The sequence below is a fragment of the Carettochelys insculpta genome, chromosome 3 (genome assembly GCF_033958435.1).
Source record: "Carettochelys insculpta isolate YL-2023 chromosome 3, ASM3395843v1, whole genome shotgun sequence".
NCBI lineage: Eukaryota > Metazoa > Chordata > Testudines > Carettochelyidae > Carettochelys > Carettochelys insculpta.
In genome coordinates, this window is record NC_134139.1 from 88,493,738 (window position 1) to 88,782,095 (window position 288,358).

The following is a 288,358-nucleotide window of genomic DNA, read 5'->3' on the forward strand; positions in this document are numbered from 1 at the left end:
CCTGTCCCTGTGATTCTGTTCCTGGTCCTAGATTGGTGTTCCAAAACCAAACAGTGAAATCAGGTGGCCTGAGAGATAATACAGATTAAGCAGGGTTCCGAGACAGAACAGAAATCATCTGAATTATGCTGCTACTTTCTCCCACGTATGTACATAAACCCTTGCTGACTTCAGAGCTGTGAAAATGTGCCTGAAAGGAGCATAGCAGGGCTGGTGCCCAAGTAAATAAGTGTATTTAATACTGAAGTCCCTCGGTTTCTTGGGGCGGCTTGGTTTCAGCCTTCGCAGCCATTTTCTTGGGGAGAATAATTAAACAAGCTCTTTTTGGCAGGATAGCTCCCATCCCTCAGATTCATGAAGGATGTTAATGCCAGCTGGGTGAATGCATGGGACGGGCTGCATTGCTGAGCACCCCTCCCTGGAATGTACAGTGGCCGTACGTCAGGTACAGAATGTACCCAGAGTGCAGCTCACTCCTTTTCCCTTCTTCCCAAAGACAACGAGAAGGAAGCAGGTGCTGGGCAGACAAGAGGACGAAAGCGCATAACACACCCGCACATGCTATTCCAACGGCCTGGCAAGCAGCTCTGTGCAACCACACTTTTGGCACCGGTCGTCATTCCCTCAATTAATTTGTATCATCCAGACAATATCTGTCTTCAGAACTGTGACTGGGGAGTTTTTGCTTCCGAGGCTTGTGGAGGGACTGAGAAATGTGAATCTCTTTTCCAAGTGCTGCTGTTTCATTCTCTCTGAGCGGGAACCCACTTCTCCCTGGAACGGCTTTCAAATTAGCTAAGTCTCTAGACGGGGGAGTCAGCACCGGAGCTGGAGGTGAGACTTACAGCTCGAGGAGATACATCTGCACTAGGTCTGCTTGAGATGGTGTATTACAAATAGCAGGGTAGCTGCAGCTGCACAGGTGGCAAGGTGGGCTGGCCACTCTGAGTACATCCAAAGGGGGATTTAAATGGGGATTGTGCTCAGAGCGGCTAACCCATCCCACTGCCCACACACTGCTATTTTTAGCATACTAGATCAATAAAAGCAGAAGTGTAGAGTCCTGCACTTGGGACAGAAGCATCCCAAGCATTGTTATAGGCTGGGGACCGACTGGCTCAGCAGCAGTACTGCGGAAAGGGACCTAGGGGTTATGGTGGATGAAAGTCTGGATATGAGTAAACAGTGTGCCCTTGTAGCCAAGAAGGCTAACAGCATACTAGGGTGCATTAGGAGGAGCATTTCGAGCAGATCTAGAGAAGTGGTTATTCCCCTCTATTCAGCATTGGTGAGACCACATCTGCAATATTATGTCCAGTTTGGGACCCCACCCAGTAGAAAAACGATGTGGATTTGCTGGAGCAGGTTCAGTGGAGGGCAACGAAAATGATTAAGGGGCTGGAGCACAAGATCTATGAGGATAGGCTGAGGGATTTGGGCTTATTCAGTTTACAGAAGAGAAGACTTAGGGGTGATTTAATAGCAGCCTTCAACTTCCTGAAGGGGAGCTCTAAAGAGCATGGAAAGAAATTGTTCTCAGTGGTGACAAATAGCAGAACAAGGAGCAATGGTCTGAAGTTAGAGAAGGAGAGGTGTAGGCTGGATATTAGGAAAAACTACTTCACCAGGAGGGTGGTGAAGCACTGGAATGTGTTACCTAGAGAGTGATGGATTCTCCATCCCTAGAAGTTCTTAAGTCCCAGTTTGACAAGGTCCTGGCTGGGATGACTTAGTGGGGGTTGATCCTGCTTGAAGCAGGGGGCTGGACTAGATGACCTCCTGAGGTCCCTTCCAGCCCTATGATTCTATGAAAAGCTAGCACAGGCTTGTCTACCTGAGCAGGAAATGACACCTCTAGCACTAATACAGGCATGCTTGATATGTCACCTATTGTTTTGATAACAATATGAACCAATACATGGGTATGATGCGAATGTCAGATTAATATACTTAGGGAACCCCAATTCCTCAGAGAGATTCCCTAGGGTGCTGTGCAAGTGTAAGGCTTTACCTGCCTGTATCTCATTGCGGGATTGGAGCAGACACCTGCTCAGGTGCCACTTGTCCCTGTTGTGACTCATCCTCATTCCGTTAGCGCTGACAGACTCTTGCAGGATTTTCCCATGAAAATTCCATCCTGCCACTGCACAGCAAGACCACCCCTACTCTCCACCCAGTGACGTGTCTGAACTCACAGAGCCACAACTTTCACTGGCTTCTACAGATTCAGGAACAATAAGGAATAGACCCAATCTTCTGCCTTCCCTTGTGCTGTGGCCAGCCCCAGCTTAATGGCATTCCTCATGACACCTCTTGTCAGCAAACAGATTTGGGTTTATTTGACTGAACCTAGCATTTGGTTCCTCTCCCCTTCCACAAATAGTTTGAGGCTTTTCAGTGTTTGTAGTTCTTGTTCCAAACCCAAATGTCCAAAAATCATAAATCATATTACTGTATGCAGTCATGAGACTGTAAAAACAGCAAATGCTGGGTTCACTTCATTTTCCTTCTGGTTTATGAGCCTTTAGGGCTCATGTTTTCAAATATTTTCCCTATCTAGGATAGCTTTAAAAACCCTCAAACATCAAAAAGCTAAAATTCTCCCCATCAGAGGACTGCAGGGACTGGGCATTTAGGAAATGACATCAAATATTGCAAGATTTGTGATAAAATCATGTGGTTTAGTAGCTCTAGTTTTGATCTCAGAAGCAGAGGGAATTGTCTGTGGGAGTTTATGAATCTTCTTCTGGCTACCTGAAAGCTCTCATAATTTTTCATCACTGCCACAGAAACCTTGAATAGAGTTCACGTGCAGTGTGTTCCTTAACTTAAGTCATAGCAAAATCTGTGTCCAAGCAAATCTCCTTAATTCACTGGGTGTTGTTTCTTCTATTAAAGTGAAAGATGGAGGAGTTTCCAACATTTCAGTAACAAGTTTACCCACAAAGTGAACACCAATTAATTTGTAGCACCTAAGTTGTTAGAGTGTTTGTGGCGATACAAAAGCACATTAAATTCTAATCTTCCAGTGCTCTGTATGGTCTGGTTAACATCACAGATTCCCAAATGAATTTAATCCTCCTGTAGTGGAAATGCTATTTTTCCAGTTTGGCTCCAATCTCTGACTCTGTAGTGCTACATGCATTCAAACTTTGAACATTTGGACTTTCTTTTTAGCTGTTGCTGCTTTCCGAAGCTTGTCCATATATGGGATGAAATGAAATGTGTCAGTTTTCAAATATTTTGCTCACCCCACTATAAGAACAGGCAGGTTGAAACAACCAACTTGATTGATGAAAGGAACTGTGGCTTTTGATATTTAGTAAAGGAGCATTCTGACCGTATTTCCCCTGTTGCTAGGAACATCAGTAAAACCAAAGGATAGATAGTGAATCCCTTTCCTGCTGCAGACAGAGACTGGTGTATGGTGTTACTTTGAAACAGACATGTTAACGCTTTGCAGCAAGAACAAGCCATTCTCGTATGTCTGCAAAGTGCAGCCATCAACATAATAATATAGTTATTAAATGGCTGTGCCTTGTCAGGATGCCTGACCATTTCACAATCTGCAACACAGCTCCCCTCCCAACAGCACTGTGTGATATGGTAGTGCTATCAGCCCTATTTTGCAGATGAAAACCAAGGCACCAAGAACTGCCAGGGCACCACTTTTTTACCGATAGTGAACTCCCTTACTTTCATGAGTTTGTGCTCATCCACATTCTTTGTACATACTGCAATTTCCTGAATCAGTCAAGTTCCTTTGTTAAGTGGGAGGATTAGAGAATTCACCAAAAAGCTGTCAGCAAGGACAAAAGGTCAGAGCAACAAAAGTAGCATTCTTGCCACACTCGTAGTCTCTCTCTCTCCCCAGCAGATGCTTGTCCAGTAAAAGATGCTGCGTTACCTACCTTGTCTCTACAATATCTTTGGACCCATACAGCTATAACGGCATGGCATACATACATATGTATCACTACAAAATTATACAGCCTCATGCACAATTACTGATTCATCAGTCACAGGCTTATGGATTAAAGTTTTGCATAAAAATACTAGAAGACTAGCAACTTTTGCATGGTTTCAGTGAGAGGTGGCAAATAATTCAGGGTGAGCATTTTATTAGATCAATGCAATCCTTTTTCACTTCTCAGAAATTGCCTTTGAGCAGACTGATTTTTATAAAATTATTATTTGAAGTCACTTGAACATTTTGTGCAAACCTCTACTCTGAGTGGCTTGCAAGTTGTCTGCCACAAGTACTCCTGCAAGTATCTACAGTTTGATACGTGAACCACACCATTAGTTGCTTGGAGTCGTGTGATTGTATTTTTTTGAAAAAATTTCTGACAAACCCTTTTTACACCAACAAAAATATACAGGTTTGGATTGACAAACATTTTATAAATTTGCAGTCAGAAAATAAAACAAAACAATTCTAAGAAAAGTAAAATTCCATGTTTTCGTTTTTTTTAGTTCAACAGACTTTTCTTAGAATTCTAGTTCAATTATATCTTAAAACAAAAAGGTGAAAAATATCTTGAAATTTCAAAAAGGTTCATTTTGTGCAACCCCAATTTTTAATAAAGGAAATTTAGTTCAGATACTGAATGGGGAAAATGATTATTCGGCTTTAATAAAGATGGCCAAGCGAACAACTCTGCATAAAACTTGGTGCAAATTCATTTATGCATCAGTCTCTTTCTTCCATAGGAAGCAATAAAATCAAATTTGATTTAGAATAGGCCACAATATTTACAGAAATAATCAATCAGGTCTAGTTTCTGCCTAATTGAGCTCTAGTTTCAATCTAAAATGCTTGGCGTAAATATCAACCCCTAACAAACAAGAATTAGAAATGGACCATTAAAAATGGACCAGGTTGTCCACTAAAACTATGAATGATTAAAAAAAAACACACTATGAAAATGCCAAAGGATAATGATTGAATCTACTTCTTTTGTCTGTTTCCAAATGGTCTTCAAAAACATCTGTGCTACATCTACACTAGCCCCTTTCTTTTGTAATGGGCATGATAATGAGCGAGTTGGGAAGATGCTAATGAGGCACTGCTAAGAATATGCAGCACCTCATTAGCATAATGGCAACCACTCGCAATTTGAAAGCGCTGCTTTCAAATCACGTACCACCCATGTAGACAGGGGCCTTTCAAAAGGACCTCCTGGACTTCAAAAGCCCTTTCTTCCTAAAACCAAATAGTCCAAGGAGTCCGTTCCAAAAGCCCCCATCTACACGGGCAGAGTCATTCAGACTATTTGTAATGATTCACAATGTTAAAAGTCTGCCAACACTGTTTGCATTATGTAACATCCCCCAAATTCCTATCTAGGGTGATAAGATGTTAAACAAGTTTTCACACCATAAGACTTGAAATGGCTATCTTATAAACCATATAAAATCAGGGCTTTTAATGAACTTGCTGAGGGACCATAAACTGGAACTGTATTACTATTGCCTCAATAATATAGCCATACCTTTCAAAGAGGCTTCCAGAGGAATCCCAAGGAATTCTTCCTTCCGGAGTGGAACTCCCTGCCTGGGACAGATCTTCTCTGACGCTGTGTCTACACTTGCATTTCTCTTTCAAAAGAGGCATGCACATGAGGGAAACTGAAAATGCAAATGAAGTGCAGATTTACATACCTGTCACCTCATTTTCATATTCTTCTTTTGAAAGAAGAAAAGCAGTGTAGGTGCAGCTCTTTTGGAAGAAAACCCCACTTTCGAAAGAACCCTTTTTCCCATAAATAAAGAGAAGAAGGGTTCTTTCGAAGGTGGGGTTTACTTTCGAAAGAGCTGTGTCTGCACTGCTTTTCTTCTTTCAAAAGAAGCCCTTTCCAAAGAAGAATATGCAAATGAGGTGCCAGACAAGTAAATCTGCACCTCATTTGTGTTTCCAACTTCCCTCATTTGCATGCTTCTTTTGAACGAGGAAGGCAAGTGTAGACGCAGACTGAGTGAGAGCTGGAGTGGAGGGACTGTGTTAAGAACTGAGGAGACATGGTGAACCCTTGCCATCCTGATGTGGCACAGGTAGGCACGTAATACAGCATTGACGACTTCCCTGAAAAAGAGACATAGTGGTCTCTCAAGCTGTTCGCACATAAAACACAAGTCCACATTTAAAATTCACGTGTTCGCTTTGCCTTTTCCCCCAGTCAGTAGTAAAGACCTTTCAGATAATTGACGTAGGTTTCTTTCCCTGTCCAGTAGACTGGGTCTTTTCACCGCAACCTTCCCTGTGCTTAGCACAGAGCCTTTCTTCAACATATTTGTTTCCTTTCTTAGTTTTCACTTAAATGAACTTCCTTGACCTTAGATTTTTCTTTAGGCTGCTCATTAGTCTGCATGTAAGTCATACCTCAGATAATTTTTCTTATCCTAAATCTATTTTGCAGTAATTTTTCATTAGGCCACCTCATAACAAAGAATCTGATGAGGAACACAGAGCTCCCTCTCTAGGCCTCTTTCCACTGAATGGAAGTGTGTGGTGCAAGAGAGGAGAATGAAGCTTTTTTGGGTCCCAGGGGCAGGTGTGAAAGTCACTTAAGGGACTTACCAGTCTGCAGCACAGCCAGACCCTGGGCAAGATGGGAGGAGCAGCTCTGGGCCCCCAGAAGAGGTGGGGCTTCAGGTGAAGGGGCAGGTCTGGGGGCTAGACTCCCCCAACCAGCCCTTCGAGGCACTGCCATGCTGTGCCACCCAGGGCTCCAGTAGTGGTTTAAAGGGCCTGGGGCTCTGGCGACTGCTGCGGCACAGCTGGGAGATGTGGGCCCTTTCAAATCGCTGGGCCCCAGGGGTAGCTGCCCCTTTTGCACCCCTTAGTCAGCAGCTCTCCCGGGATGGTACTTAAAGTGCTGACACCACTGCACTGCCACAGCAGCTCATTAACATCAACTGTGCACCAGCTTATAGTGGCAGTACTGGCGGCTAGCTCTTACTAGAATGCTGGACTGGCCTGTACTGGCCCACTTTCACTTCTGCCCTTAGGCCGGAGCAACTGGGGGCCCCTCCCCACTTCTTCTGCCTGCCATTTCTCCCACTCCTCGTGCTCTACCAAGCAGCAGGGTCAGGGTATGGGGCCTTGCCCTGCTTTGCCTGCCCTTCTGCCTCCACTCCCCACTTTTCCACAAATGCAGACCATTTTCTGGTAATGTCGCCATCTCAAATGCTAACACATTCAGATTTCATTACATTAACAGCAATTGCACATGAAACAATAACCTGTTGAATTCTTAAGTGTTAGACATTTCCTTCTAGGCTTGTCGGTGCTGTTTTAATCTCTGCTCTCCCAAATGCTTGTCAAATTAGTTATTTGAAAAACTAAGAAAATATACCTCAGAAATACTTTAAATAAATGAACGGAATCATTGAGTCATATAGACAATGCTTTGAGAGCTTATTGTGTTTTTAGTGAGCCATAATTTCCTCTGCTTTTCTTGGCGCTCTTCCTTTTGACTTCCTAGAATTTTGTCAGGGCCATCCATGCAGTGGGTTAACCTTTAGGCATTGGAAATTCTGCTACTCTTAACACAGCAAAGTTTCATTTAATAATGGAGAACCAACTACTGCTCTTAGTTGCACTCTTCAGACATATCAATGGATCAGAACGAGTGTAGCTAAGAGCTTGGCCCAGAATCTGCATAGCTGATAAAATATATGACCAGGAAAAAAAACAGGTTTTATATTTTATGCAATGTTTTCAGAAGAATATTTAGATTAAACACACCCTGTAACCTTGGCAATTTCTAGGTGTGCTTGAGACCAGAAAACTCTGAATTTGAGTGAAGTCTTGAAATTTGATTTATTGCAGAGCTGCTGCAGCAATACTAAAAATAAGGTTGCAAATAGCTTCAAATATGAACTAAGTGTATGAACCTTATTTTCTAATTTCTTCAAAACCAAACCCTGATGGACTGAGTATTTGTAAAATAGAAGTATTTGAAAGATAAGAGATATCTCACTTCTTAAGTTTCTCTGATTGTTTTAAAAATGACATCCCAGCAAAACTGAGGGAGGGAAGCAAAGTCACCTCTTTTTAACTATGCTGTAAAAGTAACTACACCAAAGCTGTGTACACATTACCACCTGCCTTTGAAGGAAGGATGGTAATGAGGCTGTTCGGAGTTTACTAATGAAGTGCTGCCGTGCATAGGCAGCACTTCATTAAGGAAATTCCTTCCCCCCCTGGCAACGCCGAAGTTTTAAACTTCAAAGTACCGGCACGTGTCTAGTGCCAGGACATCTTCAAAGTCCCCTTACGCCTCAAAATCGAAGGAAGGTGGTAATGTAGACACAGCCCAATGTAGTGTTCCTACATAGCATTATGATTGTTGGAATAATCAAGAGCAGAATTATTATCTACTTTGCCCACAGATTCCTGATGTGGTTTGCTGCTTTGGCTTTTTCTAGATGGTGACAATGTGCTCTTTGGTACTTCAGGCAAGTCTGGATTGTAAACTTTGAAGTTTCTACATTGATTCATATATGAACCTCTGAAAACTCTGCAAAGTTGTAAGTAGAGCTTATAATCTCCCCCAGATACAGATGGCCACAGAGGTGTGGGGTTCTGCACCAGTGAGCCATGAGGACAGTAGAGTCTTAGGAACTTATGAGATTCAGAGAGGAACACACTGTGCTTTAAGAGAAGGAAGCCCCTGAGGTTTGTAAAACACAGAGCATCACCAGAGCCAAACAGCTCTTTAGTCCAGTGGAACAGCAAATCTTCCATAGACTTCCTGCTATCTCTCATGTGCATGAGTGATTAATCACAAACCTATAGGACCTATGAATACTTGGGTACATAGAGGGGGACTGTACTATTCTTAGTCTTAAGAAGAAAGTCCTGTTGTATCAGTAAGTCAAAGGCGCCCCTGCACAGACCAAGAGTAGACATTTAAAAGGATTGCAGTTTGGAATATAGATACCTTGGTTTGTTTAGTACCAAGACAAACACGCCATTGAAGTATTTTACTGTTTGTTATTAAAGACAAAGGAAAGCCAGGTGAAAAATCTGAAATCGACAGTATTTCACCAGGCATTCACTTTGCCCATATCCCTTGTTCCCTTTCCGTTTAGCTGCACAGATTTTTTTTAAAAACCCTTTTACTGGCCAACTTTCAGAGGCTGTTAAAGATGATAATTATTATCCTTTTTTGGGGGTGAGAAGAGTTCATTGAGCTGGGCTGAAGCTGTACAATCGAGTTTTCTTGCAGACAAAACAAGAGAAACATACACAAGAAGGAAGAGAAAAGAGGAGCAAAGATAGAAAATGCAGCTTTTACAGCTGGTGTTGGCTTTTCCTGGCAACCTCACAGGTAAGATGTGCACTATTATTAGGCACTCCAAGACTTGGAAAACTTGTGTCAGCCTCACGCTACTTAGGACATTGTTCTTAGCTGCCCCTTTTCGGTCACAGCCTTTCAGCAGTGTTGCAAAAAGACAGCCTTGACCAGTTAAGCCGCATTCTGATTAAACAGAAGGCAAGTGGAATGGGATAGAAAAGAGAATAAACGAGGTGCGAAAGGACAAGAACGCACAAGAAATGGGAAATCACACTGTCTCACATACCAGGTGACGTTAAGGAGTTGGCCAGTGGAGGCCATGGTGATGATCTCTGTCTGTAGCTTAGTGTGGTTAGGAAATCTTTCAGCTCAAGATGATGAAGCCTGAGTGATATAACAGATCCTAGGAGACAGTGGGAGTGGCAGCCATGATGGTGAAGCTTAGTCCTTGTTCTCCCATCTTTCACTTAGGCAGCTTCTGCTAATTTTTCACCAAAGTCTGTTTGTGAGGTTTCCAAAACAGAGCGATGGGTGGAATAGATCGCCCGCTCGCTATTTTGCCCATCAATTAGTCCTAATTTCCAAAACACAAATTCTGGTCCATTGATTTCTGGTCCCACACTTCTCTTGATTGCCAGGCATGATTTTAACACAGTGCCTGAGTTATATTGGTAGGTTTATTTGCTCAAACTAATTTAGTTTGTCTCCCTCTAGTATCCTTTCCCATCAAAATTTATTGTTCTAGGTTATTGTGACATTTTGTGAGCTTTTCTCCACTTCCCCACAGTTCAGCTTCAGTTAGGGAACATTTTCTAGGCTCCATTATTAAAACAGTTCTCTCTCTCTCTTGCTAAGATCAGACAGACATTGAGCAGCAATGTATGGATTAATTCTCTCATGGACCTATTCATCAATACAAAACGGCTCTTAAAATAGTGGTCCTCTCTAGTTTTCAGAAGCCAAGAGTATCCTGAGCGTCTGCATGTGTCAGTACAGAAAAAGAAAGCTTTCAGCAACGTACTGGGTTTTTTTAATTATACTCCCAGTGCATGTGTCATCTGCAGCGCAGCCAGCTGTGTTCCTGTGAGCCACTGCTCAAACTGATGTCCTCCCATGGAAAGGTGCTTGCTCAGAAGGATGCTTTAGCTAGTTCTTGGAGGTTGTACAAGATTGTATTACTCTCCTCTGCTCTCTGTTTCAGTCATGAGCTTCTGTTAAAGTGACAAAGCAGGCAATTGCTAAGCTTGTGAGTTCTTCAGTGCTGGGCAAGAACCCAGCACTCAAGGCACAGTTTTGGCCAGTTCTTTATGAACAACTTTTGCCTGAGCTGAAGACCGATTCAGTTACCCTCATAAATGAGAACAGAAGTAGGCAGAAAGTCACCTGCTCTTCTAATGGTTCAATCATCCTCTTTTTTTCAGCATGCTACCCATAAACATTGGTTCCCTGGATGTCAACAAGCACAGAAGAGGCAAAAAGTGACCACTTTTTCTTTTTGCACAGTGAACATTATACCTTCCTGACCTTTGTGAAAGCCTCAGTTCAACATCTTGGAAAGATGCCATACTTGCAGCCTGAACAGGAAATATGAGCTTTGAAAATCAGCTAGTCATGGCAAGAGCTCTCCTCAGTCTTCTCAAAAACAGCTTCAGAACGATTTTTCTAGGGCATGTGAAGTTGCAAAACTTCTTCCTTCTCTGTTACTGCAGAGCCCCATGCCAGAGCAAAGAGTCATAGCTGAACTCATTACTCATCAGTGGCTAAAGTGCGAAGTGGTGAAAAGGATGACAGTTTTGTAGTTTGGTTGCTACATTTGTCCAGTCTAACTGAGATCTCGATGTTGTGGAGATTGTTGCAGTATGTTTGGAGGAGACGTTGTTAGTCCCTTTCAAACATCTTTCAAGGTATGAAAGTTTTATCCAATGGTATATATCTTGCGCCTGTTCCCCCAGATGTAATGCGATCTTGGAAAGGGAAAGGTACACCAGACAAAATACAGTTTGCAGCTCGTTTCAACAAAGGAGGATAGCAAAAGAAGTACAGACTCTTAGCAATGTGCATTTTCCTTTCCTTCAGATTTAAGATTAAACACTTTTCAATCTTTCGCTCTGTTTCTGTCTCTCCTCTCCCTCCCCCCATGCTCCACTTATCAGTTAATTTGGGGATCTTTCTGATGTTAACGAATAGAAAGGTTTAGCGATGATTGTGGTAGGAACCTGGAATGCTAGGATGGTTTACTGTAGTGGCTCAACACCAGCAGACAAACAGAGAAGCAAAAATGAAAGGGGTTATTTCTAAATGAATTCCCAAGGATGCATTTAATTAGAGGTTGTTTTTTGACCTTTCACTGTCTTAATTAAAGCCCCTCCCATTTTTCCATAGGAATGTAATTTGAATACAGATCTGTGAATGAAAAATTGATGGCTGAAATGTGGAGTCACCTGAGATGAGCAAAGATCTGCCCAGACAGCTAAGCAACACTGCTCATAACTGAGGGGAGATTTATGGAGCCTGCAGGCTGTGAAATACAAACATTAGCCTGTTGACCTCTCTGGGCTCTCTCATAAAAAAACTTTTATCCGCTTGGTTGGTGCTCAACTTTTCATCTAAACACCAGAGAGACTTAAAAAGGGGAAGCCTGTGGAGGTTGTTGCTAATCAGAACCTGATGCAAAAGCCATGGTTCCCAGAGAGCAGTTATTAATGTTTCACAGTCATGCTGGAAAGGCATAACAAATCCACAGTGGTCTGTTTTAGGACCAGTTCTATTCAATATCTTCATCAACAATTTAGATATTGGCATAGAGAGTACGCTTATTAAGTTTGCAGATGATACCAAGCTGGGAGGGGTTGCAACTGCTTTGAAGGACAGGCTAGTAGCTCAAAATGATCTGGACAAACTGGAGAAATGATCTGAGGTAAATAGGATGAAGTTTAAAAAGGACAAATGCAAAGTAATCCGCTTAGGCAGGAACAATCAGCTTCATACATACAGCATGAGAAGTGACTGTCTAGGAAGGAGTACTGTGGAAAGGGATTTATGGGTCATAGTGGACCACAAACTAAATATGGGTTAAAAATGTGATGCTGTTGCAAAAAAACACAAACTTGATTCTGGAATGCATTGACAGGAGTGTTGTGAGCAAGACATGGGAAGCCATTCTTCTGCTCTATTCGGAGCTCATTAGGCCTCAATAGGAGTATTGAGTCCAGATCTGGGCACCACATTTCAAGAAAGATGTGGAGAAATCGGAGAAGGTCCCTAGAAGAGCAACAAGAATGATTAAAGCTCTAGCAAACATGAGATATGAGAGAAGACTGAAAGAACTGGGCTTGTTTAGTTTAGAAAATAGAAGACTTAAGGGGACATGATAGCAGTTTTTCAAGTACCTCAAAGAGGGTTACAAGGCAGAGGGAGAAAAATTGTTCACCTTGGCCTCTGAGGATAGGACAAGAAGCAATGGGCTTAAACTGCAGCAAGGGAGGTTTTGGTTGGACATTATGAAAAACTTCCTAACTGTCCAGGTGGCTAAACACTAGAATAAATTACCTAAGGAGCTTGCAGAATCTCCATCGCTGGAGATATTTAAGAGCAGGTTAGATAGATATCTACCGGGGATGGTCTAGACGGTGCTTGGTCCTGCTATGAGGGGGAGAAAAGTCCTCACAACTGTGAAACGCTGAAGCCAGGAGGTATTTGTAAAAGTCATTGCTGTTTTATGAGATGGCATTCCTCACATGAATGAAAAACACATGGACTTCTTTATCAGACGTATTTGAGCATGTTGCAGCATTTTTTCTTACAAGGCACTTCTCTGCTGTGGGTCTCTATGAAGAAGAGGCTGATGGTGGAAGTGTTAGGCAGTGTAGGATGGGGATGAAGAAGAATGTTGGTGTTTCTGAATCGGCAGTCCCGGTTTAATGCCTTAAAGGGTTTCAGTGTCTCTTTAAACTTGATAGGTAAGTTATGCTCCAATGTTCAAATAAGAGTATGTGACCTATGAACATTCTATTGCCTAGGTGAATATTGGAACATGGAAGGGAAAAAAGAACAACCCAAAGATCAGAGAATAGGATACAATCGCCAAGACCCCCTGCAAAGTTTCACTAACATTCTATGATAGCTCCCAGGACTTTTATAATAATACTTAATGCTTATATAGGTCTCTGATTTCTCTGATGTGCACCAGAGTCCAAACTGACCCTGGGCCTCCTGAAATATGTGGGGAGCAGAAAAGTGGGCTAATGTCACCTCACCCCCTCTGTGTGCTGAGGAGAACTGTGATACAGCTGAGGCTACAGCTATTTGTTTTTTGCAAGTTTAAATGTTGGGCCAGTTTTCAACCAGACTAGGTCCCTTCAATAAATGTGTTCATGTCTGTAAAGCTCCTTATGACACCTATCTATGTCACTCTCTACATGGAAAGTAGTATTCTTGGTCCCAAGCCCTGACCTTAAGATTATCTTTCCACTGGGAGCCACTTACTTCTCTAGAAGTTATAAATAACCCATGTTCAGCATGCCAGCATGATGCTTTCTCTGAGGAGTGCATACATTAAAGAGGCGTCACTTGTTTCCAGAATTAAAAACATATACCACCTAAGTCACAGTGAGCTCATGTAACCTTAAAGTATTTCTCATGTCTATGATCAACAACACAATGTAGCACTGGGATTTAGTCACAGCTTAAAGCTGTTTTTCACTCCTGCACTGTGATTGTGGCTATGTCTATACCTGTAAGAACCCATCATGTGTTATGTAGGCATAAGCTCTAGGGAAAGAAATCTGTCATGTTAAAGTGGAAAGTTACAAACCAGAGAGGCAAAAAAGGGAATTGATATTTTTATCCCCCCTCTTCAAGGATTTTGGTTGTCTTCACCATTCTGCTCTCACTTAACACTAGTTCTGAGCTGGTTTAACTATTGAGATGAGTGGACTTACTCTGGATTCATGTCAGAGTGAGACAGGACTCACGCCAACTGGACCTAAGCTCAGTGGTTCCCAACCTTTTCAGTAACATGGCGCACTTCAATGAAACAAATTCCACAGCACACCCACCTTTTTTTTCAGCTAAATCGATTGCTCACAAACGTCACATTTAGTGCAGTTATGGTTTGCAACATAGCAGTGCATACAAGCTAAACAAGGATCCAATGCATTAATCTTTCATATTCGCCACAGAGTACACCATCTTAGGCAGTGAGCAGAGACACATTTGCAAAATCTGCTCAATGTCTTGCTGGGGACGTTGAATAAATGAGTAACCACTGAAAGCAGCTCCCCTCATGCCAGACCATTAGCCAGGTTGTGGCATTGTAACCACATCCCAGCTCCTGCTGCCCAGCTCCTGTCCTCCTGCTTGCCACAGCAGAGAGTGGGGAAGAGCTCTCTGCCAACTCATTTGGACTGGGAAGCAGCATTTCAGCTGCCTCCCAGCGTGAGTGGGGGGTCCTGCAGGGTCGGCGTTTCCCCTCAGGGTGGCTCTACAAACAGCCACCACAGGGGTGGAGGTAGGGTTGACAATCCCCTGCACCAGCTGGGATTGAGGCAGCCCTGCTACCTGAGCCCCAGCTCAAGCGGGTTCACCAGTTTTCCTCATCAACTTTCCTCCTCCTGTCCCCAGGGCTCCTGTAAAGAGCCACAGTGAGGGGAATGGATGGAATTTCTTGGCACATTTGGACGGTTCTCATGGCATGCCAATGTGCCACAGCACACAGCTTGAAAACTAACGCCTTAGCTCACTCTGTTACAGCTCAGCGGTAATGACGGTGTGTGACTGATTGCACATTATGACAGGCTACTTACAAAGAACAGCAGTTACCAAAACAAACCTGTGCTGCCCTGCTTTTGGACATGAGCCCAAACTGAATTCAGACCCATTACATGTTTAATTCCCATAAAACATTCCCTCCACCCTACCAGCCCTCCACTCAACCACACACACCCCTCTTAAATCATGTCCTCACTGCAATGAAAAACCTGCAGCCAGGCATCTTAGCCAGCTCAGGTTTGTATGGTGTGGGCTGCAGGGCTGTTGCATTATAGTGTAGACTCAGAGTTGTGTATGTGTGTGTGTGGTGAAAATTCAACAAATTCAAAAACAACCTGAAACTTCATCACTGACCAACTTGGAGAGCAAGAGTGTGAAAACAGCTGCAGTCCGCTGAAGAGCTTTAAGGTTGCAGCGCTGAACCAAAGTATTATTTTACTTCTTGCTATTGAAATTAATTGAATTACAGGGTAACATAGTGAAGCATCAGGTGTCTAATTCACCCTGTGCAAACTCAGAGGCTTAACACCAGTATTAGCATAAATCAGCCCTGTAGGTGCTGTACAAATGAGCTGATGACGTGCAACTCCCGTGTTAGTAACGACTCAGATTGTGATGCAATACAGTTCAGACTCCAGTCTATTAAGACTTCTGTTTGAAACCCAGACGACACGAGAGGTGGTGTTAGCACTGGAGCTCTGTGAGATTTCAAATACTTTAAGTTACAGAAGGCACAACAGCTATAATATGGGATATTTTCCCTCATACTCATGGAAAGTTGTTTTTACCCTAATTGTTTACTCTCCAGTTGACTTAATCTTTGGCTAAAGATCCGATTTAAAATAACCTAATATAGTTAGAGCAAAGCTGTACATTTTGTTTGTTCAGTCACTGCCGTAGAAACGAGAGTGTGTGGTAACTGTATGGCAAACATATGAATCCATTACTTTATGCCCAGCTGCATTCTTTTATTCTTCAAGCAATGTTATTATTTCAGACCTGTGAGTTCCTGTTTGGTGGAAGGCTTGGTTTACAATATGACCAAACACTGTTTAGTGTGGAGACAGAAAGGGAAAAAAAATCTTCATTACGCCAACCCACAGTCTATTTGTGCTGAGTGAGATGAATTACCAATACTTCTAGCATAAGCAGCATGAGAGCACTCACTCAGCTGTCTCCAACTATTTTCAGCCACGTGTATTTTGGTTTAGTCAATTCCAAATTTTGAAAAAAAAAGCTCAATTTGCATTATTTATAGCACATTTTATTGTACAACTGCTATCTTGACATTTGCATTATTAAAAGCATTGCCTTAGCTTATATGAATTGAAAAGATGTAGTGGGGGTATATAATATACTTTACAATGCACATCTGAAACTATTTTTATTCATTAGGTTGTAACAATCGAACTTTTCGGGGGGTGCCAGGGATTCAGAATTGGTTGTAACAAACTCCATCGCGCATATGTGCAACCAGTCAAACAAGCAAGCATGCCCCTGGAGCATATATAAAACCAAAACCAGATATTTGATTGTTCTGTGAGGGATGGATTCGACGGGGGCAGTGGAGAGGGTAGGTTATTGAGCCTGCCAATGGCAGGTTAAACTAACAGAAAAAAGGAATGATTTGGAAACATGTAAACAACATAGTCTCTTCCTTCCCCACACCTTCCTAAGATATATGTATCTTTTCTTTTTCTTTTTCTTTTTTTTTTAAGGCCAAACTAGCATAAACCTATAGGGAATAAAACTCCTAGTGCTAGACCTGCCTAGAAAGACCAAAAGCATGTTCGAGCTCCCTCCAGGCCCCTCCCTGCCTTTGGAACAGTTCAGGGCCTATATACTCCCCTTATTCCATCATGCCTTGCTCAAGTTAGGACTACCTTTGCCAGTTGGCTTAACTTGTTTTTTCTGATCTAGCGACCCTGGCTGAATCCCTAGAAGCCATGGTGATCCTGCCTTCCTGAAGGGAGTTCCAACCCATCTTCCTCACAGAATGTTAGAACACTAGAACTGGAAGGGACCTCAAGAGGTCATTAAGTCCAGTCTCCTGCCTTCGTGGCAGGACCAAGCACCATCTAGATCATCCCTGTTAGGTATTTATCCAACCCGCCCTCAAACACCTCCAGTGATGGAGATTCTACAGCCACCGTAGGCAATTTATTTCAGTACTTAACCACCCTGACAGTTAGACAGTTTTTTTCCTCATGTCCAACCTAAACCTCTCTTGCTGCAGTTTAAGCCCATTGCTCCTGTCCTATCAAGGCAAGTCCTATCTGGCTTTGCTCTTGAGCCTTAAAGGCAGAATCATCCATATTTGTTTTTTCACCATACCCCAAACTAAATTTGAAGTCCACTTCCTCTCCCTGTGTCTCCACCCCTCAGATCTATCATGAGATGTAATACTTGGAACAGGCATGTGGTGCTCTAGAAGGATTCCCACGCTATATTTAGGCTGTCTCCGCACTTAGGCAGGTGTTACACATGTGCAGTGAAAAACTCTGGCAACAGGGAAAAATCTCTGGTAGTGGGGAGCTTGCAGGACCGTTCCCTGCCCACTAGAGTTTTTCCCAGCTGCATTCCCACTGCCAGAGCCTTTGCCTGCTGGGAAAAGTCCTCAGTGGCAGGATAACTACACTGCTAAGAATAGTAGTGTGGAAATGGGAAGCTCTGATGAGCTGTATAGGGAGCATGCCTTACAATTTAGGTATGTAGCGCTTCTCTCTCTCTCCTCTACTCGGCTCTCTAAGATGTACCTTGCTGTCTACACTGCTATTTATACCTGTGCTTCCTGGATTTGCAGTGTGTGTATGCTACACACTAGTGTAAGTGTAGACACACACTTAGAAGGTTGCTACAGCAAATTATAACAGATTTTTATTTTGTGAAGGATTCATGTTCAATCTTTCAACTTCCCTTTTAAGACATAGCTTAATCCCCATAAAACCTTCATGTGTTATAAACTATTTACTGTTAATCCATTTTACAGCTATATAGAGGGGTTAAAAGATGTGCTGATGGCCATGGAAAGAACCAGCCCAATATCAGAGCTTAGACTGCTAGACTGCATTTTCCTCAGGCATCCCTTCTTGGGGGAAATACAAATCTTTGCATTCATGACAGGGCACCAATCAATGAAGAGAAAGAAAGAAGTGTTTAGTTTCAGCTCAGCTTCATCTCTGAAGTAGTAGCAGATGGAAGGAATTCTCAGAACAACCATGAGTTGCATTACTTCTGAGCCAATCCCCTTTGGCTGCATAAGGTGTTTATGGAGGCAAACACCTCCCCGCAGCAGCGGCACAGTGACCTGGGGCAAGGCGGGAGCGGGGGCCTGGCTCTTTGACCCCAGAAGGGGCAGGACCAATGGTGGAAGGAGTCGGGCTAGGGGCAGTCAGCCCTGGGCACTCCCACTTCTTCTGAGTCACCCACAGAGCCATGCACAGCGCTCTGTGGCATTTCAAAGGAGCCTGGAATAAACCAGAAGCTGTATACCTTTGGCACCTTCAGAAACTCCAGCTCAAGTCTCTTCACCCTGAAAGAAAGCACGTGTGTGCAGCAGAATTCCAAGCTATGTTAGGTAACTCCAGTAACCGTGGGAAAACATTGATTCCATATCAAATAATCCAACTTCTTGTTTCTGCCTCAGCCAAGAGTTTGCGAAATACCTGGAAGTGGAGGGTCTTAATGCAGCAAGTCCAACAGAGTGTCAACACACAGCAGAAAGTTATTACTGCTTAATGCCAACATTTCCACTCCCTTGCATGGCTCTTCCAAATCTTCCAAAGCTTTGGGACAAATATCCCCAGATTAACTTTTTTAAATGGATGACAAATTGCATGGCAGTGATATTTATTAAAGCTGAGAAATTGGCCAAATGCTTCCTTGATTGGCGAGGTGAGTGAGATAATAATTCTTATTGGACTAACTTGTGTTGGTGAAAGAGACAAGCTTTTGAGGTCTTCTTTAGGTCTGGTTCAGTGTAAGCTGGAAAGCTTGTCTCTTTCACTAATAGAAGTTGGTCCAATACACAATATTAAAGGCCATTAAAGAATATTACCTCACCCACCTTCTTCTTCTAATAGCCTGGAACCAACACAGCTACAACACTGCTTGCTTGCTGTTCCTTCATTTGAACTCTTGTCTCCAACTGAAACAGATGGGATTAAGCACAAACATAATGTTGTTAAGAACCAGAAATTTGCAAATATGTGTGCTTTGTTGCTGTGAAAACAATTTCCAAAAGCATTTTTAATCAGAAATTTTTCTACCCATAAAGTTCTTTTTTGTTAAAAACCAGATATCCCTTCTTAAGTGCAAATGTATTTAGAAATAAATCAAACTCAGATACAATGTCATGTATCTATAGAAACACATTTATCTCCAAAACAGTGAAATAATCCCCTCCTGGAATCCAAACATCCCTGACCACTTGGGAGCTGTGAAAGTACAGTATGCGGGAAAATCTTCACTTGCCCAGAAACTAGCAATCCCTCGTTGTTACAAGATGGATGTTACTCAATCCATTTATTGAAACCATCACCACGAAAACCAGTGGGCTTTGACTGCTGGTAAGGAATGTGAGTACTGCATCACTGTCTCCCTGGATATATTGCTGGGATAATTAGCAGTCCATAATCAGACGTGATTGACAACTGATAAACAAATGCAGTACGAGAGACTGGAACAAATCATACACCACACTACTTTGGAGTCACTTGATGAATTAACATGAAATGTTTCTGCAAAACAAACCTGATTTTCTGTTGTGCTACCAGCTATGCGTGCTTTGAAAATGCCCCAAGGCCACAAAAGCTGTTGACAAAGATAAATGAAGGCAGAAACACTGACTTTTACATCTTCATACTCTAACCGTGCTGAAATGTAATAAGATTATGTAGCTACTGGTACGCTGCATTCACCCACTGAACCGAATGATATTAACACGACAGTAAATTAGGTCCATTACACAGTATAAAGTTTCTGTAAGGAAGAGCATAATCTCTCTTTAAGCATAGGCTTGCTAACTTTCTATCCACAGAAAATAGAACTCCCTTACCCCGCCCCCTGCCCCAAAGCCCTTCCCTGTCCCCTTTCCCATGCTCACTCCACCTTCACTCCTGCTGTTGCTTGCTTTCTTCCATCCCCTCACTCACTCATTTTCACTGGGGTGCAGCAGCAGGTTGAGGAGCAGGAAGGGGTGGTGGCTTCTGCTGGCAGTGTAAGCTCAGAGGCGGGGCCAGAAATGAGGGTCTTGGGGGGTTCAGAAGGAGGGCTCAGGGTAGGGGGCTGGGGTGGGGCCAGGGAACAAGGAGCATCGCATACAAAGAAAATTTCTGGACCTGTTGGGACAAAGTTGTTCAAGAACTGCAGTCACTTGATCAGGCTGCTGCTGTGAACAGAGAGCGGTGAATGGATCTGACTGGGCTAGGCCTCCAACATCAGCAACCCTAGGAAATGGTGATGGAAATGCAGTGCTACCAAAGTTACTTGTCCCACTGTTGCCATGAGGTCACTTGGTGCTGCACCTGCTATTCAAACACAATATATGTGTGTCATAGCTGCATTTCTGCAGCAGGTGCGCTACGGCTGGAGTAACACAATTACATCTAGTGGCGAAGACAAGTACTTCTCCATTCTGTGAGTGTTTAGATAGCGCATTAGTTTAACATAAATATTTGCACTGAATTTTCCCGGTTGCCGGCTCCGAGCAACATGAGTGCTCAGAAGTTTCGTGCGCTCGCTGCTCTGTGGTAACTCAGCATGACAGTTCGGGGTCTGAAGAACAGAAAATGTTTTTCCTAAATCAACTCTTGGATTGCATTTCTTTTTGAGGCACAGCTTGCAAGACGTGGTGGAGCAGTTCTCCGAATTACCGCTTTATTCCCAGCCTGAGAACAATCCATTACCATTCCACCAGAGAACACTGATCACTGAATAGAAGCTGCTACAAGTTGGCCATAGAGATAATACTGAGTCCAGTGGGAACACACTACCAGAGGCACACTTTTAAAATAGCGCAGTGTCTCCTGTACAAGGCTCTGTTTGCGATGGCCATGATGCATTGGCTATTTTCCACTGCCTGGTGTTATACATGACATCACTCATAAAACACCTTGGCATGCAATGCAGCATCATTTTGCTCTCTCTATCTCTTTCTCTCAGTTTGTCTCTGTTCCTTGGAGTTCCGAAGTTTTACATGTCACCAAGTCTTCATCTGACAAAAGCCATCTCTCACTGTGTCGCAGCCTCTGAACAGCTGCTCACCTTAAAAGGCTGCAGATTAGCGCTGGGTTCCGAGCTGCTTGTCAAGGACTCAGACTTTGAAAACTAACACCCCAGGCCCCCACACAAGCCATTTTCTTAAGTCACCCACTGCATAGTGCAGAGGACTGCAAACCCACAAATAAAACTTGAAAGAGAATGTGGTTTGAATGAAGCTGGAGGTCTCTAGTCAGCATGCAGTTTAGGACTGTCCACTAGCTGGTATTTGATACTGGTTAACACACACTTTTCTGTATTCGTAATAGCATTTCAATACTTTGGCATTTTATTAATGAGACCATTGATATTAAAAATCAAACTTTTTAGCTAAGTACAGGACCAGAAAAAGGCATCAGAACAAGAGAAAAATGGTGTTTTACTTGCAGAGTCAGAGAAGGGTGACATGATTGCAATAATTGGCAAAGTAATGAGCGAAGGCTCCTGCAGTAGTTTAAGCAAAATAAAGGAGGCTGTTGAGGCGAAGGGAGAAGCAGGTTGGACTTTGAGAGTGATGGTCATGTGTCGACCGGGGAACATGCCTACTGATTCTAAATTGCAAAGATTTTAAGAAAGCATTTCGCAGCCTCCATCATGAATCACATTTTAAAGTGCAATGACATGCCAGCCAAAAGGGATAACAACATCAGGTCTTTATATTTTAGTGCATCTCAAGCAGTTAAAGTAATTGCGGACTAAAGCAAGTAGTTTAACGTACATTTTGGTATCAACACAGTCTTTGGTAGCAGTGTGGCTGTCGTGGCACTGGTAAAGGAGGCACACCTAAGCTGTGCCAAGTACAAACCCACCTGACATTGACAGGCACATACTTGCCAGGACTCAGCTGTGCTTCTGCTGTTGCTACTCAGGCTACTCGGGCTGCTGAGCCATTTAGGTTTATGCTAGCTTGATGAGTGTTAGCGCAAATATGTAGAGGAGTCACACCCTTCCTTCACAGTGCAGATATAGGCAATGCTGCCAGCTCTCACCTCAGCTGTTTCTGAGGGGTAGCCGTGTTAGACTGGAGTTTCACAAATAACAAGCAGTCCTCTGGCACCTCAGAGACTAACAAATGTATTAGGTTCGTGGTTAAGAACCACTTCTTCAGATGCACTGACCTTGTTATTAGAAAAGATATTGGGGGCTACAACCCAGGCATTGCTTGGCTTAGCAATGACACACTGGAAGACGTAGGTTTTGATGAGGACGTAGTTTTTCTAACCAGCAGTTCAACTAAAGTGTAAACAAGGTTTGAAAGACAGTCCAGCATCACAAGAGATGGCTCAGACCTAAAAATCAGTTATGAAAAAACAAATCAAATGAGGGCCCCCACAGCTCCCATTTCAAAGACTAGATTAGAAGGCAAAGAAAATACAAGAGGTGAGCTGATACATACACCCTGGCGGTACCATGCAAACCAATGAGGTGCTCCAGAAGGAAACAGTGTTCTGAAGTGGAAAGGAGAGAGCTTCGTTCAGCGTCTTAATATCTGGCAAGCAAAAATCTTTACCCTAAAGATCAAATTAAGAATCTTCAACTCAAGTGTTAGATGAGTGACATACAGCTGAGAAAGCTGGAAATCCACCAGCAGTACAGATTGACATCTAAAATTTCTTAAAAAGCAAATGCCTTAGGGAAATACGAGGTATTAAGCAGCGTTAATTCATAAGTCATCCCATTTCCCTTTCCACCCTGAACAAACCAAAAGGAAAACGAAGGCCAGGCTCAACACTATACAGTAGCTTTCAGGAACACGTTGGAGAAGCGATTGATGCCCACTCACTGTGAATATCAACACTAGCCCTGTGCCATGCCGCAGTGACAGGCCGTGCCCCAGTTGCAAGGAGACGTGAACACCAACGTTAACGTTCCTCTTTGCGTAGTTAACAGCACCCTCTTATCAACATCAGCCCCTCAGCTATTGGTACTGGCTAACGTTGCGCCAGCAGATATCCAAGGAGATGCTGAGACAGTTAAGGAGTACTTCAAGCTGTGTAAGTAAGACAATACTGCTCCACTGTAACCTAGGACAGCCTCCGCACCACTGACCAAACGCGCAACAACCCTTCTGGTCTCATTCCACAGCCCTCCTTGAAGAAGATATGAACGTTCCCAGGTGGGGGTCTGTATCCTGGGCAGCTGCTGACGTACCCAACAAAAGTCGAATCGACAACCCAGCTGTGCAAGGGCTGGGCTTCTCCTCCCCACGGCACGTAGTACAGCTCCAAACCATGTCCACCCCCAACATGGAAGGTACAAATACTTATTCCCCACCCTCTCTCCCCATAGAACCATGCAGACTCTGCTTAATCACAGAGCTCTGGGTGGATGCAGTTCTAGGGCACAGCGCCCAGGGAACCCACCCTGGAAGGGAATCAAAACCCTAGATAGGTTTGTCTCTCTCTGTGCAAAATATTTGCTCAAGGAGGGCTCCTTAGGTACTTCCCATTTATCAACAGACAGGAGATATTCACAGTGGTAGCTCTCCCCAGGTGATAACAATTTATGCTGGGGTTTGGTTATAAGCAAAAGAGCTTTTATTAAGTAAAACAATAGGATTTAAGTGGTTATAGATAAGGACAAGCAAGTTAAAATGCGTTATCAAATCAAAGCGAAAATGCACAGCTAGTTCTATTCCCCTAAAAACCTAGCAGCTTGTCAGTTCTTGTCCCAAACAGTTGTTTTTATATCAGGTGAAATCTTCAGGTCAGAAATGATTGTATTCTGATCTGACCATGAGTAAAGTTCTCTGCGTTCCTTAAGGTGTGTCAGGCAATTTCTAAGCCAGGCTCAAGACAAGATGAAGCAGGCTGAAGACCAAAGATGGAGGAACCCCGAGGGTCCCTTTAAACTTTCCACTGCACAGTTTGTGTAACAGTGGCATCTTATAGACTACCAGATATTTTGGGGATTGACACCCATTAACTGGCTAAGTTCTCACAAGCCATATTCTCACAATAGGTTAGACACACTGATTGATGTCTTCACAAAGACAAACATTTGGAATACAAATATGTAGACACTACTTCAAACTTCATGACAAAAATGATACATGCAACAAAATAGGATTTACAGATACAACAGGTTATAACATTATAGCCGTGTCTACACGTGCACGCTACTTCGAAGTAGCGGCACTAACTTTGAAATAGCTCCCGTCACGGCTACACGCGCAGGGCGCTATTTCGAAGTTAACTTCGACGTTAGGCGGCGAGACGTCGAAGTCGCTAACCCCATGAGGGGATAGGAATAGTGCCCTACTTCGACGTTCAACGTCAAAGTAGGGACCGTGTAGTCGTTGCGCGTCCCGCAACTTCAAAATAGCGGGGTCCGCCATGGCAGCCATCAGCTGAGGGGTTGAGAGATGCTCTCTCTCCAGCCCCTGCGGGGCTCTATGGTCACCGTGGGCAGCAGCCCTTAGCCCAGGGCTTCTGGCTGCTGCTGCGGCCACTGGGGATCCATGCTGCAGGCACAGGGTCTGCAACCAGTTGTCGGCTCTGTGGATCTTGTGTTGTTTAGTGCAACTGTGTCTGGGAGGGGCCCTTTAAGGGAGCGGCTTGCTGTTGAGTCCGCCCTGTGACCCTGTCTGCAGCTGTGCCTGGCACCCTTATTTCGATGTGTGCTACTTTGGCGTGTAGACGTTCCCTCGCAACGCCTATTTCGATGTGGTGGTATGCAACGTCGATGTTGAACGTCGACGTTGCCAGCCCTGGAGGACGTGTAGACGTTATTCATCGAAATAGCCTATTTCGATGTTGCTACATCGAAAGAAGCTATTTCGATGTTGGCTTCACGTATAGACGTAGCCTAAAAATGATAGGTCACAAGCCACCTTTTGTTTAAAGTATTTCTGAGTTATACATTCATCACCCATTGGCCATAAAGCATGTGTGGGGCGGGGGAGTCCGACACATTTACAATAGACCCAATATTTCTAGACCAGGGGTCAGCAACCTTTATGAGGTGGAGTGGCAAAATGTGACCTTTTGATCTCTATGTATGCTCCGAGTGCCAGTGATACTTTTTAAAGTCACTACTAGTCCTACTTACATTAACAAATAAATAAAAGGGCAGAGCTTTACCATGTAGGAGGTGGTTGGTAGCATTAGCTGGTCTTCTGTTAATCCAGAGGCAGCATGGCTCTGAGAAAGCTCCCGGCCATATTGGGGAAGAGGGGTGGGACTGAACTCCTGCCATGAGTACCAATGAAAACCTGTGCCGCGGGTAGCTGACCCCAGTTTTAGAGTTTATTACCAACAGAGCTCATCTTGGGGCTCATAGCTTCTTTCTCATTAACCTGACCCAACAAAGAAGAGATTGGAAATAGCACAGCACTGTAGCTGGTGAAATCTTTTTGTGCTGAGGCCATTGTAAAATGTCCCCGGACAGGATAGTTCACACATTCTGTGTGCGTTAAAACGAACCCCAGACTGCTGTCCTTTAAAAAAATTCCTTCCTAAGCTGCTCACCACAGCTGTTGCTTGCCAGTGCTTTTGTGGAGTATTTGTCCCCTGTCTGGATGGTGTGAGTCTTCCATTGTCAGACATGCAGCTGGAACTGGAACTGACTGTACACAGCCTGACAAAGCCTGCTGGCAACTCCTCTTTCTGTTGTGTGGCCAGCGTGTGAAGTCATGCGACTGTTCACAGCTCAAAGGAATGTGAAACACTGGCCCAAATCTTGTCTATAAATCCAGTTGTCTCCATGCTGCTGCCTCCAACATGGTTAAAGTGGAATAGAGATGTGATGTGTCTATGGAAGAGTAAGTCAGAGGGAAAACAGACAGTCACAGACTCTAGTCCAGTCTAGTTGGCTATACCTCAATATAACATGAGTCATTGCCATGCTCTTCCTTTGGCTGTAAATGCCATTCCCTTACGTGGTACTTGACTCACGTTAGATAACTTAGACCCTAGGGACTTGTTTCCAGAGCAGAAGTTATGTCCAGGGCAGTGGAAAGGAGGTGGCAATGATATACTGCATCAGCAACCTCTGCTGCATAGGGCAGGAGGGATCCAGGCATGAAACTAATTCAGCTGAGTCCCATTTCAGTGTGTCAGGGCAGGAAACTGCCCAGGCTGCAGGTGGGGGAAGGGAGTAGGAGTGTGGGGTGGAACTGCATGGTGGAGATGGTGGTGGCAATTCCGCAAAGGAGCTGCAGGGGGCAGCAGTGGCACTCATGTGAAGTAGGTGGGAGGGTGTTTTGGGGCCGGGAGGGGTTTAAGCCTGGGGGTGGGCAGCAAATCAATATTTATTTAAAAAAAAGGGAGATATGCATCCCATAGAACTGGAAGGTCATAGAATCCAGTCCCCTGACCTCTTGGCAGGACAAAGCACCATCCTCCACCTTTTTTTTTAATCTATTTGCCCCAGATCTCTAAATGGTCCCTTTAAGGGCTGAATGCACAACCCTGGGTTTAGCAGGCCAATTCTCAAGCCACCAAGCTATCCTCCCCCCTTTTTCCTATGGAAGAACCCCGCCCAGCCCCAGCGTTGAATTGCCTTGGGTCACAAAGTCTTACTGAATGGTCAAACTGGGTCGCCATCTCGAAAAGGTTGGGTACCGCTGTTTTAAGGGGAAAGGATTGCAACTGCCCAACCAGTCAGATATTTTATGCTGTTTTTCCAGTACTCATTTTCTGCTTCCATTCTGTGTGAGCAGGTACTTGGGTCATAGCTACCATGTCATGAGCCCTGCAAGAGGCTGTAATCTTCCTTTACTTTAATGTAAAATGCAATCAAAGCAGCAGCTATTCAGCAAGGGTATTTAAGAAAAGAAAGAAAGAAGGAGAAAGAAAAAAGAAATTATGGTTTACTGTGGAGGGCATCCAGTATAAATTTCCTTTTTCCCCACCACCACATTTTTATATGACATTAAAATAATATTTGTCAGCACTTTTGTAAGTGTTTTTCATTCTGCATGGCTTTAAAATGGTCAGTGTTCTGCTTTTCTGTTGTTATTTTTAACATCTTGATCAATTACCAAGCACAATATGTTTCCATAATTCCACATTGAAGTATAAGAAGGGGTTTTAGAATACCGCAGGTTTGAAATTCTAAATCTGTATGCCATATCCTTCTGCTTCCCTTAGCCCTCTGCCGCTCCAGAGTCATACTGGTCCATTTTCTCTTCTTTGTTGTTAGTTCTGCAGCCAGTCTGATCACCACAAAGGTCTTATTACTCCAGTGCATTGAAAAGTCATGTTATGAGAATGACTGGGTGGGACTGATGGAAAGCGAGTGACAACATTAGAGGTGACCAAAAAAAATCAATCTTTGGAAAGAAATGAAAGAAGAATGGGGATTTGCCTGATGTGGCAGCAGAACTTGCGCGATAATGAATTCATGCACTTCAGCTGACGTTTATAGAGCCAATTTTTGCATGCTTCCTCATGCTAAATGCTATTTTATTCCTTTTTAAAAATCTCTTGCATTCCACTGGGACTAACTGAAGAGTAAAGCACAAATTGCATTGGTTATAGGCCAGATACTGATACTGATACATGTAACACATATCTGACTACGTCTAGAACCATGGGTCTCCAGCCTGGCAAAAGCTTAAATTTAAATTGAATGGCACTCTAGCTAATACAGGTTGAATGTCTCTAATCTGGATCCCTCAGGACCTGACCAGTGCTGGACAAGAGAATTTGCTGGATCGTGGGAGTTCCATATTGTCTGGCAGCATTACCAACATTTCCACTGCTTAGTGGGCTCTTAGAAGACATTTAGGGGTAAATTATGGCAAAAAAACAGCACAGAACACTGACAGCCAGGACTGATGGCTGGAAACAAACTTTGTAGGCCCTCAGGAAACTTGGACAGACCCATGATGAGTGGTCATGCAGCTAACTAAAATCACGCTGGATTACGGATATTGCTGGACATGAGAGTTCAGGCTTAGAGCAGTTCAACCTACAGTAATGGCAGGGCTTTCATTACCTGTAAGCAGCTGTGATTAAATGGCACTGTGAACACGAGTGCTGATTAAACAATGCCAACAGCTTTTGAAAGTAAATGTCTTAAAAATACATATTTAAAGAAACTCTGCAAAAGTGCTTTGGCTTTTCAATGAAAAATGAAAACACGAACAATTGCCTATCCCGGCTTTAGAACAATTATTTAATAGTTATCATTGGCAGGGTCAGCAACTCCCCCAGCCCTGTCCTCTAGTATCTCAGCTTTTGGTTTTAAAAAAGGGTTGTTGGTTTTTTTCTTCTTCACAAAAATCACAATTAAGATTTTTTGTTTGTTTGTTTCAAAAAAAAAATCCATTTAAAAAAAAGCTTCACAGAAAAATTTTGGCCTGAACACACCTGGTGCCCTTTGCTGAGTAACTCGCATGGTGTACCCAGGTAAGAAGAGAGGTTCTGAAGGAGGTGTGAATACTGCAAAAGGAGGCTAAAATGACATTGGAAAAAGTCGTTCTTAGCTCAAGGATGCCACTCTCCTGCCTGGGCCAGTGCTGAAGCGGGACTCCCGCTGTTGGCTCTGGAAGATTCCCATGCTGACATGAATTTTTACACCTTAGAACATGGGTTGGCAAACTATGGCTCATGGGTCACACCCAGCCCATCAGACCTTTTACTCCAGCCCTGATGCTCCCACTAGGGATTGGGGCTCAGGAGCTTGCCCGGACCTGACACTCTAGCCCCAGAGCAGGGTCAGGCACTTGCCCCACTCTGCCCAGCACTCCAGCTGGAGGAAGGGGTCATGGACTTGCCCCAGTCCACATATGCTGTGGCGTTGCATGGCTCCTGGAAGCAGGGGCTGCCAAAGAGATCTGCACACTCTCCCCGACCCAAGCCCCAGCTCTGCAGCTCCCATTGGCCAAAGGGAACTACGCGTACGGCACCTGTGGAACGGCAGCGCACAGCGCCACCTGGCTGTGCCTCCACGTAGGAGCCAGACAGAGGGTCATGTTGCCACTTCCAGGATCCGCTGGAGGCAAGCACTGCCTGGCACCTGCATATCTTAGCCAGTACAGGGCCCCACCCACCTTCTCCAGCCTTGATCCCTCCCCACACCTCAAAGCCTGCACGTCAGCCACAGCCCTCACCCTCTCCCACACCCTAAGCCGTGACCCAGCCTGGAGCCCCCTCCGACACTCTGATCTCCTCTTTTCTGGCCCCCACCCCAGCCACGTGCCTTCCAATTCTTTCCGCCCGTGTGCAGAATACATTTCGTTCTGTGCACCGAGACAGCTGCGCATCACCACTAGCAACAATCACCGCCGGCCCCGTGGGTACGGCTAACCAGCTGGGTGGCATTTGACTTTCTCCTCGGTGCCTGCCCAAACGCTTAGCTCACAGGAAGCTCTGCAGCCCAGCCCATTCATCCCCTGCTGGAGCCCTCACCTACCCCCACAGCCCAACCTCCAGCTTTCCATGAGCGTTCATAGCCCTCCACACCATTTCCATACCGAGATGCGGCCCGTCAGCCAAAACGCCTGCCCAGCCTGGCTTTGGAGTGCTTCTTTAAGAGTTCCCATTGGCAGGGCCAGCAACTGCCCCACTGGACTGGTGGTTCCCCTCCTAGAGACACACGTCCAGGGACTGCTTACGTAAGTACGTGGAGGGCAGCTCTCCATTTGTGCTCTGTGTGCTGGTGTTCCAATGTGATCCTTGCGCCTGGGGGGCGTGGGCAGCAGCAGGAGTTGGAATCAAGCCACATGGAGTCAGTCTTAAAGTGAAGAAACAGCACTGGCACCTGCCCATGCCCAGAGTAACTGGGATCACCAAATACCTCCTCTGAGTGCCCTGGTTAGGCAACACTTCCCCCTCACAAGCTCTGCGTTTGTGTATATTAAAGAGGAAAACTTGATCAGGGACAAGGGAGCACAGAACCCACGTGGAGGATATGCTACAACAATATCTAGGCAGGAATGGAGTAACTTTCCAGGAGGCAAATGACCCTTTGTTACATCGCTTCCCTTTTCTCCATCCGCTAATGCGCCGTCTGGCACCAACAGGCTCTGAAGACCTGGCGTCCTGCGGACAACCTGGGCAGGTCTGTCTCCTGCCCCTCAGGCAGTCGTAATCCTGGCCAAGAGATCAGCCTCTTCCTCAGCTCTTCTGCTGTCCTCTGCAGTGTCAGCAAAGAGCCTTCTCTGCACGGCCACCCGCAGAGCAGCCGCTGCCCTTTCTGCAAGAGCAGCTTCTTGAAGTCATCAATGGCGCAGTCCTGTTCTCACAGTGAAGGCCTCTGATTACATGGCATCTTGCTGTGAGATCTTGTCACTACCATGGGATCCCTGTGGGAGGGGAAACTAACAGCAGATGGGACCTCTCAGGAGGACCTTTGCATAAGAGAACCTCTCTCTCTTCGTTCTACCCAGCCAGCTCTGAGTTTGTCAATGGAACTGGTGGCTGCCAGAGTGTCCTTGGAGAAAGTCTGCAGAGAAAGTGTACGCAAATGAAACTCTTTCTATAGCTGCCTTCCGCCTGTTTACCAGTGGAGAGGAGCTGAGAAGTCCTTCTCCTCTACAGGTCCAGGCCACAGTGTTTATGCCAGTATGGAGTCACTTCAGAGGGTGCTGCTGTGATGGGGTGCAGTCATAGAAGATCACTTGGGATTGTTCCCCAGTGTGCTGACACCCCAGTGTGCATGCCACTGACACCCACCTTCTTACTCTCTGAGGCTGCCCAATGACCTGTCCTGCTGAGCCAAATCCTCTGCCCCCTGGCTGCTTTGGCTATAACTCTAGGGTGTCCATGGAAGGGGTAGTACACCCCGCCACATACTATTATTATTGTCACTAATTATGTGTAATCTGGGAGCCCCTAGATGCTCTAGCCTAGTGTACTAATGTTTGTGCAGACCTGTGTGACCCCAGAGGCACTTGTAAGGGTCATGGGCCTGGGTCATCGGCAGGAAGGAATGAACCTGCAACCTGCAGAGAGGGTTAAAAACTGGGGGAGGGTTCTTTGAGTACCGGTGGGGGGCAGTAGCTAGGTAAGGGTCTGGGTCAATGAGGTCAGTCCGTCAGTAGAGGTTGGGTGCTGTGGGGGGGGCAGTCCTGGGGCAGAGGGGGTTGCCTGGGAGAAGGCACTCTGTCTCTGCAGGACCGTTACATGTGCCAGACCAGTTCTGGGGGGGTGGGGGGGGGAGTCTGCATGCTGGAGGGATAGTCCTACAGAAGGCTGGTGCTGGGGAGGGCATCCCTTGATGGGAGGGGCAAAGTGTGGGGAGTGATTGGGGGCGGGGCTGAGTGAACGGGGATCCGGGAGCTTGCCTGTGGGGAACACCCCACAGTGGGCCAGACTCCCAGTCCTTGCAGGGAGGCTCCCTAGCTGCTCTAGCTGGATGCTCGGCCCCTCCAGGCTGCCAGCAGCAGGTCAGAAGTGAGGGTGGCAATGCTTTAAGCCATGCCACACTTACAGTAAATTCATTCATTTTAACAGGTAACTTTTGGGCTTATTTTGCTATTTTAAAATGCTCTTTGAAGACGTGCGTCAGGGTTGAACTGTATTGGTATCACATAGCAAACACTAAACCTAATTTTTTGTAGTTGTACAGGTAGTGTATATTTTGTGTGGGTGTCTCCCACACAATGCACAGAGAGCTGCGTAGATGCCCTTCACTGGTAAAATGGCTGACGACCACTGCAAAATAGGAATACCTATCAAAAGTAACTCACTCTGGCTTCACACCGGAACTGGGCCTTTATTAATTTTGTAGAAACACTCAGAGGGCAGACTATTTCCCCGTGTTAATTATTAGACACCCTTGTGTCGGCAAATCAGGAGAGCTCTACTGTGTATTTAGAAAAGCTCTCTTCCATAGATAAAGGAGTAAAAATAGAGCATAATGGAAGCATTTGCCAAACACATGTAGAACATTATTCCTGATTCCTTGTTTTTCATCATTCCTTCTCAGTGCAGAAATAATAAAAGACTTTTCAGTCTACAGCTGGTAATAAGCCTTATAATGTCTGGATTATGAAACAAAAGAATTACTGTAATGTCCCATGGCCATACTGTATTTTTGTATTTTGGCCTTTGTATGCATGTGTTCCTCAGTTTTTTAACGATACTTCTTCCACAGGAGCGATCTGTTGGAGAGCAGGGATTTCCAGGGTATGGACAGATGCTTCCTTATGGCCCTGTATAGGGATAGGATAAAAACCAAAACTAGAGTAGGATTTTGGAACTGATCCAAAGCTGCTGGCTCACATCTTCTGTGCTTATTCTCACCCTGCTTCTGAGGTCTTAATGGAACAAACTCATAACAAATACACCAACTGAGTCCCACCAGGGAAGGTTTCCACATTCCTAGTTCATTGCTCTCTGCAAGAAGGTTGTGCTGCCATGTGGAACTTTCTGCATCAGAGTCTCAGTGTTATTGTTTTCTAACTTTAGTTTGCACCTGTAGGGAGCTATTCAGTACGCAGAGCAGATGTTGAAGATCTGCCAGCTCTCCTCAAATGCATATAGCAAGATGTGTATCTAGTACTGCCATCCCTAATGCTTCAAAAATCATGACTCAGGCCTCAAAATTCATGCAATTGGCTTAAAATAATCATGCACGTCTAAATGATTATAAATATTTTAACTGGTGAAATATTTTGCTCTCACATTTAAGAACAAAATCATTCGGATTTCTCAATTCAAAATTAATTTTTATTTAGAAATTTGGACAACCCCATGCACACACACAAAAGAAGTTAAAGAAAAACAGTCTACTCTGAAATGCTCAAAACAAAACATTTTGATTGAGAAAAACCAAAATGTTTTTTTCTTCAATTATTTTCAAGATTTTTGGCTCTGTCCCAGGTCAAGAAATGGAACATTTTTAAACTTTCAAAAATAGTTGAGGGTTAGAAAAATTGTTTCTAGCCCAGCTCTAGTAAAACATAAAAAGGCAAAGCTGATCTGCTCAAGTTGAGATGATTTAAAAAATAGAGCCCAGTAATTTTTTTTCTTTGTTGTCAAACATCAAGAAATTTAATGTAATAGATTATTTTTGTCATTAATGTAAATAAAATAAAATAAAATACACTCATCCTTCGTGAAATAAGTACTTTACTAATGCGTACTCACTTAAACGAGGGACACGTTTACTCACCTTTGTTCACTCTATGAGTGAACTCCCCCTGCTAATATGAGCCTTAATCTCCCCCTGGCTCCAACCCGCCACAGCCTGAACCCCCACCCCTCACCCCACAGTCCCAACCCGCGGCAGCCCGATCCCAACCCCCACTGGCCCCATGGCAGCCTGACCCCCACCCTCCGCCAGCCCTGCAGCAGCCTGACCTCAGTGCCAGCCCCACAGCCCCGACCCACAGCAGCCTTAAACTCTCCACTGGCCCTGCAGACTGGCCCCTCAGCAGCCTGACACCCCCCCCCGCCAGCCCAATAGCTCTAATCTGCCACAGCCTAACCCTCCGCCCCCGATGCCGGACCACACACACCCAACCTTCAGCAGCTTGAACCCCACCCCTCCCCCCACACGCCATGGACCCAAACAGCCACCAGGTTTTAACCCTCCCTCCCACTCGTGGCCCCAAACTGCCCCCAGCCTTTAAACTTTTCCAACCTCCAACCTAAGGCTCACTTTCCTTTCAAAAGCAGCACCGCCTGCTGCCACTCCTTCACCCAGCTCTAGGAACCAATCAGAGACTTTTTTGTGTATTTTAATGAGAATTTAGTGTCCCTCTTGCGAGTTTTCGCCTATGAGCAAAAAGTTAGGAACCAATTGTGCTCGTATAGCAAGGGATGAGTGTATCTGCAAAATAATGCTTTGAATTTCATTGATACAGAGGATCTCAAAGAATGTTATAACATTCATTACTTCAGCCTCAAAGCGCTGCCAGAAGTAAATCTTAGTATTTCTTGTTAATAGCTGGGGAAAGTGGAGGTCCTTAGAAGTGATGACTTCCTCAGAGACTTGTGGGATACACTCATAAGAGAAACAGGCATTGCAGTGTTGCGTACTGAGAAGTCTAACTTTCAGGCATTCTATCAGTAGAATTCACAGCCCCAGGTTAGGCAGGCAGGGCCCCTATACAACACGTTGGGTGCATCTACACTAGGAACTAACTATGAAGTTAACTTAGAAGTTACGGACTACTTTGAAGTAACCTGCAGAGAATCTACACGTGTTTTCCCTTACTTGAAAGTTAACTAGGGTTAACTAGCATAAACAAAGTTAAGTAAGGGAGCTCAGCTTCGAAGTCTTTACTCCAGTCCCGGGAATGGAGTAGCGCCCTACTTCGAAGTTTAACTTCAAAGTAGGGTGTGCGTAGATGCTCAGCTTCAAAGTCTGTTTCTTTGAAGTTCTACTTCAAAGGAAACAACTTCAAAGTTATTTTTGTAGTGTAGACACAGCTGTTGTGAGTCAGTCACCAAAAAATGGAATTCACACAAGACAAGCAGGTAACCACCTTAGCTAACTGGTAGTATGTATTGAGGAGAAGGGGAAGGCTTAACCCCTGGCTCTCAAAGGGAAGTAGGCACCTAACTCTTGGCTGGAAGGAAGCACATCTTTTCACTTGGAAGTCTTGGTTTTGAACTCTCTCTCGAAGTTAAGTGCCTGACCCATGCTGGGCTTTCTGCAAGCAAAAAAGTAAAACCCATTGAACGAGGAAGTGGTGGCATTCCCATGTACATCTAAGCATGATAATTCAGAGTATACTGAAATGAGCTGATAGAAATATCCAGGCAATAAAGGGTTAAATACTAGGCCAACATTGTTAAGAGAGGAAGAGGTGAAACCGCTTACATTTTCACACCCACTTTACATCTCACCCAGAGCCTAGCTGGTTGTAACCAGCTGTTCTGATATGCTCCAGCTAGCTTTGAACTGAGGTGCTGACGTCTGCCTATTTGAATATAAATAATACCTCCCAAATTCCATTTTTGTCTGTTCTTCTAGCCTTTAAATACACAAATTGCCTAATCTCCAGATCAAACAGAACATGCCTCTGCTCAAACTTACTTTAACCTTCAATGACATATTACTCCTTTTTAGAGAGACATGCACTTAGCTTTCATATCCTATTTAAGTATTTAAGACAGAGCACTGCTCCCTGTGAAATCAGTGGCAGTATTGTCATGACATAGGTAAACACAGGTGAAAATCCTTCAACCCTAATTATCTAAACTGCTCCCTGCTGGCACCAGGGGGTCTGCCCTGGCACCACATAACCAGTTCTCACAAGCCTTGGAATAGGTGGTATTTTCCTTAGCGCCCCAAATCCTGGGATCATCTTAATACCTGAAGATTCATGCTTTCATTGTAAGAAAAGAACAAAGATACTAGCTGTTGGGGTTGCATAAAATATGAAAATATGATTCCTAAATGCTCCCACCTCTAAGGAACCTCAGTTAGATTCAGTTTTTTCCAAATATCATAGCTTTTTGGTCAATTCAGTTTTGGGGCCTGTCTCATGAGTTTAAATGCTCCTGGAGGTGCAACTGTGTAGACAGCTTGTGGGGTTGGGACCTCAGTTTGTAAATGTCCCTTGGTGGAGCTGGCTGCACCACCTCTTGTATTAGTTCCTTACAATCACAGGGCAATATCATTCTTCTGCCAGCTGCTGGTACGGGGATGAATTTCACATCCAAAAGCATTTATAAAATTCATTTGCAGTGCAAATAAACATTTCTTGGCTTTAACTGGAGGCTCTGGCATCTGCATTGTCAGTCAAACCAACCCTTTCCCAGACTCCCCTAGCGCCCTCTCAAAATGTGCTCCACTGAGGAAAAATTGACCACGCTTCACCACAGGACAATTTTCTTGTCCCCTTTGCATGCTTAAAGGATGCATGAATTGCCCACCAAGCAACATGGAGAGGGCCTTATCTCAAGAAATTCTCATGCTTGTACAGACACTCCTGTGTCTGGTATTGGGCAGAAAATCCATGAGGCATGGGTGGCCATTTTGGTGGTGTTTTCTGACCACAAATAGGACCGGACAGAGCTCATGCTGGAGGAGAAGCTGCAGGGCAGGGCATAACCAGGCATATCAAATTTACATTGGGGTGCTGCTCAGTACACTTGGGATAGCTGTGGAAGTCACCTACACAGACCGGTACTTCTGGCCCATAGTCACAAACAGGGACTTGTGGAATCACATTATCATGGACCTGCAACAACCAGCAGTGAGTCCAGAATGTTTGCATGTAGAAAGCGACGTTTCTGGAGCTTTGTGAGAGATTAGCCCCAACCCTCCAGCCTAAAGTACAGTCGTACTGGGGGACGAATGATTTATCCCTCATGGACTGTGTGGGCTACCTCTGACTCAATGAACTGGGTCTGTGAATGGAACACATTTTGACCTCCCTTCCCAGAGTTCCCTGTTTTGAGGCAGCTCGATGGAGCACTGAGTGGTTACAGAGCAGCAAATGTAGGTGTGTGGCAATGTAAAGCTTTTATTTTTAAGAAACAGGACTAGCACTAGCAAAAATCTGCAGCTTCCCAGAAAAATATGGCATTTTCTTCTCACCAGTTTGAACTCCTTGCTATGGAGAGGAGGCAGGGAAAAGAGAGGAGGGAGCCAATCATTTCGTTTTCTCCTTGTGCAGCATCTAGCACAACGGGGCTGCATTCAGTTACTTCCTCGGGCACTGTTTCAACACAAATAATACATAATATTAATTCAAGGAACCCTCAGTTAACACTTCCCAAGGTATAATTCAAATGAACATTTTGTTTTGAAAGGCATGAAATGAGAGCTGCTCCGGAGGAAAAGAGATACAGATATTGTCCAGTACTTGTTAATATTTCAAATAGAACATTAAATGTTCTTAACCCAGACAGTCATTCGCTAAACTCCAGGCGATCACCATAACAATTCTGGTATATTTCGACACTCCTTATTGCAATGCATTAAATATGCCAGCCGAGTTTATGTACTGGAAGCAAAGGGGAAGCTCTAAGAGCACTTGATTTTGACTTTCTAATCTGGCTCCTTTCCCTTTGGTCAATCTACTCCAAGTATCTCCTCCAATACTTTCAAAAATTCTAATTACTCTGCCAACCACATTGGGCTAACCTCCCAGAACTGCTGGCATGGAAACGGAAAGAGGTGTGAAGATTAAGCAGCGTAAGACATAGAAATATGACAAAGAGCAATGGAATTGCACATATATTAAAAATGCAGTTGAGATTAAGAGCTGGCAGAGATTTGATGGGAATCTTAAATTGTGGTTAGACCCATGGGTTCAAGACCAACATTTTTTTAGCCAGTTACAGTGATCCAGCTCTTTCCCTGGGACAAAATTTTGCCAGGCTAATTATTATTCTGATTTATGCAAGAACACAAAGGCTGCAATTCTGTTAGCAGTGTTGTATCTCATCCAGGATCTCGGCACTCGAGACACAAAGTTGGAAACAGCACAGAACAGAAGTAAAAAAAAAAGTGCTGTCTCTGCCACAGTGGAGGATCACATGGGGGGACAACCCAAATGGAAAGACGGAGTATGAGAGCTTTGAAAACCTTTCCTTTCCAGGCAGAAAAAGCCACATTAGATGAAAAAACTTGCCCACACAATCCCTGCATGATGCCGGTTTGTTGCTTCTTGCTGTAAAAGAGCCCTTTAGCCTGCCTGGGGTAGGAACTATGCCATGGTCTGTTCTGACCCATGAAAACACTTGAAATGGCCCAGCTGGCCCTGTGGTTTGCAGCAATAGGCACACTGCATTACTATGCCGGCTGTCTGAGCGCAGAGCCAGGCTCGTTCCCCAGTGACTCTAGGGTGTGGTGGTGCTGTCACTCAGGAGAAGGAATCCTTCCATGTGCAGTGACCCCCTTATGATTCTCACAGCAGCAGTGGGGCCAAGCCCAGCTCACTGGAAATCATGCATTAGGCCTCAAAAGTCATTAGGACTGAAAAAGCCGATGTTGTATTAATATTTTTTTTTTGCCTCTGTTTTTTTGAGCCTGTTGGTTCACATTTGCAAGCTTTTCTCTGCAACCAGGAGGGCAAGACACTTGCTAGGTTTATTTTATTTTATTTTACTTTTTAAATGAAAGCTAAGCTTTGTATGTAATGGCCTGGCTCCAAGAACAGAGGCTTTAAGAGAAACCCCACTTGTGACAAGCTTAGTAACTGCGCTGATGTGCCCTGGGGGGAACCAGGTGCGTCTAGTTGAGCAAAACCGTCACAGGATCCCTAATGAAAGACTCGACCTATTCTGGAGAATTTCTCTGTGCAGAAAATAAATGGCTCACATGAGTCTTCTAAGACGTGTGCAAACAGAGGCGAAGCATGCGGGGACTCACGTGGGGGGGTCTCAGGTCATTTGCCTTGCAGGGCTTGCTGGGCTCAGCCTGCCTCCAGGAGGGAAGGGAGCTCCGTCCTTCCTACACTGCACCTTCCCCTTCCACTTGCAGCATGTTTCAAGCTCATGGGAGTGGAGAAGGCAGTTGGATTGAGCAACTGTTCTTGTGAGCTCCAGGTGGCGGACGCCAGGTGTCGCCGCTTCGTCCCACTGCCCACCTGTTCCCTGTACATCAATGAGACACGGCTGGGGGCAGAGCGAAGGGGTGGGGGTGAGGGCAGAGGTGGCGTGGGAAAAGGAGGATGGGATGGGGCAGGGAAAATTGGGGAGGAGGTGGGATGGGGAACAGAAGGGGGACATGGGAACAGGCCATAGGGGAAAGGAAGCAGGAGCCTGGGACGTGACATCTCCTGGGCAGCAGCTCGCCAAGAGCAGCAACAGTATTGCAGCAGCCAGTCTCAAAGTTGCTGCTAGGAACTAGCACCAGCTAAAGTTCCCCGTGAAGCCCGAGTGTTTCCCCCCAGCACTGTCAGTCCAGGTACCACTACAGGCAGGGCAGCGAGCCCATGAGCCAAGGGAACTGGAGTCAGTAAGCATGTATGTGCTCGGCCACTCCCCCACAAATACAGCCAGCAAATGACACTGCTGGAATATATGTGTCTCCTGTTCCAATTAGATTGGCTATGAGGCCTTTTGACACAAGGATGAGAGGAATCCAACAGGAGCTTTGTGCTGCACAACTGAGCTAGAGCAGAAGGAATGTTTGTCTGCCCCTGGCTCAAGAAAAAGTTGTAAAAGTGTGCACCATTCAGTACTAGAAATTAATTTATAAGGTTAGAAAGTGAAGCTACCATGAAACCACTAGGTGCACACCTCAGATGCTTCTGGGGTCACATCACTACTGAAGAGAACTATATAAACACTTTAAATCAGGGTTTCACAGACTTTTTATAGTTGGAACCTGGGTTTTTTTTTTCAGTACCCTTTTCTGCTGCCCAAAAATATAAATGCGTATATAAAAAATTAATGAAAAAATGAATAAATTTTCACTGTTTATTATTTATCCTCAATAATAACCGTACATAATAATATAAATCTTAATATAAAATATTTAAGTGCCTAACTTATTGTTATTACCTTAATTATGCAGGAAAATACATGTACCAAATTAAGAGGCTCGTGCTTGATACTTTGTATATTTTCTAAGGACCGGTGTTTTTTTTTCCAAGGGCTGGTACTGGGCCATGGACCACACTTTGGGAAACACTGCTTTAAATGAAACATGGCACTACAGGTTGAACCTCTCTAGTCTAGCACTCTGTCATCTGGCAACATCTGTTTTCTGGCATGAGTTTAGTTAGCCGGACAACCACTTATCATGGGTGTGTTCACGTTTCCAGTGGTCCCATGAAGTTTGTTTATAGCCAGCCCTGGCTCTCAGTGCTCTGTGTTGTTATTTACCTCTAATTTACCCTTAATTGTCTTCTGAGAGCCCAGTAGCCATTGCAATTGTTGATGCAGGAAGAAAATATTGACCTCCCATGGGCCGGCAAATTCTCTCATTTAGCACCAGTCAGGCCCCGACACTGCCAGACTAGAGAGGTTCAACCTGTACTAAAAATATACTCCTATCCTGACATTCAACACTTTCTAAGGGAAAGAACTAGTACTAAAATGATTTCTTCTTTCAAATGATGAGTTGTGAGTTACCCTTTCTCTCAACTCTAAGCCCTAGCACAGCGCATGTAAAGCTCAAAAGTATTTGGTATTCTACCTGGGTAATTTTAACCAGCATAGTTTTATAATGGATTCCTCTTCTGAGACTATATCAGTTACTTTATCGCTCTACTAGACAATAAGATGTTTTGTATTGATATAGTTAATTGTCTTTCCTAGAGATACTGGTCATTTACAGTGATGGGAGATCAGAATCAGGCTCATGAGGTACAAGCTGCAGAGGAAAGTAATCACTCTCAAAAAGTACAGGAGGGCTCAATTCAACAGTTATGCGTCAACTTCTCTAGGTCACTCTGCCAGGGCAAAGCAACTGTAAACCTGTCCTAACTAGCCACAGTCTGGCTCACTGTGCTGGATGCAGATGTCAAGGTTCCATTGGGAAAATCCCCTCCATAGCCAAGTTATAATCTAATGGTGGTGGGTGGGTGGAGGTGCACAGGGGAAACAGAGTAGAAACTGACCCCATGAATGCTGACCATAAGGGCTAGGAGTGCTCTTTTAGGTCTTGCATCCCTTTGCCCTGCTGTCAAAAGATGATTTTATATTCTTGAGATCCTTTTTAAAATACAGGCCACTGTTTGGCACTTCCTATTAGAGCTGCTAAAAGCTGTGTGCTTAATTCCATTGGGAACAAGCACATTTCCCCGACCCCCAAACCATTGAAACATTGAACCAAACACATTACTTTTAATTTCCTGAGGGAACCCTGCCACCAGACTCTTCTGGTCTTCAACTCAGGTTGAATTGGAGGGGTCCAGAATTTAAACAAAAACTAAAATAGTCTGACGTTCTGGAGACGTGGCATTTTTCTATTTCTTTGCTGGAATAACATAGCACTTCCGACGCAAGCAAATAAAGTTCCCTATCCAGCCCTTGAGAACTGTAGCCAGCATAGCTGTTTTCTGGAAGATCTGTAAAAGGTGCATTGGCTAGGGCAGGCTCTGTAAAATAAACAAAGCCTCTTATTGAATGGGTCCTCCCCTCCACCCGACAATTAACTTTTCCATCTCCCACTTCCACCCATGTACCAACCAGCCTCCCACACACCAAAGGCCAGATTCTGACTTTCCTTTCTTGCCCTGGGCCCACAAAAGAGGAAGGGAATAGGACAAAGGCCGTTCCCGATTAGGATTGCCCACCTCCTAATTGCAGAAAGCTGAACACCCCTGTCCTCACCTTCTCTGATGGGGATGTAGCCTCTGAAATGGGAATGGGGATGAGGGGGTGGGGCGCAGAAGGATCTCTGGACTGGGGAAAGGGATTGGGGTGTGGGCTCTGGGAGAGAGTCTGAGGGCCAGCAGGGGGAAAGGAGGATGAGGTGCAGAAGGGGGCTTCAGACTGCAGAGTTTGCATGGCGCTGACCTGACATAGCCCTGGCATTTCCCAGGAATGGAGGAAGTCTGCATGGCTCCCAGGAAGGGGCAGTATGTCCTTCTAGCTCCTAGCTGGAGGGGTGGCCGGGGAGGGGATCTGCACACTGCCCTTGCCTGCAGGAGTAGTCCAAGCAGGGGTTCCACAGCTCCGGACAACTAAACAGTCAATCCAAACCTAGTAATTCTCTTGCAAAGAGCTTGATGGATGAATTCTTCCAGTTACCCATGATCATCTATCTACAAGCACAAAATGGTGTTCAAAAGTACAAGCAGCATCAGGCCCATAAAAAGATGATATGAGAAGTGTGAATGGTCCACAAAGGTTTCTGACGTGCAAAACTCGACCAGGGTCCTGGTGAACCAGCCATGGGCAATTCTGCTTCTTGTACTTCTGAGCCTTCATTAGCTGGTGAGGCTGTTGATTTAAGTTTATCAGTTTGATAGGTTCTGGAGTCTGTGGCTCCAGAACAAAGGCTGCTTGTTGGGTGCTCAGGAATCTGGCATGGAGACAAACGCTGAAATGTTTGCCAGCATTTGTTTATTGCAAGTGAGAGTCAGAATTTTGACATGGACAAGGCAGTTCTGGCTGTTCGTGAGGTAGTCTGTTCACCAATTTTTGGTAGAAAATGGTCCCATTGGCTATTTAGTTCAAGACTTTTTGCCTAGCAAACACAAAGCAAGGCAAGTATTAAAATTGTGGCTGGTGGCTTTTTGTTTTCAGTGGGGTATTTGGTATTTTTGGTTTGGTTTGGTTTGGTTTTTTTGTTTGTTTTGTGTAAACACCTAAGCTATTTCTACATGGCACTCTGCCCAGTGCCACTGCCATCAGAGTTATGCAAAATGAGCTTCTTGGGATTGCAAATGGTGTGCCATTTGCATATTCCCAAAGTTCATTACCGTAGGCCAGCAAGAGTTCAGCATCGGCAGAAGGGGGTGCCGGCACTGCAGAGGCCGTGTGGACGTGCCTCTGCCGGGTAAATCCCCCTCCGTCACCAGTCCCTTATGCCCCAAACGTTCAAGGTGTTCTTCATACTTCAAACAAGATCCCGGCCTTATGCAGTCTTTCACTTAAATTGGAAGTGGATAGCTTGCAAACAAACATTTTAGAGTTTTCATTTCTTATTTTGGCCAAGATATGGTACACTAATTTGTTAAAAATGAACGTTGTGATTAAAAATTGTGGATTCCAGATCTGTCAATAAAAGGGCTTGCAGTTTACATGGTGACCTTTACGTTGCTCTTTCACAGTTAAGATCTTCAGGGTTGCTTGCACATAAGGAAGCTGCTGCTTCATATACTGAAATATTAGCCATAGTCACACAATTAGGAGAAACAATCTCAGGGGAGGACAGTAACACTATGCGAACTTGCAAAGGACAAAAAATTGTCAGATTCCAAAAATGTTTTTGAATGTGAGGCTTCCAGGCTTATCTTCCACAAAATACTAAGCTGGATGATAGGATGTGTAAGGATGATGAGTCACAGGAAGGTTTGCTTCTTTGACACTCAAGAAACTGAAAAACTTCAGCAGCAAAGACCTACCGAGGTACTCTAAACCTTAGCAGACACCTACACTGACATTTTAAATGTTGAATGCTTGAGAATGAGTTCACCCGTTGTTGAAAGTTTATCGTTCAGGATGACTTTAAAACAAAGGCACCCCCTGATCGTCTTAGCTACGTTCACACAAGGGCTTTAGATGTGGGATTTCCTAACACAGAAGCAGCTAATAATGAAAGAAATTTCAGCAAGCTAACATTAATCAAGAGCCTTCTCAGAATGTCATTGGGGCGGGAACGGTTACATGATGTGGCAGCTGTTGAACGTTCACTCACCCAGCTCTTGTTTTTCAGGGAAAGGAGGGTGTCTCACAGGGACTCAGGTTGTGAGATATGTGCGGGGGTGGGGGTTGGGGAAAATCTCAATAGAGTCTGGATAAACTGACGGAGCGTAGGAGAAAGATGTTACATTTTGGTAGCTTATCTGAACTGCACCCAAATCTCCCAGATGTCCGGGATCACCTACATGGGATATTGACCAACCTTTTCAGACTGCTGAGTCATGTGGGTGTGTGAACAATTTCCAGATATTTTCGGCGTTCGAAGAAAGATGAGAATCAATTAGATGCACGTAGTCACCACTGCCAGTGAGCTTATGTTACACAGCAGTTGAAATTACAGCACTCATCATGAATAGATTACCCAATGTTGCTCTAAATCCAGCTCCATTATAGGGTGAGTCTTGCAGTCCCTAGTGATTACTCAAGTAAAACTCACCCTGCCCTGAGAAGTGACAGAGCGATCGCCCTGTTAGTCTGTATTCTACCAGAACAGCAAAGCAGATAAGATAACATCAGGGTACTGAACGTGGGGCATGTTTGTGTACAGCGCCTCTAGGTCAGCAGTTCTCCAGGTCTCGACTTTCCTTGCCAACTTGGCTCCATCTGCTCTATTCCCTCAAAAGGTGTGAAGGAGCACACGCCCATGGACAAAAACATAGCGAAACCCATACAGATGATGAGGAAAGTGGCTATGCGGACCACCCTTTACAAAGAAAAGGGCAAGTGGAGCCAGGACAGAGTCATGTAAGCATCATCATTCCTTCCAGTTACGGCTAATGAAAGGAAAATATTGGTAGATTCATATGTTTTAAGGATAGAAGGGACTGTTGTGATCATCAGAGTTGACCTCCTACATGACACAGGTCACAGAATTTCACTCAGTGACTACGTCTACACTAACCCCAAACTTCGAAATGGCCACGCAAATGGCCATTTCGAAGTTTACTAAGGAAGCGCTGAAATGCATATTCATTTGGATGGACTGCTCATGGGAATAAGGGGACTTCGAAGTAGGCGGGGTCCTTTCGAAAAGGAGCCCCGTCGGTACGAGCCACGCGGCGGCGAGGCGCCTCAATTTCAAAGTGCTGCGGCCCCCTGCATGCTAATGAAGCGCTGAATATGCATTTCAGCACTTCATTAGTAAACTTCGAAATGGCCATTTGCGTGGCCATTTCGAAGTTTGGGGCTAGTGTAGACACAGCCAATATTTCCTTTGTCCAGCCCAATAGTCCGCAGCAAATTAAGGTTGCCACAGGCAGCGTCTGAAGAGGAGCAGAGTATATCTGAAGTCCAGCAGCCAATGGCCCTGCGATAAGAAGTCATGCACGAGTGAGAAAGGATACTCCAGAACTGCGCAGTAAGGGCTCAGTTGTGGGGACAAGGGTCACGTAAGTGCAAAGATAAATAATATTGGTGGGTCTGCTGGGAGCCATGGCTCCCTGGAAGTCCATTGTCATTCTAGGCCCTGTCTGCCCCTCACCCCAGCCCAGTTCATAGCCATCCGTCCCACAAAGCGGGGGACAAGGATGCTAGGACTGTGCTTTCATAGAGCTCTCATGCTAATTTCTTCCCCACTTTCACGCAGCAGGTTAATACATGGGCAGGGCAACATACAAAGGGAATGCACTGAAGCGGGTCTAATGGATTCTTTAATGCTGAAAAGGAGACACCCTCTGGCCAGTTCATTTGAATGTGACATTCAAGCAGTGTTGGAGCCAAACTAAGAACATCCATCCAAGAAATGTTCTTTCCCTGCCCCTCATTGAATTCAGATTACAGACAGGAAAGGCTCAGGGGGAAAAGCTTGTGGGTGTGGTTTAATAACTCTGCCTTTAAGTTAATTATAAATAATCAGAACAAGCTTTCTCAGAGTTCGTTAACAGGGTGGTTAAACATGAGCTGCACCATTACTAGAGATGAAAAGATTACAGCTCTAAAAAGACCAAAAGCCCAAGGAGGAAGAAAGGTGGGAATCAATTAGACACACAGCCACCACTGCCAATGAGATTATGTTACACAGCGGGTGAAATTTCAGCGCTCATCATGAATAGATTACCCAATGTTTCTCTAAATCCAGCTCCATTATAGGGTGAGTCTTGCAGTCCCTAGTGGTTACTCAAGTGAAACTCACACTGCACTGAAAAGTGGCAGAGAGATAGCCCTGTTAGTCTGTATTCTATCAGAACAGCAAAGCAGTCCTTCTTTTTTGTTTTGCACTGAAAAGTTTTGCCTAAAAAAAAAAAGGCAGGGTTTTAATCTGCTAGTTGCAATTTCTCATTTGTCTATTTTATTCATCACTCTCCGAGGTCACATGCACCAGAAAATTTGAATTTTACATTGTGTTGAGACGCAGTATATTTCCCAGAGATGATGTGTAACCTACCCAGCACAGACTCCCTGACAAATCATGAAGATGCACTCATTGAAAACAAACGTTTCTAGGCATGTATCTGCAACCCTGAATGCATATTCTCTGCACTATCATAACACATCTCGTCATGTAGAGACTGTCTAAAAGATTTGGCCAACTAGAAAGTCCTGCCATCTACAGGCTAAAGATATAAAAAGTCAAGGGCATTTTCAGCACAGAGGCATGACCTAGAACTGAGTCAGCAGAGAGGTTGTATTGTCCTCATTTGGGACACATGCACAAGGCATCATTCAGAGTAAAGGCAAAGATTAGATATTTGGGGAGGCAAGTAGGAGCCCTCCTTTACTTCCCTCTCCTCTCCTCCACCCAACTGATTTTAAAATGTTTGCGTTTTCATCTGGGAACCACATCGTACCTAGTTGTGTTGAAAAAAATGGCAGCCTCTCCTTTTTCATAACCGTTGTGGAGTCAGAAATTGAATCCAGTATAGAGAAGGTCCCCTGGACAGCTCAAAAGGTGCTGGATAGCTGAGTGCCAATGAATGGCTTTCTACAAACATCTCTCAGGATGTTCCTATGCATCATTTGCAGTGACTGTGCTTAAAAAAAAATGCCAAGTACTGGTTGAACCTTTCTAATCCAGACCTCTATTGTCCAGCAGCATCCATAATTAGGCATGATTCTAGCTAACTGGACAATCACTTGCCATGGATGTGGCTGAGTTTCTTGTGGTCCCATGAAGTTTGTTTCCAGACACCAGTCCTGGCTCCCAGTGTTCTGTGCTGTTATATATCTGTGATTAACCCATAAATGGCTTCTAAGAGCCCAGTAAGCAATAGAAATGTTGATAATGCTCTTAGACAATATTCACCTCCTATGGTCCAGCAAATTCTCCCACCTGGCACCAGTCAGGTCCTGAGGGTGCGGGACTAGAAAGATTCACATTGAGTAGATGTAAATTGCAAAAGGTGCAAGGCAGTAGAGAATCAGGAGTAGCCAGGGAACTCCCTCCAACGTAAAAGGCCCTTCTTCCGGGGTTGTTTTCTATACCCAGGAATGCTCTCTCCAAATCTCTGACAACATTCAGCTCAACTATCTAACACCTAATCACCACTTGTCTAGAGAGTTAAATCTGCAGACCAATGCCACGGGGAGGGCTTCATTAGAAACATCAAATCAAGCAGGGTTAAAGAGTTAAGAGCTCAGCATGTCCCATCTGCTGCCAGGAGTTTCCTAAATGTTTTTAAATGAATATGTGCTGATCAGCCCATATGGCAGCACTGCAATTAGGAGCTGGCTCTATTTCCTACTGTCTCTAGGCATGTGACCTGTGTTTCCAGGCAGGGTGTGTTTTCTTGAGATGAGAGGGGAGGAGGAGAAACACAGTTCAAAAGAGGCAGAGAAGAGGAAACAATGATTGGCATTAGCTGTAAGATTATTGTCTGCCATCCTACCCAGGCTGCTCCAACAGAGTGTGGTACTCAGCACTTTCTTTGTGAAGTTACTAGAGCTCAGGGAAGCTATGCCAAGGTCCCCCAGATGCAGCCTGAACTAAATAGCAAGTTATAGCAAGTTATTGTATTTAAATGACACCCCCCAGCACACACACATATAGGGGCCAGGGAGGTACATTTCCTGGCTAGGGAGTTATGGAACATTTCAGCCCGGGAAACTGATAGCTGAGAAAGCAGGGAATGTGCAGAGTGATAAGAATTTCCCTGGATTCCTCCTACAAATAAATCACCAGTGGCAACTCACCGGTACTTTGGCTTTGTCTGAGTGATATTTCCACGACGCGCTCTGCCATGCTTCATGGCTGTGCTTGTTCAGCTTTATGCCACCATCCGTGGGCTGCTTGGGGGAAGGGAGTAACACCACTGGAACTGTCCTTCAAGGGAAGGGTTAAGGTGGGAACTTCGAGCTAGAATGGAGGGTTTGGACAGCAGACACGTAGATCTTTCCATTGCTGGGTGATGAGCTGCCTCTGCAATGGAACAATTTAAGGACAACGCTGAGAGGGACAGCAGAGAGAGAAGAGAGGATGGTCCAAGAGGTTAGGATACAGCGGACCTCGGCCCACCTTCCTACTCTACCACAGACCTCTTGTAGGAGGTAGGCAAGTTACTTTGGGTGTGTTCACAAAGTCTTTTAGCTGGAGTGTCAATCTGTCACATGCTGTCTGTGTGGACTCAACTGTCTTACCCTAAAAGTTCCCTATTGTGATCTGTGTGAGCCCTGCTAATCTGCTTCTGTTTCAATGCCTCCTCTCCCCCACAGGGCAACAGATGGGAAACTGAGGCACTGACTTTGGGCTTGTCTACATAAACCCTTGGTTTCTGGCAAACTGGAGTGCAAATCTACCTCACGCTAGCCTGCCATGAAGAGGGGAGGGATAGCGCAGTGTTTAGCGCACTGGCCTTCTAAACCCAGCATAGTTAACTCCACAGCAGACTGTGAAGAGCTACGAGGAGATGTCACTAAAATGGGTGATTGGGAATGCAAATGGCGGATGAAATGCAATGTTGATAAGGGTAAAGTAATGCACACTGGAAAAAATAATCCCAACTACATATACAAAATGACATGGTCTAAATTAGCTGCTACCAATATGCAGTGGCAGTCTAAAAAGATAACAGAAAGTTAGGCAACAATGGGAAAGGATTAAATAATAAAACTGAATATATCAGAATGCCACCTCAAACTCCTGGTATGCCGCACTTTGAATAATGAGGCTATGTCTACATGGCAAGCGCTGTTTCAGAATACGGTGGTATCTCAAAATAGCTGCCAGTGTCTAAGAAATGCACCCTTGTCTTAAAACAGTTTTTGAGATAATGGGCATGCTATTCCATCACTGCTGTACACCTGATTGCAGGAGGAGTACAGGGATGCCTTGAAATAGGGCTTTATTTCAGCTTGTGGCACCATTTAGACAGTGCCATGTGCCAAAATAGCCTATTTTGAAATCTACAGGAAATAAGATATGGTGTAGCACAAATTGTGTAACTTATTTTGAGGTTAGGGCACTGTGTAGACATAGCCTGAATGCAATTCTGGCTGCCCATTTCCAAAAATACATTAGAATTAGAAAAGGTACAGCATGGGGTATGGAACAATGATTAAAGAGACTGGGACTATTGCTCTGAGAAGCAACAACTTAGTGGTGGATCTGACAGAGCTCCATAAAAATATGGATGCTATGGAGGATAGGATTATTTACCCCTTCCCATAATACAAGAACTAGGGGTCACCAATGACATGAATAGTCATCAGGTTTACTACTACCAAAAGGATATGCTTTCTCATGCAGCACACAGTCAACCTGTAGAACTCCATGACAGGGGATGTAGTGGATGCCAAAAATTACAACTGGGTTCAATACAGAATTAGGTAGATCTGAGAAGTATAGGTTTTGCAATGGCTATTAACCAAGATGGTCATGAAGATAACCCCATGCTCTGGGTGTCTCCAACCCTCTGACTGCCAGAAACTCAGCTAGGACAACAGAGGCTGGATCACTTGATAACTGCCTTATTTTGTTCATTCACTTTAAAGCATCTGACACTGGCCACTGTGGGAAGATGGGCTACCAGGCTAGATAGACCATTGACCTGACCCAGTGTGGCTGTTCTTATGGCTGCCCAGATAGTACTGTCTCAGATATCTTCTTTCAGCTCCAACTCAGTAGGAAAGTTTACCTTTTCTTCCTATACCTGGCCACAGTGATCCATAAATACATTTGTTATATGCAGACTGGATTGCTGTAATTCACTGTGTCTGAAGATGATGTACAGGTTCCATCTGGTACAGGATGAGGGCTGCCTACCTATTACATGGTTTGGGAGATTATGAAGCCATAAACCTGTGCTCTGCTGGTTTCAGGTCTGCTCCTGCTGCCTGTTTAAGGCCTTGGTGCTAATCTTCAAAGCAATTCATGGACACGGTACCAGCTCCATTGGCAACTGCATCTACAACTACCAAAGCATTTATATCTACTGGGACATTCCAACTCTCACAGCCTAGGCTGAAGGGCATGAAAATCTGGGACAAAACATTATTAGTTAAGGGGCTCCTGCTTTGGATGAACTTCCAAAGGAAATCAGGCAAGTCTGGAGGCTACCTATATTTAGGACACATTGCAAAACCTTCCTACCATAACAACAATTGGTCTCCACAAAAATAAAAAAAACCTCTGCCCCAAGCAGGGTTTTCAAAACTGGAATGATGGTCAGCCAGAGACTCCAGGAAGTCCATCAGTGTCCTCTCATACTGTATGGCATAGAAAATTTTCCCACACTGCAACTATGGTCACCAGAATAAAATTGTTAGTAATGGTCATCATAACTTTATGAATTGTAGAGCTCATTATTCAGAATGGAATGTTTGAGAGGAAGATTGCAAACTACACTACACTCAAAGGGCTACTTCCATGAAATCTGGACAGCCAAGCAAAAGTTTTGTTGATAAGGTGCCCAGATGAAAGCAACCAGCTAGCGGAACAAACTCTCCAACAACCCAAGAAGCTTCACAGAATCATTATCTTCTGCTCCAAGTATTGAATGGAGCAGAAAACAGAGATACATGTACGTTAACAAATCCCTACCAAAACAAAATCCTATGCTCCACCTGCCATTCACCCCCAGGTAGCAGAGGAGAGAAAGAACAAACCACACGTGATGAATATGATTCACGTTGCTTAAGGGACGAGATAAAGGCACTTATAGAATAGGGATGTGGTGTGGTATAAGACCTCATATAAAATAGAACAGCTCATACAACATGCTATTGCATTTGATGTGGTGAATGCTCTGCTGTGATTCAACTTCTGCTGAGTGCAGCAGAACCGGCAAAGTGGACAGTTATGTCCCTCTAATTCTCTGTCCCAACTTAAAAGAGCAGAGGAGTTTCTCTGTCTTACCACAGATGGTGCTGGTCCTCTCGAAGGGGACCGTTCATCAGCTGGGAATTGGTAGAGTGCAGAGCACTCTGGCCAGTCTTTCTTCCATACTTCCACTACAACTCCCACTGCCCACTAAGCTGGAGGCTGCAGAGAGGCAACGATGGAATTTGCTCTACAACCTCAGACTAAGACTGCGGGTGTCTCTCCAGGCGGATGACTGAAAGGAGCAGATTTAGGCAGATAATCCACCCCTGAGTTTGAATGATATGAAATCCCACTTCACAACTGCTGCAGTCTATGAATGTGCAGTCTATAGAACCCATTGACTGGTAGGAAACCATTCCTCCATAAACAAGGGGCCAGATTCTCAGCTACTGAAATGTCACAGTTCCTTTGAATTCATTAATGCTCTACCTATTTACACCAGCTGGGGATCTGGCCCATGATGTGAATTTACATTGTACTGTACAGACTTAATATGAGAGAAAATATATTTTATTATAGACCATTCCTTCCAAGTAAAGAATCATAACCCTATGTGAAATCCTTGTCAAGTTTGTACTAATGTACACTTCCTGACTTTGTCCAACCTGGCACATTCTACTCTTCCAAGAGTGTGTTTGAGGCATCATGCAGCTTGAGCCTGCATGTCCGACTACCTGACACAGACAAGCAAAAGGGAGGCAATTAAAAAAATGGAACAATATAGCATACGTTTATTCGGGAAAGAAGCTATATTTAAAGATCATATATTTGGCACTGCATCAAAGCACAAAAGTGAAAACAATTCAATGTTCAAACCGAGCACCACTGTGAAAAATTAAAAAAAAAATTGTAATACCCATTTTAGTTACTTTTCTCTCTATACATTTACAAAGACTATGAAAGCAGCTTGTAAGATATTAGTCCTATATGGTATGTAAACTGGAATGAGAGTGATAGATGATCTAGAAGTTGAATTTGTCCCCTAGGTATATTGGTATTTTCCCAGGCTGTCAGAATGCTGGAGTCTTTTTTGATGCAGGTAAAGGCTTATATGATGTACAGTGAAACAGCAGGGCCACAAAGGTTAAATCCCTTGGGGTCAGAGTAAACCTAAAGCTACATTAAAAGAAAGAGTAATATGGCAGGAGAAATTACTTCTGATATGTAATGAAATGCTGTGTTACTGCCTGTTTCCCAAATAAGGTTTATATTCTTGGCTAAAAATCAGGAGCACACCTCCCAGGCACACCAGCTTTTGTTTCTCAGCCTTGGGTGGAAGACACGCTGTGTGGTCTGCCCTTCTGATGTGCTTGAGAGAAAGAATGACAACTTTCACACCACATTCACATAATGGACCAAAGTCAGAGGAGTTTTGTACTGTTCAAGCATCCTAGAGGTGTCTGTTTTGTTTTAGAAAATAAGTTAAAACTTGTCTGCAAGTCCTGCATTATCTCACTTTGCTTCCACACAGTGAGACAATCATCCCACGAGGAATAAATAATACACAACGATGATGAAAATGAATCAAACACAAACTGAACTAAGCCTTTTAAATAGTACTGGACAGAAATTTTAACTTACATGTTGACAATCTGCTGATATGACACCTATGCTGGCTTATGATGCAGTTTTAGCATAGGTAAAGAGATTTACTCCCATTCAATAGCCAGTCCTTTGGTTTGCTATGAAGCCTGTCATAGACTCACTAATAAGAAGAAAAAAGTTCTTTCCATGGTTAATATATTGTGCATAATAAAATGTTTCATGAATCAAAAAATCTATTCATTAACAGCACCTTTTACATAAAAATCCCAGCCATATTTATCTAGTGGAGAAGAAAATTTCAGCTTCTCTATGTAGAATTTTGAACATAGAATACTGTATTATATATCTATATAAAAAAGTGAATTTACATTGTGACCTGGTATTCAGTCCAGCAATGGCCAAACCCACAAGAGAAATTTTAAGTTGAATATACTGCCTTTGGTAATTGTCTAGTAACTTGGCATGACTGTATAGTAAAACTCAGAAGCAGGGATCTCTACCCATGGTAAGTGATGGAGCATTCCATTAACAACAATGAAAAGTGTTTAGCATTCCATTAAGCAAGCACAGCATGCTTAGGTCATTCCTGCAGGATATATGCAACTTCCAAGTTGTCATAGCTAGTGAAGTTTTAGGTTTCACTGAGCATTGGTTGCACCCATTACAACCACATCTCCATGCCTTTTAAGATGCAGAGAAGAAAAGTTGGACACCAAACTCAAATCCTGTCCCAGGTGGAGTGATCAAGCCGCACCACAGATTTCAGCTGGCAAAATGTGTACGGTATTTGGGTTGGTTGAGGTCTCTTGAGCAGCTGGTCTTAGCTGGCTTCTTTCATGCTTTATTCTTTTCCTAAACAACTGGTCACGTTCGTCCAGTACAAGTCATTTGAAAGGCACGGCTGGTGCACTCTCCATATGATCTGCAGGTGGACTGCTAATGGTTACCATTTCCCTGGAATCGGCACACCACACTCATACCAGCCCACGTAGTAGTAAGGTGTTGTGTAACCAATGCGCCCAAATGACACGGGTTCCTGGCGATACTGGCGATAATACCCTGTTGGTGGAAAAAATGGCAGCATTTCAACCCAAAGGCAAACTAACTTGACGAATGATGTCTTAGCAGTCCAGAATCTATATCATATATAATCATAGCATGTATAATAGTTACTTCCAAAAAATTAAGGCTTAGGTGCAACTTGTTAATCTCATGGCACTTCATGAGAAGTGGGGTTGTTAACCCTGATGTCCTAAGCTTGCTTCTACCTTAAATGATTGCAGTCTACCTACATACCTTTCCTCTACAGTTACAACTGAATTTAGTGTTCTAGATATTTAACTATTGTGCAACTTTGCAGTCTCTGTTGTTAAAGAGCTTTTGAATTTAACTTCAAAAGGTGGCTGGATATCAGTAGCAGTGAAGCTAGGTCTCTGTATAAAAGACGCATATCGATTTGAGTCCATGAAGCACTTTGGGGTGAAAAGAGCCAGAGAAATGTTAAGACACTAGCTGGATGAGGTTTATCTTTTATTGGGCTACCTTTTGTGGTGGGGATCAAACTTCTGGACTACACAGAGGTTTTCTTTAGGTCTTCAGAGTTTTGTGTAGCTCAGAAATTTGAACCTCCCACCAATAAAAGCTGATTCAATTCAAGATATTACTTCCTCCATCCTGTATCCCTCATATGCTGATACTCAAGCAGCTACAATAAAACGGCAAATGCAAATGCGAGGCATTATTGTGACTTAAACAGGGGTGCAAAAACCGGGGGGGGTCAAAATTTCAAAATGGGGGTGCAGCACAATCAGCCCCGCTTCCCCCCCACAGGGACCCTTCGCGGCCTCCCTGTAGCTTCTGTGCACAGCTGTGTTGTGCTAGTATTTTGCACTGCCTGCCTCCCTGCCAGCAGAGAACCAGATACATTTCTGGTCCCCCAGTCCACCTGCCCTGCTCCACAGAGGTCCTCTGTTGTCTCCTTGCAGCCTCTCTTGATCAGTTGCTTGCCTCCCTGCTCCCCACAGTCTCTGCCATCATTTCTGATCCCCCCATCGCATTTTGCAGAGGCAGCTGAGTTGGGGTAAGCTTTTACTGGCACAGCCCCTGGTTTCAGTTTCCCCGAGAGTGTCCAGGCTTTTTTTTTTTTTTAAGTGCAATTACAGTATGTTGATCTTTTGTTTAGTTCTTTACTTTAAAAGGCTGCTTGGGAGGGCTGGAAAAAGAGGATGGGGTGGGCTCTTTAAACAGCAGAGAGCTCTTGTTACCGTTGATAACTACCTGGGACTGCTGGAGTTGTGAGGGTTCTTTAAACTGAATGAATTTTTTGTTTTAATATCTGCCTGGGAGGGCTGGGGAAGGTGGCTCTTCAAACATGCTTTCCCTCCATCTGTATACTGAGTGTCCTCTCTCCCACTGCACCACCCCAGTTTATGTTGCTGCCTCACATAGACTGGCACATGCTGAAAGGTTTTTTTTGTTTTTTTTTTTAAATATATGAACACAACAGAAATGTCTGTTGGTTTGGATTTTATTAGACAGGTTGGGGGGCCCCGGCTACTGGCAGGGACGAAAAAGTGGCCCAAAGTAAAAAGTCTGCTCACCCCTGACTTAAAGGGTTCAAGACAGGATTCACAAATGTCACTTTTTATGACAAAATCAGGAGGCAAAATGACACAGAGAAAATATAGAGTTAAACCTCACTTTAAAAAAAACAAAATAAACAGACAGCTCTTTCCTTCATCTGCATAAAGAATGAGACAGCTCAAAGCTATTAAAGACTCTCAACATTCTTTCTGCATATTTTGGACAGTGGAACATCTGAAATGTTGCTTACTGTGCCAGTTGGATAATATGTGTTCTCCATCTCTGCTTCTTAGCGCTAGTAAAGTACAGCTGGATTAACAATTCTTATTTTAACTAGAGAAGTGCAGTATTATTCTATGACATCTACATGAGAGCAGATACTTCAGTTTCTTCATGAGAACCAAACACTTAAAAAACAACAACCACCAGCTTAATAGTAACAGATAGTTGTGCTAGTCTATATGCTATCGAAACAAAAAAGCAGTCCAGTAGCACTTTAAAGACTAACAAAATAATTTATTAGGTGGTGAGCTTTCATGGGACAGACCCTCTTCTTCAGATCATAGCCATACCAGAACAGACTCAATATTCTGTGCCTTATATATTGAGTCTGTTCTGGTGTGGCTATGGTCTGAAGAAGTGGGTCAGTCCCACAAAAGTTCATCACCTAATAAATTATTTTGTTAGTCTTTAAAGTGCTACTGGACTGCTTTTTTGTTTTCACCAGCTTAATATGAAAAACAATAATGACGAGTGAATAATTAACAGGAATCTTTGGAGTCAGATGCTGGGACTCACTTCTGCAGGTTATTTTGGATTTATTTGATGGGGTGTTTGGTTTTAGGTTTTTGTTTTGGGGCTAGGGAGACGGAGTTGGCACTGTAGACATATCCTAAAGGATGTTTCCTGTTTTCTTCCAGTAATATATTTGCACATTCATCCTCTTTGTGCGAACTTTCACCAGCTGTTGTGGTTTGTGAATTATTATACTAAGGTATCACATGCTACAGTCTCACAGTCTGTGGTGGTGGTCTGGCTCCAAATAGAAGGGATATAACTAAAAGCAGGGAGGCAGAAAGACACTTAATTATGTATATACTGAGTGAAATGCAATTCCTCAGAGTGTGTTCAGTTTCACTTCACTTTACCTTTTTTTTTTTTTTTTTTACCTTGAATAGTGGGCAAAGCTTCTACATATGACTGAGGTCCTGTTCTTCCATCCATGTGTGAATCCACAAACTGGCAGTGGTCCTCACCTCTCCCCCAGCTATCTCCAATGCCATAGAATGTATCTGAAAGGTGACACACAAGTTTAGAAGGGGTTTGTACTACTGTTTCAAATGTCCTTATCTCAGCCAATGATGCTTTCCTGTTTCCAGGACAATAAAGGTGGGAGAAAGTCAGATACCACATTGGTGAGTTGCAATATGCCAGTAAAATGGGCAGTGTCTCTAGTGAACCAATGTCTATCAGCTTATAGCCCCTACTGGTACCAGCAAACTGTAAGATGAAGGCTGCAGTGTGAGGCCTTCCTGGGAACCCACAGAAGTGGATATGAGGCCACAAGATCTCATGAATACATGTTTATAAAATGTCTTGAAATAATACAATTTTTTTTTCTAATAAAACCCATTTAAACCATTTGAAAAGCCTAGGAGACAACCCAACTCAACATTTCCTCTCAATACAATAGATTATTATGGCTACTATTATATGGTTGTTCTTGTTGAACATCTACTAGCTGCTGGATTTGCAGAAACAATTGCTGCATTACTACGTATTTAACCTGTTCATGGTAGAAGTCTGCCTTTTATCCATTCTGTGGGGCTCTATAATATGTTCTGCAATTAATCTATTTATGGATTTCCCATTATGACTTCAGAAGTTCTGCATGAGTAATGAGCATAGAACATTTTGGAGTGCTGTGTTCTGATTAGTAAAGAAAAGTTACTCACCGTAGTAACGGTGGTTCTTCGAGATGTGTCCCCGTGGGTGCTCCACATTAGGTGTCGGGCTCGCCCGGCGCCGCAGATCGGATCTTCCAAGCAGTTTCTGCCGGACCGCGCATGCGCCGGTGCGCGCCGCTCCCCCGCGCGCTCCCGGCCATGTGCGCGATCCGGTCCCCGCCAGTTCCTTGACCAACCGCCTCGGATGCTCCTGCAAAACACTAAACAGAGATCCGGAGCGGGGAGGATGGGCGGGTAGTGGAGCACCCACGGGGACACATCTCGAAGAACCACCGTTACTACGGTGAGTAACTTTTCTTTCTTCTTCGAGTGTCCCCGTGGGTGCTCCACATTAGGTGACTACCCAGCAGTAACCCAAGATAGGAGGTGGGTAATCGGATTATGTGCAGCTTGTCCCCGAGAGGACCGCTGCCAAGAGACGGGTATCCTCTTGGAATACCCTGTGAAGGGCGTAATGTTTGGCGAAGGTGTCACAGGATGACCAGGTCGCCACTCTGCAAATGTCTTTTAGCGCAACGCCCTTGAAAAAAGACTGTTGATGCTGCCACCGCCCTAGTGGAATGAGCCCTGGGCGTGGCCAGTAAAGGAGTCTTTTTGAGTTTGTAGCACATTTTTATGCAAGATACGATGTGCTTAGAGATTCTCTGCGAAGAGAGACATTCTCCTTTTGATTTGGGAGCGATAGAGACTAGGAGCCTATCCGTTCTCCGGAAGGACTTGGTCCTGTCCATATAGAAAGCTAGCGCCTGCTCACGTCCAGGAGGTGTAGGCGCACCTCTTTGTTAGAGTTATGAGGCTTTGGATAAACAAGGGTAAACAATAGGTTCGTTAGTATGAAACTCAGAAAGAAACTTTAGGAACAAAGGCTGGATGCAGCCGTATGGTTACCGCCTCCTTGGAAAAACAGCGCAGGGCGGCGTTGCCATAACTGCCTCAAGCTCGCTCACCCTGCGAGCTGACGTGATTGCGAGAAGAAAGGTCGTCTTCATCATAAGGAGGCGGAGGGAAACCGTGGCCAAAGGCTCAAACGGTGGTCCCCTTTTCGCATTAAGCACCAGGTCCGAGTTCCACAGAGGTGGAAGCGGTTTCTGAGGGGGGTATAGGCTTACCAGCCCTTTGAAGAACCTGGTAACCATGGGATGGGCGAACACCGTGTGCCCTTCCTCTTCGTGTCTGAACACCAAAATGGCGGCCAGGTGGACCTGAAACGAGGATAGCGAGAGTCCTCCTCTCTTGAGGTCCAGTAAATACTGTAATATCACAGCCATAGGCACCGAAAGGGGGCTAGCTGTTTGGTAGAACACCATGCCGTAAAGCGAGTCCATTTCTGCTTGAAGGTCTTCCTGGTGGAAGTCCTCCTGCTACTTTCTAGGACTTGCTGCACTTCCTCCGTACATGTGCTCTCTAGGGAGCTGAGCCATGGATTAACCACGTTTGTAGTCGCAGGCTTTGGGGGTGCGGATGCACTATGGACCCCTGGGCTTGCGTGAGCAGATCCCGCGCCACCGGAGGGGACCTCAGTGGCCGGTCCGACATGCGCAGGAATAGGGGGAACCATTGCTGTCGATTCCACGTTGGGACTATCGGGATCATTCAGGTTCCTTCCCTCCTGGCTTTCTGCAACACTTTGTGGATGAGCACTGTGGGAGGGAAAGCGTAAAGCAGGGGGCCCCTCCATGAGATCGCGAAGGCATCCCTCAGGGACCCCCGTCCCAGTCCTGCCCTGGAGCAGAATTGTGGGCACTTCTTGTTGTGCTGAGTAGCAAACAGGGTCTATCTGGGGAAAAACCCCATGCGTGGAAAAATCGGTTGCAGCAGATCGGGACGGATCTGCCACTCGTGCGTGAGTGCGAAACGCCTGCTCAGCTGGTCTGCCTTCACATTGCGAGCGCCTGGTAAGTACGAGGCTTTCAAGGTTACATTGTTGGCGATGCAGCAGTTCCACAACCGGACTGCTTCTACACATAAGGCACGGGACCGAGCTCCTCCTTGCCGATTTATATAAAACATGGTGGAGGTATCGTCTGTACTGATCCCGACTACCTTGCCTTTCAGTTGGTCTCGAAAGTGTCTGCAGGCGTTGAACACTGCTTTGAGCTCCAGTATATTTGTGTGCAGTGACTGCTCCATAGAGGACCACAGCCCTTGCGTCACCTCTTCGCCCATGTGTGCTCCCCACCCTATGAGGGGGGCATCTGTAGTAAGAAAAACCAATACGTGTGGTTGGTGGAAGGGTACCCTTGTTAGCAGGTTCTCTGGGTTTACCCACCATTGCAGGGATTTGCGCACCTCCGTTGTGGGCGACGCCATCCTGTGAACAGTGTGTGCTGCCGGTTTGTATACGCTCGCCAGCCAATGCTGCATGCTGCGCATGTGTAACCTGGCGTTCTGTTGTACGAAACGTTGCTGCTGCCATGTGGCCCAGCGGCTGTAAGCACGTCAGAACCGGCACCATAGGGCTGAAGGTGAAGCCTTGCGCGAGGGAGCCGATGGCCCGAAAGCGAGTCTCTGGTAGATACGCCCTCGCTGTAATAGAATTTATGCGTGCCCCTACGAACTCTATGTCCTGTGTGGGGTCTGTCTTTGATTTTGTCAGATTGATAAGCAGGCCGAGCGAAGAGAACGTGCCTGCTGTGACACATATTATGCGTAGTACCTCCTCCTTTGAGGCCCCTTTGAGTAGGCAGTCATTCAGATACTGGAATATAAATACCCCCTGTCTGTGCAGGTAGGCTGACACCACTGCCAAGGTCTTGGTGAAGACTCTGGGGGCTGAGGAGAGCCCAAACGGTAGGACCTTGTAAGTCGAGGGCTGCGAACCAATCTCCATCGTCTAGTGCCGTAAGGATGGAGGCGTTTGTGATCATCCGAAAACGTTGCTTGCGCAGGTACCGGTGAGGCCTCGAAAATCTAAGATGGACCTCCCCGTGAGGAAGTACCTCGAGTAGAACCCTCTCCCTTGCAGTTGCTCCGGCACTCTTTCCACTGCCCCTACGAGCATGAGATGGTCTACCTCCTGCTTGAGCCTCGCTACATGGGAGGTCTCCTGGAGGTGGGGCCCCGGGTGGAGGTCATGGCGGTGGGAGCAACTGGGAGGGGATGGCGTACCCCGTGGCTATGATCTCCAGCACCCATGTGTCTGTGGTGATCCTTTGCCACTGGTTATAAAATGGTCGGATGATGGCCTTGAGCACTGGTTTCGTGCCCTCTGGAAGCGAGTCCATGAGGGAGGTCAACCTAATGTGGTTGTTGAAATTATGGTTCGCTAGATGCGCTGCGTAATTTGCCATTGGCAACAGTAGCGTGGAGGAGGAGTAGACCTTTCTGCCCAACAGCTCTAGCTTTTTGGCATGTTTGTTTATTCCCCCACGTTGCGACGACTCCGCCACCAAAGAATTTGGTTGTGGGTGGCTGAACAGGAACTCCATGCCCTTCGTGGGCACGAAGTATTTTTTTTTTTTTTTTTTTTTTTTTTTTCGCTCTTTTGTGGACAGGCGGAATAGTCGCAGGAGTCTGCCATATCATAGTGGCAGGCTCCAAGATTGCGTCATCAGCGGTATTGCTATTTTGGAGGAGGCCGGAGGTCTCAGATTTTTGAGGAGCTTATGGTGTTGCTCTTGCACCTTTGCTGTCTGGAAGCCTTGCGTGAAGGCCACCCTCGTAAAACAGCTCTTGGAACTGTTTGAGATCGTCCGGAGGATGGACGCCCCCCGGGGCCGTAGCCTCATCCGGGGAGGAAAGCGAGGAACCGCTGGGGTACGTCTTTCTGGACCCTTCCGGTTCCTGCTGATGATGGTACACCCTCTCACTAGAGGTGTGCGAGGAAAAATCTCGGGGTTCCATAACCAGTCCCCCCTGAGATGCTTAAGTCTCTGTCCCCGGTCACAATTGCCCTTGGGGGTACGAGATCGTTCGTAGGGATCTTTCCCTAGTAGATTGCCGATGGTGTCTATGCCCTGCGTGGTAGGGGCGACCACGGCAGTATAAGCACTGGTCTTGGGAAGGTGACCTAGACCACTCCCTTGGTGCATACCCTTTGCGTCTGGGGGAGGGAGACCGTCGAGACCCTGGAGAGAGCGATGGAGGTGGTCCCAGCCAGGGTGAGGCTGGTTGCAGAAATGGAGAAGGGGGCTCTGGGTAGGCCAAGGAGGGGGGGGACCCCTGCCTTCTAGTTGGAGTCTGCAACATAGCGGAGGGCTGTGAGAAAGCAACTACACAGCCCTGTGCGGAGAGGGGCTGCAATGCCTCCTCTTGTGTGCAGTCTTCCCCCTCCCTTGAGGAGGTAACTCCGCCCCTGACATACAGGGGATCCCGGCCACGTCCGCACCGAGCTCGGCACACTCGAAGTCGGTGCCGCATGTGCGGTGTCCTTCGGTGCCGGCAGGCTGCGTGCCTGCGCGCTCTGCACCGCCGGTTTTCCAGGGGTCGGTGGTACCGGCGCTTGTTTAGCCGCCGCCCTGCCTGCGGTGCGGGGCGGCTGGCTGATTATCGAAGGGTGAGCCGCTTGCACGTGGCTCTCCGTGCCGCCGCCGATCAGCTGTTGCTGCGGCTGGGGGCTGCTCGCTCCTCCCGTCCCGCTCGTTGTTGCTGCTGGCAGGGATCGGGCTGGGGGGCATACAGGGCATTCCGGCGTCCGCACCGAGCTCGGCACGCTCAAGGGCGGTGCCGCACGTGCTGTGTCCTCCAGTGCCGGCAGGCTACGTGCCTGCGCGCTCTGCACCGCCGGTTCCCCAGGGGTCGGTGCCGCTGCCTGCGGTGCCGCTGGTACCAGCGCTTGTTTAGCCGCCGCCCTGCCTGCGGTGCGGGGCGGCTGGCTGATTATCGGAGGCTGAGCTGCTTCCACGTGGCTCTCCGTGCCGCCGCTGATCAGCTGTTGCTGCGGCTGGGGGCTGCTCGCTCCTCCCGTCCCGCTCGCTGTTGCTGCCGGCAGGGATCGGGCTGGGGAGCATACAGGGGATTCCGGCCCCGTCTGCACCGAGCTCGGCACGCTCGAGGGCGATGCCGCATGTGCGGTGTCCTCCGGTGCCGGCAGGCTGCGTGCCTGCGCGCTCTGCACCGCCGGTTCCCCGGGGGTTGGTGCCGCTGCCTGCGGTGCCGCCAGTACCGGCGTTTGCTTAGCCGCCGCCCTGCCTGCGGTGCGGGGCGGCTGGCTGAGTATTGGAGGCTGAGCCGCTTCCACGTGGCTCTCCGTGCCGCCGCCGATCAGCTGTTGCTGCGGCTGGGGGCTGCTTGCTCCTCCCGTCCCGCTCGCTGTTGCTGCCGGCAGGGATCGGGCTGGAGATACTTTCCTCCGTTTCTGCGCTGGTGGGGTGAGGGAGGCAGCTTTCCTTTTAAGGGCCCCGGAGGGTGCCTCCTGCTGCGGCCGCTCCGGCACTTCTGGCTGGAGGGCCTTGTCAAGAAGCAGCATTTTTTTTTTTTTTTTTTTTTTTTTTTAAAAGCCTGAAGAGGACATTGTTGGTGAGTCTTTGTGTTTTTAAGTGGGTACTTAGCACCTTCTTTGTGCCGTTTTCCCCGTCCGATGGTCTGCCTTAGCCGGAGGGCTGATAGCCCTAGCTCCTGGCCTCCGGCGCTTGTTACTGGGACTGGCTGAGCTGTCCCTCTCCTAGCTTGTTCGTTGTTGTTTTTTTTTTTTTTTTACAAAATAACGAACGGCTAGCTTATAGTAGCCTAAGTGCCTGAAAAAACTTTAAGAAAAAACAGATAAAGCCATTGAATACACTACTTGGCCTTAGCCTAGTTGGATTCCGTCTGCAGCCGACGGCGGTTAAGAGGAACTGGCGGGGACCGGATCGCGCACATGGCCGGGAGCGCGCGGGGGAGCGGCGCGCACCGGCGCATGCGCGGTCCGGCAGAAACTGCTTGGAAGATCCGATCTGCGGCGCCGGGCGAGCCCGACACCTAATGTGGAGCACCCACGGGGACACTCGAAGAAGAAGTACAATTCTGCTTTCACTATGCAAATTACTTTATGTTTCTATCCCTAGCTGCCATGTATGTGTCCAGATTGTGCCATCAGCCTAGCCATTTAGTCCACCGATAGGTTCCATAAATGATGGATACAATGAGTGGAGGGCTGACAGCACTGTAAGAATAATCTCCAGACCTACCTTTCAAGTCATCACTGAGGTAAATCTTGTACCTCAAAGAGTTGCAAAGAACCACTCCCACAAATTTCCGATACCAAGTGCGTTTCACATATTGCTTTCCACTACAGTCTGAGTAAGTGGGATCATACTTAAAGGTGAAGGGGATCCAGATGGGCTCACCACCTAGAAAATAAATTAAATAAAAGGAGAAGCCTTTTAGTCTTCTATTTCCTCATTTTATCAAGATGAATGTCCTGTTACAAGAATTACAAAAGGTTGTGCAGTAGATTAATATGCTACCCTTTTACTTTCAAACACATGAGTTCAAAGATAATATTTAAGTCTCACAAATAAATAAATAAATTAAATCTGCTGTCTCAAGTATCTGAAGATAATATTTAAGGCTCATATGAAATAAAACTGTCATCTCAGGCCTTCCAGACATTTGTCATGAATGTATTGTTTAAGTGGTATAAAGAATGTTTATAAGGTTGGACCTCCCTGGTCCAGCATTGTCGCGGACTGACTGGTCCCAAACAAGAGAATTTCCTGGACCAGGCAAGATCCCTTGCCACCAGCCCCCAAGACCATACCCTTCTGCCAGCAGGCTGTTGCACCAGCAGGCATGCTGCCTCATGACACACCCCTGCTTCCCCAGGTGGTGCTGACTGCTTGGGTAGCCCCTGATCTGGCTCCTGCTGTGGGGCTCTGGCTCCGGTCCGCCACTTTCCCCTACTGGGTGGCTGACCCAATTGTTCCTGTCTCTGGCTGGCCCTCCTGCCCTTAAGCTTCCAGACTCCTCGGTCCAGGAGCATCTGTGGTCCAGCAGCTGGACCAGAGAGTGCCGGCTTTCAGAAGTGCAACCTGTCTATGACATATTTATGTGGATGATAGATTCCTAGGCTGGAAGGGACCATTGTGATCATAGTCTGAGCTCCTGTCTAACACAGGCCAGAGAACCCCAAAACAATTTCTAGAGCAGATCTGCTAGCAAAAAAAATCCAATCTTGATTTAATTTTGCCAGTGATGGAGAATTCACCACAACTCTTGGTTAGGAATGTACACCCTATTTTCAGTTTCAGTTTGTCTGGCTTCAGCTTCCAGACACAGAATGAAGTACACCTCAACAGACTAAAGAGCCCATTATTAAATATTTATTCCCCATACAGATCATGTTAGAGATTGACAACGCCTATTCAATCATCACATTCATCTTCTCTGCATGAGCTTACCTGGATGTGATCAGATAAAAGATAAAACTGAACTACAAAATGTACGTTGAATGATAAGAGATTCTATTTAACCACCTTTCCTAAATTCATTCAAGTGAACTTAGAATTGGGGTTAAGGACTGAGCAGCTTTAAACATTGGATGGGCATATAGACAGTACCACGGGCCTGTTCTGCAATACTCAGATGCAGTGGGTATGCTCTCAGTTGCATTCATGGCTGCTGAAGTTAAGGAGGTTGTATGGATGTGACTAGTGGCCTGGTTTGGCCTGGAATATTACACTTATTTCTTATTTACCTTGACTTTGTCCTCAATTCAGCAAGATACTTAAGCACACATCTAATTTTAAACAATGAACAGTCTCACTGCTTTCAATTGGATGACTTCTAAACCTAAAATCAGGCCTATGTTTAAGTGCCTTGCTGAAATGGAGCCTATATGAGTAGGGTGATCATATTCCCCAAGGATAAACATGGGACACCCTGGGGGCGGGGACTGTCCCAGCTAAAATGGGACAGATGGTCACTTGCCATCAGGCAATGGCTACACCCTTCTTCCCACCCAGACCTCTCACCTCCAACCTGCTCCTGAACCCCCCACCCACTCCTGCACTTTACCTCCCACCCAAACACCCAACCCCCAGCCCTCTTCTGCACCCTCCCTCTCTGCGAGACCCCAGACACCCACCTCCAGCCCACTGGGGTTGGGGAGACAAACAAGCCTGCAGAGGTTCTTCAGGGCTGGGTGCTGCGCACTCCAGAGGGGCCCTGGCCCTTGCCCCACGCCGCAAAGGGCTCCAGCACAGGGGAGCTCCGGTCCTGCAGGACGTCCAGGGGGTCCTCAGCCCCACACAGCACAAGGCTCAGGCCCTGGCCCTGTGATGTGGTGAGGGTGGAGGGAGGTGGCTCTGCCCTCGTGCCATGCAGGGCTCCAGCTCCAGCTCTAACCCAGCCCTGTGGCAGGACCCCAGGAGGGGGGCTCCAGCCCCATGGGAGCTCCAGGGGGGCCTCAGCCCTGCATCACACAGGGCTCTGGCTGCAGTAGGGCTCTGGCTCCACCCAGCCCCGCAGTGGAGACTAGGGGTGGAGGGGACTCCGGTGATGGCCCCAGCCCTGCACTGCGACGGCCCCAGGTCTGTGGCTCCAGCCCCCACCTTCCCAGCCCCCCCAGCTCCACCCCAGCCCAACCACGCACCTGAGAAAGGCTGGGGCTGGCAGTGGCATTCAAGTGGTGCAGCAGGCAGTGGCCAGAAAAAAAGCCCTGTGAGTTTCCAGCCAGCACAGGGAAAGGTCACCAGGGAGGGCCAAATTCAGGACAATTGGTCCCATTTAAAAGATAAGTCAGGATGCCTTTTTGGCTCCCTAAATATGGGACTGTCTGGCCTAATATGGGACAGATGGTCACCTTATATATGAGTATAGCTCAGCTCCTAATGCTACCTGATTGCAGTGTCTGGGGGGGTTTAACATCACAAAAACCAAAAAAACAAAACAAAGTTTCCCTACTAAAGAACAGATGTTGTTGATAAAAAACGCAAGGAGAACAGACCTCAGTGTGAAGTAAAATCTGTGGCTGTTGTGTTAAAAAAAGAGGAGATATGAAACCTAGAGGGCACACACGCTCTCTCTCTTGCTCTCTGCCCTTTTTGCATATGGTGTGTGTGTGTGTTCTGGGTGGAAACTTTGCTTTCACCACAGAAATTCAAGTTAAATCAAAACAGATTTGACACCAGCAAAAAATAATAAAAAATTCTTTTGCTCAGTGAACTAGTTTCTTCTTTGCTATGTTGTAGTGGTTATAAGCTACTGCTTCATAATTATATTGCACAGAGATCAATATTACACGCCACTGATTTATCTCAGTGTTTTCTTTATATTAAATAATCAACTCCACCTTCCTTCTGGAATGCCTTTATAGAAATATGTATGCAAGGTAAAACAGATACAAGCTCACAATGTGAAATTGTTAGTTTTCTTTCATGCTATTTTCTCTAGAGTCCTCCTTGGTTTTTTTTTGTTTTGTTTTTTTTTATTGTGTTATTGGCAACTGTTAAGAATGAGAACTTCTGTTTCAAAAAATGTCAATTTATCTTTTTCCAGAGCACAAACACAGGGCTTGATCTTGCAAACCCTTGCACGCAAGTAACTTTTACACACAAATAACCCACTGAACTCAACTTAAATATGCATGAGTTCAGTTGAACTGACCTTAAGGACACTACTTAGGTCTGCAAAGTAACTCAAATGTGTATTTGCAGAATTGATGCCATAATCTTCTCTAATAATGCTGGGAAATGTACATCTTAAGAACAAAATATCATGAATGGAATGCAGTTATTGTTAATATTTTTATTCATCAACTTCCTGGCCACAATCAACAGTGCTGAAGAGAATCCTTACAACAGTCATACTGAAATAGGCCATGTGAATATAATCAGAATGCCTTTGGAAAAATATCTTTATATTTAAACACCAGAACACTTTTGGCAAATTATCACTCAAGACACATTTCTGTCCCAGGTTCTTACTACATATTCTCCTTCCAAACAACACATCCACCTGCTGTATCTCAAAAGAGAAAACAATCCAGTTGTTCCAGAAAGCAAGCTTAACCCATGGAAATTGTACACTGTGTTTTCCGTCACTCTGCTGCCTTATTTCAAAGTCTCTGACCCCCAGGAGTGGGGTGCTCACTGATAAATACAAAAGATGGCTTTCAAAGGACACCGTAGGAAAACTCAGTTATCACAGCTCCATCCCAGATTTGGTTAACAAAGTGACTTCATTACTTGCAAGTTAACACATGAATGAACTCAGGTACTGCTCATGTAGAGGTGGCCCTTTTAACTTACCTTCCGAAGCATGGGCAAGTCTTACTACAAATCCCAATTCAGACCTCCCTCTCAACAGCTACTGGGCCTATGTCCTCCAGATTAAGTCTCAGGGAATGTCTATGTTATGTGGAAAATAAACCTGGTCATGGTCCATCTTCCAGGGTTTGATTTCACATGCCTGGTATGGACATACGAAATCGAACTACATGGGGTTGGCAGTCAACCAGTGTATTCCACAATATCATGAGGAGTAAGGGAGGTCAACAGGAGAGTTTCTCCCATTGACCTCCATTTATGAGGATGGCCAGATAAGTTGATTGTAGATAAGTCAACCCTAGATACACAATTATCATAGCTAGAATTGTGAATCCACAATCAACTTTAAAGTCTACGGTAGACCTGGTCGCAGGGCCAATTGGTTGCCCAGCAAGCCACATCTCAATGTAGTAGTTATGGGATCGAAAGGAATGGTTAAAAAATTCATACTAACCTCATGAAAGTTCAGGATTTAGTCCCCTAATAAAGAGTGTTCGACGTATAAAGCAGGTTCTACACTCAGTTCTAGTCTAACATAATGTGCTTCATTTACAACACTTCTTTTTAGAGTTAACTAGCTTTAAAGGCCTGATAAGATTGGAACACAGATCCTTAAGGTGAATCAGAAGCTGAGAATTAAGACAGTAATTTATATCACAATCCTCTCCCATACTCCAGTGGTAAGTACTGTGTCACAGTGCCTACATTTTACAATGCCCAAATCTGTTTCACAAATATGATAGGCAGTGAGACTTACCAGGTGGTCTGACTATAAGCAGCGGATTATCTGCAAGAAGGAAAAAAAAAACCCAAATATTTTAGTGTTAGCTCTCACAGAGTAATGTCTCCTAAAATTAAAGTACACTAGAGATAATGCAAGAAATAAATATCAGCTGTAAAATTAATTGTCTCTAGTTGCTTCATGAATGCTGAAGGTATGAGCTTCTGTTGCTTTTCAAAACAAATGGCGTGTAAGTTATTTCACATTTGATGGCATGTAGGCTTGCCAACCTTCCGGGATGGCACTAGAGTCTTCAGGAATTAGAGACATCAATCTCTAATATAAAAGTATGTCATGTGATGAAACCTCCAGGAAGAGATCCAACCAAAACTGGCAACTCTAAATTGGCACCTGAACTTGGATTACACCACATTCTGATGGATTTTACGATTGCAACCATTTTTTTTCTTTTTTGGTTAAAATTCCTAAAAACCCCTGCAGTCTGTTAGCTTTCAATCACAGATGACTTCTTTACATCAGCCAATCAGAAAGCAGTTTAACCATGCAATCTTTTAAAGGTATACCACGTTTTTCTTCTCAATTTTGTACTGCATAGAGTCACCACCGGGCATAGGTCATTTTGCTGAAGTCCCTCATTTAGGTGCCTAAGTAGCAGTTTTGGGACCCTTGTGATGCTCCAGTCCCTACCCTCCCAGCCCTGTGGGCAGTTAAGCCCTCTAGGTCTAAGTTTTCATGGTTACAGTTTCCTTGCCACCTACATATCTACCTCCGGGAATATGCACTGCTGCCTCCCTCTAGGCATCTGGATGCCTATCTCCTGCCCAAGACTCAGAGTGAGGCATGAATTGGGAGAATAGGCAACCTAACTGCAGAGCCCAACTTGAGAATACTTTGTGGATTGGGTCCTGTAGGCAAGACTGTACAAAAAGCAAAGAGAGAAGGTGGCCCTCATCATTTTTAGCCCAGTGGTTAGGGCGCTCATTTGGTATGTGGGAGAGTCCAGATTCAGGTCCCTCCTCTGCTGGAAAAGGGATCTGACACCTCTCAGACACTTACTCTAACCTTCGAGCAATAGGGCAGACTCCTGTGGGGTTCGCTAAGTCTCTCATGTGGAAACTGTCCCACTCTGGGTTATGAACAGCATAGATGGCGAGTTATATGGGCCCATAGTACCCCAGCACCAGGAACATTCCTGGCCTAGGGCCAGGCTCCACCAAAGCTTGCCAGCAGCTGCCCCCATGTGCTCCCTGTCCCTTGTGTCTCCCAGCCCCCATGCCATCCCACACACTCCCACTGTGCATCCTCCAGCCCTGACTGCCGCCCTTGGGAGGTTTCTGTGCGCGGCTCCCAGCAGCTGGAGCAGTGCAAGGCACGGGGACACGGCCTCCTCTCCCCCAGGCCGCAGGGGCGCACATGCCGACTGCTGCGGGGAATGAGTGGCAGAAAGCCGCTCTAAGATCGCTGTGCTGCTGCTGCTGGTGGCGGGGCTCCCGGGACATTTTAAACTGCCCAGGGGTGGCAATCAATGCTGGGGGACACACGGATGATGGAGATGTGTATGGGAACAGCAGTGCCTGGAGACACCTGTCCCCGTAGAGGCCACTGTCAGAGAGGGGTGCCCCAGGTAAGTTTGGCATCTCCCATCCTACTCCTCCCAGAGCCTGCATCCTCTCCCATCACCCTCCTTTCTAGCCCAAACTCCCTCCCTCCTCCACCTCCCAAACTCCCTCCCAGAGCCTGCGTCTCTTGCCCCTTCCAGCACCCAACCTCCCATCTCCTTACCCTCACCCGCCCCCTCCTTCCACTCAATCACACACCCACACCACACCCAAATTCCCTCCCAGACCCTGCACCCCCCCTCTGCCCAAACTCCCTCTCTGAGCTTAAGGCAGGTGGTGGGGGGTGGGGAGAATTTGAGTGGCAGAAGGGTGCAGGCTCTGGGCACCACCAAAATTTCTGCAAACCTGCCCCTGGGATGTCATAGAAGCAGAGAGCTGGATCCTGGTTCTGTCACATCCCACGTGAACACTCTCCTGGAGAGAGTACAGAGCTGAGAACCACAAGCAGAAACAGGCACTTCTCTGTAACCCAGACTTAGACACCTATACCTCTGTGAGGGGCAGACTTACCACACAGACACACTCCTTATTGGCTAACACACACACACACACACACACACACACTAACCCATTGGCTAACAGAGGCAGTTCAGCCTTTCGTATGCTGGTTTTTGTGGATCATAGTCCAAAGGGCCTAACTTTCCCATTTGCTGTACATGGACTCCCAACTTGTGTGGTTTTTAAGGGTGCATGAATGTTAAGTGCCACAATGCTGAGCACTGCAATGCTTATGGCCCTTTGAACATCTAGGCCTTAGTACTTAGATGAAACAACAGGCGCAATTCTTCATACACATCATAGTGATTTATATTGTCTCTTGAATTGGCCTTTCTTGCATGCAAGACGGTTGAAGCCAATGTACATGTTTATCTGTTGTTGGGCAAAATGCCGGGGATCTTTCATGTTTTGATGAAAAAGAACAGTGGGTTACTATCCTCCTCAGAGCATCAGCTATAGATGAGAGCTAACACTTGCACCAAGTCGATCCCAAGTCGGCAATTATCTCTTTGAAACATCCTGTTGAATTCTCACCAGCTGAGAACACTGAATCAGTTCAAGAATCATAGCAGCTGTTCTCTCTCTGGCCTTTTCAGTGGCAGAAACTGCAGCAGCATGAACTGGATGGAACTACTTTTTTAATATTTGTTAAAATCTAAAAGCCATCTTGGCACATGGCAAATGAAAGGTCAACATTATAAATAAAAATACAAGCCCCATTCTGCAAAGCGCTAGGCATTTACGAAAAGCTGCAGCGCTCATTACTCTCCCATTGAAGTCAACACTAAAGGTTCTGCTTCACTCTGCTTAATTTCTAGCTGACCATGCAACATACCTTTCAAATAGCTGAATTTGTTTCATAAGACCATTTATTTTATTGTGCAGTTTTAGTTTTTTGTGTTTCTACAAGCAGAACTTCCATAGATTTTAACAAGAGTTCTGAAGCAGAGATTATAGGCTCGGGTTAAATGAGCACACACAGAAGCAATGTGCACCCATGTCGTCATACAGCCAAAATCAGTGACCCTTGAAGCCAATGGACATTTTGCTCAAACATGCTTTGCAGAATTTGGCCTTTTGTTGTTCAATAGCATGACTGGCCTGTAAATCAGTAGAATAAACAAAAGTGGATAAAAATAGCCCATTTAGTGTACTATTTTGTAGAGTATATTATCCTCCAACAGTCTATTGGCACCAAGAAATCGGAGCAGATTTCATCAAAGGAAGAAACGAGAAGTGAGAAGAGAAATGTGCCTCTCTGCTGGAACAACTGTTTCCCAGATCCCTCCCAGAAACTAGTACTTCCAACCCTTCAGCTGTTCATAATTAGAAAGTGAGTTTATTAAGTGCCTGGCCAATCTATCAGAGATGTATTAAACTTCCTACTGCTTCCCTACCCCTAATGGTATCTGTATTTTCTATTTACAATTTAACCTTCCATTCCTCCTATAGGTAACTTCAATTTCCTGTACCCCCCATATTTTCAGTGTAAAAGAGTAGATACATTTTCTTGATTTTCTTGAAAACAAATGGTTTCTCTGAGAATTTTTAAGCAGAAATCTCAACATTGCAATCATCACCGGGACCCTGGCCATGGTCTTATCATACCTGTTATTAAGATATCAGCTTCAAATAAAGAAATAAGCCACACGTACCAGATTCTGTGACAAAAGAGACTGAAGAGCTAATAGGTCCATAACCATAGGGGTTCTTTGCTTGGACTTTAAAATAGTACCTAAAAGGAACAGAGCAAGCATTAAAAATGGTGTTGACTGCTTCATAGCAACTCAGCTGTAAAGAGATGGGGCTATGTATGTAAACTGGTATGATTCCACTGGGTTCATGGCACCAGAGAGATGAATGGAGATATATCAATTTATGCCACTTCAGCATCTGGCCCTTTTTACACACATTTCCGCAATAATGTACCGACATATTCACATTTGTTGAATAAGAATAAATAATCCAGGCTAATGATATAGCCAGTTTGCATCAAACAGCACGTATGAAGGGAGGACTTGCCAACAGAAATGAAATAAAAGATAAAAAAAAGTCACAGAATATGTTACAATAGCAGTTACAACAATGTAAATCAAGACTAACATCAATGACCTCAGTGGCATTCATTCGAGATTTAAATTAGCATAACTGAAGATAAAATTCTGAATTTTTATATTTCTGTAGAGGTAATAGCATTTCTAGACCAACAGTATTTGAATAATATGAGAAAACTTACCTATGCTGAGTTTTTTTGTTTGTTATCAAAGCCCTAATTCAGCAAACTACTTAAGCAAGGGCTGAAGTGAGAATTCCCAGTAACAATCCAGTATTTTACTGGATAGAGACCAGCCTACTTAGCTGCTGAAAATTAAGCATATGCTTAAGCATTTTTCATTTCTGTTTAGTAAGGTGACTGTTAATATAGTAAAGCAGAGTTTCAATTATAGAGAAGCATGAAAAATATGTAATGAAAACAGAAAAACTGAAAGTAGAAAAAACAAATGTATTCTGGTTTTGCTCAGTTTAACTATTAAACAACCCTTACCAAGAGATTGTTCTGAGAAATTATCTTTGTTTAATGCAACAAAGTCAGAGCGCAAACTCCTTTGTTCTGCCACATTTAAGTTGGCTGAAGTAACTTGCTTGTCCCACCAATCAATCAACAATCAATAAAAAAGAACAAAATCATGACTAGTAGTTCATTTCCACCACCTACCATCTCCATACCACAAGTCAAATCACACAATGATATAATATCTATTTTATCAATAACCAGAGACTAAATTCATAAAATTGAACATCTTGAAATTGCAGAATCTATGGTGCTTTTTCTTTTTGGTGGAAAAAGCACCAGCCCTTTTTCCTTTTCAGTTTCACGTTCCTTTGTTTTCTCCCCACTTTCTCTTCCTTTTTTTTCCTTTTACTTGTTCTGCCACTAGAATACGGAGGAGTTAAAAAGACAAAAGGGAGGAGGAGGAAATTGAGAAACTTTTTTAAAATTAATAAGAAATTTTCAAATGTTCCATGAAAATTTTTGGAAAAATGAAAAGGGTTTCAACTGTTTTCATGGAACCACGTATCTTTGTTTGACCAGCTCTCCTTTTGCACTATTGTCCTTTTCCATGGACCTTGGAGAGCAGCGTAGCTCCAATGTAAGGCAGGGCCTCTACACTTCCAGGGGCACTTTGGAGACTAGAGTCATGGCTGAGGCAAAAGTCATCGCTGAAGCATGTGGACCCATCATATATTTGGCAGGATCCAGTGACCACCTATTCAGTGGAAGTGGGGAACCACACAGCCTCTGCTTAGAGGTTGGGGTTTGGTAGGGAAATGCTGACAAGAGCTAATACAGAATGCTAATCACAGGGCTACTACTGGCAGAACAAGATCTGGTGTTTGCAAATGTAGTAAGTTTGTTGCTGAAATTAAACTGAATGTTTGCTCTTCAGAAACAGTATTGCAGAAACCAGGGGGCAATTTAAGTCAGTTACAAGGCAACCAAAAAAAAAAACTACCTTAAATGCATGATTCTCATAAATGCTTGTGGTATGCTTTTTGTTTCCTTGCTGCTTGCTTGAGTTTAGTCTTGCAAAATAAATAAATACATAAATAAGCAAATTAATAAATCAATAAATAAATCAACATCTTTAATGACCACAAGTGTTTGGATCTTGATTTTGCATCTCATCCAAATATGACTATCTCCAGAAGCCCAGTGCCTCCTAAAGCAATCTATGATCAACATAACTAGGTCAGTGCTTGCTCAGAGGGAGGAATGCCACCAAACCGCTGGATTATTTCCCTCAATAATCTCCCATCCAAGCAGTAGGTGAAATGCTTCTTCGCTTGGGAATCCTACAAAAGCACCATGTCACATGCTTTGACTGCTGGCCATGGTTAAATACAAAAAGGAAAAGAACAATTCACAAGGAAAACAAAATTCAACCTCTAATTTACAAATTGGTGAAGCAGAGCCAAGAGAGACCAGCAGGGAAGCACTATGAATATTGGCAGTCTATCTTGATCTTCCCCTCATAACTTGGCTAAATCTTTAATCCTAGTCTCCTGGCTTGTCCCAACCTACTATGATCATCTCTATATTCCAGTTCCCCAGCTCCGCTTCTCATCCTTGACAAACCCATGCTCACCTTCTGTGTCCTTCTCTTCCATCATCTCTTTCCTGAGAGACATGCCCCTTCTCTTCACCACTAAACTTGTTCTTTAGTTTCCCAGGGTTGGGTGGGTCACTTTGGTTTTGGGAACTATATGATACACCCCTTTTAAGAGCCCCTTGTGGAGAAGCAAAAAGGAAGAGATTTCCCCTGACAGAGGCTACAAAGGTCACAGCAATGCTGGAAGTATCCAGTGTGGGGTGGGGAGACACTTTAATAAAGACAGCTGGTCTTGGCTTTTGGGGGTAGGTTGATAACCCCCTCTTTGACAGTCACCAGTTTCTGTGCTTACCATGCTGTGCTTACCAAAGGTTTTCAGGGAATGTAAGCAGAAGGTTCTATGGGATACAACCAAAGATATTTGACTTGATTTAGCTCACAACTCTGCCTCTCTCCCTCTCCCTCTGTCAGCCTCCTGCTGAAGAAGGAGATTCCATTTTCTTTTAGTCTGACCATGGCAGTTTGTTTCAGTTTAGGTGGGTTGACATTAAGGCCGGCCTTTGCAAAGAGCCAGGCAAGAGACTTAATGTTTAAAAAAAGCAAAGAGAATTGTTCTTCTTTGCCAGACCCAAAGCCTGGTTCCCTGGGCTCCCTCCAACTCATCGGCATTGACCATTTCTTAACTGTCTAGCTCACTCTTCTGGCCCAGCTGGCTGCCGAGAAGAATCAACGTATGCCCTACTGCTTTTGAGTAACAGATGTATCTTGTGGCACAGGACAGTGCAGATGGTCATTTTAATAAAAGAGGTCGTGCACCTGAACCAGGTTGACTTCCTTCAGAATTCATTGTCAGAGATGGACCAGAGTTATGGGGAGCTTACATAAAATTAACACATATTTTACTTTTGATTTACAGGGTTTATTGTCCTATTTAGGGACAAAAATGGAAGAGGTGGGGGCAGAGTCCTGCTGCAATCAAGATCTATCCTTGGATTATAACCTACATCTGACATGACAATGTCTTTCAAGGGACCTCAGTGCACTTTGGTTATACCCTTTCTTCATTGGAAGCACAGCCCTTCACTGGGGCTGGTAAGAGGTATGGCATAGGAACCACACCCATTGCTACCCCCAGCAGAGACGTCCACAAGCTCAGGGTAGCTCCCCTTCTTTCCCACTGCCTGCACAATACAAAGGGAGGGGGGTGAAGAAGAGAATGTGCCTCCCATTGCTTTTTAATCTTACAAGTTCTGGTCACATGGTACATTCATAATTCAGTGTGGGTGTTATTCTGAAGAACATATGTTTCCTTGACCTCTCTCTCACAGCACTTCTCTCATTTATGTACAGCAGCCTCCCGCACCCTCCCATTCCCAAGTCCTGTCACATCTCTCTTCTAATAAACACTCTCCAACTGGACTTCTAAGAGAATCCCATCTAATCCCTACTCCAGAAACTTTAAGGAAATAGCAAATTCCTGAGTATCACCCCACAACACCCATGTGATTTCTGGTTATGTATTTTTGAAATCTGTGCACATTCCTATCAGCATAAGGGAATATTACCCTTTCCAAAACAGGCGGGAAGATGAATAGGGCTGAGATGGAAAGAAATTGTGACTTACATAGAAGGCCATTTTTCAGCCTTGCATCAGCCCTCCATGATCATTTGAATGTACCACATACCAATTCTTCTCTCTGCTAGTCATGCTTCTGGTATGAACCATGTCTCTGTCCCTCTAAGCAGTAAGTTTTTCCAAGGTCTAAGTTTAACAAAGGTTGACGTGTTCTCAGTTGCCCTCACACCAGTATGCTGTCTCGCTATTGGAGACTTCAGGGGTTCCCCTATTCCATAGGGCAGAATCTCAGCTGGTATAAATTCTCACCCTCCACTGTGAAGCTCTCAAGGATGGTTTGTACCAGAGGAGGCTCTGCCCCACATCTCTGCAGAATCTGGTCTCCTGATTTGCATGCGGGTCAGAAGCCAACAATTTTTGGCCCACTCTTGTTTCCTGCAAACAGCTCTGCATGTAATGAATGGCTACAGGATGCCCACAAATGCAACTTGCACTGTAGCAACGGCAGCCACATGAAAGGGTGGAATGTAGGAAAACTGTGTTTTTGCTTCATTCCCAATGCAATCCTTTTATTGTGGAAATATATGCCAGTGATTTAAATACAGGCCTCACTTCCTGACTGTGGCCCACAACTGTTCAGCACAACCGAGTGGGTGGAGGTTGGGGCACAAAAGCACCCAGTGAACATGCGTTCACTGCAGGCCCGCTGACTCAAAGGGGTCCAGGGAAGCAGCAGCTCTAGCACCCAGAGCACTGAGCCCCTTAAATTGTCACTGGAGTGCTTCCATGGCACTCTGTGCTGCTCTTAGGGCTACCTGGGGCGGCAGAGGGCACTGTGCCAAGATCAAGTAATCACTGCATGGAGGAGAACTTCGATGTGTGTTTTTTTAATCATGAGCTTCCACCTGGGTTCCCAGGTTAAACGAGAGCATCTTGGAGCCTGTTTAAAGTGACACAGCCTGATAATGCATCCAGGCGCCTTTACAGCAGTAGCAAAGGGCTGTTATGCCACACTCCCTTCTCTCGCGTCACACTTTCTGCATCGACCACAGGGCAGGGGGCTGAGATAGGACCGGGAAGATGGCTGAACACCAGCAAATTATCTCCCGCTTCCCCCGCCGGGGAAAATCCACATTGAGGTGGCTTTAAAGCAGCTTTGTTGTGGCATGCAGTGCAAAGATTCCCTGACGTAGCCTTGGACTTGGTCCAACACTCGCAGTAAAACCTGAAGGTGTGCATTCCAACCTGGTTATCTTTTATACAGATTCAAATGAATAATTAAATATATCACATCTTTTGGGTTTTTTTCTATGCTTTCATATATACTGAATTCAGTTACAACACAGAATACAAAATGCACAGTGCTCACTTTATCTTATTAGTTTTGATTACAAATATTTGCACTGTAACTAGATGACAGCCCCTTGCAGTCTTGGGCAGACAAAACTGTAGGGATACCAGCAACTTCAGTACCACATGAAATTCGTGTCATAGGACATCTTTAGTGTCAAAGAGAAAACATTTAATGCTAAGATGTCCCTTGAGAACTGCATCTCAGAACACAGACAATTTATAATAGATAATAAATAACAATACAACTTGACAAGCCTACCAGGATTTCTATCCAAAATATCCAACAAGTTCATTTTCTCATCAAATTCACATTGTATTATTTAATGTTATGGCTAACTCCTAAGCTATCTGTTATTTAATCACAATGTATGCAAAACACACTTAAGTTGTAGAATTATATAAATATAAGGTTGACAAGTATTTATGGGCCACATCCACACTCCCCCTCCCTTTCGGAAGGGGCATGTAAATGCAGTGGATTGAAAATGCGAAAGAGGGGATTATATGAATATTCAGCACCTTATTTGCATAATGGCAGCCACTTGCTGCACTGAAAGTGCTGCTTTCAAAATGCAAAATAGCCAGGTCAACCGGGTTTTTTCACAAAAAAGGGTGCTTTCAAAAGCAGGGCTTCCTTTTGAAGGAGCCCCATCTACACAGCTAGTTTGCAAGAGGTCAGGCTGAGACCTTTCAAGAGGTCAGGCTGAGGACGGGCAGAAGCTCTTCCCCGCATTTGTATGGGAACAATGGTGGCTATTGTTCTTTGTCAGGGAGTTAGAGGGAAGTGCAGCATTAGCTGCATTCCTTACTCTGGTTGGGGAGCACAGGGAACAGATGAACCTGGACCTGCCCTAGCTGGGGACATTTATGCAAGCCTTGGCTGTACCCACTGGACCTGCAGTGGCCATGGACTTCTCACTTGGCCCCAAGCTGCTGTGGTGAGAGGACTGGGGTAGCCCTCTCTCCCTGAAGCAACTGCCTACTGAACCTCACATCACCAGCCCCATCATTTTATTTTCCAAAATGCAAAAATTAATTGAGGTAAGGATCCAATCAATGCCATAAATCTTCCAGTAAGTTCCTAACTAAGTTTGATAATGCATTTAAAATAATGGGTGGGGATGGAGAATATTCAACAGCTCTTATTAATGGTCTCCTAGGCTGCAGTTTATGGCCTGAGTCATTAATAAAAGCAGTGTAGCACTGCAGCTGTGTTGCTATAGCACGTAGACCCTTCCTATATTGACAGAAGAGTTTTCCCCACTGAATGTATTTATTCCACCTCTCTGAGAGGTGGTAGCTAGGTCAAACAGAAGAACTCTTCAGTGAACTTAGCTGCAGCTAAACTTGGCATATGGACCTGATTGATATCATCATAACACTCAGGACATGACATTTTTTACAGCACTGTTAAATGTATCTAGGTCAACCTAAGTTTTAAGTGTACACACAGTCTAACAGCTACTCCAGAAATCACTACAGCGTGACCAAAGGATAAGTCCCAGAGTGCTTCAGGGTACAAAGTAAATGAGACTGTCTGCTGGAAAACTGTCAGTGTAGGTGCTTCTGAACACTTATTTTCTATCAATTCATTTTCTTCCCCAACCACCATCAAAAGTTCAGATGGTGCTCCACCTTTGTAGTCTGCGCTTTGACTTTATCATTTCAAGGAGATCTTTCCAAAATACGAGTTTAATGTTCCCATTAAAGTGAACTCCCTAACACAACCTTAACTTTGTTGCCACTCCTGTTGCTTCATATCATCTCTCTGTAAGTCACTCCTGAGAGAAAGCAAATGGACCTGGCACTGTGAACAGACAGGAAAGTGAATTAGTTGAACACTCTGCCACAAGCCCCCAGGTGGCTAAACCCAGGGTCTGTGGGCTCAAGCGCCTCAAACGGAGAGATGGTCTTTCAGGTAATGAAATTTTAAATCCCCTAAGCTTTTCAAAAATTTCCATAGGAGTTGGATGTTCAATCCCCCCTGAGCTTCAGTGGGAGTTCGGTACCAAGCATCCTTGGGCATTTCTGAAAACTCCTCCTATACAGCTTTAGAGATTACTGCGACCCCTTGAACTGAAGCCAGGAGTGAGAAAGGGGCAACGTACACCCACCTGTACCCTACCAGATTTCACATGTATGTTCTGAAGCTTGTGTATGTGCCCTTGACTTTGTAATTCACTTCTCCCATTTGCCTGATAGAGCCAATGTGTAGCATGACACATGCAAGGTGCTATTCATTTTTTTCTGCTGAACTAGTTGTTTGAATTACGCATAGAGCTTGCAGAGTCATTTCTGGGCCAAGTCTTTTCATGTCACATATCAGTTAAAATGTATGGCTCCTCAATTCAGGAACAATGTGATGTCTTATGTACTTCTAAGTAGATGCATGAGTTCTAAAAGTTGATACGATAAGTTTTGTTTGGTCTAGATTTGCTGACAAACAGATTTGCACAATTCTGCTATGACCATGAAGATGACTGACAACTAGCAAATATTGTTTTAAATTAACAGATTCAGACCAGAATAAAAAACCTGAGAAAAAAAAATTGAGCAGATTGTTACCTCGTATTTGGTTTCAGGTTCTCGATAGGTAAATGAGTACTCCCTGCAGGCCTGGTTGACCACTTGTTCCTTATAAAGTCATCATAAGATGCACTGTAAACTAAGTAACCTACCAAAGGAAGAAAGAAAAGTAGATCAGCCAATGAGGGTTCCACATTTCAATCTATGATACCCTGAAGCTTAGCTACTTTGAAAAAATTTAAGGATCGAAGAGCGAAGACATCAGGGCTTTCTGGACAGTGCTTAATCTACAACCTAATTTTTATTCCTTCAGTCCCTCTGTGTATACGTATTCTTTAAAAATGCTATTTTAAATTAAATGGAATTCACTTTTCCAAGGAATTTTCCAAGGAATTTCCGAGGAAATTGTTTTTTCTTTTCAGAGCCAGAATATGGAGTAGGCCGCTTTCATCTGTGATGTAACCACAATGAAGTCAGCGGAGATAAACCTGGGAGGAATACGCTGCCATTTTCAAAAGAGCCTCAAGGAGTCAGGAGCTCATCGCCCATTGAATTCAGACACCTTGAACCCCAAACTCCTGGAAAACTCCCAGCCTAATGTCACTCACACTTCCTGACATTGCCATTAGCCAGTGCAATCTATTCCCAACTATCTCAATTGCATGGGGGACACGAACTTTGGGTAAACAGGAGAGCAGGACCTATTCAGCATTGAGTAGCTGGATGGCTTCCCTGTGGCCAAAGGCCTAGCTCGAGGGTCTCTGCTCTGCCTGCTCAGTTGCTCCAGTAACAGGAGAACTGAAGAGGGCTCCTTGCACTGCTGCAAGCTGGAGACACCATCCTCCTCCTCATTGCCTGGCAGGGAAGGGGTGGGTGTCTCTGCTCTGTCTAGGTAACCTTCACATTATCAGAATCTTTTCTGTGACTCTCAGTCCAAAGTACATAGCAAGCCAGGAAGGGGTTCAGCTAATAGGATTTTGGATAAATGTGAGGGTATCATATGTCGATATCATGCTGTACATGTTCAAAAGCAACTTCGCTTAAAGTCAATCTGCACTTCATAGGCAGCAGCCAACCTGCCACTCAAGTTGCAGGGTATCAACACATGCAAATCACCTGAGAAGCACCCAGAATATCCAGGTCTCACAATTACATTTTCAATTCAAAAGTGACACAGGTATGGTTTCTCTTTCCATTGACTCAAGCTTCATTAGTAATCACCGAACACTTTACATTCTGTCCTGCACTGGTATTTCATTATTTTTTCTCTGGTTTTAAGCCCGCACACCTGTGGTTTCTCTTTAAGTTTTTAACAAGCTGTAGTGGCAGGTTGGGGTAGTCAATACTCTTCCAAACTGGCTCAGTCAGTTCCTCGCTGAAGGAGAAATAAAAGGGGAAGCAGAAGGCTATGTGGTATTGTTAATTTTGTAACAAATTTAAAAATACATCTAGTAGCTTTGGGGCCAAGAACAAAGACTTTGAACATCTGGAATCTCTTCCCCTAACTCCTCACCTTAAGAAAATTTCCTTACGTATAAATAAAAATGTGTTTTTTGTTCAATCCCAAATGAAAGAGTTTGGTTAAAAAATATGCAGCAAAAATAGATGGGTAAGCCAGGAAAACTTTGGAAGGGACCATAAGCTTGAGTTTTAGAAGTCTTTTCAATGTGTGCCTAGCAATCTCAGAGTGCCAAACCAAGAAATTATAACAAGCTATATTACAAAAAAGGAATCATATGCCTCATGGCTGTATGAGTGAAAACAGAAGATAGCAGTTCATCTCAGAAAAAGGTGCCAAGATACCACTGCAGCATGGATCCCAGGAAAGGCAAAAAGTTGCACTGGATGTGGTCGGACATAAATTATGTGATGCACTGCTCTGAAATGAGCACAGTGTTTTAAGAGAGCATGTTTTTAAGTAGGTTTCCAGAGAACACTGAAAAATGAAGCTTTCATTCCCCCACCAAACAGGCACAGCACTGGCAGGGCAAGCTTCCCTGCCTTCCCCCAGCACTGCGTATCAGGGCTAGTGCAGTTTTCACAACCATTCATTTCCTGGGCCTGCTGCAGAGGCGCTGCCAGAAAAGGAGTTGGTCAAGATTCAGCAACAATGTAAACACGCCAATACAACAGCACTGTCAGTTTTGGCTTCCAAATCATTTGATCTGCTGTCAGGTTTGGTGTTGTGTCATCTCCAAATACCTTTGTTACTTCTATATGTCACTCATCTCTTTTAGCAAGGTTTGAGATTTCTATTGCAATTTCCATGGGCATGGGTGGGGGGGAACATTCTAACGTGCTGTAAAGACAGAGGGCGAGATCTAGTTTAATGTGTGTGTTTATCTACCAGCAGCAGTGTGCCGCCAGACTGGCATTTGAACATACTCTGACTACAGTAAAGTCCACATAGTTAGGGTTATGTGTTCTACAGGCGTTAACTGGCTCCGTTTCATTTTAAACTGTTTTTATTTATATAAAAAGCTCAAATTTCTCTTTTCACTCAGCTGCTAAGCTCCGCAATGTTGGTTTGAATACAGAAACAGTTTTATTCTGGCCTGAATCATTCATATTGCTATTGTGGCCTGCAGTATCTGCAGACAGTTTGGTATTTTCCTTCCTCCACTCACCCTTTCCTCCCACACCACCTATTTAACTTTTTTCGCGAGAGTGAATGTTGATTTCAGAGGTTCAGGAGAGAGCTGGGTGAGAAAATAAAGAGACTGATTTTGAAATGTGTCTTCCTATATTGCTGATGCAAGTAACTGCAAGGGAAATGTTATAGGTCATAAGCCATTAATTCACTGAGTACAGCTGCCACTCAGAGCGTTAGGGTATGTCTATACTCACCCAGAGTTCAATACACTGCAATTGATCTTTTGGAGCCTGAGTTTGCTGCATGTGTGAAGATGCAGCAAAATCAATCTTTCTGGGCCTGGCTGTTGACTGTGGTACTCCATGCTATTGTGTGGAGTAAGGGATGTCGGTGCAAGTGCAAACAGCCCTGATCTACAGGAGGGCAGAAAGTCGGTTCTGATACGTCGATTCTAGCTACGCTAATGGTCTAGCTAGAATTGCGTATCTGGGATCGACTCTGTTCCCTAGTGTAGACCAGGCCTTAGAAACTAAGTGGTACAAAATAAGCCCAGAAGTACTTGCACTTCAATACCGTAAGTACAAAACCAGAGGCACGGTAAAGCCCTATAGAAGACCAGGACTAATATATGCTTATCAGTGGCATTGGTACAACATTGACAGAGGATATACAAGCTCTTTCTCACTAACTAGAAGGCAATTAATGCCTCCTCCCCAGGGACGGGTATATAATGGAAAGTTAACGTTGAAAAGTTATTAGTAATACTTAGCTCAGTTTAAGGCAAAAACTTTCCCATTTGGCTTCAGCATAGATTCTCTGAACTCAGCCGGGACAACCAAACCCCAAGGGTGACAGCAAGCATTGGGACCTTCTGTTACCATACCTGTTATCAGGTCCCCTTGTCGGGGTTTGGCCCAGTCCACAATGACAAAGGAATGGCAGCCTTCCACTGCCACCACTGTGATATTGTAAGGCACTGTTTGGGGACGCAGCTCTCCCTCATGTAGCTGATAGGGTATGATTTCGTCCAGGCTTTCCACTTGGAAGTGCTCCAGGGCCTCTGTCAAGGAGCATGGGGCTGCTGGATCTTTGTTGAGATAAGTCACATAAGGAGCTGGAAAAGACAGTGATAAGCAGCATATATTTAACAGTTTGTACAGACAGGCAGATTACTACAGCTAAGGACAATTTCCTGTACAGAAATGTACAACATTCATTTTCTTTTTATATTCCTGACTGCCAGCTGAAAGTGGCAGCACTTACAGAAAGGGATCTATTTTATTTTTTAAAATAAAGTAAATTAGACCTTCATTTCCTGACCTTCCAGCTTGTACATCTTGTATATTTTCCTACCATTTCACTGACTCTTTCAAACCTGTAAACTGTCTGGAAACTTCTTGGAGCACTATTATACTGCATATAAATAAAGCACCATGGAAACTGTAAGCATGACAAATACTCAGTGGGACTTACATTACTCCAAGGATTTCAATAGTGGGAATAACCATGTCTAGTGCATTTCCATCTTGTTATAAAGGCTCAAGAGGGCCGTTCTGGATTGACCCAATGATGTCTCTCTAAAATTAAGGCTTATGGCCTATCTTTGGGGGCCAAGGTCGAAGGAAGGGGGGTGGAGTGGATGGGTCAATCCACAGATCAGAGGCACTGTCCTTCCCATGTTGAAACCTTACAAGGTCAAGGGTCGGCAAACAAACTAGCAAGAGGAGCCTCTTTTTTTTTTTTTTTTGAATATGGTAAAAACTTAAAAATTCAAGAGCTGCAATGCATGTGGATAAGAGACGGTCCTTAATAAATAACATCAAACCACACTTTTTATAACCCCTATTTTAAGAACAGCACAGATACAACAGTTTGTAATTCAATACATATTTACTGAGGACATTCACAAACTTTTTACATATTATTTCCTCACATTTCACATGTGTGTGTTTGTATCACTGTCTTCCTGACTTTCACTCCTGAACCTACTTTAATTAGCTAATATTATTTCATGTTTCGTTTCCGTTCTCTTTCTTTAAATGTGTGTTGCCCTTCACAGCAGGAACGCCACATGCTTCCTTTTCCTGTTCAAAAATCAGGACTTAATTAGCAGCATGATCAAAACACAGACAGTATCACATACCACAATGCACTGCACATATCAAAGGGGGCGCTATCCAATGGTTTGAGATCACACATTGTTTGCTCTTTAGCTATGAGTTGTTCATTCTTGGGCTTTTAGACATTCACCATTTATCAAAAATAACCTGGAGGTTTTTTTAATTTTGCAATTGTAGTGTCAGGAGTCACAAAGAAGTCCTTAAAAAGCCACATGTGGCTCCGGAGCCACAGGTTGCAGACCCCTGCCCTAGGTAGTCCCTTTTCTCCAGCAGAAAAGCTAGCCTTCTGATCCCATGGTGTGTACTGACAGCAGAGAGAGAACCCTCCCTGGAGGGGCAGCAGCTCAGCCTCTGGACTTAACTGCTCAGAGCAGGAAGGCGACTCACCATGAGTCCATCACCATTCCCCCAACTCCTGTCTACCTGGAGATGAGGACACACAGAAGTAGTCCTTTCTCTGGCCTATTTTGCCTTTTGGGCTTCTGTAGCAGTGTGCAACAAAACAATCCCACAACTATGTGTACTTCACAACTCTAGGCACAAAAACAGAGGCAAGGTGAAGCCACTCATCATGCAGTGATGTGGCCGGGAGCAACATTGCTATGAGGTCAGACCCAGGCGATGGAGCCACACACAGCTTCTTCTACAAAGAAGTGAGCTTAGCTCCTCCCGCAGCAGCATGTTTTTGCACCCTCAGTTTCATGATTTCTGTCAGTGCAAGTGAACCTTAGAACCACTGGTAAAGTAGCCCGGGCCTCCCCCTTGCATTTAGAGCACCACAATCTCAACTGATCCAAATCAGGATAGCCCCACTGACTTCAATGGGACTACGCCAGTTTACACCCAGTAAGGAGCTGGCCCTAGAAGTGCAGCCAGCCCCATTTTAATTGCCTCCTGGACTGATGGCGCTTCTCTATGCTCTTCCCTCTCTTACTTACCCGCAATGAGCTTCTTGTCCTGAGAACAACCATAAAACTTGGCCTCAGGAATGCAGAATAATGAACATCTGGCAACAGCAAATGGGAGAAATGCCCAGTTTGCCCAAGAAGTCAGGACCTCGGGGATAGAATTTAAAATAATGATGCTTCCAGCCAAAACAAGACCTATGGTCTCCCTGTCTAGTGAATGTGATTTAAGTAAGAGAACTGCAATTCTCTGAGCTCACAGTAAAGCCCTCGCTTTGGAAACTGCACATCTTAGCACTAGCATAAGCAGCTGTTTGTCTCTATATGGTACTGAGACCCACTAAGCAGAGATGCAAAAGGTCATGGAAACAAGTTACCGATATTTAGCACCGGAACTAATGTCACATACTGCTCGCCCACTACAGTTATTTAATGCTGAGAACATGTTGCTAATATTAATATCAACCCCTAATTCCCAGCTTTCCTAATCTATGGAAGCATACAGGTGTCTGTTTAGTAGCTAGTCACTTTTCCACTTATACTTTATGGTGACAAGAACTGCACTTCATTTGGTCAATAAATGGTGATTTTATTGCAGTAAAGTACACTGTCATGGGGCAATTGGACAGGTAAGGGGAATCAGGGCCCAGCCTGGCCATAACAACCCTCTGAAGACCCACCTGGGACTATCTGGTTGCCCCAAGTGGCTGTTTAATGGTTAGTTAGTAGAAGAGTAAATGAATCTTTACTCAGAGAGCAAGAGAGTACTCCTGAGAGAAGAGGGTCTCTGAAGGGAGGGAGAGTCTTACCAAGGAAGGACCAAGTGTAGCTAAGGAAGAGGAACTGGGAAGGCTCCAGAGGAAAGAAGGAACCAGAGACAGTTCTCAAGGTGAAGGGAACAAAGCTACCCTGAAAGAAGGAATTTCAGGCTGCTCTCCAAGGAATGGGAGCAGCAGCAACTTAGAAGGCCTGGCTCCAGAGGACAGGCTTGGTCTGGAGTGCCCTCTGGTTAAATAAGCAAGAAATTAGATAACCTCACCCTGAAACTGAAGATTGTCTGGTCAGGGGGGTGGGGGGGGCACCTGAACAAGGTCTTGTTAACAAATGAAACCCTGTCAAGCAGGTGTTCTGTCATGCACAGAAGGTCTATCTTGGGCTTTATCCATACTGGGGAGAACTAAGGGAGGGTTCCCCTGTGATGTCAAACCTGAACGCTAGGGGGCATGCAGTCAGAGGCAGAATGTCCACAGTCATTTTAACCTTGAAAGAAAGTTTTAGTTCTAATGCTCACTGTGTTATAAAAGGAAATGTTTAGTCAGTTACAATAACACAGTTCCCTGAGAGGATAATATTTTCTTCTTTTCCCCTAGTGTCCCGAAGTATTCATAAAAATGTTTTTAGTTTATCTTATTAGATTTTATATCACACAGGGAGGCCACCTAGAGCTTGTAAATGACTTAATCTTAGCCATCCCAAGCCTTTCTAATATAAACGGACTCAGACACGTAACCCCTGAAAGAATAGTAGCATCCTGTCAGGTTTTGACAGGGAGGAGTTGACACCTCATTTGAAAAGTTTGGGTTTAAGTGAAAAAATCTTTTACTCCCAAAACCGTGGTAAACAAGAGCTCAATCTTCACCTGCTCCAGAGCTCCACACCACTCATGAGTGAGATGGCGTGAATCAAGGGCAGTTCTCAGCCGCCTCATGACCTGACCCTCTGTGTAAGCTACACCACCCTTTAACAGTGCCCTGCGGGCCCCTATATCAAGGGAGAATGACTGGAGTGCAGTGCTCTCTCGCCCTTGAAACATCCCAGCAATGCACCTTTAAGATTTTGATGGGGTCTCAGGCCAGCACCCTCAGTTGACATAAATAACGGGAAATACAGTATAGTACAGTAAATTCCGTCTTAACCAACCATCATTCTACCATCCAGAACTCTCAAGTAACTGGCATTTTAACCATAAGTAACTTTTAGTTATGTTTTCCATAAGTACAGTATAATGCAGGGGTGGCCAACCAGTTAAACATGAAGAACCAAAATTGCAATGGATAGAGTACAAAGAGCCACATATTATGTATTTATATTTATATTTTATATATCTATAATGCTACACCTATATTATATAACTATATCAAATAAATATAGATCATATCTAGATATATAAAAATAAATATATAATGCATGACTCAATGCCCTCCCCCTCCCCCAGAGCCAGGCACCCCCCCACATGCGCTAAATAAATGCTGGCAACTCACCGGAGCCACTGGCAATGCTTCTGAAGATGCCACCACCGCTGCTGTTATGCACTTCTCCCCTGGGGGGGCGCGTGCATGCAGCAGGCGTGGCACTCGTGGCACGCTGCTCTGAAGAGCCGCCTTTTAAGGCTCAAAAAGCCTCATGAGGCTTGAGAGCCACAAGTTGGCCACCCCGATATACTCAAAGTAAATACAAATAAATACAGCAAATACAGTGTACGTTTACAGTGTGCAATCCTGCTGTTGTTGGTAAATAAAGTAATAAAGTAGATGAAGTACTCTGCATTGCTAGCTATAGTTCTCTATTATGCAGAATATTTGAATATCTGGCAACCTCCCAGTCCGACAGCTGCTGGATATAAAAGACTTTACTGTAAATGGAAGCCCTGCTGATTTACACCAGCTGAGGATGTGGCCTGTGAATGCAGATCCAAACTGTTTGGCTCAGCTCCATCTCTGATCGTTTCTTTCTACAATTATCAAATGAAGTGAGAGGTTTATGAACATATAAAATATACTAGCACTCAGTTAGCGAAAGGGTTCCAATTTAAGACTTCGTTCCATTTTCCATCCTGCCATTCTGAATGAAATGTCCCAGCGGGACAAATTATCCTCTGAGATACATCAATGTACAACATCGCTGATATGAACAGAGGCCCACTGGTTTACCAGAAGAGAACTGTGCTCTGGTCTTCCATCTGAGGGCTTGTCTATCAGAAGAGCTGCCCGTGTTTTACTAAATGTCTGAATTCAGACTGATTTAACTTAAGTGGAGAAAATCCCACTGTGGACACTCTCAGAGTATGTCTACACTTACACCTTTATAGCAACACAGCTGCATGGCTGTAGCGCTTCAGTGTAGACAATCACAACAGTGACAGGAGTTCTCGCCCATCAGTATAGTTAACCCTTTTCCAAAGGGATGGTAGCTAGGTCAACAGAAGAATTTTTCCAATGACTAACGTCTACCCCAGGGCTTAGGTTAACTTAACTATGTTGCTCAGGGAGGGTGGATTTTTTACATAGTTGTGTTGACTTAACTTTTAGGGTAGACAGGGCCTTATTGTGGTTAAGTCAGTTGGAAACAGATTAAGATAGACTGAAGTATTTAAACTGAAATAAAAACTGTCTAGACAAGGGTTTGTTCTGGTTTCAGTAAACTGGTTTAACTTGTGCCTGGTTATGTCTACACTAGAGAGTTTTGTAGGCAAAACTGAGGTTTTGTAGACGAAACTCACAGAGTGTCTACACACATAATGTGTTTTATCAGCAGAAACTTGTCAATGAAAAAGCTGTGTAGCTGCTCTGGGTGGCCCTTTTGTCTAGACAGCAGATCAAAAGATAGATCCGCTTTTATGTTTACATGCATTCTGTTGACAGAAGTTTTGTTGGAACAGCTCTTCCAACTGTAACTTTTGTAGACAGATGCTCCTAGTGTAGACATAGCCTCTGAGATCAAGATACAGCTTCAACTGCTGCTCCTTCTGTTTACCTTATAATAATCTCACAAAGTACTGGATAGTATCAAGAAGAGCTGTGACTTGTTAGCCAGACTCGTCCTCAGTCTGCTCACCAGAGGGAATGATGCAGTTAGACCAGAAACTGTTCACCTTATTTAGCAAAACTTAAACAAAATAAATTCTGAGCTCACCAGTAAATCGTCTCCTCCCAGCTAAATCAAATTCTGACACAGGATCGGAGCCAGCGACGCTGATCTCTGGATAGTCTGCGTCAGTCACTGCTTCTGTAGTAGCAGCAGTAGTAGTAGTAATCATGGTGGTGGTTGGAGGCAAAGTGCTTTCAAAAAACTCATAGTCTTTAGAAGACACAAAGAAGAGTTGACAACATTAGCTTGCTTCAAAACAAAAAACTTCAGTATGCAATCCAATCTAACAGAACTTCATATAGACTTTTGACTCCCTGCACTTAGTTTGCATTGTGGGTCTTATTCACAGGAGAACTGTGCTTGCATTCATAAAGGTTTAATCTAGTGTCTAATCTATTCATAGTGGCTCTTATAGAGTGATCTTTGCCATGTTATCAGAATGCCTCCAAATCTTAAATCACACACATTAACCTCTCTCTTGCTCTCTCTCCATCCCCCTCCAGTTAGCAGCCATGGGAATTGGTTATTTTTGTATTTTTATGTGCTATTGTGGGACGTCTAGATCAAGGAAGTGGATTTTTTTTTAATTTTTGCTCTAACAGGCATGAGGTCTGTAGTCATCTTGCTGTAGTTTAGGGGTAAAGAGCAGGGAATAAGGAACACTGGATGACCAGCTGAATTCATTACTGACTTACTTACCCCTCATACAAATTGATCAGGTAAAACTTACCATGATATACTAACACATTTGTATGGTAAGATTCTGAGCTGAGACTCCCTCCTTATGAGCCTCAGAAATTGAGGCCAACTCCTCAGTTGCAGGAGAGGGGAGGAAAGGGTGCTGTAAGCCATCTTTGCACCATACCTTTACAACCCTAAAATGGCTTCCCACTGGTCTGGTACCCAGGTGAGGGTCAGAGCTAACCCCAATGCTTAGATTGGCTGATAATAGCTGCCAGGGGCCACTGCCAGCAAAAGAATCCTGGCCGCGTGCCATTTTTCCCAGACACTCCTCACCCCTCTGGCCAGTTGCAGGGAAGAGGTCACATGAAAAATCACAACTGGTGTTTCTCTCTGCTTGAGAAGCCTCCGTCCACAGGGTAGATCCCTTGGGAATGAAATGAAACTCCCTGGAAGATCTGGGCAAAAGAATTTATCAAGTTCTCATAGTTTAGATTCTCTGTGCTCTGTGGGTGAAAGTCATCCCCATGGAGGGGACCAGAAGAGGGGCTCTTTACTTTAGAAGTCCCACTTAAACTCTTCTTCCATGGAAATGAAGGGGTGGCTAGGTTTCATACTGGTCTTCTGCCCTGGGGGAGTTTTACCCGTCATGTCTTGGTCAACCTATAAGAACAAGTATTCACCAAAGACAACAGTGCTCAGTTCCTAGTAGGCATGTCTCTCAAATGTTTCATTCACCTTTCCCTGAGTCTCTGAAATGTTTTTCTGGTTTGGTTTAAAATCCCTGGGTTGCAATCATCAAGTAAAATTTTACTGGCATGGAACTATAAATACTGTCACAAGGTTAATACAGGTTGAACCTTTCTAGTCCAGTTCCCTCGGGACCTGACTGGTGTCAAATGAGAGAATTTGCCAGGCCACAGGAGGTCAGTGTTGTCTAACATATTACCAATGCTTCCACCGCTTACTGGGCTCTTAGAAGACATGTGGGCTAAATTACAGATAAATAACAGCACAGAACACTGAGTCAGGACTGGTGGCTGTAAAGAAACTTCATGGGAGCACAGGAAACTTGGCCAAACCCATGATAATATCATGCTGGATTATGGATGTTGCTGAACGAGAGAGTTCCAGATTAGATTCATTCATCTTAGTTTGACTTCCTTGTGGATTCTGGAGGTTGCTCTTTCCAGGTGTATTTGACATCATATACAATGTGCACGTTTATATTCTAAATACACAACAAGCATAAAAAGGACAAAAACAGAACATGTGCACAATGCTGATGAGAGCCAGAAAATCTGTAGCAGTACTGCTACTTCCTATTTTCTATTTCAGATTAATTGAGTAACTTGGCTGATTTGTGATTAAGGCTGGATTCGGTAAAAAGAAAGATAAGGGCAGGACTGACGCAGCACCCTTGAGAAGTGTCACTTTGAGTAATGCCTTTTTTTATCATGAGCTGGGTCACAAACAGGCAAATTTTAAAATAATAGCCATTCAAGCTCTGTCTGGGCCACTTTCTTGGCTTGGTTACCCTGACACTGTGCTGCTTACATGCAATTTATGTGGCACAAAGTCAAAGGCCTACTAAGCCAACTTCGTCACTGGAATAAGGGAAAGTAGGATGTGGGTTGGGGCAAAAGAGGAAGGGTGGTATGGAGATCCCCTGTTCCTGATCCCCTACGAGGTACATTAATGTAATCCATTCAAGTACATGAATGGGGTAACACAGAAGCTGGTCTCAACCAGAGCACTTGTAACACCCTACTTCAGAGATCACATTTGCTCAAAAATTCCATATGTCTATATTGCAATCAAAGGTGTGACTGCAGCTCAAATAACAATAACAGTGAAACCACCGCAGCAGAGGCTAAACACTTGAATACATGTGCAGGTTCCCAAGTGGAACCATACAGCCCATGCAACCTAGTCATACTGCCGCAGTGCCACTTCTGTTGTGGTCTGAGCTAGCTAAATAAAAGTAGCTGCAATCACACCTTTGACTGAAGCGTAGACACACTCATGATCACATTTGCTGAAAATTCTTCAGTGATTTGAGAATACTGGCCCTGGGTTTCCTTTATGTGGCTCTGATCATGAGTTACTTCCACTGTAAATACCCAATATGTTGCCAAAGTATTGTAAAGGGGTCTTGACAATGGAGTTGCCTTAGAAGCCTCTATTTTTCCCAGTCACCTTTGGAATGCTTTAAAACCCAGGGGCATGGCTTCACTCATGAGCCTGGTGATAACTTGCCCAAATTTCCATCCAATATAATGCAGACTTATTCTTTACAGTGCAATATTGAAAGAGAAGCGGGTGGTGGAAGCCATACAGCACTTGCAAAGTACTTTCCTAAATCGACCAGTACCTTCTTCATAGATCACATGTGCCTCTGGAGTTGCTGTCACATCCATACCCAGCCCTGAGAATGCATCTATTGAAGGAGAAAAGAAAAGATAACACAATGATCAAGTGATATTTGCCTCCTGCCATTGCTCTCTGAACTAGGGTTACCATATCTGAGCTTTCAAAAAAGAGGACACTTCTGAGAGGGAGTGTGTCTGTAACCATACCTACCAACTTACGTTGTATTGATGTGGTATAGTATATATAGTACATTAATACAAGGTCAGTTGGTAGATACTGATATAGATACCCTCCCTCTCAGAGGTGTCCTCTTTTTGGAAAGTTCGAATAGGATAACGCTATCTGAAAAAATGTTAACATAAAAGTTGAAAGCTATTTAACCCCTATAGTAATGAGACAGCAGCAGCAAGGCTTCCAGATCCCAGGTGCTCTGTGACAGTTGAGAGTAGATGGATGGCTGCCAGCACAAGCTACCCAGCAGACATGCTGTGACTTCTTCCAGAGCTACCGTACAGAGCACCCAGTCATGCATCCCCCAGGAGTTCTGTCCTGCCCCCAAGCATTCTTGAAGCAAAGGATGCCTTGCTTAGCCTCTCTGTAACAGCCAGATCAGGACTGAGCTCCATTTGTGCTTTCCTGGGAAGAACCTATGGCATTTATGCACAAGGATGGGCAAAACAGCTCAGATAAAATAAGAACAACAGTGAACTTCCACTCAAAACATTTGAGGTACAAGACAATTTAGGTGACTGTCCCTGTGTATAACAAACTTCCTATCTCCTGTATAAGTCATATCAGTATCTCCGCAGGTCATGCATTCTCTACCAGATCAGTTGCAATCTTTCGAGTCTGGGGAGTTCCTTGGAGTCAGAAATTGCATTTTGCTGTACCTGTGGCTCATGGAAGTCACACAAGACCTAAACTGGCCATTCACAGGGCACCAGACAGACTAGCTGGGCCCCAAGACAAGTTGTGTGGGGTCGGGGGAGCCCAGCTGCACACTTCGAGAAAGGACAGGCTCTCATGTGGAAGGGGCGGAGCTGGGGCTAGCCACCCCCATCAGCTCTTCAGTGCCACCTGGTGGGTGCTGCACAGGGCTCCAGCAGCAATATAAAGGCCCAGCGCTCCAGCTGCCACTGCTGCTGCTCTACTAGTGGTGGCAGCTGGGAGCCATGGGGCCTTTTGACTTGCTAGGCACCAGGGCAGCAGCCCCTTCCCCTCTCTAACCTCTGTCAGCAGGCCTGGCCGTCCAGAACTACACAGGGAAAATCAGAGCATCCTAATAGAGTCCATTAAAGGTAGGGCTATCCACGTTAGTGCCACAAAATGAAGAGCTGGGCTTTGGGTGGAACACATGGTTGGGAGGGAGGATAGAACATGACTAAGAGCAGGAGGAAGACCTCAGAGGGTTAGATATGCACCTGAATTCTGGGAAGCCTACATCAACCTGCTGAAGTCTTTTTCTCACTGCTGCTCTATAAACTACAGGACTTAATCACAAACTACATGGGTACTTTTAGGCAGGGTCACCACTCATAACAGCCCCAGTGGTTGCCATAAATGACATTTTACATATCATTGTAACATCTCAGGCACAAAATCTCTTCAATCATTCTTTCCTGTAATTCTTGGGGACAATGAAAACAAATTATTTGCCTGTCCAAAGAAAGTCAAAGCCAAAAGGCCTTATTCCAAGGAGCATTATGCAAAGCTGGTTATATATGTTATACTACAAGTATTTATTAAATATATTGTGTGTGTGTGTGCACACAGAGGTGCATACATACTTGTACATGCATGTACACATGAACACACTACCCTACATGTAACCTAGTTGTACACACTAGTATAAATTGTATTCTTCTTTCCACCTATTTGACACATTTCATATTTTAACACTGTAATGTGCAGGTTACTTTCTAAAGTCAGGTAACCTTCTCACTGTAGCACTTAAGATAGGAAATTTGAGTTATATTATGGTATTAACATGTATGTTGAAAAATTTCAATTTGTAGCGTTAAACACTTAAAAATTAAATCTAGCAGATATCACTTATTTTTATTAGAGAACTAACAACAAACATATAAACCTTCATTCTCTGTTTCTTGCTGATACATTCAGACAAGGAAACTAGCTTGTTCAATGCACCACTGATTTCCATGCCAAAATAAATTTTGAAAATACAGGAAATTGGCTAATTCTTGTCAGACATTAAAGCAAAAGTCTGACTTTTTCTCATGGTAAACTTCTGCAGCTGACTAACAGGCCATCATACAAAGCAGTGAATGTCTGCTGGGCATCTGCCAGGTTAGCATGTGATACAGTGCATCTTTTGATGAAGCCAGTGAATCCTCCAAACACAGGTAGCTGGTATTGATCACTAGTTATAATGTACATACGCTTGTTTGAATACCACCAGATAAATTATTGAGCAGCTTTGAGAATTATCAATTAACTCTGGAAGCTCTCAAAGTGTTCATGGGCAGATTTCCCTCCTTACGGCTTTCCAGCTTAATTATCTCTTGTCAAGACAACAGTCTGATCATACAGAGAAATTCTATTTTCTCGTGTGTTTCGTGAAGTTCTCCAGTTCATGGAGCCGTATTTCCTCAGCACAAGTTATGGCATGGAAATTGCATAGTTGTCGCAAAACAAACAAAAAGATCCCCCCCACAGCCTGTTTTCTGTGTTTCACATTTACTTTGTCTGTAGTTCCTCAGTGAGCTTCTTTTATATTGACTTTAGCTCTCCAGGCTCCCCAGTAGTGTTTACTTTGAGCTGCTAACACACGAGCATTACAGTCTTCCTTTTCTTCACCAGAATTTTTCCATATTCAGCAAAACTCAGCCAATATGTAAAATCCTACTACCTTTTTCCACGAGTCTAGAAACATCCAGGGTTGAGTTGTCTGGTTTCACTCACAAATTTATGCTTGGGCCATGAAACGTTTTTCTGACTGGTAAATGTTGCTGAATCTAGTGAAATGTTGACAATAAATTGTGCTGGGACAAGCAACTAGTCTGCCAAATATTTAGCAGACTTTGCACATAATTAGTATAACATGTGGCGGCATTTTCGGCACTTACAGCTCAGTCTGTTGGGAAGCCAAGTATTGATGGTGACAAAATATCAGGTTCTGGAAGAAAAACTGTTTTACCAAAGAGCCAGACAGAGGAGATAAAACAGTGCAAAAACACAACTTGGAAACGGAGCAACAACAAAAATTTAGGGCATCTTGGTAACCCCTATATAGCAACTGGTTATCCTTCTTCAAATGTAACATTGCAGTTCTTCAACAGGCACCATGGAGGTGCTTTTGTCTCAAGGATGTTCACTGAGACAGAGAAGACTGTTTTATTGCATGCTTCAAACATTGGACTAGGCAGCCAAGTTGAGGTTATAGAAATGTTATGGAGAAAGAAGCAAACATTTATTCCCCACAGAAATCTTCATAACTCTGAACAGGGGATTAATATTTCTCAAACTAGGTCATGTGTATGTTGTAGACTCCAGGAAGCATCCTGTCTTTTTACACTTCCAGTCTGATGAATTGGCAGAGAAGCTCTTGACATGCAGGACTTTTTAGAGGGACAGCTGGTTTTTCTGCAATGTGCAGTAAGGCTCTCTATAGAATTGGGTTGATCCATGGATGATATAATGCCTCTTTTGCAAAGAACGAAATGTGGGCCAAAGCTTCTGGCAAACTAGATACTGGGGAAAGGAAAGAAATATTAGTATTTAAAAGGCTCTTTAAAAACTGAAGAGCAAAAATCAGCCAATGCATTTATTACAAATAACACAAATATTTTTAAGTCCAAGATTTTGAAAGCTTTGAGGTTCAAGACCGCCTTGCCCTATGAACAGTCCCACCAAAGTCAATGCGTCTATTTGTGGGATAAGATGCTGCCTAATATAAAGGGAATTGGAATTAGTCCCTTAGTTATTTTCATGGAGATATAATGTGGCTTCAAAATGCAAATCAATAGAATGGTCAAAACCAGCTTCCCTGTTACCTTTATATAGGTCCTCATTGCTCATGTGATAGAGGAAGAATGGTTCACTGGTTAGAGCACTAACCTAGCATTTGGAAGTCTGAAGTCACTACAGGTTGAACCTCTCTTGTCCAGCACATTTGGGATCCAACTGCTGCCAAATGAGGGAATTTGGTGGACCACAGGAGGTCAATATTGTCTAGCATATTACCAACACTTCCACTGCTTACTGGGCTCTTAGGAGATATTTAGGGGCAAACTAGAGCCAAATAACAGCTCAGAACACTGAGAGCCGGGACTGGTGGCTGTAAACAAACTTGATGAGACCACAGGAAACTTGGCCATAACCATGATAAGTGGCTGTCCACCTAACTAAAATAATGATGGATTACAGATGTTGCCACACAAGAGAGTTCTGAATTAGAGAGTTTCAACCTGTACTGCATCACAGATCCCCTGTGTGACCTTGTGCAATTTACTTAGCCTCTCCATGCCTCAGTTTCTCATCTGTAAAATAGGGATAATTTCTTCATTACAAGTAAAAAGTCTATAAGGTGTTTGGCTGCTCTGATACTGGAGATTGTATGAGCATACACAGATATTATACAACATCCAGACTGCCTTAAAAAGAGAAACTTGGATTGCCAGAGGTGGAGAATAAGATAACGAGGGAAAGGTAACAGGAAAGTGATAAAGGATTTCCATATTAAACTCAGAAGTATATGAGGAAAAAAACACACCAAAACATGTGTAATAACTCACTTAATTTTTCTTAAACTGTCTCTCTACCAAAATCACCTACTGCCATAACAAAAGTGAGATAAGCCCAGAAAAAACCTTAAAGAAAGTACATTGGATCATGAGAAGAGAGAAAAAGAAGTGCCAAAAAGAGAATTGGCCTGAATTAGCTGTAATGATACTAAAAATACTGGAGATAATATCTGTCTCTGCCTCAGCTCCTTATAAAAAACAGCTGTGAAAAATAATGATAGTCAAAAATAGTTACTCATACTGTAAAACAAAGCTTTTTGATGACAGCATGAAGATACACTAAGAGCAATGGAAAAGGAATACATAGCCACTGAAAAGCTTTGTTAGAAGTGGCAAACAGAAAAGAAAGATAGGGCAGGAATTCCTGAGGCTACAGGTTAAGTGTAGAGGGTTTCTCAGCATGAATTTGGCCTGGCTGCATTACTCGCCAGTTTTAAAGCCACAAAAGAGTTATGCTGTTCACCCCAAATGAATGCCAAAAGCAAATGCCACATGACAGTCGTGCCCTTCGTATATTAGATGTAGCTTTAGGCCTCATCAATAGTATTCCTCACAGACACAGGGACCTGCACTAATGCACCTGTTTGCAGGCTTGGGCCCTTCAAGAATCTGAGTATTTTATTGGTATTATACAATACACCTATCAACAGTCAAACTACACAGACCTCCGACAAGAGACTTAACTAGTAAAATTTTAGATGCTGCTTAAATGATCCTAAATTGCTCATGCACATATTATAAAGTCATAATTTTAAAAGGTTTGTTGCATGAGATGAAGGATGTCCCAGTGGGCACGGTGCTAGCCTGGTACTTGGGAAATGCACATTCACTTTTCTACTCTGCCACAGACACTCTGGGTGACCTCAGGCAAGTCTCTTAGCTATATCTACACTGCACAGTTCACTAAATGATTGGCACTTGGGGACAGTCCAGTTTCTCATCTGAGCCTGACCTTTTTTACTATCCTCTGGGTTCCTCCCCCGTCTAATGTGCAGAATTGAAATACACTCTGGGAAAGGGGGAAATTGCAAGAATGCCATTGGAGGACTATCAGCAGTTGAGTGATTTTGCTTTCATCCTCCTTGCAAAGTGGGTGCGTTCCAGCCTAAGTTAAAGCAGATCCCTGACTCTGACCTATACTCAGCCAGCCCGGGCTTAAATCATCTCCAAACACAGGTAAGATGCTTCTCTGCATGGATAGTAGATGGGTTAAGCCTAAAACCCAGATAAGAGCCTGGGTTAAATGTGCAATGGAGAGACAGACTAAGTCCCTCTGCTGGAAAGCTGCAAATCTCACTTCTGGTTTCTTGCCTTTATTGATTGTGAGTTATCAAACCTCAGATCTGTCACTGGTCCAAGAGTGAATACTGTCCCCTCTGGGTCTCAGGTGAGTGTAATGAAACAGCCAGTGGTTTTCAGAAGTTGCTCAGGAGTTTGGGATGGGGAGCAGTCAAATGGACTGGTAGGCAGAGAGCAGGTAAGGCAATCAAAGGCACATATGTCTGCAGTTTTTTCACACAGATATCCCTATCACACTCAAGTGTTATTCTTAGAGGCACCTTTAATAGTTAAGACTGGGATTTTCAAAGCAGTCCAAGGGAGCTAGGAGCCTAAATCCAATTGAAATTCAAAGCTGTGCCATACTCAAGCCTGTATAGCTGGGACACTGCAGCTATCATTAATTCCCCATTCTAAATGCAGGGAGCCCTGCAGATCACATAGGTGCTACAAATAATAAATGAAGTCAGTGGTAAGATTTAAGAGCACCCCATAGCAAAGTCCTACACATGTAACTGTCTAACAGAGATTATGTTTAATAGTCCTTTCTCTGGATGTGTCTCTATAAAAACATAGATATGTACATAGTCAAAAACAATTACACAAGATTACATTCTGAATAATGTATACTAAGAACATAAATTATAATTCTACTTGTGTAAGGCAATAAAACCTCTCAAAGAGATTACTCACCCCGTATAGCTTATTGAGGAACGTCCATTCTTCTGCCCATGGCAGTTTTTGTAGAAGATGTTTCCATCCATTTCTCAAGCTCATTGTCAGCTCTTCATGTCTCTTCTTTCCACCTCTTCCATGCTTTCTAAATTGATAGCGTGACTCCCCAGATACCATTTACACTGCCTGATTCTAAATCCAGTTTGAGACTTCTAAGAATGAGGGGCTGTAGAACATGTCAGAGGGCACTTCCTGGCCCAGTTTTTAAATATAATAGTTTGTGATGCTAATTTCAAATGAGGAGTGGATTGAATATTTAGTGCATGCAAGCTCAACAAAACGGACCCCGGTGAATTTGTTCTTGCTTACTTCAGATCTAAGCTTGGCAGTGTCATTAGCTTGTACTGCTGCAACAGAGATACAGTGACAGGCCAGGTCATTGCTTTACATTTACTATGAGAAAAAGAAGTTCTTTGTGACCCTCTACCTTGTTCACACAGAACCAGGGTGATCTTTCCCTGCCTCTTAGGAGTGACATACTATTTTTCTTGCCTGACAATTTTTGTCTGTTCCCTATATGTCTTCCAGTTATATCTTCTACTTTACTGACACAAACAAGTTTTTGCTATGGTTAGACACAGCAAAAGGCAACACAGCAATAACAAATGAGATTGTTCCTATCTGTTTACAGCCCACTGTTATTCAAAAAATGACAAAAGAGAGCAAGGAAAAGCTAGCATCTGAGAACATGTTGCCTGGTGGACAGTGCTCTTGATTGGCACCCAGAAGACCTGGGTTCTGTTTCTGGCTCTGATACTGTCCTGCTAGGTGACCTTGAGCACATCAGGCCAGCTCTTTGTGCCTCAGTTTCTCCATCTGTACACTATTGATAGGGGTCTCTTTTGTAAAGCACTTGGAAGTTCAAGGCTAGGAAAGCAGTATACAAGACCAAGATGACAGCATCACAGATGGGTCTATCATCAGCCAAACTCCACTCCAAGACAGCAAAATTTTGGGTCCAGATCTGCACTTTGCAGCTGAGACCCATGTCTATTATTTACAGATCAACCCATCAGCCTGGACTCCTTAAAGCCACTTGACCTCGACAATGAACTCCATGGAATTACACTGATTTACACCAGCTGGGAGTCTGACCCACAGATTTTATTGTCTGGGCTCCTTAAAGCACTTGCTGCTCAGGGACAGATGAAGGTAACAGAGATATACAAAATTAAATGGAAATGTGGCAATGATAAGCAACCCCAATATGTGTTGCTGTTGGGCAGCTGTTCTTCATTAATAGCTCCATGTTTCTACCATAGCACTGGCACAATGAAGGATTAGACTAGCTGATCACACTACAGAGAAAATGTATGCAAATTATTTATAACCAGCTGAAGAGGGGTCATCTACAGAATAGTTGCAGCTGAAGTGATAGTGCATGTCATCAGGTAAATAGTCTAGGGAATGCTGGTAATGGGTTCATCTGGCCTGAAGTGTTATAGAGTATAGTATACAATAACAATGTATAACAATGACGATCTAAAAAGGCCACCTTTTTGTTCAGTCGTTCTGCATCCAGTATGGCTTTCAAGTCCCTCAGCCTGCTTTAGTGAGAAAAGCAAGTTTTTATTCCTACTGATAGGACAATGCAGAGGCAATACAGCCATGGAAATGCAAGATGGTTTACATGCTGCTCCATGCACATCCACATTGTCAATTAAGTTCTACGGACTCATTGCTACTTCTACTGACATCAATGGCATTTTTTTTTTGTCATTTACTTGAACAGAAGAGGAAGCAGACTTCAACCACAGCACATTAATTAACAGCTGCTCAGGATGAGGTAGGAAGCAGAAAGAGCCCAAGCTGGCTTTTGTATCTCAGATTGAGGCCTCATCCAATTCACATGTGCCCAACTTGTTAGCACTTCAGGAGTTCTACTGAAAATCAAGGTATTCACCTGATTAAAGAGAGTCATGAGCATAGGTAAGTCGCTGAATTGGGGCGTAAGTTTGTACGGTTGGACATTAGAACAATCCACTTTTGAACTGAGTACTGTACATGTGATATGGAAGAGATTGGCAGAGAATACAATTGCAGCCTTGCAATCTCTTTTCTGGTGAGGACTGTACTTTAAAGCACTATTCTTTCAGCCTTTAAAGAAGCAGCTGTTTACTCAGAAGCCAAAGACCTAAGTTGCTGGCCACCAGAGGGACACTTTAGTTTCAGTGCTGCCTGGCTGTCTTCAAAGTGGGAAGCTACACTGATCTAAATGAAGGCTGTGAGCCAAAGCCCAATGAAGTCAACGGGTTTGGGTCCCAGTAGAGAGCTGATAATAAGTGTTTGTTCTTATGAGGGTCTCAGTAATGGCTTGTGATGTGACCAGTCTGGGAGATTCTTTTAAAAGTAAGTATGGTTTCAGATCACAATGAAATACTGAAATATTGCCACCTGACAAAGGCCAGAGGAAACATCTGGAGTTTTCTCTTCCACAATCACCTGTCACAGGCAAGCTCAGAAGAGCTCTTTTTAAAATCAAGTTTTCATTTTACACTTTTGTAACCATGCCATACAGCCACACGTAGTGTAACTCACGAACATGGGGTTCCTGGTCTGCCAACTGGCAGAGCACAAAAGTTACACAGGATTTTACAGGGATCTCTGGGTCAGATTTACCCATCATAGTTCACTGAAGGATGATGTATGATGACTCTACCAAAAGCCAACACCCCACTGATCATCACAGTCATTGCAAAATGGGTGTATGGGCAATATTTAAGGAGTAATATATCTAAAGGAAAAAATGTGTTCTTAAGGCCTTGGGATTAAGGCAGGTCAGCAGGCGGCAACATCTCAGAAATGTTCCTTTCAGGCAGGAATACAGCAGATACCTATCCTCCTGTTTGGTCATATGCACAGGAGACAGCAGATTTCTATCCTCCCGTTTCGTCATATGCATAGTGCGCATTGCATGCCTCACAATGCAGGCCTATTTGCATACTTAGCCAGGGACAAAATAAAAGATGGTAAAAATCTACAAAACAGGAAGTCTACAGGGTGAAGCAAACAGCAGGGGCAGGAGATATTATGTTAATAAATCACAAAGAACAGATCTGGCATATCTTGAGATGCAAAGAAACACAGAATCTTTAGGCAAGCTAACAGGATGTGATTTCATGAAAGGAGATCAAAGGCTGGCTGTAAAACTCTGCAAGGATTTTGGGTGAGCAATACTCTACTAGACCAGAGAATATCTTGTTAATTAAGGTTAGGTTGTAAAATACATATAAAATAAAATCATGGCATGCAACCATTTGTTTCTAGCAATTCTGCTTGCAACCGCTTAAGTCTCTGTGCCGTGTCAAATAAATATACATTTGATTTCCCTATAACCATATCTCAGTGCTGTGTGTTAAGATGCTGGAACTGGTAATCTGGGGTTACTGTTTCTCTGGAAGCAGCAAATCCGCAAAAACTATGAGTATCCAATGGATCAGAGGCTAGACAATCCAGGAAGATGCTTGCAGGTTTAAGAGTTGGTGTGTGCTTGTGGCTGAGCTATAGAGAGACAATGGGGCCTGTAAGGCCTATCGGGAAGCATTTGTGTTGCCCAGGGCCAGAGGAGTTGGGGAGCTCACCCACAGCAGCACACACAAGACTTTGTCACACTAGGGGCAGGAGGTAGTGAAGTACCTCACCACCCTGGGTACCCCAGAAAACATCACACCAATTTGTGCTTATATTACTGTTACCTTCTGTGTTGCATTTGGGCAGGCCATCAAGCCCTATTACCAATTTGCCCTCCTCATCATATTGAGCATCAGTGCCAGGGGGACATGTAGGTAGTGGTTTCTCTGTTGGAGGCTCAGTAGTTGTTGGTTCAGGAGTGGTGGTGGTGGTGGTGGTGGTGGTGGTTGTGGTCATGGTGGTAGTTGTGGGAGTCGTAGTTGTAGTTGTTGAAGGTGTTGTTGTCTTTTTAATCATCTCAAGACCAATCAGTGGTTTCCCTCCAAGGCTTACTATTGGTTTATCTTGTGCACTTAATAAAGGTTTACTAAATCGCCCATGTCCAAACAAGGGTAGCCCATCAGGACTCACTATTGGAGCTCCACCACTATCTACAAGAAAAGAACAGAACAAAAATGTCTAATTGAGGACTCTCTGTGTTTTTAAATCATGGTATTTCACATCAGCAGATTTAGTCCCACATGCAGGGAAACAGAAATATGATTCAGGAGGATCACCTACAAACTACTATGTCATCCATTTTTACCAGCTGCTCAATTAGCATTTCTTTTGCAGTCGAGTGACTCCAATCCAGGCTCTGAAGAGTTGGATGCCCTAGAGTGTGTCAGAACTAGTGAAGAGAGGCCTAGCAAAACTTGACTTAAAATAGATAACCTTTGCTAAGTTGGAATGCTGATGATACTGACTATCCCACATCTGTCTCTGAGGAGTCTGCTGCTGCCTGCTGTCAAAGACAGGAACTGGAGTAGATGGACCTTGGGTTTGATCCAATATTCTGAAACATCTACACTCTTTTGTTTTAGTCTCAGCTCTGTTCCAAAGGGATGCTATCTTGATCAATGCAATTTTAAGAATCCACATGTTATTACTACTAGAAAGCTGGAATTTTACTTCCTTCAGTAAATCTCAGCAACAGAAAGTCTAAGAGCCCCTTTAGTAAAGGTCCTACCATAATGTAGATCTAACATTTAACAGACTTGGTAAACTGTGACTTTAAATTATCCACATTAGGGGAAACATCAGCAGTCACTTCACATTTCCATCTCAGAGCTAGTTTTGTGGCTAGATCATAAACTGGTGCATATCGTGGGTCAAATTTTATTTGGCAACAGAACTAAATCCTCTGCCCGTGTGCATAGCAATCCATTAGGGAGCCAGTAAGGAAGGGTTGTCAAGTAGTGAGTCATGGCTCTCTGATTTGCTATCTTGGGCCCAGGAGCAGAGATGCAGCTTCCACTCACTTTGTACCCAATTCTGCCTCCCTGGAATGTCACAGAACACCATTCTGCGGCACGTTCACAGGTGCGGGTGCAGAGATAAAAGGGGGTGTGACTACAGGAAAAGCAGCCTTGGTTTGCTACATAGCTGTGAATGGCAACTCGCAAAGCAATTGTTCCTATACAAAACCACTCCTGCAGGAAACAGGAGCAGCGGCATGTGAGGCTGCTCTCCAGCTGAACAGAGGAGCAAGTTAACACAGTTTGGGCTTGTCTACACTAGCTCCCTACTTCAAAGGGAGCCTGGTAAGTAGGGTGCTGGGAATTTATTAATGAAGTGCTGCAGTGCATATGCAGCACTTCATTAAGCAAATTCCCCTCCACGGCAACTCTGAAGTTTTAAACTTCAAAGTGCCAGCTCGTGTCTGGCTGCGGCGCACCCGCCGGTACTTCAAAGTGCCAGCTCGTGTCTGGCTGCGGCACACCCGCCGGTACTTCAAAGTGCCAGCTCGTGTCTGGCTGCGGCACACCCGCCGGTACTTCAAAGTGCCAGCTCGTGTCTGGCTGCGGCGCACCCGCCGGTACTTCAAAGTGCCAGCTCGTGTCTGGCTGCGGCACACCCGCCGGTACTTCAAAGTGCCAGCTCGTGTCTGGCTGTGGCGCACCCGCCGGTACTTCAAAGTGCCTGAGCAACTTCAGAGTCCATTTACTCCTCAAAATTTTGAGGACTAAGGGGACTTTGAAGTTGCCGTGGGGGTGTCGGGGGGAGAATTTGCTTAATGAAATGCTGTATATGCTCCACATCACTTCATTAATAAACTCCCAGCAACCGAGCTACCATCCTTCCTTCGAAGTAGGGAGGTAGTGTAGACACAGCCCTTGTGCAGCATATTCTATACCCAGACCTATATATGGAGAGAAGATGATAAAATTGTAAGACCTTGGGGCAAAGACTTCATGTTTGCACAGCCTCTGGTAAAACAAGACCCTAAGATTGGTCAAACGTTTGGAGAATTACTATAATATAAATAGTATTTATATTATAATATACTAGATTGTACCTTTGCTCAGGGCCCTGCATAAGGAAGAGGTCATGTACAGTCAAGCTACCCCTCAAGGATTAAACCCACAACCCTCTGTTTACAAGGCCAATGCTCTAAGCACTAAGCTTTCCCTGCCCCATCTACCTGGCTTGCAGTGTGCAGGAAGTAACTTCATCCAGCCCTTTTCTGGCCTCAGGTTACTTCCTCGCAGACTTGCTCAGCTCTGATCAGGTTGACAGGCCAACTCTTCCTGCCCACCTACTTGGGCAAGGAAGACACTACTGACTGGATGCTCTCCACAGTGCTCCAGCTGCAAGGCAGGGAGCAGCATCACAGCTGCGCAGGACGTTCCACTTCATGTGAATTTAGGCATTCCCCTTATTCCACTGTGCCACCATATTAAGCTGGGCTGTAATCCAGCCCTAAATAAAATCAATACGCCCCTTCTGCCATATTTGCCAGAATTTTGGACTATGGGTTTGGAAACTATTTCTTCTTTAGGAAGAAAGTCTGTCCTTACCGACAATGGTGCGTCCATCTCCTCCTAGCTTCACTCGGAGGGGGTTGCCTTGGGAATCCTGGAGGTATCGTCCTTCAACGTTTAACACCAGCCCTCGGTCAAGATCTATGATCTAAAAAACATTGACAGAAATACTGAAACTGACCTAACCTGAAAGAATGGGACATTGTCTATGCAATATTAGTGACGCCAGGGGAAGAGAAAAAGTTTGGCGTCAAATTTTCAGAAGTGCCTGAATCACTGAGAGAGTGATTTTCAAAGAAACAAGTGGCAGTTACGTCTATAACAACTAACTGTGTCTTTGAAAATCACCTCATGAAAAGCCAAAATCCACAGGACTCCAAAATTAATCAGATTTTTGAAAATGATATTGAAAATAGAATTGAAAGTGACAGGGGGCTGAGGTTTTTGAAGGTGTTTAAGGCTTAACTCAGCACTGCATGCCTTAATAATTTAGCACCTAAATCTCATTCAAAAGGGACTTTATGGCCTTTGAAGCCAAAATCTCATCGACAATGGAATGTAAGCTTCTACACGCCTACAGCACTTTTGCCAATAGATCTTAGGCTTCTAAATTAATTAGGCATTGAAACACTGTGCACAGCAATAGCTAAAGACATTTAAAAGCTTGGGCCACAGGCACTTTTGAAATTTTTACTAACTCTAAGTTTAATTGCTTCCAAAAATTATTTAATCTGTTTCGAAAAAGAAATCAAAAGGTTCTCAAGAGACAAGCCTAGACACTTAACTCCCATTGAAATCAATGGAAAGCAGACACCAAAGTACCTCTGAAAAACCTACAAGAGGTCTCTCTGTACCTATATGTGCGTAAACACCTTTAAAAAATCTGGTACCAAGGGCTCGTCTGCATAGCAAAGCTCTTCCACAAGAAGATAGGGTCTGAGTTTAAAGTACTGCAGCAGCTATTCTGGCATAACTGCCTGTCTGAATACTCTTATTCAGCAATGAGTGTATCCATATAAGAGCGATAATAGAACAGCTACTATGGAACAGTTCTTTGAGAATAGCTGTGCTGGTCAATGTCCTCATGTAAAGAACACCCAAGTGATTTAGGATCACAAATGTCAATGGCACAACTGAAAAGCACTTAGTTGAAGTCAGTGGGGTTTATACTGCTAAATTACTTAAGCACTTTTGAAAACACTTTAAATCCTAAATCAGCAATTTAAGTCAATCACACAACAATAAACATGTTATTTTCACTGAGCCATTGATTCCAAGGCCAGAGGGGACTGCCAGTCTGATTTCATTTTATGTTCTTTTTGGTGAACGGCACCTTTCCTTTTTTTTTTCCTTTTATTTTTAAGTCAAAGCATCTTGAATTTGCAAAGAAGTTCACCCTACCCACTTTGTTCCTTGAGGCCCATTGATTATTTTCTGACCATGTGGTTTTCCATTATTACCGGGTAGTATCTTCCCATTTACATTTGTTTTTGTTGTCAGATTGGGCCTACCATTGCTACCTAAAATAGAGAGTACAATATAATTAGTATTCTTTAATGAGTGAGTGCACAGAATCAAGCCATGCTTTGCAACAGGAACAAATACAATGGTCATTGGAAACTATGCTTCATTATTTGCACATAAAGATTTATGTCTAGTACTTAAAGTGGTGTTTAAAATAAGCTAAATATAAAGAGTTTGAGTCCCCATAATACACTGGTTACTGTATATTGCTCAGTTGATGCAAAGACAATGTAAACCTGGCCTAACTGTCTGCTTAAAATGGGTTTATGGCTACTCTGTACTACTAAAATGGTGCCAAGAAGACATAGCATACCAACAAGCAAGGCCTAGCCCTATTCAAACCAGGAAATTCAGAATTAAAGCCGAAACTCAAACCACTACAATGATTACACACATTGGTAAGACCCCATCAGGTTAGTACCCCCATGCCTTTTCCATAATTTACAGCACATCAAAAAATGACATAGCCCCCAAACTGGAACATATATATCAAGAGTGAACCTACAGAAACCAAACCAGTTTACCTGAGAAGCCCAGAACAAAGGGATTACCAGCCATGGAACTATCTGGTGAAGGATAGGGGATCTCATCTTGCATCATACTGTAAGAGAGGTCTAGCTTGCCTCTGGAAGGGCACCAACTCAAAACCCCTGAGAATTCCTTGGCAGCCACACTAGTCATTTCTACTCTATGGCCTGCTACGTAAAGCATTTCTGCCAAAAGCAAATGCTGTATTGGCAAAAGTGTGCCTGAAATAAATGGCAACCCCAGGCATGTGAACAGGAGCAGAATGTGGCCTGTAGTGGAAGACCTGCTAAAGAAAGGATTGAATAAATAGCACTAGGTCAGCTCTGTGGGGTTCATATTAGAAATGCATTGTCATTCTGGAGTTTTTGTCCTTCGTTTGGTTCAGACTAGAAAATGAAAGGTTTGTTTTAGAGATTCGTAGCAGATCCAGTCTTGCTCCCAAGAAAGTTAAGGGGAAGTTTGTTATTGGCTCAAGATCAAATTGTTAGTTTCTATATAAAATGTGGAAAGAACAAAACACACCACACAAAGCATCTGGGGCTGATCCTCCTCTCAATTATATCATGGTGCTTTGGAACCTAGGCATAGCAAAATGAGGATCACCCCCAGGGGGAAGATTATTGGGTGCTGAGCACTCACCAGCTGCCAAGCTTTTCCCCCTTCTACCTCCCTTCCCCCTCTCACCCACTGGTGGCCCTGATCACCAACTCCTCCCTGGCCTGCTCAGCGCTTGCAGAGTGCCACAAACAGCAGATTCACAGTGTTCTGGATGCTCCAGGAAGGAGGGGGAGACCCTACACCTCATTGATTTCACTCAATACCCCAGAGCCATAGGCATGGGGTCAGAATGTAGAATTAAATTTTTGGACTATGATCACTCACCATATCATCCTCTGTGTTGTGCTCAATGCATTGGGGACCCAGTTCTGATGGGGCTTTCTGGATACTACAAAAATATGACTAATTCTGTACATTGAATTATATACTTGTACCCTGATAAAACAATTTAGCTTTCAACTAACAGTGGATGGCGGGAGGGGAACATTCAATACATAAAATTAATAAAGTTATTTTAAAACATATTACCTTTTCTATGTGGGGGTCTGACAAATTGTCGCTGGGAAACGTTTTGTAGCCTGGAGCTTTGTAGTCGTTGACGGGGAACAGGAGAGGATGAAGATGAAGAAAGAGTTGGAGAAGCAGTGTGTGTGTGATACAGTTGAGAAGGCACAGGTATAGATGCGGAGGAGCGTGGCCAGGCCAGTCTTGGCTTATAAGGTGAATGTGGTTTGTTAGAGGACTGAGAAACTCTGGAGACTACAGAAGATGACAGCCTGCCTTGTGAGATAGGGAGAGATTGTTTTAAAGTGGGAGGCTCTTCCTCCTCCTCTTTTCCTTCTGCAGAGTTTACTTTGTGTATTAGAGGAGAGCCCATGGGTTTTGTTTTATCTCTTGCACCATTGCCATTCATAGTTGACCTGCCTCTAGAATTGGCGGAAGATGTCCCGCTTGCAGCTGGAGGTAATGTGGGTTTCTCCACCACTTTCCCCACATCATAATCATCATTCTCATCCTTTGAAACTGACTGGCGAGGTTTAGATAAAGAGGAGAAAGGAACTTTTGGAGGAGGCTCCATTTTTGATGGTGGTGATTGGAATGGGCCATATTTTTTCTCATTTTTGGATGCTATTCTAGTAGGAACTCTGGAACCCGTTTGTCTCAAAGAAGTGGAGGATGACTTTGAAGATAAAGACGTAACTCTGCTATTATGATTGTCCTTTTCTGTGTCAGTGACAGAACTAGAGCCTGACTGGGTGGATTTTGATTGATCGGAAGACAAAGATGGTTTATACAAATCTGACACAGGTTCAGTTGATGTGGCTACCCTGGATCCAATATGTCTGCCTGCTGGCAAGGATGAACTGGATCCTCTGGAAGAAGTTGGCGAGTTATGTCTACTTCTGTGTTTTTCATCAACTGTACTAATTTGAGAAATTGATGGCTGGAGCTTTGAAAGAGATGAGCTAGAACTTCCATGAGACAAAGAAGGAGATATTCTCTTAGAAGAAGAGAGATCTTTAGTGAATGCAGAATGGGCATTTACTCTGTCATTTGCTTTCTCCTCCTTAGCCACGTCCTCATACTCCTGTAGTTTTTTATTACTTCTGGGGGAGACCCGAGAAGGAAGACTGCCTCTAGAATTTACTAGGGAGAATTGAGATTGAGACTGACCAGCGTGTGCCTTTTGAGAAGAGCTAGGTTCAGAATGGAGAGTTTTGGAGGATGAAAAACGAGAGCTCCCAGTTGATGTTCTTTTAGACAAAGGTATACTTTGTTTTGACTTAACGAAGGTTTCCTTCTCCTCCTTACCTTCCTGATCATCAGGCTGCTGCTTAGAAGCAGAAGGCTGTACAAGAGAATGCTTTTCCACAGTAGTCACTGATGAAGACCCAGGACTATTTCTTCTAGAAGAGTCTGCTGAAGATGACTTTCTAGAAGATGAAGGTGATCGGTCATGGACAATTGTTGAGGGTAATGGTTTCTCATCTTGACCTTCCAGTTCTCTAGTATCTCTATCAATATTGGAACTAGACCTACTGGCACTAGTTGAAGTTTGGCGTGCATTAGCTGGAGAATGAACCTGTGAGGAGACAGCAGAATAAGGGGATTTAGAGGGTTGTAGCTTAGATTCTTGATTACTATTTATCTTACTTAGAAATTTATTGCCTGTAAAAGATGATTTGTGCTTGAGCAAATTAAAATGTTCAGATGTAGCCTGTCCAAAAGAAGATCTAGAATTAAATCTAGAAGAAGAAGAGTTTTGTCCTTTTTCTTCCCCTTCTGTTTCTGTGTTTTCACTGTAACTACCTTCATCTCTTCCATCAAACTTATGTTTAGCAGAAGATGGGATGTAAGAATTAGTCAAAGAATGGCTAGCAGAAGCAGAAATAGCAGACTGTGATGATGCAGCTGCGGTGGCTAATTTTGGATCCTTTGACATGTGAGGACTAGAACCTGCATGAAGTTTTGTTTGCAGTGATGCAACTGAATCTCCATTATGAGAAGAAGAACTGGAATGTGACCTATCATTTCTACTCTCTGCCTCTTTGTTATCATAATTGTCATAACTATCACGGGTGTCAGAGCGAACAAATTTAGAAGCAGAATGGTGTGAATGTCTTTGAGAGCTCGTAGCTGTTGATGATGTAGGTGATTTAATTGGCACAGAAGAAATGTGTGGCTTAGACTGATGTCCCTGGACCATCTTACGAGACACGGCAGACTGCTGATTCAATGGGAAAGCTACGTGAGTGTGATCTGAAGTTTTTGGAGATACTTGACTGGACCTAGTTTTTTTTAATGGCACAGAATCTAGACTTACTTTCTTCTCCACCACACTATCTGCAATATCATGAGGTACATTTTCAGAAGGCAGATTATCTAAAGGGCTGTTACGGGAAGCAGGAATGTTAGAGTTGTCTTGTCTCTGATGCTTTGTTTCACTATCAGTGTACTTTGGAATGGGGGAAGATGAAGGGGATGAAGAAGGTTGGGTTAAGGAAGATGACGATGAGACATCTTTGTCTGCACTTGTTTGTCTCGCCCTTACTGGACTGCGTGGTCTCACTGGCATTCTACCTGAAGAAGGGACAGAGGGAAAAGTTCTAGTAGGAGAGTGGGGCCCAACATTTCTTCCCTGATCTTGGGTTTTAGGCAGTTGTGTTGGAGTTTCATTGGAGGAATCATGACCATGTGTAATTTCAGTAGATTGGAGATCAGGTTCTCGCTCTGATGTCTTTTTAGAGAATAGCTGTGATTTATTCAGCACTCCGCGACCAGCCAAGAGTTTATTCTTAAATTCAGAAAGAGGAGTGTTTGTATTTCGACCACTAGCAGAACTAGAGGAATGAACAGAAGTGTGCTTAGAAGAAGCTGATGGTTGGATTTTCTGAGAAGAAACAGGAAAAGTTTGAGATGGGGATGGAGGCACAGCAGCACCAGGTTTTTTAGATTCCATCTTATCCTGAGTATTTGTTTGTTGATGAACATTTGAATCATCTTTATTGTCTGCAAAAGAGGAAAAATACTTTAAAAATCTCAATGATATGTGTAAAAACAGCATAAAAACTGGCGAAGGAAAATGAATCAGCTGGCAAAATCCAGATCATGCTTTAGCACACTGGTCAGTAATTAATTTAGTGTTAATCAACTACTGGGAACAAATATCACTATATTATCAATGGTGGAAAACATAAAATAATAAAACAATCAGTTAAGATTAGGCAGTGCTAGACAAATAATTGGAACATGATCTTCAGCATAGCCTTATTGATTTTTTAGGACCATAGATTCTAAAGACCAGAAGGGACCATTAGGAGCTATTGTCATCATTAGGAGTGCAGGTCATCATTCTTAGAGCAGATTTTTTGGAAAAACCTTCAACCTTGGTTTAAAAATTGTCAGTGATGACAAAGAAATCCACCATGACTTCTTCTAGTGGTTAACTGCTCTCACCATTTAAAACATAAGCCTTTTTTCTAGTCTGAATTTGTCTAGCTTTAGCTTTCACTGTGGCTATGCTGATATATACAAGCTGAGAATCCAACCCTAAATGCTACATTAAAAATAGATGATAAATCATGTTTTTGTCTACATAACAACATACTAATATCAAGAAAGCAAGTATTTTGGAGTTTTGCCTGAGTAAGGAATTCAGAACTTGGCACCTTAACATTTAAAATTTAATTTTTGAACATTGCAAATATTGTCAGGAAGAGCAGAAGCAAACAAAATGCAGCATATATTTCAACAAACATTGTAAAGCAAAAGGAATATATATATTCATGCATCAGGTCACTAAACTGACAGAAATATAGGTTTATTTAAAATACTTGTTTCCCTTTATACTGTATGTGGCATGAATATGATAATTGATTGGATCAGTTGTGTCATGACAGATCTAAATTTCAAAAATTAAAAGAAAGTGGCTATTGAAGTACCTTTGAAATGAAATAGTGTTTTGAAACTGGAATTGTACAACTTAATGGAATAAAAAACCAATGACTGCAATAAAAAGTGACACAAACAAGTCAATGGCAAGTCTGTAAAGACTGAACCGTAGGCACGTGATACTTACCTGCTGGCATAACAACACTGAAGGCTTTAGACTGAGGACCTTGACCCCTCCTGTTTGCTGCACGAATTTTGAAAATATAGCGTTCCCCAGGCTGCAGACCATCAATTATGGCAGAAGTAGTATCTCCACGATAGGTGAGGGACTTTGCTCCGAATGGTTTGAGAGCCGGGGCGTATGAAAGAATGTATTCTGAAATGATTTGGCAGACGGTTGGAAGGAGGAAACTGAAAACAGTCCTGTTTCCAGCGGACAGACTGTATGGGTAGGATGAATTAGAACGTGCATTACTAAAATTAATACATTAGCAATGCACGTCGAGTCAATAGCTGGAGTATAAAGACATCATATACAGTAAGCTTAATAAGCATTCTTTCAACATAATGGACAAAAACACATACCTATAGTAAATTAGCCAATGAAACACATACAACACAGGAGATAAATCCTTCCACGGAACATTTAAGCAACAACCTTCATTGTTGCTGGTTATACCAACCAATAATTGTGACAGGAGCTATGCATCCCAAATGGAAGGCAAGCGAAAAAAATAATAGTCACAAAGTCAAACACTAGGCTGTTTAGCCATTGTTATCACATTTTTTGTTTACAAACAATGAAGATTCAAAAAATTCTAAATTCATCATTTATTACAATAAAATATAACATGCTGAGTTGAATAATAGCCAGAAAATTTGCTGAACACAATGAAACACTAATGTTATAACCAGTTTTTAATTTCCTTGTACCTGTTGGCAATAAAATCCAATCCAATCAATAACTGCTCTGTATTACTAATCCAGAGTTATTTATGTTAATAAAATTATGGTGGTACTGATTGGAAAAACACTGATAGTTAGAAAGTTCAAAGCTTTTCATTCTGATAGAAATATTTTAAAAGATTGATACAAAACAATGTATACATCCAACTAACCTTTAAAGCATGCAACATTAAAAGCAGCTAAAATATTTTGATTGGTACTGCTTATTCTTTTATCCTTTATTAGCTATAGTGTCCTCACAAAGTTATAATCACTTTACTTTTTAAGACCCCAATCTTGCAGGCGTATCCCCACATTGAGTACAATCAGCCTTTGTAGGGTTCCGCCAGATGCAAAGGTCCAACCACTAGACCCTTGGCAATACTGAGATTTTAGGCTCTCTACTACAGGTTGCACCTCCCGGGTCTGGCGCCTTCAGCACATGACCTGTCCCAAATGAAGGAATTTGTCAAACCAAGAGGGGTCCCCTGTCTCCAGCCCTCCTCCGTGCCATTAGCTCTGTTTCTAACACCCCCACCCCCCCAGCCCCATTACCGCCGGGCCTGTCCAGGCTGTCACCAGGTTCAGCCCCTGGACCCTGCTGTGCTGATGGTAGCTTCAGCGGTCATCCCCAGTCTTGGCAAGCTGCCAGTTGCAGACTCCACCCCTGGTCTTGTGGACACTGGCCTGAGACCTGTGGATGTTGGCTCTGGCCCCAGTCCTGCAGAGGCCAGTCCCAGCCCTTGGCCAAGCTACCAGACTGCCACCAGCCCTGGCCCCCAGCTGCTGGACTGGCATTTCATTTGTGATATCAGAATTGTTTTGATAGCAAAGGCTTTGTGACCTTCCAGACAAAGCACATTGGCTTCGCTGCAAAGCTGGGAAGGAGAAACTCCTCTTGTCTATGCAGCAATTGTTAATAAGAGAAGACAATTACTGGTATGGTCAGCTACTATTTGCCCAGAAGTTTCCTTTGTTTGAGCTCACCACAGAGTGGAAGTCCCTCCTGAAGAGCCCGAGCTCTGAACATCTGTACATTACGTACAGAAACAGTGTCAATTTAACTTTATAGTGTGATTTCTGCAGGTCACTTTGTCTTTAATTTCTCTCTCATTCTGTGAATGAGCAGTAATGACTTACCCTTTACTTTTCCTTCACTCTCTGCAAGAGGTTCCCAAGATGCAGTGACAGAGGTTGCTTTGTCTTTTATTGGCCAAACATCTAAATTTTCAGGTGCAGTGGCAGGAGCTGTGAAATATTCAGTAATACGCAAGAAAGGAAATTAAGGCAAGAAGAAATGATTATAAACAAAGACCCTTTTCTTCCCCTCGTGTCTGCATCCTGACACGTTCTGTGCAAGTATCTCAAAGAAAAAAATATGAAAAGCACTGATGAAGTATAGGTCCATCTGCAACTGCAGCAAATCCAATTTTCAAAAGGTACGTCATAATAAAGATATTATTGATACACACCAGCTTCTGGGGTTCGTTGGTAAACAGAAGTACTCCATTTGCCTTCCCTTTCTCCTTCTGAAATTTGCACTGCAAATTCATACACGGTGTCTGGTATCAGCTTATCCACTAAAACCCGTCTGTTAGGCACTTTTTTATAATCCCACCTTGCTGACTCCCCTTTCTCTCGATAACGGACAGTGTATCGCCTGGGAATGGAAATGGGAAAGCCAAAAATTCATGCCCCGTTAACAGAAGTCAACAGAATCAAATGCAGTTCAGGCCTTTTTCTATTAACGTGCTTGGCAAAAAAGCCAAAAACAGAAACAAAACAAAAACTACAGTGATAGCAGAAGAGTGAGTAACTAGGAGCTATACAATTTATTTTGAGTCCTGTATCTACATGAGGAGGATGCCGCCAGGGTAGGTATACCAGTATATTATACCAGAAAAGTGTTCCTGAAGTAGACATCTCTTACCCCAGTGAAACTACGGTTATCACTACAGCTTGTTCCGCCACCCAGAACAAAACATGCAACATGAGTAAAAGTGCAGGTTTGCTGCTATAACTGCCGCTTGAACTGCTGTAGATTTGTGACTGTACAGCTATGCTCACCAGGGATCCCAGCTCTTGACCAACATGTTTGACCAATATAGCTGTGTTGGTAGAACTCTACAGTATAGATGCAGCATGACGATCTCTGTATAGTAACAGAGAGGAAGCCGTGCTAGTTTATATTCTATCAAAACAAAAAAGTATGCAAGCGAGCACTATAGTAACTCAGAAAATTCCCATCCCTGTTCAAACCATGTGTTAATGTGTTGAATTTGAATATAAAAGAGAGTTCCGCAGTCTCTCTTGAAGAGACAACACTCTTGAAAGAGAGACTGCCAAACTCTCTTTTATATTCAAATTAGACACGTTAATATGTGGTTTGAACCGGGATGGTAATTTTCTGAGTCACTATAGCGGCTCGTTTGCATACTTGGCTTAATCTAATTCTTGACTCCCTCTCCCCCTCTACTCTCTGACTTGCTCACCTTGATCATTTTTTTTTCTGATTTGTCCACCTTGATTAGTGTTTTTGGTTCTCTGTGCCTTAAATATTGAGTCTGTTCTGGTCTGGCTATGCTCTGAAGAAGTGGGTCTGCCCCACGAAAGCTCACCTAATAAATTATTTTGTTAGTCTTTAAAGTGCTACTTGACTGCTTTTTTGATATGATCTCTGTAGTATGTCAGTTTCCCCACTGCTAAGGTGAATGAGATGGGAGTTGGTTGCTCCCTGAGAGGAATTCAATCTAGAGGAGATGAGGTAGGCTTGAGCATTGTTGCCCTCCAACAAGGGATGTGACAGAGAGAGGAGGTCCTTACTTTGGAGACCGGGGTTATTTGGAGCTCTGCCATTGGAGACAAGCCAAAACAGCATCTCTCAGCACTTCACTCTCCTGAGCCACAATCTTTTGGCTGTAGGTTCCCCAGTGCAGCAAGAGTTCCAGGCAACATCCACCCCCACAACCCCCACCCAAGTGGCATTTTACATCAGTAAGGACCAGGCCCTGAATATATCCCATTGTCTCTTCTCCACATATACTTAGATTGCAGGTTTTGAAGCAGGAGCCCTCTTTTCATGAGACAGGGTATCGGTGTGGATAGACTCTTGACCAAAAAGGCAATTCCTATGGTCCTGTTTTGCCTCCAGTCAAGCTATGCCTTTAACTTACACTTTATTTTAAATGGCAAACAGAACTGTAAACAATGACATTTTAATATATGTATTGAAAACAGCATCTCTAAAAGTAAATTACCTAGTTGCTTCAACCTTCTTCTGTTTTTCATATACAGGATCTGTCCACGCAACAAGCACAGATTGGGAGGACATAACACGAACACTTATATCTTTTGCCCCCTCCAGCTCATCCTCCTCTGAAATGACAAGGTAACGTATTGAGTCAGTAATGAGAACTCTGGAGATTTCAATGCAATAGTAATTGTACCACAACGATATATGACTAGCACAGAAGACGATACAGGATATGCTGATAAGAGGTAGACCATCTACAGCAATGTATTCTCCTTGCTATGTGTTTTTATACAAGAATATGATTCAGTTCTGTTGTCCAGAATTCCATAAGCATTTAGTCAACTCTAACCAGGTATTTATAGCAGACAAATTATTAAAATACTCTCATTCCTTGCTTCAGCAAACCCACCTCTAGGGCTCTGCAGGGGAGAGAAATTCCATGTCATGAAAGACTTTGAATTGTGGATTAAATTGTTTTATTCCTACAAAAATGAAACATTTCACTTCAATTTCAACTTTATTTTTAAATACAGAATATACAATTTGATTAAAAAGTTACTTCAACATGAGAAATCAAATTATTTCATTCAAAAATGTTAAAATGGGACATATTCAAACTGTAATATGATGTGGAGAAAACAATGCTTAGCCATGTTGATTTCTAACCTCAGATTCAGTACACAAATGTGAACTATTCCTCATGTCCATGGTAGAGGGGAAGCAAAAATCTGATGCAGATACTCAGCCCCTCTGAAAATCAGAGATGTTTACATTCAGGCACCCAAACCTGAAAATGTAGGACTGTCCCCCTTGCTATCATGGCCAACAGGAGCTTTGCCATTGAATTCAATACTTTTTGCACAAATCTATTGAGTCCATTAGGCAGAAATCTATTCTACTGTTATTTACTATTTGTATTACAGCAGCAACCAAAGACATCATCGGGGTCAACACTTCAGTTTTCTAGGAACTCTACAAAAATCTGGTAAGAGACAGTTCTTGTCCCAGTCTATAGTCACAAGCAGCATATATTTCCCTTTTTATATGCATGGCTCCACAACTTGCCCACAACTTGCAAACAACATACCTGAGATCTTTCTCTTGGTTAAAGCTGCCCTATAGACGGGCTGACTCTGTGCCTGGGAATTCCTTGACTGCAGTGAAACCATGTAAACTGATTCAGATGCTGCATGTGGAAAAAAGCACAGAGAATTTTCCATATTTTTTCCACGGCAATGTTTCAATACTGTCAAGCAGAAGTCCTGTCACATTTTTATCAAGAAGGAAAAATCAGTTTCTTTGAGAAGTAATTTGGAAATTGTTGAAATTTACCTCTAGAGTTTTTCACCTGCATAAGTGCCATAGGCATGGGTGCATTTTAGAGACAAGTACATAATCTATAATATTAAACAGTGATGCATAAAGCCCATAATCTGAAACTTTTGGGTTTTTTTTTACTTTCTCCTGAAAATTTTGCAATTATTTTAAAAGCATTATTTGCTCTCTCTCAGTGGCAGCAACTTACAGAATAAAGACAGTGAAACACAAAATGTTGCAGTTTAAAACACTGCATGATATTTTTCATCACGATGACTCCTTGATCCAGTGGCCACTGAGTTCATGGAAAGAATCCCAATGATTTCAGTTCATATTACCCCTCAATAATATACGGCATTTACCCTTAATTGCATTGATGGGTGATGAGGCTAGACAGCACAGAGAGATTTTCTGCACAGATACCTCATCCCAGCAGCAGCACGACAAGGTTCTACAGCTAGCTTGCTGGGCTGTGGGAGAGACTACCACACCTGGCAGGGCACTGCAGGCAACTTGCACGGAACTTGGAGGGAGGAGAACAGGTTGCAGGAGGGAAGAGTTTGGAGCAAGCATCAGGAAGTCAGTCTGTGTGCACATGGCTAGAATGCTAGCTGGCGTTGTAACTGCCCCGCAAACAGCTCTCTTCATAAAGAGCCTGTTTAGTTTACTGTTAACAACTCAAACCTCTCTGATGCAGAAAGCAGTCAACTTTGGTGCATAATATACTGCCCGCCCCTCTGAACTATTCAGCCTATGCCAGTAGGCTGGCCATGCCCGCCGTTGGGAGGAGAAGGAGAAGGGAGGGGAAGAACAAAGGGTGTAACTGTCCTGGTGCATTGCGATTCAAAAGGGACTGGGGCTCTGGCCACTACCACTCTAAGTTGCTGCTGGAGCACTGTGTTGTAGACAACTCTCAGGGCTGGCTGAGGAGTGGGGGCCCTGTCCCTTCTGAGCACATGGATCCAGCCCACCTTCACCTTGCTTAGGGGCCCAGCGAATTTATCATCACCACTGAGACCAACTCAGGAAACTTGCACAGAGCCAGTCCTGCTTCACTCCCTTGTTGGTGCATAGGGTAAAAGGAATCTTGTCCTCTATGATAAATAGTGTGTCCTGATTCAGCAAGATACTTGAGCTTGTGCCTGGCCTTAAGTCTCACTTGGTGTGGTTACTCACAAGCTTAAAGTTAGACACCGTCTTAAGAACATTGCTGAACCTGGAGCTAAAACACCAAGGCCATGTCTACACTAGCCAAAAACTTCGAAATGGCCATGCAAATGGCCATTTCGAAGTTTACTAATGAAGCACTGAAATACATATTCAGCACCTCATTAGCATGCAGGTGGCTGCGGCACTTCGAAATTGACGCGGCTTGCCACCGTGTGGCTCGCCAGACAGGGCTCCTTTTCGAAAGGACCCTGGCTACTTTGAAGTCCCCTTATTCCTATCCGCTCGTAGTTTTTGGCTAGTGTAACAATAGCCCTTATGTTTAAGTGGTTCTATGCCAGGATGTGGATAACTTGCCCCCATTTTGAAGGTCTCTAAGTGTGTCTTAACCAATTTATTTTCATATAAATATAGTAGCTCAGAGATGAAGTTATCTTGATCCTTCTGATCCTTGTGCAAAGTGCAGCAGGAAGCGCAAAGTAGTTTGTGCTGGTGCTGACACAAGTGAAAGCCAAATGTGGACACAGAAACATTGAGCATTTGACTCTTGCAACAAGTGGAAATATGTCTCATTCCAATGAGTACCTGCCCTGTTCCTCTGATAAGAACAGTGGTGTGAGCAGAGAATGACAAGGCATGGATTTAAGTGTGACACTTAGAATGTAAAGGAGAGACTTAATGAGGCATTCTTTCTTTGGCCTTAATTCTATTAGGCAGGACTAACTTGGTGGCCACATGCAGGCAGTGCTCTCTTTAATGCAGGACCGGTTTCTGCTGAACTTTCTAACCTGGCCAGCATCTTTTACCTTATGCTCACATGTGCACACTCTACACTGCGTGGAGTCAAGCCCAAACAGTGTGCATACACGTGCATGGCATTGTCATTTAAACTACAGGCTGTACCTCTCTCGGTGCCGGACGAGAGAATTTGTCAGACAATGGAAAGTCAATATTGTCTTCCACTTTACCAACACTTTCACTGCTTACGGGGCTCTTAGAAAACATTTGGGGTAAATTACAGCTAAAGAACAGCACAGAACACTGAGAGCCACGACTGGTGGCTGTAAACAAACTTTATGGGACCATGGGAAACTTGGCCACACCCATGATAAGGGGTTGTCTATCTAACTAAAATCATGACAGATTACAGATGTTGCCGGACGAGAGGGTGCTGGACTAGAGAGGTTCAACCTGTATTAACATATGGCCCATGATCCCCAAGCACTGTTAAAAATATAAATGTTTCCAGCCTGCATTTGTCTTGCTTCATCTTACAGCCATTGGATCCTGTTATACCCTTTGCCTGCTCATTATCACTTGTATACAGTAAACCCTCAATTTTACGGACCCCAATTTAGCAGACTTTGGGAACGACAAATGTCCGCCGGACCCTCATTGTTTCTGGAGCCCCCATTAGTCCATTAAATTGAGGGTTTACTGTACTTTCAGACTGTTATCAAGTTAGGGTTATCAAGTTAGGACCTTCTTTCTGTTAAATTAGGTTGGTCTCCTTGACTCTGTCGTTAGAAGGTACATCTGAACCATATTGTATGTGAAACTAAAGGAACAGATAGCAAGCTGATATGCTAATGCTCACCTAGTTTCTTAGCTTCATGTCTTTGCTCATGTTTTTGCAGAGGAACATAACTCATCTTTCGGTTGCTTTCCCCGTAACCTAAGAGGTATCCTTGAGGTCTACGTGGACTCCTAAGGCTTGAAGAGTGAGGCAGCTTCCACCGGACAGGTAACTTGTCTGGAGATCGGACACGTGCTCTCAAAGGTTTGTTTGGCACTTCCTTCTCTTCAAAAAACAAACAAGGAAACACACAAAACCACCATAGTTACTATTATGTATTTCCTGTATATGGCCACAGTTGTTTGCATGTTTAGCTATAAAATATCAAAATCTGTTTATAGCTCTTTTTTAAATTTTGCAATATATCCAACCCCAATAAAAACACACTTTCAATATATTTTTCTCAGGCACTTGAGACAAAATAGTGTAAGACATCCAAAGTGAAAACATATCATATTGCAAGGAATCCTGCCAGAAATCTGGGATGTCTTACAAATCTCTCCTTTCATCTTTTCCTTTCTCCTCCCTCCCCGACAGCTTTAGGCACATAAGTATGTTATCTTCTGGCAAGTGTTGAAGGTCACTATAAAAATCAGTACAGAAATATTATGCTATTTACAACTTTCCTATAAAAAATACTGTGTACACAGAAAGCAGTTTCAGTTCTACAGTAGTTGTAGTTCTGGTCAACTACAGCTTCTTGACCATGCTTTCTTGCATGTGCCTGAACTTTTGACTTCTAAAGTTCAAAATTACAAACTTACTTTATATGTCTGTGTCTACACAGTGAAGTTATTTTGGAGTAACAGCCGCTATTCTGAAATAACTTTGTGAACATCTACACAACGCAACCGCTATTTCAAAATAATTTTGAAATAGCAGATAGTTTATTTCAAATTTGGTAAATAGTGCCTATTCCTAACATAGATATTTCAGATTAGGGGCTGTGTAGACAGGAATAGGGGCTATTTCAAAATAAGCTATGGTGCATCCAAGGGCTCTATTTTGAAACAGAATCATAGAACACTAGGGCTACGTCTACACGTGCACGCTACATCGAAATAGCTTATTTCGATGTAGCGACATAGAAATAAGCTATTTCGATGAATAGCGTCTACATGTCCTCCAGGGCTGGTGCCGTCGATGTTCAACGTCGACGTTGGGCAGCACCACATTGAAATAGGCGCTGCGAGGGAACGTCTACACGCCAAAGTAGCGCACATCGAAATAAGGGTGTCAGGAACAGCTGCAGACAGGGTCACAGGGCGGACTCAACAGCAAGCCGCTCCCTTAAAGAGCTCCTCCCAGACACACTTGCACTAAACAGCACAAGATCCACAGAGCCAACAACTAGTTGCAGACCCTGTGCATGCAGCATGGATCCCCAGCTGCAGCAGCAGCAGCCAGAAGCCCTGGGCTAAGGGCTGCTGCACACGGTGACCATAGAGCCCCGCAGGGGCTGGAGAGAGAGCGTCTCTCAACCCCTCAGCTGATGGCCGCCATGGAGGACCCCGCTATTTCGATGTTGCAGGACGTGGATCGTCTACACGTGCCCTACTTCGACGTTGAACGTCGAAGTAGGGCGCTATTCCCATCCCCTCATGGGGTTAGCGACTTCGACGTCTCGCCGCCTAACGTCGAAGTTAACTTCAAAATAGCGCCCAACACGTGTACCCATGATGGGCGTTATTTCGAAGTTGGCGCCGCTACTTTGAAGTAGCGTGCACGTGTAGATGCGGCTTAGAACAGGAAGGGACATTGAGAGGTCATCGAGTCCAGCCCCTTACCCTCACGGCAGACTCAAACACCGTCTAGACCATCCCTGGTAGATGTTTATCTAACCTGCTCTTAAATATTTCCAATGGAGATTCCACACCCTCCCTAGGCAATTTATTCCAGTGCTTCGCCACTCTGACACTTAGGCAGTTTTTCCTAATGTTCAACCTAAACCTCCCTCACTGCAGTTTAAGTCTATTGCTCTTTGTCCTATCCTCAGGGGCCAAGGAGAACAATTTTCCTCCCTCCTCCTTGTAACCCTCTTTTAAGTACCTGAAAACTTGATATAGCCTCTATGGCATGTGGACACTCTATTTTGAAATAGCTGAGCACTATTTCAATATGCGTTTTGTATGTAGATGCGCTATTTCAACATAAGCTACTCTGTAAAATCTCTTCTGGAATAGCTGATTTCGAAATAATGCTGCTTTGGAGACATAGTCTGTGATTGCTCATACAGGAAATACCACAATGGATACTTTATAAAAGTCATTTGCCTTTTATTTTGTATTTCTAATAAGTTAGAAACTGCCCTCTTAAGAAATCATATTTATAGCACTATTGCTTGAGCAACTAAGTCTCTCATTCCAATAGCATTACCTTGTGTTTTGTGCCAGTTCACATTTTAAATATACATGGTGTCATGGTAGATGACTAACAGGTAGATGACTCGCCCCACTGTTTCTCTCACTGTGCTACCCAGGAAGCAGTGTTGCTTACCCAAACCAGGGAGATAAGCTGAAGCCATGTCCTCTCCCATTCCCCTTTACTTTAATCCATGCAAGCACCATTCAGAGAACAGCCCATTGGTACAATTCTTCTCTCACTTACTTCAGTGCATCTCTGCTGAGCTCAGGGTTGATGCAAAAGCAAAGAGAATTTGTCCCTCCAGAACCAGATATATGCAGCTGGAGGGACTGAGCATATCTACTTTTTGGTACCAATCCAAGAAAATACCCTGCACTTGAGCACATACTTAACACTAACCACATACTTAAGTCACATTGGAACGAATCTGACTTTAGTGCCACTTAAACACATTCTTACATCCTCTCCTGAATCAGGGCCCCTGAGGGGAGCTACTCCTCCATAGCCAAGGGTCAATTACTATTGGTAATGCAGGATAAGGTACTGCCAGTAGTGCTGAAAAGATAGGGAACTGTGACAATCTTTATCAAGTAACCGTCCATTCTAAGAAATCACTCTCAAGGTATCACAATTATTTCCTAACAGTAAATTACCACTTGCAAGGAATTACTTCTCTTGGTTGACCAGACATTGCCTAGACCTAGTCACAGGGCCCTTCTCACAGACCATCTGAAAAGGTTTGGATTTCAGTGCTCTGGAAGCACATGCTGCATGATGCACATGGTTTGGGGACAAAGGGCATTGTGCACCTTGCAGAGTTTTGTTTATTGCTTTTAGATTCTATGTGGAAACATGTTTTGATTTGATCTATTATGTAATTCACTGACCACTCAATCTAGGTACTTACAGCCTTTTTAGTCTGTCTGCAGTAAGTATTTGTAGTTCAATTATTTGTTTTTAAGTACTTTTACTTGTGTGGCCAGATTCTCCTCTACATTCTGGCTTCTTTGCACCAGACTTTCAACACAAAGCAGCTATACATGTAGATTAACCAACAAATTAAACCAGGTTTACAGCTATTTTGAGTAAAACAAGACTAACAAAATGATTTATTAGGTGGTGAGCTTTCGTGGGACAGACCCATTTCTTCGACTTCTTCAGATCTATCCCACGAAAGCTCATCACTTAATAAATCATTTTGTTAGTCTTTATAGTGCTACATGTCAGCTGTTTTGTTTTGGTAGAATAGAGACTAACATGGCTACTTCTCTGTAGCTATTCTGAGTAGCAGACACAATGCAAATCAGTTGGAGAGTTGCAGCGGATCTGGTCCCAAGAGTTCTATAAAAGTCATAACAAATTTTGTATTAAATAAGTATTTTATTTATAGGATTCTCTTCCATTTTTCACATAACATTTTAAACCAACTTCATTAAAAGTATAGCTGCTCACACAACTACTCTTTCTTGGTCTTTCGAGCCATCCTTTAATATAGATTTCACCATATAACCCATTTTCAGAGGTCAATTATTTACAGACCACATACACTATCCAGTGCTAATTTACAGTCCTGTCATACAGACCTATACATCTAGCAAATTCAAGTCCTGAATCTCCTCTTCCCCTTGATTTTGTAATAAATATAGGTTATGGCTGGGGCTTTTCTTCAACAAATCCACAAAGAGCTCACACTGGCTAAATAATGTAATGGAACCTTTGAGAAGCTTGTTGGTTGAGTGTGGCAGGAAGGGAATCTACAGTGGACCATTTTTTTCTTCACCAGTTAGTGTCAGAACTTTCCAACTGCAATTATATAAAGAGTTCCAGGGGACAAAGAGGACAAATGTAAACAAGCCAGCCAAAAAGCCATATGGAAAGTATTCTATTTAAAACAAATGTAGCTTTAGGCAAAAAAGATGTGTATCTGCTCTAGTGTTAAATGAAGGATGTTCACTGAGATTTGAAACATAGGACTTTGCCGGTCTCTGCAGGTTTGTCATTCTTGCTCCAGGGGCACTGCCTATCTGCCCTAGTTTATTAATACCCTGCCTCCTGTTGTTGCAGTTCAGCCCCAATTGCCTGAAGGTGTCAAGAACCCCCAATGCTTTTGAAAAGTCAGCAGTTCAGATAATCATGGATGCCAGCTCAGCAGGGTTTTGAATCTGCATCCACAGCTAGGAACCCTGAGCACCAATTCTCCTCAGCCTGCTTTTATTTGGACAGCAGTCTGGATTTCCCTAAGCTAGCTCCAGAGGGCCAGAATGCCTCAGGACTAAGTGGCACATGTCCTGGTCAAGAGAAGTTAAACTCCCTAAGACAGGACTAAAGCTGGAATCCTTCTGGGGACTCCCAACTCCCTGGGACTAAAACCATTGCCCAGCTCTCTGTTACAGCGAGATCTTGAATTCACCTTGGCTATTCAGTTGTATTTGGGGACAGAACAGAAGAGGAATTCAATATTTTAAAAATCACCCAGCCTCCAAAGCAAACAACCCCTCCCACCACAGCTGTGGATTCAGTTACAGATTTCATAGTGTACACATTCCAAGAACTTTCTGACCCCATGATCCATTGCATGCCCCAGATGCCAGAGAACCTCTGCAGCTACCAAGATATGGAAGCCAGCCTAGCACATCAGTGAGTGCCAGAGCTGAAAACGGACCACACGTTAAATTTTGTGGAACACTAGTGCAGGCAGCAAAGCATCTTGAAAGCTCAGCAGAATCTGGGCTAGGAAAAGAGGAGGTAGGCCAGGGAAGGGGAAAATGTTCCGTCTGGAAGACAGAGGGTGACAGGTTGATACAGGGTGTAGTAAGATGAGGGCCTGAAATATAAGCCCATGTATCACAGGCCTGTTATGAGGCCTAAGCTACAACAGTCAAGATGTTGCTAATGCTAAGCTCTGAGCAAGAGGCAGGCCCCTGCTCTCAGCACTTGGCCCAATCTAGGCTGATATTACAGAAACACTCACATCTAACTGGGACTAGACACAGGCTGGAAGTACATTCCAGGGACCATGGTAACAGAACACCTGGTAAAAAAACCTCTTGCTACCAACACATGACCCACAAATAACAAACATACTGACCCAAATTTAGGACAGTGTCTAAATTGACAGCATGAGGGATAAACACATTCAAGTTAGTACCAGAATACCCCAACACCAGAATACTCCCTATAGCTAACAGGAACAATAATGATCCACGTGGAGGACAGAGTTAGGATGAGAGCATAATGGAACCAATGTTGTGATCAAACCACCATGTACAAGGGAATGGGTGGATACAGGTACATCAGAGAGTGGCACCTAATATTTCAGGAGTGACATGTAACTGGTATGTACCCTTGTAAAAAATGTAATCCAAGGGAATTATCCTTGTCCGAGCTAGGAGGCTGAATCGGATCCCATGTCACCAAGTTGATTAACAAGCATACATGCGTTAGCCTAACTGTAAGCATGTAATCCAGGGAAGTTACAACCGTGCTTCATCTGACAATAAACCTGGCCCGGACCCTTTGTACCTTACCTGATTTTGTGGTCTTTGGCAGCTCTCTTAGAACGCACTACATTGGCCACATGCAGTACTAATGGGATATACACAGGGAGCATATGCATGCAGCCGAACGATTATCATTATTCACAGAACAGGACACCTGTCAGGACACCACACCAGTGACTTCTGACTGCCCTGCAAGGGAAGTGGAAGCTTGCCAGAAAGCGTTTGCACTGAAGGTGGGATGAAAATGGGAGAGCAGGTGAAGAATCTGGCTCAGAAGAAGAGAGAAGGAAGTAGTGATGTTGGGGAGAAACAAAGGAAAGCACAGGAGCAGGGCAGGAAACAATGGATGGCAAAAGATAAAGCAAAGCGGGAATAATAATGGATAATTATTATAACAATAATGGATAGTTTGAGGCTCATCCATCATGAGTTGTGGCTTGAAAAAAATCGACCCTGCTCCAGACAGCAGATTGATCAGAGAGGCTAATAAAAGACAGCTGAGTGTTGGCTGAAATACACATGAGGAGCTAGATTCAGTAAAAGTGATGCAAAGAAATACAAGCACCACTTCCCTTCTCCCTAAGGAAGAGGTGGAGCTTTAAGTCACAGCTTGAACTCGCACTGGGAGCTGAATCCAGACACCCCACCAAATTGGCTGGCCTGAAATCAACAGTGACATGGCCCACTTGGGGGATACTGCTGACCTCTGTAGGCCTGGTCAGGGGAGGGGGGTTGCTAATGCTTCCTGGTTCCTTCCCCTCCCAAATGACTTCCCCTACAACCCTGGAACTGCCGAAGGCAAAACTTTCCAGAGCAATGGGAAAACTGCAGAGCCCGCAGTTTTACTTCTCCTGAGACGTGCCCGTGTTCCCTGCTTTCCCCCAGGAAGCTAAACTTACCTTTCAGAGGCACATGGAGAGTCAGCTGCATGGCTCTCACTGGGGTTTGTATCAGGCCTTCAATGAAGCAATGGAAAGGCTCGTAGTGATGTCACTCTGTTTTGGATGGGGTCCTACTTCAGAAGGAGTCACAACAACGAACCCCCTCTCCTGCTGAATAGTTTTTTTGTCCCCCAAAATTTTGGGGCTAGTGCCTAATTAGGTGAGCTGCTTGATAGAGGTGGGAATTGAATCTCTCCCTCCCCCCCTTTTTCCCTTCCTATTTGCCTTTTAAATACTGCTGCCATTTTCTGGACAAGCCATTAGGCACCACGGATGTGGCAAAGCTGAAGCAGCTGCCCTGATTCAGACATCTGATACCTTCGAAGAAGCTGCCTATTAAAATGTGCATATATTCATTCAAGTTATGTGAGTAGCAACACTATGGACTCTCCCCACCCCACCCCCCCTGCCAACACACACACACACACTCTCTTATAGAAGGAAACCTCACATTCACCTGTATGAGAAACTGCAGGGATCTTGGTCCCAAGAATTCTGGCCTGATTTAGGCCCTGGTCTTGTTCTGTCACAGTCAAAAAGCCCATTGGTTTCTCTAGAGTTTTTGTCCAGGATAAAGCTGTATTTAATGATAGGTTAACCATAGTTCCCTAGGCTAAATACGGTACTCCCTGGGGAGAGAGGGGGATGACACCCTCCTGGCTCCTGAAATAGGGGGACTGTCCCCACCAAAAAGGGGGAGTTGGTCACCCTACTCAGGCAGTAGCTGCCCTTTGGGGACTGCCACCCTTTTGGGGGAACAGGGTGCTCCCCGCCTGAAGGGGGCAGCTGCAGCGCCCAGCTGCCCCATGTCTTGGGGCACCAGAAACGGGGCCTGAAGCCCCACTGGGGACCCCCTCCCCATGCTGGTACTCCTCCCAGCTCCCCCAAGCCATGGGGAGCCAGGAGCCAGGAGCCAGGTGCAGCCACGCTGATCCAAGACCCAGCTCCCCTGAGTCGTGGGGAGCCAGGAGCCAAGTGAAGCTGTGCCGGTCTGGCTCCTGGCTCTCGCAAGGTGTGGGGAGCTGGGCAGCAGCCATACCAGTCTGGTTCCTTGCCTCCCCAAGCCACAGGCAGCATGGAAACAAGCAGCAGGTGCTCCTCCGCACAAATATGGAGCAATTAACCCTTTTGTTAAAGTAAATTGGGACTCCTTCCTGGAGCCCGAAATACGGGGCTGTCCCAGCCAGAATGGGATGTTTGGCCACCCTATTTAATATTTCCTCCAGAGCAGAAAGTCTAAGGTGGCCTATGTCTTCCAATGGCCACACAAGGAGTCACGTTGTATTTGCCAAATCACACAAATTCTCCAGAGAAGGGCATCGGTTTTCTAGTAAAGTAAAAAGCTCAGTCCCAGAAAAAAGGACTGACCCTAGCTCCAGGGGGAGAGCCCTGCAAGTCAAAACATATTATTAATTTATAAAGCCCTCATAGGTACCACAAAAATATCAGATGTCAATTTAGCACCACCATAGGAGACAATTACTCTTCCGTATTTGCTTTTCCTTTCCTTAGTCCGCAAGGACGTTTCTGCTTTCTCCTTCCATATGGTATTACTTGGGAACCGGAAAACTGGATATTCTGCTGCAAAGATTTCAGGTAGCTAGCAAGCTTTTTGTAACACATATTCCTATAATTGAATACAAGCCACAGAAAACAGAGAGCTCTCAGAATACCTGTCTTTCTGCACATGTTTTAAATCAGTGTGGCTAAGTACACTACTATGTGCACAAAGGCAATGTAAGAATAACAGCAGAGAGCAATTGTTGTCATTTAGTCATAATGAGCACATAACAACATACTGATTGAAAGCACTTGTCAAAAAGGACTGCAAATGTCAGCTGACAAATGAAATAATACCAAGGTAATTTATGCTTGCAAAATAAAATAAATTGCACTCAATAGTATACAGATAATGGTTGGTTTGTTCACTAAAATGGAAAGTTTCAGCTATTAAATAATATTGATTATGTGCCTATCATATGTGACTATGGCACTTGTTCAAAAGTCGAACTGACTAATATGAAAGATCAAATAAAATGGGCAATAATACCAAACTGCTTGAGTTACCCATCACCCTCCAACAGTAAATCCCCTACGAGTTAACAAGCCCTCTCTGCAGCCAGTTGCTCTCTGGTTTAATAGCTATAAAGGATAGCTTGGCCTGCAACTCCAAAGCTGCCAAGTTAATGCATTGACAGCCTGCAAGAGGGACCAAAATCCAGAGTTCTGGAGAATCCTGCCAAAACTGTTCTGCACCCTGCCCAACACAGGTCAGCACAAGAGACAAGGGAAGAAGGGCATTCCAGCCAACTGCAACTTTCGTGATAGAGCACAGGACAAGTGGGAATCTCTGAAATACTTATGAAATTTCTACTAGATCAGCTACTAACGCAAAAAGTACTAGCTGGATTCCAAACACTCTTAGATATCAACTTTACCCCTGTCATAGTGGAGTCATAGCTCAGCAGCTCTTGTACAAAGCAAAAACTGTCTTTGTGTGATGTCACCACTTGAAAAAAAAAAACTTGGGTCAGCCTGGTTATCAGGTGGCAATGTTCTGCCTTGCTATGCAGCAGACCTGATTTACCTACCGGTCCTGTCTCATTGGCTATGCTGCAAAGGCTCTGAGGACTCAGTGCCAGGATAGGGAATTGTGGTTTTGCGTGGCCATAGCTCCTCCCTCAAAATTTGTAAAGAATAGCATTAATTACTTCCTTCTGCTGGAAAGGAAATCCGGGCTCTAGAACAAGACTTAAAGTGGATTAGTTCCTCAAAGCAGCTATGTCTACACTGGAGAGTTTTGTCAACAAAGTCCTGATTTCATCGACCAAACTCACGGAGCGTCCACACTGAAAATGCATTCTGTTGACAGTAACTCAACAGAACAGGGCACTTTTGTCAACAGATTTCTGCCTCTCCTTCATGAGGCAGAACACCTCTGTCAAGAGAATCTGTCAACAAAAAAGCCGTGTGGATGCTCCGGGGGCCCTCTGTCACAGACAGGACTTCTGGGTCACCAGGCAGCCCTGCCTGCTGTGCTTCCAGCTGGCCATTCTGTCAAGAGAGTGGAGCCCCTGAGGCCCCACTCCTGTGTTTAGACAGCAGTTCTCACTATCCCAGTCTCTTCTTTGAAGTGAGTTCCTAATTCAGTGTTCGTAACAAATACAGTCTGGTAACAGCATTAGCATGTTTCTTGCAGTGTTCAATATTTTTCACTTGTCTCGTACCATTCTGAAGAGGCAGTTCATTTCATAAATCTGTTTTAAGTACTGGTATAATTCAGATGTGCCATTTTAAAATTGCATTCCAGGTGAAATGTACAGAGTAGGAAGCAGCGTATATATGAAAAAGGAGAAAGTAGACCAGCCAAGTCAAGCACATAAAACTTTTCGTTCATTTGTACAGCTCAAAGTTTGCCATCAATCTGCTAGTCAAGAGAAAAGCGAGGTGGAGGTTTCATTCCAAGAAATGAAAAGAAAACAGCGCCTTCACAGCCACCAGCGTGAGGAAATGGATCAGATTAAACCACAGCTCTCCTGGTGTGCACTGCTCTATCCTCCTCTTCCTTTGTAATGAGTCCAGTGCCACATCAGCATACAGGAAATAAAATACCAAGAAACGCTGTTTTCGGACCAAAGCTTAATCCTCTACAGCACCTTGGTGAAATACTTATGGAACAGATTTTTTTTTAAAAAATAAGGCAGCGTAGGGCCTGGACCATCCAAGTCCCATTGAGTCAATGGAAGCATTTCCATTGACTTCAGTGAGAGAGCTGGATCAAGGCCATAGTTACAGGAACAGAGCTATTTCCTGAAAAAGGTGCGCCAGTTCAAACAATGGTGGTGAGGCCCTCTGGGATTTAGCCTCACCCCTGCTTATTTTATCCCCTTCATTCTGCTGATGCGTATACCAAGAAAAGTGAGAGCAAGAGAGTGAAAGAGAAAATGCCCACACCCAGATTTAGTAGCTAACGGCTACAGGTGCCCTACTCAGTGAACTATACTTTGAATAAGGCTTCACTGGACCTGATTCTTCTCTTACCCTCACAAGTTTTGTGCCATTGACCAATGAAAAGGAGACAAGTGCCAGGCCAAAGATGTGCTATTTACACCCACAAACCAGGGCATGATTAGGTACTAATTTACTCCTCAAATAATCAGGTGGACTGCTCATGGTGTAAGGTACTCCTGAACATAAGTAAATGTATCAGACTGGTCATATGAAAGAAGGCTTTATTTCAGGCTCCCATTCAGCTTGACTTCAAAGACAAAGATCTGGAGCTAGACCAAAAGATAGGTAGCTTCTCTTTGCTCTTCCAAGAGCAGTGTTCTACGGTTTGTTTACATGGACTCTGGGCCAGATTTTGCACCAAAAGCCAGTGTTAAGTTTTCTGATAGAAACAAAGAGATTCTGTAGTCCCTCTCCTGAGACCTTATCAATCAGTTAAGAAGGCAATGTCCCTATAAATCCTTTGTCTATTGTGTGCAAGTATATCAAAGGAAGTAGTTTGTCTGCACTTCTGTAGCAAATAGGGAATATAATTCTTTAGTTGTCTGCATAACACAATGGAAAGTGTGCCATAATTCACCGAGCCAAGGCCAAGAATTTTCGGCAGTGTACCAGTAGCCAGCTGAAATGTCTGTTTTATGTGAAACCATTCATTATAAATCTTTAGAGGGGGTTATCTGGCATCCAGCATACAGTTTTTTAAATTGACAGGATTTGTGGACGTTTCCACAAATGGTGCAAAGCTCTCTTTGAAGAGCACGAGCGCTGAGTACAGCAGCACGGGGACATTTTCAAACTCCAGGAAGAGGTATAATCAGTGCATGCATTATTACTTAGGAACAACAGCATGAACTGCTGATAAATCAATACCCTTCCTCCCCCTCCTGATACAAAGCCTATTGTCAATGGAAAGACTCCCATTGATTTCAGTAGGCTTTGGCTTGAGCTGTATATACAGAAAAAGCTTGGTTATCCAACATCTTGAGGTTTGGGGTCGGGGGGGCTGGTTAACAGAGACTTATACTGCACCAATGGAAAACCAATGTGCAAAGAATTAATACAGTAAAATGAATAAAATAGTCTACAGGAACTCATCAATCCAGCAGGAGTACTGTACGGCAGAATGGTGGCTTTCTTGAAACATTTAGGTGTACACATGTAAAGTTTTCTATACAGGTTATCGTATGACACAACACATCGCTGGGGCAGTGCACGGCATACGCTCAAATCACTACAAACACACTTAACACTAAAACTGTACTGAATATGAGTTTATCCTTCTTTGCTGATTCAGCAGGATCTCGCAGCACCTCAGGCTCATCATTTTCAACATCAATTATCATTATAGATGTAGGAGATTGGACTGAATCTGTCACGACACACTCTGAACGCTGCTTTTTTTGAATAAATCCCTGATAGCACCTGGCTTATTTGTCTTCTCCCTCTTGAATAAAAGCAGAATGCAGAATGTGCAACTGCGTCATGTGCTGAGTGCTATATTAGTCCCAATTACTAGATTGAAGATTTGTATTGTAGTAGTAGTAGTAGTACGCATCCTTCAGTCTGCATAGACTATGGATCGCGCCCTTTATAGTTTCAATTGAGGACTTCATTTACAGCGTCTACTGTGACTATGAAGACCCACACGAGAGTGACAGTCCTTGCTGCATCTCTTGCAGATGCGGTGGGTGTCTGGCAAGTCCTTAGTGTGCTTTCTGTGTGCTCGCTTCTCCTCTGCTAGCTGTCTGATCCTCATCTCGCCCTTCTGAAGGCCCTTGTGTAACCCCTGCCTCCATCTGCTGCGGTCGTCTGCTAGTTCTTCCCAGTTGTCCAGCTCGATGTCTACCTCTCTGAGGTCTCTCTTGCAGACATCTTTGTAGCGCAACTGGGGGTGTCCGGGAGGTCTTTGTATCGGGAGATATCAGATATGCTGATTAACTGAGATTTCTGGTTAATTAAGTGACAAATATGAGAGCTGTTTACTGTCTCTAGACTGGTATCCCAGTTTGTAGTTTTTGCCTTGTTCCATTAATGTTATTCTTTCTCCCTTTGGGTTTCTCCCAGGGCCAACCTACTCTTACACACTCCAGTGAGAGTGCTGGAACAACTTGCAGAGCAGAGGCTCCGAAATCCATTGAACCAAATCATAAACCCTGTACAAAATAGAAACCACTTCAAACCAGGGGGTGTGCTGGCACCCCTGGAACCTCTGGTTCCAACACCTATGCTCTCACAACAGTATGAAAAGAGTTGTCTCAGGGCATGGCAACAGACCTCATCATGTAATGAGTGCAAGGGGCCAACTCCACATGGATCATCTTGCTTGCTTGGGGGGTCTAAATGTTACACTCTACAAAACCTGGGAGGGAATGCAAATATTTTCTTTAGTCTTAGTTGTAAGGTGTCCATCCAGGGGTCAGAGCACTGAGCAATGATTATAAAATACACTTATGCTTAGGACAATGAATCATTTTGGGCTTATTTGGATCAAAGGGGCTTGCTAAACCTGATGAACCTCTTAAAGGTCAAGAATAGGGGACTAGCAGCCTGCTGACCACTGCCTTCAATGGCTTTTCGGGTGGATTGCAGAGGTCCCACCTAGAGCCTTCTAAGGCTTATAAAAGGGGCCTGAACCTCCTACAGCTGTGGTGTCCAATATGCTAGCCACTAACCAGCTATGGCTACATGGTCAGTTGAGTGTGGCTAGCTATCTTAAACAATGAATTATTTTCAAAATAATGTGGCTAGTTCACAACAGCGGTAGTCACAATAGAACGGGTTGGACACCACAGTCCCAGGGTCATGGCGGACCACACAGGCCTTCCAAGATTTGAGGGGCTAGGAACCCTGATGAGTCACCTACTAGTGCTTACAGGTGATGGTATTTATCTTCCCTTATCCCCCCTATCCCCATGGTGAGTCCCTCAGGTGTCACCACCTGATACAGGATAGAGGCAGTTGGGGGCTGAAGAGTCCTGTAAGGGTGGGGGCGAGGCACGCAAGGTGAGTGACACCTCACTCTGGAGGATTCCTGCATAGAGTCTGAGAAGCAGCAGGAGAAACAACCTTCGCTTCCCTAGAAGTGCATGTAAAGGTGTTATAAAGCTACAGTAGAAACAAATATACTCCCATCTCAGAGTGGCTCCCACGCACATTTCTAAAATGCCATTTCTTCCCACTGTGGCTCTCTGCACTGAGAGAAAGCTACATTCAAATTCAAAGCAGGCCTATGTCCTGCTCCATCTTCCAAACTTATACATATAACAGGCGATGCTCTCTGATTTCAGAACCAATCCATTTAGTAAATTACTAAAATAGTATATTTGTCTTAAGGTGTCTTTCATTATTAAATCCCGTTTCAAATATGTAAGAAACATAACTAAGTCATACATCGAGACCAGTAGAAATGGATTATGGTTCCTTTCCTCTTTTTCCAACATGTTTTAAATTACAAACATGAATACTTTTGTTACATTAGTATTTACTAACAGAAACAATCCCAAGTAGTCTCACAGGCCAGATGTTCACAAAACGAGTTAGACAGTTGGTCGATAAAACAAGTAAGCAATTTCCCCATCCCTTTCTTAAGTGACTTTGCTACTTAACCAATCAGTCTACTAAATACACATTTCCTTAAGCTGAACTGTAAAAACAGCATTGCATTTTTTCTTTTGAATGCAATCTGAGAACATGACAGAGTCACCACTGCTCTTCTGAGGTAGAATTAAAGCTATGTTGGCTACCTGAGTACAACTTTAACATTACATTTCTTCCATTCCTATAGTTTGTTTTGAAAACAAACATTCTTGAAAAATAGTACACGCTCAAAAATTATCTATAACCTTACTTCACCTGACTTGTACTTTCATATACTTATTTTGTACTTTCATGTAAGACATAAAAATTAAGATGAATTATAAAACATGTATCTCTTTATATGAAGGAGAGAGAGCAGAACTAAACAAGAACATTTTTTTTTTTAAAATTGCTTTTACTCTTGCAACCAATAAAGCTCCTATTGGAGACCAAGGAGTGGGTGGGCATGACTAAAAGGTCTTAAAAAGACATGGCCCCAAATGATTTTGGGGGAAAGCTAAAAAGAAAACTGGGACAGGAGTGGAGGTCAAAAGTTCAAAACAAGGAAGCCAGAGGGGGACACCGAGCAGAGAACACTGGACAATGCCCACTGCTCCTCGAAGGTGTTGAGGGAGCCAGCGGATGCCGCCCAGAGGAACTTTGCCTGTATTTGTGAGTGGAGGGTGGAACTGAAATAGGCCCCACAGTTTCAGGTCTCCCTCTCAACCAGCCTCCTCTTCCTGGGGCTGTATATGGCCACCTTGGCCATGGTCAGGAGGAGGCTGATGAGGATGTCCCACGAGTTAGTGGAGCCATGGATGGAGTGTGCAAGCATGAGACGGTGTGGGGAGAAGTGCAGCCAGAACTTCAGCAAGAGGTTCTGGAGGAGCTGGAAAAGGGGCTGCAACCTGGTGCACTCAAGATAGACTTGCACCAGGGACTCCCTCGCTCCACAAAAGGGACAGGTGTCCAGGAGAGGGGTGAACTGCACCAGGTACACACCCGTGCTCACCACCCCATGAAGGACCCTCCAACCGTTGTCCCCAGCGGGCCACAGGACTAGGATGGAATACAGGCTGGCCCACCGGGGCTCTCCACCCTCCGATGGTGGTAGACGGTCTCACCACTTGTGGTCGGCGGGGACGCAAGGGTGGGGAAATGGAGCATGTGAAGCACAAGCATGTACAGATAATGTCTTGACGTGGCTCAGAAGGGGACCGGCTGCCAGGTGTGCAGCCGGCTGGGATGGTGAAGGGGAGAGGGTTGGGGGGGCTCGTGGGGCTGGGGGCCCACACAGAGATCCGGAGGGCCAGGAGTTAGAGTGGGGTAGGTTGCACTGTCTCACAGGACCCGGCTAAGGTAAACACAAGCAGCGGGTGGTAAAGCGGCCTTCACCTTCTCGAGCATGCACCGTGGAGTACATAGGGTGGAAAGCCGCAAGCGCCGGGGCCTCCATCCAGTCTCCTCAGTCGGCAACCAGTAGAGCTACTTGAGGAGTAATATATGACTTAATGTAGGTCAGGCAGACTCAGGCCCTACGCAACCAGACAGTGATTTGGATGTTTTGATTTAATATGCCTGGAAATATATTAGTGCCTCCACGGGATGTACTGGTACCTGATAGCACTAACGTATTCTCCATCACAACCATCGGCCTGGCTCTGACTGCATTTTTACACAAATCCAGTGAGTGTGTTTATCCAAACGACCTCAAACTTTATAGAACACAGGCTGAGTTTACTGGAATGTGTAAACAATTACGTTGATGGGAGGGAGAACGTTTAGCTTACAGGGAGAGGCCAATAAGTCATGGCTGCTGAATTCTCATTCTGGACCTGTCACGGATTTGTCACTGTCCTAAGCATTTGTCCTCGGTGGGATCTGGGGCAAATCACTGATGAATTCTGCTGCATTTTAAGTCTTGGGGATCAGTAGAAGAGTGAAAAGAACTTGGTCCTTTGCCTTACTGTAGCTGTTACATAAAGTCCCAGGTTTTGTGAGAGTATGTGCCTTCAATCAGACTATGGGGTCGGGGTATGAAGGGCAGTTTGGCTCAGGCCTGCTGTTTGAGAGGGCCCCCAAACTGCACGGCGCTGCAAAGTGGTACAGGAGTCACAGCGTCACTCTGGTTTGTCCTGGCTGCCCCTCTCTCTCAATCTACAGAGGACCAGATGAACCACACCTGAGTGGCATTGAGATCCTATGTGCTAGGTTACAGAGCCAATCAAATTTGGCCAATCTGCCCCTCTGTCTGCTTCTCAGGAGGGATGGATAAGTCAGACCTGAATGGCACTGTGTTTCAGTGTAACCAGTCGGAATGTTGAGAGATATGCTATTATTACCAATCTGTAGGGATGAAGAAATTGTGAGGCTTTACTGAATTTAGTACCACTTGGGCAGTAGTTTAAGGGCCTAGAGAAACTTGCTAGATACTGTGGTGTTTGGAAAACTGTGCTAAAATTATAAACTATCACTTTAAAGTCTCCAGGGTCCTCCCAGTTCTCAAACTGAATCTGACACGCAACAGAATTCCTGCAATGTGCTGCCCAGTTGTGTTCTTTTGTACTTACTTCTCCTCCACTATGCCCTCTCTTTCCCAAAAAACCCTCAGTAAGGCCAAACTTGGTTTATTAAGAAACATTTCAAAGCCCACAAGAATAATCTGCAAACACTTCACAGGAATCTTTCTGTAATACACCCACTACGAACTCAAAATCAGTGTTAATTTTGCACGGAACTTGTAAGAACTCAGACGATTCAGAGGACAATAGGAACCAGATCACTGTTGCCACTCTTCTATTATACTGTCTCCAAAAGTGACCAGAACTGTTTGCTTAAGACACAGGCAAAAGAATCCTTGAAATGAACACTAACAGAAAATTCAGTGGAGAGATTCCCTGCTAATTCCAACCAGTTAGCTTATATCCTGAATTCTAAAGATTTACTTCCTTATATCAGCTGTTTATCAGTTGATACTGTTATTGACATAAATGTCTTATGCTTTTTGAAGTGCTGCTAAATTTTTAGATTCAATGTGTCTATTGGCAATGAATACCACAAATTAATGTGTTGTGCAAAAATCTACTTCTTTGCATCAATTCTAAATGTACCGCATTTCAGTTTCACTAGCTGTCCCCTTGTTGTAGTATTAGAAAAGAGGATCTAAGGATTTTCATTTCTTCACTTTAGATTTCAGGTTTTGATCAGCTTCTTTTGTCTATCATTCCCCCTTTCTAAAGTGTAATGTCAGAGTACTTGTTTTGATATGATACCCATCTCAGACTGAAAGCAATTATACTGTCATCACTGCTACTGAGTGGATCAACCTTAGTTAGTGGTACGTTGTGAACCAACTCTTCTGGTGTGTTACTTAGGAGTAAGTTGAACTCCAAGAAGCAATCAAATAAGGTGTAAAAAATTGCTCTTCCCAAACTGCTCCCAATGTCACATAGGGTCGACTGCTCACACCTAAGGGCTACGTCTCCACTAGAGGGTTTTGTTGACAAAACTCATGAAGCGTCTACATACAAAATGCATTTTGTCGACAGAAACGGTGGACAAAAAAGCTGTGTAGATGCTCAGGGGGTCCTTTTGTCAACAGAGCAGATCAAAAGATAGATCCACTTTTATGTGGAGACATGATCTGTCAACAGTTTTGTTGGAATAGCTCTTACGAGAGTAACTTCTGTAGACGCTTACCTAATATTACTGCTTTATAAGTCCTAGTTACCTTTTTCATCTCCTTGGTACCATGTATCTTTTCCTTGATCTGCTGACAAATTGCAAAAGTCTGCTACTATCTTTGTACCCAAATGTTTTAAGCATAAAAAACCAGCAGTGCAAGGTGTTTAGCAGGATGCACATACTTTAAGGCTGACAGGGACCACCAGGTGTGAAGGGTCCTTCTCCAGATCCCACCAACTCAGCACTTACCATCAGATGCAGGCCAGCCTTAGACTATGTGGCTTTACCTTAATAGTCTCTCCACTGGAGCTGGCTGGTCCAGAGATCTAAAAGGCAACCTGACAGACTCACTGGGCCCCGAGGAAGGTAGGGGGGTCGGACTTCGGGAAGAAGGGACAGGGCCACAGCAGCTGGCCCTCAGCACTGCCTGAACCGTGTATGTAGAGCACACTGTCCAAGACTCTTCAGAGCACCACCCGGGGCTCTGGCAGTGATTTAAAGGGCCTGGAGCTCTCACCACGTGGCCAAGAGCCCCGGGCCCCTTTGAATCTCTGAGCCGTAGGGCAGTTACCTCCTTTGCCCACCACTGCCGGCGGGCCTCCTTGGTGATCACCTGGGGCTACATCTATGGCCCCGATACTTGTGACCACAACAGAGCACCTCAAGTATGAAGTACCTCCTGAGATGCTAGCTGCCTGGGTGCAATCCTTCTCTCAGCAACCCAGGGGTGTGCAATGACTGGGCAATCACATATACAGGGATGTGGTGAGGAGCAGTTTGAGGACACAACAAGACAAAGCATTTAAAAAAAAAAGAAAGAAAAGAACCACTGACCATTTTTCTTAGCATCAACAAAACAACATGGCTGGCTGACATGTCCCCTGCACCAGATGCTGGGATCAAAATCAATGAGTATATTCGTATGGAATCAAATACAAAGCAGAGATGGAAGACATCTGTTTTATACATTAGGTTACAGAGTCTACTGCTCTAGTAAGTCTTCGTTAGGACATTTTTTTCCCTTTTACAGCTATTGTGGACAGTTTTTAATTTATCTCATCAATAGCTACAAGAAGGTCAGCTTTACTCACGTCAGCACAGCCATCTGGAACACTATCCTAGAGTGTAAGAGAGCAACAACTCCACCACCACCAGGGCAATAACAAATATGTGCATTGAGACAATTCTATTCTGTAGCACAGAGGAATAGTGACTGATGCTCACAGTTCTGTACAGCACAGCAGCTGCAAAGGTCATGGATCAATTGAATAAATGTGTTGTGCATGGGGTTAGTTTCACAATGGGGATATAAATGGAATGACTGTCAAGGAATTCCCATGTGACAGAAGCCAAAAGCAGTTGGCAGGTTGCTCTTGGTTGGATATATAAACCAAGTGATGAAAAATACCTGACATGGTTCCATTAAACAGTCCTGAACCCATAGAGGCAAAGCCGTCAGCCTTAATTAATTCACCTCCTAAAATACGGAAATGCACCTTTACAGCTGGAAAAAAGAAACTTGGCTTTCCCATAGAATTATAGAACACTAGAACTGAAAGAGACCACAAGAGGTCATCAAGTCCAGTCCCCCGCCCTCATGTCAGGACCAAGAACCATCTATATCATCCCTGGTAGATATTTATCTAACCTGTTCTTAAATATCTCCTTCTTTCATTGTCACACTTGTGTACACTTTGTTATCTTCAGAAAAGCAGCCCATGAAGAGTCCTAGACTTACAGAATATGCAGCATTAATAGTTTTTGCTGTATTTGCACAGAATTGCTCATGTATGTATTTTTAATTAATGAATGATCACCACTTGAGGGACAAGGTGTCTTCTGCATTCAGGTTATCTTGAAAGCATTCACAATGACTATCACAAGATACATTTTTAATCTTTTGATTTGGGGCTTGATTGAAAGCCCATTCCATTTCCTTCAATAGGGTATGGAGCCCGAGTCCATCATCTAACTATACAATACAATCCCCTGTATAGTGCATACAGTTTGCTCAGAAACCCACTTGCAATCAGGTGTGAGATAAGCCGGTAGAAAAGTATAATCACTAGCCTTGCCCCTTAAAGTTCAATTAGAATGCAGAAAGCCACCTTTTCATTCCAGCTAAACTACTGGTTGGGCTCCCAGCTCTCTAAACACGATGGCTCACACTCCGTTGTGATTCTCCGTGATGCTTTTTTGCTGGTTATATTACCCCAGCTCTAAAACATATGGTTTACATCAAGCCCTGTTTCAAGTTTGATTTACCACTCATTTAACTTAGAATGAAACATCAAGTCAGATACAATCCATAGTCTATGGACTGTTTTTCCAAGCAACAGAAAGATGGGCACAGATCATAACGAATTAGCAAAGTCCTTTAGAACACTAGCTTTTCCACACAGAAATATATTTTAGCGAGAGACAGTGGAGTAAAATGCTGTGTGGATGACTTGCATACTTTTATTATTCTCCACTCCCCAAGTTAAACATTAAACAATAATTAGAAAAATATGAACATTATGCAAGACCAAATTTTGAAAATAATTTAAAAACTCCAACTACTTAAAAGAATGCTGTTGCAAATATACGTATTTTTAAATATGTATCAAAGCCCTCACCTAAACCTTCCCTTGCCAAGATGGACCTCCTACAATTATCTCTCAAGGGGTATGTCTACACAGCAATGTTATTCTGAAATAAGCTATTCCAGAGGAGATATACCAGAATAGCTTATTTCAAAATAACACTGCTACACACAAAGGCTACATTTACTCTAGCCAAAACTTCGAAATGGCCATGAAATGGCCATTTTGAAGTTTACTAATGAAGCGCTAAAATACATATTCAGCGCCTCATCAGCATGCCGGCAGCCATGGCACTTCAAAATTGACGCGGCTCGCCACCGCGCTGCTCGTCCAGACGGGGCTCCTTTTCGAAAGGACCCCGGCAACTTTGAAATCCCCTTATTCCTATCCTAACCTAACAAATAAGGGGATTTCGAAGTTGCTGGGGTCCTTTCAAAAAGGAGCGCCATCTGGGTGAGCCGCATCAATTTCAAAGTTCTGAGGCTGCCGGCATTCTAATGAGGTGCTGAATATGTATTTCAGCGCTTCATTAGTAAACTTAAAAATGGCCATTTCCATGGTCATTTCGAAGTTTTGGGCTAGTGTAGACACAGCCAAAATGCATTTAAAATGGTAAGAAAGGTTCTTTTGTAGATGGGGTTTCTTTCAAAAGAGCCACGTCTACACTGCTTTTCTTCTTTCAAAAGAAGCTCTTTTGAAAGAAGAACATGCAAATGAGGCACCAGATATGTAAACTGCACCTCATTTGCATTTTTGATTTCCCTTATTTGCCTGCTTCTTTTGAAAGACGAATGCAATTGTAGACATAGGCCTCATACAATGTGGTTTACCTATTTCGAAATATGCCAATCACTCTTTCGAAATTATTTCAAAGGAGCAGTTGTGTTGTGTAGGTGCTAGTAAAGTTATTTCAAAATAACAGCTGTTACTTCAAAATAACTCTGCTGTGTAGACATACCCTAATTAATCTTCTTTTACTTCTGGCTGTTTTGCTGCACGACTGCCATAGTGGTAGGATTCAAGCATTTCTGTTCCAGAAAGTTCTCACTGTCTGTTCTCAGCTCTTCTGGTTCCCAGGGCTCTCTTTATCTAAGTTCTTTTCCTCTTAGTGTGATCCCTTTTGAGATCTGCTTAAGCTTCTCTCCACGTCTTTTATCTTGACCTCTACCCTAATAATCTCTTCCTTCCATATCTCTCTTCCAAAGACAAACAAAAAAAATCTCTGCTCTTCTATAGATTGTCGCCTTCATCCCACGGGCCTTTTATAAAATTAATTCCTTAAATTGTGATTTTTTTTCAAAAGCACGTATGAATTAGGCACCCCAATCCCATTCACAGGGATTTAAGTTCAAAAGGAGTTCCATAATATCCCCAAGAGGGAAGTAGGTTCCCATTTTTCAATACACAAACTCAAGCCTAGAAAGATTAACAGTGGCTTGCCCAAAGCTGCACAATACTTTCTCAAGTGAAACAGTGGCAGAGTCGGAACTAGACCAGGAGACTTTACTTCCAGACTTCTTTAACCACTAAAGAGTATTCTTTCCTCCTGCAGGCCTTGTGTTCTCCTGGGTTCTCCTTCCCCACCTAGTTGCAGTCAGAACTTGACTAGTTCAACTACAAGTTTGGTGCTTGTTCCTAAAGCAGGCCTCTTCAGGGCTGTTTAAGAAGACATTTTTCCCTGGGATAAAAAGATTATTTTGGGTACACTGTTCTGGGGGTTTTCAATGACTTGGCTCAAACTTAGAAATTTGATGGTACAGTACAAGCTGTTATCCAGCATTCAACTGACCAGAAATCTTAATTAACTGGAACTTCTGATTTCTCCCAATACAAATATTCAACCTAATAACCAGGACTAGTAGTATACAGCCCAGCATGTCATGCACTTGAATATTCTGAACTTTGCTCTTACACAAAAGAGGTGGAAGACAAGGAAGCCAGCTGATACCAGGGATTTCTTCAAAAAAAGCAGCTTCCAGGGTGCATCTTAGGGTTATTACAACTTCAGTCCAATCTCTCACACCTTCTACATCTACAGTAATAACTGATGTTGATAATGATGTCCCTGAGGCACTGCAAGATCCTGAAGGGCCTTCTGACTCAGCAAAGAAAGATAATTTTCAGTACTATTTTAGCGTTAAGAATATATTTAAATGATCTGGGTGTACGCCATGCCCTTCCCTAGTGATATGTAGTATTACAAGATAATCTACCATATAGAAAACTTTACCTATATACACCTTAGTGCTTCAAGAAACCACCTGCTCTGCAGTGCTGTAATACGGGATTGGTGAGTACCTGTATATTATTTCATACTTTATTCATTTTACTGTATTCTAATTCTTTAAAAATTGGCATTCCATCGGTAAAGTAGAACTGTCAGTTAACCAGAATATTCCATTAACCATCACCCCTCCCCTCCCCCATTCCCACAACATGCCAGAGAACAGAGCATTTACTATACTATGGACTTTTCTGAAGATATAAGGATTCCTCATTCACAAAACACAAAGGGCCAAAACATGCCTTTATCTATACCCTGGGAACTTAATGAAGAATTCAGAGTGAACAGTGCAGATGCTTCAGCAGAATTAGGTCCAAAGGTTTTAAACTGAGAACAAATGTATGTCGAATCTGCAACATTTGGGCAAATTTAAATTGTAAACAGACCCGTTCTCCCAGTCGTTCTGTTCTGATTAAACCTTCTTGGAGATTTAAACATGGGAAAAGGGTTCTCTGACCCAAGGCATTTACAACCCAATTCAAAACACATCAATGAGAAAGGGAATCCATGCACTGTGCTTTTTATCAGAGCAGTCAGGGTGAGTCTACACTTGCATTCCTCTTTCGAAAGAGGTATGCAAATGCGGTAAGTCGAAAATGCAAATGAGGTATGAGTTTGCATATCTGGCACCTAATTTGCATATTCTAATTTCAAAAGAGCTTCTTTTGAAAGAAGAAAGCCAGTGTAGCTGCTGCTCTTTTGAAAGTAAACCCCATCTTCAAAAGAATCCTTCTTCCCACTAAATAAAGGGAAGAAGGATTCTTTCGAAAGTGGAGTTTACTTTTGAAAGAGCAGCATCTACACTGGCTTTCTTCTTTCAAAAGAAGCTCTTTCAAAATTAGAATAGGCAAATGAGATGTAAAATATGCAAATTTATAACTCGTTTGCATTTTTATTTGTGTATCTCTTTCAAAAGCAGAATGCAAGTGTAGGCGTACCCTCAAGGTGTGTTACAAACAGATGAGCAAACTGGTGAATTCATTAGCTACCAACAAAAACACTATATATCAAGAAAGACAGTGAATCTACACGTTTTCTTACCACAGGTTATAATGATGGACATTAATGATTTGATCCGATCAATGAATCAGATGAGGTCACTAAGTCAGACTGGACAATGACTATTACCACCCTTGTCCACACCCTCAAAAGTGAGAGAATGTTTATCCTCATTCACTGAGAGGTTGTAATTCTAAGTATCACCATATTCACATCCAATAATCTTTGTGCAAAATACACCTTGCCAGGTATCATTTAAAAACTAACACTGACCATTAATAGTCTTGTGTAATGTATGTACAAAATGTGTATTTTGAGTTATGAACATAGGGTGAAATGACTAAAATCCAGTCTGGTGAGAGGGTAAACCAGTTTCTCAAAGACAGAGGACAAGCAGATGCCTTTAGCCAAGTGTCAAAGTTGATGGCCAATCACCCGTCAAGTAGGCCTTTCTTTGGAAAAAAAAAAAAAAAAAACACTTGGGCAGCAACAGATGGATCTGCATTTTAGCAAACAGCGCTAGGTGTCAATAGAAAAGTGGGTAAAGATGTATGTTTCTGACTGCTTAAAATGAAGTTCTGTCTGAAACCATTCCATTCTAAGATGAAATCCTTCCACCTTTAAGTCCTCAACCCACAAGAACTGTAGAGCAATTGATGAGGGACATCATTTTCAAAAGCAAGCTCTACTGCCTCTCAGAAATGTTTGTGTTGATCTGTGGCTCTTGTACACAAACTTAACAGTACCCTAAGCTCTTTGGCAGTCCTTGTCTTTGTGATGAATCATATAAACAACAGGAAAAAAGATGAATGTGTTTGAATAACCCTATTATTATTCCTACATGTTTAAATAAGCATTCATGGCATTTTTCCAGTGCAATAGGAGAGCTTAGCTGAACATAATTCCTAGCCCCTAAGGCCATTACTTATAAGAACACAAGCAGAACAATACAGAAAACAAGATTGTTAGAGATGCAAGGCTACTGAAAGTTATCCCTGGATCCTACACATTCTCTTGACTGTGGAAGAAATGGTGGCAACAGTTCTATGCAGCACAACAAATGGCAATTTTGTCCAACATAATATAATGAAACCTCTTTCACCACTCATGTAATGAGAAGCTAAAGCCCAAAAACACTGCAGTAGAAAACGTGCCACATAATGCTTTTTATGGCCTGTCGAAATATAACAAAGCACATGCTGACAGCTGGCATATTTGTGCTAAAGTTGACTGCTTTTTGTTTTGATAGTGTATAGACTAGCACGGCTTCCTCTCTGTTACTTTTTACCAACCCAGTTTTTGTGGGAAAGATGGCTAGGTACTGAAGCTGAACACACACATGATAAGATCCATCCTGACAGAAAATACACTTTCAGGGACAGGAACATAACACCTTCTGCAATAGCTGCAGCTTTGTGTTGAAAACACATGACCTCACTCTTAAAATATGAAATAAAAAAAAAACATGTACAGTTTGATCTAATTTTTAGTGAGCATAAGAATGAATACAAGAATGGCTATACTGGGTCTAACCACAGGTCAATCTAGGCCAGTATCCTGTCTTCTGACAGCGGCCAATACCAGGTGCACCAGAAAGCATGAACAGAACAGGCAGTCACCCAGTGATCCATCTCCTGTGTGTTGTCCTTTGTGATCCTGTCACTTAGGGAGAAGTTCCTGTAGAATTTCTCTCCCATACATGTACCCATCTTTTCTAAAAAATCTGGTACTGAAAATTAAGGCCCCTACTTTTTGCCCCCCACAACTTATCTCCACCCACAATACCAAAAATTTCCCTATCGTTAACTCGCTGAGTTACCTCTATGCTTGTCAGTCACAGGGGTGGAGTTTAACTAACTTTATCTTCTCCCCACCACAAAAAAGGCTGAGAGTTTAACCCCCTTAATCTCTGGATTCCCCTCCCTCAGCATAGATCTTGACGGATCCTCCACTGGCAATTAATTCAAAATACAGCAAAGGTGCTTCCAGGTTATCAGCTGACTACCACCCTGCCTTCCTGCCATTTCTTGACCACGTGGCATGTACAAAAGTCATGCTGCCAGTAGCTTCTCTCACTGTAGATGTCCAACTGGGACTCTCTGGAGTGTACATCAGGGCAGAATTTAAACCATACCATAAAGGGACAGTAGCTTGTCACCAAGTCTTATGATCTGGCTATATCAATTTATTGTTTTATTTGTTTTATTTACACTGTAAGCTTTTTGGGGAAGGGACTGATTTTTTTTGTTACCAGTGTCCAGCCTCTATCGCAGGGGCTCTCAAACTGGGCTGTGACCCCTCAGGGGGTTGCACGGTTATTACACTATCAGCTTCCACCCAAAACCCTGCTTTGCCTCCAGCATTTATAATGCCATTAAATATAAAAAATGTGGTTTACATTTATAAGCAGGGGGGGAGCGGGGTCACACTCAAAGATTTGCTGTGTGAAAGGAGACAGCAATGTATAAGTCTGAGAACCACTGCTCTAGCGCAGCAAGTTGCTCATCAATGACTAGAGCTGCTAGGCATTATGGTAATACAAATAAATAATAACGATAATAATAATTAATAGTGAGCTTACTAAGATTGCAGTGTTCTGTATAAGGCTACTAAACAGAAGCACCGTCTTAATGATGAGCTTGTAGATTGCAGTATAGGGGCCTAATTATGTACTCCATGTCACTCATTTCACACTGTTATAACTTCATTAACATCCCTACAGCATTAAGAATGTAAAACTGTAAGGGTGCGTCTACACTTGCATTCCTCTTTCAAAAGAGGTATGCAAATGAGTGCAATCAAAATGCAAATAAGATGCATATTTGCATATTTGGCACCTTGTTTGCATATTCTTATTTCAAAATAGCTTCTTTCCAAAGACAAAAACCAGTGTAGATGCTGCTCTTTCGAATGTAAACCCCATCTTCGAAAGAATCCTTCTTCAGATTAAATAAAGGGAAGAAGGATTCTTTCAAAGATGGGGTTTACTTTCGAAAGAGCAGAGTTTACACTGGTCTTCGTCATTCAAAAGAAGCTATTTCGAAATAATAATATGTAAATGAGGTGCCGAATATGCAAATACACATCTCATTTGCATTTATGGTTTCCTGCATTTGCATACCCCTTTCAAAAGAGAAATGCAAGTGTAGACACAGCCTAAGTGAATAGAGAGTGAGGCCCTGTGTGTTCAAAGTACTCAGAAAATTTTATATTTGATGGTGGGACACGCTATGCATGTTTCTGGAAGTTTATGGTACTCCACACAGCTCTCTTCTTGTATTAAGTTTCTAACCTTGTCAATTAGTGGTTAGGTTACATCCTAAAGCAATGGCAGATCCTGAAAAATTTCAAATGAAGGTTCAGACGCATTTGGAAATCTTAGTCAGTCTGCAGAGCTCTAGAGGTCCAGAGACCACAGGTTGAAAAATCACTGACCTGGAGTATAAAGAATGAGAAGTCCTGTGGCACCATGTAGACTGACAGATTTATATTTATACGTGCCTCTGGAATGTCCACTCCATGCACCTTACGAAGTGGGTCTTTGCCCATGAAAGCTGATGCTCCAATAAATCTGTTAGTCTATAAGATGCCACAAGACTTCTTGTTGGTTTTGAGGATACAAACTAACATGGCTACCCTTCTGACACTTGTCCTAAAGTATGATGATTTATATGTCTATTTTCCTCCCTTGTCGTACACCTGTGGATGTTTTTAACAGCCATATAAACAGGGCTTTTATTCTGGCAGTACATGCCGGTACTACGTACTGGCACCTCCTCGCCAAGGTTCTTGTGGCTGGAGCTGCTGGCGGGGCTCAGTGCCCCAGCTGGCTCCCAGCCATGGGACTGCTGGAGCTCCCCCACAGCCCTGCAACAGCATGGGGTCTGGGAGGCTGTTGTGGACCTGGAAGCCAGAGCTTCCCTGCCCCACAGCAGGAGGGGCCAGGAGCTTGAGCCCTCACCACCCCTCTAGTGGCCCCAGCTGCAGAACTGGGGAGGTGGGGAGGCAAGAAGCCATACCAGCTCCACATTTGTTACAAAAATAGCACTGCATATAAATGACTAGGCCTTTCTCCAACCTTACCAAACTCTTGGCCTCTTGATTTCCTGTAGCATATTTCCACCGGTTAAAACAAGAGCTCAGTCCTTTGGGTGGTGGTTTTGGGCACAGGATCAGGAGAGTAACTTAGACACTCCTGCAGTCCCAGTGTCAGGGCTCTGATGAAGAACTCAGCTATACGACTTTGGCAAGCACCAAATTCCTCTGAATGGTTTACATCAGTTTGGTCTTGCTAACTAATGAGCTACCTGATTAAAAAAACTACGTGATAAGCAAATACAGAGAAAGCATTCTAGTAACACTTTAGCAGAAATAAAGATTGAAAAATTGTGAGAATCTTTTGCAGTTAAACATAGGCCTGGATTCAAACTCCCTCACTATTAGAGATGTTCTGGTCTGGGGACTTGTCAGCCAAACACATAGCTAAGAATACTCCCAAAACTAATATGCCTGAACTTTCAAATGTTTGGATCCAGGGTTTTGGCATCTAAAAATATGTAAAAGTGGCTATTTTACCCTGTAATGTAGCAAAGACTTTTTTGTAATCCAACAAAGATTCACATGTTTATGTCTTTCCATTTCATCTGGTAGTTCAAGTGCACGTTTAACTTTCCATAGAAACTGCCAAAAACTTCTCAGACCCATAAAGCCAGAAAGCATGAATTCAAACTTCATCATGAACTCAAGAAAGAAAATCAACTATCCTTTCTTTCCTTTCATACTGGGGACCTCTCACAGATGAGGAAATATTACAATGTCCCCAAAGTCCAGGTTTGCTAAGAACGAAATTATTAGCTATGTTAGTTCAGTATTATTTTCCTTCCTTTTATCAGCAGCTGTCAAAGACGAACCTTATTCACTGGAATATCAAAAAGTACATCTTAAAATAACAAAGACAAAATCCATTTTCTCTTTCTATAACATGCAAATGGAAAGCATTACATATTAATGTCCTTTATAGCTGTAATGCTATTACTGGACATAATTCAAATCCTGTGGTAAAACCACCCTTCTTTTAAATTGCTTTCTTGTATGCTGTCTGTCGTAATGTGTCTCTATATATTAATTCTATGGGAAGGAGAGCCACTTAATGAAAGTATTAAGGTTCCAAAGAATTAATACAGGTTGAAACTCTCTAGTCCGGCAACATCTGTGATCTGGCATGATTTTAGTTAGCTGGACAACGACTTATCAAGTTTCCTGTGGGCCCATTAAGTTTGTTTACAGCCACCAGTCCAGGCTGTAAGGGTGCGTCTACACTTGCACTCCTCTTTCAAAAGAGGTATGCAAATGAGGTAAATAAAAATGCAAATGAGGCATGCAATTGCATATTTGGCACCTCATTTGCATATTCTAATTTGGAAAGAGCTTCTTTCGAAAGAAGAATGCCAGTGTAGACGCTGGTCTTTTGAAAGTAAACCCCATCTTCAAAAGAATCCTTCTTCCCATTAAATAAAGGGAAGAAGGATTCTTTCGAAGATGGCTTTACTTTCGAAAGAGCAGCGTCTACACTGGCTTTCTTCTTTCAAAAGAAGCTCTTTCAAAATTAGAATATGCAAACAAGGTGCCAATATGCAATTGTATACCTCATTTGCATTTTTATTTACCTCATTTGCATACCTCTTTCGAAAGAGGAATGCAAGTGTAGACACGCCCTTAGGCCGTTCCTACACAGGCCACTTCCTTCAGAAGTGGCATGCTAATACAGGGAGCGAAAGATGCTAATGAGGTGCGGATGCAAATTCCCCACGCCTCTTTAGCATAACATCACGTGATTTAGAGTCCAGAAGACCGTTCTTCCGGACTCCAAAATGTCGTGTAGAAGTGCGACTGCTGGGGGGGGGCGGGGCTTCCAGAAGGAAGTCCTTCTTTCGGAGGCCCCTTCTTCCTGAAAATTTTTGGTCTAATTTTTGGAAAAGAATGGTCTTCTGGACTCCAAATCACATGACATTATGCTAATGAAGTGCTGGGAATTTGCATCCGTGCCTCATTAGCATCTTTCACTCCCTGTATTAGCATGCCACTTAGAAATGGCCTTCGTGTTCCGTGCTGTTATTTAGCTGTAATTTACCCTTAAATGTCTTCCAAGAGCCCAGTAAGCAGTGGAAGTGTTGGTAATGCTGCTAGACAATATTGAGCTCCTGTGGTCTGGCAAACTCTCTCATTCAGCACCAGTCAGGTCCCATGGGTGCCGCACTAGAGAAGTTCAAGCTGTAATAGACCTTTTAAAGACATATAAAAGTAACCTGAGGAAACATTCAGACCACTCATCACTGGTCCCAGTAATTCCACTCACATCCCGATGCAGGTCAGTAAAGTACAATATTCAGCAATAATTTTCTCACCCATAAGAAAGAAAAAATTTGCCATTAGGTTCCAAGCCATTTCTTCTTTAAACACCAAGTGGACATACTGCATGTGCATCCATGCGTGCCTCTGCAGCTATCTGAATCATGACCTTGCTAAGCTCATCTCAGCTAGAAGTTACACTTTATATAGACTTGGGCAGCTACTCCATCTAAAAATGCCACTTCATTTAGCCATGGGTCAGGGTGAATACTAGATTTCCACATCAACATATCTAGGGGCTATCCAGCCTTCCTGGAATCTGATCAGCTAAGAGTCAGAGATTTGTACTATGATATGAAAGATCATAGGCAACTTAAAAAAGAAAAAAAGCCTGTTTCCTGTGCATTTTTGCTTATTATTTTTACAAGTCACATCTAAATTATTGCAACTTTAAAGAGCTATACCAGTATTAAGGTGAAGTCAATATCTGGGCTAACACACTAGGGAACTGATTCAGAGACCAGTATTTAATAGCCATCATCTGGGCTGATATACTGGGCAAATTGATCCAGGGTTCTCTAGCATTGAAAGCATTGATTAATATTCTGTAAGCTAATAATCCAGGCTCTGTAATAGACTCTTATCTAATGTAGACTGGGCCTTGGGGCAGGACAAACATATAACACACACTGGCTACGTCTACACGTGCAGCCAACATCGAAATAGTCTATTTCGATGAATAACGTCTACACGTCCTCCAGGGCCGGCAACGTCGATGTTCAACTTCGACGTTGCTCAGCCCAACATCGAAATAGGCGCAGCGAGGGAACGTCTACACGTCAAAGTAGCACACATCGAAATAGGGATGCCAGGCACAGCTGCAGACAGGGTCACAGGGCGGACTCAACAGCAAGCCGCTCCCTTAAAGGGCCCCTCCCAGACACAGTTGCACTAAACAACACAAGATACACAGAGCTGACAACTGGTTGCAGACCCTGTGCCTGCAGCATAGATCCCCAGCTGCCGCAGAAGCAGCCAGAAGCCCTGGGCTAAGGGCTGCTGCCCACGGTGACCATAGAGCCCCGCAGGGGCTGGAGAGAGAGCATCTCTCAACCCCCCAGCTGATGGCCGCCATGGAGGACCCAGCAATTTCGACGTTGCGGGACGCGGATCGTCTACACGGTCCCTACTTCGACGTTGAACGTCGAAGTAGGGCGCTATTCCTATCTCCTCATGAGGTTAGCGACTTCGACGTCTCGCTGCCTAATGTCGAAGTTAACTTCGAAATAGCGCCCGACGCGTGTAGACGCGACGGGCGCTATTTTGAAGTTGGTGCCGCTACTTCGAAGTAGCGTGCACGTGTAGACGCAGCTACTGACAAGTAAGAGGTATGGTGGGGAGGAAGAAGTGGAATTTTTAAAAAAACAGTATAAATGAAGCCATTTTGATGATCAGAAGAGGAAATCACAGGAAGAAATGAAGACGCAAGCTTAGCTGACTTTTTGAGAATGTCTCCTGCACTGCAGTGAGGGTGCTGTCCACTTTGAATTATGTGGTAGGACAGGTGTGTGCTAAGGCTAGGAGTACCTATGCTGTAGCCCAAGTTTGTTTTTATGACCCCTGTGAACAAAACATGATTCCATGTGTGTGTTGAGGAACTGTGGTATACATCAGCAGGCAGACACTAATTTATAAAAAGGATCTTTCAGGCAACCATAGTGGAAGGAAATGACACTTGCACCCCTTTTAAGGACCCTTTACTCTGTCAAAGTGGAAACCTAATATGAATCTGGCTCATTATCTTTCAATCCAAGACTGGAGTTGGGAAGATTTGTAGGTCCGAAACCCAGGCCCATGGGCCACTGCCACATCCATAACCTCCCTCAATGGCTCTGCCAGTAACTGACCAAACATTCTGACCAAGGCCAGATCAGTCATAGGCACAAGGAGAAACCAAGATAAAATGTCAGGAATTGCAAAAAGAAAAAGACAATCTCAAAACAAGAAAAGGAAAGCACAGCAAAGCTCTCCTTCTGGGGGACTAATAGCTCAAGGGACTAGTAATGAGATATACAGACCTAGTTTACTGGAGATTTTTAAGAGCAGGTTGGAGATTTGTAAGCCAGGTTAGACAAACCCCAGTCAGATATGACCTAGACCAGTGTTTCCCAACCTGGGGTCCACAGACCTGTGTTCTATTAGAGTATTGCAGAGGGTCCAGGAAAAAAAGATAAATAAAAATGATCATAGAAAATAGAATTGGCTTTAATCGGGGTCTGTGAATGGCAGGGAGAGGTGATGGGAGTCTGCAGTAGTGAAAAGGTTGGGAACAATTGATCTAGATGATACTTATTGCTGTCATGAGGGCAGGGGACTGAACTAGATGGCCTCTCATGGTCTCTTCCAGTCCTATGCTTCTATGATTGTTTGTATAATGATAGTTCCTATAGTCACAAGCTAAGACTGGGGACAAAATTGTGCTAGCCATTGTATAAACATAGTAAGAGACTGCTCCTAACCCAAAGAGCTTACAGGTTAAACAGCTCTTTAGGTCACTGGTTCAAATCTAGCTCAGGTTAGTAAGAGAGCCTATATTACAAGAGGACTCAGTGTTTTTGCTAATGGTAATCACATAGGAGAGACTGGGCCCTTCAGCTATGGCTGATAATCTAGGAGTGCAGCCCCAAAAGCCAGGCAGATGAGCGATCTGTGCACTAGCATCTCCTGCAGCACAGCTGGGTTCCAGATGTATTCACTCCCAGCCTTCCTTTGGTCGAAGCCAGTAAAGTCAAGGAGCCCCTCCACATCAGTTTCCCAGGCGATTGCAGTCACATCACATGGAGAGGACAGTCCCCCTTTGCTGTCCACATGGACACAAACCAGAAGGTGGCAGTTACAAGTTACAAGCTCTCACCTGGTTGACATAGAGGGAGGTGTATGGATCAATGGAATCACTGCACTCCATTAGTCAGCTACCACCCACCACAAAGCTGGGCAGCCTCCAGCCTGTAGCAGCTGACCTGCCATAGTCTGTCTGCCTCTTGGGTTGTATGGGTCTGGACCAAAAGATGAAAGGCAGATAGAAACCATGCACCTGGCAAAAATAAGAAACCAAGAACTTTCCTGCTGGGAAGCTGTCATATCAGGACCATGAGTCCAGGCCTGACAGACAATGATGAACTACCATACAAAACCAGCATACAGAAGTCAGCTGCTTGTGAGTGGCACAAACTCACTGTTGCCATTGCAGCACTTCAGGAAACAAGACTTGCAGATGCTGGTTCTGCCCAAGAGGCCAATTACCGCTTCTTTTGGTAAGATAAAAGCAACAAAGAAAATTGTCTGCACCGTTCAGTTTTTCTATGAGAAACAAGTGAGTAAAGCTCATAGGAACACCCTTTAGAAAATCATCTCACTTAAACTTCAGATGACCATTGGCTCTGTAAAATCATCAGTGTCTATGTCCCAACACTCAAATCTAGCCCTGAGGACGTGAATACATTTTATAACTTGTTGCATCAATTCATCAAAAGAATACCACCAACTGAGCAACTTCTCCTCCTCAGTGACTTCAGTGCAAGAGTCGGTGCAGAAAACAACTCGTGGCCAGATTTCCAAGGCATTTGCCAAAGGAATGTAAACAGTCAATGTCTTCTTGAATTCTGTGCCTAAAACCAAAACATGCATTACCAAGACACATTCTACAGGAAAAGATCACCACAGAATGTACGGCAACATCCACGATCAGACCACCGGTACCAATTAGACCATTAGTGCAGAATATATGATACAGTGCATATATGCACTTTGCACAGTGCTGATTGTGACATTGACCACTTCTTGATTATTAGCAAGATGAAGACTACAGCCAAGAAACTATACAGAGCAAAACCTTGAAGCTAGCCCAAAACCACTGCCATGAACACTGAAAACAATAGGAAATGCCAGGGGTTTGTGGAGGCTTTTGAACTTTGGCATGCATGGGAAGTCATTACCAAAGAAGGCAGAGGAATTTTGGGAAGACTTAAGAACAACAATCTGTAAAAAAGCTTTAGCTAATTTGGAGAAAGCATCAAAAAGGACTGGTCTGAGGAAATGAAGTGGAATTATTACCTCCATTAACATTAAGTACAGAGTTTATCTAGAACACAACAAGAAGCCAACAGAGCACACCAAAATGAGTCTCTGACATGCAAAAACTGAGGCATAGCAAGTAGATGCTGTAAAAGTCATGACTGGATCAAGCTCTGTGAAGAGATACAGACAGCCTCAGACACAGGAAACCTCTGACTCATGTATTGCAACCTGAAGAAAGCTGTAGACCCCACTGTCAGCAAGGCTGCCCCTCTCAAATCACACAGTGGAGAAATCTTTACAGATAAAAATAAGCAGTTGTTTCATTGGGTTGAACACTATTCAAGGCTATACGCACAAGAAAGAAATATCACCAGAAAATCACTGGATCAAATACCAATTCCATGCCAGAGCTAGCCCACTGCAGAAGAGCTAAGCAAGGCCACTGATGTGCTCATCAAGTGGCAAAGCTTCTGGAAAAGATGACATCCCAGTAAAAACAAAGAGAAGTCCCTTGGCACCTTATAGACTAACAGATATTTTGGAGCATAAGCTTTCATGGGCAAAGACCCGCTTCATCAGCTAGAATGTAGTGGAGATTCCAGAGGTGCAAAAATCATGCACATCTCATACTGAACTGTTTGGTCACATCATACATTGCAAACCATCTACATCATAGGATGCAATTCTCACCATCTCTCCTAGACAAAAGGATGACAATGCTGGCATGTGTAGTTCTCTGGCTTGCCAGGAATATGTTTAAATAACCAAAAAATGCTTTTTCACTGAAGTTCTTAAAATATTTGATCAGAAATCCATTTCTGTCCATATTGGTGTTTGTATCAGACTCCCATCAATTATGGGTTCCCAGGTCTCCTCATGAAATACACTTCAAAACACAGTAAAACAATGCACAGCTTAGAGGAATCATAGAACTAGAGAGTGGGGAGGGACCTCAAGACACCTCCTAATCCATCCCCTCACCAAGGGCAGAATTAAGTATGCCTAGACTATTCCTGTCATTTTACTTTTGTTACATGCACTCCTTTTATATGTTTAGGTAGCCATTGTGGTGCTGGAGTAACACTGCTCCTGGGAGGCCTTTGGGACTCTATAGGCTTGACTACATTTGCCCCCAACTTCGAAGGGAGCATGTTAATCAGGGCCATGGGAGATTACCAATGAAGTGCTGCGGTGAATACACAGCACTTCATTAGGCTAATTCTCCCCCATGGCAACTTTGAAGCTTCAAACTTCAAATTTTGAGGAGGGAAGGGACTTTGAAGCAGCGCGGGCACTTCAAAGTGCCCACAGCTACACGCATGCCAGCACTTCTAAGTTCGAAGCTTCGAAGCTGCCACAGGGGAGAATTAGCCTAATGAAATGCTGTGTATTCACCGTAGCGCATCGTTAGTAATTTCCCGTTGCCCTGATTAACATGCCCCCTTCGAAGTTGGGGGCAAGTATAGACCCAGCCTATGAGCACCACTTGCTGGGCCAGACTGCTACTTTGATGTTTGGGCAGCTGGCAGAGCAGCTGGTTGCACAAGAGGCCTAGAGTCATAGGACGATGTACTATTTGAGACATCTAGTGGCAGTGGAGGTGAATTACTATTGTTTCAAATTCAACTAATCAAATTAAGGCTGTGTCTACACTACAAGATAAATTCAAATTTAATTCAGTTAGCTCGATTTTACCACATGACTGTCTTCACTGTAAAGACCATTAGCTCAATTTTGGGTGCACTAATCTCAAGATTACAAAACTGAAGTTACCTGACGGGTGTAGCGTCAAGCTCAAATTTAGAAGTTTGATTAAAGGCAAGTGTGGAAACGCCATGTCTTAAAATCAAATTTATTAGTCCTCAGAGGCGTCCCACATGTAACCCATAATGCCTCACAGTGCTCCGCTCTGGCCACTGCTCTCCAGTAACAGGAAGAGCCTGATTTTCCAAGCGGGAGCAGCAAGCCTTTAGCTGTGGGCTAATGTTAATTTATGACAGCCTGAGAAATGGCTTCTTTCTTTCTTTGCTGTTAGCATGCACCTACCCATTCAAACAGCCCCTGCAGGGAGTTCACAACTCTCTGTACACTTGCTGTTTTTTTCTGCGCTGCCTGGCGCCAGCCCCTGCCCTGCCGTACCATGTGTCAACAAACCTGTGCTGGGAGTCGTGCTTGCATAACATGCCCGAGAAACTTCTTCTCGGAGGTTTACATTTGTGTGAGAACCCCCTTCCCTCCCTGCCAGGCCTCACACAGTCTGGGTCTTTCCCGTGCTCAGACACATCACGTGGGTAGTCCCCAACCCAACTCAATAAAAGGTTGTGCCTACCGTTCAGTGCTGGCAATGCTGCCAGTCGCAGGGGAAAGAGAGCGCTTTGCTGCTATTGTGGGGAAGTCTCCCCCGTGGTTGAGATACTGGGGGTTTGCTGCTGCCATGGGGGAGTCTCCCCTGGAGGCTGAGGCATGGGATGCTTTGCTGCTGCCATGGGGAAGGAACAACTCAGCTGGTCATCCAGCAGCACATATACCCAGGCCCATACCTGGGATTCCTGCTGCTGCCGGGGAAAAGTCTCCCTTGGTGGCTAAGGGGCTTGCTGCCGACGGGGGAGAATATCTCAACTGGTCATCCAGCAACATCCTCCATCCCCTTGGCCCATACCTGGGATTGCTGCAGCAATGACTCGACCCTGTGGGGAGCATAGTGTGAAGTGAGGCTGGTCAAAATCAAACTTATAAATTCCAAAATTAGAAAATCTATATAAATAAATTCGAATTTATCTTGCAGTGTAGATGCAGCCACAATGTAAAACAAAAACCTATTGCCCCAATCCTGCAATGACCTACATACTCTATGCACTCAGAGTGATCCCTTTGACTTTATGCTTAAGTCTTTGCAGAATCAGGGCCTCTATGAATTCAGCAGTAAAGTTGCATAATTAAAAAAAATCACAGAATGTCTGGACACGCAAAAATTATATGCAACAGCATATCCTACATACTTTATGCTGAACCTTTAACAACCTAGGCAATAATACATTAAGCAACATATTTAACCAGAAAAAACAGAATATAAAAATCCTCCACATGTGTAATCCAAACTATAAATATTGCTGTTTGAACCAGACAGTTTACATTTCCTAGCTTTCTGTCATTTTAGCAGGCAGTCTTCAAATCACGTTAATTTAGTGTTTTAAATTTAGTTTCCTAAAAGTGATGATTTTATATGCATGGCGCCCAGCATAATGGGGCTCTAAATTGGCTGATGCCCCTTTGCACTACTACAATGTAACAAAATATAATTATCAATTACACCAATAATAAAATTAACAAGTTAAATACCTAGTAAATGCAAATGACTTGTGCTTTGTGAGGATACTCTTAAATAGTCCAAATTAGGCTTTGAAATTCACACTTGTCTGGAGTGAATAGGAAGTGGAAGGGGTGAGTTACTTATCTATGGACACCCTTCAGACCTAGTTATGTAACTATCTCACCACAGTGCATCTAGAACTATGCACTACATTAAATTATCCTTCCAACCTCTCAGCATGGTAGGGAAACTTCACTATCCCAATATTACAGCTACAGAAATCAAGGAACAGCAGTTTGAAGGCTTGAGCTGTTCAAGTTGTACATATGCTTAAACTTGCTCCCAGGAGTAGTCAGTCCCCACTGATTTCAGTGTTTGCCAAACCATGACCGTAGCAATCTATCCTAAGTGTAGTCAATGGAAGAGTCAAGATCTGTGCTCATATTTCCTGAGTTGCAGCTAAGTACATAAACTCCAAGACTCTTCTTTTCTCCAATGCAAATGAACTGACACCTTTGTATCAAACTGGAACAAATGTGTATTATGATTTCACAAAGAGAAAAGGCCTTATTATGTTCTGATACACGTCTTACAGAATGTTACTGAGCATCTCAGAGATGATCTTTCAACCACATAACTTTGTTTTGGAAAGTTTTAGGTATGAGAAAACAGTGGGATATGACAAACATAGCTCAGTGAATTTAGGCATATTTGAAAAAGCAGAAATTAAAAGTCTTAGATAACGTACAACCCACTTGAAAAACACAAGGGGATTTACACGTTTAACTGCCGCTTCTGGTGCCTACGTCTACAACTTAGATCCTCAAACCCCTCTCAGATCCCACTGCTGTCTGTGGTGGGAACCCAACCCTGGCCCCAGCCCCCTACACTCTTCACAATACAGTTCAGGGGAGCAGAGCGGAGTGGGCTGCGGCTGGGTGGGATGCTCCACTGCCCATCACCGCAGTGAAGTGGAGCAACCCAGCTGGGAGAGGGGCAGCAGAGTGAAGCAGGCTGCTGGGTTGCTCCACTTGCTGCAGCTCCTGCCTCTACGGAGCATCCAGAGGAAGCCCAGCCCCTGCTGCCACACCATACTAGGTCCCCTAGTAATCCTCCAGCTTGCTTCTCTCAGGCAAGGGGGCTTCAGGGCAGGGATGCAATGGGGGTGTGAGACAGCAGAGCCAGGGCAGGAAGGGGCTGGGCAGGATGGAGCAGGGCAGACCTTGGGGAAAGGGATAGAGAAGGGGGTGTGAAGAGGTGGGATGGGGGTGGGGGGTGCCCTGGGCCACCTCTGCCCTGATCCTAACTGTCATGGTGGTTCAGCACTGGGACAAATTGCCTAGGGAGGTTGTGGAATCTCCATCATCTGTTAGGGACGGTCTAGATAACACTGAGTCCTGCCATGAGTGCAGGGGACTGAACTAGATGATCTCAAGGTCTCTTCCAGTCTTATGGTTCCATGAGAGGATTCACAAACTAGCATTCCCTCACCTTTCCCCATCCAGCAAGCATTTCCAGCGGCTGCCTAGCAGGACAGGCTCTGCACATAACCCAGCTCCTGCAGGAGGAAGTGTCCCTCAATAACCCCTTGGTTAAGACACTCCCCTGGTGTAAGGGAGATAATGGAGACCCATATTCCAATCGCAGCTCCAATATTCTGGTCTATGACCCTATAGCAAGGCACTCATATGGGAGGTAGAAGATCTACTCCGTATCAGGCAGACTTACTCGAGTTAAACCCTTGCACTCCATGTGGAGCACAGATCATCTACAAGTTTCCTCCACTTCACTCTGTCTCGGGACAAAACTTCTAGATGACTCCAGGAGTTGTTGTCCTTCAATTTCAGTAGACGTTCACCATGTGGCCTGATGTCCTCCTCTTTTGCATTTTTCTTGTGGGCTCCACATGAGAGCTTGATGGACTGTGCTGGATGATGGTTTTCTGAGACTGTGGCCTGGCCACCCCCACTTTCTCCTCTTGATTTGAATGTCAAGTAGTTCTCATCCTACTCTGTTCCAAAGCTCCTCATTTGTGGTGGAGTGTTGCCATTTGATGCAAAGGATGTACTGCAGGCATCCGTTTATGAATGGGGATTTAACTGTATCCTTAGAGACTGGGCCAGTTCCTGGGCTACAGGGCATGGGGCCAAGAGGCATGTTCAGAACTATTTTTCTCGAGAAAAGGATGACTGGCTTAGGCATTTTACTCCAGGAGGGGCTTTGCTGTTGTGAATCCTGAGTTGAAGAATGTGCCTAACTCCCTGTGAGTGCTGAAGCACAGGCCACACCACTCTGCTCAGTATTTCTGACTGACTACCTTATGGGAGCTCCCTGCACCAGCACACTGGCTTCTGCACAACCCTTTCACAGGTGACTAACTTTCCCCACACACGGCATAGGGAGGCTGGGCACCTAATTCAGAGCTGTAGATTCCTGCAAGCAGAAGGATGTCTCAGCTTAGGTGTTGCAATTGTGGGTCTAGCCCAGTGGTTCTCAACCCACAGGCTACTTGCAGCCCAATCAGCACACAGCTGCAGCTCACATGACAACCTCAGGGCCATTCAGTAGCATAGGTATGGTTTGGATGCCGCCCATGCAACACATAGACTGCTGCACAGGTGGCCCACAATTGAGAATAGGTTGAGAACCACTGATCTATCCCAATGTCTACACTATGACTCTAAATGACTGGGCAGCTTCCCTTTCAAGCCCAAGAAAACACGGTGGAGGAAGTTCAGGGCAAATTATCAGGATGTTCAAACACCATATACAAAGTCGAATTAGACAATTTGAGAGTAGCTTACAATATGGTTTATGGTTCATGGTTACAATATGCATGCTATTGAAAAGTCTAATATACCAAGTTTTAAATCAACATACAGTGATTGCATTTTCCTTGTGGGAATCTTTGAGCATTCCTCGCATTCATTTTGTCACTGAAAAATGAGTTCTGAAAAGACTACTATGGTTGACCTCATCAAAAGCAGGGCCTCGTCCAAAATCCACAAAAGCCAAATGGAAAGAGTTCCATGGACTTGGGGTCAGACCACAGTAAGTAGCTCAATAAATTCATTATAGGCTTTTCCAGGGTGCTAGTCCTCATCCTTACTGCCTCACAGATGGCACTGCATTAATCCTCTCAGCATTCCAGTGGAGAGAGAAATGTTACTCTTTCCATTTTATAAATGGGGGAGCAGAAAGCTTAGAAGGTTTGGCCAGGGTCACTCCAGAAGCGTGTATCAGAGCCAGGGATTGAAGTAGATCTGAATCTTAATCCAGTGCCTTAACTACAAATTGGCCCTTGCTACTAGTCAAATAGGTACATACAGAATAAAAACAAAGCTCATTTACAGCTATGTGAAAGTCTCAATCCAGTGGAGCCAGACCCAGCATAATTTATGTCACAGGCCTTAGCACTTGCTTTATTTCAGCATTAACTTTAGTGAGAAGTCAAACAGATGATAAAGACAAAACAGATCAAAAACTCTGTGGGAAGAGTCACAGCAAAGACAGTTTGGTAGTGATCATAAAAGACACAATGGCCTCTGTGATGGAGTTCAGGGGTCCCCATGCACTGCACCCCGTCCGCAGGCAGGAGTGACTCTCAGGCTGTGTCTACACGTGCCCCAAACTTCGAAATGGCCATGCAAATGGCCATTTCGAAGTTTACTAATGAAGCGCTGAAATGTATATTCAGCGCTTCATTAGCATGCGGGCGGCAGCGGCGCTTCGAAATTGACGAGCCTTGCCGCCGCGCGGTGCGTCCAGACGGGGCTCCTTTTCGAAAGGACGCCACCTTCTTCGAAGTCCCCTTATTCCCATGAGCTCATGGGAATAAGGGGACTTCGAAGTAGGCGGGGCCCTTTCGAAAAGGAGCCCCGTCTGGACGCGCCGTGTGGCGGCAAGGCTCGTCAATTTCGAAGCGCCGCTGCCGCCCGCATGCTAATGAAGCGCTGAATATGCATTTCAGCACTTCATTAGTAAACTTCGAAATGGCCATTTGCATGGCCATTTCGAAGTTTGGGGCACGTGTAGACCTAGCCTCACTCAGCAGGTAGAACAGGAAGTTTATTAGGCGACAGAGGCCCAGTTTCTTACAGAAGCATCAGTGCAGCAGTCAGAGGCAGTCATTCCAACCCATCCTGGGGAGAAGAGCCCGAGGGGTGCCCCTCTCAGGTGTAGCTTCCCCCATCACCAGGCTGGCTGCCTTCCAGCTCCCTCTGCCCTCCAGCTTCTAACTGCCGCCCCCGAATCAAACCCAGCTCAGCTCCTCCCTCCTCGTTCAGGGCAGAGGTGTTACTTGCCAGCCTAGGTTATAGCCCCAGGGTCATCCTTAACCACTGGGAGCTGCTCTGCTTGTCTCACACATATCCAGCCTGAGTCTCACACATGCACTCCCCCGACTCCATCACAGCCTCAATGTTAGAAAGAGCAGAGTGTCTTCTATTAGTCTGAGAGCTTTCTGCTTTGGATTCCCACAGCTTCTCAGTGCCTAGTCTTGCGTGCTATCTGCAAAGAATTCACCAGTAAAAAAAAACACAGATATGCAACTGAATTTGGCATGGCTTCTGGATATGATGCAAGAGATCCCAGAATGATGATACGCAATGAGACCACTGGTCCACCTGGCTCAGTGTTCTGTCTTCTAACAGTAACGTATGCCAGATCCTTCAGAGATAATGGACAGAATAGGGCAATTCTGAGTTATCATCGTCCAACCCCAGCTTCTGCCAGTTGAAAGTGTAGGACATCTGGGGAACAGGGCTGTGTTCCTGACCGTCTTGCCCAATACAGTAAACTCTTTCATAGCTGGCAGTCTGGGGAGCAGGAGATTGTTGGATATTCAATTATTCTGGATAATAGAGAGGTATACCTAGCAATGCATAACACGAAAGAAAAAGAAGATTAAATATTAAGAAATAAATAAAAATGTATGCAGAGTACTTTATTTGCTAACAACAGTAGTACGGTATACTGTGAACTTACAGACTGTGTCTACAATAAATACAGCAAATACAGTATGGCTGTGTCTACACTTGCATTCCCCTTCCGCAAGAGGTATGTAAATGAGAGAAATCAAAAATGCAAATGAGGTGCCAGATTTACATATCTGGCACCTCATTTGCATATTCTTCTTTAGAAAGAAGAAGAGCAGTGTAGATACAGCTCTTTCAAAAGTAAACCCCATCTTCGAAAGAACCCTCCTTCCTATTTTTGGAGGGGGAAGAAGCGTTCTTTTGAAGATGAGGTTTACTGTACACTGGCCGTGACCTGCCTAATTAGAAACAGATCTCATTGGCAGACACAGGTACAAAAGGGGAACAATGTAATGACAGCTTCCTGGCAATGGGGACAGGCTGAAGTGCAGGAAGTAAGTGTATCCTGATGCTTCAAGAACCGCATGATGGTTTCACCATCATCTACACTGCTTTTCTTCTATGGAAAGAAGCTCTTTTGAAAGAAGAATATGCAAATGGGGTGCCAGATATGTTCCAGATGACAGAATGATGGACATGAAAGGGTTTAGTGTACACATCAAAGGGCCTATCCTCCATAAACACATATAATTCCTTTTTGAATATCGTTAATAGTTCTAGCCTTCAGATCCTCCCTTGGCAGCAAGTTCCACAGGCTGACTTTGTGTTGTGTGAGGCAGTACTTCTTTTTGTATGTTTTAAACCTGCTACCTATTATTTCATTGATTCTTTTGTTAAGCGAGGGGATAACACAGTTCCTGACTGCACAGACTTTTGTCACATCCTTCCTTAGTCATCTGTTTTCTAAATTGAACAGTCCCAATCTTTTCAATCTTCCCTTGTACGGAAGCTATTCCACACCAATAACCATTTTTGTCACCCTTCAATGTAACTTTTCAAATTCTAATACAAGTTGAACCTCTCTAATCTGGAACTCTCTTGTCCAGCAAACTCCATAATCTGGCATGATTTTAGTTAGCCAGATGACCATTTATCATGGGTGTGGCTAAGTTTCTCATGGTTCCATAAAGTTTTTTACAGCCATCAGTCCTGGCTCTCAGTGGTCTCTGCTGTTATTTAGCTATAACTTACGCCTAAATGTCTTCTAAGCGCTCAGTAAGCAGTGGGAGTGTTGCTAGTGTGCTAGGAAATATTGACCTCCCATCATCTGGGGTAATTCTCTCATCCAACACCAGTCAGGGACCCAGGGTGCCGGACAAGAGAGGTTCGACCTGTACGTATTTTTGAAGTGGGCTGATTAGAACCACATGCAACATTCATGGTGTGGACATGCCCACGCCATGGATTTCTGTAGTGATAGGATATGTTCTGATCCCTTTGCTAATAGTTCCTAACATTGTCAACTTTGTGAGTGCTGCTGAAAGCTGAGCAAACCTTTTCAGGAAACTATTCACAATGACTCTCTTACGCTAGTTTACACCCTGTCATTCTGTGGCTACGTCTACACGTGAAGCCTACATCGAAGTAGCCTATTTCGATGTGGCGACATTGAAATAGGCTATTTCGATGAATAACGTCTACACGTCCTCCAGGGCTGGCAACGTCGATGTTCAACATCGACGTTGCGCAGCACCACATCGAAATAGGCGCTGCGAGGGAACGTCTACACGCCACAGTAGCACACATCGAAATAAGGGTGCCAGGCACAGCTGCAGACAGGGTCACAGGGCGGACTCAACAGCCAGCCGCTCCCTTAAAGGGCCCCTCCCAGACACACTTGCACTAAACAGCACAAGATCCACAGAGCCGACAACGAGTTGCAGACCCTGTGCATGCAGCATGAATCCCCCGCTGCAGCAGCAGCAGCCAGAAGCCCTGGGCTAAAGGCTGCTGCCCACGGTGACCATAGAGCCCCGCACGGGCTGGAGAGACAGCGTCTCTCAACCCCATAGCTGATGGCTGCCATGGAGGACCCCACAATTTCGACGTTGCGGGACGCGGATTGTCTACACGGTCCCTACTTCGACGTTGAACATCGAAGTAGGGCGCTATTCCGATCCCCTCATGAGGTTAGCGACTTCGACGTCTCGCCGCCTAACGTCGAAGTTAACTTCAAAATAGCGCCCGACGCGTGTAGCCGCGACGGGTGCTATTTCGAAGTTAGTGCCACTACTTCGAAGTAGCGTGCACGTGTAGACACAGCCTGTATGTATAGTTCCAATGTGCATTACTTTGCACTTATCAACATTGAATTTCATCTGCCATTTGCTTACCCAGTCACCCAGTTTTGGGAGATCCCTTTGTAACTCTTCAGTCTGCTTTAGACTTATCTTCAGTACTTTCGTATCTTCTGCAAATGTTGACTCCTTACGGTTCACCCCCTTTTCCAGATCATTTATGAGTATGTTGAACACTGCAAGTCCCAGAACAGACCTTTGGAGGACGCTGTTATTTAGCTCTCTCCATAGTGAAAGCCGGCCATTAATTCATACACTATGTTTCCTCTCTTTTAACCAATTACTGATCTATGACAGTGTTTCCCTTTTAGCCCTGAACTGCTCACTTTGCTTAAAAGCCTTTGGCGAAGGCTTTCTGAAAGTCCCAGTACACTAGATCCATAAGATCACCCTTATCCACAAGCTTGTTCACACTCTGAAAGAATTCCACTAGGTTGGAAACGCATAGTTTGCCTTTACAAAATGAAAAATGTATTTCGTTTTAGCAAAGAATTTCTTTAGCAAAGAATTTAGCAAAGCTGCATTGACTCCTGCCCAGCATGCCATGTTTCATGGTTTCTGATAATCCTGCCCTTTGCTATAATTTCAATCAGTTTGCTTGGAATTAAAGTTAGGCATACCAAGCAGTAATTGCCAGGATCAGCTTGGATACATCTATACAGCTAAATTATCTCAAAATAACAGAAGATATTTTGAAATAACTTTGTCAGCGTCTAAATGACACACATGCTATTTTCAAATAAATTCGAAATAGTGGATGCGTTATTTCGATTCCAGTAAACCTAGTTTCCTGAGGAATAACACCTTTTTCAGAATAGACCTTGATGGGCTCCAATGGCACTACAGACCTGGAAATGCTATTTCAAAATGCATTGTGCGTGTGGTTGCGTTATTTCAAAATAAGATATTTTGAAATGGCTATTTCAAGCTACCTTATTTCAAAATCGGGCTGTTGTGTAGACATAGCCTTGAGGAGCTTTGTTTTAAAATATAGGTGCTATGTTAGCTAACATCCAGTCACTGATTTAATCAATAGTTTATATTTAGAAGTTTTGCGATTTCATACTTGCATTCTGTTAGAAATCCTGGGTAAATACCATTTGGTTCTGGTGACTTATTACTGTTTAATGTACCAATTTGTTCCACAATCTTTTCCACCAACACCTCTCTCTGAGAAAATTTCTCAGAAATATGACCTAAAAATAGGGGATGGATATGGGGATCTCCTCAACATGTTCTGCAGTGGAGACTGAGGCAAAGAATTTATTTAGCTTCTATGAAATGGGCTTGTCCTCCCTGAGTGCTCCTTTCTCAGCTCACTTGTCCGGTGGCTCCACTGACTGTTTGGCAGGCTTCCTGTTTCTGACGTGTTTATAAAAAATTGCTATTCATTTTTATTCCTTTAACTAGTTGCTCTTCAAAGACTTTCTTGGCATGACTAATTACTTGACCTGCCAGAATTAATGTTTCTTTCGGTTTCCCTCATTAGGAATTGACTCCAAGTTCTTACAGGATACCTTTTTGCCTCTGACTTCACACTTTCATGTTGTTGTTTAGCCTTGGAAATTTGTTTCTTGTTTTTGAACTGGTGCATATCACAGAATCACGGTATCATAGGTCTGGAAGGGACCTCAGGAGGTCATCTAGTCCAGCCCCCTGCTTTAAGTAGGATCAACCCCCACTAGGTAATCCCAGCCAGGACCTTGTCCAGCCAGGACTTAAAAACCTTGACGGATGGAGAATCCACCATCTCTCTAGGAAACGCATTCCAATGCTTCACCACCCTTCGAAGATGGGTTTACGTTCGAATGAGCAGCGGCTACACTGGCTTTCTTCTTTCAAAAGAAGCTCTTTTGAAATAAGAGTATGCAAATGAGGTGCCAAATATGCAAATTTATAACCCATGTGCATTTTTATTTACCTCATTTGCATGGCTCTTTCAAAAGAGGAATGCAAGCGTAGATACACCCATCTTGTCAATAGGGGGATAACTGAAATCCCCCCATTAGAGTTGTATTTTCTACCTTTGCCACCTTTCTAATCTCCCTGAGCATTTCACAATCACTGTCACCATCTAGTCAGGTAGGATATTTCTGTCACTGAACTCCAATTATTTAAAGGTGGAATTTCTATCCACTGAGATTCTATGGTCTTGTTTGATTTGGCTTTTCCCCCAGCCCTCAGTTTAAAACTATGATCTTTTTAATTTTGCATACCAGCAATCTGGTTCTGTTTTGGCTTAGTGGAGCCCACCCTTCCTGCACAGGTGACCCCTTGCCCAAAAGACTCCCCAGTTCCTAATAAAGCTAAAACCTTTCTCCCCACCCCATTGTCTCAGCTGTGCTTTGAGACCCCACAATGCTACCTGTCTTTCTGGTGCTCTGCATGGAACTGGAAGCATTTCAGAGAATTTTGCCATGGTGATCTTGAACTTCAATTGCTTACCTAGAAGCCAAAATTTGGCCTCCAGGACCTCTCTGCTACATTTCTCTATATCATTGATACCTACCTGTATCGTGATCACCAGCTCCACCCCAGCATTGCACATATATCAAACTAGATGTCTTGTGAGATCCACAATCTTCGAACCTGGCTGGCTGTTCACCATATGGTTTCTCTAACTCATCATAAACCCAGCTGTCTATATTTTTAAAAATTAAGTCTCCCGTTACTATTGCTTTCTTTTCCTAATAATTGGGGTTTTCCCCCCAAGAAGGGTATCTTCTGGGTGAGACAATATCACCACATCATATAGAAAGAAGGTCCAGTGTTGTTTCCTGCAGCAATTTCTCAGAGGGGGCCAGATTCTGATACCATTTCTGATGTGAATGGGGCTGCTTGTGGAGCAAGAGACTATCTAGCATGAGTGTCCAAACCTGGCTGGTTTATACTGCTCAGCTGGGGGTCATTTCAGAAAAGAGCTAAGGCAGGAATCCTCTCCGCATATCACTGATCTGTTGAAAGGTGAGATTGAGATGGTATTTTGTCCCAATGTAACTAGGACTATCTTGGAACAATAGGGGTGGGAAGGGTAACTTTGGTGTTCATGAGTGGTATCATATCAAGAGCGCTGGTGAATGGGGTTCTCCCTTTAAACACAAAGGCCATTTCTACACCTGCCACTTTCTCCAAAAGTGGCATGCTAATAAACAGCCCAAAATATGCTAAAGAGGCAGGGATGCAAATTCCCCGTGCCTCATTAGCATAAGGTCACATGATTTGGAGTCCAGAAGATGTTCTTCTGGACTTCAAAACAACGTGTAGAAGCACGACCCCCAGGAGGGCCTCTGGAAGGATGACTTCCTTCTGGAAGACGCCCCCCCAGGGGCTGCGCTTCTACATTTTGTTTTGGAGTCCAGAAGAAGGTCTTCTGGACTCCAAATCATGTGACCTTATGCTAATGAGGCATGGGGAATTTGCATCCGTGCCTCATTAGCATATTGCAGGCCATTTATTAGCATGCTGCTTTTGGAGAAAGTGGCATGTGCAGAAATGGCCAAAATGGATACGAGACAGGTATGAGTCTACACGCCCTTCCTCACTGCCTCACTGATGCCCCTGAACCTTTTCCCAGGGGTAAGGGTAGGAACCACATCTAGATGTTTAAGATATTATTTTTGTTTGTATTACAACTCAGGCCTTGGTCAACATGATAAACAAGTAGAGAGTCCAGACAGGGGCCATAGGCAATGATAAATCAGGCTCTCTGTGCTGCAAGTATAGAGCTTCCTGTAACAAGGACATGATTATTTCCCTTTCCCTTCCAGCCCCCAGATATCTCCTGTGATGGAGTGGGGGATACCTGTGTGTGTGTGTGGCTCACAGAGGGTGTGGGGCTCCTGCTGAGGGTAACCCTGACAACCAGGTAACACCTTTGTACTGGAGACAAAGGAGGAGGTGGAGCCTGAGGGGTTTGAATTGGAACTGGGAGTTGGAAAGCAGTTAGTCTGGGCTGAGGGAGAGAGAGACAAAGGAGGGGGCAAGGCCCCGGCTCTGGGGGCCCCCCGGGGCCTCCTCTCCTCAACATGGATGGGATTGGCTATCTCTGCCTGCTGTACTGATTCCTCTGTATGATGCTGTGTCCTGTCGGCTAATAAACCCGCTGTTTTCCCGCTGAGTAAGAGACTCTCCTGCCTGCGGACAGGGTGCAGAGCTTGGGGGACCCCAGAACCCCATCACACTCTTGTATGTCAATAAAATATGCTTCATGATCACTGTATTTCTACAGTGGTTTCATGCTGCAAGTCCTGGCAGCAGGGCATAAGCTTCTCTTTTTTATTTGTACCTTTCCCAACCTGAAGAATTCTGTATAAGCTCCAGTGTTTGTCTCGTTTGCCAACAGAAGTTGTACTGATTAAAAAAAATATTCCCTCACCCACCTTATCTTACTCTCAGTCTTATTTATATGTTCACTATAAACTCCTATGCTGGTTTAGTTTTGTGGGTTTGATTAACAGAATTATTTAAGTTTAAAAAATATGGACCTGAGTGTAGCGCTTATGACCACGAGTAATCTCATTGAAGTCAACAGGTCTCCCTCTCAGGAACATTACATTCAATTAGTGTGTGTAGGGTTAGTGTCTTATCCTTGCAACAGCTGAAAGATACGTTTAGAACCAATGGCCATTCCAGGAAAACAGTCTATTTAATTCCAGAAGAACACAAGACCCAGAAAGGGCTGTTGGACTTTGAACATGGATTTTTGTGGTCTGACCAGACGACATGAAGACTGAATAATGGAGAAACAGCTGTACTGGAACAATAAAATAGGAACAAGCTCCACAACCTTCAAAGGGTAATATACCTTGTTTTATGAAGAGCTGGACTGAAGTATAGAGTTTCAAGATGAAAAGGAATGATTTAAAATATAGACTTCTCCAGACTATACTGTAATATACTCTTGGTTTTATATGGAAGTTCCACTGGGCTTTTTCTCCACTAATCAGTGTTGGGAGAAGGTAAGACTGGTTTCCTTATAATACAGTTATAGTACATTATTTAATTCTTGTTTCTGTTCTAATTAAATAATATATTTTAAAGAAGAACAATTTATATAATATTTTGTGGGCCATATATTTTAATTTTGGGGGTTTTCACAACAGTTCATCATTTCTACAAGACACTTATCTAACTCCTGAAGGATATCTTAGATCTGGGACCTTTGCATTAAAATATATACTAAGATTTTCAAATGCAGGCCTCTAAATCTATGTTGATGTACGTAAACAGCAGTGATCTAAGTTCCATGTAATTCACCATGGCTATGTCTACACGACAGCCTAACCTTGAAATAAGCTATTTTGGCATGTGGCTCTGTCTAAACAGTGCCATGTGTCAAAACAAAGCATTATTTCAAGGGATCCTTGTACTCCTCCTGCAATGAGGTATACAGGGATGTGAAAATAGCATGCCCGTTATTTTGAAGAATATTTTGAAATGACAGGCACATTGCATAGACGCGGCGCAGCTATTTCACGATACCACAGTATCCTGAAATAGCTCCCACAATGCAGACATAGCCCTTGAGTCATTTGGTTATCCCTCTGAAAAATCAGGCCCCACACCTAACTGTGAATTTTGGAGCCTAATTTAGGCCAATAAATATGAGAATATTGGCCACAATTTTTATTTGTGAAGAGTTTATCTGCTTCTGCTACTTAATCTTCACTTGAAGTCACAATCCTCTATACCTGACATCATTATTATTCCCATATGAATTAAGTTATGATGTCCCACCCAGAGTATACTGCCTTCCAGTGGATAATGAACAGCAGTAGTGAGTGTTCTCCAAGAAAATCAGGAACTTTGAGTTCATGTGGACTTTCTAGCAGTAAAGGTCCCAGTTCAGCAAGGTATGAGCATACAACTAACTTTAAGAAACTGAATAGGCTTATTGGCTTCAATGGGAGCAGTCATATGCTTAAGTAACTTGCTGAATGACGATCAAAGAAATGAAAAATGGAAAAAATATATAACTTTGTGTCAGTGAAATTATTTTGATCTACAAGGTTTCTCATCCTCTGTGATTATATTATATTATATTATATTATATTATAATTGCAACTCTCTATAGTTCATGTTTCTTTCTGAAAGCCCCAGCTTTTGAAGTCAGGTGATTGCAAGAAAATCCCAGGTTTTGATAACTTTTTAAAAATAAATTGTTAAACTATGTAGTTGCAGAGAAATGAAAACATGAATCCTACAGCTCAAAAATCAGATGGTAAATCAAAAGATCCCAAAATTAGTTATTATAAATATCTCATTATTTCTAAGCAAATCATGTAATTCTGAGGACTTGAGTCACGATTTTTGGACACTTCGGGTGAGGGGGTTGTCAGTACTGGACAGAGAATGGGGTTTAAGCCACTGTCATTGGATATTTAACAACTGTGGACTAAATACATGCTTATTATTACAGGTTTCTAAATTTATCGAGTGTAAGAAAATTACATTGGAATCTTCATAAAGTAGAAGTTTAAGATCTATGTCTCATCTCCCTGGAAAGCTACCATCTCTTACCTGTGCAAGTGTAATCAAAATGCTCTTCAGTAACTGCAGAGATGCTAAGATATAGCCAAAATTTTGAATAAAAACACAGAGGCAAGGAACAAGACTGGGGCTCAATAAGCAACATAAATAAACGAATCTATCTTCAAAACGTTGTCATCATATTCAGTATTTTAATTCTTCGCACCTCCCGGGTTAATACTTCCATCCAAAAATGACTGCTTTTAGCACACAGAAGCTAGAAAAAAATATAACCTCCCTTGTGAATAAAGAAAGCAATCACAGTCCAAAATCAATACAATTTAATTCAAATTACACTGAGAAGCATCAAATCATCTGTCTTGCTCCTCATACATGCTATTGCTTTCTAGGGTTTATAAAAAGGCAGGAAGGGAAGGACGCTTCATGTCTGAGGAAAGGACAGGAGCTACAATAACTAACTTTTTTTTGGATTTCTGTGTTATGAGACTGTCAGCGCTGCACTGGACATGGCATATCTCCAGATCTGAAGAAGTGGATCTGCCCCACAAAAGCTCATCACCTAATAAATGATTATGTTGGTCTTTAAAGTGCTACAGGACTGCTGGTTTGTTTTGTTAGGCTACAGACTAACACAGCTACCTCTCTGTTACTGTATAACGTGAACGTTGACAAGATGTGACAGGCTGCTGTATTGTTCTTAATGCCCTCCAAAAGCTGCCTGAATAAAAGACCAGCACTTCATTCTCTTGTACTCTGCTGATCAGAAGAGTGCAGGGCTGAGCTTCCAAATGGGAAGTCAAATCAAACATTTAAGTTGGTCAGAAGGGAAAACTTAAGAGCAAACACATCTCCTGTGCCACTGAGCTCTAGGAAGTAGATTGAAGTCACAGATGAAACAAATATTAAATGATGTCACAGCCTGTACACTGGCCATGACCCCTCTAATTAGAAACAGATCCCATTGGCAGACACAGGTGCAAAAAGGGAACAATGTAATGACAGCTTCCTGGCAATGGGGACAGGCTGAAGTGCAGGAAGTAAGTGTATCCTGATGCTTCAAGAAAAGCATGATGGTTTGACCAGCAGCATTCATGAGAACCACAGCACTTTCATTCCGTACAACGCTGGTGAAAGAGGAGCACAACCATATGAAAATAAGTCTTATTCACCAATCAGAGACCCAGTGTAACAGTCCTTATTCAGACAAATAGTCCTGTCTGAGCAGAGCCTGCAGGAGCAGGCTGCAGGTGCCTGAGTTGTGCTTACCCCAGAATTAGAGCATGGTTATTCTCTTGGGTCAGACTTCCAGCTCTGTTCCGGAGATGCCAAAGAATCCCTGGCCTAATGAGGGTTTCCCTCAAAGCAGGTTGATTCTGCTTTGGGCAGGGAGCTGGACTCGATGACCTCCTGAGGTCCCTTCCCACCCTAGGATTCTATGATTCCCTTGAATAGGGAGAATCTCTGGATGGCATGGAGCTGGGCCGGGGCTGAAGAACTGGAGCACAGAGCAAGCATTCCTCACCCCGATGAGCTGAGGCTTGGAACAGTCCACTGGGTGCAGTTCAGTAAGGTAGTGCTGTAAGGTAGATTGGAAGCTAAATCCACCTCTCAGTTTTCCCTGGACTGGCACAAAACCACCTTTGCCACGCCAGTTTCCCAGTCCCACCCTAATCACAGCTCAGCCAGACCAGACTGACTTCCACCAAGCTTACACCTCTTCACACTGATGAAAAGTGAGAGAAATATTAGGCCCTATGCTCAAGAATGGGATGTGTCAAAAATCACCTCCCTTTGGACAGGCAAGTGTACTCTTCAAATCACTGCCAAGTGTATGATAAGAAAATTAGTATCCAATAATTACAGTCATAAAAACTACCAAGCACAGACATTATGTGCAAAAGGAGGAAAGGAGATCTACCATGTTAATTTTGACCATCAATGTCCTTTCAACTGGAACGTTTAATTGTCTTGGCTATCTTTGCCACCAGCTGTATGCAGCTCTCTCACCGGTATCTCCAGAAACTAACGTTGGGTTCTGCGGCTGGAGAAAGTAAATGTTTTCCAAGGAACAGATGATTTGTTTAATCAGTCTGGGGACAGCTTCTATCGGACATGGAGATAATACATTTTTCAACTCAGTTGATTGAATTTCCCCAAATGTGTGTGTCCTGGTTTGGCCCTCTGGGAGGCAGCCATCATTTCAACTGTGCATTCTGTGTTAACGTGGTGGAGATAAGCCACATCTGAGGTGCCAAAAAAACTCTCCAGCTCACACATTCCACATATCTGGAGCGATTTACTGCCTGTAAGACGCCTGGGAAGAGGTGGGGAGCGCTGGGAATGGGACAGAGCTCACGCCTGCTCAGCGCACAAACCTGACTCCAGAGGCACAGAAAGAGGACAGAGGCAGGGAGCAAACCCCTGAGAGCTACAGGTGTCTCAGTCAGGGGCACAGTGCCGGGGCAGTGGAACCCAAGGGCCATTCACAGACTCCCAACACGCAGCTGGAAGCTGCGGCTGAGCAGCGGGAGAGTGACGCGCCTGAGAAAGGTTCCGACCCTCTGACTGAGCCGCGGGTCCCACGCTGGATGCGGGCAGCTGGGAAAGTTAACCGGCGATGCTCCGTGCTCCCTTTCCCAGGATGGATTTGCATGTAAAACCCCAGGCCAGTGTCATTCACACACCGAGCCCGGCCAAACCCGCTCCCCAGAACAGTGGGGATTTCTGCCTTCTCTGCTCACCCCCTGCCATTTACTCGACACCTCTCCGGGGCGCACCAGACACGCTCCACAATAACCCCTGCGAAAGACGCGGAGCTGCGAACCTTTCCTCCCGGCACACACTGCCACGACCCGCAGCCCGCACACCCCGCGCCCAGAAGCTGCCGGGCTTCCCCCTGGCGTGGGGAGGAGGAGGCGGGCGAGCTGGACCAGTTTCCCGCCTCCCCAGGAGCATCACTGACCTGGGGGTCCCCTCCCGCCCCCGCCCCGTGCGCACACCCCGATGTAGCGGGGCTCAGTCTTCTTCTGGGCTGCGAGGCTGGGGCAGCCTCCCTCCGATCGTGGGCAGTGGCGGGGGCCCCGCCTGGGGGTGCTCCCCCGGTGCCCCCCCCCGTGCTCCGCGCAGCCCCGCGCCCCCGTCGCCCTGCCGCGGGGGAGAAGCGCCCGGCAGTGCCCCCCTCCGCCCCAGCGCCTGGAGCCGGGGAGGGAGCCCCTACCTGGTGCCGCCGGGCAGCCGGAGTGCAGCAGCGCGGCCAGGAGCAAGAGCGCTGCCCAGGGCAGGCGCAGCGGCGCCCGGGCGGCAGCCGCAGCCATGGGGCCGCTTTGAGTCTGTCCCTCCGGCGCCCCGGCTGGGCTGGGCTGGGCTGGGCTGGAGCCGAGGAGGCGCGAGGACAGTCCCGTGCGGAGCGCGCCGGCCGCGCCGCTGCTCCCCGCCAGCCCGATGGCCCTGCGCAGCCCCGCCGCCCCTGCCTCTCAGCCTGGCCACTGCCTTCCCAGTGCCTGCCCTCTGTCTCCGCCTCCTGGCTCGCCGCGGCGTTGCAGCGGGAGGGGGCAGGGAAGGCGCCTGCGACCTGCTTTGGGGGTTTTCTCCCACCACCGGCACTCACTGGTGTCTCTGCAAAGCGAGGGCCACCAGATGAAAAGAGGACACCCCGGAGAGGGAGGGGATCGGCATCAGTAGCTACCAGCTCACCTATTAATGTACTATAGACACTCTGAGACATGAATACAACCTGAGTTGGTAGGTACTTATGGGTTACGCCTACACCAGAGGCTTTTCCCCACAAAACTGGGCTTTTGTGGGGAAAAAACCCAGGGTCCACATGCAAAATATGCTTTGTCAACAAAACCTGGCACATCCGCTGGCAGCATTATACCTCTCCCTGCTCAGGTGTTACGCCTCTCTAGACAGTGTTCTCTGGACATAACAGCTGTACAGACACTCCGCAGCCCTTCTGTCACAGAATCACAGAAATCCTAGGCCTGGAAGGGACCTCAAGAGGTCATCTAGTCCAGCCCCCTGCTTCAAGCAGGATCAGCCCCATCTAAGTCATCCCAGCCAGGACCTTGTCCAGCCTGGACTTAAAAACCTCAAGGGATGGAGAATCCACCACCTCTCTAGGCAACGCATTCCAATGCTTCACCACCCGCCTGGTGAAGCAGTTTTTCCTAATAGCCAACCTACACCTTTCCCTCTTCAACTTCTGACCATTACTCCCTGTTCTGCCATCTGACACCACTGAGAACAGTTTGTCACCCTCCTTTTTAGAGCTCCCCTTCAGGAAGTTGAAGGCTGCTATTAAATCACTCCTTTGTCTTCTCTTCTGTAAACTAAACAAGCCCAAATCCCTCAGCCTATCCTCATAGGTCTTGTGCTCCAGACCCTCAATCAGTTTTGTTGCCCTCCACTGAACCTGCTCCAGCAAATCCACATCCTAGTGAGGAAAATAGAAAGGAACATAAACATTCCCAAATTAAGTGTCATAATGTAGTAAGAAAAGCCAAAAAAGATTTTGAGGAACAGCTAGCCAAAAATTCAAAAAACGATAGTAAAATGTTTTTTAAATACATTAGAAGCAGGAAGCCCGCTAAAAAAGCAGTGGGGCCCTTGGACGATAAAGATATAAAAGGAGCGATCAAGGAAGACAGTGCCATTGCGGAGCGATTAAATGATTTCTTTGCTTCAGTCTTCATGGCTGAGGATGTTACAGAGGTTCCTAAATCTGAGCCAGCCTTTTTAGGTGACAAATCTGAGGAACTCACTCAGATTGAAGTGACATTAGAGGAGGTTTTGGAATTAATTGATAAGCTGAATAGTAACAAGTCTCCAGGACCAGACGGCATTCACCCAAGGGTTCTGAAAGAACTCAAATGTGAAATTGCAGAGTTATTAACAGTGGTTTGTAACCTATCCTTTAAATCCACTTTGGTACCAAATGACTGGAAGACGGCCAATATAACACCAATATTTAAAAAAGGCTCTAGAGGAGATCCTGGCAATTATAGACCGATAAGTTTAACATCAGTACCAGGCAAATTAGTAGAAACACTAGTAAAGAGTAAAATTGCAAGGCACATAGAAGAGCACGAATTGTTGGGCAAAAGTCAGCATGGTTTCTGCAGAGGGAAGTCGTGTCTAACTAATCTATTAGAATTCTTTGAAGGGGTTAATAAACATGCGGACAAGGGGCACCCAGTGGACATAATATACCTAGATTTCCAGAAAGCCTTTGACACGGTCCCACACCAAAGGCTTTTATGTAAATTAGGTGGTCATGGGATAGGAGGAAAGGTCCTTTCATGGATCGGGAACTGGTTAAAAGACAGAAAACAAAGGGTGGGAATAAATGGTAAATTTTCAAAATGGAGGAGGGTAACTAGTGGTGTTCCCCAGGGGTCAGTCCTGGGACCGATCCTGTTCAACTTGTTCATCAATGATCTAGAAAATGAGGTAAGCAGTGAGGTGGCAAAGTTTGCAGATGACACCAAGTTGTTCAGGACAGTCAAAACCAAAAGGGATTGTGAAGAACTACAAAAAGATCTCAGCAAACTGAGTGATTGGGCAGCAAAATGGCAAATGAAATTTAATGTGGGTAAGTGTAAGGTAATGCATGTTGGAAAAAATAACCCAAATTACACGTACTACATGATGGGGTCAAATTTAGCTACGACAGATCAGGAAAGGGATCTTGGAGTTATAGTGGATAGTTCTCTGAAGACATCCACGCAGTGTGCAGCGGCAGTTAGTAAGGCAAATAGGATGTTAGGAATTATTAAAAAAGGGATCGATAATAAGACAAAAGATATCATACTTCCCCTATATAAAACTATGGTACGCCCACATCTTGAGTACTGCGTGCAGATGTGGTCTCCTCACCTCAAAAAAGATATATTGGCATTAGAAAAGGTTCAGAAAAGGGCGACTAAGATGATTAGGGGCTTGGAAAGGGTCCCATATGGGGAGAGGCTAGAGAGACTGGGACTTTTCAGTTTGGAAAAGAGGCGATTGAGGGGCGATATGATAGAGGTATATAAAATCATGAATGGTGTGGAGAAAGTGAATATAGAAAAATTATTTACCTTTTCCCATAATACAAGAACTAGGGGACACCAAATGAAATTGATGGGTAGTAGGTTCAAAACTAATAAAAGGAAATTTTTCTTCACACAGCGCACAGTCAACCTGTGGAACTCCTTGCCCGAGGAGGCTGTGAAGGCCAGGACTCTATTAGGGTTTAAAAAAGAGCTTGATAAATTTTTGCAGGTTAGGTCCATAAATGGCTATTAGCCAGGGATAAAGTATGGTGCCCTAGCCTTCATAACAAGGGCAGGAGATGGATGGCAGGAGATAAATCACTTGATCATTGTCTTCTGTTCTCCTTCTCTGGGGCACCTGGCATTGGTCACCGTCGGCAGATGGGATGCTGGGCTGGATGGACCTTTGGTCTGACCCAGTATGGCCATTCTTATGTTCTTATGTTCTTATCCTTTTTATACTGGGGTGCCCAAAACTGGATACAACATTCTAGATGTGGCCTCAGCAATGCCAAATATAGGGGAATAACTACTTCTCTAGATCTGCTCGAAATGCTCCTCCTAATGTACCCTAGTATGCCGTTAGCCTTCTTGGCTACAAGGGCACACTGTTTACTCATATCCAGCCTCTCATCCACCATAACCCCTAGGTCCCTTTCCATCATACTGCTGCTGAGCCAGTCAGTCCCTAGCCTGTAATACCCTTCTCCTTGTTGAACCACATCAGATTTTTTTTGGCCCAGTCCTCCAATTTATCCAGGTTACTCTGGATTCTCTCTCTACTCTCCAACCTATCTACCTCTCCTCCTAGTTTTGTGTCATCTGTAAACTTGCTGAGGGTGCAATCCAGTCCCTCATCCAGGTCATTAATAAAGATGTTGAACAACATCGGCCCCAGAACCGAGCCTTGTGGCACTCCGCTTGAAACCAGTCACCATACAGATAATGAGCCATTGACCATTACCCGTTGGGCCCGACCCTCAAGCCAGCTTTCTGTCCATCTTATAGTCCAAAGATCCAATCCATATTTCCTTAATTTATGGACAAGAATGTTGTGGGAGACCCTATCAAAAGCCTTGCTGAAGTCAAGGTGTATCTCATCCACTGACTTCCCCATGTCCATAGAGCTTGTTACCTCATCTTAGAAGCTAATCAGATTGGTCAGGCAGGATTTGCCCCTGGTGAATCCATGTTGGCTACTTTTGATCACCTTCCCCTCTTCCAAGTGCTCCAAAATGGATTCCTTGAGGATTTCCTCCATTATTTTCCCAGGGATTGAGGTAAGGCTGACCGGTATATAGCTCCCTGGATTGTTCTTCTTTCCTTTTTTAAAGACGGGCACTACGTTTGCCTCTTTCCAGTCATCCAGGATCTCTCCTCATCGCCAAGAGTCTTCAAGGATAACGGCCAAAGGTTCAGCAATGATGTCTGCCAATTCCCTTAGTACCCTCGGGTGCATTAAATCCAGACCCATGGACTTGTGAACATCTAGTTTTTCTAGATAGCTCAGAACTTGTTCCTTCCTTACAGATGGCTGCCCTCCACCTTCCCATATTTCATTGTCTAGGACCGTCATGTGGAAGTTGACTTTGTCCATGAAGACTCAGGCAAAAAAAGCATTGAGTGCTTCAGCATTTCCTGTATTATCTGTCACTAAGTTGCCTTCCTCATCCAGTAACGGCCCCACACCTTCTCTCGACAGAGAGGGCTTCCGGTTCACCAGGCAGCCTGTTCGCAGAGTTTCCAGTCCGCTGTCTGGTCAAGAGAAGGCGGGGCTGTCTCTCTGCCCTCTGTCAACAAAGCAGATTGCTCTTTCAATCTGCTTTTATGTGTAGACACAATCTGTCATCAGAAGTTTTGCTGGGAAATCCCTTCCGACAGTAACTTCTCTCGACAAAGGCTTCTCGTGTAGACATAGCCATACAGATATACTCCCTCTCAGGGATGTCCTCTCTTTTGAAAGGTCAAAAATGGTAACCGTAGCAAAGCTGGAAGGCAGGGACTTGTCTGTGTGTTAAGAACCATTGGGAAAGGGATAGACAAGACAGTTCTGGTCACCTCCTCTCATAAAAGATATGTTAGAGGTGGGAAAGGCCACAAAATTCCTCAAAACATTGTCTGGCCTCTGCCCTTTGACTGCCATGTTCAGTCACTTCCATATCAAGAAATTTATTTCCCCTCCTCCCTGTTGAAGCATAAGCATTCATGGGCAAAGACCTGCTTCACCAGATGCATCCAGGATCTGCTCAGCAAAGTAAAGGACAACTAGCAGATAAGAGTTTACAGTCTCAGAGCTGCTCTCATCAAGATAACTGTTCAGTTCTAGTTACTTCATGGGGAAGGTGATCTGTAAGACTCATTAAGAAATATTGATTTGGGGATAATGTTTAAAGTGTCCTAAGTTTGGTAGAGTATATATATATATGTATGTGTGTGTGTGTCTGATGAAGCAGGTCTTCGCCCACAAAAGCTTATGCTCCAAAATATCTGTTAGTCTCTAAGGTGCCACAGAACTTCTCGTTGCTTTTGAAGATACAGACGAACACGGCTACCTCTCTGATATCCAACTCATGAGGTTTCAGAACCCTGGCTCCAGTCCAAGTTGGAACAGACACACTGCTATTGTTACCCTTGTAGCAGAAGACCCGTGAGCCTAATTCAGTTGGCTCCTTCTCCTAATTCATACCTTATTGACAGGGTGAGAGGAGAGCTTTGCCGCATTCCCTCTCCTAGGCTCTGGGCCCAGGCTCTGTATCTGTAAAATGTGAGCATTCCAAAGGACAAACACTGCAACTCACAGTCCTGGTTGTTGGCATCCCTATATACCAGACAGACTGAATACAGACAGAGTTGATAAAAATGCAAAGATATTAGTTTACTTAGTCCAATATTCCTGTATTGCCTAGCCTTGGCAAATATTTTTGAAAAGAAAAAGAGAATTCTATCGAGAATGTGAAACAGAATTCATATATAATGAATCAACCTGGAAATCATTTCTGAATAAGTATTGACTTATTTGTATGGTAATGTGGCATTTGCTTTTTGAGTTGTTTTGTTTTGTTTTGTTTTAATTTTACCTTCCCCATGGCAGTGGGGGTGAAAGGCTTCATTGGCAAGGTATTTTCCATAATTAGATATCAGTGCATTTGAAATTAGTGTAATATCCAGGATTAGATGAAGCCTAACCTAAAATATGCATTTGGAGTTTGCTAATACTCTTTTCTTTGTTTATGTAAATAATACTCCACACATGAGGACAGATAAATAATAAGCACATATTGCAAAATCCTAGATCAGAAAAATGTAACATTTTAAAACTCATGTCTCCTTGATTTCTAAAAGCATGCTATGGAAGGTCCTCAGGTGATACAGAACAGCGTAGCTTCACTGAAGTCAACTAATTGCTTCTCTTTTTGATGTCAGTGGAACAGCTATCCCTTGCAGCCCCCAGGGGTCTGTACTGGGACAGACCAGTGCTGTTTAACATAGTTATACGTGATCTGGAATATAGGATAACCACTGAGAAGAAAAGTTTACAAACAAAACAACATTATTCAAAATAATAACATCCAAAGCTGATTGAGAAGAGTTAGAAAGAAATCTCATGAAACCAAGTGAGCGGGCAACACAACGGTAGATGTAATTTAATCTTGATAACTGCAAAGTAAATGCATATATGAAGACATAAGCCCAACTATATATAAAATATGTTGGGGTATACACTTGCTTTTATCAATCAAGAATTTCATCTTAGAGTCATTGGCCGTGTCTACACGTGCCCCAAACTTCAAAATGGCCACACAAATGGCCATTTCGAAGTTTACTAATGAAGCCCTGAAATGCATATTCAGCGCTTCATTAGCATGCGGGTGGCCACAGCGCTTCGAAATTGACACACCTCGCCGCCGCGCGTCTCGTCCAGACGGGGCTCCTTGTCGAAAGGACCGCACCTACTTCGAAGTCCCCTTATTCCCATCAGCTCATGGGAATAAGAGGACTTCGAAGTAGGTGGTGTCCTTTCGAAAAGGAGCCCCATCTGGACAAGACGCGCGGCAGCAAGGCGCATCAATTTCGAAGCGCCGCGGCCGCCCGCATGCTAATGAAGCGCTGAATATGCATTTCAGCGCTTCATTAGTAAACTTCGAAATGGCCATTTGCGTGGCCATTTCGAAGTTTGGGGCACGTGTAGACATAGCCATTGCGGATAGTTCTCTGAAAATATCTGCTCAACATGCAAAACAAAAAAGCTGTCATGTAGCACTTTAAAGACTAACAAAATAATTTATTTGTTGATGAGCTTTCATGGGACAGACCCACTTCTTCAAATCATAGCCTTAGCAGAACGACTCAATATATAAAGCACAGAGGTCCAAAAATTGCTATCAAGGTTGACAAATCAGAAAAATTGTTATCAAGGCTGGCAAATCAATATGCAGTAGCAATCAAAAAAATGAACACTATTAGGAATCATTAGGAAAGGAATAGATAAGAAGTCAGTTCTGGTCACCTCATCTCAAAAATGATATGGAGATGCAGAAGATACAGAGAAAGGCAACAAAAATAATTATGGGTATGGAACAGCTTCCTTATAACCTCCTGAGGTCCCTTCCAGCCTAGGGATTCTATGACAATTAGAGATGATAAGGAATGGAACTGTTCAGTTTGGAAACATATCGAAGGGCAGATATGATAGAGGTTTATAAAATCTTGAATATTGTGGCGAAAGTGAATAAGGAAGTATTATTTATTTCTTCACATGGCACAAGAACCAAGGGTCACCCAATGAAATTAATAGGGAATAGGTTTAAAACAAACAAAGGGAATTATTTCTTCACACAGCGCAGTCAACCTGTGGAAGTTATTGCCAGGGGACGCTGTGAAGGCCAAAGAGTATGACTGGGTTCAAAAATGAATGAGAGTCAGATGAAAGGAGATCCCTTAGCCCCAAGGGACAGCAGATTCTGTGCCAGGGTAGGTTGTAGAGCAATAACCATTGTGAAGATTTAGATTTGAACTGAAAAACAATTTTGTTTTGTCCTTTTTGTTCTATGTTCAAGAAAAAGAAGGAATGAGAAAGCACGGTATGAAAGTCAGATGTGTTTACGGCTCAAATAATTAGGTTTCCAGGTCAACTGCAGAATAAAGAAAAGAAATGTCATCTACAGAGTCCATAAAGTTGACGATTATTGTCATTATTTGTGTTATGCACCATCTGTGTGCTCAGCACTGTTCAGAATATGCCAGAAAATGTAGTCCCTGAGCCAATGCATACAAGATGTGTAGACCCTAGATCAAATGGCTCAGATTAAGCCTGAAAGATATAGCTGTTGAGCACATGTTGACTGTGATGTTAATATCTGTGAGGGGAGGCACAGAGGGCAATTGAAGTTTTACTTGATTAGGAACGGAAAGATTTGATCTTCCAACATTCTTTCAAGAGGAAGAGCTGCCCATACCTCCTGTGCCAGTTTATTTTCCTTCCCTGCCTATGATAGCTCTGAGATTCCTCAGAAGGGTCAATTTTTTCTCAGTTTTTACATGTGGAACTTTCTTCTCATTTGGTTTTAAATATTCTCCTGTGAAAACTGCAATTCAGTCACCAAAGAGTTGTGTTTAAGAGCCTTCTGGAAAGTGACCAGCCTTTAAACATATAGGAAAGCAGTGTTACCAACTCTCATAGTCTTGTCATATCTCATGATAATTAGAGTTTTCCTTAAGCTCCAGCTCCTGGAGTCACTTGAAATGTGATTATTTCAGACTTCATTCTTCAAGAAAAATGAAGGCACTAGCCCTTATGGCTGTGGACGAAGCTTCAAAATGTGACCCCTCTGCACTCTCAAGGCTCAAAAGCAGAAAGCAAATAACAAGAGTACTAATCTTTTATTCATACATAAATCTCTTTTTATTAAAGCTATTGCATGACATTTGGTGATTGTCATTCATGATTTTTGGACATTGAGGTTGGCAATCCTGGGATAGTGATTTGAAAGTGTCAGTTTCGCTCCTGTTAAAAGTTGGTTTCTAGCCTATTATTCGTAGTGTGGTAAAAACCCCTAGAGCCCCAGACAGGTGCTTAAACTCACAGGGCCTTGACCAAGCAGGATATTTCCAAAACTTAAATGATCTATGTCACAAGTGTACCTATGGTGCCATCTGGAACTGGGATACCTCTGACCCACCAGCCTATGCTCTCTCTCACACTGTGCTGCTGTGACAAACTACAGACACACTCCCATTCTTACACTTTTCACCTGCATTTACACAGGTAGGGATGCTCCCAGCTGCTGTTGTATGCAGGCTCACTGAAAAGCCATTGCACAAACCAACAACAGCAGGGCTAAAGCCAAAGTGACTCCCAGCTTCCCAGGAACACACCCTTTTGGAGCACAAACCCAAAATTACACACTTGCACTGCATATCTTGCACTGCACAGGGAATCATGGAGCTCCCCACCAATGCTGTATAAAGATGAATATGCAACAGCCTTTGCCCCTTGAGCTATGATTTCCCACACACTTCACTCTACACCCATTGTTTAAATAATGCAAAACCAAGTTTATTAACTGCAAAAGATAAATAATTATAAATGATAGCAAACAGATCAAAGCAGATTACCTAACAAACAACCAAAAACACAGATTAGGCCTAGTCTTTAAAGTGTTACTTGACTGCTTTTTGTTCAGATTAGGCCTACAGTACTAGAAAGACACACAAGCTAGAAATCCCATTAACCTAGGTCCAGCACTTCCCCCAGTTCAGTCTTTGTCCTGATGTGTTTCCAAGAGTCTTCTTTGGTAGGGAATGAAAATAGTACAGGTGATGTCACTCACTGTCTTACATAATTTTAGAATGTGTCAGGAACCCTTTGTTTCAAAACTGGGTTCCCAGACTGGCTCGTGAAAAAAATACATACATCCTAAACATCATTCCCTGTAAACTGTGCATTTGTGAGGCCACTCAGGACATCCTATCATCTCAGGTACATGCAAATGTTGCCCGGCTGATTAGCAGAGCACCCACAGGTAGCATTTTGTTTCTGCTGGTGGTGCACATTTACACAAGCCTTGGTGCACATAAAATTATTCCACACATGCATGGGGAAAAATCTACAAACAGATGGACAAGATTAGAGGGAACATTGATCCAAAGATGGAGTCCCAAATCTCGTGGCCTGATTTTTGTTGTGCAGTACCACAGTCAAAAATGATGGGATGATCCATTTATGGCCCAGAACAAAGAAGACAGAGATCAAGTTGCTCTCAATATCCTTCTCTCCCACAAACTTCCCTCTCACTACCTTATCTACCACCACGGACAAAATCCAGCCTTTCCTCACTATACCAAAATCCCAATTCTTGACCAAAAATAATTTCCTTCTCTTTTGTGGCCTTTGTTATCTTGCTACCCTCATGTCTAATCAGAGAGCTACTGCTGAAATCATCGATTTGACAAATTACTCTGACTACATCAATTTACTCCCCAAGTCCCTCAGCTGGCTCCATTTTCATTCATACAACAAATACAGTTTTCGTAGCTCCACTCTGTACAGCACATCTCATGAATGATCTCTCATGTTAACCCAACCCCCACCTTCTTGCTGCCACCTTTCCTAGCCTTTACTTGCCCATGCTGCCTTTTTGCACAGAGAAAAATACCTTATAATAGCCACTACCTTCTACCTCTGCCAAGAAGTCTATAAAACCCAGCCTTCCGATCATGGCTAGACAGGTAATAAGCTGTGAGTATTCACAAGACATGCCCAGCACTGCAAGTAACTAGCAAGATTGTGCCAATTCATCAACGATCTCCTTTGCTTGTATGTGGCATCCACACCGCTTACCTTTCACCTGCCTCTGACTTCAGGGCTGTGTCTACACTACCTCCGTACTTGGAAGGGAAGATGGCAAGTAGGGTGTTGGGAGTTCATTAATAAAGTGCTGCATATGCACCGCAGCACTTCATTAATAAACTCCCAACACCCACTTACCATCCTCCCTTCCAAATAGGGAGGTAGTATAGAAAAGCCCTAGATTGTAAGGCCTTTGGAGGAGAGATCCTCTCTTTTCAATGTTTGTATAGTATCCACCGCAAAGGAGTCCTGATCCAGACTGGGACCTTTGGGTGTTAGCGTGACACACTACTGCTACACCAGAAAGAGTGCTTGCGAGACCCATTCTGAGCTGGGGAAGAAGTGCTCAGCCAGAAGGGAATTTGGTGCAGTGACAGGAGGTAAAAGATACAACAGAAAGTTTTGACATTCTTCAGATAACTGGCACCTAGGTTATAAAACTAAAGAATAATGGACCCTTTCCTAGGAAAGCTCAGAGATCATTTGGATGCAAACTCTCTTCAGATTTACAATTTTCCCCATCAGAAATCTGGCATTATGAACAGCTAAAAATGGCATAATTCATTCTCTGCCGCCTGGAAGGAACTTTGCAGTGCAGACCTGCTCTGATGACTTCCTGAGCAAGTGGACTAAACTGGGAGATGTTAAACTGGGAGATGCCTCATTTTTGCAGCGATCTTTTGCTAACTGGCTGCCAACACAAATATAAGTTTACTGAATAGTAACAGAGAGATAGCCGTGCTAGTCTATATACTATCAAAACAAAAAAGCAGTCTAGTACCACTTACCAGCACTTACTTATTTTGTTAGTCTTTAAAGTGCTACTAGACTGCTTTTTTGTTTCGATAAGTTTACTGATTGTGCCAAAGTTAATCCTTTTCTGTTGATGGGGCGTCTTTTCTGAGCAGCTATGATATCAACTACAGGACTATTTTTAATTAACGAACCACATGCTAATTCAAATAGAGATGATTGTAACATGAAAGCATACGTTTATAGTAAAATAGGAAGAATACAAATAATACCTAAGATTTTCTTTTTCACCAGAGAAAACTGGGTCATTCATTCCCATATAAATGGTCAGATTCTGTGCCACGCTGAATCCAGTTTGTGCCCCTGAGTACAGCTACTCTAAGTCAGCAGGTGAGGATATCTCTGGAGTCAGGGAACCATGGAATGTCCCAACACTTGTATAGCTGGATCTATGCTGCCCTCTTCTGATTCAGACAACAGACAGTGTACCAACTGGGTTAGAGGGCATATGGCTGGAATTAACTGCATTCCACAGCACCCTGCTGAAATGAGGGACTTAGGGAGTCATTAGAACTGAGCACACTCTGGGTTAGTCCACACTTGCTGGGGTTTTTATTCAGAAAAAAAATTAAAAAAAAAAACATGGAGTGTTCACACTGCCATGCATGAAGTCAAGATAAGAGGACTTTTCCCTCAAAACAGTAACACCAGCTCTGTGAATGATTTCTGTTAATCCTCCCTGCCCTTCAAGGCCAAAAATGAAAGCATGTGAACAATCACAGCTTTTATCAGCTTTATTGGCCTCCAGGGCTGGTTCCCATCATGCCCAGGTAGGTAGTCACTCTAGCCAGCACTGCGAGCTCTACTGCTTTTTTCTCAGATGAGTCAAAACCACCACAAGCCCTGTGTTTTTGAAAGCCATTTCTTTAGGCAGTGAGTCACTGCTGTGAGCTCTGCTGCTTTTTTTTTTCCACAGGTGAGCCAAACAAAGTCCAGGGCAGACATCCTCAGAGAAATCATGAAGACTTGTGTCTGCAGATTGAATATGCTGTGGGAGCATGATAAGGCAGACAGAAATCAGAAGATAGAACAGTGGGACGGCAGAAGGGCACCACAAATGTGGGTCGGCTACTGAGGGAATAGTCCAGGCAATAGAGGAGCAGACAGATTTAATGTGCTCCATAGCCCCAACCAATGAGTTGCGCTGGCGAAGGCTCCCCCATGTGCAAAGCCAGCCTAACTCTGCTGCCATGATGCCTCCAGGGCACACCTATGCACCTCCTGCCCTGGCATCTTTCCTCCCCACCCCCTCTTCCCTTCCTGGCCCACTCCACCTCCACCGCAGCACAGACGAGGAGCGGTAGAGAAGAAGAAAACTGTCCTGCTCCCCTCCAACAGCTACCGACACCTGCCCCTTCTGTGATAAGACTTTCGGCTCCAGAACTGGGCTAATTAGCCATCAACAGACTCACAAATAGGAGGGTGAAATGAAGATGTCCTACTCATTATCAATTGACTGCCAAAGAAGAAGGAACTTCCAAAACAACATTTTGGAAGCTCTCTGAGTGCACGGAGTTAAAGGAGTATGGATTCGGGCTGGGAAGATGCAAGGAATGTGTGGGAAGAGTTTGGAGAGGGCAAGGCAAGCATTTCTATATCAGTTGCATCCGGAGCTGGGGCAAGCACGCAGGCGCTATGCATCTAGGGACTTCACCATCTCCATTTGCGCCTCCATAGTATCCCCACCTATAGCTTACAGAACATCTTATCTCTAATACATGTGTTTTTCCTAACAAGTTATTAGAACAAAACAGATAGACAATAACACATTTATGTTGGATAGGATAGATGATGCATCTACAAGGGTAATGAAGGCGCCTCCAAACTGGCACATTCTGGAGTGCTTATCTGGAGGGTTGAAACAAAAGACGTTAACAGCACAAAGCAATAACATATTTGTTTTGAGTACCAGTCTGGGATGGAGGAGGAGAAAACACCATAATTAGATTCTCGTATGCAGGGCCTCTCTTTGGAATGTGGTTGCTGAGGCAACTATCCCTCCCTTCAGACTCCAAGGTCCTGCCCGAGCTGCGACAACCTTCCCTGGGTCTGGTGAGCGAAGGGAGGGGCAGTGATGTATCTCTCCACTCACGCTAACTGGGTTTCTGAACTATAGGATTATAGGCCTACTTCAGACTTTAGGATTTGAATAGGGGGGTTTTAGCAGAATACCATAACCTGCCTCAGAAATTTCCATCCTACACCCTGCTTACAGCTTTCTGAACAGAACTTGTGTTCTGAAAGAGGGGTGTGTCACGCACCTTTCCTGGCTAACCCACAATGATGTTGGTAAAATTCACCAGTGATCCAGCAGTGCTTACAATGCCATAGAAAAAGTAGCCCTTTCTGTCAATGCAGACAGTAGCAAGATGGTCTGATGCCAAAATAGGGATACATGCATGCCATCTATTGTCCCATTGCAGTTTGAAAACCCTATTGCTGGGGAGGGGAGAGAAGGAAGAAAAAGAAGAAGAAGAGAAAAAAAAAACAACTCATACAGCCTGCATACTTCCCAGAGTCACAGTCCTTTGTATCAGGATGCAATTAATGGCCCTGCACATTTGCATCAGAGTAAACTTTATGGAGGATTTCCAAACTGATCCCTTTGGAATCAATAGCAATCTGAAATGTGGCCTGTAGGGAACAGGTGTGGCCACTCTTTGACTCAGAAGGGAAAAAGTCCCTCACTGCACCTTGGTGGATGGAATTTAGCCCCACTCCCTTGCTTGATGGAAGGCAAGGGGTGGGGCTACCAGTATAAAACTCCCAGCCCAGTACTCAGAAGGGGTCCAGCCACAAGAGAAGGTAGATGGAAGCTGTGAGCTCTCTGGCAGCTGCTAAAGGCTGAGGACTAGCCTGAGCCACTGGGACCTCTGCTAGATGACCCTGAGGAGAAACTACCTGTCATGGCTGAGCCACTGGAGCCTTTGGGACCCAGAGGAGCCCAGCTGGTGCTTGACCAGGAGACCAAGGATGGTCCTGGACCACCAGGACCCTTGCTGGAGGAGGAACTAGTCACTGCAGTGCCTTGCTAGACCTAGAGAGGTTTGACCACCATTACTCCAGGTATGAGGAGAGGGGAGACATGGAAGTGGCCCAAGGGGAAACAGGGGTCAGTGTGTGTTGGTCTGGGTTCCTGCTGACCCTGGGGGCAGACCACAGCTGCTAGCAGGGCCTTGGGCTGGGGTGCAGTGAAATGAGTGTCTGCTCCATGTGTAACCTATGGGTGGCAGTCTCCCTCCTCCTCTCTGCTGCAGGTGTTGGCCTGGGTTGTCTGGTGCTCTCAGCTTGTGAGGGCCTGGTCTTTTTGGATATTGTTAACTGTTTGCTGCCCTTCCCTGTGCCATGGTCTCCCAGTATTGACTGGTACTGTTTGCTTGTAGCCCTGCCTTGTACCTGGACTTCTTGGGCATGTTGACTGTAGCTTCTGCTGCCCTGCACCTGGGCCTATTTGTGTCTTGACTGACTGCCTGGCCTGTACCAGGACCTGGGTTTTGTGATTTTCATATTGACTACTCCTTGTTGTTCTGCACCAAGGCTTGAGCCCTTGGACTCTGTGGGATTGGACTCTCTGTGGTGCCTGCCCAGGAACCAGGCATGGGGCCCACTGAGGCCTGAACATAGGCCTGTGCCCCAGGCCTGAATCGGAGAGCAGGTGTGGCTGCTCCCTGAGCAAGTCACCTACAGGCCTCAGACATTTGAAAGTTCTGAAGCCAAGGCTCCTCATTCTGTAACCTTCAGAGTCAGGTGATTCTGCTGCTCTGCCTGAGAAACACCCACAGAATTGGTGTTGGCCTTCACAATGGTTGCAGAGTGGCACAACAACCTTGGAGGGCTTCCTTTATATCCCACAGCAAACAACTTCCAAGGAATCGTGATGCTTTTCCATAACTCTAATGTGTAAATAATGCAAGATCAGGTGCATTGTAGTCTGTGCTGTGGTGTAGAGCTAAGCAGGACCTATGCTTCTCAGAGGTGACAGATACACAGCTTCACAAGGCTTTTGAAGAGATGTGAAAACTATGGCATGCAGATAAAGTTGTGATTGGGGGGCGGGGACTGCATCATGGGATGTTGAAACCAAGTTTCCAATAGCACTCCTACACACACCTTGCAGGATTTGTTTGCTCCCAGGAGGCATTGTAAACCCTTCCCAAACACCTTGCCTCAAATCTCAATTTGCAGAAAGCAGCATGCCCTGGGTAGGTAGCACACTGCATTCAAAGTGCATTGAAGTGACTTCAATTGTGCAGCAGCTGTCTGTCAACATAACTTAAGCTGACTTAATTTTGTCATGTGGACTTGATCTGTGGCCATAATTGTTCAGTCCAAGTCCATGGAAGTCAATAAATGTTCTTATACTTCTGCTTGCTCTGTCAGGCTCAATTTGTTCAAATGTAAACATTTCCATTTGAATGGAGCTGCTATTGGCGCCTCAGGGGCATGTGTACACTGCCCCAAGGTGCTGTGCTATAATGCCCCCATGGAGATGTTGCAGCCGTACATTAAAAGGCTCTCGTTTGCATTAATGTAATCCTATTTGAAGCAAAGTATAGACAAGCTGACCAGACATACTGAGTTTCTATGTGCAGACTCCAAGGTTCAAGCATGCTTGTTTTGTGATCATTCTCTCTAAGAAGTATCCCTCTTTGAAGGGCAATAGTCACATATGCAACCTTAAGCAGTACCTGTACATGTGAAGTAATGGTCTCTGGGGAAGAAGCTCCACTCCTGCCACATAAGGAGATGGTGCAATTTTACATTGCTCATCATTTTTGCAAATAGGAACTCATGTTAGTCTATGACTCTTGATAAAGTAAGGCAAGATTTCATAGTGATGGAAGCCCAAATTCAGTAGAGCTATGCAAGAGGTGTACATTAGTCACACCAGGTATGACACTGTTCTCACAGCACACTTTACACTGGTGCAATGCCACTTACTCCCTTTCAGTCAAATCTGGTGACTTACACAGTAAAAATTCTCCATTACCAGTCCCCTGAATGAGTCTAGCTTAAAATATTCAGTGCAAGGGTCTTGGATTGCTAAGACTGCTATTGTATGATGTCATCTCATGTCCCTGAAGTATCTTTCAATATTGCTATACTTGTGGTACACTGAATGCAGTAAACATGGCACCTTAATGAAGCTTATTTGGGCATAACCTTTGTGGGTAAAACCTACTTCTCCAAGTACATTGGAGAGGAAATACATAGGCAGTGAGACTTTAAGATGTGTATCAAATGTACTGCCATTGAGGCCAATTCAGTCTAGGTAGATAGCTGTGAAAACAAGAAAATTGCCTTTGAGAGGACCATGATAAATCTAATTCATCCTAATTGTTAAATTTTCAGAAATTGCATCTCTGCTCTTGTAGTCTGGTTTTGAAGTTTTTTTGTAGGAGGATGGCTAATTTCAAATCTAAGTGTCCTGGGAGGCTAGGTATCATCCCTCTTTAGATGTCTGAATAGCATCTATTTATCCTTTGATGCAGACTCCATTTTGGCCAGTATATGTAGCATAGGGGCATTGCTGGAACATGATGGCATATACCACTTAGTGAATGTACAGGTGTGTGAGCCTCTTATGTGGTTAGGTCTTGTGGCGATGTTGCTCACATAGATATGTGGCCAGAGTTGGCAAGGAAGTGTGTTGCAGGGATTGGTTCCTGGGTTGGTTTTTCTGTGCTTGTGGGGCTGCTGGTGAGTATTTGCTTCAGGTCAGGGAGCCTTCTGTCTCCACTCTGTACAAGAGACCAGGGACCCCAACCCACCTTCTTTCCAGATTACCCAGATGCACAGGAGCCTCTACTTCTCTCCACAGCAGGGTTGCTGGAACAATTTTTGTAATGGAGGTGCTGAGAGCCATTGAACCACACTAAACCCTGTAAGTACTAGAAACTACATCCGGCCAGGGAGTGCTGCAGCTGCCCCTTCATCCCTAGTTCCAGCATCTATGCCCCACACACCACATCAGGTCTCAAGGGAGAGCCCTATTGTCCCTTCCCATCCTCCTCTTTACTCCTTCCTGTGGGCAAGCAGAGCGCTTGTCTCAATTCCCAGTGCAGAGGAGCTGCTGTAGGTACAGGATGTTGTGTGGGTCAGGCCCTCAGCAGGCCCCTACCAATCTTTCAGAACACAAATTATAGGGGCTTAGCATTAATATACATGGCTTATTCCTTTTAGTAAAGTTAAGGGTGGGGGTGAGCATTTTTGAATTAAGAAAATGGGTCTCCAACCTGAAGGAACGATCTATTTTATGGAGAGGATTCCTGTAAGGAACAGAATCTGTCATGCACAAGGTATGCCTGAAAAGAAATCAAACACTAATCAGAGGCTGAATGCTGATCATCCACTACTAGTAGATGCAGTCAGCCACCCCAGTGAGGGATATTGGGTGGGGGGGGAGGGCAGAGAGCTGCAAAAGGGTACATTAATGTTATGAATGCCTTCACCTGTGATATGACAGGAACACTATTAAATTTGGTTACAGAGACCTTTGTCCTTTCCTGTTGAACTGTAGCATAAATAGCTACATTGATCCTAATGACCCTCTACTGTGTGGGGTGGGAGGGGGAAGAAAGCCCAATGTATTCCACATAAAAGTGGAGCTGGGGGGGAATCTTTGAACCTCTCAACTTCCTCATGAGGCAGGAGACCTCAAACAAGAGCATCATTCATTCCCAGAGCAGGTCCATCTCTTCACTAAACAAGGCAGAGGTCCTGAAGAGAGAATGTAACTTAAAATATTGCATCATAATGCATACGCACAAGTTGAATGAATGACAGTTGCAAGGACACTGCAACATTAAAGTTAGGCAATGAGACATGCAAAGTCAAGGACTTCAGTGTTCCTCTAATGTAGTTTTGGTATCAAATTTCCTGTTACATGAAGTTTGTTGCTAGATAAACTTAAAATCTGAAGTAAAGATGAAGTCAGTGACAATTGTAAAGTGCCTTTAAGTTATTGCTCTGTATTTAGCCTGGTTTTGTTGTCTCTTTAAGACCTTATATTTATACTAGCTAGTGACTATAGAGGCAAACTCCTTCTTGGAAGGCCTCCATCTGAATTCATGGTTCATGTGCAACACAATGTGTATATAAAATCCATTTGAAGTTGGGATCTTCAGTAAATTATGCTTTTGGGTATTTGATTATAAACCAACTGTCCTAGTCTATAAATTGCTTTGCTTATAGCTGTCAGGGAACAAGTAGTCTTTCCTCTTGACTTGCTAAATGCACTAAAGCAAGGGTAGCACAGCAGAGAGGCAGGGCTAGACCATGTGGTGATCCTATAATAAAATACTGGTTTTATTCACACATAGTATGCTGCAATGTTTCCCTGTGGTTAAAGGAAAACTAAATTGGTAGGAAAGAGCAAAATACAGAAAACACAGCAGGGGAAAAATCTGTAGCTTGGAGTTTGAGTTCAGTGGTGACTTAGCCTTCCATCAGAAGGAGGTCAGCCAGTGGCAAATTCACACATGGTGTCCTCCCTGGAAGCCACTCAGATGGTTTCTGCCCTCATTTCAGGAGCAATAACAGGTCTGGTCCTGCTCACACTGAAGTAAATAGGAATTTTGCCATTTACTGAAAAGAGATGGTATTAGGCCTGCTTTATTAAGCTGCTTAACAATTGTCAAGGCTGATTCCTCACTCTGACATGGAGTGCAGAAGGTGGGAGCCCACAACAGACCTTAAACACCTAGGCTGTGGCCACAATAGCCCCTAATTTTGGAGGGGCTATGGTAATGTAGCACTTCAGGATATGCTAATGAGGTGCATCTATGAATGTGCAATGCCTCATTAGCATAATGACTGCCACAGGCACTTTGAAACTGTCAGTTTTGAAACACAGCCACCTGTTAGCCAGGGGCCTTCTGAAACTACCCCTAATTTTTCAAAAGCCCCTTGCTCCCAAAACCAGATGGGAATAAGGGGCTTTTGAAATCAGGGGTCCATTTTGAAAGGCCCCCTGAATACATGGGTGGCATACATTTAGAAACCAGCAACTTGAAAGCATGTGGAACTTCCATATGCTAATGATGCACTGGATATCCTATACAGTGCATCATTAGCATATTCTGAAGTGCCACACCACCATAGCCCCTCCAGAAGGAGGAGCTAGTGTGGCCACAGTCCTGGTCTAGTCTATAGGTTTCTGCTTAAAGGCTTCCCAAGGTCAGATTCCTGACCCTAGGAGGTAGCTGCCACCAAGTAAGAACTCCAGAGTGTGGAAACCCAAAAGACACAATGTCACCCTGTGGGGGTACCTCCAAGCTTTTAACCCTCTTAGGGGAGAGCTTGAACAAAGAGGAAGAAATAAAGCTACAGTCTGATAGCTGACCTTTCAGCATTAGGCATGGATATACAGACCCTTCTCTAGGACACAAGAATTGAATATATCCCTTAAAGTGATAAAGCATACTTGGTTGCCAGGTGTTACAGAGCATCTTAGTGGATAAAAGCACAGAATTGTCTCCTTATGATTCAGTTTGGAAGCTATAGTATACAGGGGTAGTGTATCAGCCATCTTGGGAAGTCCCACACCAAACCCAACAAACCTGATCATGTCTGACTAAACACTTCCTTTCTACTTACAAATCTGTATGCCCAGATCATGTAGCCTGAACATTTGCGGATCCCTTTAAGTTCTCCTTATGCTTAGAACACCTCTCTCCTCCAACCAGACAAGAGACTGCCTCAGTAGGTAACTGCTTCCATGCAAAAGATCCTTTGCTCTTCCCATTGGCTCACATGGCTGCTTGCCAACAGACCCCACTCTCTGGGTTTAACCCTTTACAGGCATGCAGTCATTCATGACACCACTATAGCTAGGATAAATCCATCTCTGAGATCACAACGAAGAACCACCATGAAAGAAAAGCATGAAATGTGGTGGCAGAATTGAAAGAAGTATCTCAAAAAAAAAAAAAAAGTAAGAAATTCTACAGGAACTTGGTACTTCTAAAAAATGACTGGCACTAGCTGGGGCCACATATAGCACTAATGGGATCAGAACTCACTACAGTTAGACCTCTAACTGGCTGTCCAGGGAACAAGCTCTGCCTAGCTCCCCTGCACAGTCTTTGGGTGGTATCTTTGCCCATTATATGTCCTGCAATCTCTACCCTCACATTCTTGGGCCCATATCTCTCCCGATCACTGCATCTTTACAAGGCATGTGCCCCAGCCCTGCTCTTCTCCCTTCTCCCTGCTTTCAGGGAAACCAGCAGCCCTGTCCTTATACCTGCCTCTGCAGCCCAAAATCTAGCCCCTCACCTTGGGGCAAACTGCAGTCTGGACTGGCTGGGCTCCTCAGCAACAAGTGCAGTGGCAGAGCCAAAGAAATCCAGGCCTGCCCACTGTCCCCAGTCCTAACCCAGGGATAATCTAGGCGGCAGCCACACTTGGCATTTCCTGCAGCTGCCTCTATTTCTGTGGGCCCCTCCAGCATAGAGCCAGCACTTTCCCCAACCTTTTGTATCCAAGGCTGCAGTCTTTGGGCTGGTGGTCTTGGTCCCTGCCCAGCACTGCTGTCCCAGGTGCTGTCACTAAGCCACTCTGCCTGTTCTTGCCCTTCTCTATGCCTGGGCTGCTCCCTCAAGCCCTTTCTTGACTGGTTCTTAAGAAGTTCTTTCCCCACCGGCTGGGCCCTGTGCAGCCTCTGTCTGCTTTCACCCATCCCCTTCTGGAATGGGCCACTGCACCACTAAGTTGATGTAGTTGGTAGTGTCCAAACACTTCAGCCCTCATTGACAGCACATGCTGAGAAGACCACAGTGATGCTGCTCTAGATGGTGAACAGTGAGAATGTTTTGCTTCTCAGTACAGCCTGTGGGGGAGAGAAGTACATTTGCCAATTCTCTTAAGATGCAGATGTAAATTATCTGAGCTAGTTAACTGTAATAGAAAGGTGACAGGGAAACATGCTATTCCTGGTAAACAATCCCATTGGCCACTCTTCCATCCCTAGGCTTGACAACTCTCCTGACTAGGTGGACCCAGTGCCACTTGCAGCCAGTCTGGTAGAATTGGCAACCCTACCCATCCCTGGTCTCGTGCTTGTGGCAAGATGGATCACTCTACTACTGCTCCCCATTTCATTTACACCCCCACAAAAATCTAATCAGACTGGAAAAAAATCTTAGTACTAAGTTCTCCTCAGGTTCATGTGAAGTCAGGGTGCCCATCCCAGGGCTGGTGCTAGATGAATTAATAAGAGTAAGAAGGAGCTTGTGACAGACTTTTCACTGAGAAGAGTGAGCCAGAGCTCTGCCACCAGCTGCAGCAGAAAAGGGAACTGGAGCTGGACGAATAAGCCCAAACCTGAGGGGGAAATGAGAGCTGCAGGAGTCGGAGGGCTAGAAACCTGGCAGGAAGGGCATGAGGGGAGTAGAACATTGTGCTCCCTTGCTAGTTGCAGGTGTGAACTGACTATGCTGACCCATCACCACCATATAGAGGATGGTGGGAAGGGATGTGAACAATAAATGGTGTGGATGCTTAAGGTCTCTGACTGGCTTGTAAGCTCAAAAGGGGCCCAAAGCTTACAGGACTGCATGTGAACCTGTTACAGAGCTGCCATTGCAGAGCTCAGGATAGAATAAGTTCAAAGGGAACAGTGTTTTACCTCTAAGATAAGGCTGGCAACTTTCTAACTGCACAAAACCAAACATCCTTGCCCTGTCTTTCCCCTTCCTCTCACTTTCATCAGGCTGGAGTGTGGGTTCTGGGGTGGTTAGTCAGAGGGGGCTCAGGGGCATAGCTGAGTAGCTCAGTGTATGGGCGGGAGCTTCAGGCTGAGGCAGGAGGTTGGACTGTAGAAGGGGATACAGGCTCTGGGCTGACCAAGAAACCAGGGGTTTAGGGTGTGGGAGAGGACTCTGGGCTGCGTCGGAGTTGGGCTCCCAGAGGTAGTTTAGGTGTGGCAGGATGCTCAGAATGGGAAGTGGGGTGCAGGCTCAGGAAGAATGGGGGTGACCAATTGGGGCAGGGACTTGGGCTGTTGGAAGTGACCCACAGTGTGGGCTCCAGGCAGCACTTACCTTGGGTGTGGGTGGCTTCTGAGAACCTCCGACATGTCCTTTGGCTCACAGGCAGAGTTGCAGTTAAGTGGCTCTGTGCATTAGGTGCTGCTGCTGCTTACCACAGGCACTGCCCTTGCTGCTCCTCTCAGCTGTGGTTCCCAGCCAATGGGAGCTGCAGAGCTGGCACCTGTGACCAGGCTGTGCACAGAGCCTCCTGGTTGGACTTCACCTGGGTGCCAAGGGATATGCCATCACTTCTGGGGAGCCACATGCAGCTGGGTAGAGACCCAGCCAGCCCCACCAACCAAACTTAATGGGTCACTCAGACATACTGACCAGCGTTTCCAGGGTTGTCTTTCAACTTGGCATCCCAGTTGAACTGGACACCTAGTAACCCTGCTGTAACACAAGGCTTGGAGGTGGGTTGTTTTTTCCATCCCTATCTGTTGGTAGAACCAAAACGGGCATTATGCTCAGTCTGAGGCATCGGTCAGCATGACCTACTGCTAGTTAACAAGAACTGGACATCTAGATTCTCATCCACAGTGAGATGGGTGGGAGTAGGCCAGAATTTGGCCCTTGCAGACTCCAGAAAAGATTATTCTCATGCCTGCATGTGATCTAAAGCCAAATACAATAGACTCCTGACTTATGTGGAGGTTGCATTCTTGCACGACCCCACATAAGTAATATTTTGCTTAAATTGGGGACCCAAGAAACTGACCAGTGCAGCAGCACTAGTCAGTTTCCCTGCTGCTGTCAGTGGTGGGAAGCCAAGAGCCTGGCTCTGAGCTGCCTGCTGCTCACAGGAGAGGGAAAACTGACCAGCACTGCTAGACTGCACAGTTTCCTGGCTCGCCTGAGTGACAGGCAGCCCAGAGCCAGGCACTAGCTACCCCCACTCAGTCACATTAACCCAAGATACACATACCCACCTCAGGGTTCTAGGTGAGCAGAAAGGCTTGTGGGCACCAAGGGCTAGATTCTGAGGCCTCAAAGTGAAGAAGTGAAATCTGAGTTTTCAAACTGTACAAACCAGAAATCAATTTAATACAAATAGGAATTGGGTGACCACCTGCCTTAGGTGGCTTTGAAAGTCTCAGCCTGCAGGCACTGAGCACCTCAGTCAGGCTTTGATGCACAATGTCATGTACTACCCAGAGTTTTGCTACTCTCCCTCAAGTGAGCCCTTGTGAGCAGCAGCAGCAGGGATCCTCGCAGGCCTGCTGATCCATGTAAATATCAAGCAAATTGTATAACATCTGTTTCCTTTAAACTTTAATCACAGCCAGTCTGAATACTGGAGATAAAAACAAGTAGAGCTTTAAGTCAGCTACTTGCCAGAGCATTCACTCTGGCTTTCCAAAGTCATCCCAGGACAGCTGCAGCAGTACAGCAAGATAAATTGCTTACAGGTTTGTCAGTAAATAAGCTATTTCAAAATTCTTCAGTTACAAGGAACACTTTTCTAACCAGCACCCAATAACCCCATACAACTCTAAACTAAAGGAGTGAATCTCACTCTTATTCTGACACATTCCCATCACTCCTACAGTGGAAAAAGGAGCCCAGAAGTGAGTAGTTAAGATTCTGTATGTGCTGAGGCCCTGGGACATTACCAGAGCTGCATAAGAGAGCCTTAATGGCCATGAGAATCTGGCAGCAAGTGGCAGCTGTACCCACCTTTAACAAATAGTCAACTTGCCATAAGTGAGGGCCCCTCACTTAATCTGTGTCTACACTGAGATAAAATGGAATTTCTTAAATTCCAGAGTTACATAATTGATTGAAGTTCAAATTTGACCATCCTTGCCTCCCCACATGCTCCTCAAAGGTGACTTATTGCTGCCACACTCAATTGGCAAACATCAACTGCTGCAGTGGTGCCTTCTGCAAACCTATTCCACCCCTTCCTTCATGCCCATAACATTCTGGGTATGGTCACTGGCCTCTGACATCTTCCCATGTTGCATTTTCCTCATCTGTTAAGCACAGGTCCACTCCTTCTCCCCCCAGCCCCACCCATCAGAAGGAAGGAAAAGTAGGGCACCCATACAGATGGCAAAAGTAACAAATGTCTGTCTGCAGCCGAATTCGCAACTGGCCATCCACTGAGTGTCTGGTGCCCCTGTGATGTCATCCACTCCCTGAAATAACAAGGACAGACTATTCTCAAACTTAGAAGAAAGGATAGAAACACTTAGGTAAAAAGAGCTGTCTTTCCTCTTTGCTACACAGGCACTGCCAGCATGGGGGATGGCAGTAAAATCTTCCACTGAACTTATAATGGACATGGGATCTCAACTGCCCCTCCACCCTAGTTTTTGGGGAGTGTCAAAGCATGAAGATATATAAAATCTTTCCTAATAGAACTGTCAAAGCAGCAGGTGTCTGCAATGAACAGTAAGGCCCTGAAAATATTTGGGGGGGGGGGCAGTGCTGTGGTCTGCAGAGTTGATTGAAATGCTGAAGTGAAGTGGTCCCCTGCTGCACATCTTAGCCATCAGGGAAACTTCCCTCCCCTCTGCCCCCACATCCCCAATAGCAAACACCACTGATTCCTTGCTAAGGAGGTGGGAGGGTTTCAGTGGAGGGGCCAGTTGAATTACTCCCCTCCCCAAAAATCTTAGCTGCTGGGAGAGACTCTGCAACCCCCAGTGGCAGCTAGCCACCAGGAAGAAGTCTCATGACAGGGCAGCAGCTGGCACCAGGCAGCACAGGAAAAAATACAAAGTGTACAGACAGAACCACAAACTCAGTGCAGGGCTATATGTAATGGCTAGATGCTCTCACAGTGCTAATAGCAAGAGACATGTCTCAGGTCCTCATACATACAAGGGCTTGCAGCCACAGGCTTCCTGGTCCTGATTTGACATGGTCATCCTGTTACCTAATTCCTGTCCACCTGAGTGGAGAGCAGAGTGCTGAAGAGCATTGTGGTTTACATACAGGACACCTCTGTGGGCTAAAATTTGATTATTTTTTTAAGACCATGTGCTTCCACACTAGCTGCTAAGAACTTAAGAATTCAAGCTTGATGCTACACCCAGCAGGTACTAGCAATATTGTAATAGATACTCAACCTCCCTAATCAAGCAAATGTTGTTGTTTACAGTGAATGCCTTAAAGTCACACTTATTGTGACATACAGGAGCAGACATTAAACTTGTAGACACCATTAGTCCTTTTTTCTAAGGCTATGTCTAAACAATGCCTTTGGGCATTTTTAAACCCCTTTTGTCTGTAATGGGTGTCATACCAACAAAGTGACCTAAATTAAACCCACAGACCCACCAGTGTGGGACAACAGTTGGTAGGCTGCAGGCACTCACTGAGGTAACTTTTTCTTTCCTCAACAGGAGAATGCTCTCCTCATAGAGCAACTACCCCAGGGGAACACAGGAACAAGTCTACATGCCCCCCCTGAACCCCAACCAGGCTTATTCTACCTACTACCAAGATCCATAAACATGGGAATCCTAGACACCCCATCTCAGGCATTGGTGCTCTCGCCACAGGATTGTCTGGATATGTGGCCTCTCCACTCAGACACTATGCTACCAGCACCCCAGTTATCTTCAGGATCCCACCAACTTCCTTAGGAAACTAAAGTCACTGGTTTTCCTGAAAACACCATCCTGGACACAGTGATGTACAGGCCCTTTACACAAATATCCCACATGAAGACGGACTCCATGCTGTTGGGAATGCTATCACTGAGACTGTGCCACAAATAGTGGCAGAGCTTTGACTTTGTCCTCGCCTCAAATCTGAAATAGTTGTAGGACAATTTACACCTTCAAATCAGTGACACTGCTATGGCCCTACTGCCAACATTTTTATGGCTGACCTGGAACAATTCCTCCTCAGTTCTCATCCCCTAGCACCTCTCCTCCTTGTGCTACATTGACCTCTTCATCTGGACCCATAGAAAAGAAGCTCTTTAGAGGTCCACTGACTTCAACAGTTCCCACCCCACCATCACCTAGTCTGGACCAGTCCACACAAGAGATCCACTTCCAGGACACTACTGTACAAATAAGTGGTTGCACAAATACCACCCTATGCTGAGAACCCACAGACTGCTATGCTTACCTACATGCCTCCAGCTTCCATCCAGGGCACACTACACAATCTATTTATATACAGCCAGGCACGAAGGTGAAACTGCATTTGCTCTAATTTCTGAGACAAACATCTACAAGACCTTACCAAGCTTTCCTGAAACTAGAATCCCCCTAAGGCAGTAAAACAGACTCAGAGCCAGACATGTACCCAGAAGCCACCTGCTACAAGACAGGCCCAACAAAACAAGAGAACAGCATTGGCCATCACAAAGCCCCTCCAGCACATCATCAGTGATCTGCAACCCATCCAGGACAATTCTTCACACACTGACCTTGGGAGGCAGGCCTTTCCTTGCCTACAGGCAGCCTGTCAACCTTAAATTCTCACCAGCCACTATAGACCACAATACAGTAACTCTAAACCTGGAATCAATCCCTGCAACAAACCTCACCAACTGTGCTGGTATATCTACACCAGCAATATTATCAGAGGACCTACCATCAACCACACCATCAGGGGCTCTTTCACCTGCGCATCTAATATATGCCATGTGCTAGCAATGCCTCACTGCAATTTACATTGGCCAAACTGGACAGTCTTTGCATAAGAATAAATGGACATAAATCAGACATCAGGAACAGTAACCTACATCTAGGGAGATTGAAGTGTTCTACAGGTTTTGTATGACTGCTACTTCTAAATCTATTACTGAACAACAAAAATGGAAAGCTTTCTTTCACCTGCAAATTTCTCTCCATCAACCAAGGACTGAAGAGAGACTAGGAGTAGTTGGCTCACCAAGAGCAGAGAAACTGCTTTTGTATTCACACGCCACATTAGCAACCACCAGTGGACCACATTTTCTGCCCCCCCCCCCCCCCACACACACACACACTGAACTGACTTGACTTCTCCTCTCGATGGTCACAACTCCACATTGACAATAGTGGGCCACATCCACCCTGACTAAATAGATGTTATCAGCTCTGGCCTTTCCCTTTACTGAGACCCCCACTTCTAAATCCTCCTCTGAACCCCCCACATGCATCTGAAGTGGGTCTCTTGCCCAAGAAAGCTTATGCTCCAAAATGTTTAATCTAAAGTGCCACTTTGGTGGCTTTTTAAAACCCCAGAGGTTGGTGGCAGTAGCACACCTGAATATTGCAGCACAGCTGTACCTAAGGTCTCTAGGATAGACATGGCCTGCATCTGCATCTTTAGGAACCATCCAGTGACAAGTGGAAAAAGTACTGCACACTTTTCCATGGAGTGTGTACTTCCTTCCTCCCCTACTTCCTGCAGTGCTCAGACTGGATTTCAGCTGAAAAGCACAGTGATACAACATATTAATCACTAGAGGGCAATAAAGGCTAAAAATGCAGAGGGAGACAACCAGAAAGAGGGAAGGGTAGGCACTGCATGGTAGATCTACAGAGGACCTGGTCACTTCATTCATCTTACTACAGCACCTACCTTTCACGTGCTGTCCCACAGAGGAATCCACAGCCCCAACTTAGACCCCAGGCTCCCTGAATAATGGCTGGGGAGAGGTAGGGAGCTGAGAATGGGATCCACAAGTTTGCATGCTGATCAGGGTGCAACTTAAGCTTGAGTAGGAGGCACTGCTCCTTTGTGTAAATTAGGTAGGGACAAAGGGAGGTGTCTGTCACCATTTGGGATTCAAAGCTGAGGAACCTTGCTGGGTGTCTAGGCATTTTCTTCCCCACTACCATCTCCCCATGCTGGTGAAACCCCAACCACTGGACTAGAAAGTCATTCTCACTTTCCCTCTAGTCCAATGCCCCTTTTTCTTCACAGTGGAACAACTTCAAAGCAAGCCAGAGGTCCATATCCAACTGCCCTACAACTCAGTAGTTGGGGTGCACTTCTGGGGAAAGCCAAGTTCAAATCTCTTCACATCAACCTGATGAGAATATTGAAGCTTCTTCTTGCCTCCTGATGTGACAGCCCTGTCTGTCACTGGACTAAAGGTTACAAGGGGGCTGCCCTGAGCACTCCCCAAACCAGGACTTCAGGGTCTGAGCAGACCAGGGTCATATTGTCTAGCTCTACATTCTTTTAGCCTCTAAACAACCAGGGATTACACTGATGCTAGGCACTGAGGCTGTCTACACTACAAAAAACTTGAAAGTTGCTTGCTTCAAAGCAGAGCATCTACACATGGCACTGCTCCATTCCTGGGAATGGAGTAAGGACTCTGAAAGTAAGGGAAAATGTGTGTAGACTCTCTGCTGGCTACTTCGATGTAATGCCTAACTTTGAGGTTAGTTGCTACCGTAGAGGTACCCTAAGACCAGCAACCCTGTCTCATGTGCCTCCTGACAGGAATGCAGAGTGGGAGCACACAGGTTGAAAACAATCTTTCATCTGTGGACCTCCTAAAATATTTCAAAGGAGGTGCAGGCCTCCTTGGAAATCTTTGACTGCTTCAGAACCCCAAGGAGTCCAAGGACCAGAGGTTAAAAACCACTCCCCAAGGAGGAGAACCTACTATTTTAGTCAGTTATTTTCTCAGCTCAAGTCAAAGGTCTGGGTGGCACACCTAAAAGTTCCAATGCTGTTGAACAACATGGTGCCTCCAGGGTAGGGGGTCTTGCAATACTTTAGCCTCTCAGTGTGGCTAGGCCCTCTTGGTGGGTGGGGGGGGGGGGCCCACTGAGAATTTTTTCTAAAATACACAATTAACATTAGGGAAAAATAGACCTTCTGGTACTCACCTATAGGGACATATCCCTCTCCATACCTCCTGCAGACCTTAAAGACCCTTGTGGAAGGTGAGTCAGGAACTCAGCAGCTGCACACAGAGTTCCAGGCTCACTGCACTCCAGCCATGGGGGAGCTGCCCAGACAATCTAATGCTGCAGCACTTGCTGAGAAGAGCCATCTTCTGTGTCATGCACAGCAGCTCATCAGGGCTATGTCTACACGTGAAGCCAACATCGAAATAGCTTATTTCGATGTAGCAAGATCGAAATAGGCTATTTCGATGAATAACGTCTACACGTCCTCCAGGGCTGGCAACGTCGATGTTCAGCTTCGACGTTGCGCGGCACCACATCGAAATAGGCGCTGCGAGGGAACGTCTACACGCCAAAGTAGCACACATCGAAATAAGGGTGCCAGGCACGGCTGCAGACAGGGTCACAGGGCGGACTCAACAGCCAGCTGCTCCCTTAAAGGGCCCCTCCCAGACACAGTTGCACTAAACAACACAAGATACACAGAGCTGACAACTGGTTGCAGACCCTGTGCCTGCAGCATGGATCCCCAGCTGCCGCAGCAGCAGCCAGAAGCCCTGGGCTAAGGGCTGCTGCCCACGGTGACCATAGAGCCCCGCAGGGGCTGGAGAGAGCATCTCTCAACCCCCCAGCTGATGGCCGCCATGGAGGACCTGGCAATTTCGACGTTGCGGGACGCGGATTGTCTACACGGTCCCTACTTCGACGTTGAACATCGAAGTAGGGCGCTATTCCGATCCCTTCATGAGGTTAGCGACTTCGACGTCTTGCCGCCTAACGTCGAAGTTAACTTCGAAATAGCGCCCGACGTGTGTAGCCGCGACGGGCGCCATTTTGAAGTTAGTGCCGCTACTTCGAAGTAGCGTGCACGTGTAGACACAGCTCATGTGTCCCTAGAGGTTCTGCCCTGAGGCCCCAAGGAGGTAGTGCAGCACTGCCTGCCTGCAGCACCACCACAAATATCCTGGTAGCACATCACTGCCCTAGTAACAGCTGTTTAGGCACCACAGCTGGGCACTGCAGGGAGGGGCTGTTGCTTCCTATGAGGGGAGACTGGGGACAAGGGAGAAGACTTTTTTATTTTAACTTATCCACATTTTCTTTGTAAGGGCCTGAGACCAACACAATTATACCACCACTGCATATTTTAAACACTTTTCTCTCCCCATCCTCCCATGGAAACATGTAAGAAATATTCAGGAAGCCCTGTTGCCTTTAAGACATTTATCTGAAACTCATGGTTCAGTAATAATCTAATACCAAAAACCTCTGGCAAGTAACTTCAAAATGGACAAAAATCTGTTAACATTTAGCTCCCTCTTCAGATAGTGTATTGCATTGGTGTCCAACCAGTGCTGAAGCAGTGGCTACTGCTATAGTGAACTAGCCACATTATTCTGAAAATATACTTAGTGTTTAAGCCACCTAGCCTCATTCAACCAGCCACATGGGGCTAGCATGTTGGACACTGCAGGAATTTAAACTTGGTTCCTGCTGCCTTTTTCTCAAGGGATACAGGCTCATCACCAAAGGTATTTGGGTATCTTCATTCCAAGGGGACACAAGCTTGGAAATACCTTTTAAGGATCTGGACCATATTCTAGTGGTGTCCCCACACTGAGCAGCACTGTGCTCCAAACATTTCAGATTACTGAAATGGTCCTGTCTTATTAATCACTCTGGCTTTGCCCTCATATGGGGTCTACAACACTGCAGCTCTGGAGCCTCATTCAGCTCTCTAAGGACTTGTGTGTGGCTCCCAACACTATAATTGCAGAGCTTTAAAAACTATTTTTCAAAAATAGTGAACATCTGAAACCCCAACAATGAGCAACTCTTATCTAAATAGCAAATGAGATGATCTCAAAACATTGGATAATGCTCCCTTCTGTGCAGTGTTTTGTGGGGCATGATACCATATACTGGCAATATGATCAAAACCCAGAAAGTCCTGACCTTTGAAAAAGGAAAAGGAAGCTTGTGGCCTTCATGATGTGAAGGGCAACACATGTGTTAAGAAAAAAACAAAATTAAATGTGAAGTAAAATTGGCATCAGTTGGAATAGCTTAGAGAAGAGAGGACCTGATCCTTCATTTACATAGTTTGACTGGGCTCCTTTTGTCTCATTTTGCAATGAGAAATTCACCACCAACAAAAAATACAACGGAGGCATTTTCTCAAATGCTAATTTTGCCAAATAGTATCCAGCTGGAGATGCCACAAAGCTGCTAAGCAAAGGAAGAACACAGTCACTAAATGGGTGAGATCATGGCATAGAACTGTGCAATTTTGTGGCAACTCAAGGTTGTGAAACAAGAAAAGGCATTCACAGATGGCAAATATTTGAGTGCTTTATCAAAGTAGTTATACAGTGATTTAAAAAACAAAATTGTTCAGAAGCTAGCATCCTCCAGAGGTTCGGGAGTAAAAGTAAGATTGTGGTACAAACATGCACATGTAAAAGTGTGAGGAAACAGAAAATGTAAAAAGCTTGTGAACATCCTGCAGTAAACACGGAGGCTGTGTCTACACTAGCAAGTTCTTTCAAAAGATCCCATGGAGCATCTATACAGTGTTCTTCTGAAAGTAAATTGAAAATGTAGCACTCCTTTTGAAAGCACTGGTTCAGCGAGAACACCTTTAGAAAGCCTCTTTCAAAAGAAAAGGTGAGTAGATGCCCCACGGGCCCTTTTTTTCAAAACAGCAGTCTTCATGGCACACTCTTATAATCCCTGGCCTGCTCTCTCAAAAGAGCAGGGGCCATGTGGACTCTGGCAAAAGAACAGATCATGCTTTTGATCTGCTTTGTCTCCTGTGTGGATGGTCTTCCAGAAGATCTCCTCTGAAAGCAATTCTTTCAGAAGATCTCTGAAGTGTAGACATAGCTATGTGGCATTACAAATCATTGCATGTGTGCTGGTCTTAAAATGGGGGTTACAAAAAGTATGCTTTGACGTTAAGGACAGTCTGTATTCATATGCATTGCAGCTCTTGAGTTCTTTACAGAATTCAAAAAATGTTCTCACTATTGTCATTGACCCCCGCCCTAGTAAATAAAGTAGAACACTACCATCAAAAGAGCTCCTTAGAAATAGGTACAAAATTAATCTTACTCTGATAAAATCTGACCTTGGAGCATATTAATTTCCTTTGACACAAGTCTGTCCTCTTACAAACACATGGCTGTCCCCCCCAAAGGAGGATTATATATAAACAGCTGTTATTGTGGAATTATTCTAGATATGAGCCAAAAAGCCAGACATGTTTCCTCAAGACTCTGAGAGCTGTTTCCAACAGCAGACTCTAAACCATGTGGCTTTAGTCTCTGGTGTGCACAAGTAACTTGGCTCTAAGAATAGGCCCTGATGTAAGGAAAAATAATACAGTATGAAACATTCTTTTTCCAAAATGTACAAACAGTTCAAGACCAAAATTCAGACCCAATTAATAACTTGAAGGGACAGATGTTTAACTGGTGTCAATGGACATGTCTTCTAATTGTGTAAATTTATGTAGCTGTTTGACAAAGTCTAGCCTATAGATCTTTTCCCCAGTTTTAGTCAGTAACTGGTTTTGTTAATCTTTAATGTATGAAGTAAAAAAACAGTTCAAGAATGAAAAGGAATAGAATTTCAGGGCTTGTACTAAAATTCTGCTCCACCCCAAAAATGAAAACACATCCTTGATGCACTAGGCTACTTTCAGTAACAAACTACTTGAGAAATTTTCTGTTGGTAAAATAGTAACAGAGGAAGCTGTGCTAGTCTAGACACTATCAAAACAAAGTCAAGTAGCACTTTAAAGACTAGCAAAATAGCTTAGTAGGTGAGCTTTTGTGGGACAGACCCACTTCTTCAGACCATAGCCAGACCAGAACAGACTCAATATTGAGTCTGTTCTGGTCTGGCTATGGTCTGAAGAAGTGGGTCTGTCCCACAAAAGCTCACCTACTAAGCTATTTTGCTAGTCTTTAAAGTGCTACTTGACTTTTGTTTATCAGTAAAAGTGTCCTAAACCTAATCATATGCTGTACATACCCAATGCACAGGAGCAAAAAGGTGCCTAGGAGTTAAGGTACTCAACTGAATTCAGGCATTTTGCATCCCAGTTTTCTTCCTGTCGGTTTTCTTGTGTGATTTAGACCAGCTACTTAACTGTTCTGTGCCATAGTTCATAGCTATGATGTGTTTCTCTGCATTTAGGTTGTAAACAGTTTGGGCAGGGACTCTCTCGCTATGGCTACATCTACACTAGAGTTTCATAGACTAAACTTGCAGAGCATCTACACAAAATGCATTTTTGTCAACAAACTGTCAAAGCTGTGTAGCTGCTCGGGGGAGACTCTTTCTTCAATAGAGCCGATCAAAAGTCCAATCCACTTTTATGCATAGACATGATCTGTAGACAAGTTTTGTTGGAACAACTCTTACAACAGTAATTTCTGTAGATGGAGGCTTCTGGTGCAGACATAGCCTATGGGTTTATCCACTGACAGATGGTCATGATCTTGACTGGGGGCAGGGGGGTCTTTAGGGTCTATGGCAAAAATAATTAAATGTATAACTTTCTACATAGATGCTAATATTAAATCTGCCACATGAGTTAGGACTGCATTTTGCAGTGCAAAAATCTGTGCAATGAATTCCCTCTACAATTGTTTCATAACATCTAATGACAGCCTTTTTTCCTTAGTTTTTTTTATGTACATGTTGCAAGTACTACACTTTAACAGAGGGAAGATGTAGTGGGGCAGTGGGCCACCCACAGACCTGGAAGGGGAGGAGCCTTTCCAGGAGCCATTTTGTGACTCAGCCTGACCCCTCCCAGTCATCTGACTGGCAGTCAGGAGGTGGGCCTAAGACTATAAAGCCCAGCCTGAGGGCTCAGTAAGGGACTGGCCTACAGGGGAGCCTGAGGTCTGGACCAGGATGCTGAGGACCAGCAAGGAGTCAGACTGGTATGGACCTCCAGACCCCAGTGGACTCGGGGAAACCCAGAGACCACCTGGGTACATGCAGAGGGGGCAACTGGATGTGGCCTGGGGAATAGTGAGGATTGTTAAAGATCTGTAGGTCAATGTGTTTTGGTCTGGATTTCCTGCTGACCTGTGCAGCACACACCGCTGCTGGGACACAGTGGAGTGGGTGGGCCCATGTCCTGCCCCCACTAACCACTTGCCAGGTGGTAGTCTTCCACCCCTGCTGCCAGCATGGGAGGAGTATCTGTGCTGCCCCACCCTGAACTAGGGCTGGGGACTTCTGAACTGTCTGTGTGACCTTGTCCTGAGCTAGGATCTGGGCTCTTTTTCTGTAAGACTTGAGCTAACCCCTCCCAGTGCCTGCCTGCAATAAGGTTGGGGTTTTAAAACTGTTGCCTCTCACCCACCTGAGGCAAGGTGGACTAAGGACTAGTGACTTGAGGGTTGTCAGGGTACCTGGGGCAGTGCAGTGGAGCAGCTCCCCTGAACCCAGAGTGGGAGAAACCCCTCTGGGAGCCCCAAACCTGCTACAGTGGAATTCCCTCTTCTACATAAGACTGGTTCCACTCCAAACAAGCTCTGTGAGCAGTTTATGTCCATTATGTAATTTTGTTCATTCTGAAAGGGGGTCCCCTCATCCACTCTGGTGTGTGTGTGTGGGGGGGGGGGGGGGGGGGAAAAAAAAAAACACAACCTGGTGTGGGGTTTTTTCTTTCAAACTGCTTGCATTCAGATGCTGTAGTTGCCTGATAAGCAGCAAGGAAAGCTCACACAGTGAGACAGCAATTGAAGTAAGGTATAAAATTTGGACAATTGCCGCCCCCCCCCCCCACCCAAAGAGGGTCAAACTGATGTGGGGAAAAATTCAAGGGGAAAAGCTTATTAGCTAGGGCTCAGATTTGGAGCCTAACTGGTAGAATATTTAGGACAAACTTCTAAAGTATCTGCTGGGATCCAGTAGTACACACACACAAACCCCACACAAGACTATACATTCTGATACAATATACATAGATGTATCCCAGGGGTCAGCAACCATTCCAAGGCAGTGCTGAAATTTGACCTTTGGACCTCTATGTATGGTCTGAGTGCCAGTGATGATACTTAAAGTTGTTACTAGTCCTACTTACAACTAATAAATGGTGAAGCGCTGCACCTTCTTTTAGGTGGTGGCTGTCAGCATTCACTGGTCTTAATCCACAGGCAGCGTGGCTTTGAGCAAGCTCTCAGCTGCATGGGGGAAGAGGGGTGGGGCTGAGCTCCTGCCTCACTTGACAACAAAAATTGGCTCATGTACCATTCTTGGAACCTGTGCTGGGGGCTTGCTGACCCCTGGCCCAAGCCACTGGTGTCTGATCTGGAAATGACTGAGCCTCCTTGCTGCTCTGATAGCTGTAATCAGGAGCCATATTTCTCTAGAAGGTCAGGGTAGGGCAGGGGCACTCTTTTCTGGGATCTCAAAAGATTGAGGAGGAGAGGTGGAAGAATCAAAGCAGGGCAGTTGCACACAACCCAGGACTGTTAAGAGGTCTAGATGCAATTAAAACAAGATAAGTCAGTGTAGGAATACAGCTATTTCCATATGAGAATCAGAATAAACTAAGGCACCTTCAAATGCCTCCACACTCCAGTGGTACTGGTAACTTCTGGTTAAACAAAAACCCTCCCCCAGCATAGCTGCTACAAGTATCAAGCAGCCTTCAGTGGTTCCATTTTTTAAATAGCTGGACACCAACTAGACAATGTCAATGTGGTAACTTCTAACTCCTCACTGAAGAAGTGAGTGAGAAATGGCTGCTTGGGGAAGTTTATGTACAAGGTCCAAACAGGGATGACCATGGGTGAGGCTGGAGCAGCATAGGAATACCAGCTCCAGTTGGAGTATGGTGCCCTTTTGTGGGGTTGTCACTATCAGGTTTTTTGGAGAAAAGGGACTGGGGATGTGAGTTAAAAAGGAAGAAACTGTGTAAATGCATTTTGTATTAATCCTCAGTTTCCAGGAGCCTTCTGAGGTGTAACACATCTCCACCAGCTACCATAACAGTTCTTGGGCATCCTCCAGTGGAGTTCTTGGGAATGCTGGTAGCATGATATAGTACATTCCATCCTATTGGGATGGTACCTGATATGAGAAGGGGTTTTTCCAGCATTATTATTCTCATATCCTCCATTATTCTGTTCCACCTGAGACTAACTATAAGGGACATTCATATACATGAAAGCTTAGCAGTTTCTTTGTTTTTTCCATTCTGATTTTCAAATGTCTCTAATGTTAGGGTTGGAATTGTAAAACACTGTCGGGTTACTACACTCTTATGGCACTAGCCAGATTAGAATGGCCTTTTTCCAACTCAAGTAATTGCTGCATGAAAGTAGAAATACAGCTTACTGACCAGATCTCTTAAGTTGAGTAAAAATATTCTATAGATGGAGCTACACTACAAAGTCTGTCTACTGAAGTCACTAACAGTTTTGCGGACAGAACTCCTGTCTACAGAACACGCCCACACCTAGTAGGGGCTCCCCTTGTCAATGCCCTCTGTCAACAGAGCGGCCAGACTGCCCAGCCTTCTGACAGAACAGCCAACTGGATGCTCTAAAGCAAGGCTGTCAGGTGAACCAGACACCCTTTGACAGAGGGTCCCCCCCAGAGAATCTATGCTATTTTTCTGGCAACAGAATCTGCCTAGAGGTGCTATGCCTGAAAACTCTGCTGGGGGGGAAGGTTGTGGTCTGTCAGCAGGTTCTAGACTACGCATTTGTAGTATGAATACTCTAGCTTTGTCAACAGAAGGCCTCTTCTGTAGACAAAACTTTGTAGTGTAGATGCAGCTTGGATATTTAAAACATATCCTGCAATTTGGTTTTTTAAAACCACATGAGAGAGAGGCACAACATTGAAATAAAAACAGCATTTCTTGAACCCTAGAGCTCTCACCACAAAATCAGCTAACTCTGCTGGAAAGAAATAGGAGATATTCACATACTACAATGGAAGAATCAGGCAGCTAACTTTTTTCTTTAGCGTGTACTCACTAGCTTTAGCATCAGGATAGGAAAGGGTCTTCTAAATCTTATTCTCATTCCTTTACAAAACACTACCAGATTTACCTAGCATTGCTCAGATCTCTAACTCAAGTTTTTTCTTAAATAAAAGAAAGGAAATAGTGCTGTATTTTTTGAAATACAATTTTAATGAAGTTAATTTTTACTTCTTTTAAAAATGGATTTTTAAAATTTGTCCTGTTTACTAAACAGCTTTAACTGGGATTTCCATTGTATAATTTTTCTTCCTCCCTAAACCTCTTATAATTCACTGTATTTTAACAAAAGGGCTATAGTCAATTTGGTTTCCAATACCATTTTCTTCTACTTTTCAAACTGTAACCATTGACTTCTGTGCCAAAACTAAACACTACTCCAAATTTCTCCATTTTCTTTTCTGTAAAGTTTCTGTTTGGGATTGAGAAGCAATCCTCTTCTAGAAAGATCCTATTTTTCTGGCTCACTTTAAGTCTCAACATTTGCTCAGTGTCTGTTTTGAGGACTGTATGTGACTTCGTGATTCTTTCTGTTTTGGTTTTATGAGAGCAATTCCATTCCCCACACATCCCATTTTTCTTCCACAACCAAACCCTTGAGTTGTATTAAAATAAGAGGACGCTGTATGCCAAATTTGGTGATCTAGATGTTACAGTTCAGGAGCAGTGCTTGGGCAAACAAATGCTTTAAGATGGCTCTTGTAATGCCACTTGTACCATTGTTGCTGACACCTCCCATTATCAGACCCTGTTTGCAGTTCTGTGTAACTCTGGCAAATTAACTATTTAAGCTGACATTTTTCATGCTGGATGTCTTGGTGAAATTGAGGGTTTTTAAACTGTCAGTAACAATGGTACAGCTATTTTCAAAAATTAAGGAAAGACATTGTTTTGCCCACGCTAAATAAAATGTTGTAGCCATTTTACTGAGAAGCTCTAGTGTAGGGGTCATCAAGAGTGGCATGCAAGCTGACTTTTTCACTGGCACATGAGGCAGGAGCTCAGCCCTGCCCCTCCCAGCTGCATGGGGGAGCTCAAAGCCATGCTGCCTGTAAATTAACAAAAGACCAGCTAATGCTACCAACCACCACCTAAACGGTAAAGCTCTGCATCTTAATTTATTATGGAAGAGGCTTAAGGACATGCTGAAGGCAGGCACACATGGAAAAGTACAGCATCAGTGTCAACACTTGGGAGGACCTTACCCAAGACTGTCCCCAGTGGAGAGCAGTAATCCATGAGGTGGTGGCACAACTTGAGGTCCTGCCACAGAGCAGACAAGGAGACGTGGAGAAGAAGAGTATCAAAAACTACCCCATGCCCATCCAACATCTGTCCCTTCTGTGATAAGACCTGTGGCTCCAGAATTGGGCTGATCAGCCATCAACAGACTCACAAATAAGAGGGTAATATGAAGACATTGTTAGCCAATGGTCAGGTGAGATGCCACTTACGCTCTTTGTATAATACGAGATTTAAACTGCTAGAGCAGAGTCCCACTGGTGACCAGGCTTAGAGCAGCTGAAAGCAGCTGGGTTCTTTGTTTTGTTTGGTTTGCATGGTGACAGCAGTCAGGTTACCACTTAATTACTTTATTTAGCTAACAAGTTAATCTTACTGTTACAATGTTGCTTTATTTGTTTACCTAATGAGTTAAGCTCTTGTGGCTACTCTTGTTACAAGGTTTATACTTTGATTACAAATAGCTAGCATACACTCTAATCCATAGATCTATACTTGTTAAATGCATGCAAAAGAAAATACCTAGCAGGTCTTATTCTCACCCCTGCATTACCAGCATGGCTTGGCCAGTTTCTCTCAATCCCCTGGTAAGAAGTCCTTTTTCTCCAGGAGTCAGGCATCCCTGGGGAGACCACACCCTCCTGTCCAGCAGGAAGGATGATTGAAGCTCAAATGGGGGTCTGCCAGACCCCTTTTTTATACCAATTGGGTCATGTATTTGTCCTTGTTTCAATTAAACTGTCTGATGCTGGTGCTAACAGGGAGTTCAAGGGCTTAGTTCACACCTGTGAGGTAGACAATTGAGGGCATTTGTTTCTTAATGGGCTGGAGATTTTCCTCTGTCTGGGACCAAGCAGTGCAGGCAAATCAACTGATGGTAATCAGCCAAGGGCAGTCCAAGGCCTGGCTGTTAATTAGCCCATTGTTCTTATCAGCTTTGCTCCGGAGCTTCAAAGACTGTGGCTAAGATAAGCATATCTGTGCTCTCAGGCATTCCAGGGCTGGGCTATTTCTTTTAACCCTTTGTGCTCTGAAGCACCTAGAGAAGGCAAGATGGAGTAGAGCAAAAGCGGGGGGGGGGGTCTCTCTGGCTACAGACATCCTACTCACTATTGAGTGACTGCGAAGAGAAGAGGGAGAATTTATTAATGAAGTTGTGGTAAGTAGGACTATTGGTGACCTTTAAATGTTACCAGTACTCAGACCATACAGAGAGGTTAAAAGGTCAGACTTCGGCACTCACCTGGCAAAGGTTGCTGACCCCTGCTCTAGTGTGTCCATGTGTTGGTCAAGGGAGGCAAGCACTCTTGTGTCAAGGATGTACCTTTACAGTCCTTGGAAAAAGAACCCAAATTTGGCCAAATTATGAAGTGCTGGAAAAAAAAAAATTGTAGTCTTCTGTAGAGATTCTGAGTTCAACAGTCAAAATCTCTATCATCGGCACTGAGCTCCAGCTCAGACTGTAATTCAATGTTCAGCCACTGCAGCACCAGCTACAGCAACTGAGGGCAGACTGTCTTGTCCCTGCGCTCCATGTGCCTGAAGCTCTTGCTCAGGCAGAATGGGGAGGATAAGGAAAGCAGCCTGATGGAAAAGTATAGTCAAGAACAGATAAACCAAGGAGCAGGGCAAAGTGAGTAGACTGAAACAAGGAATTTAGGACACAGATTGGAACTGGGATGGAAAGACTGTGCTCTGGGGATGAATCAGTGTTGCATAGTACAGGAAGTTGTCTGTAGGACCCCTCTCTGTTGCCAAAGCTGACGAGAACATAATGAATAGGGTAACCAGATGCCCTGATACTAGGGCTTTGTCTTATACATGGCATTCAACACTTTTTACAATAAATTGTGGAGCCTGTATCAGACACTGTACGCTAGTTTAATACAATATTGACAGCTTTTGAGGGGTGTGTGTCCCTCTGCAGCACTCTACTCCTGTGGGGGGCGGGGGGTGAATATCAGCATTTCATTAGACTTAAATCAGTCCAAGGAGACCTGCATATCTCCAGAACTTGAGCTTAGCTTTTGTACTATAAGCAAAGAGTCAGATCAAGTGTGTGGCTTTGGGCAGCTACTGTAGGCTGATATTTAACAAAATCAGGACAATTTATTCACATGAATACTGTGATTAAAAATTGAGGGCATAAACAGAATGTATTGTATACAGCGCTGAAGCTCATTATTTCATGCATTCCATACATGCCTATTAACCAAGAGAAATATTTATGGAGATTCCTTCAGTCTCTCCCAAACGATATGTGAACCAGATCCTCAACTACACAGTGCTCTGTTTAGCACACTGAGACAAGCAGGGGAGGCAAAAGTAGGTGTGAATTCTTTTCACTCCCTGACACTTGGGACAATCAGGACTTGGTTCAGCCATCAGTATAACTTAAAACATCCTTGGGAGCTATAAATCCCTCCAGACTGCATTAGCTGTCTGAGCAACTATGCCTGCAAGGATATTCAGAGTACATAAGCTCAGTTCATGCTCCTGGTACTCTTCCCTCCATCATGCTCTTTACAGCAACTGTAGTAAGCAGGAGGCAGAGGGCCAGATATATGCCAGCTGTGAACTTTCCCATGATGGAACAGATGTTACCCAGCTACAACAATCTGAAGTGTAGAAATGCCAAGCAGGAAAAATTGCTTATGAGCATTAAAAAAAAAAAAAAAAAATAGCCGTGATCTTAAAAGCAAGGAAAACTTAAGCTGAATAGTGGGGGTGAGAGGGAAGTATTAAATGATGATGCAGTAGCCCACCTGCTGGTAATAGTGCTAGATGCATTTGTTGGCCCCTCTAAACATAAATAAGATAATGCAATTGAAAATGCACTGTAAAGAATCATGTACTGGCATTCAGATGGGCACAAGCACCTGTCTTAATATTACTGCACACATACATCTTTAATGCTCTGGGAGAAACAACTTAACATCAGTGAGTCCTCAATAAATTTTTGTTCTGGGAGATATGTCTATGAACTAGACTGCCATTCTTTCTTAGCTCAAGCAATAACTTATTCTGCAAATACCACAATGGTATCATTGGGATGAACTACCTGGGAGGGTAAGAAAAATATGCAATCTAACTTTTGGTACCAAAAATCTGTTCCTCAGTGGGTGCAAGATGTGACAGATGGAGTACAAAAGAAAATAGGTTGGCTTATAGCAGGCAGTTTAATAATGAACATATGGGGTTGTGGATTAAATTCTGATTCATAGGGCTACAGTCCAGTTTTTTGGTTTTTATGTATTTGTAAATGACAGACAGCTAAGATCGCAAGTGTCTAACTTCCCAATATCGCATGAATTTCAAATAGTCATTCAAGTAAATTAATGGGTGACTAATTAGCAATTTCATGTTAGTCTTTGAACTCCAATATGTGGGAGGCTTCATGTTAAAATTGGATTTTTTTCTAGTAATCTATGTTTAGAGTTTGGACTTCCGCTCTACACCTTTCATTCCCCATAGCCGTGTTCCATACCTCTCCAAAATTCGAGTCAAATCCAAGCCAAGTTGTGAGATGGCAGACCAAGGACTATGCCAAGGTTCCCATGCCTCCAATGAAACTGCCAAACACATAGCTGGAATTAGTCTAGCTTACCTCTGTTAGTATTCAAGTAGGTATTAAATTCTAAGAATTTATTTAATGCATCTACACTTGCATACCTCTTTTGAAAGAGGTATGCAAATGCAGGAAATCAAATGCGGTGCATATTTGGCACCTCATTTGCATATTTTCAAAGCACTGCTTTCAAAAGACCACCAGTATAGAGGCTGCTCTTTCGAAAGTAAACCCCATCTTCGAAAGAATCCTTCCCTTTATTTAATGGGAAGAACTCTTTTTTTGAAGATGGGTTTACTTTCAAAAGAGCAGCCTCTATACTGGTGGTATTTTGAAAATATGCAAATGAGGTGCCAAATATGCCCCTCATTTGCATTTGACTTCCTGCATTTGCATACCTCTCAAAAGAGAGATGCAAGTGTAGACACACCCTTAGTGTCGAGACTCTTCAATGATTTGAGTTGCTGCATGCAATAATTTCAGTTATTCTAGGGTAATATCCCATATTCTAAGGTAGGATTTGCGAAGGTATTGACAGACTGCATAAATCACCAGGCAGGGGAGAGACCTTAATTTAGTGTGAGATGTTGATCAGCAACAGAAAGCATTGTGTCCTGATCTCCAGAAAGTCAATCAACACCACAGATTATTCTGGGATGTTAAGTCTTCTGCCCTCTTTGTGTTGCCCTCTTCTCCAGAGACTCCTCTTTTTGAGCGAGTTTGCAGCTCAGAGCAGAGGAGGATGATGGATGTTAGAAGAACTGTCTTTATGCTGCTGGACTCTAGGGGGCAGGGAGTAAGGATTACTAAGCAAAACGAAAGCTCCCTAGTACATTGCCTGGGTTAGCTGTAAAGGACACTTAGTTTGCTATTACAGAAGCATCTATGGCTTGAAAATTTCAGGTTTGAACTCATTTGTGTGTATAGGTTTACCTCCTTGAACCCTGTAACTAATTTATAACCTATGGAACTCCTCACCAGAGGAGGCTGTGAAAGTGAGACCTATAACAGGGTTTAAAAAAGAGCTAGAGAAATTCAGGTAGGTCAGGTCCATTAATGGCTATTAGCCAGGATGGGTAAGGAATGGTGTCTAGCCTCTCTTTGTAAGATGCTGGAGATGGATGGCAGAAGAGAGTTCAATACCTGTTTGGTTCACTCCATCTGCGGCACCTGGCACTGGCCACTGTCAGCAGACAGGATACTAGGCTGGATGGACCTTTGGTCTGACCCAGTATGGCGGCTGTTATATTCTAACTTCCTTTTTCCCATTTATTTATATAGGTTATGGGATCATCATCCTCTTCTGTTCTCATTAGTCACAGAATCCAAAAGACTAACTTGTCAAAACAGAAGAACCTTTTTCATCAAACCTCCCATCTACAGTCTGTACACTTTAGAAATTTCCAAAAGGAAAAAAGCAAGGAATTGAGACAAAATGTAACAACTATAGGGCTGGAGCTAATGCTCACAGAAATCAGTGGAAGCCTTGCAATTTGCATCAGTAGCAGTGGGACTGATCCCATAATGATCTTTCACAATGGTAAACATCCACCTCCTAAGGCACTCTTACCTGTGACAGGGATTGCTGTATAACTAATTTGGACAGAACTCCCCAAGGAATTTCTTGCCATTTTTATAAGACTGTTAAGTATGTCTATTGATGCTGTCTGGATTAAATAAATCAATTACTGGGCTTCTGGGAAAACACTGGAGCAGCTCCTCACCTGGTGAAAATGACAGCTGACACCAACTGAGGATCTGTCCCACAGAGCATTTTTTAAACTCGCTGAACTAAACCTTAGAATGGACTGTCTGGCTTTAAGTAGGTAAGTACCTGCAAATTGAAGGTTGCCCCAGTGTTCTCCACACCTCTGTCAAAATGTTTAAGACCCTCCTCCCCAGTCTGAGTGCAGCACAAACTTGCTTACACAGTAACAGCCATGCTAGTGTAGATACTATCAAAACAAAAAACAGCAGTCCAGTAGCACTTTAAAGACTAACAAAATTTAGGTGATTTTCACCTAATTATTTTGTTAGTCTTTAAAGTGCTATTGGACTGCTTTTTTGTTTTGCTTACACAGCTTTCCTGTCTCTCTCACAAATACTCAGTGTGCTCACATGATCCAGAGTCCAAGTTTTCCTGGTGTACAGAGTGAACCAGGGTGGCTTGGATTGGTTTTGCATCCTCAGGGACTACTTATTTTTGTAGCCAGTTCACAGACCAGCTCCTCCCCTCTTGTGTGTGCATGTTTGCAGCTTGGTACAGTATCTCCTCCTCAGCACTGAATGCAATGATTTACTCATATGTCCCTTCAGTTGCAGCCTTGCTGTGCAGGGGTAGACTTAGTTCCCTCTAAAATTGGATAAATAGACAATGTCTGGCCCATGGTCTCAAAACTGAGAAGGGGAAGCTACAATATCAACATGGCCACAAAGAATTTGGTGAGTACAAGATTAATCAGCACAAACATCATGTAGAATAGTAACAGAGAGGAAGCTGTGCTAGTCTATACACTATCAAAACAAAGCAGTCAAGCAGCACTTTAAAGACTAGCAAAATAGTTTACTAGTTGAGCTTTCGTGGGACAGACCCACTTCTTCAGACCATAGCCAGACCAGAACAGACTCAAAACTTCATGTACTATGTATTACAGGGACATAACATTAGATCATAAAAAGAAGGGAGAAACTAAGAAGCATCTTTCCTAGCCGAAAAAAGTTCATGGAGATCAATTTTAAAAGCAATTACAGCTGGGGTGTCTTGTGAAAGAGTAGTTTTGAACATGACCTAGCTTTTTACTATTAACGAAAAAAATCTGTTATGACTCAGACTTGCTTTCTTATGCTCCTAATTTTGTGCCATGTGGTTCAGGGTTGTGTACAGATACAGTAGGTTTATGCTCTGAGCACTGTAGTTACAAAACCTTCTTTCATGTATATATTTTAAAAAAGCCTAGAAGTCAGGTGTCTATACACTTGCATTGTTGGTATGTGCTCTCACATCAGTGTTTCCCAGGAGATAGGAAGCTTTCAGGTGTAGAATGCAGAAATTGTAACTTGTTCTGCAATTATAGGTTGACAGTTCAAGTAGGCAAACAGCTTGTGGGGTAATGGCACCCTGAAAAAAATGCAATGAAACATTCTTACCCATGAAAGCTCATTACCTAATAAATAAATGTTCATCTTTAAGGTGCTATGGCCTAACCCAGCTACCTGGCTGAAACTAGTTAATCTAGAGTGAAGGGGTTGATTTGGTTTTTTATTTTTAAAAAAAAAAAACAAAAAAAAAAACATAGTGACTTACTGTTAGCACTAGGCAACATCACTTGGGAGCCTGATCTAGAATCAGGAGCAGACCAGTTTATTCCCAACAGGTGTCTCAGCTGCAGCTTAAGCTGTTCTCTCAGCAAATAAACACCTGTCATGTAGCACTTTAAAGACTCAAAATTTATTAGGTGACATTTTGTTAGTCTTTAAAGTGCTATATAACTGCTCTTCTGTTTTTGATAGACTACAGGCTAACATCGCTATCTCTCTGTCATGTCTCAGCAAACAAGTGATAGTGGTGTGGCTTTTTTAATGGCCCAGAGGGACCACTAGCTCATCTAGTCTGACCTTGAATAGAGTTGAGGCAGCTTCTGAGAAAACAAAGGAAATTGCTAGGGGCTAAAATCTGTGCACTAAAACATAGCTTGAATCAAAAATTGGTTTGACTTTTATAAGGAAATGCTTTCTCTTTTTTTTTTTTTTTTAAAAAAGCCCTCAACCTCAGCAATAAATTAGTGGCAGTGATATGCATGCCTACAGCTGTAGCCTTTCCAGAGATTCAGATAATATATCAGAAACAAGCATCCAGGATTTCAGAGGACAACAAAAAAACTAGGAAGGGAGTTACATGCCAGCTGATTAGGCCTTTCGTTGTTGCTGCTGCTCTTGAGGAGAGTTCATTTCTGCCTGCACAGTATTTTTCCTTCAATCTAGAAAGCTTTGTGTTCAAAAGTTGTCATGGAAAATGTGTGGGGGTTTTTAACCAAAAAGCCTCAAATCAAATGTTATCAATTGTGCTTTTTCCATGTCCAGTGGCAAAATGAGAACTGGAAGAGAGACAAAGGGTAGGGGTCAGAGCTGGGCAGTGGGGGGGTGCTGAAGTGGAGGTGAGAATACCAAAAGTCAAAACAATGAGTTCTGTTTTTGAAAATGGAATTAGTGTTTTCAAAACTCAAATTACGAGGGAAGTTTTTGATTTTTTACGAGCTTAGTCAGGAATCGGATTACAATAGCAGTGTTCACAGTGCAAATGACAGCAGTCATGTGACCCTGCAAGGTAAAGGAGGCCTTTGTCTTTCAAAATGGCAGGATTCTCCAAAACTCTTACCCATGGTCCTTAATTAAGCAAGACTTCAAAGGCCATGTTTGAGTGAAGAGGTCTGATCAGTCCCACAATTGGCATGCAGAACTCAATTTACCTTTAAGGGTTACCAGTTGCTCTTGGTTTTTATATAATTGTGTACTGCAGTGGTCCATAGTGATATCAGGGCTTCACTATGTAGGGTTTGGAGGCACTATAAGAGGCATGGGCAGGAGACCAGGATGCCCAAGAGCAGCCCCCAGCTTATGTCCCTCCCCTCCCCCAGGCATGCCACCAGCAAGGCAGAGGGTCCAGAGCTCCCCACAGCTGGCTAGGTTCCCTGGGCAGCTCCTGCTTCTGCCTGACTAGAGGGAAGAGGAAGCAAGAGACAGGGCCTTGTGGGCTTGAACCTCCTCATGACATCAGTCCACCACACTGGGAAGATGCTGGTACTGTGCTGAGTTTCAGGCCTGGAGCAGAATCCCAGGGAATTTGGGCCAAATGCAGTCCATAGTCTGTCAGCCTGGGACCAGGACTTGAAATGTACCTTTTGTGACTGTCCTACCCAATTAAGGATGGGTTGATTGCCCTAAACAGAGAATTGCAAAGGAGATTTGTGGCAGGATCTCCTCTCTGCTGAACTTTGACTCAGCTGGTCTTGTTTCGTATTCATCAGTGCAATTCTGTGTGGCTTGCACAGTGTTTTTTGTAAAACTTCTTTTAAAGTTAGCCACCGTGCCTTAAAACACAACTCGTATTGTCCAAGTCAATGATCAGCTGAATCTCTTGAGAAACAACCAGTGTCACAGCAAGGAGTGTGTTTTCCCATGTGTTTGTACAGCAGTGAATACACTATGGACATTTAAGTGTCTGAGTGCTTAACATTCATTAAGTTTTTCCCCTAACTAGCTAGGACACTAGGTGAAATGACCAAAAATCATGTTTACTTTATGAATGGCACTAATGCTGACAGCTGCAGAAGGGGGGGGGAGCAAAAACACTTCCAAAGCTTTAACATGTATTCTCTAGTCCTGCAGTAGCACTCCAAGCTCATCCTCACAACCTTCATGAGTTATAGCATTAGGCTGTGACCTTTACTACAGCCTCATGCAAGGGGTAGTGTGCAAGTGCAGCAAGAAATAACTGGGGAGAGGCGAGCAGTTAAGATCTTGCCTCCAAGGCTACTGTCTCTAGAATCCTGGGCTGAGAATTCCTTCATTACTCTCAATCTCTTCCATCTGCTTTCCCATGTTTGTTTCTGTTTCTGTCAAGCCTCCCTTGGAGACCATTAGGTAGTTAACTAGCAAAAACAAATTGCTTTCATTTAAAATCCCTACAAAATGTTGACTTCTAAAACCTGCTTAATTTCTTTTGGTATTCTTCTCCCCTCTATTACTGCCTCCTTACCCCCATCGCTGTTAGTGTAGCTTTTGTCAAAGTGACAGCTATTATGGCAGTGCTGGTGGCTCTCCCCAGCATTTTTGGAAGTTGGTTGGGGGATCTTAATTACAGCCAAGATTTTTCAGAAATGACTAGTGATTTTTTTTTTTTTGAGGACCCGTTTGAAATGCCTGAAAAGAGGCTTGAATTTCAGACTGACAGTCAGCCCCATAACAATGACTCAAGTTGGCCACCCAACAACAGATCCCTCAAATAACTAGTTACATTGGGGAGTCTTACCCTAAAATTTTCAAAGAAGATTCTCACTAGCAAATGGTTTGAAAGAGTTAGCAGGGTTGTATTTATGGTTACAGAGCTGCACTTGATCTAGCTAATAATGAATGGCCACGCATCCATCTTTCTGTCTACTAGATCAGAAATATTGGAAGCCAAAGCTGTGAGCTCATGAATGAGTTGCTAGTTGCTTGACTTGCTTGCCACCTCTGAGGACACTTGGTAACATGTGTTTTAGTCACTCAGGCTTGGCCTACACTAGGAAAAATCAACAGATTAATAATTGTAGCTACAGCAATTGCATAGCTAAAATTGACTTACCAGGCCATCCTCACAGAGGAAGGTTGACAAGAGTTTCTCTCATTGACCTCTTACTCTTCCCAATACTGAGTACAGGGGTTGACTGACAAACCCTGTTAGGTTGATTTTGTGTATCCCCACCAGGTGTGCAAAATTGAACTATGGAAGATCAACCCTGAACAGGTCAATCTTCTAGGTAACAGACATGGCCTAAGTGCATTATATACCTTTCCAGTCTGTCATGATGGGAATCTTTGCAGTCTCTCCTGGATATTGCCTATTCATCTTCCAGTGAAATAGCTTTCTGCATGCCGCTTGCCTTATGGAAGTCAGCAGGTGGCTGCTAGAATTAAGACATCATGCAGCATATGTTTAAATAGTTTGCTGCCAGGGAACGGACCTAGAAACTGGCTCATTCAAATGTGGCCAGCTGTAATTTGGTATTGCATGTTGCTAGATCACCATAGAGTTTTATAAGCTAGACTAAAATTGTGGCACTTAATTCTCTGTAAACACTTGGAATACATTTTTCTGTAATAGTGACATGTTAAAAGCAGAGGACACTATTAGGAATGGGGAGAAAGGAAATCACTCTTAGAATTAAGAAATCAGTTAACTTACAGTTTATGCAGAATGAAATTGTCCTCAGTTACACCACTAACTCTGAAATTGTTTGTTTGCTTGCTAGTTTAATTTGGCCTTCTCATGTAAGCACTATCAATGGCATGATCATATGCTATTTGTTCCACCAGAGGAATGGTAGGACTTGGGGAATCCTGAGATCCCTTCCAGGCTCTGGATTGCAGTGCATTCTGTTGTCTAGACCTTTCTGCCATGTTCCTCCCAAACCCAATGCCATCTCTTCACCCCTGTCACTGTCCCTGTCATCTCTTCTCCCTGCCCACTTCTCATTCCAGTATCCTTGCCCAACCAGTCTGTCTCCCACTCCAGTTTCCCAATCATGCTGACTCTTACTCCCAGTCTCCCTCTCTGCCATTGGCTTCTTATTCCAGTCTTTATCCAGCCATATCAAGTTCTCACACACACAGGCTCCTTATGCAAACCAGCCTGCTCTTACACAGCATCCTCTGGTCTCCTTCCATAAGATAAACCTACCCGTGTCTCTCCTGTCTCTACTCAGGCAATGCAGTTACATTCTCCTGACTGCCCAGTCACCAGCAGGGGGAGTACTGAGCACAGGAAAGACTTGCTGCTCTCTGCTTCTGTATCAGTCATAGAATTCTAGGGCTGGAAGGGACCTCAGGAGGTCATCTGGTCTGGCCCCCTGCCTAAAGCAGAATACACATACACATTTCATACAGGTGGAATGGACTTCAGGAGGTCATCAAGTCCAGCCCCCTCCAATGTTAAAAGATGGTACTTGGTCCTGTCATTAGCCCCCTCAGGGATTGAACTCCCAACCCTGGGTTTTGCAGGCTAATGCTCAAACTACTGAAGGATCAACCCCAACTAAATCATCCCAGCCAGAGCTTTGTCAGCCCAGGACTTAAACCTGTAGGGATGGAGATTCCACCACCTCTCTTGGTAACTCATTCCAGTGCTTTGCCACCCTCTTGGTGAAATTTTTTTCTACTATCCAGCTTCCTCCTCTCCCTCTAACTTCAGACCATTGCTCCTTGTTTTGCCTTCTGTCACCATTGAGAAGTCTCTCCCCATCCTCTTTAGCAGCCTTCAACTTTTCTGAAAGGGGGCTCTATCAAATCCCCCTCAGTCTTCTCTTCTGCAAACTAAAGCCCAAATCTCTCAGCTTCTCAGGTCATGTGCTCCACCCCTTTAATCATGGCCGTTGCCCTGCTAAACCTACTCCAATGTGTCCACATCCTGTAGATTCAGAGGCCAGAAGAAATCATAATTATCTGACCTTCTCACCACAGGCCATAGAATGTCCCCAGAATATTCCCTAAAGCATATAAATTAGAAAATATCCCATCTTGATACAGAAACTCAGTCATGGACAACACACCATGTAAAGTGTTCCAGTGCTTATTCACACTCACCACTTCAACATTTACACATTTCAAAGTCTGAATTTTAGTTTCAGCTTCCAGCCATTGAATCACTTTAAGCCTTTGCATCAAAGCCTGAAGCTGTTAGATTCTTAAGGAAGCAATTGTGTATTATATTCCTAATCTTCTCCAAAAATGGCTGGACCCTCTTTTTTGCTGAAACTTTCCAAAGCTATTCAGCCTGAGGCAAATTTCAGCCCTAATAGTTTGGCAAAGTTACAAGGATGTGAAAACATCTTAAACAGACGTGCAAGGCAACCTTACATACAGGCAGAACTAACAGATCATTTTATAATGTTACATGTTTTAATATAATTGGAAGAATATTTAATATCAATTACTAAACCCAAGCCACAATCAGTGCTGACTATTAAACAGGTTGATTGGATGTTATGCGTATCAGCCCAATACTGAGCTAAATTTGTCTGCCACAAAATAGCAATTTGTTCAACACTCCATGTAAATATCAAGCCAGGAACAACTCTGTGACTGCCTGTTCCCAGACTTCACTAGCCAACAGCCAGTTAACTGCCAGCATGTAATAAAACAATCTCCAGGTTGTAAATATTCTGCAACTATTAGCATTTAACAAATTAACTGTTGCTAGAATATACAAACCCATTTTGTCCATTTTCCTGGGTAAGGCAATGGAGAAACAACTGCCCTCTATCTTTGCAGGGGGAAGGAGAATTAAACCAAAACTCAAAAGCCTAACAGTCTCATTTTTTGTCTAGGTCCAAATTTTTGTAGCTTAAATCCAACTTTAGTATATGACTTTTTTAATTAAAAACAAACATTTTACAAGTAGTTGGAGTGTAGAACAAGATACATTGGGAAGAGGGGATACAATTGAGTAAAATGACCGATACTGGTGAAGGACTACAAAGGGCTGTGTTGAACAGGATCTAGGACCTACAATCAGTGCTCTGGTAGCCTGTTTCTGCTTCTCCTATGCTGAGCAAAATGAGCACACAAGGGAGAACTTAACTCAACACTATGACATTGATATTTGTGTCTGATTCAAACTTAATACTGGCCTACAGCCTGAATGTCCATTCAGCATTAGCCATGTTTGGAAGCCTTAATTTGTAGGCAGCTCTCTAACTATTGGTTTAATCACTATCAATTCTACTTTAGATATAGTCAGAGCTCCAAACAGCACTAACACCAGTGCAGTTCAGTTGGTACTAAGAACAATTTTTGCAAACTAGATTAACACAGATTTATTCAGTCTAAATTAAAGATCAGGCTAAACCCACACCTCTCAAGGCTCAATGAAGTAGTAATCTGCTTTGATCCTAAAGGGTTTTCTATGTCTTGGATGTAATTCGACATACATCCTAGTGTCAATTTTTAAGGGATCTGCATGTTTCCCTTTGTTCCCTCAAGGGCACCCACTTAAGAGATCTGGCTCTCAGTTGTCACTTCTTGGGTGAAGACCTACATCTCTCTTGCCTTTCTGACCCGGGGGGGGGGGTGGTTTTTTAGTTGCATCACTCTGGTCTATGCTGTGGGATCCCCATCAAAGCGGACTGCCTAAAGACTGCTGCCTCTGCTTTGCAGTCTCCAAGGATTAAGACCAGCATATTGCTAGCAGTTAAGTTACTCCACAGCTCTGAGCAAGCACACTTTATCTTAAGGTGAAAAAAATTGCAGAGAGCATTTAGAAAAACAGATTTAAATATGCACTAAACATACCAGAAGACCCCATCACTCTTGTGGGGACCCTAGCCAGCCCCAATCTTTCCAGCCTTTCCCACAGGATTGGGGCCCCATTGAACAGAGAGGCCTGTCAGTTTGCTGGACCAGAAGGAAGGTCCTGTGCCAGTATGAATGCAGAGTTTTATGTCAATCCTCTCCTGGGGCTGGTATTCTCTGGTATACGCAGTTTGGCCCACCACATAAAACCTTTCCCAGAGGATAGTACCACTCTGAAGGGGTTTACAGCCCAAGTCATTCACCTAATAATCACTCCCAACTGTGCTTCACTCCTGTTTGAAGCTGTCAGCTCTCCTTCCCCTCACCCCCAGAGCCATGTGCAATCCCAGGCCCATTCATACAATATGATCCCCCCCCCCCCCCAAGATACTACATGATGTTGCAATACCAGTCACACCAGTACCTTCCCCTTCCTATATTTAATCCTCTACTGCTTCATTACATTAGCTCCCTGACCATTTTCAGAGTAAGGTGAGCAGTAGAGTGACCAACCTTCCCATCTTGGGTGGGATGGTCCCATATTTGAGCGCCAAAGAGGCATCCTGACTCACCCTTTTTTTTTAAAGGGATGAACTGTCCCATATTTGGGCCCATGGGCGTAGGGAGCACCCATGGCTGCTCCACACAGGGAGCACCAGCTCCTCATGGCTTCACCAAGCTCTTAGGAGCCCCCACCTCATCTCCCTGTCTGTATTTGGGACAGGGAGATATGGTCACCCTAGTGAGAGGGGAAAGACAGAGGTATGTGGCTAGTGCCCCGCCCCACCCCACCCCCAGACCAGTCACCTCTGGCTACACAGGCCAGCCAACAGGAGTGGGAGTATGAGCCAACACTCCTCTTGTACTCCGCCCACCTGTGTGGAGGAAATGGCAGCCTGCCCATGCTCACCCTGGCTCCAGAAGCAGGGTCTGATGCATGTAGCTTGCATAGGAGCACAGAGTTTTATAGAGGTCCTCATGTTCCAACATAAGGACACAGCTGGGCTCATAGCTGTGTCCTTAAAGACAGACCTAACCGCTGCCATGAAGAGCCAAATCTGTACTGCTTCAACTCTCTGGGGGATTTCACCTCTCTGGGGTTTAGTTCCTGCCCTGAGTACAACTGAAATACTTGTCTCAATCTCTAGTACTGTTTTCTTGGTAAATCAAATGACACCAATAAGTGTAATTCCAGTCATCTACAACACACTGTCCTTAGCCACCATTCATCTGAATGGGTGTGAACAGGAGGGAAACTGTGCCATGTCTTCCTAGAGAGGGAGGGAAAGTCCTGTGCTTCCATCAAGCAGATCTTAAGGGTTCCCACTTTGAATCTCCATCTTGCATGCCAGCAAACTTTGCAATAAAAGAGATCTACAACTTCACATCAGCTGTAGCTTGTCAAACACTGTACCAGGATTTAAAGACAAGCATGATCATTTAAGGGAAAACAGAACTGGCAGTTTTCTAAGTTAATTGCAGCTCATTCTCCAGTGGAGTAAGCAGATTCCTGCGTAGGTCAGGAAGGAATTCTCCCCTAATACCACATGGCAGGAATGGTCAGCCTGATAAACTGCTGAGCTGATCTGGGGCAACTGAGCCAGTTAGCTGTAGATCATAATCACATTTTTTTTCACTTTGTTTTCCCATTTCAAAGTTTGTTTGTTTGTTTGTTTTTTTTAAAAAAAAAAACCAAAAAATCTATAGGCAGCAAGTATCAACCTTCCCTGGCACAGCTGCCACAGACCCACTGTAACCCTGCCTCTTCCTCAAACCCCTCACCATCTCCTGCCTGCTAAGCAGTAAGTTCTCTACTCCCCTGCCCCTCAGAGGTCCCCACTTGCTCACCACATCCCTCCTCCCCATGTGGGCAGCATAGTAAAGAGGGATGCAGTGAGCCAGTGGTGGGCAGGAGTGTCAAGTGAGGTAGCTCAGCCAGAAATGGGCTGGACCAGTGGCTCAGGGGGCAGGGCCAGGCCAGCAGCCCAACATGGCACTAGAGGGTGGGCCCAGGGCTCCTCTAGTACCAAGGGGCCTGCAAAATTCCTTCTATTTTGGGGCTGTGGCAGAAGGAACATGTCTGCTGCCCATATCTATAAGAGGCCTTGTCTCCACTGGGCTGTTAGCCTCCAGCATCACTGCACCCATGCAAACCCCCTAGAATAGACAGAATTTGCTCCAGAGTAAACTGTAGCAATACAAGTCAAGCTTCATACAAAAATATTGTCTGCACTATGGGCTTTCACTTACTACAGTTAAGTCATTGGCTCAAATTCCAGTGTCCACAAGGCCCAGGGAGGTCATCTTGTAATGTCAGCTGCTAATGTTTCTAGAAACAAGCATTCATCTGCCCACTCTGCCATGAATGTTATGTGGATGATATCGGATGTCATGCGCTGTACTGTAATGAGAGGTGGCTGACTTTTTTTAGAAAAATTATGGTGGTAATGAGTCAGTTTTTTTTTTAAAAAAAAAAAAAAAACTGCTCAGATAACAGGAAGAGTCATTTATAATTTTGCATATTTGTACTTATTTCTTGTATTCAGGTTAGGTATTTGACACATTTCTGCAATGGAAAGTACTAGGATAAGGAAAATACAGGAACTATTAAAATTGGAAACAAGATCCTTATCTGGTCTTGATGGAAGTACATCAGTTTATAGCAGCTGAGTCTGGCCTTGTAATGTTCCATGCACTCAAAAGGTATTTGCTTTCTAATGATAGAACATGCTGCAAATCCACTGTAAAGTGCAGGAATGCCCATCTTTCTAGCAGATACTAGTACACTTAAGATCAGAAACTGACAAATTACTACACAGAACACTGTTGTATGAAACACATTCAACCAGATTGACCAGCATGCTCTGCCCTGCTAGTCACCAAAGCAGCCATACACCCTCTTTAGTCTCTGGGTTTACAAGCACCTGGATTCATGTGGGCAATTCTACCACAGATTGCAAGGGCTCAGTTCTCCATTGCCTTACACCTGGTGCAGTCACTGATCCCGTGCAGCATGAATGCTGAATGCTTCCAGATGAGGGGTAGCATTGGATACCCATTCTTCCTGATTGCAAGTAACTACACAGGGGAGAAAACAGAAGAGAATTAGGCCATTTATATTTGAATTTATTAGACTGCCAGTGAGAGCCTTCGTAACTAGTCGTCGTGCGCTCTAGACATCCAAGTCACCTGTTACTGCTTGCTGGTATGAGAGTCTGGTGCCTGAGCACCAGTTCCCCCTTGGCCTTCTTCACAAACTGGACAATATTTATGTGCATGCCTCTTCAGGGGTGGTTTGCACAGAACATGCACACTGTGGGGTTTTCACACCTCTGAAAGATGCTAAGTTGACCTAATTGCCTGTGGTAGGGTCCTTCTTTCCAGACCCAAAGTAGAGCTCTGTACATCATGAAAACTTGTCCGTCCCAGACGTCGTTTGAATAATAGATACTCTCTCATCTACCTTGTCTCCATCAGATCAGCTGTAGCACCCAAGATCCACCACTAAGGGGCACCCAGAAGCCATCCTTTCAGACTACCTACTCTGACAGATTCCCATTTTACTGATAAATGTGGTATGGCTTTGTTTTTGTTAAGGTCTGTAGCTTTCCTGATAACTTTGGGCCAGGTCCAGTGCTGGGGGCGGGGAGGGGTGGTCAGTTAAGTTGTACAACAGAGCTGAATTTGAGGGGTGTGCATCTGGTGCTACACACATCAGAAGACCCCTGGCTGTACCCTGTTGGGACTAGAAAATGCCCAGGCACCATTGCTCCCTCTAACTTTTTTCCATCCATGGGCAAAAATAGAATTTGATATGTACCAAGAACCATGTGGCTGTGCACCTCCAATTGAAACGCATGCTGCCAGATTTGGGTGGCTATGGGTGCTCGGCTAATCTGGGAGACATCTGACTGTCTTCTGGGCGGTTGCCCAAGCACTCAGCTTACAGGGAACAATGCAAGACAGTAGCCACAATATGAAAATTAAAAACCATTTTAACCCAAATTTATGCTGCAGGTTGTTAGCACCAGCATCTGTTAGAAAGTTTTTCAAGGAGACGACCAACAGTGTAAGGGGAGGGAGCCCTATACAGAGCTATTTGACTGGCAGAAGCTATCGCTGCTTCTTTATAATGCATGCTCTTGTGTGTGAACAGATTTGAAGATTGAATTAGGGGCACAAATAGAAACAATCAAATCCTATTGCCTGTTTTCCTACAGCACATGTGGTACTTGATTGGCACTCATTTGGGGTCAAATCCCTCTCCAGTTCTGGCTTTGTCAGATAACACTAATCAGGGTGATGAAAATGACAAAAAGCTATTCGTTTGATTTCAGTGGCTCAAGAACCTTACTCACTGTCAAGGTTCAGTGCCTTCATTTGCACTTAGCCAGTCTTAGAGCAAATCCTGGGTGTCATTAGCCAGGTATGTGTCTTCTCTTACAACATATCTAATGCAGATAGAATAACCTAGTACTAAGGATCCAGGTCAATATTAAATGAGTTGAGTATAGAGACTGAGGCCCCATTTAAACAAAGGAATAGAGGCATTCTGGACTACTCAAACTAATGCTGACAGCTGTTGCAAGTCAGGTCCCTGCTCCATACCTCAGTTTCCCACCTATTTTAAAAGGGACAGGGTAGTTCTGTGTCTCAAATGCATTGGTGAGGATTAGTTTTACAACTGTAGACTGGTTAATGGCTTTCCTCTTCAGGAAACTCTGGTCTTGTTACAAGTGGCAAAGTCATTGGGAGAACAGTTGTCCTGATAGCACTTCACCCACCAACCCTGCAATAGACTGAAATCAAGGGAAAACTCCCACTGGCCTCCCTGAACTTGAAACAGTTCCTTTGATTTTTTTTTTTTTTTTTTTTTATCAATTAAATAAGCTCATGATAAAGAGAGGGCCTGTGTGGTCTGAACTGCAGTTAGCACATGGGAACACACTGACTTTGATTCTGTATCTCTGGTCTCTAAGCAGGCCAAAGTGAACCATATGTTTTGTCTGTATAGTAGTCAGTCCAGGTTCCAGGTGTGCTCATGAGATGTGAAAATACCACCAAAATAAAGCAGGAGGGATTACTTCCTCCTAGGAGTTTAGATAATATATGCTAAGGTACTTTACCATCCCACACTCAGGACTTTGCACATAGTGTTCTCTCCAAATGCTGAGTTAATTGTTCCTTACCTATACCTCTCTCCAGAACAGGTGCATGTCTGTCTTCACTTTTGTGATGTGAACATCACAAGCTGTCAGGTTTTATCAGGGGGTTTATTTTAACCCCTTCTTGCACTGCCAATATTCCTGAGTGAAGTCTAAACAGCCCTGCTTTGCTCCTCTACAGGGTGTCATTTCAGAACACATTGTGCACTCAATCTGAAGGGTACATGTGCTGCTTAAATTCTTAAGTGTCTGAGTCATCTGCTTGTTTTGCTGTGGTGCAGAAACTTACTAAGTCTTCTCTTCACCTCCTGTTAGAACAGTGGTGTGAGCAAAGGGGGCAGGGGAAAAAAGACCAGATGGCTGGATCTCAGAATCTGAACTTTTTGTCCATAAGTTTTATACCCATTCTGGTGTATGATCTCTCCTGGATTTGCAGACAGTTCCTCTCCCTTTTTTTTTTTTTTTTCCCCAGCCAAAGCCTTATTTATGTTAGTTCTACTTATGCCCATCTTAAGAGGACATGGTGACTTTTACGGGTCTGTAAATAGTTTGGCATCTGTTCCTTGGATGGATTTACAGATTACCTCCTGCCCCCAACACCACTGTACACCCTCTTAAAGCACCAGGCACAGTTGGAGCCTATCATGAGTATAAGAGAGGGGAGGGTAAGGCCTTTCCAAGCTGCCAGTTGAGGCCCTACTCCATCCCCAGCCTCTCCCCTCTTCAGCTCAGCTCCCCCTGGGGCTCTCTGGGCTTCATCCCACTAAGGCTGGGGCTGTGCCATCAGCCTTGCTGGGGATGGGAGCCACCCACACTCCAAGGCTCAGGGGCCACCCGCCGCATGCAATCTGCTCTCCCCAGGCTTCATGGAGGTCTGGGGTTGCACAGCCCCAGCCGCCTTTGGCTGTGAGGGCACTGGGAAGGGGTGGCCTGCCTCTACAGTGGGGGAGGGCTTGGCCCCCTGGGTGGCAGAGATGCTGCCTCAGGCAGCAAGACTGGGGCTGGGGGCTTGAATTCCCCCAGCCCTAGGTCCACCCATCATCCACTGAGCCACTGCACGCTGCCAAGTGCAAGGACTGTTTCTCTAATGCACCACAGAAACCAAGCCACTGAAGGTGATGCAAAAGGTTGAAGGAGATTGGAGGCAGAGGAGAACGGGGCCTGGGCAAAGTACAATCCTTTCAGAGCTCCCACACCTCCACCTGTACCTTCAAGGTACATTCTGGTTCTTGCCACAGTGCATCCTAATCATGGCATGACCACAGAGCCATGTGGGTGTCTGTCAACAGCTGGTTGAAAATTTTTTTCTTTACCACAACCTTTTTCAAAAACAGGAGGTGGGTCCTCAGTATTTGGAGTTCTTGCTGAAACTGGGCACTTCAATGTGTGTTTTTTCTTCCTGCCACTCAGTGAAATAGCATTAATTATGGCTAAGGGTTTTTGTAGGGGAACAAAACAAGATGGCTGGTCCCTAAGGGTATGTCTAGTTTACAGTTAAACACCCTCAGCTGACTTGCATTTGCAGTGCTCATACTATGGGATGTTAAAACTGCATTATTGGAATTAAGGTTTGGGCAGGAGCCTGAGTGCCTTCCATCCTGTGGCACTGAGTCTGGCTCCCTGGCCCATTGGGTCTTGCTACAGTTCATTTGATATGCATGTCCACACACAGTTGGGGTCCCCTCTCTCCATAACACCCCACCCTCTTCCTTGCCCTGGTGCCACTATATCACCTGTCCTGAGCTGGGCTATAGAAGGCCAAATAAAATAATCTAGCAGAGCCAGAGTTCATCCCTGGTCTATAGATGCTATCTAACTGGGTGAATTGAATTGGAACTGGAAGGGCTCATACATTCACTGCCAATCCCCTGAGCCATCCAATATCCTTATATTCCACCATTGAATCCAACCAGTGATTCCCATTTCACTCACTCCCATCCCCCATGCATGCACCAGAAACAGTGTGACTGGGCCAAGGAAAGTTGTTAACTGTACACAGCTACTGAGGAACACTTTTTTCTAAAAAGATTGGAGGGATTGCGGGGGGGAGGGATTTCTTCTGAAAATTCAGCAATGTGGAGACTCTTTCTTCACAGGACACACATTCATGGGTCAAATCATAGTAGAGTAACATGCAAGACCCAAACTAATGCATGTCCAGCCCCACAATGGGCGACTTAGCTCAGTAAGCAAGTCTGCTATGATGTCTGGCTTTTTGCTGACTAGCACAACATGCACCCAATCAGTACTACAACAGATAACCTAAGATCCAGTATCTTACTGGTATCAACCAACAAAAGCAACTAACCATAAAACCACTGGACTTTTTATGATACAGCAATGAAATGAAAGAATACAGAAATTTCAAATACTGCAAGTAGAGCAAAACCTTTTGAAGAGTGTGCTTCTTCCCTGAGACACATGAAATAGCCTGTTCCATGGGACTTCTCCTGCACTGCTGAGGTCCAGTTTCCATGTTGCATATTAGGCTGCAACACTAATTGTTAAATTACCTAGAGATAGAATCCTCTAATGCTAGCCATAATCCAAATGCTTAAAGTATTGTCCTTGCCCAGGACCTTGTTCTACACTGAGAATATATAGTGTGCCAGAAACTTCATTAGTTTGATCAGAGCTGTGGCTCTGGAATAACAAGTAAAACAAAACAGCTGGTGCACAAGAAGGGTGGTCCAGGAAATATGATGGCACCAAGCTACGGCTCAAGAGATTCAACCCCTGCTCAGCTGCAGGCTGTGTAACCTTAGGCAAGTCACTTGAATGACCTCATGCCTCAGACCTTTATCCATAATCTGTAGATAGTGCTTACCTCCCTGAGAGGTATGAGAATTACTGAGAGGTGCTCACTTACTAGGATGGTAAAGACCATACAATAATCACTGAGGGGGACAATTCAGAAAAATGTGTGTTCTAAGCTGATTCATACTAGCCTCTCCATTTAAGAGCATCAGAACAATGGCCATATCGAGCAACATCATGGTTAGTCTAACCTGGTATTCTGTCTTCCAGCATTGGCTGGAATGACCAAAATCCCTATATTTCAGAGGGAAGGAGTAGAACAGGGCAATTGAGCGATTCCACTTCCTATTGTCTAATCTCACCTTCTAGAAATAACCAGATAGGGACACCCAGACTGTGGGGTTGTCCATTAATTGACTTGTCCATGAACTTTATCTAATTCTTTTCTGATCCCAGTTATAATTTTAGCCTTCACAACATTCCCTGGCAAGTTTCTCAGGTTGACTGTATTTTTGTGAAGTACTCTTGTCTTTTAAAATCTGCCTATCAATTTCATTGGCTGATGCCTGGCTCTTGTTATGTGAAGAGGTAAATAACACTTTCCACACCATTCATGATTTTATAGACATCTGTCTTGTCTCCACCACCCCAATAATCTCTCTTCCTAATTCTCTTAAGCTGCGTCTACACGTGCACGCTACTTCGAAGTAGCGGCACTAACTTCGAAATAGCGCCCGTCACGTCTACACGCGTCGGGCGCTATTTCGAAGTTGAAATCGACGTTAGGCGGCGAGACGTCGAAGTCGCTAACCCCATGAGCGGATGGGAATAGCGCCCTACTTCGACGTTCAACATCGAAGTAGGGACGTGTAGACGATCCACGTCCCGCAACATCGAAATAGCGGGGTCCTCCATGGCGGCCATCAGCTGGGGGGTTGAGAGATACTCTCTCTCCAGCCCTTGCGGGGCTCTGTGGTCACCGTGGGCAGCAGCCCTTAGCCCAGGGCTTCTGGCTGCTGCTGCTGCAGCTGGGGGTCCGTGCTGCATATACAGGGTCTGCAACTAGTTGTTGGCTCTGTGTATCTTGCACTGTTTAATGAAAGTGTGTCTGGGAGGGGCCCTTTAAGGGAGCGACTTGCTGTTGAGTCCGCCCCGTGACCCTGTCTGCAGCTGTGCCTGGCTCCCTTATTTCGATGTGTGCTACTTTGGCGTGTAGACGTTCCCTCGCAGCGCCTATTTCGATGTTGGGCTGAGCAACGTCGAAGTTGAACATCGACGTTGCCAGCCCTGGAGGACGTGTAGACGTTATTCATCGAAATAGCCTATTTCGATGTCGCAACATCGAAATAAGCTATTTCGAAGTTGGGTGCACGTGTAGACGTAGCCTTAATGTGCTAAGGTGAACACTCCCAGTCTCAATTTCTCTTAATATGGAGATGTTAGACCCCTAATCAGTTGTGTTGCCCTTTTGCAAATTCTAATTCCATCTTTTCAGATGGAAGGGGTCCAGAATGGCACACAGTATACAAGGAGTGAGGATAACATGGACTTAGAAGATATCATAATGCCACTATATATCTAATAGCATCCCTTTCTTGGTGGTTTCTGAGCTTATTTGATTGTTGCGGCACATCAAGCAGATGTCTTCAGAGAACTATCCACAGTAGCTGTATGACCTTTCTTGTGTGGCTGCAGCTACTTTAGATCCCATAATGTTGTATGTATGAAGTTGGAATTGTTTTTTACTCTGCACTTATCAATCCTAAATTTCACCTTCTTGCCTGGTCACCCAGATGTTTGAGATCCCTTTGCAATGCTTCAGTCATCTTTTGGACTTGACTTTCTTGAGTACTTGTGCATCAACTGCAAACTTTGTTACCTCACTGTCTACCCTTTTTTTCCCATTAGTGAATGTTGAACAGCACTGCTTCCAGTATAAAACCCTGGAGGAACACCACTATTTACCTTTGTCCAATATGAAAAGTAACCATTCATTCCTACCTTTTAACCAGTTGCTGATCTACAAGAGGACCTTCCTTTCTTCCTGTGACAGCTTACTTTGCTTAAAAGTATTTTGAGGAGGGACTTTGTCAAAGGCTTTCTGAAAATCCACCTACATTAGGGTCACTAGACCACCCTTGTCTACATGTTAGTTGATTGGGGGAGAATGATTTCTTTTTACAAAAGCCTTATTCTCTCACCAAACATGTTTATATATGTCTAAATTTTGTTCTTGACTATAATTAGGCCTTTGAGAACTACATGTGCACTCTTTCCCAGCCACAGAGAGTACATCTACACTGCAAAGGAAAAACCTACAATGCTGCAATGCAGAGCCTCTGTCAACTGAGGCTAGATCTATACTAAGGAACAAAGTCAATCTCGGGTATATAATTCTAGCTACACCATTAGCATAGCTAGAATCAATGCATCAATCTACTTTCTGCCCTACTGTAGATGGGGGCTCTTTGGGCTCACACCAACATCCCTTACTCCAGGCAATAACGTGGAATACCAAGGTCAATGGCCAGTCCCAGAGTGACTCTTTTGCCATGCCTTCCCATGTGGCAAAATGGAACTCCAAAAAATCAGTCATGGCAGGTTGACTGCCTGGTAAATGTAGACATACACTGACTCAGGCTTAGGCTCTGGGACTAAAGATAATGCGGAACATGGGCTATATGTGGTTCATCAGGGTTAGCCCCTGGCAGGCCACCAGATGGTTCATTCACCTGTGAATCTACAGGTATGGCCACTTGCAGCTTTCCAGGGCTATGGTTCACCATTCCCAGCCAATGGGAGTTGTGGGGAGTAGTGACAAGGCCCATGGCATTTCCTGCAGCTGCCACAGGTCAGGAATGACGAACCCCAGTTAAGGAGAACTGAGTGGCCAGACCTGTGGGGGAGCAAGTAAATAAAGCCTCTGGTACGCTCCCAGGGAATAACCCTGGTGAACCACATCCAAACTACAGGCTGCTTATTTGCCCACTACTGGTGTTGATGTACCTGCTCAGGCTGGAGCCCAGCCCCTCCCTCCTTCTTGGATTTCAGAGCCTAGACTCCAGCCTGAATCCAAATCTGAGCTATCTTCAGTCTCTCAATCCAAGCTCAAACATAAGCCCAAAACAGCTGGCTTGAGCTCAGACTCAGTACTGTGGGTTTTCTTCTCAATGTAGACATACCTTTAGTTTTAAGCTCAAATATTTAGTAGTGCTTGGATTGTTCTTAAGAAATGCTGAACTGTGACTGGAGGCTGAGGTCCTCCTGATTCATGTCTTAATTTAGCTAGGTTTTAAATCTAGTTCTCCATATTGCTGACCTGAGTTCCAGGAGATAATTATATTTGTGCAAAGTGTTCAACTGTGGCCAAAGTACCTCCTGATGGAAGGTTGTAGTTGCACTGGGTGTGAGGGCTTCTTGCTAGCAGTGGAACTGGAGTGGGCAAGCACTGAACCTCATTTGATTTATCTCACAACATGATCACAGGAGATAACCTTGCTGGTTTATCGGTAATTACAGCTGGTCAAAAACTCCAAAATGACAGATCTCAAAGGTTTTGTCCTTGGTCAGAATGAAAGCTAGACACTGATGCATCCTACGGAAAGGAAATGCCAAACAAAAATACCACTTTAGGAAAAATCAGCATGCTTCTGCTGAACTTCTCCTACATGAAATAGGGCTGCCAGCTGGTCCCAGTTCTCTGGGTGGTACTCACATTACCCCAAAGGGAAACCTGTGTCAAAGGTAGCCTAAGGAGGCTAAAAGTCCTGAGAAATCAATACCTATCTGGGGATTCCAGACTCCTGGCTTGATGGCAGGAAGAAGTAACTGCTGGGGGTCAGGGACCCCAAGGATCTACACTTGGGAGTGCTGTTCTTGGAAGCCTGGACTCCCTAGCAGCTCTTCAGCCAATGTGGTTGGTGTTAATGTGCTGAGACTCTCTTGGGCAGCCACACATGAGAGGCAAGCGAATGCTGTGTCTGGGGATCTTTCTCAGGATCAAGTGTGAGACACCTACACTGAGGCAAGGCAATGGGCTGTATGCTCACTGTTAAACTTCAGTGCCTAAGAGACTTAGCAGGTGGAAATGTACCAAGTCAGATGACTGTGGGGGTTTTGAGGCTCTCGGCAGTGCCTAAAACGTTGGCTTTGGGCACCTAATGCAGAAGACAACTGCCTAAATTCTTCTATGGACGTAGTTTTCAATAACTTCAGTGGAACTACTTGCAGAGTAAGGTGCTACTCAACGTGAGTGGGAGCATCAGAATGTGACAATGAAATGTAACAGCATATGTTGTGTCTTAGGGCTGCGCTGTACAGTCTTGTAGTGGCCTAACTTTCAGTTAAGAGTCTAATTTTTTTTCCTAACTAGAAATCACTTAGTGCAACCTGTCATGAGATCAGAGTACACCATTATAAAAACACTCAGCCTCATGAGTTTTCCTCTTGCCATACAAGACTAGTTGGCCTGAGCATATTTATGCCACTATAGCTGCCTTCACAATAAGGGGTTCTAGTGCTTTAACTAACCGAGACAGGCAAAGTAGTCTGCTGTCTGTGTGCAAACAAACCCTTCCATGCAGCAAGCATCTCTAGAACTTTCTTTTTAATATTAAAAACCCCAAGCAACATCTGTGAATGTGACAGGACACATACACCAATAAGTACAAACCAGGTGTGGCAGGGTCAGCCTCGCTCCTGGGCCCCAGCCCCTTGTTTTGGTCAGTCCCACAGGTAGCTTGGGCCCCAGGTGCCCTAGCTGCAGTTCGCCCCTTGGCTGAAGGTGGGTGGGGTACAGGTCACCTAGGCAAGAGAGTGCAAACACTCCCTGTGGGAACTCTGAACCTCTGCCCATAGTCTCTGGCAATGCTGGTGTTCCTTGCCTGCTTTCTAATCTCTCCCTCTTCCACCCTCCTCCCTTTCTCTGTTACACAGGCCCATAGCAGCCCCTCTTCAGCCACTTTCCCAGGACAACTGTTCCTCACTGCACTGAGGTCTCTCTGTTCATTAGTCAGGAGTTGCCCCTCTCCCCTTCTGAGCTAACCCTCTGGTCTGACCCTGTCACACAGGTTATGGATGGGACACTCATTCATTCATTCTCTCTCTGCCACAACATTGGACCCCTTGCTCCCCAGATATAGCTGTTGTGCCATTGACAGATTCACACCTGGGTGAATTTAACCCACCATATCCCAATGGGTGAGGTTTTCCTCTGTGTGCTCTTGGTAAGGCTGCTCTTAGACAACAAAGATCACCTGTGCTCTGAAGAGGGGCATATTTAGGACAAGCAAGCAGTGTTCCCTGTTAGTCAAGCCCTTGGGCAGCCACCCAGGAGAGATTCAAATCCTGCCCAGCTGATTTGCAGAGTGCCCACAGCACTCAAAGCCAGCAGAGGCATTGTGGGGAGTATGCCAGCAGCCGCATGCACCCCCTAAGGCTAGAGGCCCCAGCCAGCAGCTAGAGGGGCTGGTGCCAACAGCAGGAGTCCCTGCCCATGCACTCATTGGCTGCTGCAGGGAAGGTGAGGCAAGGCAGCTGCAGCTCATGCTGCTCTTTGGCCACACTGCTCTGGGGAAGGGGGGACTGCCCCTGCACTGCCCAGTAGGAAGCAGAGCAGCACAAGTTCAGGTCACCTTTGTGAACCTTCCCCACCAGTGCAGGGGGTGCAGTGTGGTGCTGACTCTTGCTGTTGGTGTCAGCCCCATGGCCCTGCTAATAACCAGGGTCTCCTCAGCTGGGGGAAGAGGCAGGGCAGGGGCATGGGAGTTGTGGAACCCAAGGGGGTTGTCCTAGCCCTTCCCTAGTCTGGGGATGGGGCATGTAGCTGGTGCTCCTGCTCCATTCCCCCATCATCAGTTGCCTCTGGCCAGCAGCCTGTATTTCATATATTTGTAGTGCACATAACTTATTCCACCCATGGGTGGAAAAAATTAGAGGGCACATGGCAGAGGAGCTTATAAAAGGTCTTAGCAGAGCAGGGAACTGGAATCCTATCGTGTCATAGAAGGACCAGTCTGAAATGGAGAGAATGGTGGTGAACACCAAGAGAACGACAGACTCTGCAGGTTGTGTGAAGGCTAATTAATACACTCACCTTCTTACATCCTGTCTTTAAGGGAAAGGAAACAAACAGTAGGCGTTACAGGACTGACCTTCATGACTGGTACTTCCCCAGAACCGTGACTTCTCAACAGGATTGCACCACATTAGCCACGGGTGTGTGCAGACATACTGTTTACACCTACAGACTGGGGGTGGCAGTTGTAGAGCTGATCGTGACAGATGAAAACAAGAAAATGGTAGCAGGACTTGGGGGCAATCGGAGCAGCAGAGGTGGGAGGGCAGGATGCACACTGGTGCTCTTCTGTGCAGAGGAAGCAGAGCCAGTAAGCCAGCCTGGCCTGGGGGACTCCTCACTCTTCTTGCCCAGCTCCCTGGTTAGCCTCAGCTGTGACCCTTTTTAAATATCCTTTAAGTGCAGGTGAGAGTAGCTGTGGTCTTACATGCATGTCCCCAGTGGATCACTGAGAATCCCTGTGGCTGGACAAATGCCCACCTATCCCCCACCTGTCTCCAGCCACATACTAGTGCATCTACTGCTGTACTGCTCACTATTACTGTGAAGTGGGATTTTCCAAAATTGCATTGGAATACAAGTCCCACTGCCTTGCCCTTGAGTTTTTTTCTCCTAAGTCCCTTAGACACTTTTGAAAAACACTCCTGTTACTATTTATGCTGTGGTAGGCCCAGTCAAGGATGGAGCCTACCGGCAGACTCACACTTCAGCTACATTACATTATTGTCAGTGGGCCTGCTGATGGTGAGTGGGAGACAAAGGGGGCTGGTGCTCCAGGTGGTGGTGCTGCTGCTGCTGCTTTGGCTGAGGCCAGAGCTCTGGGCCCCTTTGAAATGCCATGGCAGTACAGCCATGTGCAGCTGGAGCAGTTGAGGGAGTCGGGGGTGGGGGAGAGGCCAGCACCACAGTCCAAGTGATTCTGAGAGCTGACTCTTCTTGTCCCATCCTCTTTTGGGGCTCAGAGCTGGGGCCCCCTGACTCCATAGCCTACAGTGGCTGTTAGCACTGCTTATTGTCAGGGTGCTCAGTCAAGGCATATGGCAGGTTTCTGTCAGGAAAGAAACACGAGTGCTATATTATAGTAGGAAATCAGGGTCCCTATACTTGCCACCTCCTTTTGCTCTTACCTTAATTTTGGTTGGTTGTTTAGTTCTGGGCACTATGCTTCAAGAAAAATGTGAACAAATTGGAGAAGGTCTAGAGAAGAGCAACAAGATTGATTAAAGGTCTAGAGAACGTGAACCACGAGGGAGGACTGAAAATTTGGCTTGTTTAGTTTATAAAAGAGTGAGGGAACATGATAACAGTTTACACGTACCTAAAAGTGTTGGAGGGAGGAAATTTGTTCTTCTCAGCCTCTAAGGATAGGACAAGAAGCAACAGGCTTAAAGTGCAGCAAGGGAAGTTTTAGGTTGGATGTTAGGGGAAAAAAAAAAGCTTCCTAGTTGTCAGGGTGGTTAAATACTAAAATAGCCTAGGGAAGCTGTGGAATTTCCATTACTGGGGATATTTAAGAGCAGGTTAGACAGACATCTATCAGGGATGGTCTAAAGACATTAGACAGTGCTTGGTCCTGCTGTGAGTGCAAGGGTCTGGACTCAATGACCTCTGAGGTCTCTTGCAGTTCTAGTGTTCTATGATTCTATGAAGTCCTCTTGGAAAAGGGCTATATTTATTTGGTTTTGTGATGCACCCAGCATATTCATGGTATTAGATAAACATTACAGTATCCTCACTTTATTGGGTCAGTCCTCAAGAACAGCTTTATCCTCCACCTAGTTTTGCAGGCATATTTCCCAAACAGACTCAAATCACATATAATATTCATTCTGTGGAAACACGCTAGGTAACAGGGTTCCTAAAGGTGACCAATACTCTCACCTTTATAACCCACAAGCATGTTTCCCTTCTGCCAGGGGAAGAGCGTTACCACACCGTGAGGTAAAACACTCTTTCCTTTTGCACAACAGTTAAGAGTACTGAAGGCTTCAAAAATAGCGCTTACTTTCTTTTAGCAGTGGCCCCACATCCTGCTTGGTGACAACACATAGTTTCCTACACAAAGGGAGGTGGGGGGGAATAAAATCCCACTGCAAAGAACCCAGAATGTTCAGAAATAATAGTCAGATGCACCAAGTCTAGTTATGGTTGGTCTGAGCACACCACTGGCCTGTGGGAAAACCCAGTAGAAAGGGTTTTGGAGGAGGGAAGGAAGGGGAAAAACTGGGACAGGGAAAGTTGAAGTAATTTGTCCACAGAGGTAGTCAGTGCCAAGGCAGGAGACAGATACACGTTTTCCCCAGAGCCCATCCCTCTGGTGTCCAGCATGAGTGGAATGCTGGGGCCTACCTACACGAACACTGAACTACAAAATCACATTTTCCTGTTGTTCCACTGGCTCCCTGGGACTTGGGTTCAAAATTGCCCTTTTTCCTTCCTTGCCCCGTCTGACATTATCTAGGCAGCCTCAAAAACCAAAGGTAAATTTTCAGAACCACCTAGGTGTAGGAACCTGAGTCCCACTTTCAAAAGTGACCAAGACTATTTGGCCATTCTGCTCTGACTCACAATGGAAAAGCAGGAGTAACGCTGAATGTCAGTGGAATGATAAGCAGGTAAAACCAGTGTATGCAAAATGAGGATAAATCCCACTTTGCAATTGAGCCATTAAGTGTGAATGGTGAGAAGCATAGGAGAAAAAGGGCTCCAGGACCCAAAAAGGCCCAGAATAGTCCCTTTCCATCCCCTTCTATTTTCCAGTCCTGGAACCAAAGAGAGGCCAGTCCAGCCCCAGGCATAATTTAGAGCAACTTTCAGTGTATTGGTTGCAGTGTCTCATGTAAGCTGAGCACTTGGGTGGCCACCCAGTTGATTATCAGAGCACCCACAGCTCCCAGAGGTGGCAGCGTGTGTCTCTTGCTGGTGCACAGCTGCACATGCCTTGGTTCACAAAATTTATTCCACAAGTAGATAGAAAAAATTAGAGGGCCCACTGACTGGGTGTAACAGCCTCTGGGGCCTATTCTGGCAGCTGGAGATCACAATTCCAACCCTGCCTCCTTCCCCTAACACTCCTGCTACAGCAGGGATTGTGGCACTCTGGTCTTGTCCCTGTCCCAGCACCCCCTCTATTCTGGCTCTGCACTAGTTGGGGATGACCTAGTTCAGAGAATCGAGAGCCAGCCAGCCAGCGAAGGTGTCTGTGTAGCATTCGTGCAATTGAACTCCATAAAGTGTCTCATCAATGAAAAATGAGCTTCAAACTGATTGTGCAATTAAAATAAGTTCTTGTATCACACCTACTCCCCCATATTGTGTCTCTGACATCTATGAACTGAACTTTTGCTTCACTCTAAGCAAAATTTGCAAATATATATGTCAATCTTTCACAAATTTTAACTTTGAGAACCTGGGTGGTGGTCAGCCTGTGGAATAAATGAATGCTTAGGAGGAACTTCTGCAGTCCGCAAATGTTCAAAACAGTGTACAATGATTTGAGTATTGACTTTTCTATTAAAAGCAAAGAATCATAGAATACTAAAGCTGGAAGAAACCACAAGAGGTCAAAGTCCAGTCCCGAGCCCTCACAGCAGGACCAAGTGCCATCTATGTCATGCCTGTTAGATAAATATCTAACCTATCCTTAAATATATCTAGTAATGAAGATTCTACAACGGTCCTAGGCCATTTATTCCATACAGTAAATGTACCATCCTGTACCTTTGTTTGCAAAGGACAATAGATAATACGTTGATTTCCAAAAAAAAAGACAGAAGAAAATAATACCACCAGTTCAGACTGTGACCACCACCACCCTTATCCTCCCTTCAGAGCAGATACTGGCTTCAGTACATGTGAGTAACTGCTCCTCAAGAGTAGAACAACTGTTTGTTTTCCAGAGACGGTCTGGGTTACTCAGTATCTATTGAGCAGTGTCCATTTGTGTTGCGCTTGACCAGTGAGACTCCAAAGCTGACCCTGAATGACTGTGTGTGCAGCTGACACAAGACATGAAGACAGAAGCGATTCATCTTTTCCTCTTCACTAATTCACTTGTTGCCAAGTTAAAGTAAGACTATAAAAAAAACAAACATTTCTCCTCTGTCATCTTTACTGCCTGGCTAAGTTTAGACACCACTGGACAAAACCGAACACCCTTACCTTCACTTTTATTAAGTGAACACCTGCTCCACCCCCTGAAGTTACTGACAGATTTTCATAAATAAAAACTGAGGGCTTAATTCATCACACTGATAAAGAGTAGTACTTATTCCACTGACATCAATGATGCTATGTATGGAGTAATTCTGCCATGAAGCCTCTAGGGGTTTCATGCCAGTCCCAAGCCTGGATGAAGGAGGAGGGTTGGTCAGATGAGTGACCATGTGCTGACCATGAAACAACAATATGAATGAAATCTGGTGCCAGTACAACTAAATGATAAAAGATGCTGACTCAGATTTTTCCAGGATTAAAAGGTCTGCAACACCAATTGACCGATTGGGGTTGGGTCAATAGGTTGGCTACCAAAAGAAAATTACAACTAACACACATACTATCAGTTGAAATGTGAAATGTCTGAACACTGTGAGCGAGTGGGAAAATTAGAGCTGCTTCAGAAGGATTGGAGAGATACCAACATGATATACTTGGACTGGCAGAGATGCATTGGACGGCATCGGGAGAGCTGTGTGGTTGCAAACTCATTTGGTCAGGGAACAAAACAAAGCATGAGGCAGGAGTCAGATTCCTTCTTACCAAAAGAGCTAGAGGGGCATTGTTAGGATACAAACAGGTGAGTGCAAGAATGATGATAGCAGGATTCGAAGCAAAACTGTTCAACATCTTGGTCATTCAGGTGTGTGCACCCATGTCGGACAGTACGGAGGAAGAGATTGAGCTATTCTATAAGGACTTAACAAAGACACTGGAGGAGATACTAAGGAGAGATTGGAACGTGAAGGTCAGAACAGATAACGAAGGTTGGGAGAGTCGCGGGAAGGTTTGTATATGGAGAAAGAAATGAACGAGGCAAGAAACTACTAGAGTTTGCTATGGAGCATGAGATGGTAGTCTGCAACATGAGATTCCAACAAAAGGACTGTAGGAAGGGAACATGGCAATCCAACAACAGGAAGTCCAAGAACATGATATAAATGATTTTGATAAAAAGGAAGATGAAAAGTTCAGCACTACTGTACTGATGTTACCCAAGAGGTAGATATGGACTTGAACCACAGTCTAGTGATCACACACATCAGAATGAAAGTCAAAGTGTAAAACATACTGTAAGAAAAGAGGAGACCTGGTGAGACTAGGCAAGGAAAAAATAGGGAATGCATACAAAACAGTGCTCAAAGAGAAGATTAGAAATGAGGCCACAGAGAAAGACCTAGATAAGAGAGTTGAAGGCATAGCAATGGTGAGGGAGGAAATCGAGCAGACTCTTTCAGAAGAAAAGATCAATAAGTGGATTATGCAGGAGATACTGAAGCTGGTCCAAGAGAAGAATATTGAGATCAGAAGGGACATTTCCAAGAGGGCGGAATAGCAATATAGGGTGAAATGCAATGAGGTAAGGAAAGCAGCCAGAAAGGATATGGCAAAATAGTTAGAGGAGCTAAGATATAGGGAGATATTATGGTGAATATAAGACCAGGGAGTTGTATAAAATGATTAGGAATATTAAGTGACAGCTGAAGCAGATGGCGATCAAAAACGTGAACAAAGAGAAGATATTGCACCAATCTATACAAGGCAATTGGACCCAAGTGTTTCAGACTGATCAAAGAACTGAAAGATCTCCACTGAGCATCAACAGCAAGACCGATATTTCAAAGGAGGAAGCAGAACAGTGAAACTAAACAACAACAACAAGAGCCCTGGCAATAAGATCACAGGAGAGATGATTAAATATGGCAGAGAAAGTATGATTCAGGAACTACACCAACTATGTAATATAGCATGGAAAGAAGGGAAAGCACCTAAGGAATGGATAAGAGCCATGCTAGTGACAATACACAAGAAAGGAAGTGCATTGGCATGCAAGAACTACAGCACAATTGCCCTAGTGAGTCATCTAGGAAAGGTGCTGATGATGATACTGATGGAGAGAGAGAGATCGCACACAGAAGAACATCTCTTTCCTGAACCCTGCTTGCTCATCCACTAGAAGTACCATACAGCAGATATTGGCACTAAGGCCTTTGACAGTATAGATCAGAAAGTGACTTGGGTGGTGTTGGGGTCGTGTGGAGTGGATAGCAGACCGCATTGTTGATGATATCCTTCAACAGAATCAGAGGAAGCGGTGAGAATGTGCGGAGAGTTTGGATCTCCTTGGCCATTTCGAAGTTTACTAATGAAGTGCTGAAATGCATATTCAGCGCTTCATTAGCATGCGGGCGGCCGCGGCACTTCGAAATTGACGTGCCTCACCACCGCGCGGCTCCTTTTCGAAAGGACCCTGCCTACTTCGAAGTCCCCCTTATTCGCGTCAATTTCGAAGCACCGCGGCCGCCCGCATGCTAATGAAGCGCTGAATATGCATTTCAGCGCTTCATTAGTAAACTTCGAAATGGCCATTTGCGTGGCCATTTCCAAGTTTGGGGCTAGTGTAGACATGGCCCCTGTCTCATACCTCTACTCATTCTAAACCAACTTCCAATCTCGTCAGGTATCTTCATCATGCATCTATAGAGAGCAATGGACAAGATCAAGGAAGAGGTAGAAGAGAAGAATTTAACAACTTGAGGTTCGCGGATGATGCAGTTTTCATAGAGGAAGATGAGGAGAAGCTAGCAAAAATGGTGTTGGTGTTAAACAAGGAAGGGAAACAGTATGGACTGATTATGAACATTGATAAAACAATGATTTGGAGGTAAGGAAGATCAGCATAGACAGGATTAAATTAGACAACATAGAGAAGCTCACACATCTGGGGAGCAACACAACGTATAATCTAGTTGCTATTCCTTCTTACAGTCTAGAATAGTAAAAGCAAGGGCAAGTTTGAAGGCGATTTGGATAAGATCTGGAAAAGCAAAGCAATTAGCTTCAGAACAAAGCTGAGCATCTTGAAAACGTGTGAATTCAGCTGCATGTTGTACAGATGTGAGAGACTGATAACAAAAGATTCGAAGAGAACAACATTGGAGTTTTGAGAGAAGTTGTTATAGAAAGATCCTGAGAATAGAATGGATGCAGAAGGTCACCAACGAGGAATTATGTAGGAAGATACAGCCAAAAGTGAACCTACTGCAGAAGGTTACACAATGCAAATTACAGCTATTCAGGCATATTTGCAGAACAAACAATGAACAAAAAATCAAGATACTGGTATTCAGCATAGCAGACTCCACAGAGAATGGGTAGATGGGTGCAGAGCTAGTCTACAGAAACTAAGCCACTTTGCACTGGGCAGGGAAAGATGGAAGGAAATAGTGAGAGACACATCAACAGGCGCTGAGCCCGTGGTTGACGATGATAATGACGACTTAGAGTAAGGTAGTACTCGGTGTAAGTAATGTGGTAGAACTGGCCCTGCTGAAGGACCTCATGAAACAGTCCTATGTTGCATTGGTATCAGTCCAGAATAGCTCCACTGACTTACTGGCATTACTGGATTGACTTAAGGGTAATAGAGAGCAGAATTAAATCCCCTAGCTGCAGTCCAAAGCAATGTGGTGGTTTGTAAGGATGATCAGTTTTTGTGTGCTGTTTCTGCTGCGTCGAGACTTTAGCTGTGTCTACACTACAGAGTTCTGTTGACAGAAGTCGCTACCAACAGATACTCCCTGACAGAACCTCTGTCTACAGAACACATGCACGCCTAACAGGGGCTCCCCCTGTCGACACCCTCTGGCAAGAGAGCAGCCAGACTGCCCAGCCCTCTGTGGACAAAACAGCCAACTGGAAGCCCTGCAAACAGGGCTGCCTGATGAATGGGAAGCCCTCCCTGTTGACAGACGGCCCCCATCGTGTCTAAATGATTTTTTGTCAACAGAATGTCGTCTACAGAGGTGCTGTGCCTCCAACTTGCAAGACACAACTCTTCTGGGGAAAAAGGCTGTTGTCTGTCAACAGACTCCAGACAGATAGCATTTGTAGTGTGGACTCTCCCTCATTTTGTCGACGGAAGGCCTCCTGTGTCAACAATACTTGGTAATGTAGACACAGATTTTGAGAATAATCCTTTGGAAATGCAGTAAGATCACTTACAGATACATTTATGTATACTGCATATCACATGCCCCTCAGTGGAATCACTATGCCATTTAATTGCAATAGTTTTACATGTGAAAAATCAGGGACAGCTTGAAAATGGTGTAATGAAAAATGAAGCATGATTAGATTCTCCATAGTAAGAGAAAGGAAAGACTTGCACCCAAAGTCGTGGTATTTGTTTCTCATGGAAAAATATTATCCATACAAATACTGTCAATTCTCCTCTACATATTGATTGATTGTCCAAAAAAAAAATCATCCAAAATGTGGCCCTGTCCCCAGTGTGTATTGAATACACTGAACCTTCCCTACTTCTTGGAAACTCTTTACCCAGATGACTTTTTATTTCCAAGTCTTCCAACTTAATCTGAATGTATACATGAAATATATTAAGGATTCAAGCGTGCTTGGAGTTGCATGAGCACACAAGAACCATGACAGACCAACGCTGCTATGAACCCTAATTTTCCCCCAAGGAGGCAAGAGATGGGGGGGGGGGCGGAGGGGAAAAAGGACAAGGGTCTAGCCACTCCCCCCAGCCAAAGGAGTTGGTCCAATTCAGGAACATGTGGGTACTGTAACCCATTAGATCCCTGTTGCAATGAGGCAACATCACAGCACATTATCTGTTGCATAAAGGAACAATTTAGCTTTCAAACAATTCATTGTATTAAGTCAGATACAGTGAACACTGGACACTTCCATGTTATTTTTAAATGTATCCTAGAATTATATTCTGCCTTCTACATCCTCTTCATTTACTACTTTCCAGTGCATGCATTTGTAGAAGTCACAGTAGACAACCAACTGAACATGAGCACCCAGGGCAATGAAGACACACTACAGTCTAGTGCAATTCTTGGATGTAGAAACAGCAGAGCAGTGAGGAGGTGAAAAGAATTGACTTCTGTGTACAGAGACTGGTCCTGGAATCCTGCACAAAGTTCTGGTGTCCATATTTTTAAATTTAAGAGGGAAAAGTAAAGAACCACCAACCTGAGGACAGGAAAAAATGCCTTAGGGGAAGAGGCTAAAGTTCCATCTGTTTAACTCACCAAAAATAGATGACGGGATGACCTGATCACAATGTACGTGAACCTTCTTGCGGAGAAAATACCAGTAGGGCTCTGTTATCGGTCAGAGAATGGTGTAACAAATTAATAGCTGGAAATCTCAGAGGGCTAGCCATGCGAGTGTAACTGTAAAAACAACAAGGAATCCTGCAGCACTATAGAGACCAATGGCCTTATAATTCCGTAGCACCTTAGAGACTACTTTATAAAGTCTCAAACGCTACATCCATTCTAGATCACTGATGCACAATTTTAGCTATGCCAGTTGCATAGCTAAAATTAACTTATCAGCAGGCGACTGCTGTGGCTGTTCTCATGGACGAAGGTTGACGGGAGCATTTCTCCTGTCCTCCTTTTTAATCCTCACCACTCACGAGGAGTTCCAGGGTTGACATCGACCCTGGAAAGTGCCATTTTGCACATGTGTGAAACAAAACCACAGAAAATCAATCCTGCATGGATCTCTTTTATGGAAGTGTGGAAACAGGCTAAGATATTACAGGATATCAAACAGCTACAAGTTACAGTCAAACAAATTCCAGTTAGAAGTGTGGCACAAATTTTCAGCATTGCAAGTGATTAACCCTTAGAAAAAATTACCAAGGGAAGTGGCAAATTCCTCACCTCCTTGAAGTCTTCAAGACTGGCTGGGGGCCTTTCGGGAAGACAGGCTTTAGTCAAACACAAATTGGCTATGTCTACACTAGCCCCAAACTTCGAAATGGCCATTTCGAAGTTTACTAATGAAGCTCTGAAATACATATTCAGCGCCTCATTAGCATGCGGGCAGCCGTGGCACTTCAAAATTGGCGTGGCTTGTCCCGACGGGGCTCCTTTTCAAAAGGACCCCGCCTACTTCAAAGTCCCCTTATTCCTATGAGCAGATGGGAATAAGGAGACTTTGAAGTAGGCGGGATCCTTTCGAAAAGGAGCCTCGTCTGGATGAGCTGCGCAGCGCTGAGCCGCATCAATTTCAAAGTGCTGCAGCCGCCTGCATGCTAATGAAGCGCTGAATATGTATTTCAGCGCTTCATTAGTAAACTTTGAAATGGCCATTTACATGGCGATTTCGAAGTTTTTGGCTAGTGTAGATACTGCCATTATGATTTAGTCAGACACAAGTTATTAGGCTCAATATAGGGGTTGCAGACTGAAATGCTATTACCTGCCTTATAAAGGAGGTCAGACTGCATAGCTAAGGCTTCTTTCTATTAATCTAGGTGGGCTACATTTCTTAAATCATAAAGGAAAATATATACTTTTATTTTTAATATTTGGCATCCACTGATCTCCCAATTCACAGAAAGATCTCCCACTAGCTTCACTGAAGTGTTGCTTGAAGAACAGACCTCAAATTTATACTTTTTTTTTTTTTCCCTCTGAGAATCTGATCCTGCTGCCACTGAAACTCCACTCTCACTTCACAATGTGAATAGGGTTGGCAGGGTCAGATGTACAGGTGGGTCACATAGGCAGCCACCCAGCATGCCATGGTCAAGAGGCAAGGAAAGGAGCAGGGCAGGCCTGGAGTACAAGGCTACAGAACTGTACTCTGGGCCTTGGGGCAGGGGGAGAGAGAATGGGGCATGAAGGCAAAGATGCAGGGAAGGTGAGTCTGGGAAGCAGTAGTAGTCAGGGGGATGGGTGGGGAACCTAAAGAAGCAGCAGGGGACAGGAGTATGGGGCAATAAATGCAGAGGTAGCACGCGTTAGGGGTTATGGGAGGATAGATGCAGAAGCAGTGTGGCCCAGGGCTGCCAAAATACAAGTTTGCTCAAACACCAATTTTCCTAAGGCGCATAATTTGCAAGGTAACAAAGTGAATGGCATTCTAAGGGTGCATCTACACTAGTCAGGATCAATCTTCCCGGGTTCGATTTTGCACACCTAGTGTGGACATGGGAAATCAAACTATCAGGGTTTGACTGCCAACCCCTGTACTCCTCAGTCTCATAAGCAGTAAGGACGGCCTTAGTGAGAGCATCAGGTAAGTCCATAGACAAGTCAATCCCAGCTGTGCAAGGGCCAGAGCTGGAACTGCATAACTATGATCAACTTTAAGGTCTAGTGTAGACCTGGCATAATAGTGACTAAACATCTCCAGGCCAGGTTAAGAACCAAATCCTGCACCTGTACCTCACGCCAGTAATACTATTTCATGGCCATAAATGAAACTGCTACTGAGTAAATCGAGCTAGATTTGCCCCTTGAAAGAACCCTGTGCTAAGCCCAGCTGTAACCTGAGTGGCAAGTAAGAATCTCTCTTTTCAGCTAACAAAATCAATGTTCCTCTTGTTGTTGTAAAATTGTTTGCATTAATTGTGTACGGTGAACCTGAAGTAAAATTCATTTCTTTGTTTCTTCTATTTTTGTGATTCTAAGAATGTCTAAAAATGAACTTAAAAATCCCCTTTCTTCATTTTTTTTATTTTTTAATAAAATGAAAAAACATGAACCCTCCCCACCCCAGTTAGTAATAAACAGATGATGGGAAAATCCAACACTTAAGCAATTGTAGTATTGGCTGTTTCTGCGTGGGGATTTCCTGAAGTTCAACGCATGAGTGAAAGAGCCAACTGAAAATGAAACTCTATATTGTTGGGAGTCTTCCTACAGCTGTGAATTCTAAAGTCAGGGGCTCTATTTTCTGCTGAAACAAAGCTTGTGAAATAAGCATCAATTATCTGCTAACTGGAAGGAGGTGCTTAAAATATTTCAAAGGCATTGAGCAGAGCCACTCATAATTTTTATCCTTTTTTTTTAATGAAAAAGGGATTTTCTACTGAGCAGAAGATTTATGAAAAATGTCATCTTAAGTCAGTTTTTCAATTGCTGAAATCAGAAAATTTTCAACAAAAATTTTTAAAAAAGCCTTTGTCAATTATCAGAGAGCCAAGTTAGTCTGTATCTTCAAAAACAACAAGTAGTCCTGTAGCACCTTACAGACTAACAGATATTTTGGTGCATAAGCTTTTGTGGGCAAAAACCCACTTTGTCAGACAACTTGTTTTTGATGTCAATGAATTTCTGAGGGGAGGAAATCATTTCACAACCAACTTTAGTGTTGAGCTCATTTTATGAGGTGTGGCGTTAAACTGATTTTTTTTGAAACATCCTTATAACTTTGATCCCATTTAAAAATATTAATTATCAATGGTCTAGCTCATACCATGAGACTAGTGTAGCATTTTTTTAATTGTAAAAAGTAATATAATCCCTAAGGGAGGACTCTTTTTTGTTTAGGCTCCAAAATTATTTCCCCTGAAAGTGATAGGAAAAATATCAGAATAGGAAAGGGGGTTCCCAAATCAACTTGAAATCTATATTACTCCCCCAACCCTGTGTCTGTCCAGATGACGAGCCCTCTGGAGGAGGGACTATCTGTTGTGAGGGACTCAATCTGGTCAATGCCCAGGACATTGGGGCCTCATTCTTTGTTCTCCTTCGGGTGCTGCTGTAATAAACATGATTAATTAAAATAATAGAGAGGAAGCCGTGCTAGTCTATACACTATCAAGACAAGAAGCAGTCAAGTAGCACTTTAAAGACTAGCAAAATAGTTCATTAGGTAAGCTTTCGTGGGACAGACCCACTTCTTCAGACCCTGTGGGTCTGTCCCACAAAAGCTCACCTAATAAACTATTTTGCTAGTCTTTAAAGTGCTACTTGACTGCTTTTTGTTTTAATTAAAATGATAGTCTCAAAACCCACCTTTTCAATAGCTGACACATTGACATGGCACATTTTCAGGTGGATATAAGCAAAAAAATTAAAAACTGAGGCAATCTTTCCATAAAATTAGAATGCTATTAACCTCCTATTTTTGATATCAATCACTGACTTTCAAATTTGCAGTTGTTATGTTTTCAAAATATTAGGCAAAAGACAACAGTTTTTTTATTTCACAAGCATGACTCAAAAATATGTGCACTTACCTCAAAGAAAACAATATTTAAATTCACATAGATTAGCTTTTGAATATCAAAGGGCCAGGCACAATCTTTTATCCACACCCAGTTACATGCCTCCATCTGGAAATCTAAATTTGACCAGCATGAGACCATCTTTAATCAGGGTCTTTCTACTGAGCCAGAACCTTCATGCTTTGACAGATGGAGATGTGAGAAATCTACCAGTGCTAACTTATTTTTAAGGGGGCTTTGAAACTCAGTCAAATCATATTGATACTTCAGGGGCAGGGGATGGCCCCTGGATGGCTCTGAACAAGCTCCACTGGATTAGAGACCTGTAGGAAAAGTGAGATCCACGTTTAAAGCACATTTTGTCTGCACGACAAACTATAATAGCTCTGGGAAGACACTGCTATGCAATTGCCTAGATTGGGTTTTCTTCTCCCCTTCACAAGCATATGAAACACTAGAATTAAGGGGAGCTCTGCAAATGGAGGGAAAATGTCCTTAGAACCTTTTTAAACTGCATATTATGTGACTGTCAGACACAATATACAGCATTTTATAGCAAGCGTATTAACATATGAATGTTGTTGTACTAAAACAGGTGTCTGAGGGACTCCCTCTGATGCTGACAACGGTAAATAGGGTGATTTAGGGACTTCTGGCTAAGCATGTGTCCAGTATACCAAAAAGCTCATATATAACACTAGAAAGACACATTCTTCTCTGGAAGCTAAAAGGTATCGGCAGTCCCTGATACCTCTGAATATTTTTGAGCATTGGCCTGCAAAACCTGGGGCTGTGAGTTCCATCCTTGAGGAGCCATTTAGGGATTGGGGAAAATAGATGTCGGGGTGGTGCTTGGTCCTGCCAAAAGGGCAGTGGACTGGACTAGATGACCCTCTGAGGTCCCTTCCAGTTCTAGGAGATGTGTATCTCCAACTATCTCTATTTTTAAATGTATGAGTCTAAATTTGGTATGGCATACCACATCCATTCAGAACCAAATCCAGCCAGCCCTGAGGCCAGATACCTGTACAAGACACGGGGGAACCTACTAAAGGTGAGAGGAACCTTCCCCATCCCATCAACTACTGAAATATGTTCTAAGAGTGGGGGAGACTGCAAGGGATCAGCTGGTGACAGATCTTCTGACCCAGCCCCTCATCCTGGCTCTCACAGACACAGCAACAGTACAGAGCGGCCCTAGGGATTTAGCTCTGCCCCTCAGAAGATTTGCACTTCTTGCATAGCTTCCCCAAAATCTACCCCTGTACAGAAGAACTGGTTCCAAACATATTGACCACCTGAGGCAGATTCCTGGTGAAGTCCATGGCATTGCGGCAACAGTCACAATAACTTCAGTGGAACCAGTCCTTGCATGCAAGGAGGCTTTGTAAATTTCTTATGTGAACACACAGGGACCACACATAAAACCACATCTCTTACTTAACTGATTTGTTCTTTTTCAAATTATGCTAGGGCTGCAACCCACACCAAGGATTCTTTGCCTGCAAATTTCATCACTTTAAAACAAACATAGGGTGAGGTTCATTAATACTCAATGGGGATAAACTGGGATATTGGTTAGTCCCTTCTTTCAGCTGGATTGCATAATCCGCTGGACAAACCAATAGCTCTATAAAAAGCATAACGGAGACTTAAATGTCTACGAAGAGCAAAATGGACATCATCTGAATGGTCTCCTCACAGCAGACCAGTGATCTACAACAATCAGGGTTATTCACTGGTGGGCTGGGAGACTGTTTATGTTGCACATCCACAGGCACAGCCCTCTGCAGCTCCCTGTGGTTGTGGTTTACTGTTCCCAGCCAATGGGAGCTGCAGGAAGCAGTGGCCAGAACATTCCTGCGGCTCGTGCTGCTTCCACTGGCTGGAACGGTGAACCACAGCCACTGGAAGCTGCAAAGGACTGTGGTGGTGGACACTTAGTTTGAACAAACTGTCTCACGACCTGCCAGCAGATAACTCTGAGGGGCTATGTATGGCCTGCTGTCCGCAGGTTGCCCCTCACTGCAGTAATCTATATAGGAAGGCCCATTATCTAACTCAGGAAAAGAATGCCTGAGTCAACTCAAATTTTGAACTTGTGCTTCCAGGAAGTCTAGGGAGTTAATTCTCCTCAGAACTCCTGCCTAGTCAGAAGGATTTCACCAGTGCATTTGAGAAGAATATCTGAGCTTCAGAAACTGATTTTGAGCTTACACAACAGAACTCTATTGACTTCAGTGAAGTTACTCCTGATATTCATCAGTGACTTCAGAATTGGAGCCCAAACTGTTTCAAGACTGACTTACTGGCACACCAGTGAATGACTGTAATCAAGTATCAGACGAGTAGCCGTGTTAGTCTGGATCTGTAACAGCAACGAAGGGTCCTGTGGCACCTTATAGACTAACAGAAAAGTTTTGAGCATGAGCTTTCATGAGCAAAGACTCACTTCATCAGATGCTGGTCATGGAAGTCTGCAGGGCCAGGTATAAATAAGCCAGAGCAAGGCTGGGGATAACAAGGTTAGCTCAGTCAGGAAGGATGAGGTTTACAATCACTGTAATCAGTGACTTCAGTTTGTTTTCTCATCTTCAGACTAAAACAAAAGACAGAATAAGTTGTTCTTCACTCTTTTGCTGTAACAAATATCACCCGTGCTGAAATTGTAATGCCAAGTTTGAGGCCAGAAGAGAATATGTAGAGGGCTCAACTCCAAATTTTGGGGAAAACAACTTTCACAAGTGAATCTCAACCTCAGCTTGACTGCAGCAGAGCCTAAATTATTCCCTACAAATATGCTTCACACAAGATCCCAAGCTTCTTTAATGGACAAGAAGACCACCGCTACAGTTTGACTTTTCACTTCTCTCCTATGCTCAGAAAAGCATGCTGTTCTCCATCAACCCAATGCTTCTGAGATTACTCATGTCAAGCTTTATTTATTGATCTCAAAGCCTGGGGGAATAACAAATTGTACGCCTTCAGCCCCAGGAACAATATTTACATTAGTAATAAGCAAAGTGCAAGTTGAGTTTCCCATCAATGCCATTCATTTCTGCTGTGAGTAACTCACTTGTCAGAACATTGATTGAAAAAGAGAAGAAAAAAAAACCCTCTCAATTGTTATTGCTCTCTCTTTTCCTATTAGCAGAGCCAGTGCAGGTACAGTTTGCAGTTAAACAACTTTCAGTTATAGTATTAGATACATTTCCCATCAATAATGCTACCAATAGTGCCTGGTTTTTAAAAGTGATCCACAATTGAGAGAGAACCTATGTTTGTGCATTTGTTGGTATTTGTTTCTGCTTCTTTATGAGGCAGGGTTTTTTTTTCGTCTTTCTTGCTTCTGACCTCAGAAAGATCAGACATAGTTAAGTCTTGTCTTCCGCATTTTCAAGAGCTGTCCTAGGAGGACTAAGAAAAGTAGCATGGGAATATGTTAGCCCTCATCTGGAGAAGCAGAAATACTGAGTTTATAACTGAAAGCTTCTCTTCTGCCTGCTCATTAGGAATTTGAGTTAACTGGTTGTTAACAAAAGCAGAATTTTTAAAAATCTGAATAAAAAGCCCTTTTTTCCTCTCTGTTGCTCTGACTTCACTCCTTTGGTCATGCTGATGTCATCATCCCACTAGGTCTCCACTTGTTCACTGAGGCTACGTCTACTCCAGAGTGATCTATCGACAGAAATTGCTGTTGGAAGAGATCTTCTGCCAAAATGGCTGTCGGCAGATCACAGCCACACACAAAAGCAGATTGCTCAGTGGCTGTGCTCCGTTTACAGATAGCAGCCAGAATGGCTGGCTATCATCTCGAAAGAATGTCCAAACAGAAGCACAGCAGACAGGGCTGCCCAGTGATCAGGAAGTCCTGTCTGCTGACAGAGGGCCCCCCGGAGCATCCAGATGGCTTTTTTGTCAACAGATTCTGTCGAGTGGTGTTCTGCTTCATGGGGGAGAGGCAGAAGGCTGTTGTCAAAAATGCTGAGTTCTGCTGACAACATCAATAGAAAGCATTTTTAGTGTTGATGCTTCTTGAGTTTTGTTGACAAAACCCTCTACTGTAGATGTAGCCAGAGTCTTCAAGGGGAAAACAGCCAATGAGACCTGGACTTCTGACACAAACATGTTGGAAATTTTGTCTGGACCTCTTTATACACCAAAAAGAAGCACATTTTCCTTTGTTAGTCATTTTAAGACAACAGAGGTTCTTTGCTATATATTGCCTTGCAAGTGAGGAGATACCGTTGTAACAGACAGCAGAATTTGACCAAAGACATTCTATCTGCTGCAGGGACAATATCAAACAACACTGGTGCTATAGGTAACATTTTTCTACCAAACTGTGCTAAAACTTACAAAGTGATCTCGGACGCATCAGATATGGCAGTGAAGGGGTAATGAGCATCTCCTCCCCTCAGCATGGTTCCCCTGCTCAAAGGCATCATTGCAAGTCTCCTGGAAGAGCTGATGTAACCAGCTGCACACAAAATGTTCTCCCCACACAGGCAGATGATGTCTGGGTAAAAGAAAAACTGTCTTAAGAATGGAGTCTTACTAGGGCTAGGCAAACTGCTTTTGAGCATATAACAAGTAAAGCCCATCTGTACCCAAACTCAAATGGGGGCTTTGTTAAGATTAAATAAAACTATTTAGCTTGGGTATAAACTAGTGGGGAGAAAGAAACTTCCAATGAGGACCAGAATATTCTGTATTTCATCTTCCTCTGGAACATCTAGTGCTAGCCAAGGTTCAAGACAAACTGCTGGCTGCTGTTAGGACACAGAGATAAGGTCCAGGCTCACCGCTAAGGCTCTTCCCCCTACCCACACCTCCTCTGCACTCTTTAGTTTCAGTCAGAACTGGAAGGAGAAGTTCCAGACTACTGCAAGAAAGAAGCTCTTTGTGGTATTGCTGAACTGGACAGAATCAGGAAACAGCAAAGGGCTCATGAGAGACCCAGTCAGATAAGTGTGAGCCTGATTGCCAGAACATGCACCGTGCTCAGTGTTTCTGCAAAATGAACTTTTGATGCTTTGCCTATTGGGAGTTATTCTCTGCCTCTAAACAGCATCATTGTGTGACTTCTGCAGGGAGCTGTGTCCATGGGCTCTTGGGCCCTTTGCTGCCAGCCTGAGTTCCAGAAGCCCTCCACTTGTTTTAAAGCATACGGGGACTGCCGGTGTCGCTAACTGGCAGAATCAGGGCAGTGCAGCGTGGTGTTGAGCTTGTCCCTTTGATCTGGCCCAGCAGCACAGCACCCTGCTATGTAGATGAGCTTCCGATAGAACCTGATCAGATACAGATCTGTGCAGGAGCTGTATTTTTCTTCCAGCTAGAAAGAATAAACATAAAATTGTGTAGAAATACTGATACTTACATTTAGCATAATTATGCATTTTAATTGTCTAGGTCCTGTTGACTTTAGACCGGGGCAGGGAAACCACAGATCCACAGGAAAAATCAGTCAGGGATCACACACAAGTAAACAGAAAAATAAAATAACATAAAATGAAATCGAACAAAACAAAAACCGACAACCTTCACTCACCAGCTCCCAAGTAAGAAAAAAAAACCACCCTCATTTGCACTCAACTCAGCCTCTTGGAGATGGAGGCACCAAAGCTAGGGGCTTCCAGACCACAGAGTGGAGACCTGCCATAAACAAGATCAAATTAAGCAAGGGCCTGAATGCAGTCCATGGGCCAGAGGGTCCCCATCCCAGCTTCAGACAACAGACGTTCATGAGGAGCAGAGCCTCCAAACACAGACAGATTCCTAGCTACTGCTGAAAGGAATGCACTTTTTAGCTTTTCTTATTCAAGGTTTTCATTTGATTTCAACTGTCTGGCTAGAATGAAAGCTTCCCATAACACGCTTCTTGCATAATATGCCAGCCCAACACTATGCAGCACTCTTGTTGATTGCCACCAATTTAAAAAGATCTTGAAAAAGTCACATGAATGCACCTGATTTTAGTCGGTTAAAGTGGCTGCTCGGACCAAGGTCATGTGACAGCTGTGCACAAAAAGGCCAGATACTCTGCTTTATCCAGATCCTGCTGGATCCAGGAAAGAACAGGTGCTGTCTTGAGCCACTTGATGTTTCCTAATTTTCCTCCTAACCCTGATGCAGGAATTAGTTTACAGGCTACAGCATCCTGTAGGATAGGGGCTGCTTTAACACACACCAGCTGGCAATGCTCCCCAACGAGCTATTCATCATCTGAGGCTAGCTGGAGCGCAGGCACTCTAGCTATGCTTCTTCATCCCTTCCCCTGACATGTCCCCTAACATGGGGAAGATGGCACCGAAGCTGGCTACACTTACTGTGCATCACCTTCTCCCAAGCTGCAGGAATCTCGACCTCATCTAAGGGGGTGAGGAGTCTCTGGACCCGAGCAGCCCAAGCAGAATAAAGCAGGGCAAAAGAATCTGCTTCCATGCCTGGGTATTACAAAGCAAACAGTGCGCTTTGTTTTCAAAGTGGAACCCTCAGTGTTTTCACATAAGAAAGACGGGATCCTCTCTTCTGTGCATGTCCACCTGTGCAGGGTTCTTAAGGCCTACACAGTCCTGGATTTATTTCGGAAATGTTTGTGCTGTAATCACCACCCATGTGAGAAAGGGAAACTAATTGCGTAAATTCAGCTAGGTTGGTGTTAGTAGCTGATGGTTTCTCAATGACTTGCATGAAAAGACTGTCTCAAAAAAAGCCAGATCATGCTTGTCAAAGCAAGAATTTGACAAATGTAGCCTTCTTTGATTTTAGTTCACATATCATTTGAAACCTATTCCTGGCACCGGCAAATGTATTCACTATATATAAGGAACAATTTTCAGACCATGTCATGAGGTTCACTGCAGCTATTCTCTGTGCAGGGTTCCCAATCTATGGTGTATGATTGGCTATGTGATACTGTCCCTGTTTCATGTTTGCATGACTGGCAGGAGAATGACAAATAGTGCACCATTTGTGCCAGCTGTGAAGTTGCAAAATTTTCAGGATTCACAAATATTTACATGACTGCTCATAGTCATCCAAATATTCACAAATGAACAATCTGAGCTCACCCTCAGCAATGATTCAAAGTGAAGTTGTTTCTCTAGGAATGAATTTGGCGTGATGGCATTTTCATTCTTCTCCCTGCAGTAGTCACAACCCAGTGCCTAGTAGACAGCTGTGACCATCGTCACAAAAACCTCACCCCAGTTGACACACATTAAAATGCACATGGTAGGTTCGACAGATTGATTTGGCCAGAGGATCAGATCAGAGATGAGCTCTCCGAGGCAGAACTAAGCCATATCGATGGAGCAGGGGGGTGGGGAAGCTTGCATTGTTCCTGCCCATCCTATTCACATAAATAGAGAATTTCAGTCACCAGGGTTTATAATCAAGCAAAAGCTGATATTAAAAAATATTGCCAAAGAAATAGTCAAGGCTGCTTCCTTGCTGGATGAGATGGAGGACCCAGCAGAAAAAACTGCACAAGGGTTGAGTTTTGGAAAGTGAGCATAATTTCATAACAAATAGCCACCAAGTAATGAAGCAAGATGCCAGCCTGCTCAGGGTGGTCATGTCATTCCATCCATCACATCAGCCCACTCTACCCTACTCCTGTTCCTTTCAGGTGGGATAATCAGCAGCTTAACTCCTTCTGGGCTCTGTTGTCTCCCACATTCTTTAGTATTCTGGATTTTTTTTTCAGAGGGGTCGCCATGTTAGCCTGTAGAGTCACAAGCAACAAACAGGCCTGTGGCATGAATTTGTTAGTCTCCAGTGTGCCACTTGATTACTTGTTATTTCTGGATTTTTTTCAAGCAGAGTTAACAACAACCCTCACCAGAGAAACAGGATGAAAAAGAAGGCTGATAAAGACATCTAAACCCTGTGAGCTTATTATGGCAGATGGCCTTTTATTTTTTTCATTTGCAGATTTAGCACTGACACAAATATAAAATTTCAGCATCCCATCAGTTTGCAGCTATTGCTTCCTCCCTGCCACCTGCCTCATTCATCTGGCATGTGAATATACATGCTTGTTTTGGACCAAGTAACTTAGTTTAGCTGCCTCCTACATATAAATAAAAACCATAACATTTCAGAGCCTACGTCCGTTCTCCTGGAGGAGGAGGGTGTGCAAAAATGGGCCAGTTTCTCCTCTGACTCACACCCTTTTAAACTGGGGTAATTTCAGTGGGGCTGACAGCTGCTGTAGGCCTGGGGCAAGGTAGGGGGGTGGTCTGACTCCAGGCCCCAGAAGGGGCAGAGCGAAGGACAGACAGACTGGGGCCCAGGGCAGAAGGGGCGGAACCTAGGGCCTTTGGTGCTCTGGGCAGCCCAGACTGTGGTGCTGGACCCACCCACACCTCACAGCCATGCACAGCGGGGCAGAAGTGCTGCCGTGACAATTCAAAGAGGCCCATAGCTCTGGCTGCCACGGCTTCCAAAGTAGCAATACTGAGAACTCCAGGTCCCCTTGAAACACAAGGCCTGGGGGCAACTGCTTTGCCCCACCCCCATCAGCAGGCCTGGGTCATTTCACTGACTTCAGTGCACTTTCTCCTGACTTACAACGTCACAAGCCTGAGCAGAATCCAGAGCCAAAGGTCCTAATTCTCCTTTGCGTTTTATACCCCCTCTCCACACACAGGGCAAAGGTGCAGATTCAGGCTTGCAGAGTGGCAAGTGCTTCTTCATGCATAATAGACAGATTCAGGGTTCTGCTGAACTGATGGAACCAGCCCCTGGGAAATAGTCCTGATAAATAAAGGTATTCTAGGGTGCATAAAACTCACCCAAGAGTCACCTGCTGTTCCCCTTCATAACTACAGCGTAGCTTGCACCAGGGCATTTGGTAGGTGCCTAGCCTGACAGAGTAAGAAAAGCACAGAAGTGGTTTAAATCCAGCATTTTCCCCTCCCTCTCTGTCCCTGTAGTGGGTAGAGCTTAGCTGAACAGAGACCCTGGCCCAGCAACCAAAGTCTCTGCGTTTGCAATTCTACAAGCCCAAATGTTAGCAAAGGATATTTGTTGCATGACCTATTTGAGTTGAGGTTTTCAATTTCCACGCAGTTGTTACCTTTTAAGACTCTGTGATGCCTCCCCCAGTTTTCCAGAGCTGTGAAGTGCTTTGCTACCGCCTGCTCTTAGCATGGGGAAGTCATATCTGCATCAGTGTTTGAGGTCAGCTCCATGGGCAGCACCAACACTCCCGTGCAGACCTTGCAGGTCATGCTGTTACTCTACAGGTCAGTAGTAGGCACACTCCAATCCCTGAGCCTTCTGAGCATCTCCCTGGAAAGTGCAGCCCCATGTCCACTGGACGCCCATGGTATCCACAGCTCTGCTGCTTCTAACACAGCAGTACACCCCAGGTTGTCAGTGTCACCTCATAGCACCACTCTGCTCAGCTCACAGTACTGCCATTCACTTAAAGTAAAACCAAGCATGCATTTAGTTCGTGTAGCACAGACATTCAACCAACAGCAAGCACATTTATTGGAAATACTTACCAAATAAAACCATAACATGTATTCTAGAGCCTAGACTTAATTAACGAGATACTCTCCTGTCTAACTTATAGGATAAAATTCTGAAGTAGGCCATGATATTTGCTAAGAACCACTCTTCCAAAGTGGAGTCTGGTAAGCTCCCCACCCCCACCCCAGCCGTCTGAGGAGGACATCCCAGATGGTGTAAATAACTCCCTAGGCAGCCACATTCCTGGAAGGAACCCTGTGGGGAGGGGAACTGGACTATAATTAAGGGTGATTGACACGATTCTTTCACTACCTTCCGCTTTGATCCTGCATTACCTTCATCAGTGTATTACAGATGAGATATCACCGCTTTACACAATGATGTTGAGGACTGCACTCTTCAAAGGGCTTGTTGTTTATAGATAAACTGTACATAAAAACTCCCTGTAACTCTCAGATTGCTTGTTAATTCATCTGGATTGTTCATTGATTGTTCACTGATTATGCTCATATCTTTACTGTCTGCTCCTATTTTTTCCTCTGCCTATCAGCTCTCTATATAACCACTCATAACTTGATGCCTGGCAGTGCATTCTGAAACTCAACCAAGTTCAGAATCACTCTGCCAGCTGGTTGTAATAAACCTCTGTTGCTTCACATACAGTATCCAGACTTTATTCCGACTAACTGAATACTACTCACCTAACGTAGAGGGTAACGTAGACGGCAGCATGGGAGAAGGGAGTGGGTCAGGTACCTAGCTAGAGTAAATCTATAGCTCCACTGAAATTAATGACGGTATGCCAAATTACATATGCTGAGAATCTGACTGAGGGTTACCAAAGCTTTGAAAGTGAGGCCAAATCATAAATGATTTTAGCACAAAAGACTTCAGGGATTTTCCAGAGGAATGAAAGTTAGAACTGAATCCCTGTTCTTCTCTTCAGATCTGGCACAACCTTCAGATTAAAGCACAGGCTGGATCTCTGTGACTTGTGGGTGGTATTTAGTGAGGGAGAGGAGGAGGAGGAGGAGGAATCTTGTGCATTCATTTTCAACTCTAAGGCTGTGTCTATGCTTGCCCCCTTCTTTGGAGGGGGCACGGTAATCAGCCAGATGGGAGAATCCTAATGAAGTGCTGCGATGAATATGCAGCACTTCAGCAGGCTAATTCTCCCTAAGGCAACGCCCAAGTGTCAAACCATGTGGCATGCTGTGTACCCGTGGGCACTCTGAAGTACCCATGCAACTTCGAAGTGCCTTTATGCCCCAAAATCACCTAATAAATTATTTTGTTAGTCTTTAAAGTGCTACATGACTGCTGTTTTGTTTTGTGAAGATACAGAACACCACAGCTACCTCTCTGGAACTGTGGACAGCAGTGAGCTATTGGAGAACTCTTTCACAAAAATATTTGAGAGAAAAACACAGACCATCTGATGAATTGTGTTTAATCCTTTCACTACTGCCATTGTGGCCAGATATCAAATCTGTTTTATGAATAGTTCAAGTGTGTATTGCACTGCAGGGCAGGATCAAGTGCTGCATTAAGTCAAAAAACAGTAAAGAAACTTGCACAACATGCGCAGGGACCAATGTGACAAGAGTCCAGCATGGAAAAACTCGGGATACTTTCTGCAAATCCTTATCTACATTAGACATACTTGACTTATATTTCCCACCTCTGCAATCACTATGGCAGCCCCTCCAGCAGCAGCTGTGGCATTGATAGGATACTGGTTTTCCACTGCCAGTGACAGCAACAATGCACATTTTGGGGAAAATCTGCTAATTTAGATTTCTCCTATAAAAACTTCACCTTCTTACACGAGGGCTGGCTTTGACCCAGTACTGCTATTCTGTTTTATATAGGTTCTTATACAGAGCTCATAACCACAGTACTCACTGTCTTCCAGGAATGCATTAAGCTACATATCTATCTTATGTTGTTTGTCCTCTCCGCCTCTTCCCCAGACAGTGTATTTGGCCCAGAAGAGACATGAACTTCATCCTTGGAGTTTAAGGACCAGTGAGCTTCAGGCTTGCCTGCCTCTTTGGCCAGGTCTACACTAGACCTGAAAGTCAATTTCAGATATGCAATTCTAGCTCCAGCAATTGTGTAGCTAGAATCAGGGTATCGGATAATGACTTACCTGACTGTCAACAGAAGTATTTCTCCCGTTTACCTGTGGCGTGGAGTACAGGGGTCAACTGCCGACCCCAGAGAGATTGATTTTGCATGTCTTTAGCAGAAGCGCAAAATCGAACTCCAAAAGACAACCCTGACCAGGTCGATCTTCCCAGAAGTATAGGCGCAGCCTAAGACTTACATGTAAATGCAAACTTTTCTGGATTCACTGACCTCTTCTTGAAACAGAAATGTCTGGTCATTTAAAACATATCCAGTCACACACCAGCAATGTGATCAATATCTTCCTAGAAGCCTTCCACCAGCTGCCCACCTGCTGGCACACAAGAAGAGATTAGAATGTGCTTCTGGGGATGCTTTGGAAAAATACACAAATCAAAGGCCCAAAGCTAAGCGCTTAGGCTCAGTTTCTACTCTTCGTTCCGACTGTCGCACAAAGCTGCCAGCATTGTGTCACCTTCCTCTCTTTGTGTAACATTCAAGTAAAGTGAAACTTAGCTTTAGTTGGGTGGTTTTCTTGACTTGCAACATCAGGCTCCATGATCTCAGACAATAAATATTCTGTAGATCCCAATGGTGAGAAATATATTTCCAGGAAGTTGGGTACATGGCAGTTTACAGGAAAACATAAAGGAAAGAACCTGATTTTGATGATCCAGCTTCTGTGAAAGTAGCTCAGGACTGACATGGTCAAAGTTCACAAGTGAGTGCACCAAAGGAATTAGTACGATTCTGTCTTATCTGGAATTTAGACTCATCAAAACAAAGAAGTCCAAAGTGCTCACCCAGAATGGAATAACTAGATTTTTCATAGAACTTGTAATGGCAGCAAGTTTTGTAGTCTCTTCATCAACAATCATACAAATGTGGGACTGGAAGGGACCCTGAAGGGTCCCAGCAATGAGGTAGGATCAAATATAGACCATCCCAAGAAAGCTCGTCTAGCCATTCCCAAAAATCTAGAATGACAGGGATTACACAGCCGCTCATGGAAGACTACTCCAGTACTCATCTACCCCTATAGTTGAAGGTTTTCCTAATATCCAGCCTAAATATTCCTTGTGGCATTTTAGACCACCTTTGTGCTGTCTTCAGAGGACATGTAGAACAATTGATCACTGTCCTTTTTGTAACAACCCTGAACGTATTTGAGGAAGGTTAGCAGGTCCCCTTTCAGTCTTCTTTCCTCAAGACTACACATGTCCAGTTTTCTCAACCTTTCCTCCTAGGTCATGTTTGCTAAATCTTTTATTATTTTTGTTGCTCTTCCCTGGCTTCTTGAGGATGGGTGAAATTTTCTGACTAATATTCTCTGGGAGTGCAGAGGAGCACCGGCGTCACCAGCTGGCTGAAGGGTATCTAACGCTGCTCCAGGGACAGATGAGGAGGTGATATGGTGGTCCCCATTATTTTGTTGAGACCATCCAATCAGCACCAATGTCCCTGCCCTCACCAAAGCAGCCAACTCTCATTAGTTTATGCTTCCCTAAAATAAGAATTCAGCTATCCATTTGCAATGTAGTTTAAACAGTTCCAGCTGTATTTTTCAATAGTCTGAATAAGCAGTATGGAAAGGCTGGGAACAGTACCCAGAAATTAATATCAGAAGATTTCTTTGTATTGCACTGCAAATCAGAATCACAACCTTGTCAGAGTGACGCTAATAACACTGCTCTAGATGTCCTTTTTTATTTTCATATTTTCCTTTATAAAATGCAGGGTTCGTATTACTACCCAGCTATTTTAAATGTACATGTGGCCTTAAAGCAGGTGTGATGTTTGGTTATTTGTTTTGCCTGATGCTTAGCTAGCTCTGAAATACAAATTCACGGGAAAAAAATTAAAGTAGGAGTTGTCTCTTTTTTAAGCCAGCATTTCCAGACCCAAACTAGCAGAGTCATACAACCATCATTTAGCAAGAGCTTGTCCCCAACCAAAAGGTGACTATTTCTTCAGTTCAAACCAATATTTGACAATAGTCCAGTTTTTTAATTTGAAAAGATAGACATATTGTTGTGCATAATCAGTTAACACTTGTTGATAATCTGTGGTCATCTGCGTACTGGTTTTAAATCCAGCTTTCAAACTTTGCAATTCAGGCCCATCTCCAAATATCTATAAGCTTGTCCTCTATCATTAGCAAAGGGAGTTTGGGCTGAGTTTCAGTCATTTTCTTTTCCTACAGCAAGAGCTCCAACAATCGGCCATGGTAAGTCCCTCTTCCTTCTTTCAGTCACCCTAACAATGAAAGGAACTACGGAACAAATAGGTCTGGAACTCTTTTGGCCAGTGTGTGTCTGGCCCCATCTGAGTGATCATTCTGAGATGTTAGGTTGTAGGTGGTGGTAATGGAAAAGGGCAGAATCAAAACAGGAGTTACAGCTGTGCCTAACTTCTTCCTAAATAACTTGATCCTCTCCAGAGTGATCTGACCTCATAATCCACAGCAACTGAACCTAGCTAGTGACAGCCCTGCCTTTGAAATACACTCCAATATCCTCTAATCCCAGTTGTCAACACCCTTCCCCTCTGCCCCACCCCAAAAATTGTATACATTCTAGGGAAAAGGCAAAACAAGTGAAAATCCAGAAGACGGGCAAATTCAGCTTCCATTGCTTCTGATATGCTCTGTCACTGAGGGTATGTCCACCTTGTATGATATATCCCCATCTGTGCTTGCTAACCCATGCAGCCAAAATCATCTTTGAGTTTCCACATGGCATGGTTAGCATCTATTATGCCCTGTTGGCACACCCGTACAGTGGTACACTGGCACATTTCAGACATAGATCCCAGGGTTCTTAATGCCATAGCTAGCTGTAACTGCTCACTTGTTTGGTTCCTGATGTATTGTGGGAGAATTTGCCTGTCCATCTTGTGACATTTGACTGGAAGCATTCCTAACCCATCTATACAGCCAAATGAGCCATCTCGCGCCTACACCGGAGACCCAGCAATATGGGTCAATCCAGCACCAATGGAAGAGTTTTCCCTGTTTGCCATTCCCCTACCAGTCCAGGAATCAGGCAGAGCATCTGCAAATGCTTGTGTATGTTTCAGCTGCAATATCTGTGCTGGAGAAAGCAGCTGTCAAAGAGAGGGACATGGCCAATGTTCCCTCTAGCCTCTTCCATCCTTGTGCAGAATAAATTTTAATGTGCACTGAGGCACGTTCAAATGTGCACCATCAGTAAAAACAAAACCTAACTGTGGGTGCTCTGCTAATCAGCTGGGCAACATTTGAATCTCTCCTGGGTGGCTGCCCAAGAGCCAAGCATACTGGGAACACTGCACACAGACATGGCGCCCACATCATGACTGATGCAGCTCATGCCTGCTGCCATCATGCATGTTCCCCACATGGGGACTGGTGCTTGTGGAACAGGGCCACCAGCACAAGTTGGCAAGATGATGTAAATCTAGGATGACCAGGAGTGGCTCAATAGCTTTTCTATGAAGAAGCAGATTTTCCTGACTCTGTATGGGCAACTTGTACCAACCCTCTGGCACCAGGACACAGGCTTAAGACAGGCCATGCCAGTCCAGGGGCAGATCCTCAGAGCCATCCATCTGGAAGTTGGCCACACCAGACTGCTATAGGTTTGTGGCTAACTACTTTGGGTTTGGCAAGTCATTTGTGGGAGCTGTGGGGGTTTGTGAGACAACCAGAATTGTTGTTTTCCCAATGAGGACTGGCCTGGACAGTGCTCCTGCCATAATGGCCAGCTTTCGAAAAAGGGTCCCCAGACTGATTTAGGGCTATAGATGGGACTCACCAGCCCATAGTTTGTCCTCCATAAGGAGCAATGAGTACATAAATTACAAAGGATCATACTCCACTGTTATGCAGGCACTGGTGGACCGCACAGACAGTTTTATGGTCATCATCATGGACTGTATTGGCCAGGTGTATATGCCAGTTTTTTTCAAACATCAGGACTTTATCTTCATGGATGAGAAGGGAACTTATTGCCTTCAGATGACATTATTATAAATTGAGTCTCTGCCCCCCTCCCTCCCCCCCCCCGTGTTATTCTAGGAGAGCTCACACACCCCCTTCTGCCATGGCTTGTGGAACCACACTCTGACTGCAGAGGTCTTGGAAAAAGAAGGGTCTCATACACCTCGATAGTTGTAGGATGGTGGTGAAATGTTCATTGCTTAGACAGTGGACCAGCCAACCTCAGACCTGTCCATTAGCTGCCTCTGATGCAGGATGTAGAAGCATGGGAGAATGGGGGTTACTGAAGGCATGAATCTCAGGTGGTAGCTATAGCTGTGGCTTGTACTCAGACAGTCATGAGAATGAACAAACTCTAGAAAAGTTCCTTTTGATGAGCTCTCTCATCCTCCTCGCAACCTCTGGTCATGTTCCGGGCATTGTTACCATTCTCTCCTCACACTCAAGTGCTTCCTTCTCCCTCTACAACCATCTCTTCTCCCTCTCTCTGGATCTGCAGCTGCTCATCCACCTTGACCAAAATGTCCTGCAGAATTTCATCTCTGATTCTTCTCCTCCATTTTCACTTCCCCAGGCTCCTGATTGCTTGCTTCTTGAAAAAGCACATGATTATCTGACCAGGAAAGAAAGACATTCCTAACCTTCCTTAGTGGTGCATCTTGACAGGTTCATAAGTTGATACTTCTCATCATTTGGCTTTATTGTATTCATTCTTTATACACAAGCTCTAGCAAACCTCACTCCAAGCCCAGACACATTATGGTAAGATTAACACAATGAAAACATTAAAAATCACTTAAATTCCCCCACACCCCTCATGGGGAGAGGTCGTACGAAAAACCCTCTTACTAGCTTTGCCTTGACCAACCTTTCAGTTGCTGCTGCTGCCCATACTACCAAGGTGACACTAATATTTTTAATGCACTACTTTGATGAGAGCTAGTGTGAGTGAGTCTCCTCAAGCTGGGAATCACACCTGCAGCTTCAAGTGTCCCCTTAGCGTCAGGTAGGGCCTTGACTACACATGAGGGGGAGGGTCACATGTACCATTCTGAAAGACTCTGATGTGTCGAGCAGAATTCCCCATTAGATCACTGGAAATAGGAGCATCTTTCAAAAAACAATGAAGACATCCATATGTGTGTTCTGAGGAGAACACAGTCTGGACACTGAGGCCCTGGTTCTTCCTGGATCTTTTGTAGCCATTTACAAGTGTGCAAAGTGGGTGTGAAATGTTACCCAATCAGAACTGTTGTATTTTGTAGCGTGGATACAAATGACTGCACTGCTTGCAAGGAAGTGGAGACTCAAGCCCTAATTGTCCTCCCCTCTTCTGCAGGGCCACAGAGACATCAGAGCAACTCCTGCAATGAGGCTTTTTGGCAGGGGATTTTGAACTTCAGGCCTTCAAACTGCGGCTATTTGAACTTGTGACACAAGTTAAAGAAAAAGAGAAGTAAAACCAAGGGTGGCTAAACACTATTAAAGAAGATAGAAAATGAGAAGGAAGAGGAGAGGGAGTGACTGTAATTTCCTTTAGGGCTTATTTCTGAATAGGAACTTGAGTAATCACATTCAAAAGTGGGGTTTCCCAAGCACCTTTACAGGGGTTAGCACCTTGGTTCTGAGCTGAAAGCTACCACCAGCTCAAGCTCAACTTGCATTCATTAAAATCTTAAAACTACCCCACCTAAAAATGGAGCCAAAATCCTGCACACTCCTCCCTCCAATGAAGAGCACTCCGATGTGATCAAAGGATGAGTGCCTACTTCCACTAAATCAGCTATTGGCCTCTGCCTTTGAACTCTTAACCATAAAATAACCCTCAAGGCACAATCTGGGGCTTAGTTCCTTGGCCAGGCAGCTCAGTAAGAGGAAAGAGGTCAAACTTAAAAAAAATAACCAGAGTGAGTGAGGTGGTTCCAGGCCCTTTGACTTTCTTCAGTGTTAAGATGGAAATCTGAGAGCTGACAGAAGTACTCTGAGAATAGTGCACTCCGATCTATGGATCCTGCCATTCTTGCATCAGTTCTACAGTTTGGCCTCCTACAGCAAAGCATATCTGTGCTGAAAGGGACGGATTAAAGTCCTTGCTTAAATATTTGGTTGAAGTAGTTTCTCAGTGCTAATGCAGACAACATGGCTGTGAGCTGAGTGGGAGATCATCCCAGTTAAGCTCTAAACCGGGACCACAAAATGTAACTCTGTGTCTTCACCCTTTCATACAGCACAGTGGCAGAGATTAAATATAGATTTTTTAAAGATGAAGCAATTATTTCCTCCCTTCAGCATGACCACAATTAATTCAAGTTTGCCACTACCAATGTCTAGGGTTCAAGGATCTTGCAATGTGCATACTGCTATATGTCCAATCTCCTAAATCAACCAATACATAATATATTACATAGGATACAAGGCATTCAGCCCAGAAGACTTTACACAGATAAATCTGGGGGAGGGTTTATAAGAACCAATGGGTATGCTTAAACTGCAACAGAACACCTCTGGCTGACCTGTGCCAGTTGGCTGGGGTACACAAAGTAATAAATTTACAATGTAGTTATTTAGATTCAGGCTAATGCCCAAGCTGAGACATCTCTCCACCCCCGCCTCATGGGAACCTCAGAGCCTAAGCACCCACCTTAGCTCAAACATCTACATTGCAACACAAGTTTATGGGCCTGAAGTCTGAGCCCCATGAGCTCAAACCAACTGTCCCTGGCCAACCACAGGTGCTTGACTGTAGTGGAGATTTCAGAATTGGCCTCAAGGATGCTAATAATTACAAGTTAACATTTGCAAACATGGTTGCCAAAAGTCAGGCACTTACATCCTTATGTAGACATAAATAAAAAGGGGACTTCTTTCAAAAGGTGCTGAGCAGCTGCAGTGCCCATGAACATCCTTGCAGCTGCACCACACCTCTGAAAGCCAAGCTGTTTTTATGTAGATGCTTCAAATTGGCTGCTTAAAGCTGGCCTCAGACTCAGATTTGGAGATTTGAGCCTACAAACTTTTTCTCTCAGAGATTTAAGGACTTGATTTTTCACATGCAATGTTCAAGCAATGGTGTATGTGCAGAGGTGATCCATTCCAACACCTAAACGTGCATGTCCCCGTGAAACACCCAGAATAAAATGGGGTCATGGGGAAGGAAAAGATGAAACCTTAACAAGCTGATCCTAACCCCCACTTTCAGAATGATCCAAATTCTAGTCACTGCCATGAGTAGACAAGAGTCCGTAGACTCCACAGCATGCACCTTGCTTGGTATCAGCCCAAACAAAGGGGATTTCCAGTTTGGAAACTTTTCCAGCACAAAACTGAAACAAGAGCAAAGCTTCTCCAGGCATTATTTTTAATTCTGTGTTCAAAATAATGAACTATTTGAACTGGCTAGAGGGTGACCATCATTTTCTGAACCGGCCACTTGAGAAGTCTGAGGAACAATGTAATGGAAAGGGGGTGAAATATAGCTGTAAAGACCTCAAGATACAGACTGAAGGTTAATGATTGCACGCAAACACAGGATATGCGCAACTGAACGATACTTTGCCCTTATAGTGGTTGTAGTTAGAATGCCTACATTGGTCAACAATCCCACAGTGAAATTAGCATTAATACAGCTCCCATCAGCCACTTCAGAAAAAGCTATGCGTGATAACTGGCCAATGTTGACTTTTCATGGTTTTACTATTTTTCATCCAAAGATAGCAAAACACTTTTCACAAAGGGATAAGCAGTTTTAGCTCCCTATTATACATGTCCAATGTCACACAGAAAATATGGAACAGCCAGGAGCTGCAACCACTGGACTACAGCTCTACCTCATGAAAAGGACCTGCTGGCTCAAATGCTTTGTTCTCTGTCGTTGATTATACAGCAGCCTCTAGACCAGTGGTTCTAAACCTTCACAGCAGCTTGCGCCCCTTTGGCTCTCAAAATATTTTCTTGCACCCCTTATCAAAAATCAAATATCTTCTGACATCATTGATCAAAAATAAAAAATGGAAATGGGGTGGGACATACACTTTTAAAAGCACGTTAAATATATGTAAAATAGTTTTATGTTATGACTTACCACAAATAACACTGCACTAGGCATACAAAAATAGACAATTACTACCTAGAGATGTTACAGAGTTTTGCTGTGGAAGTAAACTGTAACCAATGCGCTGACAGCTAGCAGCTAACTGAATTCATACATAGGTTTGATTAAACAAAGCAGTTGTACTTACACGCCTGGGCTTAATTTGTGTTTTTGAAGATTTACCTTCTAAACAAATCTGGCATGTCTCGCACCCCCAGAAAGGGCATCATGCACCCCCAGGGATGTGTGCACCCCAGGTAAGAACCACAGCTCTAAACAGTTCTAGTACAGAACTTTAGACCCACAGGGATATGATTCCTCATTACATTTTATAGGCTAGTTCAAAATTCTATAAAAAGGAGATAATTCTCTATTAATTCAATGGGTTGTAAGAAAAATCCTGATTTGTCATTACAGAAACCTGTTTGCATTTCAAACCTAGAACATTCTGTATGATTTTTCTGTATGGGCTCTCACAGAAACATTATGTCTTGCTTATTCATTTCAATCTACATTTTTCTGCCCCTTCTCTGGAGCACTGCCTTGCTACACTGGTTCCTAGTTGCCAGTTTTTCCCAGGACAGCTGTTGACTGAGCATCCTTCCCTGTGGGGAGGCAGGACATGAAACCCTTTCCTTCTTGCTGGAGCTTATGTCTCATCTTTCCCCTTCCCTCTCACATCAAAAGAGAGGTTTTAAAGGTCACCGCCAGCCTTGATCTGAGCTCAGGTATGTCTAGTTAATGTGAGATAACCTTATGTCACAGGGAACAGGGCCTTTGCCATTCTAAGGCTAGTATAGGTGCCCCCTACCACTCTCTTATACCTGTCAGGATTTGTCACATATAGCTTAATGCATATTCATTTCAATCTCATACACTCCAGCTTCAGTGGAATTACACAAGGTCAGAACTGGACCCCTCTGTTGCACAACTGACATTAAAACCACATGTAGCAGTTGAGTCATACCCCATAACTGTCATCAGAGTGTCCAACATTCAGTTTATCTTTTATACTGGAACATTTGCTTGCACTGTAGAACTTGAAGATAGCTCACTGAGAAGACCCTGACTGAGACAATTGGGGGAATTTTTATTTCGCTACCACATAAGGCACAGTTGTTGACTGGAAGACCACACACTGCAACTGTCCTCAGAGGCAAAAGTCCCGAAGTTATTCATCTGGTAAAACCAAAATGAATCTTTAACAGGCAGTTGAAAGGAGGGGGGAAGCTCTAAACAAAAAGCCAACCTTATGCTCTGTTTTAGCACCTCAGGAAGGATTTATTAACCAGGGAATGTCATAGAGTTGCAGATGAGTCTATTTTTATACCATACGTAAGCATCATCTCTGCACAGTTGAAACAAATCTAGGACCAAGTACAATATACACAACATACATGTGATTTTTATTTGAATAAACATATGGAACCATAATCTTATCTGTGTCACAGTTCTCTAGGGTGAAGTTAAAGCCCCCTTGATGATGCTCTAATCTCTGGACCAACCAAATATGGATTTCCCTAGACCAAGGGTCAGCAAAAACCAAGATAGCAAGAAGAGCCATTTTTTTTAATTCAGTGAAAGTCTCAATAATTGAAGAGCTGCAATGCATGTGAATACAAAACGGTCCTTAATAAATAACATCAATCCATACTTGTTGTAACCCCCATTGTAAGAACAGCATGCAGACAATGATTTGTGATGTCATACATGTTTACTGCAGGACAGTCACTGTTTATTGAAAATAATCAGGAGGTTGCTTTTTTAGTTTTTTTGGTTTGGGTTGGGTTTTTTTTTTTGTTTTGTTTTTGTAATTATAGCATCAGGAATCACAAAGAAGTCCTTAAAGAGCCGCAGGTTGGAGACCCCTGCCCTAGTGTAACAGAACAAAAGTAAGGGTGTCCTAGATTGTGCCAGTTTGTAAGATTCCCAATGGGCTGCTACACTAGCTGAGACTCAGTGCTGAGCAACTCAGCCTTCCTCTTTCTGGTTCCCAGCATGCCCTGAAGCAGGTTAAAGGCTTTCCCACGTACCCCCGTGCAGAGTTAAAGGTATTCCGGCATACTTCAGAGAGGGGCCAGCATCTGTACCATAAGGAGAAATTGCTTTCTAAAAATTAGGTAGGGCAGTCTTATTTGAAAACGCTGACAGCAATACAAACCTAGAGTGTTTATGTAAAACACTAAAGCAACTGCAGTTGCTAGTGGCAACAATGTGAGAACACAATCTAATCTGAGGATGTTTGTTTCTGAGTTGTCATCTTGATTGTGATGAGTGGTAAAAGCCTCTGAGAACATTTTGTTCTCTGTGTGTGTTTGAATACGCATGTACAAAAAGCATTATGGTCACTGCACATAAATATCTAAAGGTACTAGACCAAACTCACCTAGGGGGAGCTTGTCTGAAGACAATGGAGTTATGTCAGAAAAGGAATGACTTCCCCATGGGATTTCTTTGGAGAGTAGGGCTGGAGGAGAGTGTACATAGGGTTTTAGCTCTTTTCGTTTAAAATTTACTCTGTCACTGATGGTACTGTTTGTTATCTAGGAAACAGGTACCACACAGGCAGTGGAGGTGCAGGTTTCCTCAATTTTCCAAACAATGGGCCTCAGGGCCTTAGGATTAAGATGTTAACTTGAGTCTCCTTTGATAGTCTCTCTCAGTAAAGTCAGTTGGTGGACTGTCTCTCGGGACAGACTGTATCGATTGTGACCAGTCACAGAGAGGTAGCCGTGTTGGTCTGTATCTGCACAAAACAAAAAGAACTCGTGTAGCCCTTTAAAGACTAACAAAATGACTTATTAGGTGATGAGCTTTCGTGGGGCAGACCCACTCTTCAGATCTGGAAACTCTGATGAAAGTAAACTGGCACAACGAAAACATAACAGAGAGAGAAAAAAATGAAATGAAAACTGACAAATCAGCTACATAGGACAGAAGGAGGGAGGCAAAGGGTGGAGAAGAAAGAGAAGAAAATTACTTACTGCAAATGTCTGTTATGTTAACTGACTTGCCTGAGATCACTGTGGACATCAAACATGGGAAAGCTGTCTTTGTAATGCATAAGGTAATTGCTATCTCTGATGGTCTTTATCAGGCATGTCAAACTCAAAGCCTACTGAGGGCCACACAAACGAAAATTGATAGCTTTCAGGGCCACCAAGGAAAATGCACTTCTATTGGAAAGTCATGATTTTTTTTTTATTATACATTGTTTTGGATCTCTTTTATGATATTTCTCAGGTCTTGTTTGACTATCATACAATAATTTTAATTAAGAATTTACTACTTATAATGAATTTTATTGTTTTATAATTTTATTAATAGTTCATAAAAGTTGAGAAAAGACACACCTAGCAGTGGTAGAAGAAAGAGATAGAAAACACTGAGAAAGCACTGCAAAGCAGTAAACAGGAGCAGCGAACAGGAGCAGCTAACAGGGAGTTTCCCTGGGAAAGCATCCTAGAGGAGCTCAGGTGAGTGTGGCATTTGGGGGGCTGCGTTGTGAGTTGGTGGGTTGAATTTCTGTCTGTGGTGTCTGTGCATTTGTTTCATTTTGCAGTGAGGGGCAGTTTGCATAGCTGCCTGTGTGCCTGAGCATCTGTTTTGCAGAGAGGGGTAGCTGGAAAGCGTGTTTGGCAGTTTGTGTGAATTGGGAGAGTTTCCTTCCAGGTGGGCCTTCAAGGGCTGATTAGATTGGAGGCAAAGGCTCTGAGCCAGGCCTAACCAGCTAGCAGCTCTATAAGAAGGCAGCCCCAGCGAACCCTGTGAGCAGTGAACAGGAGCAGCTAACAGGGAGTTTGCCTGGGTGTTCGCCTTTTGGGAGGAGCCCTATACCTGCTTTCACCTTTCTTATACGGTGTTTCTCTTGTGCCCTTCCAAGCGGCACTAGAAACAAATAAGGGATCTCTGAAAAAGGAAAAAATGGAGGGTGATGTGGCTGTTGAGAGGTCTGTTGTTGTGACCTGCATGTCAAGTGCCATGTTTGCCTTTCTCCCGAACGATAGAAAGGAGGATTTTCTCTGTACCAAGTGTAAGCTGGTAGCCATTTTAGAAGAGAAGGTTAAAGGACTTGAGGCACAAATATCAACCCTCAGGTCCATCAGAGAGGGTGAAGACTTTCTGGATAGAAGGCAACAGATGATACTGCAGGAACAGCAGGCTACCCAAAACAAGGAGGAGGACTGGAAGCATGTTACCTCCAGGAGGAGAAAACCAGTTCCAGTTGCTCCAATTCCAGTGAAGTTAAGTAACCGCTTTGAGCCTCTCTCCACAGGTGATACAGCAGAGATAATTGGGGCTGATACCTCCCAGGGATTGTATCTGAAAGAGTCCCCCCAGTTTAGAAGGCATGGGATGCACAGTCCTAGGGATGGGAGTTCTATGACCACCACCCCTAAGAGAAAAAGACGAGTGGTGGTGGTCGGGGACTCCCTCCAAAGAGGGACGGAGGCATCCATCTGCCGCCCAGACCTAGAATCCTGGCAAGTTTGCTGCTTGCCTGGAGCTAGAATTCAGGATATTACAGAGTCGCTGCCAAAAATTCTTCAACCTGTAGACTATTACCCCTTCCTCCTACTTCATGTAGGAATCAATGATACAGCCAAGAACAACTTTGATGAGATCACAGCAGACTACGTAACCTTCAGGAGTAAGATCAAGGAATACGGAGCACAGGTGGTCTTCTCGTCTATCCTCCCTGTGGAAGGAAAGGGTCCGCAGAGGTAAATGCATGGTTGCGTAGGTGGTGTAGCAGGGAAGGATCTGGTTTCTTTGACCATGGGATTCTGTTTCATGAACAGGGATTGCTGAGAAGAGACGGGATCCACCTCACTAAAAGAGGAAAGAGCATCTTTGCGGGCAGGCTTGCAAACCTAGTGAGGAGGGCTTTAAACTAGGTTTGTCAGGGGAAGGTGACACAAGCCCAGAGGTAAGTGGGGAAGGAGGAGGGAACAATCAAGTGGGTTTCCTGGGTGAAGAGGAGAAAGTGGGCCAATCGGCCCCTTCTCTAAGATGCTTGTGCACTAATGCCAGAAGCCTGGGGAACAAACAGGAAGAATTAGAGGCCCTGGCACAGTCACACAAGTATGAGGTTGTTGGAATAACGGAGACTTGGTGGGACGATTTGCATAACCGGAGCACTGTCATGGACGGTTATAAATTGTTTAGGAAGGACAGATAGGGGAGAAAAGGAGGAGGAGTTGCGCTCTATGTGAGGGAGTGGTATGATTGCTCAGAGCTCCAGTATGAGGAAGGAGAAAATCCAGTTGAGTGTCTTTGGGTTAACCTTAGAGGTGGAAGTAACAGAGGTGATGTTGTAGTTGGTGTCTGTTATAGGCCGCCAGATCAGGGAGAGGAGATAGATGAGGCTTTCTTCAGGCAGCTTAGTGAAGCTTCCAAATCACAGGGCCTGGTTCTCATGGGAGACTTTAATCATCCAAACATTTGTTGGGAGACCAATACAGCAGCACACAGACAATCCAGGAAATTTTTGGAAACTATTGGGGATAACTTCTTGGTACAAGTGCTGAAGGAACCGACCAGGGGCTGTGTGCAACTTGACCTGTTGCTCACAAACAGGGAAGAACTAGTAGAAGAAATAGAAGTTGGGGGGGAACCTGGGCTGCCGCGACCATGAGATCGTAGATTTCAGGATCCGGATGAAAGGAAGAAAGGTGAGCAGTAACATACAGACCCTTGATTTCAGAAGAGCAGACTTTGACTCCCTAAGAGACCGGATGAGCAGGATCCCTTGGGAAACGAAGATGAAGGGGAAAAGAGTTGAAGAGAACTGGAATTATTTTAAAGTCTTACTGAAGGCACAGGAACAAACAATCCTGCTGTGTAGTAAGAAATGCAATCATGGTAGGCAACCAGCTTGCCTTAACAGGGAAATCCTTAGTCAGCTTAAATTCAAAAAGGATGCATACAAGAAATGGAAACGAGGACAGTTGACTAAGGAGGAGTATAAACATACAGCTGGAGAATGCCGGGCAGTAATCAGGAAAGCGAAAGCACAATTGGAACTGCAGCTGGCAAGGGATGTAAAGAGTAACAAGAAGGGTTTCTACAGGCATGTGAACAATAAGCGGGTTATCAGAGAAGGTATGGGGCCGTTACTGGATGAGGGAGGTAACCTAGTGACAGATGATGCAGGAAAAGCTGAAGTACTCAATGCTTTTTTCGCCTCAGTCTTCACAGACAAAGTCAACTTCCCAATGATGGTCCTAGATGATGCGGTATGGGAAGGTGGAGGGCAGCCATCTGTGGGGAAGGAACAAGTTCTGAGCTATCTAGAAAAACTAGATGTGCACAAGTCCATGGGTTTGGATTTAATGCACCCCAGGGTACTGAGGGAATTGGCAGAGGTCATTGCTGAACCTTTGGCCATTATCCTTGAAGACTCTTGGAAATCGGGGGAGATACCGGATGACTGGAAGAAGGCAAATGTAGTGCCCATCTTTAAAAAAGGAAAGAAGGACAATCCAGGGAACTATAGACCCATCAGCCTTACCTCAATCCCTGGGAAAATAGTGGAGGGAATCCTCAAGGAATCCATTTTGAAGCACTTGGAAGAGGAGAAAGTGATCAAAAGTAGCCAACATGGATTCACCAGGGGCAAGTCCTGCCTCACCAATCTGATCAGCTTCTATGACGACGTAACAAGCTCTGTGGACATGAGGAAGTCAGTGGATGTGATATACCTTGACTTCAGCAAACTTTTGATATGGTCTTCCACAACATTCTTGTCCATAAGTTAAGGAAATATGGATTGGATCCTTGGACTATAAGATGGATAGAAACCTGGCTTGATGGTCCGCCCAACGGGTAGTGGTCAATGGCTCAATATCTGGATCGCGGTCTGTTTCAAGCGGAGTGCTGCAAGGCTCGGTTCTGGGGCCAGTGTTATTCAACATCTTTATTAATGACCTGGATGAGGGACTGGGTTGCACCCTCAGCAAGTTTGCAGATGACACAAAAGTAGGGGGAGAGGTAGATATGTTGGAGGGTAGAGAGAGAATCCAGAGGGACCTGGATAAATTGGAGGACTGGGCCAAAAGAAATCTGATGCGGTTCAATAAGGAGAAGTGTAGAGTACTGCACCTGGGTCGGAAGAATCCCAAACATTGTTACAGGCTGGGGACCGACTGTCTCAGCAGCAGTACGATGTAAAGGGACCTAGGGGTTATGGTGGATGAAGGGCTGGGTATGAGAAAACAGTGTGCCCTTGTAGCCAAGAAAGCTAACGGCATACTGGGGTGCATTAGGAGGAGCATTTCGAGCAGATCTCGGGAAGTAGTTATTCCTCTTTATTCGGCACTGGTGAGGGTACATTGGGCCCCCCAGTATAAAAAGGATGTGGATTTGCTGGAGCAGGTTCAGCGAAGGGCAGCAAAACTGATTACGGGTCTGGAGCACAAGACCTATGAGGATAGGCTGAGGGATTTGGGCTTGTTTAGTTTACAGAAGAGAAGACTTAGGGGTGATTTAATAGCAGCCTTCAACTTCCTGAAGGGGAGCTCTAAAGAGGAGGGTGAGAAATTGTTCTCAGTGGTGTCTGATGGCAGAACAAGGAGTAATGGTCAGAAGTTGAAGAGGGAAAGGTGTAGGTTAGATATTAGGAAAAACTTCTTCACCAGGCGGGCAGTGAAGCATTGGAATGCGTTGCCTAGAGAGGTGGTGGATTCTCCATCTCTTGAGGTTTTTAAGTCCTGGCTGGGATGATTTAGTAGGGGTTGATCCTGCTTGAAGCAGGGGGCTGGACTAGATGACCTCCTGAGGTCCCTTCCAGCCCTATGATTCTGTGAAAGCAAAACCAAGATTTACATTATTTGCATTTCAGTAACATTCAGAACACAGTCTATTCCTCAAAGCAACTAAGCTGTTGGGGGGGGGAACTAGATCTAGGTTTCTGGTACTTAAATGGCTAATGAGCATAAACAGAATTTATTTACCTGATAGAATGAAAGTCAAGCCTCTGGAGCAGGGGGTATAACGAGAAAGTGATAGAGTAACTTCTCATTATATTTAACCCTTACATTTGGAAGAAGAACTAGCAGCACATCCCTTTGCTACCTCTAAACAGAAAGTTCAATAAATAGTGACATTAAATTATTATCGTCCATCCTCAGCTTTAGTTGTTTGTCACTCCAGCAAATAGTTACATTCTACTTTTGTCGCAATTCTTCAGCTAATGAGTGCTGTGAGATACCAACATGTCATTCACAGTCAATTGTAGGCATGTTGGCACTCTAGGGGAAGAATTTTGGCTGCCCAGATATTGTTATGTACTCTTCTTTTCCTATCAGCTCATCTGATCACCCATCTGTTACTTCTCTTTTAACAAGCATGCTCTTGTCTCTCCTTGCTCACAAATGGTGGGCACCTTCAATTGCCAGATGCATCCCAGACTCCTTCGTGCTGGCTGTAGTGCTGGCTCAAAGGGACAAATGATTTCAGAGTAGATCTGAAGTACAAGGGATCCACTAAATGAAGGGGAACACTAGTACTCTTTGGAATGGGCAACTCCATGACCAGCACTTCTAGAACTCAAGATAAGCCATTTGTGATTCTTCGTGGTTGGTCAATAATGAGTAGGACATCTTCATATCACTCTCCTATTTGTGAGTCTGTTAATGGCTGAACAGCCCAATTCTAGAGCTGCAGGTCTTATCACAGAATGGGCAAGTTGGAGGGGCATGGGGCATTTTTTGCTGCTCCTTTCTTCTTCTCATTTGAGACTAGCCTACTGGTGATGGAAGTCCCAGAACAAAAATCTAAAGGAAGCTGCCAATTTAGTCTGACTGTAATACTGCTATTGAAAGGATAATGCAGTGTTACTCAAACTTTGGTATTGGTTACCCCTTTTTGCAGGAAGCCTCTGAGTGCAGCCCTTCTTATAAATTAAAACCACTTTAAATAGTTAATACTATTAAAAATGCTGGAACAAAGCACAGTTGAGGGGAGGTTGACAGTTTGCAACCTCCAACATAGTAACCTCAGAACCCCTTGAGGGGTCACAATCCCCAGCTTGAGAAACCCTGGGATAATGTGAATGCAAGTAATATTGAAAAATGAAAGCAAACTGGAAAGGGATCATTGGAAGGGCCCAGAAAAACCAGGGCATGTTTGGAAACTTATTTTTAACTTGTATGCTCTTCCTGTGCCAATGAGAGAGAGTGGAAAATCTCAGTGAGTCCACAGTTCAGTCTGATCAGCACATCTGATCAGGGTTAGAGCCTGTATACTAGAGATTTGAAAAGCTGAGGATGGATTTTGTGCAAAAGCAAGGTTGATACAGATCCAAGCCCCACTTTATCCAAACTGTTGAGATTTAGCAGGGGCCAGGTAGGCTGGGTTAATGGTGCTGGTTCTGATACGTTTTAGGCAGCAGAAAGCCTGAACCAAAGGGAACAAAGAAAAAAACAGGGCAGATTGGCATTGGCATGGCCCTAGGCTAGTTGTCACCTTCCTCCTGGTGTTATCTGGGTTTCTCTCATTCAGTCAGTTCCCTGACATTACGTGGGTGGGCTCCAGCACTGGGGCACCCCAGTTTCTTCTACTCTGTCTCCTTGGGGTGCAAACAGTGTAGTCTCCCATGGGTTGTAAAACTTTGGTTTAGTTCTGGTTGTTGGATCTAGTGTGTGGGTGCTCCACAGTTTTCGTGCCCTGTGATATACAGGTGGTCACAGCTGGTCTTTGTGCCTTTAAACTCTAACTCGAGGAGCCATATCTGAACACTCCCAAACTCTGCAGCTTAGACTCATCTCTGATCTGTACTAGAGAGCAGAACAAGATGGGACAAGCCAGTCCTATTCCTGGGCCTCTGGCCTCTATTCAGTCCACTGAGCCAAATTAAGGGCCCCGTTGCCTTCGCTGGGGTGGTCTGGGGGAAACCCGACCACCACCCACTCGTGCCAGGTTCCAGCCCAGGGACCCTATGAGGCTGCCAGTGGGAGGAGCTGACTCCCTTAGCCCTTGGCACAGCAGCTCTCCTCCCTGGGCCGCTTCCCCAGATGATTCCCCCTGGTACCTTCTCCAGGCTGCAGCAGTCGCAAGTCCCTGCTCTCGATCCACTGAAGCTCCCCACTCTCCCTCTGTAGGCCCTGGTTATCTCTTCTGCTCCTCTCAAACCTGCCTTCTCCCAGTACTCTGGTCTCCTGGTGTCTCTGCTCACCTCTCACTCTCTCCCCACCCTTCCGCCTGTGAAGGGTTTTTAAAGGCCTCTTATTAGCCCAGCCATGGAGTCAGCTGGCCCCAGTTAGGCTGAGCCATCTCCCACCCAGCTGCCTGTGATTGTCCTGCAGACCCTTCTGTTTGTTTGGACTCCCTCTGAGGGGACCCTTCACCCTGGCCCTGCCCCAAAGATTAGAGCTAAAGAACGTATGTGTGAGGGTACCCTGTCATGATTAGCTGCAAGAGCATTGTGCTCTGTTAATCTACTGCTAGGAAGGAAGGAAAGCCCTTAGCTTTTGAATAATGGTGCCCCTTATACTGGTAAATATTTCCATTGTCCCCAGGAAGCCAGTAACTGTGCCATCTGAGAGAAAGCTGGACTACAACCAGTTTTCAATATTTGGAAGCACTGATGCAGAACCTGGCCTCTTTCTGCTAGATTATGTATGGGTTGAAAAAACCAACACCTGTCGTAACATCCTGTTGTGTGCTTGCCACAGCTAAACTTCTTCAGTCTTCCAATCAGTAAGACATCGGAACAAAGGCACGTTTCATGATTTGTTTACATGCACTAAGTGTAAAAGCCATCACATGGAACATCTGTGGAAGTCCTACTGAAGCAAACAAAAGTAAACCACAGTTGGGCTTTTCCCATTTGTGGTTTCATAGGGGAAGAAAAACAGAAACATCCCTGAAAGGAACGTAGAAGATTATTTTCTTCTAGCATCAATAGTTTACTATTAGTTTCTGAGTCCTGTGTCTCTATTGCCCCTAAAGGATGGTCCCTCTTCATTGTCACAGCCTAGGGCACATCCATGAGCTGCAGGAAGGTGACATAACTCGTCAAAATCAAGGTTTAAAACTTAAACACAAGTAAAATGTTGACATGTGGGTGACTTGTAAAAATGATTTGTAAGGCCCATCACTCAAATCAGTTTGACAAAAGTACCAAAGGGATCAGCCCAGCACTGGGACGATCTTGCAGTTTTTTCATTCTTAGTTCCCTGGAACCACACTTTAGAGCATGAGATCATCACAACACATAACGAGGAAGAAGCACTGCAAGCAGTCCAAAACAAAAAATCATTCATCTCTCCTCATCACAAGCTTCCTGCTTTTGTTATTTCACATTACACACCAAAACTGGGCCTGATCTGCACTACGGACTTCTGCTGGCAAACCTATGTCAGCTAGAATGATGAGGCATTCACACCCCTAGACATAGCTGTGCAAGCAAAACCCCTACACTACAATACACTACGCCGTGTATACACTACAAAAAATAACTTCAAAGTTGCTTTCTTCGAAGTACAACTTCAAAGTAACAGATTTTGAAGTTGAGCATCTACACACACCCTACTTTGAAGTTTAACTTCGAAGTAGGACACTACTCCAACTTCCATTCGAAGTTGGGCTCCCTTCTTTCAAAGTTAACTTTGAAGTAAGGGAAAACGTGTGCAGACTCTCTGCAGGCTACTTTGAAGTAGCCCCTAACTTCAAAGTTAACTTCAAAGTTAGTTCCTAGTGTTGACACAGCTGAGCCAATAAAGCTCACCAAGATGTACTCTATTGTTTAGACACAGCCTTAGAGTCTTTGTCACACATTTTAAAGCCTCGTATCCCAATTCTCAGGCCTTCTCTATGCAAAGTATGTGCCTGATAAACCTTCGATTCCCTCCCTTCCCCTCCTCCCCACACCCCCACCCCACACACATATAGGCTACGTCTACACGTGCACGCTAACTATTTCGATGAATAACGTCTACACGTCCCCCAGGGCTGGCAACGTCGATGTTCAACTTCGACGTTGGGCAGCACCACATCGAAATAGGCGCTGCGAGGGAACGTCTACACGCCAAAGTAGCACACATCAAAATAAGGGTGCCAGGAACAGCTGCAGACAGGGTCACAGGGCGGACTCAACAGCAAGCCGCTCCCTTAAAGGGCCCCTCCCAGACACAGTTGCACTAAACACCACAAGATCCACAGAGCCGACAACTGGTTGCAGACTTTGTGCATGCAGCATGGATCCCCAGCTGCAGCTGCAGCAGCCAGAAGCCCTGGGCTAAGGGCTGCTGCACACGGTGACCATAGAGCGTCTCTCAACCCCTCAGCTGATGGCCGCCATGGCGGACCCTGCTATTTCGATGTTGCGGGACGCGGATCGTCTACACGTGCCCTACTTCAACGTTCAACTTCGAAGTAGGGCGCTATTCCCATCCCCTCATGGGGTTAGCGACTTCGACGTCTCACCACCTAACGTCGATTTCAACTTCGAAGTAGCGCCCAACACATGTAGCCGTGACGGGCGCTGTTTCGAAGTTGGCGCCGCTACTTTGAAGTAGCGTGCACGTGTAGACGCGGCCATACACTCCCTGAAACATGGTTATACTGATACAAATGGGTGCTTAGTACTGACATTGTTATTCCCCTATGGGAAGGTATTAAGCTATGCTAATATAAGGCACCTTCATACCTGCATAATTGCCTCCATATTATGCATATGCTAAAGTGGGTCCTTCCCCTGAGGGATGTGAGGCGCAGGGTGGTTGCAAAGACCACACTGTACTTACCCTGCAGTAGCAGCTCTGTGCCATAGGACTGGCTAGTCGTGGCTCCCAGATCCTGGGATTGCATCCTGACCCTGGCACACAGAGGTGCAGTACTGCTTACTCAAATTTGGCCCAGCCACCCCTCCTGTCAGGGGTCCTGGGCCCAAACCTGAGCAGCACTGTGCCCTCCCTGCACCATGGGCCAGGTCACAGCACTTGCAGCAGGTAGCCAAGACCAGCCAGCCCAGTAGGACAGGAGTCATTTCAACAGGACCAGGCTTTATGGGTCAAACCAGGGCAGCCCCATGAACCGAGGACTGTTGCCAGAGCAGACACTAGGGGTTGTAATCCTATAACTATATCTGTAAAGCAAATACAAAACCACACCCCCAACTGACCTAGTTGTACTCCTACTACACCAGGCTTAAGGACTTCAGGGTTTAGATCTATATCTGTGGTGGGAAGGGAGCTGTTCACTTATCAAAAAAAGCAAACAGTGGGCTATTTCTTTAATAATAACAGAGAGTAAGCCGTGCTAGTCTATACACTATCAAAACAAAAAGCAGTCAAGTAGCACTTTAAAGACTAGCAAAATAGTTTATTAGGTGAGCTTTCGTGGGACAGACCAACTTCTTCAGACCATAGCCAGACCAGAACAGACTATTTCTTTAAGTGCTTTTTTGTGATAACCTGAGAACATTCCACATCATCAGTGCATTTTTGTTAGCCTGCAACCATTACCTCTAATGTGTGAGAGCAGCTTTGCTATTACATTATCTTTCACATGCTCATTGAGCCAGCTGTGAGCCACTGCTTGCAAGGGAAGGGTGTACCCTACTGGCTCTCTGTCCTTCATCTGTGCCACCTGAGATGTCATTGTTAGCAGTGTTTCCTGTACTTGGGCAGCTGCCCAGGAGAGATTAGCAGAGCACCCACAGGTGGCAGCATGTGTTTCCATTGGCGGTGCATATCTGCACATTGCTTGGTGCACATAAAAAATTTATTCTGCCCATGGATGGAAAAATATTAGCGGGCACACTGGTCCCTAATAGTAACTATTCTGGTTTCAGGATAAGGAGGGAATTCTGTGGGACTGAACAAAAGCCAGGATTTCACAATGTAATGCTGTTGTTCAGGACTGTGATCCTGTGAAATGAATGTGACAATATAACAGCTACACTGACATACCTATTTGGGATGCTTGCTCTTCAGAAGGAGTGAGTTTGCTCACAGTGAAACACATTGCTTTTATATGACTTCAGCAAGAAACAATGCTTGTGGAACACACCAGATGGCAATTGGTGGATACAGTTGGAGATTTTAAATATGAACTGATGTTGGTTAATGTTTACACACACCCATCCTGCCCAAACCATGCCCTTAATTTCCTAGAGCAGATCTGCCACACACACACAGGATGCCTGCTAACACAGAGACTGTGGTTAGATAGAAAGATGCAGCAGTGTAGCTTAACTGTAA

General features: G+C 44.3%; 1 protein-coding gene and 1 long non-coding RNA gene across 4 annotated transcripts; one reads left to right on the forward strand and one right to left on the reverse strand.

Annotated features, from left to right (window-relative positions):
* Positions 1–700: 700 nt before the first annotated feature.
* LOC142010371 (uncharacterized) lies at positions 701–11,358 on the forward strand. 2 transcript variants are annotated; one of them, XR_012644779.1, is made up of 4 exons: positions 701–834; positions 8,434–8,535; positions 9,237–9,338; positions 10,727–11,358. It is a non-coding gene; the product is annotated as an uncharacterized LOC142010371 (long non-coding RNA). The 2 variants fall into 2 exon arrangements; XR_012644780.1 differs by having other exon boundaries at positions 751–834; positions 8,398–8,535.
* Positions 11,359–51,397: 40,039 nt separating this feature from the next.
* On the reverse strand, positions 51,398–175,231 carry FNDC1 (fibronectin type III domain containing 1). 2 transcript variants are annotated; one of them, XM_074990294.1, is made up of 21 exons: positions 175,036–175,152; positions 171,849–172,074; positions 120,501–120,704; positions 117,507–117,605; positions 116,424–116,541; positions 114,639–114,826; positions 114,307–114,414; positions 112,409–112,597; positions 108,358–111,339; positions 106,621–106,739; positions 105,256–105,367; positions 102,481–102,846; positions 92,011–92,076; positions 89,001–89,165; positions 82,947–83,177; positions 79,510–79,618; positions 71,559–71,638; positions 67,802–67,831; positions 62,965–63,126; positions 56,060–56,182; positions 51,398–53,366 (listed from the first exon to the last, which is right to left on the reverse strand). In XM_074990294.1, the coding sequence occupies exons 2-21, from the start codon at positions 171,961–171,963 to the stop codon at positions 53,251–53,253; spliced, it is 5,682 nt and encodes a 1,893-aa protein (XP_074846395.1). In that variant the 5' UTR covers positions 171,964–172,074; positions 175,036–175,152; the 3' UTR covers positions 51,398–53,250. The 2 variants fall into 2 exon arrangements, with proteins under 2 accessions (XP_074846395.1, XP_074846396.1); XM_074990295.1 differs by lacking the exon at positions 171,849–172,074 and having other exon boundaries at positions 175,036–175,231.
* Positions 175,232–288,358: the final 113,127 nt, after the last annotated feature.

Excerpts from the sequence above, each read along its gene's own strand:
- FNDC1 (XM_074990294.1), bottom strand. The coding sequence starts at position 171,963 with ATGTTGCTTATTGAGCCCCAGTCTTGTTCCTTGCCTCTGTGTTTTTAT. Across the intron at positions 111,340-112,408 it reads CAGTGTTGTTATGCCAGCAG|ACAATAAAGATGATTCAAAT; the intron begins GTAAGTATCACG and ends CCTCTTTTGCAG. Across the intron at positions 71,639-79,509 it reads AACCTGAAACCAAATACGAG|GTACTATTTTAAAGTCCAAG; the intron begins GTAACAATCTGC and ends TGTTCCTTTTAG.